The 288,358-nt window shown below is 43.3% G+C and overlaps 2 protein-coding genes across 2 annotated transcripts; one reads left to right on the top strand and one right to left on the bottom strand.

Moving 5' to 3' along the window:
• Window positions 1–48,234: 48,234 nt before the first annotated feature.
• Window positions 48,235–119,334, bottom strand: LOC122922718 (hippocampus abundant transcript 1 protein-like). Its single transcript, XM_044273421.1, has 12 exons — window positions 118,831–119,334; window positions 102,688–102,783; window positions 95,281–95,343; window positions 70,140–70,267; window positions 67,184–67,298; window positions 64,411–64,629; window positions 60,792–60,905; window positions 59,813–59,884; window positions 59,160–59,272; window positions 58,124–58,221; window positions 57,775–57,935; window positions 48,235–50,643 (listed from the first exon to the last, which is right to left on the bottom strand). The coding sequence occupies exons 1-12, from the start codon at window positions 118,903–118,905 to the stop codon at window positions 50,434–50,436; spliced, it is 1,464 nt and encodes a 487-aa protein (XP_044129356.1). The 5' UTR covers window positions 118,906–119,334; the 3' UTR covers window positions 48,235–50,433.
• A 5,034-nt stretch (window positions 119,335–124,368) lies between these two features.
• Window positions 124,369–220,764, top strand: LOC122932912 (rab9 effector protein with kelch motifs-like). Its single transcript, XM_044287590.1, has 19 exons — window positions 124,369–124,592; window positions 124,676–124,747; window positions 141,584–141,656; window positions 142,034–142,076; window positions 147,722–147,800; window positions 149,829–149,917; window positions 151,195–151,341; window positions 155,123–155,174; window positions 155,283–155,383; window positions 157,713–157,798; window positions 162,480–162,561; window positions 170,845–170,930; window positions 177,676–177,763; window positions 177,947–177,995; window positions 178,191–178,275; window positions 178,712–178,812; window positions 206,851–206,935; window positions 208,450–208,554; window positions 220,503–220,764. Exons 2-19 carry the CDS (start codon window positions 124,686–124,688, stop codon window positions 220,605–220,607), a joined length of 1,518 nt encoding a protein of 505 aa, XP_044143525.1. The 5' UTR covers window positions 124,369–124,592; window positions 124,676–124,685; the 3' UTR covers window positions 220,608–220,764.
• The last annotated feature ends 67,594 nt before the right edge of the window (window positions 220,765–288,358 follow it).

Raw genomic sequence — 288,358 nt, 5'->3', positions numbered from 1 at the left:
CATGTTTTCTCAGCAGTGTGTGGATGAGATTTCAGACATTTCTGTATCATTTCATATGATTTTGGACAATACATTATATACATTCTATTCCTGAGGAATACAATCTGTCCTAGACATGTGATGGAAACACATTAGGGCTCAGCCCATTACAGTTATCAGAGCTGTCATAAGTAGTGTTGAGTGAACTTGCGATTTGCAAGTTCAGGGTTCGGGTTATCTAAGAATTCCATATTGGATTCTGTTACCGCGGACCATAACAGAATTCTATGATGGCCTATAAGAGGCATTCCGTCATAATCAAAGTCTATGGCCAGAATAGACTTCTATTATGACGTAATACAATACGGAATGCCTCTTTCAACCTCTTTCCTCTTGACACCCACTCTTACTAACCTCCTCATTTGCTCACTGAAGATCTTGGAACTACTCATAAATAGAATTTACAAACATTTCTATGTACACATATTATTACATAAATAATTTACTCTGTGAAATCTGAGGGGAATTCATGTTCCTCTAGAATAATTTTATTACAACTGCTACTTACAAGCACAAAATGCTTTTTGCCCTTCATCTGTAGCTCTTAAGGGGATGGTAGAACATAGAGTAAAGGCAACCTTTCTGATATACAGGGTAAATAATTCAGTAGGTGTGTTTTATATAACTTTGTGCCTGCCTTGAAAGACACTTAAGATACATTCTACAAGTAGTGATAGAAATGAGCCTGGGGCCATTAGTATTTGGAATACTGTGGGAGATCTTAATTATAAGCAATGATGCAGTGTTACATACGCCTGTGAAATAGTAGGGGAAAACATTTCCCTACATTTATTAGCATGAGGTTATCCAAACACATCACAGATATCTAAAGGTATATCTATAAGTAAGTAAAGAGGATCATGTATATGTTTAATCGAGAGATTTCATTCTCATCCATGCTCTTGTACCATTTGAGGGTTTTCTATGACCCCTATTTATATTGCCTACAGTTTCGCTGATGCAGAACAAAATAATTTAAAAGAGCATATTAATATACATATATATATATATTTATATATATACACACACACAATTTTTTAAGTGGAAATTTTTTTAATCAAAAAGTTGTAATAAAGAGTCATCCTGCATCTCTGCACCTCACTCATGTTACCTGACATAGTGGGTGGTCAAAAGCTTCTTTATGCACTATATAAAGAAGCTTTTGGCCCCCCCACTATGTCATATACAGTCAGGTCCATAAATATTGGGACATCGACACAATTGTAACATTTTTCACTCTATACACGACCACAATGGATTTGAAATGTAACGAACGAGATGTGCTTTAACTGAAGACTGTCAGCTTTAATTTGAGGGCATTTACATCCAAATCAGGTGAACGGTGTAGGAATTACAACAGTTTGCATATGTGCCTCCCACTTGTTAAGTGACCAAAAGTAAGGGGACATAATAATATTCATAAATCACTCTTTCACTTTTTAATACTTGGTTGCAAATCCTTTACAGTCAATTACAGCCTGAAGTCTGGAACACATAGACATCACCAGACGCTGGGTTTCATCCCTGGTGATGCTCTGCCAGGGCTCTACTGCAACTGTCTTTAGTTCCTGCTTGTTCTTGGGGCATTTTTCCTTCAGTTTTGTCTTCAGCAAGTAAAATGCATGCTCAATCGGATTCAGGTCAGGTGATTGACTTGGCTATTGCATAACATTCCACTTCTTTCCCTCAAAAAACTCTTTGGTTGCTTTTGCAGTATGCTTTGGGTCATTGTCCATCTGCACTGTGATGCGCTGTCCAATGAGTTCTGAAGCATTTGGCTGGATATGAGCAGATAATATTGCCCAAAACACTTCAGAATTCATCCTGCTGCTTTTGTCAGTAGTCACATCATCAATAAATACAAGAGAACCAGTTCCATTGGCAGCCATACATACCCACGCCATGACACTACCACCACCATGCTTCACTGATGAGGTGGTATGCTTAGGATCATGAGCAGTTACTTTCCTTCTCCATACTCTTCTCTTCCCATCACTCTGGTACAAGTTGGTCTTGGTCTCATCTGTCCAGAACTGTGAAGGCTTTTTTAGATGTCGTTTGGCAAACTCTAATCTGGCCTTCCTGTTTTTGAGGCTCACCAGTGGTTTACATCTTGTGGTGAACCCTCTGTATTCACTCTGGTGAAGTCTTCTCTTGATTGTTGACTTTGACACACATACACCTACCTCCTGTAGAGTGTTCTTGATCTGACCAACTGTTGTGAAGGGTGTGTTCTTCACCAGGGAAACAATTAATCGGTCATCCACCACAGTTGTTTTCCGTGGTCTTCCGGGTCTTTTGGTGTTGCTGAGCTCACCGGTGCGTTCCTTCTTTTTAAGAATGTTCCAAACAGTTGTTTTACCCACGCCTAATGTTTTTGTCATCTCTCTGATGGGTTTGTTTTGTTTTTTTCAGCCTAATAATGGCTTGCTTCACTGATAGTGACAGCTCTTTGGATCTCATCTTGAGAGTTGACAGCAACAGATTCCAAATGCAAATAGCACACTTGAAATGAACTCTGGACCTTTTATCTGCTCATTGTAATTGGGATAATGAGGGAATAACACACACCTGGCCATGGAACAGCTGAGAAGCCAATTGTCCCATTACTTTTGGTCCCTTAACAAGTGGGAGGCACATATGCAAACTGTTGTAATTCCTACACCGTTCACCTGATTTGGATGTAAATACCCTCAAATTAAAGCTGACAGTCTGCAGTTAAAACACATCTTGTTAGTTTCATTTCAAATCCATTGTGGTCGTGTATAGAGACAAAAAATTTACAATTGTGTCGATGTCCCAATATTTATGGACCTGACTGTGTATATATATATATATGTGTATATATATATATATATATATATATATATATAATCATAAATTAAGCTCTGGGTTCGCACTCACTTCGGATAAAGTGTTCTATTTTTTTTTTTAAATATAGATTTGTCCGAAATTTAATTTGGTATGGGCTCCAGCGAGGCAAATTCTTTATCACCAAAGTCTCGTGGGACTTTGGTGAATAACTTCGGGGTTTGATTTTTCAACTTGAAAATCATTTTAAAACTTGGTTCGGAAGTCTGCTTTGGTACCGAGGTACCAGTCGGTACCGAAGCCAACTTCAGATACCAGTTTTAAAATGATTTTCAAGTTTAATGATCAAATGTCAAAGTTATTCACCGAAGTCTTATTTCACCTCGCCGGAGTCCATACATTTTAATGCTGTACGGAGAAGAATCTCTGTACAGCATTAAAAAAAAGTGTTAAGCGAAGTGACTTCGGATCTATGATCCGAAGCTCACTTCACTCATCCCTAGTCACAACTACCAAGCGCTTAAAGAGGACATGTCACCACAAAATACAGGGTAATCTGCCAGTAGTATGACATAAACAGGAATGACATGTAGCAGAAGGAGTTGAGCAGATTATATATATATATATATATATATATATTAGCGAAGGATCCGGCTTTGCATGAGTATACTTCATCTATTTCATTTAATGTTTGTGTGTGTCATTAAAAGATATCACCAGTATCCACTAGAACAGTGACATCTACAGCACCCCGCCCCCTTAACACTGACCCCCCACAATGCCCCGTCTCCTTAAAATAGGACCTCCACAGCAGCGCACCTCCTTAACTTTGACCTTTACAGCAGCCTGCCCCTTTAACAGCGAGTTCCACAGCACCCTCTTGACAGTGACCTCCACAGAGGCCTGACGCCTTAACAGTGACCTCTACAGCACCCGCCCCTTAACACTGACCATAGGTTATAGTCCCCTTAACTGTGACCTCCACCATTTCTCGTCCCTTTAACAGAGACCTCCACAGCAACTGCCCCTTTAACAGTTACTGCCACAGTACCCCGCTCCCTTAACAGTGACCTCACAGTACCCCGCTGCCTTAACAGTGACTTCCAAAGTGCCTGCCCCTTTAACAGTGACCTCCACAGTGGCCTGCCCCTTTAACAGTGACCTCCACAGTGGCCTGCCCCCTTAACCGTAACATCCACAGTGCCCTCCCCTTTAACAGTGACCTCCACAGCGGCTGCCCCTTTATTAGTGACCTCCACAATACCCCGTCTCCTTAACAGTGATTTCCACAACACCACGCCCCATTAACAGTGGCCTCTACAGCAATCTGCCCCAAAACACTGACCTCCATAGTGGACCATCCCCTTAACTGTGACCTCCACAGCAGCCTGCCCCTAGGGTGGCCAGAGGTCCTGTTTTAGGGCGGACAGTCCGGCTTTCAGACTCCCTGTTTTTCGTCGGGCGCAGGGCCTGGACAGACACAGGGATGTCCTTTTGATCAGCTCGCTCTCAGACAGCAGCACTGTGCTGTCTGATCGTAAGCTGCAGGGAGACAATCACCTTCCCTCCCACCCCTGCAGCTGAGAGATTATTACCTTTATTTTTTTCAATCCCCGTCGGCTGCAGAGTGGGAAGGGACGTGACCTAACTGGGTCGGGGCATGGCTTAGATGGATCGGGGTTAGGTCCGGAATGGCCACCCTACCTGCCCCTGAACTGTGACCTCCACAGCACTCCGCTCCCTTAACAGTGTCATCCACAGCGCCCTGCCCCTTTAAAGTTGACCTACAGCCTGAAGAAAAATGGCTCGGTTGTTATGGAAACAAGGTTTAAAACTGTTTGTGTGTGGAGACTAAGGGCCTGCGAACTTCTATTGGCTGATAAGGGTCATGTGATTAGGCTTCCATTGGCTAATGCATTTTTTTGGGAATATCTCAGGAACAGTACGTCCTAGAAAGCTGAGACCTGGTCTAAAACCTTCCCGGACACCTGATGTACCTGTGTGACAAGTTTCGTGACTGTAAATGCGACGGAGAAGATTCCTTTAGCGGACATACAAACATACACTCAGCTTTATATATTAGATATACAGTATGTAGCTGGAAAATATGCACTAAAACTTGTAATTTATACAGTTAAATCTCTGCTTTTTCATACATAGTTGTTCACGTGGGAAGTGTTATCAGTGATTGATAGCATTCCTTGAAGTGTGTATATAGTGAAATCAGCAAAAGTAGAGATTTAGGGTGTTTTTACACGGCCGTGTCCATTTGCACACCACATCGCAAGGCGGAAACAATTAACTTCAATGGGTCCGCAATACACATGTATCTTTTGCAGTGTGGCTGCATCAACCCGGATGCACACCGAAGGGCTTCCATGTATAGATTTTAGGAAATTCCGTTAGAGAAAGCTTTAAGGGAGTTGGCGACAGAAGGATGGTCAGTGTACTTTCCGAGAATTTTCCGAGCTTTAACACTGATGACCTACCCTCGTGATAGGTCATCAGTATCTGATGGTGTGGGTCTAACACCTGGGACCCCCACTGATCAACTGTTTGAGAAGGCAGCTGTGCATGCAGTAGCATTGCAGCCTTCTCTCATCTTTTCCTAGGCCACTGACAACACATTGATCGGTCACGTGGCTTAGGCCCCATAGAAGTTCAAGGAGTTGTCTCACTTCAGCAAATATCATTTATTATGTAGTGAAAGTTAATACAAGCCAATTACTATTGCATTGTTATTATCCATATTGCTTCCTTTGCTGGCTGGATTCATTTTTCCATCACATTATACACTGCTCATTTTCATGGTTTCGACCACCCTGCAATCCAGAAGCGGTGGACATGCGTGCACACTATAAGAAAATGCACTAGCCTATATGCACTCCCACCGTCCAGGCCACCAGAGAGGCCATTGCTTTTTCCTATAGTGTGCAAGCACGACCGCCAGTGGGAGATTGCAGGGTGGTCCTAACCATGGAAACGAGTAGTATATAATGTGATGGAAAAATGAATCAAGCCAGCAATATGGACAATAACAATACATTAGTGAATCTAATGATAAATGCCACTTGCTTGGTAAGCACTGAGAAGGCTGTGGCGCTCACAGAAATGCCAATACCTTATCAAACAGCTGATTGGCGGGGGCAGCGGTTGGACCTCTACCGTTCAGATACTGAAGACCTATCCTAAGAGTAGGTCATGAGTTATGAAGTATAGGGAAAACCCTTTTAAAGCTGCTTGATGTTTGCTGCTGCAATTCAGTCTAGCAGTCCTACATAAAAAATAAAAAAAACATTTTTTATATGAACAAGAGACAGTTTTTTTTTTTTTTAAACTTTGAGTTTCATAGCATCAAAGGCTTATTGCCAGCACAGCAACCCAGTAGCATTCTGCTGTAAAGGCAGCAGAAAAAAAAAAAAAATTCTGTGATTTTATTTTTTCCGGTGATCTTAAATGCTACTTACATTTTTGCTCCATAAGAAGTGCATCTTATCAAGTAAATCATAATGAACATTTCTATTATGAAAGTGCTCATTAGTTATCAGTAGGACCAGGGAGCAGTGAATATACTGATCCTGGTGCAGGCTTTAGGCCTCTTTCACACGGGTGTCCTGGATTTGCTCCGGATGCGTTGCGTGTACATTGTGGGAAAACCACGCAAGTAGGCACGCAATTGCAGTCAATTTTAACTGCGATTGCGTTCCGATGTTCAGTTTTTTCCGCGCGAGTGCATAAAGGAAAGTGTTATAAAGGAAAATAATAGCATTCTTGATACAGAATGCTTACTAAAATGTGGCTTGATGGGTTAGAAAATAATAATAATTAACACACCCCATCCACTTGTTGGCTCAGCCGGCATCGTCTTCTTTCTTTAGCGCGATTACTAGTGTTGATCACGAATATTCAAATTGCGAATTTTAATCGCAAATATCGGCACTTCGAGAATTCGCGAATATTTCGAATTTCGCAAAATATATTCGTAATTGCGAATATTCGATTTTTGTGGAAATACCAGTTCATGCGAATTTTTAAGCGAAACATTGTATGCTCATCTGCACAGCCCCATAGAAGTGAATGGGTCCGGATTCAGTGCGAGTGCAATGCGTTCACCTCATGCATTGCACCCGCACGGAATTCTCACCCGTGTGAAAGGGGCCTTACTCACTACTCCCTGGTCTTCCACAGTGCTGTGCTCTATCCGTATTGCATACAATATCAGGATGTAGTGCACGTAAGTTTGCACTAGGACTTGACACTGTGTGACATCAGGACACAATGCAGTGCTGCAGGAAGAACGTGCTGGATCTCAGGAGTGATGTCTGGAGAAGGAGAGGTAAGTTGCCTTATTTATTTTATGTCTGATTTGAGGTCTGACGAAGATTGGTGGTCTGTTGAAGATAGGGGGTCTGATCTGAAGTCTGATGAGGATTGGGGGTCTGATGAGGGTTGGGGGTCTGATAAGGATTAGGGATCTGCTCTGAGGTCTGATAAAGATTGGAGGACTGATTTGCAAGTCTGATCTTCGGTCTGAAGAAGATTGGAGGTCTTATAAGGATTAAGGATCTGTTCTGAAGTCTGATAAAGATTGGAGGTCTGATTTGCAGGTCTGATGAGGATTCGGGGTCTGCAACACTGCATAATTATATTGGTGGTAGGCGGATACATTATTGCATTGCACCATGTGTTTTAGAGATAGTACATAAATTTCATTTTTGGACCAGTGACATTAATTGCAAACTAGAAAAGGTACAATTTCTGGGGAAATTGTGTGATGTGTTCTTGCCTCCACCAGTAGCTTACAACTGGAGTGGGCGGAGTAACTGGGTGGAGTGTAGACTCCGCCCACTTTTATAAATTTTGACCTTTGTCTCACACTGACCCACCCTGCCGAGTTTGGGTGCTGTGAGAATGACAGCTGTTTAAAGGTTTCTTATTGAAGTCAATAGGGAAAATCTGATTGGTTGTTTGTGGCTCCGCCCACTTTTTAGCATCCCCAAAATGAGATATACATTGGCACAGTCCTCCAGTGACCAACTGTGCCAAGTTTCGGAACCCTGCCATTAACAGTCTAAGAGCAGCGGCAGTTTAGAATTTTTCCCATTTAAACAAATGGCTGAAATTTGATTGGCCGTTGTAGACCCCGCCCACTTTTTAATTTTTTTTTGACCCCAGTCACCCAATGACCTACGGTGCCAAGTTTGGGTATTCTGACTTAAATATTGTGAGAATGACAGCAATTTAAAGGTTTCTCATTGAAGTCAATAGGGAAAATCTGATTTGTTGTTGTTGGCTCCGCCCACTTTTTAAATTTTTGAATCCAAATTAATCTATCACCTGATTTCAGAGATTTGAAGCCCCTGACATCAATCATGGAAGCATTTTTCAATTTTCTGCATTTTTTTTTTTCCACATTGAAATCAATGAAAGAAATCTGATTGGTTGTTTTTGGCCCCGCCCACTTTTCAAAATTTTAATCCTAATCCTAAATTGTCCAACTGTACCACGTTTGGGAAACCTGCCATTAACAGTCTAAGAGCAGCGGCAGTTTGAATTTTTCCCATTTAAACAAATGGCTGAAATTTGATTGGCCGTTGTAGACTCCGCCCACTTTTTCATTATTTTTTGAATCCAGTCACCCAATGACCTACGGTGCCAAGTTTGGGTATTCTGGCTTAAATACTGTGAGAATGACAGCAATTTAAAGGTTTCTTATTGAAGTCAATAGGGAAAATCTGATTGGTTGTTTGTAGCTCCGCCCACTTTTTAATGTCCCCAAAATGTGACAGAAATTTCCAGGTTGACCCCATGACTGAGTGACCCAAGTTTGGTGAGTTTCACTCCGAAGCTGTATGAGTGACAAACGTTTGCATTTTTCCAATAAAACTCTATGGGAGAAAAAAAGAGGTTTTCGGGGGCCCGCCACAGGGGCCCGGAGGGAGGGATCGGTTAACAAAGCACAAGCAAGATAGTCGGGTATGTGCCGACCAAGGGTGCAAAGTTCGGTATTTATACTCCTAAATCTGTGGGAGGAGTAGCAATTTGAACGTCTCATTGTAGTCAATGGGGAGAATTTGATTGGTTCTGTGTGGCCCCGCCCAAATTTTCGGGTTTCCGAAATGTGCTAACAAATTGCGCGTTGACCCCATGACTAAGTGACCCAAGTTTGGTGACTTTAGTTTAAAATCTGTGCGACTGGGAGCGATTTGAAAATTTTCCCTGTCAAAGTCAATGGGAAAAACTTGGATTTTGGGGGCCCTGTCCCAGGGGCCCGGAGGGTGGGATCGGGTAACAAAGCACAAGCAAGGTACTCGGGTGGGTGCCGACCAAGTCTGCAAAGTTTGGAATTTGTACTCCTAAAAATGTGGGAGGAGTAGCGATTTGAAGGTCTCATTATAGTCAATGGTGAGATTTTGATTGGTTCTGTGTGGCCCCGCCTACATTTTGGGGTCCCCGAAATGTGCCAAAAATTTTCGGGTTGAGCCCATGACTAAGTGACCCAAGTTTGGTGACTTTAGCCTCAAAGCCTGGCGAGTGGGAGCGATTTGAAAATTTACCCTGTCAAAGTCTATGGGAAAAAAGGGGGCTTCCGGGGCCCGCCACGGGGGCCCCGGGGGTGGGATCGCTCCACAAAGTAATAGCAATCCGATCGGGAACAATCTGCACGTTTTGGTAAATTTTTGTCTATGTAGTGTAAAAACTGTGGGAGGAGTTAGGGTGGCAAATTTGGCTATAATAAGAAGAATAATAATATATATGTGAGATAACAGTATGTGGTCTTGCTATGCAAGAACACATAATTACATAGTTCAAAGTAATTTCACTGCCAACACTTCATTGTTATATTGTTGGATGTATTATTGAATTGCACCATGTCTTTTATAGTACAAAAATGTCATTAGTTGAACCAGTGATATTAAGTGCAAATTACATAATTCTAAGAAATTTCACTGTCAACAATGCATTGTTATAATGGTCGTAGGTGACCATATAATTGCATTGCTCTGTGTTTTATACAGATGTAGCAGAGCTAACAGTCACGCTCTAGTTACTCTGTTATGACTGTGACTGTTACAGTTCAAAACAATGTAACCACCAATGCTGCTTTATTCCCAAAGTAAATAGCAGTGTGCAGTTTGTTTGTAGAAAGGGAGGGATATTTTATTGCGCCTCTGTCTTTAAATTACAGAAAAAACACTAGCAATTTTTCTAATACCATTCAATAATCTGTGTGTACCAATCCTGGGACTTTTAATTTAGGAAACCCATAACTTTTCATTTATAAGCTCCATAAAAAAATGTCTGGAAAAGAGAAGAGTGCAAAATGGAAGTCGGAATGTGGCAGTTACAGCAGCAGCAGCAGCCCTAGCCATTAGGTGAGTAGTAGTAGGCCAAGGGTGGCTGTAGGGACATTGGTAGTGATAGTGGCACTCAGGGCAAATAAAGAGCAGGGAATTGGGAGAGGGGCCACAGTCACAGTCTAATAAAAGTGGCAGTGAGGGTGAGGACTATGATAACAATTGTGTGTTGGACAGGAACTAGGAGCAGATCAGAGTGCTGAGGAGGCAGATCTGCTTCACTTGTGGTCAGCTCAGGAACTGGTGATGCCACCGTTACTGTGGATGCAGACTCAAAACATGCCAGACGTAAGTCAATCTTGGCTTCCCCTAGCTCTGTGCGAGCTACTTTCGTATGGCAAGGCTGGAATATAAAACCACAGCCATGTGCAAGATCTGCAGGATTAAAATAAGCTGTGGGTGTTAAAACTCAAACATAGGTACCAGAGCTATATTACAGAACTTGAGGTAGCATCACAGGATCTTGGGGGAAATACAACTGGCCAGCTTTCCTGTCATCCTTTTCCTGGTCTTTGTGGCAGCCAGTCCGCATCCCTAACAATACAGTGTTTTTATGATACATCAGCTGCTTCTTCTCCTGTTCAGACTCCTTCCCCTGCTCCTTGTCCTCCACTCCATCAAAAATGGAATGTGTGGCCATGAAAAAATATTTTTGACTAGCAATTAACTTGTGTTGCACTTCTACCTGGCCAAGTTGCGGACGACAGTGCAGTTGCTGCCGTACAATTTAGATGTGGTAATGTTGGCACAGTTCTAGACCTTCACTAGAATTTAAATCTGCTGTATCATATTCATACTTCTGCCCAGCTGTCCATTTATAAAAATAAAAAAAATTGTGTGTCAAGGTTCACACCATGGTGGACACGTAGAGTAGCTGTTATGGGCAGGGGCAGTACATGCCTTTCACGGCCAACTAGGTCATTTTTTGTCTCGTGACACAGCACCACATCAATCAGCAAAATTCTCGCTGGCTGTCTCCCTGCCAACTCCAACTGGGCAAGGTGGTCAGCGACAATGGCAGGAAAATCACTGCTGTGCTGCATTTGGGGGAAATAACAAATGCTCCCTACATGGTGCACATAAAAAAACCTGTAGTTGCAACACTTTTTGAAAAAGTACCCTGGTTTGCAGAGGGAACTGGCAATGTCCAGGGAACTGTTCTCGCATTTCAGCTATTCATATGTGCAAGGAACGCCCTTCGGGACATGCAACAACAAAATGTTTTGACGTTACACTGCTTAATCCACAACATTCCAACTCAATAGAATTCCACCCTGCATATACTAGAGCATCTGTACGAGCAACATAATGTGGTGACTGATTTTGTCATGCGCCGGACCACCTCAGCAGGGAGTATGTGTTGTTTCGAGGTCAGACAGTGGCAGCTCATCAGAGACGTCTATAATGTCTTCTCCATCATATTTACAACAGATGCTCACGCTGATACAAAAAGGCACAGTGGAAGAAGAACAGTTTACATATCTTGCTGGCTTCCCTTTAGCTGTTGGGAGAAGAAGAAAGTTCCATGGCTGAAGATAAGGAAGAGAAGTTGGTGGAGGGCAGGAGGACGATGATGATGACGACAACAGCCACGATGACCATCTCAGCGGGGCGCCGTGCTGGAAAGAACTTGGCAAACTGTATGCTTGTTTGCTTGCTTATGTAATTATAGGCGCATCATTCACATAAATCAGCCAGTTACTGAATAGCCATGCTTTTAGACCATTAGACCAAAGAAAAATGGGGGAATGTTTTCATCTTACTGAAAGGGAGGCCAAATTACTATTATTACCAGGAAACACTGTGTACGCAGCTTGCCACAGCTGTATCTGAGGCCCCTCTCTGCCCCCTACAGAGTCACCCATCTCCTGCCGTCTCCGGTACCACAAGCAGCTACAGCAGCAGCCACTTCAGTTACATCACTTCTTTCATGTGTCACACCAGGCTGAGGGAGGCTGTTTTGAGGCATTTTTTTTTAGCTACTTTTGAGACGGAAACATGCCAAAATCAGTGCCAAAAAAACGAAGGATGAGGGTAATAAAAAAAAAAGAAAAAGAAACCAAAATGAGAGGAGTATGGGTTGTGTGTGAAGCTTTTATCCTCGTGACGACAGTCGGTGCTTGTATCATTATAACCCTGCATGTCTTCATGCCAAAAATACTGGAAGGTGCTTATATTTTATATAGCAATATTGATTCAGCATAGAAAAATATGCTTAAACTACTATTAAATAGCCCAGGGAGGCTGCCCAGTATACGTGTACATAAATACTTACTGATGCCTCAAATGTTTCCCCAGTGCTAGTGTTTAGAATTGTGTAATTAGAATCGGTATTTCCCTTTTATATTCATTAAAAATGTAGTAGATTGAACGTATTTTTGCACAGCATTTGATTTGTTTTTTGCTTAACACTCTGATGCCTGATTATTTTTGGTTGCAAATATATACGCTTTTGATAAAAGTTTTCCACTTTGTGCATGAACCCATGAAAAGAACATTACATTCGTTAATATTTAAGTATTATCAGAATGTACTAAAAAAAAAATTGGCCCTGCTAAAATATAAATTTCCTTTTAACTTTCCCTGGATAAAATCTTTAAACTTTTCTGTAATGCTTCTACAGGAGTGTATGTTTGTGCTTAGCCTGGAGGAATCTCATGAAATGTTTACTAGTGTTCAGTGGTAATCGGTTTGCAGCTTAATGCTGCCATCTAGTGTTCAAAATCACAAAATACAATAAACCTTTTCCAACATTTGCAACCAAGTAGGGAAGATTAAATGTGGAAATATAGCTTAAGCAAACAAAATATAGCATGCAAACCGCGGATCCGCAAAAAATGGAAGGCGCCCGTGTGCCTTCCGCAGTTTGCGGAACGAATTGGCAGCCCATTGTAGAAATGCCTATTCTTGTCCGCAAAACGGGCAAGAATAGGACATGCTATATTTTCTTTGCGGGGCCACGGAACGGAGCAACGGATGCGGACAGCACACGGAGTGCTGTCGGCATCTTTTGCGGCCCCATTGAAGTGAATGGGTCCACACCTGAGCCGCAAAAACTGCCTAAGGCCTTATGCACACAAACACGTGAAGCTCTTGCCAGTAGTGGGTCCGCAATCTGCAAGATACGGAGTGGTGCGAAGCGGCATCCCACAGAAAAATTACAGAGTGCTTCCATGGGATTTCGGTCCGTGCCTCCACAGTGCAAAAAAAGAGAATATGTTCTATTTTGAATCTTGGACTCATTTAAGTGAATAGGTCCACATCGGCAAATGGCGCACACATTCTTGTGCATGAGCCCTAAGTAGAAGCCACAAGGTGTACATATTCTCTCTCATTTTAGTAAAGGACTCTGTCCAATGCTTTTTAACCCTTTCCTGACAGAGCCATTTTCCATTTTTGTTTTTTACTTCCTGCCTTCTTGGAGCCGCAGCTTTTTTATTTTTCTGTTCATATATCCATATGAGAATTAGTTTTTTGCGGGACAAGTTGCACTTTCTAATGGCACCATTTAATATTGTAGGAGATGGAATAAAATTCCAAATAAGGTGAAATAAAAAAATAAAAAAAATTCTGAAACAGATTTATGTTTTGTGTTTTTTTTTTTACTTTACGGCGTTCACATTCTCCAGGTCTGGAAAATTACGGCGATACCACATATGTATAGTTTTTCTTATGTTTTAATATCAGGGGAAAAATAAAAACCTTGAAATTTTTTTTTTCTTTTTGTCACCATATTCTGACCCCTATAACTTTTTGTAGTTATGTGTACAACTCTCATTTTTTTTGCTGGGCAATCAGTACTATTCATTAATACTATTTTGGGGTGTGTACATTTTTTTATCTCTTTTTATTACATTTTTTTGAGGGAGGTGATGCAACCAAAAAACGGCTAATCAGTCTTTTTTTTTCCGTTTCGCCGTTTGCTTTATTGGATAAATATTTTTAGATTTTAATAGTACAGGTGTTTTTGCATGTGTTTATGTATTTTTATTTTCATTTTGGGGATAGGTCATCAGTATCTGATTGGTGGAGGTCCTAGCTGTTTTGAGAAGGCAGCTTACCAAGCACAGCGTCGTGCATTGTATAGCAGCTGTGCTTGGTATCGCAGCTCGGCCTCATTCACTTGAATAAGGCTAAGCTATTCCTAGGCCACGTGATTGATGAACGTGACGTCACTGGTCTAGGCAAAGCAGAGGGAAGGATGCGGCACTCAGGAGCAGCGCTGCCTTCTAAAACAGCTGATAGGCGGGGGTCCCAGTTGTCAGAAACCCACCAATCGGATACTGATGACCTATCCTAAGTATAGGCCATCAGTAAAAACAATCTCAGAAAACCCCTTTAACAGTCTGATGCTTATTACAGGTTACAAATATACACGCTTTTGCTAAAAAGTTTCCATGAACCCATAAAAAGACCATTACATTCGTTAATATTTAACTAATATCAAAATGCACAAAAACTGGCTCTGCTAAGACATCAATTTGTATTTTATTTTTGTTTCCCCTGGATAAAATCTTGAAACTTTTCAGAAATGCTTCTACCAGAGTTTATGCTGAGGATTTTAAATCAGCACCATATGTCAACTTGCGTCCCACTGTCATATACTGCACGAATATTTGGCTCAATCTGATGCATTGTTTGTGCAATTTGTCTTTTTTTTTTATTGTCTTCACCTTTCTCAGCAAGACGGTGTGGCTTACTGGAAAAGGGGATGTGGCCTCAGATGCACCATTTAGCACCACAATTCTGGCGTAAAATTATTTCTCAAATAAGGCCTCATGCACACGGCCGTATTCCGCGGCCTAGTATAGTGTATTACTGTACAGCAGCAGCTGCATGAAGCGCGCGGCGTCATAGCAACCAATGACGCCGTGCGCTCATGCTGTCAGCAGGAATCCCGGCCGGGTTTCCACGGTCCGCTCTCGGCCGCGGAACACAGCCATGTGCATGAGGCCTAAGCCAACCAATATTTGGTATAGAGTTACACCAAAGTGTCTGTCCCTGCACATGTATCATCCAGCCTGAGCCCCTGGGATAAATCCAGCCCGTCTAAGCTTACGCCATCTATAGGATTAGAAAATCCGAACCAGTGTGGTGATGGCAATTTTTAAAATCTCATCCTCTTTGCTGCTACTGTAAACACTGTGGATATCCTGCACACAAGTCCGCTGTGGCTATAACCTCAGTTGTATGAAACTGATGTCAGCTCGCAGAAATTTCTGCAACAAATCTAAAATCCAATCTTTACATGGAAATCAGTTTTTGAAGATTTTGTAAATGGATACTATGTTGCCATTTTATTTTATACCAAAGACTTAAATAAACATGTGTAGCTCCCATGTTTTTACAATTCGGAAGGATATATTCAAAGGTTTTTTTTTTTGTTTTTTTTTATGCTGCATTATATTGCTGATGTGTTCCAGTACAATTCAACGAGGATCACTGGATCATAAATGACTGCAAACTGGACCATAAAAACAGCTTGGTGCCCCCACAAAGGGAGAAATCAATACATTGCGAGATTACAGCCTTAGGCTACTTGTGGCAGAGTGATCCGTCGCCGGAACTGCCTGCAGGATCGGGCAAAACGTATGCCAACTGATGGCATTTGTAAGACTGATCAGGATCCTGATCGGTCTTAAAAATGCCTGATCAGTCAAAAAAATGCATTGAAATGCCGGATCCGTCTTTCCGGTGTCATCCGGTAAAACGGATCCGGCATTTATGTTTTCCCCTTTTTTTTGGTCTGCGCATGCGCAGACCGGAAGGACGGATCCGGCATTCAGGTATTTTGAATGCTGGATGCGGCACTAATACATTCCTATGGAAAAAACTGCCAGATCCGGCATTCAGGCAAGTCTTCAGTTCTTTTCGCCGAAGATAAAACCGTAGCATGCTGCGGTTTTCTCTTTTGCCTGATCAGTCAAAACGACTGAACTGAAGACATCCTGATGCAATCCTGAATGGATTACTCGCCATTCAGAATGCATGGGCATAAAACTGATCAGTTATTTTTCCGGCATTGAGCCCTTTTGACGGAACTCAGTGCTGGAAAACTAAAACGCAAGTGTGAAAGTACAATACACATTTTGAGGCATCATAAAAATACTATAATATAAGTCAGCTGTGCTATTGCTGCCATTTCCTTGTCTATTCTTTCTTAAAAATAGTATGCCAAAATAGCTTTACTCCCAAAGTAAGTAAAAAAAATTAAAATCACTCAAAATGTTAAAAATTTTTTTAGTTTAACATAACATGATGTAAATCAAATTTTCTGATGGCGCATTCCCTTTAAAGGGGTAAAACCAGGGGTGCACCACCAATGAGGCGAGATAAGGCGATTGCCTCAGGCAGCACCAGCTAGGGGGATAGCAATACAGTTGAATGCCGCAATGGGGCATGGGAGCGATGTCTCCCTGGCCAACCTTTTCCTCTAACAGGCTTTAGTCCTAGGTCCTGTAGCCTATCAGAGGCCAGTGTCACTATTATCACGCTGCCTGAGCCGGGCTGCATAGGTAGCTCAGAGTACAGACTAGAAGAGGTCTGTGTCTTGCACTGCATCGCTGGCAGCAGAATGGAGGAAAGTATTTGAGTTTATTATTATTATTTGGCAGCATGCTGTTGTGCCACCATGGGTGGGGGTCATTATCTTGTAACTGGGAACATTTCAGCTGTAAAAAGGAGCATTTTTGTACTGCACACATTATAAGGGGGCCACTATGGGGATATGTGAACTACTGGGGGCACTAAAAGGGGGTAGTTTTCTGTACAGACACATGTTATAAGGGAGCATTTTTTGTACTGGCACATAAGGACAGGGATTATCTGTTGCTGCAGTATGGTTCAGATTGTGGGGAGGAAGAACGGAAAAGTAAGAAACTAAGATGTTTGTTTGTCAAACTCTGCAGAGACAAGGGATGGCTGAAAGAAATCATCATGGCGGTCTGGTCTGAATAGAGAAGATAAAGAAAGAGAACATCTATATCAGAGGAGACGTCACTGGATGTAAGAGGTATGTGGTGCTGCATTACCCTGTATGTCTTGTAGCTCTGTATGTAATGTTTTCCAAGTATTTCTTTAACAGTAGGGCTGGAGGGAAGGGGTTAGGTTAAGAAATTGGCATGGGGGGGTGCTGTTTCAGTTTTCGCCTCAGGCAGCAGAAAGGCTAGGTGCGCCCCTGGGTAAAACATCTGAAAAATAAATCCCCCCTATGATTTATGCATATTGTATTGTAATGCAGAAAACACATCTGTGGGGAAGCAGCTGATTGAAACATATTTATAATCTTACTGAGCTGAGTTACTGTGCTTGTCCAATACTTGCACGTCACATCGGATCCATTCTTTGCAGCTTATAGAAGAAGGTTGTTGACAGTGTTCAGTAATTTATGCAACATTCTGCATTTTCAGCTGTCTCTAAAGACTCTTCATTCTATCCAGGTAGCGCGCCTTGTACGCCTGCTGTTATTTTTCCTCATTTTGAAAACTAAATAAAGTATTTTCATTGCAAATAACTCACAGCAAAAATGGCCCTCAAATGTCAGTGAAATCCACTTGACATTTACACTAGCAGTTTTAAAGAAAAAAGCAACTTTTTTTTGTTTTCTGTAGCAAGCTTTTTTGCTGCCGAAATGTCATCTAATATATTGATTTGCTGAAGACGAGTTCTAATAGCCTCTATGTTTGCAGCAGTTCCAGCCTTGTGTAATAGGTGTCATTAGACGCAGATGTTTCAGGATGCTATCTGGCTTATTTCCTCCGTAAGGCGAACGGCCAAATTAAATACATGGAAATAACAGGGAAGCATTTCTAGGATGATAACTCCGTTTTTTCTCCTCTGCTTGACCATTGGCTGAAATCCTGGAATCTGAACAAAAGCTCAATGGATTGCTGCATACCTACCATTGCGATAAAATGCTGCTTCTCAACCGAGTTAATGACCTGGTTTAAGAACAACTATTTCATATCGGTTAGCAAAATAAGCCAGCGGTTCATGTGCAGCAAGGGCTGCTTTACACCACCAGGTTATCTGACAGATTTTCTGACCAATCATTGGGCAGATGGCCAATTACACTCACAGGTCTGTTGTTGTACACACCAACTATTAATCTGATTGGACAGAAATTGAAATCACAGATCTCAGGATATCAACCAGAGGTAATGAATTAGTGGTGTCACAGCAAAAACAAAAAATTACCCCATAAAACGTAACCTTTATTGGTATTCATAAAAAGGAAAAAATTCAATACTCTTGCCCTACCTGAGGGCAGAACTGCCGCTTTGACATGGACAGAAATGAGTCAAATAATCTGTTGGTGTAATACAACCCTAACTCACAATTTATCTTAAGAATAGAGTATTATCGTATCCATGCAGGTGAGCCCTTTAACTGGCTCAATGGCCAGTAAAACGATACGCGTACAGCGGCACTGTATGCACTCCGCATTCCGCCATATGGCACTTCAGCATGGTCCTATGTGAAAATGTGTAAGGCCCCTCAGAGTGATATGCTCCCATAATGTAAGTAACAGGGCATCCAATGCGCGTGACACAGTTTTTTCTGCCAGATTGCATATGAATCTACCCCAAAAAATATAGTTTTCTTTATATCAAATCGGAGGTATACAGAGATACAGTATGAGGCTACAAACATCTATGGTTGCGGTATTATAGCCCTACGCAACGCAAAACTTATATGAGGCAATAATATGGTCATGTCATGAGACCAGGAGCATAGGCTAAAGGTTCATGGGCAAGGTGGCAAAAGTTTCCATGTACAGTTGCAAGAAAAAGTATGTGAACCCTTTGGAATGATATGGATTTTTGCACAAATTGGTCATAAAATGTGATCTGATCTTCATCTAAGTCACAACAATAGACAATCACCGTCTGCTTAAACTAATAACACACAAAGAACTAACTGTTACCATGTTTTTATTGAACACACCATGTAATGTCTTCATAAACTTGGGAATTTATTTTTCCTTCAATGATAGCAATCCGTCCAGGCCCTGACGCAGCAAAGCAGCCCCAAACCATTCTTCACAGTTGGGATGAGGGTTTGATGTTGGTGTGCTGTGCCTCTTTTTCTCCACACATAGTGTTGTGTGTTTCTTCCAAACAATTCAACATTGGTTTCATCTGTCCACAGAATATTTTGCCAGTACTGCTGTGGAACATCCAGGTGCTCTTGTGCAAACTGTAAACGTGCAGCAATGTATTTTTTTGGACAGCAGTGGATTCCTCTGTGGTATCCTCCCTTGAAATCCATTCTTGTTTAGTGTTTTACGTATCGTTGATTCGCTAACAGGGATGTTAGCATATGCCAGAGACTTTTGTAAGGGCAGGGCAGCTGTAACCAACACCTCCAATCTCATCTCATTGATTGGACTCCAGTTGGCTGACACCTGACTCCAATTAGCTTTCGGAGATGTCATTAGTCTAGGGGTTCACATACTTTTTCCACCTGCACTGTGAATGTTTACATGGTGTGTTCAATAAAAACATAGTAACATTTAATTCTTTGTGTGTTATTAGTTTAAGCAGACGGTGATTGTCTATTGTTGTGACTTAGATGAAGATCTGATCACATTTTATGACCAATTTGTGCAGAAATCCATATCATTCCAAAGGGTTCACATACTTTTTCTTGCAACTGTATATGGTGGTGTGATTGTCTAGGACAGGGATGCTTAACCTGTGGCCCTCCAGCTGTTGTAAAACTACAACTTCCACCATGCCCTGCTGTAGGCTGTTCAGGCATGCTGGGAGTTGCAGTTTTGCAACAGCTGGAGGGCCGCGGGTTGAGCATGCCTGGTCTAGGACATGAAGGGTTTAATGTCAGTATATCGGGTGATCTAGGAGGATAGTGAGGAGGTAATTCTAGTATCCATTGTGGTCTGGGGCTAAAAAGGTGAATGCAAAAATGCCTGTTGTTCTAGGCCAGTGATGGTGAACCTTTTTAAGACCGAGTGCCCAAACTGCAACCCAAAACCCACGTATTTATCCTAAAGTGCCAACACGGCAATTTACCCTGAATACAACAGTCCAATATAGTATATCTTCCATGTACTTTATCATTTAGCTATAATAGCCTGCCTGACATCACAGCGGTGCCTGTGCCATTCATAGTGTGCCCTGCACTGATGAATGGCAGGAAAAGTCTAAGGCATATTGGTACACCATAGACTTTTTCCAGGGTGTGGGTGCTAACAGAGAGGGCTCTGAGTGCCACCTCTGGCACCCGTGCCATAGGTTCACCAACACTGTTCTAGGCTATTGGAGGGATTAAAGTAAGGATCCCTGGTGGTCTATTGAGGTGAAGGGATTAATGTTAGTATACCTGGTGGTCTAGGCAGTCAAAAGATGAATTTCAATATAATTTATTCATTTCTATATCCCTGATAGTCTAGGGAAGTGAAGGGGTTAATGCAAGGATCTCTAGTGGTGTAGGGTAGTGGAAGGGTGATTATTGAATATCTGAGGTTCAGTAGTTACTCACCTCTCCAGGCTCCAGTGTTGTAACTTTCTGTTTCCTTCCTGCGTTGATCAGAGAGATAAGTGCAGAGAGGGGATAGAGAAGACTGTGCCAGTTTAACTACAGGGTGGCACAGCTCTCTATATGAATGGCATATGGGTCGCTTAGCCCAATCAGTGTTAGTGCGTCGAGGAGGCCCCATCACAATAGCAACCACTGCAACATCAATAGCTATGCCACTGCATGAGGCTTAATGTGTTTTTGGACCATATTTTGTCACCCGGAAGCAAGAAAAGAAATAATTATATTTCAAACTTGCAATGGAAGTTAGAAACTCCTCTAAGGCATCAGTTATTTTCCCCTAAAAGGGCTAACTTTTTTTGACCCTCTCAATCTCGCTTACACTGGATCAACACTCCTCATTACTCTCATGCAGTCCCCTTCACCCATCTCTGCCATGTGTATGAGACCCATAGGTCTATGTATGAGGCGCAACGTACATTTGCCCACCTCTCCACTGGTTTTCTGTTTGGATGTGGTGAATGTCTGTCACTTGGCAGAACAGTGTCAGAAGACCCTCACTTATCAGACATTATTCTACTGTTCATCATACATTTTTTGGTATCCTTACAAATTATAAACCTATGAAAAGTCATAACCTCAATAAACATTCAAATTGATAGGATTTTCTAAGAATCTCACATTAATATGTTGTGTATAACGGGTCATCAACCTGTGAACAAAGAGAACAATCAGATCCTCTGATTATGAGAACATGCATATATGAATAGATTTAATACATGGGGAACATTTGATCAAGGACAAGATGTGCGTACATTGCGTTTAGGAAATCTCATATATTGTTCTTAATGGATGCATGAAGCATGAATACAAGTGGTCCATGTGTCTGAAGTGGTACATTCAAGAATAAAGATGCTGAGAAGAAGACTTGGAGACATCAATCACAAACTTGCCCCTCATAACCTAGCCCTCATTATAATGCTTCTGCTGTCACTGGATGCACAGCTTTAGCGGGGTAAATTCAGTTGAATATATTTATATGTAGAAAGCCAGAATAAACAGTACTGGCTTCATACAGCATAGTTAAAAAATAATTCTCTGAAGAGTATTTATGGGTGAATTAAACTCATTTTGTGTCCTTACAATGAGATAATAATCCTCTTGATAACAGTAACTAACCCCTTCCCGACCGCCCACCATAAATATGCATTGGGAGTCGGGTATTTTAAGCTGGTGCCTACTGTTTTAAACAATAACGTTGATGTACACATTAAGGCTCCATTCACACGTCCACAAGTGTTGTCCGCACCCATTCCGCAATTGTGCGGAACGGGTGCGGACCCATTTATTCTCTATAGGGACTGAATGGATGCAGAGAAAGCACTCCGGAAAAAAATATAGCATGTCCTATTCTTGTCCGCAATTGCGGACAAGAATAGGCATTTCTATGGGGGTGCCGGCCGGGTGTATTGCGGATCCACAATGCACTATGTACGTGTGAATGGAGCCTTAATCCCTCAGATGGTCAAATGTTACCATGGCATCTGGGAGCTCAAAAACCTGGAGTGTGCGCTACTGGCTCCCCCTAGCAGGGATTGGGGCAGCCTCTGTCTTCCTGAATGATCTGAAGCTGCTGTAGCTATGTTCATGTGAAGATCCTGCCTGTGGCAGGGCTCCATAGGAACACAGTGAAATTCTCATAGACTTCAATGCTAAAGCATTGGAGTCTATTAGGGAAGCAATATAATGATTGCATGTTCAAATTCCCTAGGGAAACTACAAAAAAAAAAGTGTAAAAATAAAATAAGAAAAAAGTTTTGTAAAAAATTTAAAATTTAAATCACCCCATTTCCAAAAATATAAATAAACCCCATAAGCATTGCCGCATGCAAAATGCCCATACTATTAAAATATATGTATCCCATGTGGTAAATGGCATAATTAAATTTTTTTGTCACTTCATCTCCCCTCAAAAATTTAAAAATGATCGAAAAGACACACACACTCCAAAATAGTATCAATAAAAACTAAAGATCGTCCTGCAAAAATGGTTCCGTACACATAAAAATAAAAGTTATGAGGGTCTTAATATGGCAATGCAGAGATTTTTATTTAATTTTTTTCAGTATTAAAATGCAAGAAAAAATATATAAATGTGGTATTATTGTAATCATACTGACCGGGAGAATAAAATTCTAAGGAAATTCTGTTGTGTTTTTTTTAAATATAATTTCATCCCATTTGAAATTTTTCCCCACTTCTTACTACATTGTATGCAACGGTAAATGGTGCCATTAGAAAGTACAACTCGTCCTGCAAAAAACAAGCCCTCATATGGCTATGTGCATGGAAAAAAAAAAAAATATTTGGCTCTGGGAATGCTGGGACTAAAAATTGAGAACAAAAAAATTGAAAGTGGCCCAGTCCTGAAGAGGTTAAAGCAACTGTCCTTTCAGGAGCTCAAGTCATTACTTACGGCACCTGCTTTTTTGCCATTTATATTCCTCAGATGTTGCTGCTTGGCTGCTTTTTAGCTCAGTTCCATCAGGACAGAGATGTGATTGATGACTACAGCAAGGCTATGGCGTCTACATGGAGTCTGAGGTAGCCTGAGATACACCTCCTGTCTCATCACTGATCCAGGACCCTGCTCTCTTCCTCCAGTTCTACCTATTCTGATAACCATTGTGTATAAGTGCAAGTTTATCCTATAAGAGAAGTGCATGGACAGATGATTTCCAGGTAACCTCCACATATTAATGAGCCTTAGAAAGGAAGAGCCTAGCAAGGGGCGGACTAAGAACTTAAAGTGGCCCTGGAAAATTTACTAAAACTGGCCCCGTTTTGTAGACAGGTCCAAATTGATGGAAGGCCGGGCCAGCAATTCCATATTGTGGCACATTATACCGCCCCAACAGAGCCACATACAACAGTCCCTCACAAAATACTGCGAGCAGCACAAAATACATCCCCAAAAACTTCCACTGGCCGGCCACGAAGAGGGCCTAGGTGGCCCTGGAAACTGTAAGGTCTATGGCCAAGCCGTCCCTGGCCTAGCGGACTGTTTTAATTTATTTCTTCAACACTGTGACATCACCATTTAATTTGGTATAACATAATTATGTTTCCATGGCCACAGACTACAAACTCTTTGTAGTCTGATCTTGCAATTATACTCTGTTCTATTTGTCCTCTAATTCTTACAGTTGGTCACAATATGACTGCAGGACAGGGTAGTTGTGAGTCCCAGGGGCGTTGCTAGTTAAAAAAAAATTGGGGGCTTGGGCCCCTGATGTTTTGTCCCAGGCCCCAAATGTCCTGCCTGCCAGCTAGATACAACTGTATTGCCGTCCTGAGGACAGCAATACAATTGAATCTAATGCACTGTGGTGACATCATGTGACCAGTAAAACAGTCAGTGGTTGAGAAGGACCTGCGATGCGAAGCTGTGGTGATGTCTGCTACATGAGGAGAGGTAAGTGAAGGGAGAGGCAGAGCAATGCTGGGACTGGGAGTTGTGGTTATTTAACTAGGACTGTATGTTAAGGCTGAAGGGAGGGATGTTATTTACATAGGACTGTGTGTGGGAGGTGGCTGGGGAGGGGTCATGTTATTTACATGGGACTGTATGTTGAATGAGGCTGGGGGGGGATTATGTTATTTACATGGGACTGTATGTTGGAGGCAGCTGTAGGAGGGAGTGATGTTATTTACATGGGACTGTATGTTGGAGGTGGCTGGGGGAGTTAGTGATGTTATTTACATGGGACTGTATGTTGATGAGGACTGCGGGGGGGAGTGATGTTATTTACATGGGACTGTATGTTGATGGCGAATGTGGGAGGGAGTGATGTTATTTACATGGGACTGCATGTTACAAGAGTCTGAGGGAGGGAGTTATGTTATTTACATGGGACTGAATGTTGATGGGGAAATGTTATTTACATGGGACTGTATGTTGAAGGTGGCTGGTGGAGGGGAATGATGTTATTTACATGGGAATGTATGTTGAAGGTGGCTGGTGGGGGAATGGTGTTATTTACATGGGACTGAATGTTAAGGGGGCGATGTTTACATGGGATTGCATGTTGGAGGCATCTGGGGAGGGGGTGATATTATTTACTTGGGACTGTATGTTGAAGGCGGCTGGGGAGGAGGTAATGTTATTAACATGGGACTGTATATTGGAGGGAGCTGGAGAGATGGTGTGATGTTATTTAAATGGGACTGTATGGTGGAGGGAGGAATATAACTACAGGGGACCCTGGAGGGGACATTATATGCATTCTTATTACTACTGGGGGCTCTATAGGAGGGACTTATAGATCGGCCTTATTTCTACTAAGAGCACTATGGGGCTTTATTACTAGTGATGGACGAACATCGGCCGGGACGATTAAATGTTTGCAAATTGCAAGTTCGCGGCGGGCCCCTTTCACTTAAATGGCAGGCGAACCTGAAAATCCTTCAGTTCATATTTGCAGCAAATACTTAGTAGAAGTGTATAAATATTCCCACAACATGGACAGTGACATACGAGAGGGGGATCAATGACAAACATTCCCACAAAAAATATGTATCTTAATCAGTGGACATTTTTATGCATCTTAAAGGGAAATTCTCTGAAATGTGCCCTGCTGGAGCCTAGAAAAATGTTATTTTAGGCCACGGAGGTAAGTTGTTCCAATGTCGTTTGTCACTATCTGTAGCTGAGGTAACGCAGCAAAACCACAAACCAATGCTGCACTACCCAAATGCACTATATAGAACGTATATTATTGGTATATCACACCCCTGCTTCAATCCGTTTTTGAGAGGGGCAACTGGTATATCACACCAGTAGAAATGATTTGTTACAATGTCGTTTGTCACTATCTGTAGCTGAGGTAACGCAGCAAAACCGCAAATAAATGCTGCACTACCCAAATGCACTATATAGAAAGTATATAAATGCTATATAACACCCCTGCTTCAATCAGTTTTTGAAGGGTGAACTTATTTCTACTGGGGGCTCTGTGAGGGTATTATTAATACTGTAGGGCTCTTGTACTAATGGGGGCACTCTTTGGGAGCGTTATCATGGTTGGGGGCACTGTATTACTAATGGGGACCTTCTAGAAGGGAATTACTATTGGTGGGACTATGAGGAGCCCTATTACTATGGGGGGCACTAATATTTCTTCATGATAGTATTTGGGAGTATTGGGGGGCACAATGAGCAGCAGGATAACACTGTTGGGACTCCAGGTTGGGAGACGATAGAAAAGTGAGGAAGCTAAGATGTCTGTGTGTCACACTCTGCAGAGATGAGGCAGCTGAGAGAAGTTGTACTGACCAATGGAGAAGATGATGAGAACATCTACATCGGGGAGACATCAACTGGGAGGCACTGGATGTGACAGCTATGTGCTGCTGTATAGCAAAAACAACAAAATGTGGTGTGTGTGTGTGTGTGGGGGGGGGGTCAACTTAAAGAACCGGTGCCGTATTCATTGGGGCTTGGGCCCCGGATCTTTTGAGACCCTAGCAACACCCCTGGTGAGTCCCATCAGGGAGTACTGTTACTGTGATAATGGCTGATTGGCTTCATCTTATGAACCCCATTTACTAATTAGAGAGTATATGTGCATATATAGAGAACCTTCTTTCTATTAAGGGCTAAGATGAGTAGTTGCACATCGCATCACCCCTTAGGCCTAAGATCACTAGGTTCCATGGCTTATCTGTTCGCTGAGATCTTTGGTCTCTTCACATCTGGGGATTTTGTGATCATAGGTTCATGTAGACATACAATATAGACAGCACTCCAGTATTTTGTGTTATAGTGAAGATTTTATTCAGCCAGACATGGTTGTACACATCCGTACAATTATAGCAGCAACGTTTCAGGCTTATTTGAAGCCCTTCATCAATCTAGTGTACACAAACAAGGGTATATTATTAGTACATAATTGCTGGTAACAAATATAATCAACATAGTGTCAATATTCACTCACTAAAGGTGATAGGTAGCTCGGGAGTTACTGTAAAACAGGATTGTGTCTTCTTAATAACTACATAATTGTATTTCATAAAGCAAACATGATTATACAGAATAAAGCAGTTGCTACATGATTTGTATGATAATTGATGTCTGATCAAATAAATTGACATGATGGACTATAATTTCTGTGTACGTCCTCAGTTCATACATTTTAGGATCAATACTGCTTGTGTCAGCATATATCATCAGGTAATCCAAAATAAGATCAATTTGCATCAACATATGTCATAGGGTAGTCAGGGATACATTTCTCTCAATACCCCATGGAGTAGTTCAGTCATGAGGTAACTGTGCATTAGGCTGGGAAGTAATACACACATGACAAGAGTGGCTATGCGGTAAGACAGGCAAGGAAATATATTAGCATAGATGGCTGTAGCCCAATGGTTCAGAGATAACCCCCTGCATGAGTGAATACACGGGACTTACCAACTTATGTGCCGCAAATGTGGACGCTGGCCGGAGTGAAAGTGAACCAGACGGCGCCATCTTACATAGGAAGTAAGGAGGCACGTCACTTTCGGACCCTGGTGGGGCTCTCTGATTGAAAGGAGGAAGTTGGGAGTTATGTCCCAAAGTTGAAAAGTGTGATGCGCGCTTGCGCCATAGTATTAGAGGCTATAATGGCCATGTTATCCCTGGGAGCGAGCCAGGCGATTCGGCGCATTCGCGGTTAGAATTTCTAGGTGGGCGGCCATCTTAGATGAGGGCAAAGATGCCCAAAAGCTAATAGCTATTCAAGGAGGTTATTTCCTTGAGATCACAGGCAAGCGGCTATGTTAGTTGAGGGCAGGAATGTAGCGATGTAATATAGTACTTATTAACAACAGGACCTAACCCTGAGTGTCGCATACAACTCAGAAGATATGAATTCCGATAACCTGGTAATCAACCTCTCGACTACCCCCCTCACTGACAACGAAATCTCCACACTGAATAGCGAATTATCAAGATTCTTTAGGTCAGTCGGGTTGAAAGCATACATCAACATTGAAAAACCTGCTTGGACCAATCCTGAAACAAACCCTCTGACTCCGTTCCAGGAATAAACTAAAATGTGTAAACCACTGAGTACCTTTGATCCACCAAGAAAGTATGATATAGTGGAAACCTACATGTCCTTGGTCCAAGAGGACCTGAAGAAATTAAAAAAAAGAATTCCACACAATAACGTAAGACACAATATGACGAAAAAGCAATTATTGGCTCTCACAAATCTAAGTTATAATAAAGATATAGTGATAAAGCCCACAGATAAAGGTTCAAGCATTGCAATCATGAACAAGACAGACTATAGAGATGAGATCCTACAACAGCTTAGTGACTAAAATATATACCAACCTATTGATCATGACAGGAGATCTTATGAAAAAACTCTCCATGATTGTGGAGGATGATCTTAGCAAGGGCATAATAAATAAGAAATTAGCAGAATTCCTTACCCCTAAACATCCTTGGAACCCTGTCATTTATATACTGCCCAAGGTTCATAAGAACATGAACGTCCACCCGGAAGACCTATTGTGTCTGGATGTGACTCAATCTTTCTGACAGCATCTTGGCTGTTCATCCAAGACACCACCCACTTTTTGAAGAAAGTCAGAGACATACACCCAAACTGGGAGGAATGTTTTTTGGTCCCGATGGACGTTTCCAGTCTATGTACTAATATTCCCACAGAAGAAGGTATCCAATGCATAAGAACAGTGGTCCCCAACCTTTTTTGCACCAAGGACCAGTTTCATGCAAGACAATTTTCTCAGGGACCAGGATGGGGGGGAAGGGGGCGGGGGTTATGGGGCAGGGCTTAGTGGGTGCTAGTCGGCGCTGACTGATTCACGCGCATAACAAAACACAAGGTGCATATTAAAATATATAACACTATATAACAACTATATAAACTGACTAGGGTCTCTGCTGCACCTGGTCTCTGCTTCACTGTACCGTATTTTTCGCTCTATAAGACGCACCTAGGTTTTAGAGTAGAACAATAAGAAAAAATATTTTTCATTACACCTCAGGTCAGACCAGCAATCAGACCCCAATGTTAATCAGACCTCAGATCAGACCCCCAATGCCTCAGATCAACCCCCCAACCCTTAGCCATCTATCAGCCCCCATGTCAGCCATTAGCCCCTTATGTGAGCCATCAGCCCTTATGTCAGCCATCAGCCATATGTGAGCCATCAGCCCATATGTGAGCCCCCAGGGCAAATAAAATAAAATAAAAACACTTACTTCTCCTGCTCCTGGTCACCATCGCGATCCTTTTCATCCTGCTGTCGGCTGTGTATCGCGGCGCACAGTGTGAGGTCACAGAGCGACCTCACTCTGTGCCCAGCCCAGCACAGCTGATAGCCGAGCTGAGGACCAGGAAGCGGGGAGTACAGATCCTTCACCGCTTCCTGGTCCTCCTGTACTAATGAAGTGCTTCCATAATGGAAGCGCTTCATTAGTACTGCGTTTAAGACTGCCCTGATCGCCGCGGCCAAGCAAACAATCTTCCAGGGCACGGTCCTGGGCCGCGGCCCGGCGGTTGGGGACCGCTGCATGATTAGAGAGCCCTTAGATAAATATCAGGACTTTTCTATGGATGAAAAACAATTTATTATAAAAAATTTATCTTTTAGTCTGAAGGGAAATTATTTCCTTTCTGAAGATCAATTCTATCTTCAGACCTCCGACACTGCATTGGGGTGCAATGTGGCACCAACCTGTGAAGAAAAATTTGTGTACACAAACTGTTTAAGGATCATGTTTTACTTTGGGTACAATATATTGATGATATCTTTTGTATCTGGCAGGTTTCACCAGACAATTAACACAAGCTTGGACTCCATTTCTCTCTCTCTCTTGTCCTACTCAAGGTAAGGGACGGTATCTTGTCAAGTGACATACAAAACCTACTGATAAAAACAGTCTCCTCTGATATGAAAGTTACCACCCACCAGGATTGATTAGATGCTTCCCATTATCTCAACTGATGGGCACAAGACTCAGAGATATGTCCAGGAAATTCCAAAAGGGTGGATTTCCTGACAATATCCTACATGACGTAGTTTTATTCCGGCCGCCTCTTGGCATGTTTGCTATGCTGCAGCCGGAACTCCGTCCCGCCCCCATTATAGTCAATGGGGCCGGAGAGGTAGTCCGGGGGCATGTGTTCCTTGCCGCTAGTTTGAAAGTAGCCTAACACAGAATACTGGAGTGCTGTCTTTATTGTACGTCTAGAAGAAGAAGGGTGGAGAAAGGGTCAGAATAAGACAAGCACCTGGTGGAAGCCACACAATTGATGAGTGCTGTGACCTTCAAGATTATACTACATAGGTTCATGTAGACATATGGATAAATTGTATTTTATTAATTCTTTATAAACAAAGTGAGAGCAAAGCCCCTGCACCATATATACAATTGTATCAAAGAACATTGAATTAACCAAGTGGAAATGGTAAAAACCTATATGTCACATTTGAGTGGCCAGAACAGATGATACAGGGAGAAAAAATTCAACTCCCTCTGGTTTTCTATTGTGGATAAAACTTGGGAATTGGGATGTTTAAATGGGTTAATGGCTACAACTGGGTAGTGAGAAGTGAATAAGAAAGGGAAGAGAGAAAAGGGGGGTCAAGGGAGGAGGAGGAAGAAAATAAAAAAATAAAGGAAAGTAGCACTCTCAGATGGAGAGATATCGCCAAGTGGTACCAGTCGGGCTAAATCACGAAAGAAACTGCAGTACCTTACATCCAGTAGTATCAAGTTTAATAAAACCTGTCAGATGTTTCAGCAGTGACGTCAGGTTCTACATAGGGTCACTCTCTTTGGAAATCCAAGGGGAAACCTTTTTTCACAGCAAGGGAATACAAACTGGTGCAACTATCACTAAAACATAGAGTAGAGACTACCTAATAGGCTGGGATGGAGATTGCGAAGAAAGAAAAAGCCAGGTCAAGTGCAAATGTCATGCCAGTAACAGTATTTACTACCTGTTGGACATTTTCCCAGGACTAGAGCACTCATCATGATCAAAAATTGTGGAAAAGGGTACAGCTGTATCTTCCATATGCTTGACATGAGAGCAGGCAGCCTGGTGGAGACTCTATACCAACAGATAATTAATTTATAGCCCCCTTCTTGTTAGCATGAGCTAATGGAAGATTTGTGTGTTAGTACAAACATTAGTCATATTTGTGCCGGTGTGTCAGAAAACATGGTGGAGGCTGGGGGGGTGGGGATGTGGCTCTTCTTGGGGAGACTGGAGCAGGAGATAGGAAGTAGAAGGAATGGAGGATTCTTCCTGACCCAAGATAAAGCATTTTGAAGGAGGTCTTATCTTGTTGAAATGTGAATCTCTGAAGTAGAGTACAAATAAGCTCTTAAAAAACAAAGTCACCCCAAAACAGCTGTCTGTTCTGGCTTATTTATTATCAGTCATGTCTCAGGGGGTAGTTAAAGGGTTGAACATTGACTTATAAGATAGCTGGTGGCATCAGAGGCAGAGCTTGTCAAAGGGGTTGTCCGGGTTCAGATTTATAAGTATTATGTCAGTGTTATCCAATACATTCCAGAACTCTAAAGGCTCCTTCACATGAGTGGATCCCGTGAGTGGAATCCGCTGCGTGAAAGAGAGCTGAGCCCCGTTCTGGACAGCAGAGACACGGAGCATTAACATGATTGATAATGCTCCATGCCTCTCTGTGATCTCTTTACTACAAAATCACTGTGACAATTTTATCGCACTGTGATTTTGTAGTAAAAATATCACAAAGAGCATTATCAATAATGTTAATGCTTCGTGTCTCTGCTGTCCAGAACGGGGCTTGGCTCTCTTTCACGCAGCGGATTCCACGCACGGTATCTGCTTGTGTGAAAGAGCCCTAAGGGTTACATAGCATCATAAATTAGTATAATGCTTTGTGACTCCGCCAATGCTGGAAGGGCAGGACGGGTGCTGCTGCATACTTACGCTGCGAGTCCGGAGCGTGACACTTGCTCGTCTAAAAGGGGCCTTTGAAATCCTAATGGTGGCCATACACATTAGGGCTCATTCAGGCGGCTGTATGCTGTCAGAAAAAATGTGGAATTTTTTTGCAAATTAGATGCTGTCCTATTCACTTGGGGCCTTTTCTTCCATTGCACGGCTCATCAAAACATGTCCTATACTTGTCAGTGAAAATCAGGACATGGCTCCATTGAAGTCTATGGGTCACGCTAAACTGTCTGCAAAAAAAAAACGGATCTGCATTTTTTGCGGACAGCAGTATACGGCTGTCTGAATGAGCCCTTAGTCTAAAGTTGGTCAAAATGGACGATTTCAGCCAAAACGTTTGAAAAGAAGCCGGCCGTGTTTAATATTTTTGTCTAATAGACCTAAGATTTTTAGTTTAAAGAAAGGTCATTTGTGTAACTGTAACAGACAATATGGACTAAAGTGTGTATGTCTCACCAGATGTTTGTTCCGCTGCTGTTCAACCATCATCCAATGTGTATGGAGAGCTTAAGTGGGATGCTCCTATAAATGGCAGAACTGAAAAGAAACGGGTTGTAAAGCTCTGTGCAATTTGTATGCAGGCTTTTTACATGGCTGTGGTTAAACCAGGCAGGTAAAGAAGTTGTGCAAGGATGGGATGGGGGGGGGGGGGGGGGGAGAGATATTGGCAAACCTTCTTATTCTGCCTGATATGCAAAGACGAAGATGACATACCTGCTTCCCTCTCCTCCTGCAGCCCTGGGCTCTATCGAGGTGAAGATCCGGTTTGACATCACCACAGCCAATCACAATCTGACTCCCCTTGCCTCGTGTGACCATTTGTCATGATGCAAGGGGATCTGGACAGTGGTGCAGCCTGTGATTGGCTGTGGCGATAAAACAGATGTTGACATTGATGGAGCCCAGGACTGCAGGAGAAGGATCGGGGAACCGGTGTCAGGAAGCAGAATGGGAAGGGGGGGTTCCAAACTCCCCCCATACCCTCCTCTGTTTTTTGATCTACACGAAGAACATTGTTTGAAAGTAATACAGGATTCTTGGCAGATTGGAAAACCTGAAACAGTTCTCCTGTGTATCTTAAACATTACCTGTGCAAGCTTTCCTAATCGTCCGTAGCTTTCTATACATTGCTCCAGTGAATACATTAGCTTAAGGGCTCCTGCACACAGCCGTTGACGTTCTTGTGGTCCGCAAATCACGGATACCGGCCAAGAGCCTGACGCTATTTTTTTGCACTCCTTCACAAATGCCCTTTGTCGGCAAAATGGACAGGAATAGGACGTGTTCTATTTTTTGCAGGGTTGCGGAACAGATTTACGGGTGTGCTGTCCGAATCTTTTGCAAAAAATACGGATCGGATACGGAAAAAAAAAACCACGACAACGTGCATGAGCCCAAACGCTGCAGGTCAAATCTATTGCTCTATCTTACTCAGTGAAAGAAACAGAAAAACAGCTCTGAGCTTGTGAGCTCTGCTACATCAGTTCATTCCCCTCATCCATGGATGCGCTGTGTGCACTTGTGGATACCTCACATATAAGATCCTAAGCTGTTAAGAGAAATGCACACGTTTGCTGGAAAATATGTTCTCTCTATTGCTGATTCCCCACTTTTATAAAGGCTTGTATTGCATGCCTTCTTCAATGATTATAACAGACACTAGATGGCAGAAGAGAGACATTTCCCAGTCTAAAACATGGATGCAGCCACCTACATGAGTAGGATATGAATGAGCAACTATATATGCTCTAGGATGAGATCCAATTCAATTTATGACGTTACAAAACCAAACTGAAATGCTACATCATGAGAAAGATTTTCTCTCACTGATAGCACTGGAAGTATTACAAATGTTTTACCTAGGCTACATTCAGACGAAGTGTAAGTGTTTTGCAGTACGCAAATTGCAGATCCGCAAAACACGGAAACCGGCCGTGCGCATTCCACATTTTGCGGAACTCACAGGGCAAGCCCTAAGTGGAAATGCCTATTCTTGTCCCCCGATTGCGGACAAGAATAGGACATGTTCTCTATTTTATTTATTTTTTATAAATGGGTCCTCACCAGTTGTACAAAATTGAGGAATGGATGCGGACCCGGAAATACGGTCATCTAAATGCACCCTAAGGCTATATGCACACAACCGTGTTTTGCGGTCCGTAAATAAAAACCGGATGACATCTGTATGGCATTCGTTTTTTTTTTGCAGATCCATTGTAACAATGCCTAAAACGGAGAAGAGTAGGACATGTTCTATTTTTTTGTGGAGCTACGGAACGGACATACTGATGCGGACAGCACACGTTTTTTTTTTTTCTGCTCTTCTGCCGGATCAGAAGAATGGAAAGATAAACGGTGATGTGATGAACTCAGCCTTAATATACTTGGTATGCAGATGAATGACCATCCTACGTCCAGCAGGACAGTCCTGATTTTAGACAATGCCCTGGGAGGTTTGCTGCAATGTCCCACAAGCAGGGTAGGACTGGCCTATTGAACCGGGCTCCAAAAAAGCCTGCTGAAAAACTTTAGTGCAGCACTTGAATCACCTGGAGTTGAATGTATTGGCTCCTATGAGGCGAAGTTATTACTTTGCTAAGTCTCGGGAGACTTTGGGTAATAACTTCAACCACTTAGAACTGAAACCGAGTAATAACTTCGACCAATACATTCTAATACTGTACGGAGCGCTCGCTCCGTACAGTATTCTAACAAAGTTTTATGCAAATCGACTTTGGATGTTTCTTCCGCTCATCCCTATTAGTAAGTGCTGACATATACTAATTCTTCTATTTATGTAAATTAGGTATTTGAAACACCAGAGAGCTGGCCATAGCGCAAGGAGCACTACTAGCGCAACACCCCCTGTGCTCTCTGTATCCCCCCTCCCCTTTGAGTGACAGGCTGCATATCTCTTCCAGCCTTGTGTTCTTGGGCCGAGGCTCAGTGACTTTTCACTTGCGGTGTGGATCTGATGAGCCTAGACACCAACACTCATCAGATCCACTGTGCAGCACCAAGTCACTGAGCCATTTCGGCACCTGCGCAGTTAATCTTCTGCTGTTTCCCAGCCTGAGGAAGTAGCATCTAATTCACTGAGCCTCGGTACTGCCACAAGAACACAGGGCTGGATGAGATATCCAGCCCTATCACTCAAAGGAGAGGGAGGAGTACAGACAGCACAGGGAGCATTGCACTAGTGGTGCTCCTAGCGTTATGGCCAGCCCATCCTAGAAAGGAAATACATTTTTTTTGACTACAAGACCTACTTTTTAAAAAAAATTAATATACTCAATTATATAGTGATGACATAGCGCTTTACAGACATTAGCATCAAACTGTCCCCAATAGGGCTCACAATCTAAGTTCCATATCAGTATGTGTCACGGCTGAGGATGGGGGAAAATCCTCAGCCGTGCGATGCCAGATGATGTTATGGCTGCTCGGCCAGGACAACAGGATAGGGAGCAGGTCACCACCTACAGCGTCCCTAACCTGACCCTAGCTAGGGACCAGACGGAGGGTAAGTCAGGGCTCCTAGGTTCCTGCGCATGGGTCCTCCTACCTTTAAGGTCGGCCCATGCAGATAGGAGTTAGGGTCCCGTTAGGGACGCTGTAGGAGGTGACCTGCTCCCTATCCTGTTGTCCTGGCCGAGGAGCCATAACATCATCTGGCATCGCACGGCTGAGGGTTTCCCCCATCCTCAGTCGTGACAGTATGTTTTTGCAAGAAAAAGTCTTGCTAAAAAGCATATGCGTCTTATGCAGTTTTCACACCTAAAGTCCAGTATATTTCCAGACTATCAGGTCCGGAGATTTACCAGAGTTGGCCTTTCACACATGTAGCTATCACACCAGAAATGTTCAATGTCGGGTGCGTTCTCACTACAGAGGAAATGTTCCAGATGCCTAGACATTAGGCATGGCCACTGTGATTTTCTGGAACATTTACTGCTGTTTTCACATACCGTATTTTTCGCTTTATAAGACGCACTTTTTTTCCCCTAAAAGAGGGGGGGAAATGACAGTGCGTCTTATAAAACAAATGTTGACTTTTTATTACAGGGCTGACACTGATATATCACTGGCCGCTATGCTGCACAGTGTGGCCGGCGATACATCAGTCGCAGTGCGGGGAGGGAGGAGGGGCTGGAGGCAACTCACAGCGGGGCCCGGTGCAGTCACTGTATTACACCGGGCCCCCGCGCACAGAAGTCTCTTTGTATGTAAAATCTTTCATTAATCCTTAATACCGTAAATCGCCCTCCTTTTGATAAACTTTACTAGCCTAATCGCCTGCATCAGTACTCACTATGAATGCAGCGTGCGGTCCGGCCGGCGTGTGACTGACGTCACGCTCCTGCCACTTCATTAATGAAGCAAGAGCAGGATGAAGTCATGTGCCGGAGGGACCGCACGCTACATTCATAGTGAGTACTGATGCAGGCGATTAGGCTAGTTTATCAATAGGAGAGCGATGGATTCAGGAATAATGAAAGATTTTACATACAAAGAGACTTCTGTGCGCTGGGCCCGGTGTAATACAGTGACTGCACCGGGCCCCGCTGTGACTCTTCCCTCCCCGCACTGTGACTGATGTATCGCCGGCCACACTGTGCAGCATAGCGGCCGGCGATATATCAGTGTCAGCTAGTTTATCAAAAGGAGAGCGATTGATTCTATTTTACATGCAAAGAATAAAGTACTGTAATGCTGTGAAACATAGGGCCATGAGGGGAACCAGCATAAGATGCTATATGTGTGTCATCCACACATATAGCATCTTATCCTGGCCCCCCTCATGGCCCTATGTTTCACAGCACACATCCCTCATAACAGTGCATCATGCATAGATCCCCCCCATAACAGTGCATCATCCACAGATTCCCCCCATAACAGTGTGTCATCCACAGATCCCCCATAACAGTGCATCATCCCCAGACCATTAGTTCAAAATCCACCAAAAGCACACCTTTTGGTTAAAAATATATTTTTTCTTATTTTCCTCCTCAAAAACCTAGGTGCGTGTTATAATCAGGTGCGTCTTATAAAGTGAAAAATACGGTATGTGCTCACTCAGACATAACCCGGAGTTAGTACTAGGGTTCTGGGGAAAAAGTCTGGGTAAAGTTCGGGACTGATATTGCGGATGTGTGCGTTCAGATGTGTGTTAAGGCTGCCTGAGGTCTGATGTAGGCCACAGACCAGCCTTGAGTAATTTCCATCAGGCTGTGCCTCTCTGGCGCAGCCTGCTGGTCAATGTCAGAAAAGACATTGCATTGCATTTTAAAAGCAATCAAAAAGCTGTCTGTTATAGTCTCCTTGTGGGACTATTAAGTGGTAAAAAAAAAACAAGTAAAAAAAAAAAAGTAAAAAAAAAAAAGTAAAAAAAAAAATAAAAAAAACATTTATTCAATAAAAAAAATCCCATAAAAAAATTCCACTTTTTTTTCTTCCATTGAAAATATGCTTTTCAATTAAACAAAGAAATTCTCCCCTATTGCTGCGTTTGTTCTGGATCTGTTCAGCACATGGAGAGGAAGGTCCTAAGCTGCACCGAAAAAAGTAATTGCAGCAGAAGGACCAGGAGAAAGTAGTGTCAATAAGTAGCATTTATGTATTTTTTTGAGAGGGTCTGTTACATTACATGATGTGTGGTTTGTTGCGTGTATTGGCATTAGGGCTAGGTTTAGCATAAACAATTTGGGAGCGGGGCTATATTCTCTCACAAGCACATACAATCTAGGCACAACAGTTATTTGAGACTAGAACGGAGTCTTCCTTTTTTTTATTAAAGATATTTGTGTGTGTATATGTATGTATAACATGCATACTGCAGAGCTGTGTGTGTATGTAGCAGGGTTGTGTTGTGTATGTATACAGCACAGTGTGCGTGTATAATCAGTGCACTGCACTTCTGTACGTGTGTTTATAATACATATACCGTAAAGACCATAATATATCGTTTTACTCAGCATGGTCAATCCGACCAGGGAATATGTCTGGTTTAATAGCAGGGCCGGCATCCCCGGGCAAGTGCCGGGGCCCAATGCTCCTGGGGGGGCCCACTGAGCTGCTATGAGCACCTCCATCAATACAGATGGGAGCTCTCACTGCTGTCACTTCACTTACGCAGTACCCCTTTGGTGGGGCCCTCTGAGCTGCAGAGACTCAGACACGCCCCCGCTACACAGGACACTCGCTGCCTGAGGAGAGAGACCGAGGGCTGGAGGCTGGAGCAGAGAAGTGTGTAGACAGTCTGTGAGTGAGTCTGCACTGTGACTGTCTCTTGTCTGTGGGACAGAAGGGGGGGTCTCTTCAAACGGCTGCTGCTTCATTCTATTTAGTTGTATTACTGTTTCATTAAGCAGTTTGCCTCCATGATACCTGCCCCCCCCCCCCCCCCCCATATCCTGTCCTATCTCATCCTCATGGGGCCCCTGCTGTCTCCTTTCCTCCCTCATGTATCCAGAGCTCCTGTTTCACCCCCCTATCTCCTATTGCTGCCCTGCACAGACCTCCTGCCCCTACTTCTTGTATGAATCCCCCTCAGAGCCCCTTCCCCCTACTTGCTGTGTCCACCCCTCCTGTCCATCCAGGGCTCCTGTTTCACCCTCCTATCTCCTATTGCCTTGGACAGACCTCCTGCCCCTACTTCTTGTATGAATCCCCCTCAGAGCCCCTTCCACCTACTTGCTGTGTCCACCCCTCCTGTCCATCCAGGGCCCTTGTCTCACTCCTCTGCCTCTCATTATGGTGCCATCTGAACCGCATTCACCATAAGGACCTTCTAACGTCACAGGGTCATGTGACTGTGCCCCCCACCCCGTACTGTACCCCCTTTATACCCTGCATTGTGCCCTCTTACCACACCCTGTGCAGTGCCCATAGTCATTCCGTGTACTGTGCCCTCTTATACCCTTTTATCCGGTCACTGTATGGTGGTTTTATCATTGTATGGCGGTGTTATCACTATATGGCGGTGGTATCCAATAACTGCATGGCCATAACTGTGTCCCCTTCCATGCCCACACCACTTTTTTTAGACCTGGCATGAGCGGGAAAAGATACAGATTGCGGTGTCAGAAATACGCCTAACATAGACGTATTTCTATATAATAAATGACCCCCTAATTGTATTATTATTCGGGGGTAGGGCTAATATCTTTATATTATATAGATTCTAGTGTATTATACTGTGCCCTGTATTTCCCAGTAGAAAATGATCCTTGGGAAACACAGTCCTCATCCCTGACCACCAGGACCAGGTAGCGCTCTGTCAGTACATGGCGGCCTCCCCTCTCCGCCGCGCTGCTCCGCTGTGTACTGGGGCTTATTCTGACACTAGGGCTGGGTTGACATCCCATTTGTGGCATCCATTTAATGTATACCAAAAATGTATGTGTTAACAGATGCCTCAGACTGATGCCGCACAGTGGCGTCCGTTCACCATACAGTTCCATTGTAAAAAAACATATATGCATTTTTTACTTGACTCTGCAGGATACAAAAACGTGGAATGCTGCACATTTGTATACATCAGGCATGTCCAAACTGCGGCCCTCCAGCTGTTCCAAAACTACAACTCCCAGCATGCCTGGATAGCTTACAGCTATTAGAGCATGCTGGGAGTTGTAGTTTTGCAACAGCTGGAGGGCCGCAGTTTGGATATGCCTGGTATACATCAAACAGATAGGAAAAACGTGATGTGAACACACATTGGGGGGGAGGGGGGCGTACTAAAATTTGCTGTGGGGCCCAGTCAGTTCTAGCTACATCACTGCACATCTTCTCTCCTCCAGGCCTGGCTCACTGCTGCAGCGGCCGCCGGAGAGAAGGAGCGCAGGGAACTGCGGTTAGTGAATGACAGGACTGCCAGCTCCCCTGCAATGATAGGTATGTGAGGGGGCCACTGGGGGGTCATTCATCACACGGTGAGGGCCCCTTACACAGTATAATGACTCCCAGTGCCCCCCATTTAGTATAATGATCCCCATTGACCCTCTATTTAGCAGAATGACCACCAGAGCCCCCATTAAATATAATAACCCCTTGTGCCCCCTCCATACAGTATAACCCCCAGTGTGGGGGCGACTGGGGGTCATTATTCTGAATGGAGGGTCACTGTGGGGTCATTATACTGTGAGGGCCCTTTACATAGTATAATGACCCCCAGTGTCCCCCATTTAGTATAATGACCCCCAGAGCCCCCTCCATACAGTATTCCCCCAGTGTGGGGGCTACTGGGGGTCATTATTCTGAATGGGGGCGACTGGGGGGTTATTATTCTGAATGCAGGGCCACAGGTGGTCATTATACAGGGGGGGGGGGGAATTGGGGGTTCATTATACTGTGTGAAGGGCCACTAGTAGTCATTATACTGTATAGGGGCCACTGGGGGTCATTATACCATGTGGGAGCCACAGGGGGACATGTCAATGTAAAAAAAATGCCTCAAGGGGGCCCACTGGGATTTATCGCCCAAGGGCCCACATGAACCTGGAGCCGGCCCTGTTTAATAGGGTAGATCGTCCTAACAGAGGCTCTTAACCCCTTAAGGACACGGCCATATTTCACCTTAAGGACCAGACCATTTTTTGCAAATCTGCCCAGTGTCACTTTAAGTGGTGATAAAACGCTTTTAATTATCCAGGCCATTCTGAGATTGTTTTTTCGTCACATATTGTACTTCATGACACTGGTAAAAAGAAGTTAAAAAAAAATATCTTTTTTATTTATAAAAAAAAAATACCAAATTTGCCCAAAAAAATTAAAATTAGTAAATTTCCAAGTTTCAATTTCTCTACTTCTATAATACATAGTAATACCTACAAAAATAGTTATTACTTTACATTCCACATATGTCTACTTTTTGGGAATGATATTTTATTTTTGGGGGACGTTACAAGGCTTAGAAGTTTAGAAGTAAATCTTGAAATTTCTCAGAAATTTTCAAAAACCAACTTTTTAAAGGGAACCTGTCATGTGGATATTTGATTATAATCTAATTATATACAATCATTAACTACTAAAAAGTGCCTTAAATGTATTCACTTACTGATGTGACAGATGGTTACCTCATAATATACACACAAAGATGCTGCATGCTAATGAGTTGATTTGAGTCCAGCGTGATGTCATTGAGTCCAGCGTATATTTAATTCAGAGCTATAGCCACTCCCCTGCCCACCTGCTGCTGATTCATATGGAAAATAACGGTCAATCTGCAGCCGGTAGGCGGGGAGAGTCAGGAGCTCATGAATATTCATGACTCATCATTATCAGCTGGAGCTTTTCAATACAAGATTCTGGCAGATTGACTGGGTCAATTAAAGAAAGTGACCCAGCATTTTGCTAAGCGAATCAGTCACTTATTTATGTTGCCCTTAGTTAGGACACCATAAAACTGGCGACAGGTTCCCTTTAAGGACCAGTTCAGGTCTAAAGTCACTTTGTGAGGCTTACATAATAGAAACCACCCAAAAATGACCCCATTATAGAAACTACACCCCTCAAGGTATTTGAAACTGATTTTACAAACGTTGTTAACCCTTTAGGTGTTCCACGAGAATAAATGGAAAATAGATACAATTTCAAAATTTCACTTTTTTGGCAGATTTTAAATTTTTAGATTTTTTTTCCCAGTTACAAAGCAAGGGTTAACAGCCAAACAAAACTCAATATTATGGCCCTGATTCTGTAGTTTACAGAAACACCCCATATGTGGTCGTAAACTTCTGGACAGGCAAACGGCAGGGTGCAAAAGGAAAGGAATGCCATACGGTTTTTGGAAGGCAGATTTTGCTGGACTGGTTTTTTGAAGCCCCCCTAGAGTAGAAACTCCAAAAAAGTGACCCCATTTTAGAAACTACGGGATAGGGTGGAAGTTTTGTTGGTACTAGTTTAGGGTATATATGATTTTTGGTTGCTCTATATTACACTTTAAGGTAACAAGAAATAGCTGTTTTGGCACTTTTTTTTTTATTATTTACAACATTCATCTGACAGGTTAGATCATGTGATATTTTTATAGAGCAGGATGTCACAGACGCGGCGATACCTAATATGTATACAATTTTTTTTATTTATGTAAGTTTTTCACAATGATTTCATTTTTGAAACAAAAAAAAAAAATCATGTTTTAGTGTCTCCATAGTCTGAGAGCTATAGTTTTCTCAGTGTTTGGGCGATTATCTTAGGTAGGGTCTCATATTTTGCGGGACGAGATGACTGTTTGATTGCCACTATTTTGGGGTGCATATGACTTTTTGATCGCTTGCCATTACACTTTTTGTGATGTAAGATGACAAAAAAAATGGCTTTTTTTTTTTTTTACACTGGTTTACGTAGTTCATCTGAGGGGTTAGGTTATGTGATATTTTTATAGAGCCGGTCGATACGGACACAGCGATACCTAATTTGTATACTTTTTTTAAAATTTACTTAAGTTTTACACAATAATAGCTTTTTTAAAACAGATGTTTTAGTGTCTCCATATTCTGAGCCATAGTTTTTTTTTTTTTTTTGGGGGCGATTGTCTTAGGAAGAGTCTCATTTTTTGCGGGATGAGGTGACTGTTAGATTGGTACTATTTTGGTGGGCATACCCCTTTTTGATCGCTTACTGTTGTAATTTTTATGATATAAGGCGACCAAAAAATTGTTTATTTAGCACAGTTTTTATTTTTTACGGTGTTCATCTGAGAGGGTTAGGTCATGTGATATGTTTATAGAGCCGGTCGATACCAAATACCCCTAATTTTTAACTTTTTTTTTTTAACTTTATTAGGGGAAAATTACGATTTTATTTAAACTTAATTTTTGGGGAGGAAAACTTTTTTTCACTAAATTTTTTGTCCCACTTTGGGACTTCAACTTGGGGGTCTAATCCCTTTTACAATGCATTCCAATACTTATGTATTGGAATGCATTGGCTGTATGAGTAATACTGTGTGTATTACTCATACAGCTTTCGGCCTGTGAGCCAGGGGGCTGGATCTCACAGGCTCTTCACCGGAAAGCAGTGCGCTGCCTTCCATGCCATCGGGTCCCCCCTACAGCCCCACGGGCACAGCCGACCGCAACGGTCGCCGCATGTAAAAGCCGCAACACGGGGGGGGGGATGAGTACAGAGCAATTGACACAGATGTCTGATAAGAACTCCCTGCTCTTCAAGCACAGTGCTGTACATAGTGCAGTGATGGCTAACCTCCCGAACTCCAGTTGTGGTAAAACTACGACTCCCAGCATGCTTCATTCATTTCTATGGCGTTCTGAGAACAGCCAAGCAAGTGTGTATCTTGGGAGTTGCAGTTTTAGCCATTACAGGTATAGAGGCTGTGCTTGGTATCACAGCTCAGCCCCATTTACTTCACCTCCACAGAAAGATCTGTCATTTAAAAAAACTTGACAAGCTTTTCAAGAATTGAAAGTACGCTCCTGGGAACCCAGCTTCACACTGTCAAATATTTATTATTTATTGTAGTAATTACTTCCATCTACTAATTGCACATTATTTGCCATCTCGAAATACAAAACTTAGCTAGTATAAGCATTTGATTTTTTTCTGTCTATAACTAGTAACAAACAAAATGAAATTGGTTCACTTTCTATTGGAAATATCAAGAACCTGTTCTTATAAGGAACCTTAAGGGGACACTGCGATCTAAGGCTACTTTCACATTAGCGTTTTTCTTTTCCGGCATAGAGTTCTGTCACAGGGGCTCTATACCGGAAAATAACTGATCAGGCATATCCCCATGCATTCTGAATGGAGAGCAATCCGTTCAGGATGCATCAGGATGTCTTCAGTTCAGTCATTTTGACTGATCAGGCAAAAGAGAAAACCGTAGCATGCTACGGTTTTCTCTCCGGCGAAAAAAACTGAAGACTTGCCTGAATGCCGGATACAGCATTTTTTTCCATAGGAATGTATTAGTGCCGGAATGCCGGATCCATCCTTCCGGTCTGCACATGCATAGACCTTTAAAAATGAGAGAGAGAAAAAAAAAACGGATCCGTTTTGCCTGATGACACCAGAAAAAACGGATCCGGTATTGCAATGCATTTGTCTGACTGATCCTGATCAGTCTGAAAAATGCCTGATCAGTCAGAAAAAATGACATGCGTTTGCATACAGTTCAGTCAACGGAACTGCCTGCCGGAATCAAACAACGCAAGTATGAAAGTACCCTAATTGTTTTTATCAGACATTTTTACAGAAAACAGGTGGATGTTTTTCTGGATATAAGTTTTTTTTGTCACTCCATGTAGTCTACTTCCTGTCCTAGTTCTTTAGTTCCTCCTTTTTTTGACTTTTCTACAGTATGAATCCGCCAAATACGGATGACATACAGATGTGTTCTGTGTGCATTCCGTATTTTTTGCGGACCCATCGACTTGAATGGGGCCTCGGACCATGATTTGCGGACAATAATAGAACAAGCACTACTTTTTTTTCAGAACGAAATGCACACGGAATTGATTTGAGGACCCCATTGAAGTTAATGGTTCCGCATATGGAAGCGGAAAGAAAATACATTCGTGTGCATGAGCCCTAAGTGGAAGGAGGGACATTGCATCCTTCACTGGGAATGTCCACTGAGCTCTTAACCTGCAGGACCACAATCAGGTATGTTAGAGAAAGCTGATTGTGTCAAGACGTAAGGTACAGAAGGGCCCTATTCACAAATAGTCTTCATTTTTCCAAGCCTTGGAAGGGGTTGTCTCACCTAAATAATCACCATTTAATCTGTTTCTTGCAGTCCTAGGATTGTTTCTGTAACGTAGATCAATTTTCCCTCTGTCACCTTTTATACCTTGTTATACTGCCCCAAATTTCATGCTCGTTTCTAGATATTACAGCCACCGGTGTAATGTTATCAGCGGTGGCCACGCAGGCGCACAGGAACCCTATCAGCCGGCTGCTCTGGTGGCCGGGTTTCATGGGAGCGAGCACACACATATTAGGCTGGGTTCACACGGGCAAGATTTCCACGTCACTGCGCTCATCACATGATCCATGACCATGGAAATGGACCATGTGATGAGTGCAGTGACGCCACCACAGGTCCTTTACCTCACAGATGAAGACAGAAGAGATGCCAGCTGCACGAACAAATGGATTAAGGGGAGTTAAAAAAATAAATAAAATTTTAACCCCTCCAGCCCTATTTTACTTAGCATTCTGTATTCAGAATGCTATTATTTTCCCTTATGACCATGTTATAAGGAAAATAATACAATCTACACAACACCTAACCCAAACCTGAACTTCAGTGAAAAAGTTCAGGTCTGGATACCACATTCATTTTTTTTATCACGCGCGTGCAAAACACATTGCACCCACGCGATAAAAACGGAACGCAATCAGTCAAAACTGACTGCAATTGCGTACCTACTCGCGCGGGTTTGCCGCAATACACCCAGGATGCATCCTGAACAAATCCATCACACCCGTGTGAACCCAGCCTTATTGTGCATTCAGTCACTCTTGTCCCGGCCACCTCATCTGAGCTTTATTATAAGCTCATAGGATCTACAGGGAGCACGCGCACACAAGCAATGCTCCCTGCCCTGCTCGCTGTGCCTTCAGCAAGCAGGCGACCAAGGACCTGAGAGTCACGAAGGAGCCTGTAAATAACTAGGTGAGACAACTCCTTTAATGACCATGTAGTCTGGAAGGAATGTGTTCATTAGAGACTAACTCAATTTGACAACATCCAAAATAGTTTCAGGTTGGAATAATGTGATATGGAGACCTTCTCAATTTCTTTATGCATAAAAGTAACCCCTGCGCATAAACTACTAGGCCACCCCTGTCTATGTACAGGATGCATATATAAAGAACTGATAGGGCGCTATTCTTGAAAAGATCTGGCGGCTCGTGATAACTGTCTTGCACACACTCCTAAAATAGTTGCTCCAAGCCAGGTCTGAAGTGTTCTTTTGAACAGCTTAGCTGTACAGCCACATTACAGTAAACCTCTAGTCTTTCCTACCTCTCCGTTTCAAATCATTCCCTTATTTTGCAAATCAGAGGTTTAGGGTATACATATGTTCATGACTAGCACTAATCTCAAGTGTATGTATGCTTAGACTTAGAATACATTCCTGCAATGTACATTAAATATATTGGAATACATTTTTTTCTCTTGAGCATGCAGGGGATACATACAAAGCAATATAAATTTCCTGAGACAGAGAAGGTACAAATCCTGGAGAAAAACAGATTCCTACATCACATTTGGATCTAAACTAATGGGCCTTTAGAAGCAACACAGAAGGCTTCCATTCACCAAGAGCAAGAACCAATGTTGGAGAAAATATTTAAAGGTTATGGACAAATGCTTGGCAATTTTTTTTTTATGATAGAATTTTTAGCTTGTGTAAAACACATTTTCAGCAGTTTTTGTGATACATGGGTTTAAAAAAAAAAAATCTGTTTATTTGCAGTTTGTCCCTCTTGAATTCCATCAGAAGACTGAAATTGAACCTCTATCACAGAAAACTGCTGAAATATTTTAATGAAGACTAAAATGTAAAAAATAAATTTAGTCTAAAATGAAAAAAATGCAATCGTGAAACATAAATAGCCTTTTAAAGTGGAAGAAAAACATTTAAAAGGGACACACATTGACATTCTTTAATGACTACAACCTATGCATGTATATTCTTTGTATTTATTTTTTTGTTTGCTGGTTTTCTGGATATGGGTTTTTGAAGTCACTCCATGTATTCCACTTCTTGTCCTAGATTTTTTAACGTCCTCTTCGTTTAGGCTTTCAGCATGGCAGACAGTCTTGCTTGCCTCGCTCAGTCCGGTCACCACTGTGGCTAAACAGGGAAGGGGGATGAGTGACTCAATTAGAGCATCGCGCATTAGGCTACTTTCACACTCGCGTTTTGGGCGGATCAGTCATGGATCTGCAAAAACGGATCCGTTACAATAAGGGTCCATTCACACGTCTTGTTTCTTTCCTGATCTGTTCCGTTTTTTGCGGAACAGATCTGGACCAGATGGGTGCTGAAAAAAATCGGACAGCACAATGTCTGATTTTTTTTTCAGGACCCATTGAAAATGAATGGGTCCAGATCTGGTCCAGATCTTTTCCGCAAAAAATGGAACAGATCAGGAAAGTGTGAATGGACCCTAATACAACCGCATGCATCCATCATGAACTGATCTGTTTGTTTTATCTGTAACATAGCCAAGACGGATCAGTCATGAACTCCATTGAAAGTCAATGGGAGACGGATCAGTTTTCTATTGTGTCAGAGGAAACGGATCCGTCCCCATTGACTTACATTGGGTGCCAGGATGGATCCGTTTGGCTCAGTTTCATCAAGTGGACAGCAAAACGCTGCAGGAAGCATTTTGGTGTCCGCCTCCAGAGCAGAATGGAGACTGAACGGAGGCAAACTGATGCATTTTGAGCGGATCCTTTTCCATTCGGAATGCATAAGGGCAAAACTGATCCGTTTTGGACCGCTTGTGAGAGGCCTGAACGGATCTCACAAATGGAAAGCCAAAACGCCAGTGTGAAAGTAGCCTTAGGCCTCATGCACACGACAGTCGTTGTAGTCAGCATCAGAGCTGCATTTTTTGGGTGCAAACCCATTCACTTCAATGGGGCCGCAAAAGATGCTGACAGCACTCCGTGTGCTGTCTGCATCCGTTGCTCCGTTCCATGGCCCCGCAAAAGAAAATATAGCATGTCCTATTCTTGTCCGTTTTGCGGACAAGAATAGGCATTTCTACAATAGGCAGTCCGTTCCATTAAATGGCGGAAGGCACATGGGCGGCTTCCGTTTTTTGGGGATCCGCGGTTTGCGGACCGCAAAAGACTGCATAGTCGTGTGCTTGAGGCCTTACACTGATAAGAGCAGTGCTCTCCAGTGGAAATTGTTATCTAGGCCTATCAAGAGAATGATAGAGCTGTCCTACTAGAGATAAGAAGTCAGGAAGATGTCAAGATCTTCCCGACTTCTCATCTCCAGCGGCACCAGTTTGATAAAGGCAGAGTGAGGCCAAAACGTCACTTGATCTGTACAGTCGTATGTCTAATAAATATCCATGACTTTGAAATCATATTGCTGGAGTTTCTATTTCTACTGAAAACAGAGTGGGAACCAGAGTTCCAGCACTAACAAAGGCATAGTGCCACAAAGTTTTGTTTAAACACCAATAAGAGCTGTCCTACTGTTATCCTAGCTCTACACCTACTATTAGAACGAGGATTACCCTTCTGGTAACATTTTCCCCTCACAGCATTTGTAAACTGACAATTTGATTATTTATCTACACAGGAGGTCTTATTTGTGCTGACTGCTACAGAAGGACAATATTTGGTATTTCATTCTTAACGGCTTAGTACTGCTAACAAAAGAAAAACTGGCAAAAAATAAAAAATGTTGTTTTCTAAGAATATTGAGTCCACAATTTAAGACATTATCCAATGAAATATTTACACACTAAGTAAAGCTACCACACAGCAGAAAGGGAGTAGAATATGCCTTGTTTATTATGTATCATGATCAGAGTTAACATAAAAATCAAATGCATATTATAAAATGTATGTTATCTTGAAGGAAAAAAAAACATCACAAAATATATACCTTATGTAAGAGAAAGAAAAAACATTTTCAGTCATAGATATTCCTTTATATAAAAGCAATATATTTTTCAGTGAAGAATCTTGTTACAGTTATAAATACAAGATATACACAGCCTCTCGGTAGGGAAAAATGTTTCTTACAAATATCTACATATAAAACATTAAAAGCGGCAATCTGTTAATGTCTTATTTACTCCGGTCTGCATTTCAGAAAAATACTATTTGCATCTTTTCTTTAAACCATTCAATCTTCAAAAGTAACATTTGAGAGAGAAAAAGAAAACGAAACCAACGTGACAAAGTGTCCCAAGATTGAGCTATAAAAAGAAAATATTAATCTGCATATCTTTCACCAAAGCATTGTAGGAAGAGTGTCGAATATGAAGGCTATGATATGTGTCCAATGCACTCTACATAGCAGTTAAGGCGGAGTGTAACAAATGAGGGGACCTTAATATCTGGACCGAAAAGAAGAGTAGACATGCTGGTCGCTCCTGGCATCCATCTGCATTATGCAGGAAATTAGGAATGCTGTGATAAAATCAACACCTAAAGGTGCATTTACACCCGTCGACTGGGAAGGAACCAGGAGGTAAAAAGCAGCTTTTACAGACAGAGGTCACCTCCTCTGTATGGGGACGAAGGATGTCTCATCCTCATACAGATTCATTCACACAGGACGATCTGCTGTCCAGAAACAATTATTTCAACCGATGCTGGAGCTTGTTCACTGGGCGACCTGTGGCACCCTTACACTGGCAGATTAATCGGGAATGAGCGCTCATTACCAACAACCCAAGATCACTACGTGCAACGTTACAAAGTACCTGATATTACAGTGCACACTGGTATCACTAATCTGTTTTAACGTTAGGTGCTCTTCTCAGTGAGGTCCAACAAATAGTCATCTTTGTTTGAACAGCGGTCAGAAATTCATGTTGGGAAATCTGCAACATATGAGAAAGCTGCCATATAAATACTCTGCTAACTACTTTTAATGTACTACACTGCCACTCTTAATACCATTCATTTTATATGTACATTTTTATCTAACTATGCTCTGTGCAAATACTTGCCTTAGGCGACAATCAGGCAGCTGGCTCCAAGGTCGGACTGGGTTTCCTTGGGCCCACCAGGTGGAATTATTTTCAGGGCTCAACCCTTATATGATCAGGGTTTGATTCAAAGACCTAGACCCTAATGGTAATTTGTTGTCTCCAAAGGCATTTAAAAAAAAAAAAATTCTCTGTACCTTTGGGGCCGACTGTGGTATCATAGCCTGTGCCCACCAGAGGATCCTCTGGTTCACCCGCTGGGCTCGTTCCGCGCCATACCTGTTATTTAGGACACAACAGTAAAGACCTTATTCTTTGGAGGTCTACTACTCTACTGCTTGCTACCAGCCATAGGGTGGTATGTGGTCTGACCTAGCAGCATTTGCCTATAATGTATATTATCACGGACGCTGGGTTGGTTTTGGGAATTCTTAAGCCTCCCGCTCATCATAGTACAGCTCTGTAAACAAGTTACTGAGAACTTCAGAGTTATTCTAGAACACAAGGTTACTCCAAAAATGCAGCAAGAAAGGCAAAACCAAGTCTTCTCCCCACCACCACCTACACAATAAAATACAACGACACAGAAATGTAATAGCAGGCACTGTAGGGCGTGTAACAACACGGTCTTCTCTTTGCATATGGTACCAGAGTCAGATGCTCTCTGTCACTGCAATTTCTAGGGATTTTCCTTTTGTCAACAGTCAATACAAAATGCAATGACAAGGTTCGAGGTAGCATAAGCAGAAAAACACAATCTCAAACCTTTAGCTCCTTTACTGCTGGAGATGTTTCGCTACACATGCAACCTCCCATGCAGTGAATAGGTAATAATTGATATTTAAGACCAAAAAAAACTAAAAACTGTGAAAATAAATATAACAATGGCAGTCAATAGGACATCTGCATGGAGATCCAACGCCTTATATTGTGGTTGCTGTTGTGTAATGACCTTTTCTTCAGCAGAGCTTGGTACAGTCTCCTCTCTTCTGACTGCGGGCAATGCCAAGGGACAGTTTAGAAGGGAGTCACACACTGGTGTCCTGTAACAAAGGTTCTATGTCTTCATTGCCGCCACAGTCTGGAGTATTCGCTTGACTATTGCTGCCGATGCTGTGCTTTCCACCCATCAGGTTTTTGGAGTCAGTGCTGTGTTCAGGGATGAACAAGGCAACCAGGAAAGCAAGAAGGACAGCAATTGCTCCGAATAAAAATGGTGGTCCTGGAATAATGGCTCCCTGATGAGAGGATGAAACAAGTCAGAATTAGCAACACATTACAGGTTAAAAAAAACTGTGCCCTCCTACCTAAGGCTACTTTCACACCTGCGTTCGGTGCGGATCCGTCTGGTATTTGCACAGACTGATCCGCACCGATAATGCAAATGTTTGTATCCGCTCAGATCCTTTTGCATTCTATAAAAAAATAAAAAATAAAGAAGATCTGTCCTGACGTACACTGAAAGTCAATGGGGGAAGGATCCGATTTCAGTTGCACCATATTGTGTCTGTGAAAACAGATCCGTCCCCATTGACTTACATTGTAAGTAAGGACGGATCCGTTTGCCTCCATATCATCAGACGGTCACCAAAACGCTGCAGGCTGCGTTTAGTGACCATCTAAAAAAACGCAACAGAGATCAAACGCAGCCAAATTGATGCATTCAGAATGCATTGGGGTGAACTGATCCGGTTTGGGACCCAGAGACGCCAGTGTGAAAGTAGCCTAACCTCCACTCCTGATTTCCGTCAGTTTTTATTTTCATCCGTAGGTCACACTAGTAATAGTGTGTGTCATGTCTATGACTAGGTTAATCCCACAGCTCTCATAGTCTGGTATACTTGGCTATGCTTCAACCCTTGGTATCCTAAGCATGTAGGACTAACCAAACCTATTATGGCATAACAAGTGGTTTTTCCAGCTGGGCCTTTTGGGGCTGAGATGTGAATAACCACTAAGCGCTGGCCAGGGGAGGCAGACTTGGTGAAACAGCAGAGCGCCAGCCACTCAGCGATTTCCATAACTCACATTACAAGAACTCTTAGGCCCCTTTCACACGGGCGAGATTTCCGAGCGGGTGCAATGCGTGAGGTGAACACATTGCACCCGCACTGAATCCGGACCCATTCATTTTGTGAAAATCGCAGCATGCTCCTCTTTGTGCGTTTTCCCCGCAATGCAGGTCCCATAGAAGTGAATAGGGCTGCGTGAAAATCGCAAGCATCTGCAAGCAAGTGCAAATGTGGTGCGATTTTTACGCACGGTTGCTAGGAGACGATCAGGAAGGTGACCCGATCTTTATTATTTTTCCTTATAACATGGTTATAAAGGGAAAATAATAGCATTCATAATGCATAGTACAATAAGGCTGGAGGGGTTAAAAAAAATAAAAAATTTTTAACTCTCCTTAATCCACTTGCTCGCGCAGCCCAGCTTCTCTTCTGTCTTCATCTGTGAGGAAAAGGACCTGTCACTGCGCTCATCACATGGTCTGTCACATGATCCATCACCATGGTGATGGACCATGTGATGAGCGCAGTGAAAATCACAGATGAAGACAGAAGAGAAGCCGGGCTGCGCAAGCAAGTGGTTTAAGGAGAGTTAAAAAAATGTAACCCTTTCAGCCTTATTGTACTATGCATTCTGTATTCAGCTATTATTTTCCTTTATAACCATGGTATAAGGGAAAATAATACAATCTACACAACACCGAACCCAAACCCAATATTCTGTGAAGAAGTTCGGGTCTGGGTACCAAACATGCCGATTTTTCTCACGCGCATGCAAAACGCATTACAATGTTTTGCACTCAAGCGGAAAAATTGCAAATTTTCCCGCAATGCACCCGCATCTTATCTGGGCCAAAAACATGACGCCGGTGTGAAAGAGGCCTTTCACAGGTGTACATCCATAAGGCTAACATGCAGACAGCAAAATGGCAGCACACTATTACACATGTAAACAACAGAACTAGGGATTAGGCATTTTTCTGGATTACAGTGGTATTATACCTACTAGGCATGAAAAATGGAAGCTCTTCGTGCTAGTCTAAATTTTCTTGTAGCATATATTGAGGGTAGCTGCCTCTTTTAGATTGCGCACTCCCGGCCCATCTGCCCAGGGCCTCTGAGCAGATTATAAATATAGCTGGTTCCTGTACCGCCATGAACATTGAAGGCTCAGGTTAGGTCCAGGAGAGGTAGTTCTGTTAGGCCCCACAAGAGCCTGTGCGGATTAGGTCCGGATGCGTTGCAAAAGCGTTCAGTGAAAAAATGTGCGTTTTCGCAAACAAAGTCATTCAGATTTGTCTGTGATCGCGTTCTGTTTTTATTGCGCGGGTGCATGCGCGTTTTGCATGCGCGAGATAAAAAAACTGAATGTCCGCAAACATCTCTTTGCAACCATCCATGAAAAACGATTTTCACACAGCCGCATTCACTTCTATGGGGCCAGTGTTGCGTGAAAATCACAATATAGAACATGCTGCGATTTTCACGCAACGCACAAGTGATGCCTGAAAACCAATGCACATTTACACAGCCCCATTGAAATGAATGGGTCTGGATTCCATGCGGGCGCAGAATACTCGCTCGTGTCAAAGGGACCTTAGTGTTAGGTACCCATCTGTAGAAACCACCTTATTTTGCATTTGAAATGTGTTCCTTTTAAATAAACATTTACACTGTGCAGATGAGCAGACGACTGTCAGGAAGGTAGTGTTCCTTCCCAACAACTGCCTGCTCATTAGTGGAAGGGAAACACTGCCTTTGCGTTCACAGATCACCTCCACTATCTGGTGCCCAGAAACAATGACTTGATTTGAGACACTTTTAGACGGGCAGATCGGGAACGAACATTCAGAGAAACGTTTGTTCAGAATAACTGGTCTGAACATCGGGCCGTGTAAATCCTGCTCTAATGTATGGGTCAGTATGATTATGTAGTGTTAGCGGTTTACTACTTTTGCACAACTGCAGATTTCATGAAAATAAAAGTTTGTGGCCACAATCCAAAATCAATTTTTTTATTTCTCCATCAATGTAGTCATGTGGGCTTGATTTTTGTAGGAAAAGTAATTTTAGTAGACCCTTTTAGTATCCATATAAATTAACAACTTTTTTGGAAGCAAATTTTTTTACAAATATAACAATTATACCAATGCATTTTGCATTCAAAGTTTGATCCATTACGCATATCTAGCAGGTTACTTTGATATTATGGGTCGGTACGATTATGACGATACCAAATGTGTATTTTATGCTCCACTGCTGTTGCACAGTAATATGGACATCCTATGGAAAAAAATATTTTTTACACTACTAAGCCAGTTTTAGGCAGGAGTGGATAAAAAAAAAATGCTGCAAAGTAAGAAGGCACTTAAAAATAGGTGTTAAAGGGATTCTGTCACCTCCCCTAAGCCAAAAAACTATTTTAAAGCAGCCATGAAGCACAGCTTACCTGGATTAGGCTGTGCTCTTTTATCTTGAAATCCGTCCAGCAGTTACTGCAAAAAACGACTTTGATTGATATGTAAATGTGTCCTGAAGGTGCCCAGAGGGGCGTTTTGTTCTTCTTAGAGAGCCCAGTACCGCCCCTCTTACAGTGCCCAGCCCGCCTTCCTTGTACTGTCTAACCGCCGCCTCCAGCCTGCCACAGCGTGAGGGAGGGGGAGGAGAGGGAGGAGAGGCTGTGGCAGGCTGGGGGCGGCGGTTAGAAAGTACAATGAAGGCGGGCTGGGCACTGAAAGAGGGGCGGTACTGGGCTCTCTAAGAAGAAAAAAACGCCCCTCTGGGCACCTTCAGGACACATTTACATATCAAAGTCGTTTTTTGCAGTAACTGCTGGACGGATTTCAAGATAAAAGAGCACAGCCTAATCCAGGTAAGCTGTGCTTCATGGCTGCTTTAAAATCGTTTTTTGGCTTAGGGGAGGTGACAGAATCCCTTTAATAGCTTAAACGTATTCTGCAGCCGGATAACAAACTCATACAGCGAATGTCATTAACCCTTCCACTACCGGAGGATTCTTTTTTTTTCTTCGTTTTCATTTTCCTTCCCCATCTTCCTTGAGCTATAACTTTTTTATATTTCCGTTCACATAGCTGCATGAGGGCTTATTTTTTGTGGGACAAGTTGTACTTTTAATGCCATCATTATTATGGTATAAAATGTAGTGGGAAGCAGTACAATTTTTAAAAATGGGGTGTTTCGTTTGCGGCAAAACTGTCCCATGCCCTTCATTTTCTGGGTCAGTACGATTACAACGATATCCCACATGTATAGGGTTTTTATGTTGTATGTCTAAATAGCGTAAAAATTAATTTAAACTTCAATAAAAAAAAATATTTTTACGTCACCATATTCTGACCCCCATAGCTTTTTTTTATACTTATGTCTACTGAGCTGTTTAGGGGCTCCTTTTTTGCAGGACAAGCCGTAGATTTTATTGATACCATTTTGGAGTGTGCGTGACTTTTTTTTTTAAATCATATTTTATTATATTTTTGATCAAGGCATCTAAAGCCTTTAATTACGGCGATCGGCATTATTGCCAGTCACGAACTTGCCGGCCATGACGCCCACTGCACGTGTGATCGGGCGCCATGTTCACACATCGCTCCAGCACCGTACATGTACGGCGCTGGTAGCGAAAGGGTTAAGAACTATCTACAGCATAAACAAGGAGTCTGGAAGTGATCATATGGCCTCCACAGAGCCTTGATCTCAACATCGAGTCTGTCTGAAATTACATGAAGAGACAGAAGGATTTGAGCAAGCCTGCATCCACAGATTTGTGGTTAGTTCTCCGAGATGTTTAGGACATCTCCTTGTCCCTTTTGTGTTTTTTGTTGTTTGTTTTTTAAGGCAAAAGGGTGGTCACTAGTGATAAGCGAACTTCTGTTTTAAGTTCGGCGTCTAAAGTTCGGCTTCCGGTTAGCGGAGAATCCCGATATGGATTCCGACTTCCGTTGTGGTCCGTGGTAGCGGAATCAATAATCGGCCATTATTGATTCCGCTACCACGGACCACAACGGAAGTCGGAATCCATATCGAGATTCTCCGCTAACCGGAAGCCGAACTTTAGACGCCGAACTTAAAACAGAAGTTCGCTCATCACTAGTGGTCACACCAAATATTGATTTGATTTAAATTTTTATTTTGTTCATTCACTTTGCATGTTGTTCATTGATACAAAATCAATTAGCATTCTTACTTCAGAAAATTTTTCCACACCTGCCAAAAACTTTTGCACAGTACTGTATGTTGCCGCACAAGAAGAGATGTAACTTTTTTTTTTCTGTCCATTTAGTTGTGTGAGGGCTTATTTTTTGTGGGGCAGTTTTTCTTGGTATGGTTTATTAACAACATGGGACTGAGGGTGGGTTCACATCACGTTTTTGCCATCCGTTTAACGTATACGTTAACAGATGCCTCAGATTGATGGCATACAGTGGCAACTGTTCACCATAGAGTTCCACTGTAAAAAAAAAAAAAAGATACATTTTCTTACTGGATACGCTACGTGTGCTACGCTTTTGTATCTTTTTTCCCCAACGTATATGTTGAACAGATGGGAAAAAACGTGATGTGAACCCAGCTTTATAGACTTTTTTGGGGGAGAAAATGGGAAGATTTTTTTATTTTATTTTTTTACTTCTAAATGTAACATTTAGTAAACAGAGGAATTAACAGTGAGATATTATAATACCTGTCACAGTACAACCTAATAAGCATACAGCTGTGGTACACAGGAGGCCTTTATCAGGTACCAAGCTCCCATGGCTATGCATCAACACCCTGCAATTGTGTTGGTGGGGCAGCATGAACTCATCTCTATCTAAGGCTACTTTCGCACTCGCGTTTGGTGCGGATCCATCATGGATCTGCAAAACCCCATCTGTTGACATTACAACAGCATGCATCCGTTCAGAACAGATCCGTTTGTATTATCTTTAACATAGCCAAAACGGATCAGTCTTCAAACATCACTGAAAGTCAATGGGGGACTGATCAGTTTTCTATTGTGCCATATTGTGTCAGTGAAAACGGATCCGTCCCCATTGACTTACATGGTGTGTCAGGACGGATCCGTTTGGCTCAGTTTCGTCAGACTGACGACAAAACGCAAGCAGCGTCTTGATGTCCACTTCCAAAGCGGAATAGAGGCGGAACGGAGCTAAACTGATGCATTCTGAACGGATCCTTATCCATTCAGAATGCATTAACGGCAAAACTGATCCATTTTGGACCGCTTGTGAGAGCCCTGAACGGATCTCACAAACGGAAACCAAAACGCCAGTGTGAAAGTAGCCTAACATGTTGAAGTCCCTATCAACCACAGCAAGAGGAGTTGGGATTAGAGTTTTCTAATCTTGCCCATTACAGCGGGAGCCTAGCTGTCAGTAATGCTCCCATGGTGATCCACAGCACAACTTCTGTGCCCATGGGATCGTCATGATGTATTTGTGCTTCATGGAGGCTTGATGCAAGTCAAACCATGAAGCACAGTTATAACATTATGGCTTAAGGGGTTAACTGAAGAGATCCAGGGAACGTTTAAATCACAGCCTGTGGAAGGTTAGAAACAGAAGGACAGGGAAACTCATCCTCCCACAGTGAGAAAAGCAGCTGCAGCTTCCAGAAAAAACTAAAAACTTCAGAAAGCCTGTTAATGCAGTAACTGACACATAAGGGCAGATTTACTACTCAAAATGCACCAGAAGTCTGCCATAACGTGAACAAAAAAGAAAGAAAATGGGTGAGGCCTAAAAACGATGGTGAAAAGTAAGATAACTAGTAGGTGGCACAAACACTAGGCAGTGTAAAGGTACGCCATGATTTATCTTCCAGCATCAGCCACTTAAATTTAGCTTTGTGTAAGGGCTCTTTTACACGAATGTGTGCAGTCCGGAAATCATGCTGCATTTGGGAGCATGATCCTCCGTTCTGGATACTGCTGGTCTGGCAGGAGCGCTCAGCATTATACTGATTTATAATACTATGTGCCTCCGCTTGACCTTATTTTTACAGAACCATACTGACCTAAAGCGGTCACTAGGATTCTGAAGAAGTAAGGTCAAGCAGAAGCAGATTGTATTATAAAATCAGTATAATGCTGAGCGCTCCTGCCAGACCAGCAGTGTCCAGAACAGAGGATCATGCTCCCAAATGGAGCACGATTTCCGGACTGCACAACCCTTACATTGTCAAAATATTTGACGCTTCGTAAATTCGCCCCATTACCTGACGTGTGTTATGGACCAGGAGTTCAAACTGTCCAGAATACTTCTTTAACAAAACTAATACATAGTAATACCCAAGTAATTTCCATCAGTTTCCAAAGCCATACAACATCTTTTCACTGCTTACCTCTTCGCTAGGATCTTTGATTGTGGTCTTATCATCTGTGCTTGGCACTGGCACTAATCCTCCAAGTTCCACGTGGAACAGAAAGAAAACAAACCCATAGAGTGCGGGGCCTAGACCATTGCATAATCCTCGAATACCAGTTACCATGCCCTGTGCTACACCTGCATTGGTAACAAAACCATAATGTTAGATCAGGTGTCTTAACATAATAACCCTTCTATCACACATGTTTTGTTTACAACAAGAGTACCATAGCATGGAAGCAGTTTGTGAATGTGTGTGTTTTTTTATGGATAATATACAGACACACAATACAGGCAATACAGGCCGTTTCATAACAAAAATGTACCTTGTTGATCCGACTCAGCACAACGGGAAATCAGGGCGCTCACTGCAGGGAACGTGATACTAGACATGGCAGCTACAGCACCAGCTGCCCACATCATCCTGGAAAGTAATTTTAAAACGTGTGAAAAGCGCAAATGAGCAAACTACCCATTCTATATATACACGCCGGGAATAATGAGGACCTACTGCACACTGAGATTGCATGGGGCTTCATTTATTAGTTCTCTGACCTGTCGTCTCTGAAACCAATTAAGAGGTATTCTCATCACAGACATTTATGATTTATTCACAGGGTATGAGATAAATGAGGAGGGACCTGCATCTGTCTCCAGAATGGGGGTCTCGTGTCCCAAATGACACCACGGCTACAGCAAATGGATACGTGGCCATGCGTGTACAGCTTTCTCCATTCACTTCTATGGGAGTTCAAACGTCTGTGTTCAGAATACCTGTATCAGTAAAAACGGTTTTGGCCGATTGTGGAAAAAACTGAAATATCCTAGGAAGTTTCTATTTAATACAGATGACATCGAACAAGCAGAAAAACACTTTCACAAAAAAACCTTGATTCAAATAATTGATGATACATTCCCTTTTGAATGGACCTTCCTGGGAAATTGTATAATTCCTTATAATGCCGCAGACATTCACAAATGCTTGGACCAGACAATCAGCATATATACCGTACTTATTGGTTTCATCCGGACTAGTTAACTGCTTATTTTTCAATTTTTTCTGAATTTGCTGGACTGGTCCTCAGAACCAGTTACTTATTTTCCACACGGTTTACCGTTTCAAGTTTTAATAGGCTTTTGTACAGAGTACATGAACTATCAAACGGGCTAAAGGACAACATTTAGGTATTACGAAAAGGTGGTCCCATCTCAATGGGTCCATTCCTTTATGATGGGGTACACTAGTGCGGCATCCACAGAGCCTTTAGTGTGGATATATCTAGTGTGAACATTGTCCATTACAACCTGGGAGGCTAGTAGAAGACATTGAGGCAAGTAGTAGCAAATGATAACTGTACTTACCATGGCTGTGAACCAAAACCATACCAGGCCAGCTGGAACATCTGGAAACCGAGACCAAGAAGAACAGTATTTTTGTTTCCAATTGAGCGCATAAGAATACTGAGGAACACAGTCTGAAAAATATAAAGTATAGCACAAGGATTTACATCTGGGAGAAGAGTCATCTACCTAAAAGCTTTGGGCTTGATAGCGGATGTATTATTTATGCTCCGTTCACGTGCCATTTGGACTATATTGGGAGTAGACCCGGATATAAACCACAGTACACCCATACAGTAGTACTGGCCACAATGTCCCTGTAAAGGAAACAGCAGTCTGATAAACAGTAGGAAATAGGACACTCTTCCTGGCTTTGATGCTTTCCAAGTGCATGCGCCAAACCTGAATGCACTATAAATATAGCCATAAGTAGGCCAAAAAAATAAAAGGAATGGAATTTTTTTTTTTATAATATGGGTCTAATATTGGTATAAACAAACTTTCAAGGACCTCCAGGTAACCGTGAGGCTGGAAGCAGGCAAGGTAAAATTATCCGCTGCGTGTCTGTAAAGGTAGTTGTGAGTAATGGGCTGTATAGAATATTACATTGACTAAGTAAATATCTGGTAAAAAAAAAAAAATCATACAAGAGATACAGTACAAACGGCACATACCTGAGCCACGATGGACAAAATCCCAACCACCGCTATGAAAGCTGCAATGCTCCCCTGATTAAAGCCTATGATCTGCAACAAAGTACAAAAACGATTACTTCCACATTGTAATACATGAATGGTGGGATGAAAAGAAAAACGTATCTGAACGCACACCACATCATTTTTACTAGTTTATTAGAATCCTTTATTGGGAAAATAACTGCTTGAAATATGAGCCTTTCTATCCTTACCAAACAGTAAAACATTACTGGGGTCAAGGGGTACAAGGACTGTTTTTCATATTCCTTGCGCCACCAGAGGGTGCGCTTAGTTTATCGACGCGGTGCAGGTCTCTGGCTAGCGTAGATTTGATATCCATTTACGCTAGGAAACTAATGCAAGTGTCCAGATGGCCCAACCCACACAATACCTCACCCTGCTGTTAGAAACGCCACATGCGCCTAAATTTAGGCACATGGGTGTTCAAAAATTTGCAAGTGTAGGACTTTTCTTTACAGTTTCAGTTTGTGGTGTGGGGGAAGGGGCATACAAAATGACATTTAAAAGGGGTTGTCCTGCCATATATATTGATGACCTATCGTCAGGATAGGTCATCAATATCTGATCGGCGGGGGTCTGACAGCCCCACATATCAGCTGCTTGAAGCGGCGGCTAAGCTCCATGTGAGCGCTGCTTCCATTTACGCTGTCCGTCATCTCAGAAGTATACTTTAATTACAAGTACTCGCTTCATTCACTTGAATAGAGAGAGTTCTTGTAATTACACTATGCCACCGCTTCAAGGGAGACAACAGGAGAAAGAAGCGCTCACATGGGGCACCACCTTCTCTTCAAACTGGAGATCTGCGGTGGTGCTGGATCCCCACTGATCAGATATTGATGACCTATCCTGGGGATAGGTCATCAAAATAAATGTCAGGAAAACCTCTTGATGGTGTAGCAGGAGGGATTCTAAAATTAGTTTTAAAAAAACCTACCTGCTTGAGATAAAGGAAAAAACTAGAATACTGTCCAGCTTCTGGCAAATAGGAAAAGAAAACGGTGATACAAATGAGAAGAACTCTGGTGTCTTTACCAATCTTTTTCAGGGACTGAAAGAAAAGAAAAATAAGTTTTAGAGTATGAAACATTCAGATGTATCTACTTAAATTAATGGTAGTGTCCAAGATATAAATGTGTGTACAGGAATATGGATCCTGGCAAAAAAAAAACATCTCGTAGAGTGACAATCACAGGGGGTTCCAGATTTGTTCTCTGTGTGACATGATCTCTGCTTGAGCTCAGTGAATAGAAATATTCAGAGTTTACATTCAGAATCTGGAAACCTGTCTTAATGTATGACTTATAATGAACTATGAACATGTGTAAATTGCACATGTTCAAGAGAACCAGGAATTCGCGTCTCCTATGTTGGTACTTGCCAGGCCTAAAAGCTGAAGAACATCTGTGACAAGACGAGGGCAGAAACATTCAGCTTAGACCGCTGTGAATATAGGTCAAATTGAACGTGCTTCTCTGGTTAGATCAAGGAAATTACACATGGCCACATTACCACCCCCATGAGAACGTATGTTTAATAGCACGGGTTTAGGTTGAGTGTTCAGCCTCTGGATGTAAAAACTATGAACGTTTACCTGGAGAATTGAAACACAGTATTGGAAAGTTGAAGTGATGACAATGTTCGTACAGAACTGTGGAAATCATACGTAGGGGCATACTGCAAGTGTTGATGTCAGAGTGCTACCTCTATAAACTGAGCATCGGGATATGTAGCACCAGACAATCAAGAAAGCTGTAACTAGTAGTAAGGGTGGTCCATGCCGGGGGTGTTGCATTCTACCTAAAAGGGTTGACTGTGGCTTAAATATTGATGACCTGCTCTCAGGATAGGTCACTGATATCTGATCATTGGGTTATGACTACCAACACTCCAGCAAGTCACCTATTTAATGGTGCCACAGTGGTTGGACGAGAGATGAAGCCTCTTGGTATACCAAGCACCAGTGATGACCAGTTCGCAGTGTTCGCCCGCGTCACCAGGAGCAGGCAGTTCCAAGAACCGCCCGATGAAGGCCCCCGGTGGCTGTTCTTAGAACTGCCTGCTCCCAGTGAGCGCATTTGTTTCAGACCGGCTCACGGCGCAGGCACAGGTAAGGACTTACCTGTGAGTCGCCGGACTTGTGGTTTAAGATGGCAGGTCGCATGTGTTCGTGGGCGAACACTGCGAACTGGCCATCACTGCCAAGCACAGCGCTGTACATTGTATAGCAGGTCCATCCCATTCACTTGGATGGGACTAAGCTGCACTATGGCCATATGATCAATGTCACAGGCCGACAAAAAATAAAAAATAAATGGTGATTAACGGGGGTGTCTAGAGTCCGAGGATAGGTCATGAATTTTGAAGTACCAGAAAACCCATTTAAGGCTCAATAGCAGCTGTCATCTTAAAAGGGGCTTGTGACCAGACAGATCCCTTAAAAAGGTTTTCTGAGAATTTAATACCAATGACTTACCCTCAGGATAGGTCATTAATATCTGACCGGTAGGGGTCCGACACCCAGGACCCCCGCCGATCAGCTCTCCTTTGAACACTGCGGCCATCTCCCTGCTCACCAAGCAGAGCACCGTACATTGTACAGCAGCTCTACTTGGTATCGCAGCTCAGACCTATTCCCACGTAACTTAGGAAAAGTTGAGAGAAGGCCGCGGCACTACTGCGAGGAGAGGTCGTCAGCATTAAAATCTCAGAAAACCCATTTAAATACATGTGAGAAGATGCTACTTCTCACCTATGCTAGCTAATCTGCATACGGAAAATGCTCCGAATCAGAGCCCCGTAAATTTGGAGAATGCTGTAGGGATGCAATAGTCACCACTGATGTGAATTAGAGACAGTAGTTACAATTTAAGTGAATGTCACCATTCTTTCCATTTTCATCTAAACAGGTCTCTATGTATGTGATGTCAAAGCTGTGCCGAGTGTTCTTCCCTCTCCTTCTGGTGGCGTTACCGGTGAAGGAGGTGGTTCATGGCCAACTGCAGAGAGCCTGCAGTCGGGGAAAGGGAGACTGGCTGCTGGACGGTGAGGAAGACAGCAGATTTGCCTAATAAAATAGATCACGTACTCCTATGTACTACTAAAATACAAAGACTCTCTATGCAGCACCAACATATGTGCTGTGTGCAAGCAGGGGACCCAGTAGCCATCTAACCGGCAGAAAGCTTTGTCTGTAGGAGATTTGAAAAGAACCTGTCACCACAAAACGCAGTGCAATCTGCAGGCAGCACATTACAGCGCAGGAGAAGCTGAGCAGATTGATATAAAGTTTTGTGGGAAAAGATTTAGTAAAATATGTCATTTATACATTTATATATCTGCTCTAACTTCAGTAGTACACAGAGGGGGCGTTATCGTTGATTGACAGCATTCTCTGTGTAAATGTGTATATTGATAGGATGTTATATTGCAATGTTACCACCTCTGTAATGGCAATTACTTTCACTATACTCCAAAATGCCTATCTCCACTTACAATATTGCATAGATCAGTCTTCAGCGAAGACAGACTGCCTGCTCACTGAAAGATCAAGTTTCAGAGAGGTCTATGGAGAGGAAAGGAAAGAGGGAGGGGCTGGTATAGACATGAAGAGAGGCTAATACAGAGACTGCTGCTGGCTAGTAAGTGATTTAGGCCCTTTTTACACGAGCGAGTTATCCAGGCGGGTGCAATGCGTGATGTGAACGCATAGCACCCGCATGAATCCTGACCCATTAATTTCAATGGGTCTGTGTACATGAGCGTTGGCTTTCACGCATCAGTTCTGCGTTGCGTGAAAAACACAGCATGTTCTATATTCTGCGTTTTTCACGCAGCCCTGGACCCACAGAAGTGAATGGGGCTTCAGTGAACAACGCATTTCATCCGGAAGCAAGTGCGGATGCGTTTTTCACTGATTGTTGCCAAGAGATGTTGTTTGTAAACCTCACGCGAGTGAAAAACGCATTGCACCCGCATGGAAAAAACTGAACGCAATCGCAGACAAAACTGACTGAACTTGCTTGCAAAATGGTGCGAGTTTCACGGAATGCACCCTGAACGCATCCGGACCTAATCCGTCACGCTTGTGTGAAAGAGGCTTTACTGTCTTAACTTCACTGCTGGATTTACATCTAAACTGCTTAGTTCTACTGTGTAATGTCCTCCATTACTGCTGCTGCTTCTGAGGACATGCTACAGAGAGCGATCAGAATCTCATTGATCTTCATGTTCTGTATATTGACAGATACGATTCCAGCTTGCCTCCACTTGCCAGTTCAGGAAAAAAAAAATACAGATTGAAGAGGGAATAACTGAATAACTGCTAAATACCAGACAAATCATATAATGGACAGAAACAGTGGTATATAGTATATTCCTCATGTAAACACATGGCAGCTTAAATCTGAAAAATTAGCTGAAACGACTAACACTTTAAAAACCACTTTGTTTTACACTGAAGATACAAGCGCTTCTCCTTACACTACTGACTCTGCATCTCAAAACTTACACATTAGTAGAAGATATAGTAGATATAAAAAGCAAAAGAATCTTACAGAAAATGGGTCGGCTTGTTCCCAGGAAATCTGTGCTCCCCAGAGGTTAGGTCTCATTTTGTCCCTCAGTGATTCTGGCACAACCAATAAAATGAAGCAGATATCCAACAGTGCCACCACAGTAGCCAGAAGAACAACGAGGTTATCACCGTAAAACGTCGAGATGTAAGCGCCAATCGCTGGACTTGTAACCAAACTTGCTGCAAATGTAGCAGAGACCTATGGAAGAAGAAATTGGTAACAGGTCAACCAACAGTCAAGATATCAAACACTCAAAGAACAGTATATAAAACCCAATCCTTCTGCCTGTGTACCTGTGTGCAGCACTTACTGTCAGTGCGGATTGCTGGCAGCACCCCCTTATCTTCTGGGGCTTATTAACTAACCAGAAACAGGATGTGCAGATAGAGGGGAGCAGGGCTGCTAGTGATCACCATTTGCAGCAAGTCAAATTCGTTTTTAGTACAGTATAAGGGCTGGAGCAGGGAGAGGAGAGGCAGGCTGGGAAGCCTTCTTATGCATTTAAGAGGTACTCGTCAAAGTTCAGTAGATGCTGAAGACAGCTTCTCCTTAGGGTACTTTCACACTAGCATTTTTGCTTTCCGGTATTGAGTTCCATCCTAGGAGGTCAATATCAGGAAAAAACTGATCAGTTCTATCCTAATGCATTATGAATAGAGAGCAATCCGTCAGGGCTCTGCAGTTCAATACTGCGTTCGGGCACAGGAGATGATAGTTCTCTGCCCTGCTGCCGATCACCCTCATAGGCTTCAGGCTTAGAAGGCCTGAAGCCTATGAGGTAGTAAATACCCACGCAGGCATGCGTGATAACGTCATCACGGCCAGCGCATGCGTGATGACATAATCACGCCTGCCTGCGCCGGGACACAGTGAAGTGATGTGGCCGTAAACCAGGAGGGGTTGTGGCCTGCATCGTGAACACCGGCGAATATGGGATACAGCCGAGTATTAGTTGTTATTTTTTCACTGCCAACTTGGGGGCCTTTACTAACAGGAAGGATAACGCTGCAGGGGGCATTGGGGACATAATACTGAAGGGGCACTTTGGGGCATTACTCAATGGGAGCACTATGAGGGACATTACTACAGGAGAGGTATTGTGGGGGACATTACTACAGGTGGGACGTTACTACTGGGGAGGCGCTGTGAGGGATATTACTACTGGAGGGGCACTTTGGGGGACATTAATACTGGGGTGCACTCTGGGAGACATAACTGGCAGCATAATTGGGGCACTAGAGGAATTTTTAATACAGGGGACAGTATAGGGGCCATTACTGGTGGCACTGGGGACTTTTAACACTGAGGCCCTATAGGGGGCCTTACCAGGGCATTTTTTTATGGGGCATTACTGGAAGCAATGGGGAAGGAGGGAATGTGTTGATGTAGACTCCTATACGTTTCCTAGTTCTGGCAGGAAGTATGCTGTATGTAGAGCTAGCTCACTACTGTCATCTTCTCCTCCAAGTCTTTTTTAATTATAATTATATGTATTTAAATTTGGCGACTAAAATTTTAATTTGGCGACTACATTTTTCAGTTCAGTAGCCAATGGCTCCAAGGTATTTTTTTTAGTCTGGAGGACTGTCCGTTCAGGATGCATCAGTTCAGTACCTTTTAAGTTTTTTGGCCGGAGAAAATACCACAGCGTGCTGCAGTTTCATCTCCGGCCAAAAATACTGAACACTTACGCTGGGTTCACACCTGAGCGTTTTACAGCGCGTTCCTACGCGCTGTAAAACGCACAACACATGAAAACCAATGCTTCCCTATGGGAATGGTTCTCACCTGGGCGTTTTACAGCGCGTACGATCGCGCGTTTGTGGCCATAGGACACTGCAGTCAATCACACAAACGCGCGTCAAACGCGTGTTTACTATTACAAAAAACGCGCATAAAAACGCGCGACAAAAACGCGCGTTTGAGAAACGCTCAGGTGTGAAAGCAGGGTTAAGGGAATACCGGATCCGGCATTAATTTACATTGAATGCATTAGTGCCGGTTCCGGCAAAACGGATCCGGCTTTCCGGATGACACCGGAGAGACGGATCTGGTATTGCAAGGCATTTGACAAATGCCAGTTTGTGTCCGGATTTCCTGATCCTCTGCCGCAAGGGTGAAAGTACCGTAGCCACGCTCAGTTAGCGTATTACTGAAGATAGATTAAAAATCTTAATGATTCCTAAATAAAGTACATTACAAAAACATTTTGAATCACTATCCCCGCACATTAAAACAAATGAAATGGCAGTTCACTTTAAGAATTTTTCGATGCCATCAAATAAATTAGTGTTTAATTGATCTGAACAAAATCTATATTTGCTTATGGCGTTTGTTCCTATTTTGTCACATACTGTACATTAAAAAATTGTGAAACTGAAGGCAGATGACCACAGAGGCTCAGCAGTCACCTGTCATTTAAGCACATGTCCATCGCCGAGGCCACCGATTTACTGAGTGAAGCGTTTTACAAAAATTAAAAATCATTATTGTCAGGAAATCTCATATACAATGTTGAATTATTGGGATTTTCTGGGTTTTCTATATACATTTTCTTCCATTGACATCACCATTAGAAACTGCCTCTAAGCTTCTACCTCATGACAGGTAAATCTTTGTACATGGAAATCTTGTAAAAGAAAATTTACACAAAGACCTTAACATCCTAAAAGATGCTCCGATATCAATTAAGATAGTCAGATAAGAATCGCATCACGTTTTATTTTACTAGAACGCACATTCTGACACTCACCAATCCATAAGCTGTACTTCTTTCATGTTCTTGTGTTATGTCCGCAACGTAGGCAAAAATCACAGAGAACGTGACTGAAAACGCTCCAGACACTGAAATCATTGCAAAATACCACCTGTAGGGGACAGAAATAGACAGCTATATGTGAATGGAAACTGTCTGCCGATACATGCAGACCTGAGAAACTGAGCCCTGTGATACATACGATATATATTACTACTAAAGCGCCATTCATTCCATATATACAGTACAGACCAAAAGTTTGGACACACCTTCTCATTCAAAGAGTTTTCTTTATTTTCATGACTATGAATTAACACATGAATTAACACAATTATATACATAACAAAAAAGTGTGAAACAACTCAAAATATGTCATATTCTAGGATCTTCAAAATAGCCACCTTTTGCTTTGATTACTGCTTTGCACACTCTTGGCATTCGCTTGATGAGCTTCAAGAGGTAGTCACCTGAAATGGTCTTCCAACAGTCTTGAATGAGTTCCCAGAGATGCTTAGCACTTGTTGACCCTTTTGCCTTCACTCTGCGGTCCAGCTCACCCCAAACTATCTCGATTGGGTTCAGGTCCGGTGACTGTGGAGGCCAGGTCATATGGCGCAGCACCCCATCACTCTCCTTCATGGTCAAATACCCCTTACACAGCCTGGAGGTGTGTTTGTAGTCATTGTCCTGTTGAAAACAAAACGATGGTCCAACTAAACGCAAACCGGATGGAATAGCATACCGCTGCAAGATGCTGTGGTAGCCATGCTGGTTCAGTAGGCCTTCAATTTTGAATAAATCCCCAACAGTGTCACCAGCAAAGCACCCCCACACCTCCTCCTCCTCCATGCTTCACGGTGGGAACCAGGCATGTCCATCCGTTCACCTTTTCTGCGTCGCACAAAGCCACGGTGGTTGGAACCAAAGATCTTAAATTTGGACTCATCAGACCAAAGCACAGATTTCCACTGGTCTAATGTCCATTCCTTGTGTTCTTTAGCCCAAACAAGTCTCTTCTGCTTGTTGCCTGTCCTTAGCAGTGGTTTCCTAGCAGATATTCTACCATGAAGACCTGATTCACACAGTCTCCTCTTAACAGTTGTTCTAGAGATGTGTCTGCTGCTAGAACTCTGTGTGGCATTGACCTGGTCTCTAATCTGAGCTGCTGTTAACCTGCGATTTCTGAGGCTGGTGACTCGGATGAACTTATCCTCCGCAGCAGAGGTGACTCTTGGTTTTCCTTTCCTGGGGCAGGCCGCATGTGAGCCAGTTTCTTTGTAGCGCTTGATGGTTTTTGTGACTGCACTTAGGGACACTTTCAAAGTTTTCCCAATTTTTCGGACTGACTGGCCTTCATTTTTTAAAGTAATGATGGCCACTCGTTTTTCTTTACTTAGCTGCTTTTTTCTTGCCATAATACAAATTCTAACAGTCTATTCAGTAGGACTACCAGCTGTGTATCCACCTGACTTTTCCACAACGCAACTGATGGTCCCAACCCCATTTATAAGGCAATAAATCCCACTTATTAAACCTGACAGGGCACACCTGTGACGTGAAAACCATTTCAGGTGACTACCTCTTGAAGCGCATCAAGAGAATGCCAAGAGTGTGCAAAGCAGTAATCAAAGAAAAAAGGTGGCTACTATGAAGAACCTAGAATATGACATATTTTCAGTTGTTTCATACTTTTTTGTTATGTATATAATTCCACGTGTTAATTCCTAGTTTTGATGCCTTCAGTATGAATCTACAATTTTCATAGTCATGAAAATAAAGAAAACTCTTTGAATGAGAAGGTGTGTCCAAACTTTTGGTCTGTACTGTATATGTATAGATTAATATCATTTGGGGCAGGTTTTCTGAGTAAAAAACTGAAAATCTTGACAGGACTTCCTGGTTGCATCGCAAATGACACTCTCCTGCACACTGATACAGAGAGCTGTCAATCATCCTTTGGGGGTGTGGCAATCAGGACTCTCCGTGTCTCAGGAGTCCTGTCTGCATTTACTCTACTACTTAAGGCTACATGCACATGAGCAGTGTTTGTTTCTGTGTCCGTTCCTTCTTTTTTGCGGATAGGATGCAGACCCATTCATTTCAACGGGTACGGAAAAAAATGCGGACAGCACACTGTGTGCTGTCCGCATCAGTATGTCCGTTCTGTAGCCCTGCAAAAAAAAAAAAAAAAAAAAGTAGAACATGTCCTATTCTTGTCCGTTTTAGGCATTGTTACAATGGATCCGGGGGGAAAAAAAAAAAACAACACATACGGCTGTGTGCATGTAAGGCCAAGTCTTATTCACACCAGTTTTTGGTCAGTTATTTCCATCAGTGATTGTGAGCCAGAACCAGGACTGGAGCCTCCACAGACATAAGGTATAAGGGCTCATGTACACGACAGAGTGCCGGTCGGGCCCGTATTGCTGCCCGCAAAATACGGGCCCCGGACGTTCTGGCACTGCATCACTCCATCAATCCGGAAGGTCGGTGCGGAACGGAGGCACGGAAGCACTACGGAGTGCTTTTGTGGGGTTTCTGTTCCGCACCAAAAAAAAGCAGTGCATGCACTACTTTCTTGCGGTGCGGGCCATCGGATGCAGATTCCATTCAAGTGAAAGGGGCCACGATCTGCATGATCCCGGCCGGCACACCGTCGCGTGCATGATCCCCAAGGGAAAGATCTCCTCCTGTTCTGTGTTTAGAGCCGCACCTGGTTTTGGCTCAAAATCACTGACTGAACACTGACTTTGTGAATGAGGCCTTACTCAGAAATCCTGCTCCAAAACATTTATATACACCTATACATCACAGAGCTAAGCAGACGCACAATTCATGTACTAATGCCATTACACTGCTACAGTAGGTTATACCATTGATGAACTGCCACTATATAAACCGAGAACATACAGTATATAGGGGCATCCACTAAACACATCTCCGGGTCACTTACCATGGGCTTATCCTCATTAAAGGGATAGGTGCACAGGTAAAGAAGACTGTTATGAGCAGGAAAGACTTTCTCCCATAAACATCTGATAAAGCACCAATGAGTGGAGCACACATAAATGACAGGAAGCCCTGAAGAAGAAAACAGCACGCAAATAAATTACAGAAAATAACATTCGCAGAGCTACAAACCTACAAGGATCACAAGTAACGGCGGTCTACAGACTGGTCTTATGAGGACATCTTGGTGGGAAGTCCCCAACTTTTGACTACCTTCCAGAGAGCTTCAAACAAAGCATGTTTATTGACCTGGTGGATCATGGCTATCTATGTATTAGGTCATCACACACAAGATCTGCACTAATTTCCATGCAGATTTATGTACATTTCTGCAGAATATTTGCACAAAAAACAAACAAAAAAAAACGCAATTTCCAACAGCGGATTTGATATGGTTTTGCTGCAGATCTCACCCTTCCATTGAAAAAGGTAAAAATTCACAGCTAAAACCGCAAACATAACTGACGCTTGAAAACCGCAATGCAGGCCAATTTCTGCACGGGACGAAATCATACACTCTGCTGGTACAGTAATATGCTGGGAATCCTCGTGGAAAAACGCACAATCCACAACATGTGCAGGTGGCCTTAGGCTGACAAAATGTATTACACAAGTGATAATCGCCAACAGTTTTCTGTAGCCTCTTAGGGCTCTTTCACACCTGCGTTCTTTTCTTCCGGCATAGAGTTCCGTCGTCGGGGCTCTATGCCAGAAGAATCCTGATCAGTTTTATCCTAATGCATTCTGAATGGAGATAAATCCGTTCAGGATGCATCAGGATGTCTTCAGTTCAGGACCGGAACGTTTTTTGGCCGGAGAAAATACCGCAGCATGCTGCGCTTTTTGCTCCGGTCAAAAATCCTGAACACTTGCCGCAAGGCCGGATCCGGAATTAATGCCCATTGAAACGCATTGATGCGGATCCGGCCTTAAGCTAAACGTCGTTTCGGTGCATTGCCGGATCCGACGTTTAGCTTTTTCTGAATGGTTACCATGGCTGCCGGGACGCTAAAGTCCTGGCAGCCATGGTAAAGTGTAGTGGGGAGCGGGGGAGCAGTATACTTACCGTCCGTGCGGCTCCCGGCGCATGGATGACGTGATCGCATGGATCACGTCATCCATGCGCATGGGGCGCTCTGACGTCATTCTGGAGCGCCCCGGGAGCCGCACGGACTGTAAGTATGCCGCTCCCCCCTACTACTATGGCAACCAGGACTTTAATAGCGTCCTGGCTGCCATAGTAACACTGAATGCATTTTGAAGACGGATCCGTCTTCAAATGCTTTCAGTTCACTTGCGTTTTTCCGGATACGGCGTGTAATTCTGGCAAGTGGAGTACACGCCGGATCTGGACAACGCAAGTGTAAAAGAGGCCTTAGTAAATGCATCCTAGTCACAAAAGATACAAAAAAAATAAAAAATACACATTAAAGCAATGTACCCAGGCTGGAGATTACTTTCTGAACCAGCTCTACTGCAGGTTACATCCCAGAATCTGGCAATGAAAGTGATATGGTAGGATTATATTAAACAGAATTAAATCTTGGATATAGCTGGGATGCAATATTTGGTATGAAAGCTAAAAGGCTGCAGAGGGGGCGCCATGTATCTGGACAGAGGAATTCCTCTGCTTTGGTTGTCCCGCCTGGAGTATCCCATTTGCTTCCAGATGTATACTACGAGGAGCTCTGCTAAAACACGTCACATTCCTATTGGCTCATTTGCATTTTTTAGGTTGTAGAGGCGACACCCAGGGCTTTGCTAATAAAGTGAGGGAAGAGGTGGAGGAAAAGTAGGGTTGTTTCGATACCAAAATTTCGAATCGGTTTCGGTACCATAAAAAAGTATTTGCGATACTCTATACCAAGCGGAAAAAACAAAAACAAAACAAAAATAGCAAAAAAATTAATTCCCATGCATTCCGCATTTTATGGAACCTACGACCCATAATCGAACAGTCCTATCCTATTTTTGGGGGGGACAAGGTGACAAAAAAAAAAAAAAAAGTGAATCGTGCATTTTTTTTTTTACGGCATTCACTGCATAGGAGATTTTTTTTATATTTTAATGGTTTGGATTTTTCGGACGTGGCGATAAGTCATTTATTTATTAATGGTTTATATTTTTATATGTAAAATTGGGAAAGGGGGTGATCTATTTAATATTTTGGCGTTTTTTTTTGTTTGCTTTTTTACAGTTTATTTATTAACTACTTCCCCCTCAGGGGCTAGAACCTGGGATCTTTTAATCCCTTGTCTATTCACCCTGATAGAGCACTATTAGGGTGAATAGGACTTCACACTCTCCCTGCTGCCCTGTGCATAGCACACACAGCAGCAGGGAGCTTACCATGGCAACCAAGGCTTCAGTAGTGTCCTGGCTGCCATGGTAACCGATCGGAGCCCCAGGATTACACTGCTGGGGCTCCGATCAGAGGCTGCCACTGCACCACCAATGAGGAGGAGGGGAGGGGACTCTGTGGCCACTGCCACCAATTATTTTAATACTGTGGAGGAGGCGGAGGGCGCACTACGCCACCAATGTTTTTAATACTGGGGAGCCAATAACGTTTAATATACAAATACAGCCGGCGGCAGAAACACATTGCCGTCACACCCGACCTCTGACAGGGGACTGTGATCCACGGAAATTAACCCCTCAGAGGCAGGGTACCGGAAATGTGTTTCTGCCGCCGCCTGCATATGTAATGTACAGTATTAAACATAGTTATCATTGGTGGCGCAGTGGCCACGGCCCCTTCCCTCCTCCGCGCTCTCAACGGAGGCAGCGGCAGCAGCACCTGGGGAGGGAGAGACTGCTTCCTTCTTCCCTGTGCTGCTGAGAGCGGCGCACTCATGTTCTCTGATACTGGGCTGTGCAGTAGCGCAGCCTAGTATTGTTAAAAGACAAATCCCGGTATCGTATCGATATCGGGCTAAAAGTATCGATTGGGTATCCTCCTCCGCTCAAATACCACCAGGAGTAATTTCTTCTCATACTGGAGATCCCTTGTATAAAACATTCTACCAGGACAAGAGAAACAACTAGTAAAGCTGACAGGGATGGAGGAATTCTGTTCTACTGGCGTCTATCAAAGTTCTTGCGCCTTGCCCACTTAGAGGGTAGTATTTGATCCAATAGTAGTTTATCTGGCTCCTGAAGTGGACTGTGCATGTCTCTCCTCTCGTGTTTTCGTTGCTTGCATTACTTACAGGAATGACATTTCCTCTCACTGAGAAGGACCTGTCCCCTCTCCTGACCCATCTGTTTTCAGCGATACTTTCATTCTCCATGCAATAACATTTTGAAGGATCTTTTCATATAACCATGTTGTGCCTTTTGTCTATAATTCCTATTAGATGTTTAGGAATAAATTGTCAGCAGTCTGCAATAAAGGTCCAACGGGGTGTTACCAGCTGGGGGGGGGGGGGGGCGTCTCTGCACAGTCTGACACCAGAAGCACTGATTGGATAGAGTCAGACTGTGCAGAGACACAGCCTCAACTGGTAACACCCAGCTGGACCTTTATTGCAGACTTGTGACCATTTATAAAGTAGTAATAACAGGAATGGAACAACATTGAGACATAAGTATACATGCTATACTAAAACAGACAAGTCAGGAGAGGTGACCGGTGCTCTTTAAAGTTCAATATTACTAAATACTTTATAGACAGAACCAAGCAATTTAATATCAAATAAAACAGTCACCTAAAATAAATCTATAAAAGCAAACAGAGTGCTGGCAGTGGTTTCAGTTTACACTCAATACAAGAAATGGGAAATTTGGTTTCAATTCTCCAGTATGTGATATTTCACTGGAAAATGGCCAAAGGAACTAGACCAGATGGCATTTTTAGTAACAGCGTGCATATTTAACAAAAGCATTGGATGCAGACAACCAATACCAGCAGCGTACACTAAAAACTAAACCCCCACAAACCCTAGGGGGCATTCATAGAGAAGTACAAAATATCAGTGCTCCCTGGGATCTAACATTTTAAGCACCAGCAGCAAATTACTAAATGTCCTGGCTGCTTGGATATTGGGAGTTGTCCTACCCTGCAATATAGTGAGGGGGGAACCAACTCAGTACTTGGCAGTTTCCTAAAGCTTGTATGAAAGGCACTGCTTATGACACTGGGAGAATCTCAGAGGATAGGATGCAGTACCACAATGAGTGACCACCATCGTGAAACGTGTCTACAGCCTCTAAGCAGATCCATGCAGGCTACACAGGGTTTGTCTGGAGACACACAGGTCTGCTTAGGAGGTACAATGCCACCCATAGACATCTACCTCATCTAGTGTCTGCACTCCATACTATCGGTGATGGTACCCATGGAGGACCCGTCACAGCTATGTACTTACTCTTTCCACAGCAATATCAAATTTAAAACAATTCTGCCAGAAATGAAACTGTTTTGCTGCACATGTGAAAATTGGTGCAAAAGTAAAAGACAAAAATTGCACAAAATGTAAATGTACCTAAAGAAATGTAAGAAGAGACCTTCTAAGCCAATACTACCAAATTCTTACACAATAATAATAATAATAACAGAGCAGACCAGGGCATCAGCCCAATTTATGATGCATCTCAACAGTTCTGAAGCATAGATATGAGATGGGCCAAATAGATTTGATATATGCATAATTTTTGTGACAAAATATTGGTGTAAAACCACCTAAAAAATATTCTATACGAGCTGCAATGCACTGCCGATTCTGAAACCTTCTGTGCCAGAAGTACCGTAACTCACAAATCTGTGCTACAGTAACTAATGTGGGAAGCTTGGGCGGAACATTCGTCCAGGTGCTGCAGGTCCTTACTGGATCCTTGTATTTACTACTTATGTGCTACATGTTTAGATGCTGTTTTTCAGCATCTTTTTGGTTGTAGGATGCATTTAAGTGCGATTTATATCCATGAATGAAGAAAGGGCTCCAGGGACTTGGGGTATTTTCTGACATGTCTTGCCATTTCTACTGAGACTCTTGTTATAATAACGATGTTAAATGTATTAATGAAGTGTGGCATCAGGTTGGTGTTCATACTGGTGTTATAAGCATTTTACAGGACCAGCAATGTTGATGAGTATTTAAGAAATGACCTGACCTGCAGTGTGGATTTTAAATCTGCAGTAAGTCAATTTATGGTGTAGATTTCAGCCTCTGCATTGCATGGGTTGAAATTCACTGCAAAATGTGCAGCAATACCGCAGTAAAGTCTGCAGTGGAAACTCACCCCATATGACCAAGCTATAAACGAAGCAGTAGTTCTGCAGGTTTTAGAAATGGCAGCAAGCTCTAGTTTTTCTCTACCCCCTATTTAATGGGAAAAGCTCAGTTCTAAAAAGACCACTGCATGTAATATCTATGTTACAAATAAAAGCTCATCCTTCAGAGAATTAAGGAGAAAAACAAGTTTTGGTAGGAAATGTCATTTATCAGCAAAATCTGTCATGCCAACTAGAACATATCTGCCGGCAATCCGACTAGAATTTCAGAAGTCATTTCCAATATATTAACGTAAGGGCGTAGACGTAACTGATCATATTTGTGGAAGCCAACTGGCACCTACAATAGCGCCTACTCTCAAGCTGTCACGATATTAAAGGAAAAATTGTGACAAACCGGGGCTGTTACACATGGTGTACTCCTCTCTTCTTACAACTGCCTTATCCTCTTATTAATAGATTGTAATCTTTACTCATGTACAGTAATACAAAGTCACTGTCGTTTAAGATAAGAAACTTTGTGATGTACCTCGTTGGAAGAAAATGCTCCTTTCTCCACTTATCAGCCACATCTGCCATCTCCTGAACCGATTACTGATTGTTTTTAGGTGAAATATCTTCTGTGACTACTGTATAACCATATAAAATTCTAACTTGTAACTTACCGGATTTTTGGCCCTATAAGATGCTGCGGTTTTTATCTCTGGATAAAAAAACTGAACACTTGCCTGAATGTCGGATCTGTCATTTTTTCCCCCATACGAATGTATTGGTGCCGAATCCGGTATTCAAATTGCTGCATTGACGGATCCGGTATTCCCGTCTGCGCATGAGCAGACCTTTAAAAATTTGAAAAATAAATAAAAACGGATCCGGTATTGCAATGCACTTTTCTGACTGATCAGGCATTTCTCAGAGTGATCAGTTTGCCTGATCAGGCAGGCAGTACAGGCAAAGGAACTGCCTGCTGGAACCAAACAACGCAAGTGTGAAAGTACCCTTAGCTGAAGGTTAAATAACATTAAGGGGTGGGGTCTGAGCTGAAGTCTGAATAATACCGGGGGTCTGAGGTGAAGTTTGATTAACAGTGGATCTGATTTGAGGTCCAATTAAAAATATTATTTTTTCTAAATGTCTGCCTCTAAAACCTAACTGCGTCTTATAGGACAAAAAATACAGTAAATAATGCAACCCTGTTCTATAACTGCACTACAGCATGTCATAACATAATGGTTATATGACAATGCAGCCACACAGGGTTAACATCATGTGGTCAGTGGGAAGCAGATGTTCTACATTCCTCTAACAGGACTTTCCCATGTTCACTGTTCCAAAGACAGTTCAGAGGGCCCATCACGCCAACTGCAGCACTGTTATAGCTGTGAAAGAGCACGCTACGGTTTCCAGAACCGATTATACCATAAACTTAGTTCACATAGACTATGAAATGCTCCATAAAATCTGATTACTTTTGTGAACTAGTCAGACATATGACTGAATGTGGGGTAAAAACCTGTTACCTCCTAGAATGTAGGTTGTAGTAAATGCTTTTATTCCAAAAAGTAGCAATGATGGTGAATCGTTTAAAGGATAACCGTCATATTTTCACTCAAAATTCAATTTTCATATATGTTGTTGCTGCTGTGGTGATAATCCATAATCACTAATTATTGTGTTCACATACCACTTGTTTAATAAGATTCCTTCCCGCTCCTCACAAGATTTCTTTCTGACTATCACCTCAAGATGTCCGCCGATGCCCTTACCCTGAGGCTAAGACCTCCCTCCCTAACTACCCAGAATTCATTCGGCTCATCAGGGGAACGCGCAGACTCTCCTTCCCCCCTACCAAACGACTTAAATCACGCCCTCTTCCTCCTGAGAAGTTGATCGGGAATTTTTATCGTGAATATCGGCACTCTCCCGTTCCAACGAGAGTGTGCACGCAGCGTTCGCGACTGCCAACTACTACGTCCTCCGTCTTCTGTATATAGAAGATAGGAGACGGAGGACACCTAGCAATGCTGTTTTCGCCGCACAACTGAAATGCCTGGGGGAGGAAAGAACATGCTACAATTACTAGGCAATTCAATACCTATACAAAAGTATTAACTAGGGAACTAAGGTAAACTTAGACCAATCCAATTATATAAAAAAAAAATCAAATAAATGACAGTTATCCTTTAAGAACGTGTTGTGGTGCTCCTCTATTATACATTGTGGAAATGTACAGATCGACTAATTGGGTGTTACCATCCCCTTACCATACTTTGCTAAGGTCCAGTGTCCACTTGCAGAGCTGCCTAGGGGGGGCCCTCACTACACTGCAAACCGTAGGAAGGCTTATTCGTGAGGATCTGCCGGTGTAAAGGTGCAGCCGGTCACCTGATGAAAAGAGAGACGCTCGTTCATCAGGTAATAGGATCATTGGTGCAGTCACCTAAATCATCGATTCTGTATGGGGACAAGCAATGGCATTAACGATCGCTCCAGGGCTGTGGAGTCGGTAGATAAATGCTCCGACGACTCAGTATTTGATACTTCCGACCCCTCTGTATTTAATATGCAAATGTATTTTATACATTCCAGGAAGGAAAGAAAGGCAACATACAGCTGTTCCACCAAGTTCTTCTAAGAGAGAGAGGTAGCTGCTGCCTTCTCCTTTGTGTGCTGATCTTCTGCTGAAGATAGGGCAGTGGGAGGATCCAGGAATGGGCAGGGGAAGGGGCATTTATTCTAAAACATTGTTTCCCTAGTAGAATCCCATAGTCCTGTTTAAAGTTTAAGCTAACAATCTGAGTTTACAAGTTTTTATAACGTTAGCTGAATGAAAGCAGTTTATCTGATGGTTTACAGCTTCAGACTATCCATTGCCTTCACTTATACAAGTGTCTAGTCCTGCAAAAAACATTTACTTAATCAGTTATCAGTGGGAGGCGAGGTTAACCATGGGCGTTGCGTTCCCTGTAACAGCGGAACACAACACAATGGAAAGTATAAGTATTGCCGCTCCTTAACTGTGTGTTGCCTGCCATATAGTGAAGCATATGAAAAGCATGCTTCTTCATGGTCACTTAACGTGTTCGTTTTGCAGTAAAGTGACGCACTGCATGCATTGGCATTTATTCTTACGGTAGAGAAGTAATTAATTATAACTTTTTGTGAATTGGGACATTTAAACTTGCTTTTTTTATTTTTTATTCCAATTTAAATTTAGTAGGAGTCGGAGTCTGAGTTGGTTCATTTTTGCCGACTCAGACTCCAGGAACTCAAAATGGCCTCCGACTCCATAGCCCTGGAATGAAACTCACCTCTCATCACATACTCTCAGGAATTCTAACTGAGAGGAGACTATAAATATAGTTTTTACCTTTTGGATTGTGGTTATGTGATGTAGAAAGGAGGATTGCTAGCTCTAAAAAAACCTCTTGATGAAGCTCATGCAAAACGTTCATCAAGGTGACTGGGCACACAGCACTTTAACTGTGAGCTCCTACCATCCATATAAGGGCTCTTTTTTGCACCTATGAATATTTCAGTTACCAGTGTTTGTTGGGAGAAAACACATTCAGTGCCGCTTATCATACAGTCCTGATCAAAAGTTTAAGACCACTTGAAAAATGGCAAAAAATCATATGTTACATTGTTGGATCTTAACAAGGTTCCAAGTAGAGCTTCAACATGCAACAAAAAGAAATGAGTGAGACAAAATATTTTTTGAGCATTCAATTAACTGAAAAGAACGATTAAACAGAAACAGGCTGTTTTTCAGCTGATCCAAATTTTAGGACCACATGCCTTTAAAAGGCCAAATCTGTGCAAAGATGTGGATTCATTGTCATTTTCTGTCAGGTAGTCACACGTTGTGATGGCAAAGGCAAAAAAACCTCTCCCTTTTTGAACTGCATAAGCAGGGTCTTTCCCATCGCGCCATCGCTGCTGAGGTGGGACGCAGTAAGACAGTCATTTGGAATTTCTTAAATGATCCTGAGGATTATGGAACAAAAAAGTCAAGTGGAAGACCCAAAGAAAATTTCATCAGCACTGAGCCGGAGAATCCAATTGACTGTCCGTCAAGACACTGGACGATCCTCGACCCAAATTAAGGCCCTTACTGGTGCTGACTGCAGCCCCATAACCATCAGACGGCATCTGAGACTAAAGGGCTTCAAAAACAAAAAACGTCTTTAAAGACCTTGTCTCCTTGAGCGCCACAGAACTGCTCGTTTGGACTTTGCAAGAGAGCACCAAACATGGGACATTCAAAGGTGGAAGAAAGTTTTATTCTCTGATGAGAAATAAATTTAACCTTGATGGTCCTGATGGTTTCCAATGTTACTGGCATGACAAGCAGATCCCACCTGAGACGTTTTCTACGCGCCACAGTGGAGGGGGAACCATATGGTCTGGGGTGCTTTTTCCTTCAGTGGAACAATGGAGCTTCAGGAAGTGCAGGGGCGTCAAACGGCCGCTGGCTATGTCCAGATGTTGCAGAGTGCATTAGGGGCCCTCGTCTGTGTGGTAACGACTGGGTTTTTCAACAGGACAATGCTACCGTACACAATGCCCGCAGGACAAGAGAACTTCTTCCAGGATAATAATATCACTCTTTTGGCCCATCCTGCGTGTTCCCCTGATCTAAATCCAATTGAGAACCTTTGGGGGTGGATGGCAAGAGAAGTTTACAAAAATGGACAACAGTTCCAGACAGTAGATGGCCTTCGTGCGGCCGTCTTCACCACTTGGAGAAATGTTCCCACTAACCTAATGGAGACGCTTGCATCAAGCATGCCAAAACAAATTTTTGAAGTGATATTAACGGCGAAGCTACTCATTACTGAGTACATGTTTGGAAGTTGGATTTCTGTTTTGGGGAAGGGGGGGGGGTTATTTTTTAGTTTATTTTTTGGAGGTGTGGTCCTAAACGTTTAATCAGCTGAAAAACTGCCTGTTTCAGTTTCTTCTTTGTTTTCATTAAATTTTATGCTCAAAAAATGTTTTGTCTCACTCCCATTTCTTCTAGTTGCATGTTGAAGCTCTACTTGGAACCTTGTTAAGATCCAGCCATGCTAAATATGATTTTTTTTTGCCATTTTTCAAGTGGTCTTAAACTTTTGATAAGGACTGTATAACTTACTTGATTATTGCAGCATGTGGGACTGGGCTGCGGAAGTTATGGACCTACAGGTCAAACTCAGAAATTAGAATATCGTGCAAAAGTTAATTTATTTCAGTAATGCAGCTTAAAATTAGAATATTGTGGAAAGGTTCAATATTCTAGGCTTAAAGTGTCACACTCTAGTCAGCTAATTAATCCATACCCCCTGAGCAAAGAGTTTCTCAAAATTGTGACTTTAGGGTTTCATAAGCTGAAATCCATAATAATCCAAATTATAACGAATAAAGGCTTGAAATATCTCGCTTTGCATGTAATGAGTCTCTCATGTGTTAGTTTCACCTTTTATGTTGCATTACTGAAATAAATTAACTTTGCACAATATTCAAATTTTTCGAGTTTCACCTGTACTTTAATACGGAGGTTTGTTCCTTCTATGTCTGAGGCCAGCAAAATTCGGCAGGCCAGCTGCTGTGAAACTACAACTCCCAACATGCACACTAACTTGGCTGTTCTTGCAAGTCCCACAGAAGTGAAAAGATTCTGGGAGTTGTAGTTTGAGAACAGCTGGAGTCTAGGAGGTTGCCGATCCTTTTTCTATGTTATGGTCACAATCCAGTATAAAAAAAATAAAAAAAATAAAGCAGATTATGCGCTGATTTATTAAGCATGTTTTTTAAAATCAGTAGTGTGAACTGGCCCTAAGAGGGGAAATAATTTTTTTAGCACCAGATAAAGTTAAACTTTAGCGCTCTCCATTTTTGTGCAGAAATGTGTGACTTTGTAATTTTACGCCCTCTTAACACTTTTATTAGCCATGTTAATTGGGTGCACACCAGATTTATCACAAAACAAGGTGCGATCTTAGGGTACTTTCACACTAGCGTTTTTCTTTTCCGGCGCTGAGTTCCGTCCTAGGGGCTCAAATCCGGAAAACAACTGATCAGGCATATCCCTATGCATTCTGAATGGAGAGTAATCCGTTCAGGATGCATCAGGCTGTCTTCAGTTCAGTCTTTTTGACTGATCAGGCTTTTCAGAAAACCGTAGCATGTTGTATTTTTACCTCCGGCCAAAAATCCTGAACACTTTGACTGAACGCCTGATCAGGCCTTTTTCCCATTGACTTGCATTAACGCCGGATCCGGCGCCGTGTGTTCAGTCAAACCAGATCCAGCTTTTGCATGTTCAACCCGAAAAACGTGAAAAAAAAGTTAAAGTCCATAAATGGCGGATCCGTTTTTTCCAATGCATTATTTTTTTTTTTATTGTGATCAAAATCCTGATCAGGATTCAAATGTAATCCGTTTTCACACGTTTTTCCGGATACGGCGGGCAGTTCCAGGTGTCGGGATTGAACGCCGGATTTAAACAACGTTAGTGTGAAAGTAGCCTTACTCCAGTACTGACAGGTCATCAGTATTTGATTGGTGGGGGTCCAACACCCAGACTCCTGCCCATCAGCTGTTTGAGAACTGGAGCTCGCAGTAGAGTGCCGGCCTTCTCTCAGCTCACCAAGCACAGCGCCGTACATTGTATATAGCGGCTGCGCTTGGTATCACAGCTCTGCCCCAATCACTTCAATGTACCTAGTCCATGTAGCTGATGGACTAGGCAAAGCTGGAGAAGGCCGCAACGCTACTGTGAGCACCGCTGTCTTCTCAAACAGCTGATCGGCAGGGGTCGTGGGTGTCTCACCCCACCAATCAGATACCTGAGGATGGGTCATGAGCTAAATAAATCCCAGGAAACCCCTTTAAACGTAAAGAGGAACACTCTTCATACAAATATTCTCATGGAACAAAAAAAAAAAATCTAACAGAACATGAAAATCACTGATACAGTACATTCTCCTGATCAGTAACGCTTAAGGACATGGAACAGATCCCAGTGACAACATCTGTTGATCGATTGTAGTTTAATGAAAGGGTGGAGAGGAACACGTGGCTCCACAGCTGCTGCTCCAACACATGGGCCATGCTAGCAAGAGCAAGTGGTTCCAGCCACTGTAAGAAAATGTAATCCTCAAACTTATTACACGAGCTGAATCTACTAATTCCTTCAACAGGGCTTAGCTAGAGCACTATAATCAGTGTGCCAAGCCCTTTTCTCTGGCTCGCTCCATTTAACTAGTTAAATCCTGTAATGTATGAGATGCATTCGGGGTAACAGGAGGGCAAACAAAGGGGGGAAGTAAGCAGTGTATGTATATAGAAGTGTACATACCGGTAATCGCTCAGTTTTAGCTTAGCATGCGCTGAATTGTTGGAATGGATCATAAAATGAGGAAAAGTATTAAGGAAAATATACTTATTTTTTAATTCTCTCCTGGTTTTGGCTTTCAAAACTGCATAAGGAAACCTGACTAACTGTACATAATTGGTGCAGCATAAGTGTATGGAGCTCCGTACCTGGCAAGTGCCGGCAGTGCAATACAGCCAGGTGACCTGGTGACCACCGTATCTGAGGGGTTAGGAAGCAGGAGCCAGAGCCAGAAGCCTTCTGGAAGCTCTCAGTGCTGTCATAGCAAGCTGCCTGAAAGCTCTGTTCAAGGCACAGCCTGTCAGAATCTAAGACTGTGAAAGTATTCTATTGCAGTTTATGGTACAAGCGATTTGAAGACCGTATGTGCAAGTCCCCTATTTGGAGAAAAAAAAAAAAAAAAAAAAAAAGTTTCTAAATGCTTTATAAAAAAAAAAAAAAAAAAACACAACACACTTAAATTCTAATCAGCCCCTTATTCAATTTAAACATATAAAAAATGATTATTACTCTTACCGGTAATTTGATTTTCCTGAGTCCATGAATGCACCAGGAGAGAGGGTCCCCCGCCCAGGACAGGAAACCCACAGTGGTTTTCAGAGACAAACAAATCCACACATATTTAATTCAAACACTTTTCTTTTTCTCTCTGCACACCCTGTGCACAATAAACAAGACCCAAATTACCGGTAAGAGTAATAATCATTTTTCCCCTCGTCCTATGACAGCACCAGGAGAGATCCCAGAGATAGAACTTAGGGTGGGATAACAGCCTGCAGAACCTTGTGACCCGAAAGAAAGATCAAAAACAGAGGAAAGGTCCAGCCTATAATGTTTATAAAAGGTAAAGGCAGAAGATCAGGTGGCCACAAATATCCTGGATTGATGCGTTCGCTCTTTCCGCCCCAAGGAGGTGGATGCCACTCTTGTGGAGTGTGCAGTCTGTTGTGCTTTTTCATAAGTTTAAACAGTTATATCTACTTATTTTAGTTTAATGGGTATTCGTCGCCTTTAGGCCCCCTGCACACGGCCGTGTTTCACAGCCGTAGGCGGGCCGTGGAACCGCGGCCTGGATCCCTCCTGAGAACAGGAGCGCACGGTGTCACTGGTTGCTATGACGCCGTGCGCTCCCTGCTGCCGGCACAGTACAGTAATACACTGGTATAGATCATACCAGTGTATTACTGTATTGCGGCGGCAGCAGGGAGCGCACGGCGTCATAGCAACCAGGAGGAATCCAGGCCGCGGTTCCACGGCCCGCACATGGCTGTGAAACACGGCCGTGTGCAGGGGGCCTTAAAGAGAGTCTTTCACCTAAAATGACCATTATACACCACAAACATCATGATATCCATTACATTCCCCATATTATAATCTTACCTTTCATATTGCTGTCCGTCACCTATTCTCTCTTAAAAACGCTTTTATTCCATATGCTAATTAGGTTCTGAAGGTGCCCAGGGGCGGCGTTTATGCGGCCGGTGCCCAGGCTCCACGGCGCTGTTCAAATCAAACCCCTCCCCTTTCACCCCTCTGGCCCGCCCTCGGTACTTCAGATACCATCCTCCAGTCAATGACAAATCCAGCGCCTGCGCACTCCATTACCCACCTAGGGCACAGGCAGCAGAGCGTTTAATCCGCATGCGCCGGCCCGTACATCCCGATCTAGCCGGCGGAAGTAAACTGCCCAAAAAAATAAATAAATCGGGATGTACGGGCCGGCGCATGCGCATTAAACGCTCTGCTGCCTCTGCCCTAGTGGGTAATGGAGTGCGCAGGCGCCGGATTTGTCATTGACTGGAGGATGGTATCTGAAGAACCGAGGGCGGGCCAGAGGGGTGAAAGGGGAGGGGTTTGATTTGAACAGCGCCGTGGAGCCTGGGCACCGGCCGCATAAACGCCGCCCCTGGGCACCTTCAGAACCTAATTAGCATATGGAATAAAAGCGTTTTTAAGAGAGAATAGGCGACGGACAGCAATATGAAAGGTAAGATTATAATATGGGGAATGTAATGGATATCATGATGTTTGTGGTGTATAATGGTCATTTTAGGTGAAAGATTCTCTTTAAGAGCAATGTTGATTTATATTCACTGTTTTGTATGGATTTTCATGTAGGCCAAAGTAAGTCCATGAGAAGATTTCTGTGCCGCTCAAAAGCTAGTGTTATTGTAACAATATATTATACATTTAGAAAGTTAGAAGATACACTGCACCTGCAGATTCTGAGGCTTCATTGTTTTTCCTATCTGAACATGAATTCCACAGTGGGAGAATGGTCTAGATCAAGCATGTCAAACTCAAAGGCTAACATGGGCCAAAAAAACAAAATTTAAGTTTATGTGGGCCGCATCAAAAAAAATGATACAATACAATTACAATATAATGCAGACGGATCCGCTCTGAACGCAAGTGTGAAAGTAGCCTTAGGGGCGAGAACCTGGGATCTTTCATCCCTTGTCCTATTCAGCTCTATCAGGGTGAATAGGACTTCACACTGTCCCTGCTGCTCTGTGCCTTGTGCACATAGCATCAGGGATGTTACCATGGCAACCAGGGCTTCTGTAGCGTCCTGGCTGCCATGGTAACTGATCGGAGCCCCAGGCTTACACAGCTGGGGCTCCGATCAGAAGCTGCCACTGCACCACCAATGAGGGGGAGGGGAGAGGTCCCTGTGGCCACTGCCACCAATGATTTTAATACTGGGGGGGTTGAGAGGGGCTGGCACACTGTGCCACCAATGATTTTAATGGGATGGGGGATTGAGGGGGGCACACTGCACCACCAATGATAAATTACCCCTTTATACAGGAGGCTGGTACTGGAAGATCAGCAGTTAACCCCTCAGGTGCGGCACCTAAGGGGTTAACTGCCTCTGATCGCAGCTCCCTGTCAGGGGCAGGGTGCCGGCAATGCGATTCTGCTGCTGGCACCCGCCTCCTGTATTGTGTTAAAGACTGACTTTCACTATCAGGCCACACAGAGCGGCGCCCAGCGATGTCTCAGCACTCACCATTAGTCCTGGGCGCCGCTCCGTTCGCCTGCAGTGCTCCATTACTGTCTCCTGCTCCACATGCTGCTGATTACTATCGGAGCGATGGGAGGAGACATCAGCTTCACTAGTGGGCGTTCCTTCTTCCTGGCTGTAGCGCTGTCCAATCGCAGCGCAGGGAGAACGCACGCCCACTAGTGAAGCTGATGTCTCCTCCCATCGCTCCGATAGTAATCAGCAGCATGTGGAGCAGGAGAGGAGACAGTAATGGGGCACTGCGGGCGAACGGAGCGGCACCCAGGAGTAATGGTGAGTGCTGAGACATCGCTGGGCGCCGCTCTGTGTGGGAAATGGGAATAGTCTTATCATTGGTGGCTCAGTGCGCCCGCCCCTCCTCCGCCCCTCTCTCCTCATTGGTGGTGCAGTGCGCCCGCCCCTCCTCCCCCCCCTCTCTTCTCATTAGTGGCAGCAGCAGCAGCACAGGGGGAGGGAGGACAGCTTCCTTCTCCCTGTGCTGCTGAGAGAACATGAGCGCGCCGATAGCAGCGCGCTCATGTTCAGAGATACTAGACTGCCGGGCCGCAAAGATATTCATTGCGGGCCGCATGTTTGACACCCATGGTCTAGATGTTCCTCAAAGTATATATTCATGTATCAAAGTTTGTCCCTCGGCCCTGAGACAAGGCCTTCAGATGTCAGAGGTGTGAAGTATTGAAAATATCAGGCATGTATGAGTTAAAACACAAATGCAATAGCACTCTGCAACCAGCACTCTGCCCTGCCTCTATGCTGGATGTTGAATGAGGCATTGGTGTACATTTTGGCCAAAGCGTAATAACCCACTCACCACGTCAAGGTCGTCTCCATGAGTGGTCCCTAACACTAGTTCCTACCTGTTATGGGCCATGACAGCCACACAAAGTCCAGGGAGCGCAGGTACAGCATGCGCTCCCTGGAAGTATATAGTGGGCTCAGCATGCATGTCGGTACTTGCATCCTGGATCCGATGAAAGCTGTAATTGCACCGGACGGGGTTAAAAGCAGATTGTGCTTGGCGTGCATGCTGTACCTGCGCTCGCTGGACTTTGTGTGGCTGTCATGGCCCATAACAGGTAGGAACTAGTGTTAGGGACCACTCATGGAGACGACCTTGACGTGGCGAGTGGCTTATTACGCTTTGGCCAAAATGTACACCAATGCCTCATTCAACATCCAGCAGAGAGGCAGGGCAGAGTGCTGGTTGCAGAGTGCGATTGCATTTGTGTTTTTGCGTTTGTATCTGTATTTCGCCATAGCAATGTGCACCTGCATAGGGTTGTGCTAACTGAACCCCCCACATGTATGAGTTAACCCTTAATGGTATGATGCTTATTACTTATACAACAGTGCCACCTAGATATGAGCAGTTAACACTACATCAGTAGCAAAATTGCATTCTGGGTAGTATTATGACGTCATGCTCCTTATCAATGCATACACCCATCCAACAATGATTGGAAAGTTCCAAACTCGGAGGGCGTGTTTATCTGATAAGTTTTGGGTTAAGAAACCAGTTACTGGAAAGAAAAAGGAAGGAGGAGGAAAAGGAAAAAGAGAAACAAACATTTGGATTATAGATCTCTGGAGAATCATTGGGATTATCTGGAAAAACTCTTGAGAGCTGGCTGCCCTAAGACTCTGCACATTACTTGACCCTTGGGTAATGTATATTTTGTTTTTATGTAGTATTGATCTAAATTAATTGGCTTGATACTTAGCCAGATACCCGCTCATTTTGCGGACGTGTAACGTTAGTTGCTACATCAGTATTTTCTCCGATTTCAGTTACGATGCATATAACTGAAAAAAGGGGATAATATTGGAGAAACTCTTTGTTGGGAATCTTTGTATTCCCAAGTTTGATATCAAGCCAATAATTTATAAGTTTTGTTGCAATACTACCACCATTATCTGAAAGATTGTTCATCATTTTTGGGCGGAGCAAGGGCTCGTATCTGTCATCTTCTTGATTGAGTTTTCCGCATAATCCATTAATTGTATATCTCTCACAAATTTAAAGTTGTATTGCATAATATTCTTGTGTTGGTTGAGTAGTGTTTTGTTGGCATCATAGTGGTGAATTCTGGGTAATGCATATCATTGTATATTCTTGAAATTTATGTTGATTCATTTTTGTTTGTATTTTAACCTATTGTAAATAAACCATTTATATTTTTGCATAGACGCTTGTACCCCGTTTTACTGATTGCACAAAATAATCAGGTTCTCGATTGAACTCTTTTTGAGATGTTTATGTCCATCTCTCGGGTCAATATCGTTTGCATCATTTTTCTTTTGAGCCGTTAAATTTTTTATTTATATAAAGCATTTGCTTTATATACCCGACAAGTCCAACCCGTCGGCACTGGCTTCTGTAGAGAGACATAAGCTAGACAAAAAACCTGTTTAATCCACCTAGCTAGGGAACTTTTACTAGCGGGCTTCCCTTTTTTTAGGACCAGAATATTGAACAATCAGGGACCCTGACTTCCTCCATTCCCTAGAAACATCTAGGTAGGCTAAAACACACCTCCTGACATCCAAATAGCTGAACTCTAAGGCTGGGTTCAGACCCGAGTGTTTTACAGTGCGTTCCTACGCGCTGCAAAACGCTCAACAGGCAAGAACCAATGATTCCCTATGGGAATGGTTCTCACCTGGGCGTTTTACAGCGCGTACGATCGTGCTGTAAAACGCCCAACGCCCCAAGAAGTACATGAGCTTCTTTGGGGCGTCTTGTCGCGCGTTCTTGTACATAGACTTGGCGGGAACACGCGACAATAGGCGTTCGCTTGTTCCGGAGCCGCGTATGTCAGACGCCCGTAGAATCGCGCATACAGAGCGCGACATCCCGAACGTTCAGGTCTGGGATTGGGGCAAAAGGATGGAAGTACTACCTCCTGAGCCCTATGAAAACTGGATACTATCTTGGGAAGAAAGGCTGGGTCCGGCCTAAGGACAATCCTATCTTCCTGAATAGAGGTACCGTATAAGCCCAAAAAAATTGGCTCGGATGCAGAACCAAACCATTGTGTGCAAGAGGCCTTGTTTGGACAATTTTTTCTATCGCGGGAAACCTTCTATTCTGCCAAAAGAAACCCGTTTATGAAAACTAGAGGGAAAGCCCTTCTTCCTATCTCCAACCTTTTCAAGATCATCATCTAAAGCAGAACCGAAAAAATATTTACCCTCACAAGGAATATTACAGTCGATTTTTAGAAGCCACGTCCCCTGACCAATTCTTGAGCCAAAAGGGCCCTATCAGCAGAATTAGCCAGGGAAGATGTACGAGCAGACAATCTAGCCACATCAGCAGAAGCATCTGCCAGAAAATCAGCAGCTTTGGCAATAATAGGGTAGGACTCCAATAACTGGTCCCTAGGAGTTTTATGTCTAATTTGATCCTGATAGTAGGAGCGCTCTAGCAGTACATGTAGCAGTGATATTAGGCTTAAGGGAGGCCCCCGCTGACTCCCAGGTTCGTCTCAAGGAAGCTATCAGCTTTCCTGTCCATAGTGTCTTTAAGCTGCCCTAAATCATCAAATGGTAGAGACGACCTGCGTGACACTTTAGCAATCGGAACATCAATCTTGGGCGCATGATCCCATAGAATTGAATCCATATCCATCAAAGGGGTATTTGCGCTTAACCGAAGATGGAGTAAAATTGCGTTTATCTGGGTTCTTCCATTCATTTGTTATCATGGCCGCCACATTTTTGTGAATGAAAAAAGATCTTTTTTTTATACCTTCCAACCCCTCAAACATTACATCCTGAACTGAATTCACTTTTTTGAGACCCTCAATATTCATAGCGGTCCTGGTGGCCTTTAACCTCTTCAGGACACATGACGTACCGGTACGTCATAATGCCCTGGTACTTAAGGACACATGACGTACCGGTACGTCATGTGTTGTTCCGATCACTGCCGCCCGGCTGGCAGTGATCGGAACAAGGTGCCTGCACAAATCATTGAGCAGGCACCTAGGCTAAATGCGCGGGGGGGTCCCGTGACCCCCCCATGTCGGCGATCGCAACAAACCGCAGGTCAATTCAGACCTGCGGTTTGATGCGCTTTTTGCCGTTTCTGATCCCCGCGGTCGTCAGAAACTTTACAATGCCCAGAATATATATGTTCTTCCTCCCCCTGCACCCCTGAATGATATTTAGTGGGCGGGTGGTGCAGGGGGAGGGATCGCGATCCCCCGCCCGCCTCCCATTGAATAATCATTGGTTTCTAGTGGGTATACCAGGGTGCCAGCACATTGCTGGCACCCTGGTATAAACGGATGACATCGTTGATGCGATGTCAGCCGTTTAACCCTTTCCATGCAGCGGTCCGTACGGACCGCTGTATGGAAAAGGTTAACAGCGCAGGGAGCTCCCTCCCTCTCCCATCGGGGGGCTGCTGTGCCTTTGCAGCCCCCCGATGGGAGAGGGAGAGAGCCCCCAGACAGCCCCCCGACACCCCAGTCCTCACCCTTCCCCATCTGCGAAGTTGTGGCAGACGGGGAAGGTTCCCATGGCAACAGGATGCCTGCTCAGGCGTCCTGCTGTCCATGGTGCTGAACAGATCTATGCTGAAAGCGTAAGTAAAATGTAAGTAAAATACAGTGCAGTACCCTATATAGAGTACAGTACTGTATTATACAGACATCAGACCCACTGGATCTTCAAGAACCAAGTGGGTCTGGGTAAAAAAAAAAAAAAAGTAAAAATCAAAAAACACATTTATCACTGATTAAAAATGAAAAAAATTAAATTCCCTACACATGTTTGGTATCGCCGCGTCCGTAACGACCTGATCTATAAAACGGTCATGTTACTTTACCCGAACGGTGAACGCCATAAAAATAAAAAATTAAAAACTATGATGAAATAGAAATTTTGCCCACCTTACTTCCCTAAAAAAGGTAATAAAAGTGATCCAAAAAGTCGCATGTACGCCAAAATTGTAACAATCAAACCGTCATCTCATCCCGCAAAAAATGAGACCCTACTTAAGATAATCGCCCAAAAACTGAAAAAACTATGGCTCTTAGACTATGAAAACACTAAAACATCATTTTTTTGTTTCGAAAATGAAATCATTGTGTAAAACTTACATAAATTAAAAAAAAGTATACATATTAGGTATTGCCGCGTCCGTATGGACCGGCTCTAAAAATATCACATGACCTAACCCCTCAGGTGACCACCGTAAAAAAATAAAAATAAAAACGGTGTAAAAAAAAAGCTATTTTTTGTCATCTTACATCACAAAGAGTGCAATAGCAAGCGATCAAAAAATCATATGCACCCCAAAATAGTGCCAATCAAACCGTCATCTCATCCCGCAAAAAATGAGACCCTACTCAAGATAATCGCCCAAAAACTGAAACAACTATGGCTCTTAGACTATGGAGACAAACTTTTTTTGTTTTAAAAATGAAATCATTGTGTAAAACTTACATAAATAAAAAAAATTGTATACATATTATGTATCGCCGCGTCCGTGACAACCTGCTCTATAAAATTACCACATGATCTAACCTGTCAGATGAATGTTGTAAATAACAAAAAAAAAAAAAAAAAAACTGTGCCAAAAAGGTATTTGTTACCTTGCCGCACAAAAAGTGTAATATAGAGCAACCAAAAATCATATGTACCCTAAACTAGTACCAATAATACTGCCGCCCTATCCCGTAGTTTCTAAAATGGGGTCCCTTTTTTGGAGTTTCTACTCTAGGGGTGCATCAGGGGGGCTTCAAATGGGACATGGTGTCAAAAAAACCAGTCCAGCAAAATCTGCCTTCCAAAAACCGTATGGCATTCCTTTCCTTATGCGCCCTGTCGTGTGCCTGTACAGCAGTTTACGACCACATATGGGGTGTTTCTGTAAACTACAGAATTAGGGCCATGAATAATGAGTTTTGTTTGGCTGTTAACCCTTTCTTTGTAACTGAAAAAAAAATATTAAAATGGAAAATCTGCCAAAAAAGTGAAATTTGGAAATTGTATCTCTATTTTCCATTAAATCTTGTGCAACACCTAAAGGGTTAAAAATGTATGTAAAATCAGTTTTGAATACCTTGAGGCGTGTAGTTTCTTAGATGGGGTCACTTTTATGGAGTTTCTACTCTAGGGGTGCATCAGGGGGGCTTCAAATGGGACATAGTGTCAAAAAAAAAAAACAGTCCAGCAAAATCTGCCTTCCAAAAACCAAACGGCGCACCTTTCACTCTACGCCCCGCTGTGTGGCCATACAGTAGTTTACGGCCACATATGGGGTGTTTCTGTAAACGGCAGAGTCAGGGCAATAAAGATACAGTCTTGTTTGGCTGTTAACCCTTGCTTTGTTAGTGGAAAAAATGGGTTAAAATGGAAAATAAGGCAAAAAAATGAAATTTTCAAATTTCATCCCCATTTGCCAATAACGCTTGTGCAACACCTAAAGGGTTAACGACGTATGTAAAATCAGTTTTGAATACCTTGAGGGGTGTAGTTTCTAAGGTGGGGTCACTTTTAGGGAGTTTCTACTCTAGGGGTGCATCAGGGGGCTTCAAATGGGACACGGTGTAAATAAACCAGTCATATGGCAATGCAAAGAAAAAAAATGTTTTTCAAAAGGTCTTTTACTTTTTTTTTTAAATAGTTACATGCTTAAAAAAAAGCCTCTATTTTTTTCCAATTTAACCCAGAAATAATTGTTTCCTGTTTTCTAATAGAAACTATGGTAAAAATGGTGCCATTAAAAAAAATACAACTTGCAACTGCAAAATATAAAATAAAAATCCCTCATATGCCAAAAGAAAATAAAAAAAATAAAAAAATAAATGATGGCTCTTGGAAGGAGGGGAAGGAAAAAAACAAAGAAATATAAATAGGCATGAAAGGGTTAACCTAAAGGAATAACGAGCTAAAGAGGTGAGGGATAAGAGGGTAATTAGAATGGGCACAGAAATGATAGGGATATGGTCAGCTAAGACCCCAAAAAATGGAAATGGGTTTATGCTGGGCATTTGATTTGATAACTGATGGAAGCGATTTATATGTCTGCACTACATCTTCATCCAACATACACATCCAGGACTGACTAAGAGAAAATGAAAAATCTGCCAAATGATGAAAAGTAGGAAGATGTCGAGAAATCTTACATACGTTTTCCAGTAAACAAAATGAAGAGTAGGTGGAGAAGATTACTCAGCTGTATTACTGCAGTTGCAATAAAAAGCACGTTTTAGAGATAAGCAAAAAGTAAACGAACAAAGAACAAAAGATAATTGCTTGGTTTAACAAGCGTTTAAGGGGTATTCTGGTTAGAACAAGTTTTGGACTGGTGATAACTGTTAGATTAACAGAGGTCTGACAACTGGGACCTGTAACAAACAAGAACAGGGGTACTAAGTCCCCCATTTGAATTGAGCAGTGATTGAGAATTCACACCACCACTCCATTGAAAGTCTATGGGACTGTCAGAGACAGCCAAGCACTGTACTCAGATATATCCTGCAGTCCCACAGAGATAAATGGTGTGGGGTTCGCATGCTCAAACTGCCACTCCATATGGGGCACTGTGCTGCCGATGAGGGCCCCGGCACTCCCTCCCTTCCCGATAGAATAGTTATCCCCCTATCGGCCTATCCTGTGGACTCCCTTCCCGATCTAGCAGTTACCACCCCCTATCCTGTGGGCTTTCTACCTTCCTGATCTGTGGATAGGGGATAACTTACACTAACTGGAATTCCCCCTTATATTAGGGCTAAGAATTTAGAAATGCCAATTAATATTTAAATCTAGTTTACATGTAGATAGATATACAGTAAGTTGCATAAACAGTTAGGGTCCATTCACACGTCCTGTTTTTTTTCATCCTGAAAAACGGTCCGTTTTTTGCGGATCCGTTGTTCCTGAAAATGTTTCCGTATGTCATCCGTTTTTTGCGGATCCGCAAAAAACGGAAACATGTATACATTTCAATAATCAAATAAAGTTGTTTGGATTTCTTTGAAAAAAAATTGAAAAAAAAAAAAATATATATATTTGTTATGTGTTTCCAGGAACGGAATCCGCAAAAAACGGATGACATACGGAATGACATCCGAATGTCATCCGTTTTTTGCGGATCCATTGACTTTGTATTGTACCAGGATCCGATTTTTCAGGACAAGAATAGGACATGTTTTATATTTAAACGGACATGCGGAACGGAACAACGGAAACGGACAGCACACATTGTGCTGTCCGATTTTTTCCAGGACCCATTGAAAATGAATGGGTCCAGGTCTGGTCCTGATCTGTTCCTGAAAAAACGGAACAGATCAGGAAAGAAAAAACGGACGTGTGAATGGACCCTTAAAGGGGTTGTCCGGGTTCAGCGCAAGGCAAGGAGGGCATCGGGGCATAAAATGCTCCCCTCAGAGGGGCTGCCTGGGTGAAGGGGATATGTCCAGGTTCAACTCTGAACCTGGACAACCCCTTTAAGAACCCTTGTAAAACACACAGAGGGAGATTTATCAAAACTGGTGCAAAGGAAAATTGACTTAGTTGCCCATAGCAACCAATCAGATTAATCCATACATCTTCCACTAACGAGGTGGAATCTCATTAGTGTTTATAGGCAATTAAGTCAGTTTTCCTCAGCACCACTTTTGATAACTCTCCCCCAAAGCCTCATTTACTGTGTAGCTATCCTGGGTTATGACCTAAAACACATGCAGTACACTGAGCTCACTCCTCTAAGCATCCCCTGATGGGTACAGGATAAGTAATACAAAATTATTGCGGAAGGTACACAAAATTCAAAAATTACATAGGGACATAAGTAACCTGTTTGGTGACTGGTTCTAGTTAGACAGCTTCCCCAAAGCCGTACACTGAGCATGTAAGATAAACAGACAGTCTGATACGTTTGAAAGGACTTACTAATAGACACCCTCATGGTATTGTAAAAAGGGTTAAACCACAGCTTTTTAGGCTGCACACTGTTGCCGCCTATTGAATCTAAGTATCTAACATTGAATGCAATGTAGCATACGAACAGACATACCTAAGACATCAGCCCAGTAAGAGTATCTTTCCTTATTCACAAATACCTCATCTTCACATGCGAGTGCTAGCTTGTCAAAATTAATGCATGCCCACTAAGGATTCCCTAGAGACATACACCGCGCTATCAAATGCCATGAAGTCATGACTTCCACTACTTCATTTATGCGGACAACAGATAACATTAAAAGTTGCCTTTAATTTATGGACCATAGTGGGTTAAAAATATAACAGAAGCCAATCGGAGGTGGTCACCGTTATGCCCACAGACCTGTTGAGCAGGACCACAGCACCACACTCAAAACAGTATGGCATTTTTTATTTACCTGTGAGTCATATATACTATATATAAAGTAAAAAATAATACTGCTAGACAAGCCCTTTAAGCATGTACATGAAGAGGTCCCTCTTACCTTTACACCTTGAATGAGGCCGTTCATAAGAAAGGTATGTTGGGGAAAGGTTTCATGTAGCACCTGCAGACAGAGACAGAAGTCAGCGATATGAAACTCAAGAGGTCTATGGCTGTTCAGAGGCTACAAGTGGACAGCTTCGAGTAATGAAGTCCAAAAATGGACAATGATGTCTGTTTCTTAACTTCGTCCTTCTGGACAGCTTCAGAGTAACAAATACTCTCCCACCTACAGTCTACAGACGGGGATCCGGCTTAGCTGATCATTTCCCTAGTCATGTTTTGACTCTGGCATCACATAAAAAAAAAATGTTTCCACTCCTGGGGAACCCCTACCTAACGTCAACGCTGCTTCTAAAAAGCTTGGTGTGAAGCTTCAATGATTCTTGTCCACCATTATAATCTGGTTAGCCAGGCTACGGCTTTGCAAAGCCTCATTGGGCAAGGGGAAACCAGATTGCCTACCTACTGGTAAAACAGGTCTTGTTGCTGTATTCTGGGGAACCTGTGATCAGGGTACAAGGAACCCTGGATTGGAAATACTTACTGAGAGAACTACCTATAGGTATCACTAGAGAGCATTTTATTCCTTTTTGGTTTAGAGCATCTTTGTATACATTTTCCCATAGAGCAGTGCCTTAAAGGGGTTGTCTCATCTCACCATGGCCGGGAAACATCGGAGTGGACCAGAGTTTCATATTTCAATATCTCCTATTACAGTGCTTGGGCGTTACAGAAACAGAGTAGTAAGCTAGGTGGCTTCTGAGGTTAGGGAAATAGCATGGCTTGCTGTGTTGTTTGCTTAGCTCCCATACACTAATAGGTACTACTGGAACAGCAAGGGGATCTGGAAGGATAACTTAAGGGGTTCTCCAAAAGCTTTTTATATTGATGGCCTATCCTCAGAATAAGTCATCAATGTCAGATCGGCAGGGGTCCGACTCCTGGTAAAGCGATGTACTCTCCAGTCTTTGGTGCTCCCACAGACTTTGAATGGAGCAGATGTATGCATGTGTAACTACCACTCCAAGATGTGGACTCCCATGGGTGGAGGGCACAGCAGTCAAACCTCCACTAAATAGACACTTATCACCCATCATGTGGATGGGTGATGGGTTGTCTCAAAATGACAACTTCTCGAAGACTCTTTGCAGATGGATCAATCTCCTTAGTGAGAATCATTACACACTTCAAAGGCCAAAGCTGCTTTTAAAGATAACAATACATGAATTATTACAGTAAGAGTTTAGGAGTCCTACTCTCTATGGTCTGAAAATGAGAAGTGCAACAGAAGTCAGATTTGTGGGGTTCCAACTACTTAGAGCGGATGCTCAACTTCATAGAAAAGTAGTTACAAATATGCAGGTATTCTCCATTAGAAAACGTTACCACGGGACAGATCAGAACTGGATTTTTCTGCTGCCAAATCCATTCCGTGGGAACATATGCTTAAAGTGACTGGGGAATATGGAAAATAGGTTTTCCCCTGAATGATCTACAATTGAAGTCATAAGTTTACACATACCTTAGCCACGCTCATTAAAGGGAAACTGTCACCATGAAAATGCAAAAATATTTGCAGGCAGCGTGTTATAGAGTAGGAGGAACTGAGCAGATTGATATATAGTATTATGGGAAAAGTATCAGTAAAACTTGTATTTTATAAATTTAAATTCCTGCTAATTCTAGACTTTGAAGTCCAGGAGGCGGTCCCATCAGTGATTGGCAGCCTGTCCTCTAACTACAAAGACAAGAATGAGCAGGACTTTAAATGTATTTGTAAGGGATCGCTGTCTCTCAGGGGGTCGCAATCACAGACTTCTCCAACAACGGGGTTCAAGTCCAAAAGGTGCTTTATTTCAGCACTTCAGCACCATCACACACAAACATGGAAAATAAACACCTGGCCGTCTGGGCTCTACCTCATACACGTTGTCGTCTATACCTCACCTATAGAGAGACGTTCACACACGGAATTAGATCCGGATTCCTCCGTCATATACGGTCCAGCAGCCTCCAGGCTGTCACCACACAAGCAACCTTAGGGAGAGATGGTCCAGAATTCCTCCCGACTGACCATGCAACCCCCTTTCTGTAGGAGTCGCTGGGGGGGGGGGGGAGAGGAGTCGCTGAGGGGGGGGGGAGAGGAGTCGCTGGGGGGGGAGTCTTCAGGCTTTACAAAGCCTTGTGGACCTCTAGCCCTCCTGGCTGAGACCACACAGCCTCTCAGGCTTCCTCAGCCTTTCTTCCTCCAAGTCATACACAGAGGGTTGAGTTATCCCTCTGTGATTACAGCAGCAGGCCTCACCTGCGATCACCTCAGGCAAAAGACAAGACAAGACATGTAGTGGAAGGGTGTGGACTGGCAGATCCCACTATCAAACCTATCTCCCAGTCCACATGAAATCCAGCCCAGAACAACACCTAGACAAAACGGTCTTCGCAAACTACACTTTGCTGAAACCACTGCAGCCTTCTGGATTTCAGTTATCACACCCAGCTGAGGTATCTGGGTGGGATATACACGCCTCCCAGCACTTATACTGTACACATCGCCACAGTATAAAATTACAAGTTTTACTGAATCATTTCCCATAAAACTATATATCAATCTGCTCAGCTTCTCCTGACAGATTCGATTTAAAACTCAGTTTTCTCTATTCCTGACATTTGTGGTATTCCAGTTGTAGTAAGCTATCCCCTAGCCATAGGTTAGGGCATAAACTATTAGACCTATGAGGGTTTTACCACAGGGACCCCCCCAGATTAAGTGTCCATTCACACGTCCGCAATTCCGTTCCGCAAAATGTGGAACGAAATTGCGGACCCATTCATCTCTATGGGGCAGCACAATGTGCTGCCTGGATCCGGAATTGCGTTCCCGATAAAAACAGAACATGACCTATTCTTGTCTGCAATTGCGGATAAGAATAGGCATATTCTATTAGTGCCGGCAAAATACGGAACGCACATTGCCGCTGTCCGTTATTTGCGGATTCGCAAAACACACACGGATGTGTGAATAGACCCCAAGAGAACAGGGCTCCCAAAATGAAGTGAGCAGCAAGTTGTGTGTACACTGACGCTCCCATTCATCTCTAAGGGAGTTCTCCAAAGACAGTCAGATGTGTGAAAGTTTGCTCTGTTCATTTCAGAGCGAGCCCGTGGGGTAGTGGTTCCCCGTTTTCATGATCAGTGGGGGTGCACCAATCTATTAGTTAACCCCATATCTGTGGATAAGCAATAACTTGCTGCAACCAGAATGCCCCTTTAAGTCTAGTACACATTCCCACTCTTAGGTTCACTACTATATTTCAGGAATGTGAAATATCAGACTACTACTAGAGACAATGATTTATTTAAGGTTTCATTTCCTTTATCACAGCGGTCCCCAACCGCCGGGCCGCGGCGATCATGGCAGTCTTTAACTCTGTACTAATGAAGCGCTTCCATTATGGAAGCGCTTCATTAGTACAGAAGGACCAGGAAGCGGTGAAGGATCTGTACTCACCACTTCCTGGTCCACGGTTCGGCTATCGGCTGTGCAGGGCTGCGCACACCGTGAGGTCTCTCTGTGACCTCACGCTGTGCGCCGCTATACACAGCCGACAGCAGAATGAAGAGGATCGCGATGGTGACCAGGAGCAGGAGAGGTAAGAGTTTTTTTTTATTTTATTTTATTTGCGCTAGGGGCTGACATGAGGGACATGGGGCTGACATGAGGGACATGGGGCTGACATGAGGGGCTAACGGGGGGCTTATGGCTGACATGAGGGGCTAACGGGGGGCTTATGGCTGACATGAGGGGCTAACGGGGGAGCTTATGGCTGACATGAGGGGCTAACGTGGGAGCTTATGGCTGACATGAGGGGCTAACGTGGGGGGGGTTTATGGCTGACATTGGGGGGGTTTATGGCTGACATTGGGGGGGGTTTATGGCCGACATTGGGGGGGGTTATGGCCGACATTGGGGGGGGGTTATGGCCGACATTGGGGGGGGGTTATGGCCGACATTGGGGGGGGGTTATGGCCGACATTGGGGGGGGGTTATGGCCGACATTGGGGGGGGGTTATGGCCGACATTGGGGGGGGGTATGGCCGACATTGGGGGGGGTTATGGCTGACATTGGGGGGGGGTTATGGCTGACATTGGGGGGGGTTATGGCTGACATTGGGGGGGGTTATGGCTGACATTGGGGGCTGATAGATAGCTAAAGGTTTAGGGGTTGATCTGAGCCATTGGGGGTCTGATCTGAGGTGTAATGATATTTTTTTTTCTTATTGTTCTCCTCTAAAACTAGGTGCATCTTATAGGGCGAAAAATATGGTACAGTGCAGCAGAGACCAGTGCAGCAGAGACCATAGTCAGTTTATATAGTCATTATATAGTGTTATATATTTTAATATGCACCTTGTGTTTTGTTATGTGCGTGAATCAGTCAGCCCCGCCCACCCCCTAAGCCCCGCCCCAGAACCCCCGCCCCCTTTCTCCCCCCACCCGGTCCCTGGGAAAATTGTCTCGCATGAAACCGGTCCTTGGTGCAAAAAAGGTTGGGGACCACTGCTTTATCAAATTCCTTGCGGCTCAGAAGTTTACAAACACATGGTAGCATTTGTCTGGAGTCAAAAATTTTAGGTAGCCTTCCACAAGCTTCTCACAGCAAGTTACTGGAATTTTGGCACATACCCCCTTCCAAAACTGGTGTAACCGAGTCAGGTTTGTAGGCCTCCTTGCTGGCAAACACATTTTCAGTTAAGCCCATTAATTTTCTATGGGTTTGAGGTCAGGGCTTTGTGATGGCCTCTCCAATACCTTTACTATGTCTTTAAAGCCACAACTTTGGAAGTATGTTTGGGGTCATTGTCCATTTGTAAGATCCAGCCTAAACCTCTCTTCGTTGGGGGTCATGTGATGTTGCTTTAATATATCCACATCATTTTTCTTCCATCTGATTTGTAAAGTACATGGGTCAGTCCTGCAGCTAAGCACTCCCACAGCATTATTCTGCCACCGCCCGCCGTACCTCAAGGTTGGGATGGTGTTCTGTGGCTTCCACGCCTCTTCCTTTTTCCTCCATACATAAAGATGGTCATTACGATAAGTAGACGTCCTGTCTTGTATCATACATTATATGCTATTTGATTTTATGAGTCCTATCGTATATCGCCAGGAAGTGATCCCCTATTGTGCTCAGCCAGGCTATGTATATGGTAATAGAGGCCCTGCTAGGTCTGGTATACTTTGTGGGTGTATAAACATTCTCCAAATTTTCCTTTGTGATTCAACTAGCATCTGCCCATCAGATGCCAACCCCATTGGTGGCAATACTGGGCTTTTTGAACTGGTGAGTTAAGGCGCATCTACATGCGCTAAGGAGCAGCCAATTGTCGGAAGGAAGTGTTTCTTACCAACAGTCGGCTGCTCAATAAGGGGAGGTGAAGCTCTGCGGTTACATGCAGCGATCACCTCCGAGGGGTCGCTATTGAGATTGCTCGTCCTCATACAGCTGCATTGTTTCGATAATTGACGTGCCTGCATGAATGACAGGATCACCCGAGGAATGAGCGTTTTGCTCGTTTATCGGGTGATCACAACACCTTTACACGGGCAGATTGTCAGGAATGAGCGATCTCAGGAATGTTTGTTTCCAATCATCTGCCCCATTATCCAGGCGTCTAAATCCACCTTTAGACATGCACAGTTTCTCAAACACCCAAATCACTCTGTCCCACAAAAATTCATGGATGGTCCAGAGACAGAGTCTCCACTCACACAGGAAGCCTAGAGACATGGATGTCTCTACATAGGAATATGAGTGGATGTAGAACAGGCTGTAAATCATTCCTGTTAGGACCTATGTGCTAATCATTTTCATAACTGTGTTTGGTACATCATGGACTTCGCATGAAGCTCACATCCTATACCTTACTGAATGTGGCCCCGCTCTTCTGTAGACACAAGTCTCATATTTAGTGTCTATACAATCTGTATGATAAAATGTGAATTATAGATGTGTGCCAGTAACTCTGTACACGCTTGTGTCATGTTTTTGTTCATATTTTATATCTGCCAGTTGGATGGGGAGGTGGGATAAGCATGAATAATAAATCTCCCCCCACAGGGATGAACCTGAATGGAGGAGGTTGTCCTCCCAGCCGGACCCCTTATGACGATTGGAAATAAAAATACGTGACCATGAACATTTTAATTGACTCAACTTGGGAAACCCAATCTGACTGGTTGGGGGGTTTGTGCTTTAATTAAGTGGTAGCCTGAGTATGAAGCAAGTGCAAGACTAAGCTGTGGAGTGCCACTACCCCCTTAGAGTTACACCCTGGTCACGGTGGTCAAGGGCAGTAGGGTGGGGCCGATTTCCCCCTCCCTTGTAGGGGACATTCATTATTGTCAAACAGTTCAGTTTTTGCTTCGTCAGACCAGAGGATATTTCCCCAAAAAGTAAGAGGATTGTCCCCATGTTGCGTTGCAAATTGTAACCTGGCAGTTTTGGAACAGTGGCTTCTTCCTTGCTGAGCGGCCTTTCATGTCATGCGACTATAGAACATGTTTTACTTTTGATTTAGATATGTCTGTACCTGGCTTCTCCAGCATCTTCACAAAGTCAAATGCTGTTGTTCTTGGATCGATTTGTGTTTTTTGTACCGAAATACATCTCTAGGAGACCTTCCTAAATGGTACGATGGCTGCGTGGTTCCTTGGTATTTAAACTTGCATCTTCTACTTTGAACAGATAAACGTGGTACCTTCAGGCATTTGGAAATTGCTCCCAATGATGTACCAGACTTGTACATCTCTAATCAGAAGCTCCTAAAGACTTGACATGTCTGGAAATCTTAAGGCATAGTCAACTTCTGAGCCGCCGGGAATGTGAAGAAAGTAAGAAAAGCCGAAATAAATCATTGTCTCTGGTATTATTCTGACATTTCATTTCTTGAAACTGTGATCCTAACTGACCCGAGAGAGGCAATGTGTGCTAGGACTAAATGTCAGGAATTGTGAAAAAGTGACTTTTAATGAATGTGGCTCTCCAGTATGGAACACAATAAAATATACAAAAAGAGAAACTAGAAAAAGCAATACAGAAAAAAAAAAAGTTTGTTTTTTATTTGCAACTTTTTCTGCCAGTAATGTATTCTGTAACTAGAAAAGCCACTTCAAATATTACTAACCATATTAATTTATATTAAATGTGATGCTTGATCATTGTGGGTGCAACTGGTGGTACCCTCTAGCAGCCAGTAAAGCTTATAAATGTCCTGGTCGACGCTGGGGCCTCATTGATCTACCACTTAAGAGCTATACTCTGGAGAAGTATTAATCAGTCTAGAGTCAGGTCATGGATAAGCAGTAAAGTAAGTATAATAGCAGTAATGCTGAGGTAATACTCACTATTAGCATCGGTGTCGTTAACAGACCCCAGGCAAAAAATTCCAGGAAGATGACCACAACAGCATGATACACACTCGGCCTTCCCATTCCTTGTTGCTGTGATGAAAGAGAAGAAAACTAAGGCATTGATACATGCTGCAATAAAATACACACACAATGGAGCGGTCATGAACAGTAAGTGTGTCATCTATAGATTCACACACAAAACAAGAAGTGGAGATCCAGGCTACATTGCAGCAATCTCTATGCTAACCCAAAAAGGCTTAAGGGGGTTGTAGAACTGCTTCCTTGGAGTGCCGCAGCCTTCTCTCAGCTTACGGTTGGCGAGTGGCGTCACGTTTATCGGTTACTATGCCTAGACACAGCTCAGTCCCAATCAAGTGAATAGGGCTGAGCTGCGGTACCAAGCACAGACGCTGTACAATGTATGGTGCTGTGCTTCGTAAGCTGATCTGCAAGTGTGTCGGGTGTCTGACCCCCACCGATCAGATACCTATGACATATCCTAAAGATAGATCGGTCATGAGAATAACACTTGGAAAACTCCTTAAATCTCCGACGCTCCAGTCCTCACCGCCAGTCTGTGTTTCCAATTGACCGCTACAGCCAATCACTGGTCTCAGCAGCATACGGCACACAAGGTCGCTGAGGCCAGAGATTGCCCTGCAGTGGTCATGTGACACACAGGGCAGCTTGATATCTGCAGCCTGTAAACAGACAGGAGGTGAGGACTGGGGCAGCAGCTGTAAGAAGCTGGTGAGTATCCACAGGATTAGGGCTCATGCACACACATTTTGTGTCTGTTCTGTTTTTGAGTGTCTCATATGCGGAACTATTCACTACAATGGGGCCACACACAAAAAAAAAAAAAATAACACTGAAATGACTCCATGTGCATTCAGTGACCGGATGTCCATTCCGCAATAACAAACAGAACATGTCCTAGTATTGTCCGCGTTACCGACAAGGATAGGACTGTTCTATTAGGGGCCGGAAATTTAATTCCACAAAATGCGGAATGCACACAGGCGGTGTCCGTGTTTTGAGGACCGCAAAACGACAACAGTCGTGTGCATGAGCCCTACAACAGAGGGAGCTGCAGACACCGGAGCCTATACCGGGTGAACGGAGCGGCGCCCAGACATATTAGTAAATGCAGGGGGACCCCTGGGTGCCGCTCTGCCCACTTATATAGTTAGTTTTTAAACTAGTGAAAGGTCCTCTTTAAATATTTATTGTCCTAGCCTCAGGATACATCATCAATATCTGACTGGTGAGGGTCTGACATTAGGCACCCAAAATACTGAAAATAGCGAATATGTCCTCAGAAAGACCTACTCTGCAAATCAGGGGTGCACAACGTTTACTAGTTGGGGGCCACATTGCCAGACTGAACCTATGACTAGGGCCAACAAATAAAATGTAATGGGGTTAACAACTGAACTATACTTATGGCATATTGAACACACAGTATATACCATTAATGTCTAGTTACAGTTCCAGGGCCTCCATCTAATGTGAGCAGCCACAAGAAATAGACATACATGTGTACAGCCAGATGGTTGGGGGCCGCAGGTTGTGCACCCCTGCTTTAAATCAAGTTTTTATGTTAACATATTTTTAAAGAACATTTAGAAAATTTAAACCCTGCAGGATTCGCACTGGCCACTATGCCTAATAATCGTCACCACTTTTTGACCTGTGCAGGTTACTTTACTGCAGTTATCTGCTTATCATTACAGGCAGGATTTGAATGAGATCACAGAATTCACCATTCACAATAGGTGATATCACAGCTAATTTTCTCCCTCCTGACCTCTCTCCATGTCAAAGATCAAGTCTCCCACAGAAGTCCCCTTCTGTCTATTGTGTCTATTGCCCATGGTGGCTGCTGTAAAGCACATCTCTAAATGCTGTTAACAGCCGCTCAGGCAAGACGGCTGCCCTTAATCATGTTCAGGAAATCGAATTTAGAAAAAAAAAAAAAAAAAAAAAAAAAAAAAAAGAGGAAGAGGCTGCAATCATAAAATAAAAACAAATAAAAAATAAAATAAAAAGCAATGTGTTGCTACCTGGTTTTAACTGGCAGAAAAAAATTGACACATTCCCTTTAAGTCCCAAAAAAAGAAAACCTTTACTTGGCTTCCTATTAAAACTGTCTCAGTAATTCCAGTCTGTAAAGCATTGCAGAATATGTTGATGCAATATACGGTATACAACCGTAATATAAGGAAAATTGGCCCAATATTGTATATATTACTTCCTCCTGCGATACTTCCACAACTGTACAGAAACAGGAAGAAAATCTTACCCGAGAAGTCTCATAATGTGTGTAATACACTGAATCCTGTGGGATTACACTCCTGGTGTATTACTGTACATAGACAATGGATTTCCTCCGACCCTCCACCCTTGATGAATACTACGCCCTTCCTTCATCCTGGACACCAGCAGCCGTGGTCCAGCCTAGCTATAGATTATCACCATATGATCTCCATAGGCACCGACTGTAGTGCAGGCACAAGTCAGGAGAGGAACATGCTTCAAGTTTTATCAAGACCGGCGTTCCCGTTCCCCAGCATTGATCCCCTGCCTGCTGGAGGTGCAGCTCTGGTAATCCATCTGCCAGAAACTGGTAAGGGCTGGCATAGACGTGAGCAGTAACTTATGCCAGTTGCTTGCCGCTAAGCCCCGCCCCTTCTCTCGCCAGCTCAAAAGTGGGCAAATATGGCTTGCACCATGATTTGCAACTTTTTTTTTACGCCACTGCTTTGCTTAACCCCTTAAGGACTCATGACGTACATATACGTCATATCTGGATGGGACTTAAAGACCAGTGATGTAAATGTACGGCATGGTGATCAGGCGGGCGCAGCTCCTGCACTCACCCGATCAGCGGCAGAGGTCTGGCAATCACTGATAGCCGGACGCCTGCTGTATGCGCAGACATCCGCGAAAACACTGATGCCGCGCATTAAACCTTGCACTGCCGCGGTCAGCGCTGACCGAGGCACGTGCGACGTTTGCGCTGCTGTGACGGGGACCCGATGGCAGCCATGCCTTCCTTAGGCATCGTGGCTGCCTTCCGTGACAGCCTGTGAGATCCAGCCCCCTGGATCTCACAGACAAGCTGGCTGAAGTATATTACCGTAAGTAGTAAACTTACAGCCAATGCATTACAAAACAGAAGTATTGTAATGCATTGTAAAGGGGATTAGACCCTCAAAAGTTGAAGTCCCAGAGTGGGGCAAAAAAAAGTTACAGGGTCCTAAAGGGTTTAAAGTCGCCCATTGTGTCAATCACAAACTGTACGCGTGAGATGTAGCCTCCCTGTATGCCTCCGGGTCAGTCCGGTCAGTAAGAAAGTGCCTGGATGGAGTCACATGGAGAGCCATTTGTGAGAAGAATTTGAGAAATGTCACATGAGCACAAAATCCTCAACATCACACAGATAACCTCGTGCTCAGTTTTAAGGGTAAAAAAATAAATATATAAAAATGTGCATGAAGCTATACAAAGCGCTGGACCCCAGGCTCACAAATGACAAGATACAAATCAAACACGTAAACGCTTCATCAGAAAATTATCTATGAAATAAAATGTTTACGTTTGGCTTTTTTTTTTAGATTTTGAGAATTTTTTTTATTTCCGAAATTCTGGCAAGTGCAAGCAAGCCCAATAATTGGATGACAATTATTTATCTTTTGCAATCCCTTTTCAGCAGTCATCACACATTATCATCACAGGCAGGATAACACCTGTAGTCATAGATAACACAGGACCCAACATTCACAATAGGCGATTGTCAAAGATTACCAGCTCCCTCCTGACCTCTGTACGGGACATACCTAGAAAACTCTCCCGAATATCGCTAAATGCTGTTAACTGCAGTTCAGGCAAGATGGCCGCCCCTATAGTCGTGCTCAGAAATAATTTTACATTAAAAAAAAAAAAAAAAAAGTCTATTAGAAAATAAAAAACATTAGCAAAGAGGAATACGTTTCACTATCTGGTTTTTAAGAGGCAAAACATTCCTTTTAAAACCCTATTCATGCACATGGCAAAGGCTGTTCACAGGACTATGCATGAAGGCAGGCCCCTAAAAGGCACTGCACATAATTTCATAATTAGTCACACTAAGCAGCACAGATTCATAGAAAATTATCTGACCGCCCGCCCTGTAAATGGGACATTAACATAATTTTCTTATGAAAATGCTAGATGATCCGGTCATTTCAAAGAGTTCTCCAACACAGCGTCATGTACTTAAAGGGTTATCCCATGATTAATGTTAGAAATGAAATTCCAATCATATAGTACATGACAATCTATTTTTAAAACAGCTAGAACCAGCCCTGCACCTCACATGGATCCAGAGATCTCCACATTCATTGCTGCAAGGCTAGATTTATATCAAGCTGAGAACTTAGGGGGCATGCCCTTTCTGCTGCAGCTAGTGGTAGCTGAAGGTTGGTACTGAGCATGTGCTTCCGTCTCCGTGAGCAGGACAGGAAAACTAGAAAAAGAGCAAATGGCAAGGTGTGCTATAAAGATCTTATTGAATAACTCAGTGGGGGCATACAAAATTTTGAATTACAAAAGTAATTAGATCCAGGTGCTGATTTGAATACTTTTTGTAGGACAACCCCTTTAAGAGGGTTGTCCAACCCACAAAGCAGCATTAATGAAGGACCAAGCTCATTGTATTCCAGCTCTGAGGGCCCCCGTCCCCGCTGTTTCCAGTCCTTTATTGGCCTCAGTGGTCGCATGCTGCTTGGGGACAGGTCACCACTGAGGCTAGTTATTGGCTGCAGCAGTCACGTGACCCGCATCATACCGTATGTTGACCCTGGGAGACCCAGGACCTACGGAGCTGGAACCCAGCGGTGGGCATCAGGTGAACTACGAGCAACAACAATTCTACCTACCAGAAGAGGCCAAATCAGGACAGCATGCAGCGCTATTCTGGCTGGTAAAACGATGAACAATATGATAGAAACTGGTTTCAGTATGTGACTAAAGTGCAGTATCCGGAAAAGGCACAGGACAACAGAAAGAAAGCAACCCCCACGTTTCCATAGATAAACCAACACATAAACTAGGATTTGGCAGCAAATTACTGGCGGCACTGACCCCCACATCCTCCCCTACGGTGCAGAAATGGTCTAAGCAATGATGTATCTGGCAAAATGTCTAAGTTGTTCTACATGAAGGACGGGGGGGTGAGATCCAAAAGCTACAGGACCATAGGGGATAATTCATCAAGATGACAATTATTATTATTATTATAGTCAGTGTATCCAAGTCTCCCATTGTTTGCTAAACTTAGCGCATCTCGGAATACGTCTAGAGATGGTGTACTGATCGTTACCACCTACTAGAAACTGCCAACTCTTAAAGGGCTTTTCCAGGCTCCTGATATTGATGACCTCTCCTCAGGATGTTCCCTCCCGATGCAAGGGCTTTTTCCCAGATCTCCTATTTGACCATACTCCTAGTCATCGCCCCACAGAATATGGAGGCATTAGACGAGCTTAGCTAGGCTTAACCTGCGCTTATGAAATGACGACTTCTATTTTTAGGCAGGATTAAGTGACAATCAGTGGATGTTGGAGCACGGGTCCTGCTTTACAGAAGAAGCAATGCATATTATATATGACTGCTACAACCATGACAAATCCATCATTTACATGGAGGAGCCGGGTGACAAATGTGTCACTTCAGTGGTAGCAGCAAGCCTCCCGCTAGTGTCTGAAGAAAAGGGGTGACCTGGTTTCTAAAATAGCAGCAATGTTTCACCACCCGCAGTGCCAAGCCACCTAGATGAGCCCAGGTTTAATGGCATGATCATTTTACTTACTGAACGCGATACATTCCAGACAGAAACTGACACATCTGCAAAAGCCCCCTCCCAAAAACCCACTGAGGCAGGAGGACAGCAGCAAGTCGTATGATGAGATTTTCATGAGACCTGGTCTCCCTTCAAACGTCTGGCGTCATTTATGGCAAAACTGCCCATTTTTTCTCTGAAGGGCTTTTCTGAGAGTTTGATATTGATGACCTGTCCTCGGGATAGGTCACCAGTAGCAGATCGGCAGGGGTCCAATTGCCGCCACCCTTGCCGACCAGCTGTCTGAAGAGACCAGAGTGCTGCAGTCTCTTCCTAGGCCAGTGATGGCACATTCATCAGTCACATGACCTAGGTGGCGCTCAATCCCATTCAAGTGAACAGGGATGAGCTGCTATACCAAGCAAAGCCACTATCGAATGGACGGTGCTGCACTTGGTAATAGAGTTGCACCGAGTATTGAAGTTTCTATACCCAATCGATACGATATTGGACTTACTATTTAACGATACTAGGCTGTACAGCCTACAGCCTAGTATCCGTTAGAGAACATGGCACACGCTGCTCCGAGCGCCATGTTCTCCTTAGCAGCACAGTGGAGGAGGCAGGAGTAGAAACATCCAGAGCCACCGTGTACAGGCGTGTGCAGGAAATGGGCTACAGGTGCCGCATTCCCCAGGTCAAGCCACTTTTGAACCAGAAACAGCGGCAGAAGCGCCTGACCTGGGCTACAGAGAAGCAGCACTGGACTGTTGCTCAGTGGTCCAAAGTACTTTTTTCGGATGAAAGCAAATTTTGCATGTCATTCGGAAATCAAGGTGCCAGAGTCTGGAGGAAGACTGGGGAGAGGGAAATGCCAAAATGCCTGAAGTCCAGTGTCAAGTCCCCACAGTCAGTGATGGTCTGGGGTGCCATGTCAGCTGCTGGTGTTGGTCCACTGTGTTTTATCAAGGGCAGGGTCAATCCAGCTAGCTATCAGGAGATTTTGGAGCACTTCATGCTTCCATCTGCTGAAAAGCTTTATGGAGATGAAGATTTCATTTTTCAGCACGACCTGGCACCTGCTCACAGTGCCAAAACCACTGGTAAATGGTTTACTGACCATGGTATTACTGTGCTCAATTGGCCTGCCAACTCTCCTGACCTGAACCCCATAGAGAATCTGTGGGATATTGGGAAGAGAAAGTTGAGAGACTCAAGACCCAACACTCTGGATGAGCTTAAAACCCCTTTAATTCCTGTTCTGTATATTGAGGGACATTTATGAAGCCCTATATGCCACAACTGTGTCGATAAAAAGTCGCACATTAAGGCGCACAGCATCTCAGCACCATAATTTGTGACTTTTTGAGCTTCTCTGCACGCTTGTCGCCAGAAGTTTAGCTGAAATCTACGCCAGCCCTAGCTGGGGTAGACTTCACTTTCTGGCGCACAGCAGGGCAAAGTGTGCGCCTGATTTATTAAGAGAGGCTTCTGCATCTTAATAAATTAGGCACATCTCACTAAATTAGGCAAATCTCACGCCAGTGCAGGGAGATCAAGATGGGTATGCCAGTCTTGATATATCTCCCCCACTGTGCCAACATTTTTTGCAGGCAGCCAGGAGGTGTGTCTCAGACTACCTAATCCTCCCTGTAAACACGGTCGCTGAGCAGTAGTCACAATCTGTCTTGATGGAGCCATAAATCATCCTTTATAGGTCCTGACTTAGATCCGTTCAGCGGCCCCCACAAAAAAGATAGAGCATGTCCTATTGTCCGCAATTGCCGGCCATGTGCAGACCACAAAACACTACAGTCGTCTGAATGAGCCCCAACTTGTATTCTATACACTGAAATCCCCAGTCTTTCTAGGCTTAGGAGCCCTATGGGAGGTCCTATCAGTGATCAGTCACTAGTTAGACGGAGAAGATTTACCTGCATAAATTGCACGTTTCATGGACACTTTACCCACAAAACTATATCTCAATCTGCTCTATAACATGCAGATCAGACTGCACATTCAGTGTGACAGGTTCCCTGTTTCTATAGACCTATGTGCTACAATCGCCACCGTCTAAAACAGGGGTCGGGAACCCCGGCCAGAACATATAGTGAAAATGCTAATGTGGGAGGTGAGAACAGCACTGCACTGGCTGTCCTTCCCTTCCCTTGTCTTCTTCTGGCCCCGTTCTGTGTCCTGACACATACAGCATATATGCACACTATGACCTGACGCTGTGCGCTGTCAGGTCACAGTACAGAGCGGCGGGAAGAAGACCAGGTAGGGTGTAGGGGTGGGCGATATAGGCAATATAACTCTGGCCAACGATAGAGATTTTGTTTATATCGCAGTAGAACATGGCATGCGCCGCTCTCGGCACTCACCATGTTCTCCTGAGCCAGCACAGTGGAGAATGAGGGAGTCCCTCCCTCCCCACTGTGTGCGGCTGCCGCTGACCACCAATAAGAACAGAGGAGGAGGAGGGAAGGGACTGTGGCCACTGCGCCACCAATGAGAACAGAGGAGGAGTGGAGGGACTGAATACAAACGTAGCCTGCATATGCCGGTGTTCTGGAATTTTCTGCTACCCACATCACTTCCGGTAGTGACGTGGGAGGTGTGTCTCATCTCGGCTTCTCATTGGCTCTGCCGGGGGTTTGTCGGCACAGGCGCGGAGGATTCACCCGTAGCGTGAACGCGCCAAAAGGTAGCAGAAAATTCCGGCCCACTGCGCATGCGCGAAAAAGACGGCCGAAGGTAGCAGAAAATTCCGGCCCACTGCGCATGCGCGAAAAAGACGGCCGAAGGTAGCAGAAAATTCCGGCCCACTGCATTATCCCCTGAAGACGCTGGGTCACCAGCGAAACATTTGGAGTCATATAGATAAACAATAGGAGTGTGTTGTTGTTCAGCAGGAGAGCTCTAAAGCTGAACATCACAGTGTGGATGGTGATATCCAGATACATGAACAATACTAATGAATGACAGAGAAAAAGGGCAGTCTAAACCCTTGATACTTTTAAACAGTTTATGTCTATATTGTGGAAGATAGTTTTAAGGAAATGAAATAAAGATTTAAAATGTTATATATAAGTCAGCACTTCAAGCTAGACGTAATGTGGTCTGAGTGACCAATTAGTAAAAATACTGTCAAGTAAACGTCATAGAGGTGCTGAAGAGGTCTAGATATTTGTAGACAAACCCCCGGCAGAGCCAATGAGAAGCCGAGGTGAGAGACACACCTCCCACGTCACTACCGGAAGTGACGTGGGTAGCAAAAAATTCCGGGTAGCAGAAAATTCTGGAACACCAGCCATATCCCATACCCGGCCTCTATTACTGCGCACTGTGATCTGCCGCAATTAAAGTGGTTGTCCAAGTTATGAAAAAAAAAATATATATAGCACTGAAAATTCCCTGGTTCTTTTCTAGCCCTTTGTTTACATGCAATAAAAACGATCTCTGCCCCTCCCCCTGCACTGCTAAGGGAGTGAATACAAGTGCTGCCCTGAGTGCTGGGAGAATCAGCAGCAACTTGTAAGTGTAGAACTACAAGTCCCAGCTGTATAATGACACTGCTAAGGGAGTGAATACAAGAGCTGCCCTGAGTGACATGTCTGCCTGCTGGGAGACTCTGCAGCATGTTGTATGTGTAGGACTACAAGTCCCAGCTGTATAATGACACTGCTAATACACACAGGATCTTCCCCCTACCTTCTTATGCAATGCTCTCTCTAGTCTGTGCAGCTGAAGGGGTTAAGGATCCTAGGACAGCAGTGAGGTGGGGGCGTAGCCTGCACAGTGACAGGCTTGTAAACGACATTTATAAGAGCAGGGAGAGAAGCTGACATCGCAGGTCATGTGACCCTCAGTGAAATCTGATAAACCATGCACTGCAGATAAAGTGAGTTAATTCGAAAGCTGTTACATTTGCTTAGTTAGGAACATAGAAAAAAAAAAAAAAAAACTCGGACAACCCTGTTAACCCCTCAGGTCCCTGAGGGGTTAATTGCGGCGGATCACAGCACGCAGTAATAGAGGCCAGGTATGTGATATGGCCGGCATATGCAGGCTACGTTTGTATTCAGGCATATTAACTATATTCACTGGTGGCGCAATGGCCACAGCCCCTCCCTTCTACTCCCCCTCTTCGAAGTATAATATTAATTGCGGTGTCTGATCGGAGCCCCAGCAGTGTAATCGTGGGGCTCCGATCGGTTACCATGGCAGCCAGGACGCTACCGAAGCCCTCCATGGTAATCTCCCTGCTGCTGTGTGTACTATGCACAGGGCAGCAGGGAGAGTGTGAAGTCTTATTCACCATAATAGTGCTCTATCAGGGTGAATAGGACAAGGGTTCTAGCCCCTAAGGAGGCTAATAGTTATTAAATAAAGTTTAAAAAAAAAAAAAAAGTTTAACCCCCGAAATATAGAAGATATTGCAATATAGATTTAAGGCCATATCGCCCACCCCTAGTAGGGTGGGTGAATCTGCCAAGTGGCAGCGCTGTCCGGAGCTGGAGATTTAAGTTTATTTCTATTTTTAATCGTCTGATCTGAGGTCTGTTTGGATGCTGAGGGTCTGATGGGGCTAATCTGAGGTTAATTGAGGGTGGGGGGGGGAGTTCTGATGTAAGGCTGAGGGGTCTGAGGGTAGGGGTGGGCGATATGGCCTAAAATCTATATTGCGATATAATTTTAAGCATGTGCGATATGCGATATATATTGCGATATATTGTTTTCTATATTGGGGGGGGGGTGTTTAAATTTTATTTATTTTTTACTTTTTATTTATTAACTATTGGCCTCCTTAAGGGCTAGAACCCTTGTCATATTCACCCTAATAGAGCTCTATTAGGGTGAATAGGACTTTACACTCTCCCTGCTGCCCTGTGCATAGTGCACACAACAGCAGGGAGCTGACCATGGCGGCAGCCTCTGATCTGCCCCCCTTCCCCAGCCTCTGATCTGCCCCCCTTCCCCAGCCTCTGATCTGCCCCCCTTCCCCAGCCTCTGATCTGCCCCCCTTCCCCAGCCTCTGATCTGCCCCCCTTCCCCAGCCTCTGATCTGCCCCCCTTCCCCAGCCTCTGATCTGCCCCCCTTCCCCAGCCTCTGATCTGCCCCCCTTCCCCAGCCTCTGATCTGCCCCCCTTCCCCAGCCTCTGATCTGCCCCCCTTCCCCAGCCTCTGATCTGCCCCCCTTCCCCAGCCTCTGATCTGCCCCCCTTCCCCAGCCTCTGATCTGCCCCCCTTCCCCAGCCTCTGATCTGCCCCCCTTCCCCAGCCTCTGATCTGCCCCCCTTCCCCAGCCTCTGATCTGCCCCCCTTCCCCAGCCTCTGATCTGCCCCCCTTCCCCAGCCTCTGATCTGCCCCCCTTCCCCAGCCTCTGATCTGCCCCCCTTCCCCAGCCTCTGATCTGCCCCCCTTCCCCAGCCTCTGATCTGCCCCCCTTCCCCAGCCTCTGATCTGCCCCCCTTCCCCAGCCTCTGATCTGCCTCCCTTCCCCAGCCTCTGATCTGCCCCCTCTGGTAACGCAAACCCCCCCTCCCCAGTATTAATCATTGGTGGCAGTGGCCACAGGGTCCCCCTCCTCCCCCCCATCATTGGTGGCAGTTTGCAGTTCCGATCGGAGCCCCAGCAGTGTAATGCTGGGGCACCGATCGGTTACCATGGCAGCCAGGAGTCACGCTGCTGAAGTCCAGGCTGCCATGGTATGTTAGTGAGCAGAGAGCAGCACTGTCTGATCTGAGGCTGAGAGATCTAATGGGAGTCTGATCCGAGGCTGATGGAGGTGGGGGGGGGGGGGGCAGATCTGAGGCTGAGAAAGGGACAAAAAGGCAGGGACAGCTTGGCTGCCATTAATGCCAAATAAAGAACTAAATAAATAACATTCTGAACTTAAAAATGAGGAAATGAGGGGTCTTGCACACGACCGTAGATCATCCAAAAATATGGATGACATCTGTGTGCATTCCGTATTTTGCGGAACGGAACAGCTGGCCCTTCATAGAACAGTTCTATCCTTGTCCGTAATGCGGACAATAATAGGACATGTTTTTTTTTTGCGGAAAAGAAATACATACAGAAACAGAATGCACACGGAGTAACTTCAGGTTTTTTTGCGGACCCATTAAAGAGAATAGTTCCGCAATAAAAACGGAACGGACACAGAAAGAAAATACGTTTGTGTGCATGAGGCCTTAGACTGTTATGTTTGGTCAAAATGGCACCTGTACTATTTGTAGTTGCTGGAACTGCCTGCCTGATCCGGGAAATCCGTATGCAAAACGAACACCATTTGTTTCCGGATCCATCTGACAAATGCACTGAACTACCGGATCCGTCTTTCCGGTGTGATCTAGAAAAACGGATCCGGCATTTATTTATTTTTCACATTTTTAAAAAGGTATGCGCATGCGCAGACCGGGAAAACAGAACCGTTTTCCTGGAACACTTGGTACCGGATCCGGCATTAATACATTTCAATGGAAATTAATGCAATTCAGCAAGTGTTCCGGAATTTGGGCCGGAGAAAATACCGCAGCATGCGGCAGTATTTTCTCCGGCCAAATACCGTAAAAGTGAGTGAACTGAAGACATCCTGATGCATACTGAACAGATTGCTTTACATTCAGAATGCATTGGGACAAAACTGAAGCGTTTCTTAGGACGAAACTCAATACCGGAAAACTTTAACGCTAGTGTGAAAGTAGCCTTAGCATACGCTTGTCAGAAAGGAAGCGCCTGCTGGTCAGTGAAGGAGACCAGTACATTTATATGCAGTGATCCTCTCCACAGTATGGGGAGTAGGGATCACTATTGCCATCGCTCTTGCCCATACAGACACTGTTTGCCGGCAGCAGATGCTGTTTAGACGGCGGGATCTGCTGCCGGCAAACGACGATTTAGGTGACCGCACAAAGAACCTATGTTCATCAGGTATTCGACGGCACCTTTACACTGGCAGATAATCACTAATGGGAGGTCCTACGATTATCTGGAAGATGCCTAGCCGTGTAAAGGGGTCTTTAGACTTCATTATCAAAGCTAGAAAAGAACCCTCCTAAATCCCTGTATAAGAGGCGGCTCCTCCATGTGGGTTACGAATGTATTAGTCCTGTACTGTGGCCTCCAGTACATGACTCTACAGTACACCTGCCTCAGCAGAGAAGCGCTTGCACAGCGACAGCACGTACCCATTACCCGCAGGGTGTCCCCAGGTCCTGCCTACAGTTCAGCAGTCTAAATTCCATGTGAAGAAAACAAAAGGACCTCCCGGAGGTGCAGGTAGTTACCGATGCCACGCTCCGGCATGGTAACATACAGGTACAGCCGCAGACAACACTTGTAGTACCAAACCACACACCGTGTCCGCCCCACGGCCTGCACTATCCTATCACCTATCTGCCTGACATTTAACCCCGTGAAATCTGCAGTGGAAATCTACAGACTGCTGACTGGGACCCCATACCCGGCAGGTGAAGCATGTGTGCTGCCACTCCTTTTATCTCTATGGGACCGCCAAAGAGAGAGTACAGCCTCTGTTCCTGGCACAGCGAGTATTCTCCTGGAAGTTTTATAAGACCTAGTTTCCTCCTCACCCACTGACGGTTACTGCCCAGTTTACAAGTTTCATATAACTTACTGCATCAGTCCAGTTTCCTGAGGATCTGCCATGAAAAAAAGCAAAGCTTCACTGAACTATAGAGGTGGGGAAGGGGGGGGGGGAACACGCTCCGCACCCCATATTACTGGCTTCAAAATGTGGTAAAAGAGGGGCTTTGATACTTTTTCAGATCACCTGTACAAAAATGTTTTTTTGTATTTTGACTCCAGTTTTGAAAAGAGGTGGACTACAATACCCAGAAAGATTATCAAAATAATTATTCAATGAGGGGAGATCTAATTACTATGTGTAAATATATCAGGGGTCAGTACAGAGATCTATCCCATCATCTATTTATCCCCAGGACTGTGACTGTGACGAGGGGACATCCTCTGCGTCTGGAGGAAAGAAGGTTTGTACACAAACATAGAAGAGGATTCTTTACGGTAAGAGCAGTGAGACTATGGAACTCTCTACCTGAGGAGGTGGTGATGGTGAGTACAATAAAGGAATTCAAGAGGGCCCTGGACGTATTTCTGGAGCGTAATAATATTACAGGCTATAGCTACTAGAGAGGGGTCGTTGATCCAGGGAGTTATTCTGATGCCTGATTGGAGTCGGGAAGGATTTATTTTCCCCTAAAGTGAGGAAAATTGGCTTCTACCTCACAGGGGTTTTTTGCCTTCCTCTGGCTATACTTGCAGGATGACAGGCCGAACTGGATGGACAGGTGTCTGTTTTCGGCCTTATGTACTATGTTACTATGCTAGGGTAGAGTTTTTTGGTGCCGATTTTGGAGCACCACAAAACAGCCTCCCGTTTAAGGCAGCATTGTGAAAGCAGGAAACTTGGGAGCACTCCTGGGGCCACTCGCTGGGATCGGGGAAGGTGGTCCTTAGGGCTCTTTCACACCTGCGTTATAGTCCTTCCGGCATAGAGTTCCGTCGTCAGGGCTCTATGCCGGAAGAATCCTGATCAGTTTTATCCTAATGCATTCTGAATGGAGATAAATCAGTTCAGGATGTCTTCAGTTCCGGAACGGAACGTTTTTTGGCCGGAGAAAATACCGCAGCATGCTGCGCTTTTTGCTCCGGCCAAAAATCCTGAAGACTTGCCGAAAGGCCGGATCCGGAATGAATGCCCATTGAAAGGCATTGATCCGGCCTTAAGTTAAACGTTGTTTCGGCGCATTGCCGGAACCGCCGTTTAGCTTTTTTAGAGTGGTTACCATGGCTGCCGGGACGCTAAAGTCCCGGCAGCCATGGTAAAGTGTAGTGGGGAGCAGTATACTTACCATCTGTGCAGCTCCCAGGGCGCTCCAGAGTGACGTCAGGGCGCCCCAAGCGCATGGATCACGTGATCACATGGCACGTCATCCATGCGCATGGGGCGCTCCGACGTCACTCTGTAAGTATACCGCTCCTTGCTCCTACTATGGCAACCAGGACTTTAATAGCGTCCTGGCTGCCATAGTAACACTGAAAGCATTTTGAAGACGGATCCGTCTTCAAATGCTTTCAGTACACTTGCGTTTTTCCGGATCCGGCAGTGTAATTCCGGCAAGTGGAGTACACGCCGGATCCGGACAACGCAAGTGTGAAAGAGCCCTTATTGGTAAAGGGCCTGGGCCTGTACAAGGCTGCCAGCCCTATTACAGATTTATTTCAATGCAAGACCGCAGGTAGGAGCACTGCATTGGTGTATATACACACTGTGGAAAAGGTCATCTGAAATTTGCAAGTCCATGTCACATAGGAGGTCTAAAACAAAAGAAGTTTAAAAAAAAACAAAAAACTAAAGTTTAAATCACCCCCCTTTCCCCCAAAATTAAAATAAAAAACATCCCAAAACGCCCGTACTGTTACAGGAGTATGTCACCTTCCCAAAAAAATAATGTCATAAAAAGTGATCAAACAGCTATACACACTCCAAAATCATACCAGCGGTGAAGAAGACTGCCCACTGACAAACAACTGGGCACAGCGCCCTTGTCAGGAGATAATCCACGTTATCCACTTCACCTGGCAGTGGTTTTAATGTTACGGCTGATCAGAGTATGGGCTGCAATGATTTCTGAACTTCGGGTGAAGCCAAAAACACAGGCCTCGTATCCGAATAAGGAGGAAGCCACCATCCACACGGAGGAGTCGGCAGAAGAACGGACAACTCATCACAGCAAACAAGACTCCGCCAACCTCTAAACCGCCGAGATCCGCACCATGTTATACGGTCATTATCTAATACTACAGACCCCAGGGGCCAAACCGACATTTTAGAGGCCACAATAAGTTTACATTAAGGCCTCTTGCACATGACCATATGGCGTTTTCAATATTTTGGGGACCGCAAAAAATACGAATGACGTCCGTGTGCATTCAGTTTTTGCAGGACAGTACTATCCTTGTCCGTAACGCGGACAATAATAGGACATGTTCTATCTTTGAACAGAAAAACGTTAACAGAAGGTATACAGAGTACCTTCCGGGTTTTTTTTGCGGATCCATTGAAATGAATGGTTCCGTATACGGATCGCAAAAAAAACAGAGTCCACTTTCAAAGTGTATCAGCTACCAGACTTCTGTCCAGTTTCATGTCAGTGTTTGATCCGTGATTGGGTCGAAACACACAGACCTTCACAATCACTGACGGATAGTCCTCACTGCACAGCAGATGCCAAGAAGCTGCCACACCAATCACCCACTCACCGAGCTGCCATCCTTCATGAGGATCCTCTTGACCAGCATGATCCTGCTGCCGGCCGCCTTCTTCTTCTTGCTCATCTTGCCCTCATCCTCCTCCTGGGCGCCGGCTCCTGTCACTATCAGGGGACTTTCCGCGGGGCCCAGAGCTGCGGGGCTGGAGGACAGGTCGATGGCGGCCACCAGAACAGGGTGCAGGGCCACGGGGCCCAGAGAGGCCGGGTTCAGCAGCACGGGGTAGGCGGGAGGTGAGGCTGCACAGCGCACAGGTCCCTCCTTCTCCTCCGTGCTAGCAGCGGGGTACAGCGGAACACACGCCGGTCCGGAGGAAGGCTCGGGCTGGTCAGCTCCGGTGCCCTCTTCCGGCCTCCTCTCGTCCTTTGAGGGATCCAGACTCCAACTCCGGTCCGAATGGACCTGCCCGCCTACACACTCACAGGCGCACCGGCAAGCTCGGCCTCCTGCTCCTCTTCTCCAGTGACTACTGCGCTCTCCCCTCTCCCCGCCGGATGCGCGTCACCATGCTGCCTGACGCTTGCCGGGAGGCTGCAGTTCTACCTGAGGGCGGCAGAGGGCGCCGGCGACACCTGACTGCGAACAATAGAGGTGACGCATTCCTGGGGAATGTGATCCGCGGTCACTAAAGTGTCTTCTTGCGGCTGTGTGACAGGGACGTCTCCAAACTAGTGCACGAGATCGGTTACCTGTGGCAGCCAATCAGATTCCAGCTCTCACTTCTTCTGGCCTCTCTGGAGAATGAGAGGAGCGAGCCGATTGGCAACGTTTTCCATTTGTCTTTTGCCTTCATATGCGCAAATGGGATTTAGGCTAGGTCTACACGCGACGACATTTGTCGGGTGACAGAGAGGGCACAACTACACTGCAACATTTGTCGCACAACATTTTGTTGCACCAATGTCATGCGACAATTTTTATAATGGCAGTCTATGGTGTCGCTCTGCGACAAGCTGCGACTGCGACGCGACAGTCGCAGAAAAATCCATCTCGAATGGATTTTCTGCTACTGTTGAGTCACAGCATGTTGCAGTGTGACACCATAGACTGCCATTATATAAAAATTGTCGCGCGACATTGGTGCAACAAAATGTTGCGCGACAAATGTCGTTGTGTAGACCTAGCCTTAAGCAGACTTCCCAAGTCCCTCTGTCCCTCTTTGCTCCTTAAAGGGAACCTGTCACCTGGAAAAGACAATTTACACTAATCACAGTACCTTAAAGTATCTCTCATAGTGTGCCCAAAGACGTATTCATATCTTCTTTCTGCGTTGTGCTGTCTCATAAAATCGACTTATAAAACTGTGTTTGACACCTTTTTGAAGTCGTGCTGAAGTCACAGGGGCAGCGGCCTCCTTGACTCAACCGTCGGATAAGCCCGCCCCTATGCCGCTCCTCCGCATATTGATGGACATTTTTCCCTGTAGCCGGGACTGCTCTCTTCTCGCACATGCGCCGTGCGCGTCCTGCCGCATCGCGATCCCAGCTACAGCTCCCACCCTCCCTGGCATCTGCATAACATTTTCAATAGATAGTTCTGAAAAAACGGAACGGATACGGAAGACATATGGATGCATTTCCGTATGTGTTCCGTTTTTTTTGCGGACCCATTGACTTGAATAGAGCCACGGAATGTGATTTGCAGGCAATAATAGGACATGTTCTATCTTTCAACGGAACGGAAATACGGAAAAGGAATGCATGCGGAGTACATTCCGTTTTTTTTGAGGAACCATTGAAATGAATGGTTCCGTATACGGACCGTATACGGCCCGCAAAACGGAAAAAAAAACGGTAGTGTGAAAGAGGCCTAAGGCTCATTCACACCACCGTATCCATTTTGATGAACGGAACATCCTTCTCCGTGATAGAAATGCAGATTCTTGTCTGCAAAAACTGGAAGAATAGGACATGTTCTATCTTTTTAGCATGGCCACGGAACGCAAAATTGTGGAACGGACGCAGACAGAAATGTATGGTCATGTCAGTGGTCTCTTAGGCCTCATGCATGCGACCGTTGTGTGTTTTGCGGTCCACAAATTGCAGATCTGCTAAACACGGATGGCGTCCGTGTGCGTTCCGCCATTTGCAGAACGGCACGGATAGCCATTGATATAACTGCCTATTCTTGTCCGCAAAACAGACAAGAATAGGACAGGTTATATTTTTTTTGCGGACCACAGAACTGGAGCTACGGATGCGGACAGCACACATGAAATGGTTTTTATTGCAGATTTGATAGAGATTTTGCACTTTTCATTGCAATGGGTGAAATCTGTAATGTAATCTGCAGCAGTAATTGACTTGCTGAGGATTTATCATATACAGTATTAGTTTCTGCCGCAGATTTTTTACACAACGTGTGGATGAGAATTGCGAAAAACTCTTTCCCTTTGCTGGTAGTGTACAACAGGGCGGATTTGCTTAAGGAAGTGCACACATGACTGAAATGTTGCACCAAATGGTATGTTTTTTTGTTGCAGATTCCATTACAGAAATGCTGCTGAATTGACGCACATTTTAGGCCCCTTGCAGACGAGCGTTCCTCCCGCAGCGAGTCCTCAAGAATAGGCATTTCAATCATAGGGCCGGCTACATTCACTCGGCCGGTATCCGTGTTTTGCGGATCCGCAATTTGCAGACTGCAAAACACATACAGTCGTGTGAATGTGGCCTATGAGAGACAGATCATCCTGCTAATGAGGAACGTCCTGAAGATATTTTTAGTTTCTCCATGTCCGGCCACAAATGTCATGTATTCCATACAGTGCACAGTAATCTGTACTTCTCTAGTGGTTTGCAGCTTACACAGATCTTTGACATTTGACCCTCTTTATATCTTAAAGGGGTCCTCTCACTTCAGTAAGTGGCATTTATCATGTAGAGAAAGTTAATACAAGGCACTTACTAATGTATTGTGATTGTCCATATTGCTTCCTTTGCTGGCTTGATTTATTTTTCCATTATATTATACACTGCTCGTTTCCATGGTTACAGACCACTCTGCAATCAATCAGTAGGTGGCCGTGCTTGCACAATATAGGAAAAAGCACCAGTCTATGTTCGTTCCCATGGTCCCGGCCACCAGAGAGGCTTACGCTTTTTCCTACATTGTGTGAGCACGACCACCACTAATGGATTGCAGGGTGGTCTGTAACCATGGAAACGAGCAGTGTATAATGTGATAAAAAAAAAATGAATCCAGCCAGCAAAGGAAGTAATATGGACAATCACAGCACATTAGTAAGTGCCTTGTATTAACTTTCTCTACATGATAAAAGCCACTTACTAAAGTGAGAGGACCCCTTTAAAAAGTAAAAAAGAAAATTTGGCATCAAACAATGGCTAAATCACCCACCACCTAAGTAACTCAGTTGGAAGACTCCCCCAAACCACACTGCAGAAATCTATTAGGTATTTATGGTGGGAAATGTGGCATCCCTTTACAGCCGGCTTCTCACTAGTTTGGTGCTTTTTCTTTGTTTGTATCCCAACAGCAATTGGTGCCATAACTTTCTGCTCCGATACTAGTCAATTGTCTGGGGAGTGGTCTCCACTCCGTGTGAAGGCTCCCAGGCCTGCCATAGCAAACTGCCTGTTAAAGGGGTATTCCAGCCGCTCTATTAATTTCTATGGGAGTTCCTGAGATAGCCGAGCGCTGTATTTGGCTGTGTCTGGAATTCCCATAAAAATGAATGAAGTGGCCGCACGCATGTGTAACCGGTCGCTTCGGTCATTTCAGGGTAGCTGCAGGGGGTATGGGGCCGTTCTCATGATTGGTGGGGGTCCCAGTGGTAGGACCCCTACTGATCTGATAGTTATCCCCTATGCTGTGCATAAGGGATAATTTTAACCAACCGGAATACCCCTCTAAGTCCTACCTATGGCATAGCTTAATAGGAAGACTCTCAAAATGCCCTAGACTACAATAGTATTCTACAGTCTATGATACAAGCTGTGGGGATCCGCTCTGGTAGGCAGTGGTAGCGAGTGCAGTATAGAGGCAACACAGAATGGTCTTGGTGTAAAACACGATGCTTTGTTTATTCACACGGTGCATACAAGTGAAAGATGGTGCAGTTCATAGGGAGGGTGGTCACACACAACAGCAAAATAATAGTCCAAACACAGCAAGTCCCTGCTGCCGGCTACTTGAGGCCTGTTTCAGTCACATAAAGCAAAGTCTATTTAAAGCCAGGAGTAATGTCACCTTTTTCTCCTTGGTGAAGTAAGTCCATGGGTCTTGCTTCTAGCCACAGGACATGGATCCCTCCTGGCTTCAGCTGCGGGATCCCGCACAGTCCTTCACAGGCCTCAGCACACAGCCCAGCTCACCTCCACCTTCTCACTCTCACAGCCAGAGAACACAGAAGCTCCACATTGCACACCACACCCTTGTTGCTGGTCAGGTTTTAACCCTTCCCTGCAAAACCTGGCCTGGACCGTGGGGAGACAGGCACCCGCCCGCATATCTGCCTGCTCCCAATAAGAGCCGGCCCGGATCCGCTGTGTTAACAGCATAACCGCTGCAATATTCACTTTTCTGGCTCTTACTCCACCGGTGCCAGGACCCCCGGTGGCACGTACCTGCCGTCTACTACCACCCCAGGTACTCTCCTACAAAGCGTTCAGAAGGTCACATATTTAAGCCCCCTAAGGGGACTTAAAAATGTTTATTATAAAATACCAAATTATTAAAAATTGAAATCATCCTCCTTTTCCACTTTAACATATAAAAAAAACAATAAAACATAAACATCATTGGTATTGCTGCATCCACAAGTAACATAACAGATAAAAAATAAAATGGCCAACTTGCAGTTTTTTTGACACCTTGCCTCCCCAAAAATTGAATAAAAAGTGATCAAAAAGTTATTTGTACCCCCCAAAATGGTACCAATAAAAACTTAAGCTCGTCCCGCAAAAAAACAAGTACTGTCATGGGTGTCAGAATATAAAGATGAAAATAATTTCTTTAATGTTTTTTATTTTTAAAAAAGGTAGTAAAATATAATAGAAACTATAAATGTGGTATCACCGCTATCCTATTGACCTGCAAGAAAGAGGTCATGTGCATGTCATTTTTAGAGCATAGTGAAGGCTGTAAAAACAAAACCCAAAAACCTTTGCATAATTGGGGGGGGGGGGGGGGTCCCACAGTTTTTCCAGTACAAAATAAGGTAAATAAAATGGTATCATTACAAAATACAAGTTGCCCCAGGGAAAAAGAAAAACAAACCCTCGTTTAGGTGAATAGAAAATTCAAAAAGTTATGGCCTTTGGAAGAAAGGGAAGAAAAATCAAAAACACAAAAAAGAATATTGGTCTGGCCCTGAAGAGGTTATTTTTATTATTATTATTTATTATGATTAAATAATAAAATAACCCCTTCAGGACCAGCCCAGCTCTTGTTGCTTGTATATCTTGTGAGATACGCCTCTCCTCCCTGGCACGCAGTGATCTGATATCTTGAACTTGCTGAAACAAAGAGTATAGCATATCAGCGTTACCTGTCATGTGTCCCTCTTCTTAGACGGAAACCGTTCATGCAAATTTCATACTTTACTGGCTGCCTTTGTTTACTCTGATCCATAGCAACTAGCGGCAAGTCAAATAAACCATTCTTCAAAGCTGCGGCTAGTTTTCAGTCCTTTAGACTTTTAGCTAGTTCTTTTTAGCTAGTTTAGCCGGTAGTTTGTATAGCTGCTTATCAAGTGTTCAGTAAAACCCTGCGCCGGGGACATATCACATCTGGTAAGTGCAGCTGGCTGTGTGATGTATAAAAAGCATAGTCTACATTCAGGATTTATATTGTACTGTTATTGATTTTTTTTAAGCTTGAAAAACATGTCTCTGGCAAGCGGACATTGGGTACAAAGCAACGTCCTTGGAGATGCCCCAAGACCTCGGTATGTTTAATGGCCACTATTTTTTATTTATTCTTAATTCTATATTTATTAACATGCCCTGTAGAACAGTGTACATAGATGCCCAGGAAAGAGCTTCCAATCTATTTTATATACATGTTATCATGCTGGGATTTATACATTTGTCATGCAGTAGATAAAAATGGTAGTGGAGCACATAAAATTACTTGGAAGAGACAGGGCCTAAACACAACTATACTATACTGCTTTTGCAAATAAAGAAAAACCATGGAATTATGTACAGTGTCTTCATATAAATCAATTGGAGGAGATTTACTAAGCAATAGGCACCAGAATTGTGGCTTAATTTGCACTAAACACATGCTTTACCCCATGTTTATGTGTTTTAGACTTTGTTTTGACAAGGGGTGGTGACTTAATGGCAATAGGAGTGGCTTACAATGAGTCAATGTATGCCAATATTTTTCAGCAAAATAACTAACCACAGGTAGGGTTGCCAACTTTCCCAACAAAACGTTCCGTCCGCGTTAAGCTGTACTCCAAAGGGGGTGTGGTTGTGAGGGCGTGGCTTAACACAGGGTGTTAGGTTTCAATGTTATAATGTCACTCCCATTATTAATAGTGCACCCATTACTGCCCCCCAGTAATATTAATGCCTCCATTAGTGCCCCCCAGATTGATAATGCCCCCCATTAGTACTCCCGGTAATAGTAATGCCTCCATTAGCGCCCCTCAGAATGAATAATGTCCCTATTAGTTCCCTCAGTAATAGTAATGCCTCCATTAGTGCCCCCAGTTATTATAATACCTCCATTACTACCCCCAGAATTAATAATGCCCTCATTAGCACCCCCAGAATTAATAGTGCACCCATTAGAGCCCTCGAGTAATATTAATGCCCACAGTAGTGCCCACTTCTCTTTTCTGTGCAAAAAAAAAAAAAAAAAAGCACTCACCTCCTCCATTTGATCGCGCTGTTGTGAACACCCGCTGCTCACTGGAAGCTCAGGACAGGACCTGCGCTCCAGTGTGATGACGTCTCGCAGCTGAGTTGATTTTTTCTTAACGTGGGGGGGGGTAAAGGCTGTACTAATGAGCGCTCCACAATGGAAGTGCTCATTAACAACAGTCATTACAGGAAAATACCAGCAATTATTATTGCCGATAGAGAAAATAATTACCGGCACTGGCAGGGGCACTAAATTACCAGCCGGTGGCAACCCTAACCGCAGGTGGTGTAAAGTTAGACAAATGTTTCTAGCAACTTGCCAAATTATACATGCAGAGTGAGCCACTGGGATAAATTTGGCACATCTTTAGACTGTTTACAGCGTCTAAATATTAGACAGACCTAGTAGATCTGTCCCTCTGTGGTAAATTGGTGTAAAAGCATACCAAGGTTATGCTGCGTTTATTACTTTTTGTCCCACAATGACATAATATGTTTCTTTGTTGGATCACACATAACATAAAGATGTTTGATTGAAAAAACAAAAATCCTGTTACAGATTTTGCTTTTTCTTACCTGTGTTATGGCATCCCTTAATGTGCTAGGGCCAGTTAGAAAATAACATCTCTAGCGCACAAATTAATATTGGCTAGCACTGCACAATAGTAGATTTAATATTTATCGCAGAACAACATACAGCAATATTAAAGTGTACCTGAGTTGTTTTTTTTTTTTTTTAAGTTTGCATAATGGCTGTGCTGCTTTGTACAATCATAACTGTGAAAGAGCAGGAGTTTTTTGGGCTTCCCTAATGTCTTTTTCAGCCATTTCAATCCCCTCTTCAGCTGCACAGCTAGATGCATTTCCCTCAGAAGCAAGGGGTGTATCCCTTCTGGGAAATCTACCAGCATTGCAGTGCTATGACAGAGGCTCCTTTTTCAGGTAGATGCAGGCAATAAACAGAAATAAAATGATAGGAACTGATTGGTTGTTTTAAGCAACAAGATTGCATTCCTGTATGATAGATTTCACCCATGCCCCAGAAGAATTTACTTAATGTGAAAATAAAACATACAGTACATGAAACATTTTTGTAAAATAATAAATTTCTCAGAGTTTTGGATCATACTAATATCATATGCATTTCTCATTTATTTAAAGGGGTTGTCTGGGTTCAGAGCTGAACCCGGACTAACCTCTATTTTCACCCAGGCCCCCCTGACTTGAGCATTAGAGCAGTTCATGCTCTCCTTTGCGCTATGCTAAATTGCGCATGGCAAATGCTCTTTTGTTCACAATAACACACTGCCAGGCGGAGGCCTCTGCCAGGCGTAGGCTTCACCGAGTCTGATGGGCGGGCTTTAGCACTGCCCTAGCCGTTTTACTGCCTAGAGCAGTGCTAAAGACCGCCCATCAGTGCCAGTGACATCACCAGGCTCCCTGAGCATCCGGAAGAAGAGGCTTCAGCACTCCTGCAAGAGACCCGGTACGTCACTGAGTATAAGAAAACTTCACTTCCGGCAAATAATTTCCTAGACGAAAACGGGGCTTCAGAAACATGTGGAAAAGGTAGGACATGTATTTATTATGTATGTCTGTCTTGTACTAATGGAACAAAGTCCTCAATCCCAGACAACCCCTTTAAGGCATCTTAAAATTAGGTCTCATACTAGAGAGCAGCAGAGGGCTCCTGTGTAAGAACAATATATGGGCCCCTTGGACTACAATATCTCATCATAGAGCACAACCCTTATGCCTCCCTAACACTCACCAGTAATTGTGAGCCATGAAATTCACTAGTCGCTTACAAGCAATCTAATACACAGTGGGATGCTGCTTTTAAAGTGGCAGTGAGTTTGTGCCGCTGCACAGGTTGGTTTCTCTGACACAATAGCAAACGGGTCCGTCCCCCATTGACTTTCAATGGTGTTGAAGACGAATTTGTCATGGCTATACAAGACATAATACAACCGGATCCGTTCATGACAGATGCATGCGGTTGTATTATGGTAAAGGGAGCATTTTTGCAGATCCATGACGGATCTGCCAAAAAGGCTAATATGAAGTAGCCAAACGTAAAATAACACTTTAATCAGGTGAACCACGGCTATGTGTCTGTGCCAACAGTTGGCTAGGATGTTGATGACAGATTCCCTCTAACAGTAATCTCTGTTACTGTGTTGCTATTTGACTTTATTCCACTGACTGACTAGGAACCATACATTAATTCACAGGGCCACCAAGAATCAGACACTGGGGCTAATTTACTATTTTCCCTTTCATCCTCCATTACGGCATACCATGAGAGATGACCCGCCAAACAGGTAGGGACAGGAAGAATAAATTTGACCCTCCTCCGGCTCCTCTTCAGTGTCTTCCTGTCCCTCCAGGTGGAAACAGATTATCCTCATGGCACTTGCTGTGAGGCCGCTTTCTGTGTAAGGCAGGCAGAGGCGGGATAAGAAGATGGAATGCCTTTCACATGAGGGAAGCAGGCAGCACCCGTGCCCTAGTTGGGTATTGAGGTGCTGGTAAGCGTTGGAGATCCCTGCTCCTTACCTCCCGCTCTGCACGTCGGGTGCAGAGGTCCATGTGCAGACCGGACACTCAGGGAGTCCCTCCGGTCTTTTTCAAGCTCCTCATCGCAGCCCGATACTTTCGGCACTTGCAATGACGTCACCGGAAGTCTGGTGCGTTCCAGGAGCTACTTCCGGTCTTTGTAACGCACGCTAAGGGGGAAGAGCTAAAATTGGCGCCCAGGATCAAGGCGGATGTCGCCTGCTGATCTCACGTCTGCAGGTAAGAGTACTTCAAGGGGTCAGATGTAAAGTGGCCAAACATGTTTGAGCCTGGTACAGTCCAAATGGAGACCTCCCAGGGGCCAACTATTGTAAGTTACTTGGGAAAATGCTGTATATTTTAACTTATGCTAACCCCCTTGTACCTCTGTCTCCCTCTCTTACTGTATGCATTTAGAGTGATAAGGATGGGGCTCAGAGAGCTAAACCTAGTCCAAAAACTAAGAAGTGTGTTATATGTTACCTGATTCATATACTACAAAACTCTGCAAAAAATGTACTACAAATATGGCGAAGGATCTGGTTTCTTCTATTGGAGAGGAATTAAGGGACGTAATCAGGGAAGAAATGCGGGCAGCCCTTTCTGAAAATCCTATGCCTACCCCTGGTACGTCTGCATCAAAACATAGTGAACCTAAATTAGGTTACTCCAGTTCATCGGCCTCAGAGTCAGAACAAGACTCAGATTCAGAGGGCCTTGTCTCCTCTGAGTCCTCTGGATCTGATTCAGAATTTAAAAGTTTTCTCTTCTTCTCTGAGGATATAAAGGAGTTGATAAAAGCTGTCAGGGCGACCATGGATCTCTCGGATGAAAAGGTCAAGAGGTCTGTCCAAGATCAGATGTTTAGTGGACTAGAACAAAGGAAAAAGAGTGTTTTTCCAGTCCACAAAAATATGCAGGAGTTAATAAAAAGGCAATGGAAGACTCTGGATAGGAAATTATTTATTCCAAAAACTATGAGACGTCGCCTTCCATTTAGTGATGCGGATTAGAGGCGTTGTTTACGTCCTGTCCTAAAGTATATGTATCCTTATCAAAATTAGTCAAGGGGGCAAATGCCCTTCCATTTAAGGACATGGGGTCCCTAAAAGACCCCATGGATAAGAAAGCAGATTAAAGTCTGAAGAAGACCTGGGAGGCTGCCGCTGCTTTATTTAAACCAAATCTAGCTGCTACATCCGTTTCTAGATCCCTAAAAAGATGGTTATCACAGTTGGAATCTCTTCTAAAAGAAGGGGCTACTTATGACTCCCTAAAAGACTCCTTTCCCCTTCTATTAAAAGCGGTGGACTTCTTGTCTGATTCCACTACAGAATCGGTCAGAATGGCAGCAAAAACCTCGAGACTAGCGGCAGTGGCCAGAAGGGCGCTTTGGTTAAAATCTTGGACGGGCGACATCAGTTCCAAGATGAAACTATGTAGTTTGCCCTTTCATGGGAACTTGATGTTTGGCCAGGATTTAGAAAGCATTTTTATAGAGAACTTCGGACTCTAAAAAATCATTTACCTAGGGATACAAATAAAAGAAAATTTCCCTTTCGGAGGGTCAAAAAAAGATAGTTCCTTCCAGGCCAAAAGATCTTTTGTCGCAGGGTCCAATCTTTCATCCCAAAGTGGAAAGGTTACATTTGGCAGCTTGGAACCTGAGAGGGTGACATTGAGGTAAAAGGGCTTATCGGACGCCATAATTGACACCATGCCGGCTAGCAGTAAAGAAGTTACTTCTAAAATTTACTCTAAAATCTGCAGAAGGTCCTGTAGTTGGTGTACTCAATCGGGGAACTCTTCTCAGAGATTTTACATCCAGGCAATTTTGGGATTCTTAAACAGGATTTGAGAAAGGGTTACGTCCAAATACCTTAAGAGTACATACACTACGTGCAGAATTATTAGGCAAATGAGTATTTTGACCACATCATCCTCTTCATGCATGTTGTCTTACTCCAAGCTGTATAGGCTTGAAAGCCTACTACCAATTAAGCATATTAGGTGATGTGCATCTCTGTAATGAGAAGGGGTGTGGTCTAATGACATCAACACCCTATATCAGGTGTGCATAATTATTAGGCAACTTCCTTTCCTTTGGCAAAATGGGTCAAAAGAAGGACTTGACAGGCTCAGAAAAGTCAAAAATAGTGAGATATCTTGCAGAGGGATGCAGCACGCTTAAAATTGCAAAGCTTCTGAAGCGTGATCATCGAACAATCAAGCGTTTCATTCAAAATAGTCAACAGGGTCGCAAGAAGCGTGTGGAAAAACCAAGGCGCAAAATAACTGCCCATGAACTGAGAAAAGTCAAGCGTGCAGCTGCCAAGATGCCACTTGCCACCAGTTTGGCCATATTTCAGAGCTGCAACATCACTGGAGTGCCCAAAAGCACAAGGTGTGCAATACTCAGAGACATGGCCAAGGTAAGAAAGGCTGAAAGACGACCACCACTGAACAAGACACACAAGCTGAAACGTCAAGACTGGGCCAAGAAATATCTCAAGACTGATTTTTCAAAGGTTTTATGGACTGATGAAAGAGAGTGAGTCTTGATGGGCCAGATGGCTGGATTGGTAAAGGGCAGAGAGCTCCAGTCCGACTCAGACGCCAGCAAGGTGGAGGTGGAGTACTGGTTTGGGCTGGTATCATCAAAGATGAGCTTGTGGGGCCTTTTTGGGTTGAGGATGGAGTCAAGCTCAACTCCCAGTCCTACTGCCAGTTTCTGGAAGACACCTTCTTGAAGCAGTGGTACAGGAAGAAGTCTGCAAGGTAAGAAAAACATGATTTTCATGCAGGACAATGCTCCATCACACGCGTCCAAGTACTCCACAACGTGGCTGGCAAGAAAGGGTATAAAAGAAGAAAATCTAATGACATGGCCTCCTTGTTCACCTGATCTGAACCCCATTGAGAACCTGTGGTCCATCATCAAATGTGAGAGTTACAAGGAGGGAAAACAGTACACCTCTCTGAACAGTGTCTGGGAGGCTGTGGTTGCTGCTGCACGCAATGTTGATGGTGAACAGATCAAAACACTGACAGAATCCATGGATGGCAGGCTTGTGAGTGTCCTTGCAAAAAGGGGGCTATATTGTTCACTGATTTGTTTTTGTTTTGTTTTTGAATGTCAGAAATGTATATTTGTGAATGTTGAGATGTTATATTGGTTTCACTGGTAAAAATAAATAATTGAAATGGGTATATATTTGTTTTTTGTTAAGTTGCCTAATAATTATGTACAGTAATAGTCACCTGCACACACAGATATCCCCCTAAAATAGCTAAAACTAAAAACAAACTAAAAACTACTTCCAAAAATATTCAGCTTTGATATTAATGAGTTTTTTGGGTTCATTGAGAACATGGTTGTTGTTCAATAATAAAATTAATCCTCAAAAATACAACTTGCCTAATAATTCTGCACTCCCTGTATATCAGCATTAAGTTCGGTGTTTGATGAAAAAATTGTGAACCACCCTTGGGTTATCTGGTTTTTGAAAGGGGCAGATAGACTAAGACTCTTCTTAAGACCTACCGTTCCTCCCTGGGATCTTAATTTAGTTTTATCAGGTCTGACAATTCACCCTTTTGAACCCCTTTCAGAAGCCTCGCTGAAGTATGTTTCTCTGAAAACCCTATTTTTTGTAGCAATTACCTCAGCACATAGAGTAAGCGAGATCCAAGCTCTAAAAATAGTGGAACCATTTTGCATAGTTTTCCCGAACAGGATTGTTTTTAGATTGGATAATCTTTCCTTCCTAAAGTCGTATCTAATTTCCACAGACATTCCATCTTTTTGTTCAAATCCAAAATCAGAAGGGGAAGAGAAGTTTCACAAACTGGACGTACGTAGGGATATCTTGTTCTACCTAGAGACCACAAAGGCTTTCAGGAAAACTGATTACTTGTTTGTACACTTCAGTGGGGCACATAAAGGTCATAAAGCCACAAATAATTCCTTGTCTAGATGGATAAAAATTGCCATATTGCAATCCTATAGGTCTTTAGGGGTATCTCCACCAAAGTCTTTGACAGCCCACTCTACAAGATCTGTCTCAACATCCTGGGCTGGAAGAGCAAGTGCTTCGTTAGAACAGATCTGTAGGGCAGCGACGTGGTCAAGCCCTCACACATTTACTAAACATTACAGTGTACAGTCGTGGCCAAAAGTTTTGAGAACTACATAAATATTGGAAATTGGAAAAGTTGCTGCTTAAGTTTTTATAATAGCAATTTGAATATACTTCAAAATGTTATGAAGAGTGATCAGATGAGTTGCATAGTCCTTCTTTGCCATGAAAATTAACTTAATCCCCAAAAAACCTTTCCACTGCATTTCATTGCTGTCATTAAAGGACCTGCTGAGATCATTTCAGTAATCGTCTTGTTAACTCAGGTGAGAATGTTGACGAGCACAAGGCTGGAGATCATTATGTCAGGCTGATTGGGTTAAAATGGCAGACTTGACCTGTTAAAAGGAGGGTGATGGTTGAAATCATTGTTCTTCCATTGTTAACCATGGTGACCTGCAAACAAACGCATGCAGCCATCATTGCGTTGCATAAAAATGGCTTCACAGGCAAGGATATTGTGGCTACTTAGATTGCACCTCAATCAACAATTTATAGGATCATCAAGAACTTCAAGGAAAGAGGTTCAATTCTTGTTAAGAAGGCTTCAGGGCGTCCAAGAAAGTCCAGCAAGCGCCAGGATCGCCCCCTAAAGAGGATTCAGCTGTGGGATCGGAGTGCCTTCAGTGCAGAGCTTGCTCAGGAATGGCAGCAGGCAGGTGTGAGCGCATCTGCACGCACAGTGAGGCGAAGACTTTTGGAAGATGGCCTGGTGTCAAGAAGGGCAGCAAAGAAGCCACTTCTCTCCAAAAAAAACATCAGGGACAGATTGATCTTCTGCAGAAAATATGGTGAATGGACTGCTGAGGACTGGGGCAAAGTCATATTCTCCAATGAAGCCTCTTTCCGATTGTTTGGGGCATCAGGAAAAAGGGTGTCCGGAAAAGAAAAGGTGAGTGCTACCATCAGTCCTGTGTCATGCCAACAGTAAAGCATCCTGAGACTATTCATGTGTGGTGTTGCTTCTCATCCAAGGGAGTGGGTTCACTCACAATTTTGCCCAAAAACACAGCCATGAATAAAGAATAGTACCAAAACACCCTCCAACAGCAACTTCTTGCAACAATCCAACAATAGTTTGGTGAAGAACAATGCATTTTCCAGCACGATGGAGCACCGTGTCATAAGGCAAAAGTGATAACTAAGTGGCTCGGGGACCAAAACGTTGACATTTTGGGTCCATGGCCTGGAAACTCCCCAGATCTTAATCCCATTGAGAACTTGTGGTAAATCCTCAAGAGGCGGGTGGACAAACAAAAACCCACTAATTCTGACAAACTCCAAGAAGTGATTATGAAAGAATGGGTTGCTATCAGTCAGGAATTGGCCCAGAAGTTGATTGAGAGCATGCCCAGTCGAATTGCAGAGGTCCTGAAAAAGAAGGCGCAACACTGCAAATACTGACTCTTTGCATAAATGTCATGTAATTGTCGATAAAAGCCTTTTGAAACGTATGAAGTGCGTGTAATTATATTTCACTACATTACAGAAACAACTGAAACAAAGATCTAAAAGCAGTTTAGCAGCAAACTTTGTGAAAACTAATATTTGTGTCATTCTCAAAACTTTTGGCCACGACTGTAGATACTAGGGCTACTCAGGAGCTTATCTTTGGTAGGAAAGTATTGCAGGCCATAGTCCCTCCCTAAATAAAAATTAATTTGTTATAGCTCATGGTATGCCGTCATGGAGGATGAAAGGGAAAAACCATATTACTTACTGGTAATTTCCTTTTCATGAATCCTCCATGACAGCATGGGTTTCCCCCCCAATAAAAAATAAATACATTTATATATGTAGATATATAGGTATGTCGTTGTATATAGGTGGAGGTATGTGTTGGTATGAAAAAAAAAAAAGACGAAAAGACTCTCTAGGGTGTCGGTTGAGAAAGACACTGAGGAGGAGCCGGAGGAGGGTCATATTTATTCTTCCTGTCCCTACCTGGTTGGAGGCGGGTCATCTCTCATGGTATGTCTTCATGGAGGATTCATGAAAAGGAAATTACCAGTAAGTAATATGGTTTTCTGTCTAAAATGTAGACAGTGTAAAGGCTGTCTAAAGATGTGCCAAATCTATCGCAGTGGCTCATGCAGAATTATATATTTGATGCATGACTAGACACTTTTGTATAACTTTATACCATTAGTTCGTGGGCCAAAATTTTTGTAGCTCATGTCCTTTTCCAGCTAAGTGTACATTGATTTTCTAAATCCAGCAGGCTCTTTCGGTAGCCTGTACCAGCATAAATGCGGGCTGTTGGCTGGATAAAAACCACTGCATGCAATAGTCAATGGGGATCCAGCGGTGGATGGTAGAATCCGGCAATGCTGGAACAGCCTGCCAAATCAGGTTACCAGAGATGTGAACGAGCCCTTAGTCATGCCTCTTTCGAGCTAAACCATGACCCTTGGGGATCTAAAATTTGGTGCACCAGATTGCAACAAAAATGCACCAAATTTTGATGCATCTTACAGCAAGGCCTATCACATTAGTATCTGTCAGCCATTGTGCTATGGGTAACTGTGAGCATGACATAATCAAACTTTGCCTGGCATACACTACAGAATGTGCTTGTATGTCACAAGCAATTTTCCATTGTGTAAACCAATGGGTCACTGAGCGAGGGCTTGGCACCATATGCAGATACTGCTATCTATCACTATACTGAAGACCAGTTACTTGTTTTCCCCCCTCACAGCCACTCAAAGTCAATTATTTTAACTTTAAATCTGACATCACACATTTTTATATTTTTGCATTTCACAACTTTTTCCCCCCTATATTTCTCAGTATAACACTAGGAAACATAATAAAGACAAAATCATTAACCTAGCGCATTTATCATTATGGTCATATTAACCATCACCTCCAATTCATTCATTTTATGATAGTGGTATAGTCTGTGCCTTTCATGCAGTCATGCCTAGCAATGCTTTTTTCTAGCCCTTTCTCCTAAGGGTACTGCCACATATCCTGCCGATGCTTTTTTGAATGCGGCAAAAAACGTATCAAAAACATGCATGCGGTTTTTGCAACAACATACCTGTGATTATGCTGCTTCCAGCAGAGAAAAAAAAAGAGTAAATCACAAGCACCCAGGACGTAGGTTTTATTTCCTGATCTTTAGTTGTGTCTTCTAATTACTCACGTCCTGCATAGCATGAGTTGAACAACTTCCTGTTCTAAGCCTGACTCTCACTAACAGATTATTGTGTAAAAGGTTTCCAGGCTATGAAAGCATGATTGTGAAGAGTCCATACAATAAAATGTATCATATAATAATATTTTAATTAACACTGAAACATGTTCTCTTCCTAAGCTTCTATTTCTTATAAGGACCCTTTTACATGGACCTATGATTGAGAACAAAACACACTTGTTCCCAATCATTGCCTCGTATAAACAGGTTGGAGATCACCCGTAACCCTTAGGATACCGGAGGTTTTTTCATTTTTGCGTTTTAATTTTTCTTCCCTATTTTCCATGAGTAATAACTTTTTTATATTTCAGTCACATAGCTGTATGAGGGCTGTTATTTGCAGGACAGGTTGTACTTTCTAATGCCACCATTAATTATGACATAAAATGTAATGGGAAGCTGTAAAAAAAAATTCCAAATGGGGTGAAATTGGAAAAAAAAGCGCAATTCCGCCACCGTTTTATGGGTTTTGTACCCATGGCGTTTCGTTTATGGCAAAACTGACCCATGCCCTTCATTCTCTGGGTCAGTACGATTACAACGATACCCCATATGTGTCGTTTTTTATGTCTAAATAGTGTAAAAAATAAATGTAAAGTTTGATAAAAAAAAAATATTACATCACCATATTCTGACCCCCACAACTTTTTTATACTTATGTCTACTGAGCTGTTTAGGGGCTCATTTATTTGCAGAACAATCTGTAGTTTTTATTGATATCATTTTGGAGTGTGCTTGACTTTTTGATCACATTTTATTTAAAAAATTGGGTAAGAGAAGCAATAAAAAAAAATGGCAAATTGGCCATTTTGGCCCTTTTTTCCATTACGCCATTTGCCGTATTGGAAATAAAAAAAAATATTTTAATAGTATGAGCGTTTTCGATCGTGATGATATCCATGATGTTTATAGTTATTTAGGTATTTATTTTTTACTATACAGAAAGGGGGGTGATTTAAACTTTTCTTTATATATATATATATATATATATATATATATATATATAAAATATATATATTTTTTTTTTTTGTGATCATTTTGTAGCTCATATATGAGCCTATAAATAATGTTTTTTTAATTTTTAATTTTGTTCTATCAGGGATTTTTAAATTGGCATTTAAACCCTATTTTGCTCATTTCTTATCCTGGCCATTTCTTATCTGGTGGCCAAAATATGAATTGCAGTATGAACACTTTCAGCCTCGTCAGTGAGGCTAATGGTATACAGCGTAGCTACCGATGCCCGCATTGGCGACACGGGGCATCGGTAGCAAGTCTTTGCGCATTTAGATGCCGTGATTTTGCTTGATCACGGCATCTAAAGCCTTTAATTACCGCAATCGGCATTATTGCCGGTCACGGTAATTAGCCGCAGGTCTCTGTTGTATGAAACAGCAGAGATCTGCCGGCCATGACGCCCGCTGCACGTGCGAGCGGGCAGCATGTTTACACATCTCTCCAGCGCCGTACATGTACGGCGCTGGTAGCGAAGGGGTTAAAAATGATCAAATGCATATCAATCAGGTGATCACAGCTTTCATGTAAACAGGATGAGCCGCTGATAATATACAAAGAGAACGAGGGATGATCAATCCTAGTAACGAACATTCTTTCCCCAGTAAGGTTTCATCAGGTCGTGTAAAAATCTGCATAGATGGACATGTATATCATCAATCGGCGCTCCTACGGGGATGAATTTGCCCCATGGAAAATCCCCAAAAACTCTGCAAACACAAATAAAGTACAATAATGCCATAATTATAAAAAAATATTCTGGTGCTAATGCTACGTTCATTCTATAAGTTTGAGATTCTTGGCAGATACATTTTGAACAAAATTATTTGTGCCTGTCCGCTACCAGCCCAGCATCAAGACAATCTCTATAGGACAAGAACCTAACACTAAATGCTACCTACCCCATACTGGCCACCATTAAATACAGGGAATGCAGGTTCCACATGCATGCTGAGCCCACTTTATATCTTACCTCTCCTGGTGCCAGAAGGCTTCCAATGAATGCAGGGAGAGCACATCTCCAATGCAAACTGCATTCATTGGAAGCCTTCTGGCACCAGGAGAGGTAAGGTATAGAGTGGACCCAGCTTGCATGCGGAACCTGCATTCCCTCTATTTTATGGTGGCCAGTAGGGCACCGTAACAGGTAGCATTTAGTGTTAGGTTCCTGTACAAAAGAGATCACCTTGACGCCGGCGGACAGGCACAAATAATTTTGTACAAAATGTATTTGCCAAGAATCTCCAATTTATAAAATGAGCGTAGCATTAGCACCAGAATATTTCCTATAACAATGGCATTATTGTACTTTATTTGTGTTTGCAGAGTGTTGTTGCATTGTTTTTTGTTTTAGTGCTTTCAACAATGACAACGTGCACCTGCGTATTGGGATGTGCTGACTGACCCCTTTTTCTTTGCCCCATGTAAAAGCACCATAAGACTGTCTGTTTTTTAGACCTCCAGAAGTAGCCTCTTTTGAATTCATTAATTTTCCCCATGACTTACTTATAAAAATGTCTATACAAAATACATTGTAATATGGTTTATTTTACACAGGAGTCTTTGAAACATAAAAGCATAATGCAGTAAAGTTTCTTTCATCCAGTAGCCATCAGATCAGAAATTCAATAGAAACTGCAGGGAAGGCTCTAACCACTGTCAGGGCCCATTTACGAGGACAGATACACATTGAACTTGATAGATTGAGAATGAACCGTTTTATTGCCTGCTTTTAGTAGCATTTACATGCAGAAATCATCCCTTCTGCTTGGTGATGAGTGATGGTTATAGCGGTTGTTCATCCCCATACAGATTAATTGTTTGTCAGCAGTAGATCCCTGTTTATACAGGACGATGTGCTGGCGACAAATGATGATTGGTCTTCCACCTAATATATTCAAAGCTGGTGAGAAGGAGCCATTTCTAGCTCTGATTGTTATTAGCTGACCTGCACAATACCAGGACTCACTCCACTGCCCATCCAGGTGCTGGGTTTGTGTGTCCTCCAAGCACTGGACACAAGTGGACTTCTGAGAGGGAATCAAAAGAACACCAGGGGGCGCCATGACAAGTATATAACAGCAACATTTAATAACAAACATTATTATGTTATTTTCTGATATTGAGGTTATTTAATCATGGGATAAGCAGTGGCATAACTGTCATTTAGGCAGACTATGTGACTGCAGTGGGGCGCGGGACGCCTGGTGCTGAACTTTTTATTCTCTTCCCCTTGTGAAAACACTGCATTATCTATCAGCAGTTGACAATAGGGGGAGCTCAATGCAAAGTATTTAATTACAATTTCTTTCTTCATAAAAAAAAAAAAAGTTGTAAATTTGTAAAAAATCTGGGGCGTTTGTGTTCTGCACTGCCTGGGAGTGACTGACGCACACATACTCAGAAACTGGGGGGAGGAACGGGGGGCAGGAGTCTATACCAAGTTCTCCCATGGGGACCTATAAGACCTGTGTAGGCCCCTGCCTGTAAGCTCATATTCACACTTTAAAGGAGTTGTCATTGTTAAATGATAACTCAGGCAGCCCCTGTAAATAACAAAGGAAGGGATAGTTACCCCCTTCATCCCCTGCAGCTTCCACTGTCTGGCTCCAGTCCTTCCTCTGTTTCTTTTCCTGTCTGTGATGTTCCAATAATTGGCTTCAGCAGTTATGTCACTTGTACTACTGAGGCCAGTGATTGGCTGGAAATATTACCGCTGCAGCCAGGAAGATGACGTTAGCAGCAGGGAGGACTGTATTGTAGCACTGGAATCGGCAGGGGAGAAAAGGGGAAAGTATGGCTTCTTTTGTTATTTAGTACATTTCCAGAGGCTGCCCAAGTTTCTATTTATAGTATTGAACGGGTTGACTGTGTTTAACGTAATGGAAATGACCCATTGATAGCTCTTATTTATTTTAGATGGACTTTAGAGGGCATCTGTCAGCAGATTTGTACTTATGAAACTGGCTGACCTGTTACATGTGCACTTGGCAGCTGAAGGCATCTGTGTTGGTCCCATGTACATATGTGCCCGCTTTACTGAGAAAAATGAGGTTTTAATATATGCAAATGAGCCTCTAGGAGCAACAGGGGCGTTACCATTACACCAAGAGGCTCCACCCTCTCTGTGCCCTCTGCACTTTGATTTACAGGGCCAGGCTATGTGAATGTGATCACGCCTGGTCCTGTCAATCAACGTTTAGGGGGTACGGCAGTTGCAGAGAAAACAGAGCCTCTATGTGATGCCCCCGTTGCTCCTAGAAGCTTATTTGCATATATTAAAACATAATTTTTCTCAGCACTGACGGCATGGGAAGAACATGGGACCAAAGCAGGTACAGCCAGTTTCATAGGTACAAATTTGCTGACAGATGCCCTTTAACTGATGGCATCATGCTGAGTAATGTAATATACTGCAGTTTTTAGTCCCTTTAGAAGTGTTTGTCTTCACTTTTCAGTTACAGAGAATAGAATATTAGACAGCAGTGGGTATCATGTTTGTGATCAGTTTTGTCTGTTAGTTGTATTTTTGTAATGTAAAGAAATCCAGATATTGGAAATAGCACAGATCTATTCTATATCATCAAGCATTGAGCACATGCTCTTCTTAGGCTACTTTCACACTGGCGTTTCTGGGTGCGCTTGTGAGTTCCGTTTCAGGGCTCTCACAAAGGGCCCAAAACAGATCAGTTCAGCCCCAATGCATTCTGAATGAATAAGGATCCGCTCAGAATGCATCAGTTTGCCTCCGTTCCATCTCCATTCCGTTCTGGAGGCGGACACCAAAACGCAGCTTGCAGCGTTTTGGTGTTCACCTGACGATGCGGAGCCAAACGGATCCGTTCTGACTTACAATATAAGGGACAGGCAAGCAGTGCAGAAGCAGAACAAGCAGCAACAAGGTAGAGGAAAACTGAACGGCATGCCAAAAACACATCACAAGAGTCAGACAGGCAAGCAGTGCAGAAGCAGAACAAGCAGCAACAAGGTAGAGGAAAACTGAATGGCATGCCAAAAACACATCACAAGAGTCAGACAGGCAAGCAGTGCAGAAGCAGAACAAGCAGCAACAAGGTAGAGGAAAACTGAACGGCATGCCAAAAACACATCACAAGAGTCAGACAGGCAAGCAGTGCAGAAGCAGAACAAGCAGCAACAGAAGGTAGAGGAAAACTGAACGGCATGCCAAAAACACATCACAAGAGTCAGACAGGCAAGCAGTGCAGAAGCAGAACAAGCAGCAACAGAAGGTAGAGGAAAACTGAACGGCATGCCAAAAACGCATCACAAGAGTCAGACAGGCAAGCAGTGCAGAAGCAGAACAAGCAGCAACAGAAGGCAGAGGAAAACTGAACGGCATGCCAAAAACACATCACAAGAGTCAGACAGGCAAGCAGTGCAGAAGCAGAACAAGCAGCAACAGAAGGTAGAGGAAAACTGAACGGCATGCCAAAAACACATCACAAGAGTCAGACAGGCAAGCAGTGCAGAAGCAGAACAAGCAGCAACAGAAGGTAGAGGAAAACTGAACGGCATGCCAAAAACACATCACAAGAGTCAGACAGGCAAGCAGTGCAGAAGCAGAACAAGCAGCAACAGAAGGTAGAGGAAAACTGAACGGCATGCCAAAAACACATCACAAGAGTCAGACAGGCAAGCAGTGCAGAAGCAGAACAAGCAGCAACAGAAGGTAGAGGAAAACTGAACGGCATGCCAAAAACACATCACAAGAGTCAGACAGGCAAGCAGTGCAGAAGCAGAACAAGCAGCAACAGAAGGCAGAGGAAAATGGAATCAGGAAAACAGTCAGAGTCAGGTTTCTACCACAACCGAAAAAAGCCCAATCAGCAGTTTGCAGCATCACTGGGACCAATGCTTGGACACGTACCATAAATATTATTTTCAACATAATAATGTTATTCGTTTGACTTAATGCATTCATGTATAAATAAATCAATATTAATTATATACATATTTGTGCATTATACATGTAGGTATGGCCATGCATTAGCAGTGGCAGGCAATATTGCATTTGTATTTGGAGGCTGCACCACTAACAAAGTTCTGGTAAGTGCCGCAGTGATTTTTTTGTTTATAGGACCACCGAGTACTTGCTCCGCCTCCCACACTGTTCTGCCGGCCGTAGCCACGCCCCTACACAGTGAGACATACGTACACGACATAGTATATTCTTCTTCTTCTCCCTAGTTATGATTTGGTTGTACAGTACAATATCCAAGCATAATACCTATTGCCCTTTTGTTTTTATTCATATGATAATAATAAACGTTTGTTTCAATAACAACATAAAAAAGCACAAAAATGGCAAAATGAAAAGTCACAAAGCCACTTGTCAGTATCATCACTGGAATATGTGGACATATATATTGCTGGAAATAGATTTTTTTGGTACATATTTAATGCATTCATTTCTATTTTTATAGGATGAAAAGTCAGTGTACTTCAATGACTTTTACATGCTTACAAGTAAGTTTTTCTTCCTCATTTCTGTGAAGTATATAACTAGAAATGTGAAATGGTGGTATATGTGTTACAGCAAGTTTTATACAATTCAGAGAATACTTTGCCTTCATTTTCTAATAATTTTCTTCTGTGATACAGTGAAAGAGTTAAGTTGCAAGTAACCTTAAAGTCTATGTACCTTAGGAGTCAATTTTTTCATGATTGCATTTAACTTATTTTTGGCTAAAAATCATATTTTCAATTGGCTTTTATAAAAAAATATTGAGCTGTTAAGTCACAAAGGGTTAACCGTTTTTCTAACTGTGTGACTGGTACTTTCACTTTGTGCCATTACCCTTATCTCTAAACTACTAAGAGGTCATAAACACTTATTTAAGCCTCTTTCTTATCAGTAAGAAAAGGATTGACATAAGTGTTTATAATGTGAGAGAGCAGAGATAAGGAGTCCGTCTGCTCCTCAGATGACGGAAAAGACAGACAATCTACAGGCAGCTAGTGGAGCATGTCAGCTCTGTACAGAAAAAAGGATTCCATATTCTTAATAAAGACCAATTGAAAAAAATATATTTAGCTTAAAATAAGTATAATGCAATAATAAAGAAAATTGCCCCCAAAGGTGTACATAGCCATAGCAAGCTGATTTTTCAGTTTGCACATCTTTCAAATAATCATTGCTGCAAGTAACCGTCATTTTGTAATGTGTTTTCTTACCTTTATTACTCATATCTTCAGTTCTGGGCTGTGGTCACATGACCATCTCCATGCAATTCTTTATTTCTCTTGATATTATATATATGGACGCCTCAGTGATAGGGGAGTGTCTATGTAACTAGCTGGTGGGAGGAGCTATAAACTAGCTGGGTGTTAGGGGCAGTGATAGGGGAGTGTCTATGTAACTAGCTGGTGGGAGGAGCTATAAACTAGCTGGGTGTTAGGAGCAGTGATAGGGGAGTCTCCATGTAACTAGCTGGGTGGGAGGAGCTATAAACTAGCTAGGTGTTAGGGGCAGTGATAGGGGAGTGTCTATGTAACTAGCTGGTGGGAGGAGCTATAAAGTAGCTGGGTTTTAGGAGCAGTGATAGGGGAGTCTCTATGTAACTAGCTGGGTGGGAGGAGCTATAAACTAGATGGGTGTTGTTAGGGGTGGTGATAGTGGAGGGTCTATGTAACCAGCTGGGTGGGAGGAGCTATAAACTAGCTGGGTGTTATTAGGGACAGTTATAGGGGAGTGTCTATAGAACTAGCTGGGTAGAAGGGGCTATAAACTAGCTGGATATTATTAGGGGCGGTGATAGGGGAGTGTCTATAAAACTAGCTGGTGGGAGGAGCTATAAACTAGCTGGGTGTTAGGGGCAATGATAGAGGAGTTTCTATGTAACTAGCTGGGTGGGAGGAGCTATAAACTAGCTGGGCGTTGTTAGGGGCGGTGCTGGAGCTATGGCAGAGAAAGGAGAAGTGCATCATGGGTTTGGTTAGATATAACAACAGGAAGTGCTGCATACAGGATGTAAACCAACCAGAGTGATTGGGTTAGACCACTTTCACCTATGCATTAAATCTAGCAGGCTGATCCAGCAGAGTTTACTGTATCTGACACAGCTGGATAGGGCTAAAACACCGCCAGACCCCACTGTCCATAACGGGACCCTGCGGTGATCTGGCCTGTATCTGGCATTAGTGCTGATTTCAGCCAAACAAAAAAGGTGCTTGCTCCAGTTTTTGTATGGCCAAATCCCAGCACTCAAGCTGGAAATCGTCCAGATCCCCACCTGCTCATGTTATAGTCAATGGGGTCTGGTGCTCTGGTCCTAAACATAAGGTAAGCAACTACATGAGCATTGTTATTATGAAAAGCCTGTAAATCAAATAGCGGAGTCTGTTTTCTAGTAGATGCGATATATGAAATGTTAGGATTGGTTCACACGCAGCCACGGTTAGTGAGTGGTTTTCAAAAATGTATGCATTTCTTCTTGCAAATTGGGAGGTTATTCCTTGGTCATGTAGATGTCAAACTTATTTAATATTTATGGTACACGACTATGCTAGTTAACATAGAGTCCTTACCAGTCCTGAAATTTGTCCAGTGAGAGAGTTGTCCAGTGTTACAACCTTACAGGGTTTATTTGTTCAATTCCGACTAAGGCTCCAATTCACACGTCCGCAATCCCGTTCCGAACGGAATTGCAGACCCATTCATTTCTATGGGAGCGCACGATATGCGGTCTGGATCCGGAAATGCGGACCCGCACTTCCGGGGCCGCAATTCCAATTGCGAAAATAACAGAACAAGTCCTATTCTTGTCTGCCGGATCCGGCAATCTGTATGCAAATAGATACCATTTGTAGACGGATCTAGATGCAGATTCGTCTCATAAATGCATTGCAATAACAAATCCGTCTCTCCCATTGTCATCTGGAAAAACGGATCCGGTTTTTATCTTTTTCACATTTTCAAAAGTCTGCACATGCACAGACAGCAAGCAAAACTGGATCCGTTTTTCCGGAACACTTAGGGCCGGATCAATGTAAAATAATGCAAGTGCAGTGTTATTTGCGATGGGGACGCAACCAAGCGGAACGGAATGCATTCTGGTGCACTCCATTTCGTTCAGTTCAGTTTTGTCTCCATCGCGGACAGAATAACACTGCACTTGCATTATTTTACATTGATCCGGCCCTAAGTGTTCCGGAAAAACGGATCCAGTTTTGCTTGCTGTCTGTGCATGTGCAGACTTTTAAAAATGTGAAAAAGATAAAAAACGGATCCGTTTTTCCAGATGACAATGGGAGAGACGGATTTGTTATTGCAATACATTTGTGAGACGGATCCGCATCTAGATCCGTCTACAAATGGTATCTATTTGCATACAGATTGCCGGATCCGGCAGGCAGTTCCAGCGACGGAACTGCCTGCCGGAATCCAGCGACGCTAGTGTGAAAATACCCTAACCAGGACAATGTGCTCGACATAGCATCGCGCTTCCGGAGGGCGGAAATGTTGGGTGGAAGTGACATCAAACGGCGCACTTCTGGTGGGCGGCTCCACGATACCGTGTCATTTGATGCTTACCACACTAATTAGCTGGCTTGGTACTTTAGGCTGGACATGGGACACTGCAATGCAGCACTTCTTCAGCATGAGGCTGTGATTCCTCTTCAGTTAGCCATACCCTTTGGGAGGCAGCCTTGCTACACATTCCACCTGACATACTTAGGTGGACTTTTTGTTTATCAGCATTATTTGAGGTTACCAATTGTCCCCTGATGACACTGGAATGACTACCCAATAGAACCGCGTTGGGACCATCTGTTCTGCTCTGTCGAGTATTCCTCATTTTGCCATTTTCAACAACCAACGCAGATCTGGCAATATCTGCCTTAGGGCTGTGATAGGGATTTCTAGTTATTGGTTAGGGACGGTCCAGAGGTGTCTCCAACTAACTGGACAACTAGTTTAGTCTAGGCCAAGTAGGACCATACTGGGGATAATAACTGAAATCTTGCCTAAACCACTCTGTTGACCATACCCTCCTTTTTGCCTCAAACAAGACAAGTCGCATATGGTAAGACTGTTCTTTTTTATGTGCACTGGTTCACTGTCTTGCACTTTAGTAAGTCTATTCTCTTGTTATTTTAAATAATATTTATGAGCTTTTATACTAAACTATTAAATGTTAAGTTTTAACTTACATGGTACTTTCTTTGGCTTATGCCCCTTGTTCTCGATACATGTTCCTTTGCAAATCAATTTTTCAAATCCTGGAATAATGCCAACTCCTTTGTTTAGTGTACTCTACTATAGTATTGTTTTACATATAAAAGAAAAACTGAGTAACATTTAGGGTCCATTCACACGTCCGTTTTTTCTTTCCTGATCTGTTCCGTTTTTTCAGGAACAGATCAGGACCAGATCTGGACCCATTCATTTTCAATGGGTCCTGGAAAAAATCGGACAGCACAATGTGTGCTGTCCGTTTCCGTTGTTCCGTTCCGCATGTCCGTTTAAATATAAAACATGTCCTATTCTTGTCCTGAAAAATCGGATCCTGGTACAATACAAAGTCAATGGATCCGCAAAAAACGGATGACATTCGGATGTCATTCCGTATGTCATCCGTTTTTTGCGGATTCCGTTCCTGGAAACACATAACAAATTTTATTTTATTTTTTAATTTTTTTTCAAAGAAATCCAAACAACTTTATTTGATTATTGAAATGTATACATGTTTCCGTTTTTTGCGGATCCGCAAAAAACGGATGACATACGGAAACATTTTCAGGAACAACGGATCCGCAAAAAACGGACCGTTTTTCAGGATGAAAAAAAACAGGACGTGTGAATGGACCCTTAAACTGAGGACAGTTGTGTAACAAAAACACTGAATACTATTATTCCCATCAAAGGAATAGAGTAAAATGCATTTTATGCTTTTATAATCCTTGTTTATTTGTTGCTTTCTTTCCTGCCTTAGGTATTAAGCAAGAGTTTTCATCAGGATAGGGAACAGAGTGAGCACGGTGATTGCATGAATGTCTCATAAAGCCCATAGTAGAATATTCATACACCTCTGAATAACCACCTGCATCACCAATAGCAAAGAATGAATAGCAAAGGCTGCTCTAATTTTAGTCTTCATTCCATTCATCTTCTCCTATTCCTTGGCACAATATTGTCCCATGTTTCATGAAGAAATATTCTTTGTGTCCCAGGAGGTCATTCATGTCCTCCTCCTCCTCACAGTTCAGTGAAAAGCTGTAAGAGGCAGTTGCAGCAGGAGCCTTCCTACTGTGTTTTTTTCTGTACTGTTCTTGGCCCCATCACCGATCATCAGGAGATTAACCCCCTTTGTTCTCCTCAGGATTTCTACAAGATTGTTTTTGTCAGCATCATGCAGAAAATGCTGCAGACAAACTATGGGGGCCAATATATTTTTGAGTACCTTTATCCTTAATTTCTGGTTGTTGTCTTGCTTTTATCTAATAATACAGTGTTTCTATCAACCCCTTAAGGTCTGACCTGTTTTGGGCTTTCAGGATTCCAAACCTTTATTTTTCCCTTGAGTATAAAAGGCTAATGCATCCTGATCATTTTTATCCCCATTGACAATGAATGGGGACAAAACTGATCCGTTAAATTCAGGTTTTGAGATCCTGTACCAGATCTCAAAACCTGAATTACAAATGCAGAAGTGAAAATCGCCAAATGTGTCTATGTTGCTTCACTTGCTCTGATCTCAACAGTGGCACTGAGAGGAGAAAGATCAGGAAAGCTACTGAGCATGTCTGGTCAACCACTGAATGCAGGAGCTGGACAAATCTCAATAACAAAAAATTACAGTGAACTTTAAGGATTTTACTATGGATAGCCTATCCTCAGGTTATGCCTTCAGTATCAGATCAGCAGGGTCTGATAACCCAAACCCCGCAAATCAGCCGTTCTGCATTAGCTCCGAAAGTTGTGCTGGAACTACACAGCTCTGTTGATGGCCCGTTCTTAGAATAGGCCATCAGTAGTAAAATCCTGGAATACCCCTTTAACTGTTTATAAAATTAAAACAAAAATATTAATACACAGTAATATGTACTTATGTAAATTGCACAAAAAGCTGAGAATTTGTTGTAAGTGGTTCAAATACTTTCTTCAACAGTTACTCCAAATGATCTAACATGGGAACTAATTCCACACACTGGCCACATACCAACCCCTCGAGAAGGGCATGACATTTTGTAAGTATATGTGACTAGTGGAAGATTTTTTGTTTTTTCTTTCTTTCATATCCTTTAAAGGGGTTATCCAATTTCAGAAACATCCCCCCCCCCATGTGCCGGGCCCCTCACAGGTAATATACTTATCCCGCTACCTGCGCCGCTGCTGCTTCTCCCTGTACACTGATGAAAACATCCGGTGTCGGGGAAGGGGGGGAGCAGCCAGTGGCAGGCGGGGACAGGGTCGAGCCTCCTTAGCGTCACCCGTGATGATTTTTTCACCAATGCATGGACTATAGTAAAATATGTTAAGATTGTTTTCCGCAGCAACCGGACATCAAGTTTTCAGTACTAATGCTCTACTCTTTGCTTTTAAATATCCTTCACGATTCTACTTATTAACTAACACATTCAGCACTCCAAGCGTTGATGCAAACGCTACATTGCCTACATCAATACATGCGATTCATGGGTCAGTGTCTAAATGTTCGCAAACACAACATGGAAATAAAGAAGTCACCTCTAAAAACTCAGTTTCATAAAATGCAATATGTTTTAGATGATTGTTCAATATTGGTGATTAATTAGCTTAGCAGATCATTCACAAGTTGGAATCTTCTAGAACCGCATTCAGCAGCTGGCTGCTTAGTATATTGATTTGGTCATAAATCGTACTTAATAGATCGTTTACAAGAGGTCAGAGAAGAACTGGAGACCCAAGCCATCAGACAGCCAGTCTGATGGATTTATCAGAATGGCTTCCTGCAGCTACCTGTCTAGTGTATATATGTATGCCAGCTGTAGAAGACAAACCAAACTTTTTTACATGAAAACTTGCAATTTAATAATAAATAAACATGCAAAGAAATCTATATCATTAAAAGGATACTCTAGGACTGGATCCCCCTATAAAGTAAGCCCCTTAACATGTTTGACCTCAGGAAAGAATCAGACTCACCTGCACCCTACTTCTCCGGTCCTGCTTCTTAGCTTCGTTCGGCAATCTTCTGTCTCCTGGCGTTTTTGCTTCTGGCCAGGGTATGGACATGGTCATGCGCTCTGCTGCAGCCAACAACTGACCGTAGTGGTGACCTGTCCCTATTCCGCACATCACTGCTGGCTCATGTGCCATTTGGGGACATCTCACCACTGAGGCCAGTCATTTTGTGCAGTAGCACATGCGACCCTATCCTTACCCCAGCCAGAAGTAAACAAGCCAGGGACCATGAGATTGCCGAATGGAGCCAGGAAGCAGGACCGGAGCGGTAGGGTGCAGGTGAGTATGATTATTTCCTGAGGTCAAACACATAAGGGGGGCTTAATTTAGAGGAATACCTCTTTAAAGGTCCATTCACACATCCGCATGAATGGGTCTATATCCATTCCGCAATTTTGCAGAACGGGTGCGGAACCATTCATTTCAGGGGGGCCACAAAAGATGTGGACAGCACATCGTGTGCTGCCTGTCATCCGTAGTTCTGTTCCGCAGCCCCGCAGAAAAGATAGAGCATGTCCTTTTCTTGTCCATAGCCACGGACAAGAATAGGCATTTATTTCATAGTGCCAGCCATGTGCAGTCCGCAAAATGAGGAACGCACATGGCCGGTGTCAGTGTTTTGCAGATCCGCAATTAGTGGACCGCAAAACACTTATGGACGTGTGAATGGACCCTAAGGCTGTATTCACACAGTGGTTTTTTTTACAGTGTTTTTGTTGGTGTTTTTTGCCAAAAACTGTGACACTGTGGTCAGATGTTATTTTAAAGTCTAAAATAAATAAATAATTTTCATATACAACGTTTTTGTAGATCTTGGGGTTTGTTCTCTGGTACTGTATGTTTTTTTCCATAGGATTCTCTACAGAGAAATACTTTGCTTAAATAGTACTAACTCAAAGTATACAATCTGTTAAATTGTATCTTTATCCTGTATACCTAAAGTAAGCTAAATAAACCTGTTTTTTATGGACTTGGCAACTTTTTCACATTAGACTGCCTACAGTAATACGCTTGCCCTTACAGAGAACACATGCTGTTGTTTTTTTCCACAGTGTTGTGAAAAAGAAAATCTTTTTGTTTGGAGGTCATGATGACAAAGATGCTGTTGAATGTTTGCCTGGGATATATTCATTTGACCTGGGTAAGAAGCATTAAATGGTTTGTAGATTTCTCTTCAGTACCTTTAGCAAGCACATCAAGCTTTGTTAGAAAGATATTGTCCTGTACTATAGATCATGTCTGATTAGTTTTAATTAGTTTTTGTAAGAAACGTACCTGTCCAGGCTCCAGCAGCGATCCTCAGCCTCGGCACGGCTGTGCCAGGAGAGACGCACTACTAAGCCACGTTCCTTAAAGTAGCGACAGCATCCTTAGCAACAAAATGCAATGCTCTGTTTCAACCAACAGCGGCGGTGTGCTGGGGGAGATTAGCAGTGGGCTGATTGCTCAGCTACTCTATTCTTGTGTGCTTGTGTTCTGACTAATGGAGCGCCGAGTCATGGACCTGTCAGATTCTGATCTAAGGACTTGACGCTCTATTTAAACACCTTCCTGGCCATACACCAGTGCCATTGATAGTCTGACTCACTAGCTGTGTTCCTGGTTCCTTGTTCCTGTGCTTATTGGATTGCTCGTTCCTCTGACCCTGGCTTGTCTTCGGACAACTTTCTGTCTCTCGTTTGGTACTGCATTGTCTGTCTGGTTCTAATCTCGACTTGTCTTCTGACCAGTCTCTGTCTCTTATTTGGTACTGCATAACTTGTCTGGTTTGGACCCATTTACCCACAACTCTGCTATTGTGTTTGTCTGTCTTTGATGTTTGTCTGTCTATGCACTTAAATAGCATAGGAACAGTCAACCAGTTGCAGTCTAGCTATCTAGGGCTTGTACTGCAAGTAGGTAGGGAAAGATGGCTGGGTTCTAGCCTTAGGGCTCATTGTCCTGATCTCTCTCTATCTACAGTGGTAACAGTTTGTCAGTCCAAAGATGTGTCCCAGTGATATGCATCCTATGACCATTACAAGTAAGCATCCACTATGGCTAGGTAGGGGAAAGAAGGTTTGTCTCGGGAAGAGTGGGGTCAGTGAGGCTACTTCCCAGGATATTATGATGGTATCTATGTCAAGTTGTCTATACAAGAAAGCTGTGAGGGACAAGGGATTTATTCATATTCTGACACACTAGAGTCAGAAAGGTATTTTATTCTGTATATAAAGACTGCATATAAGGGTTTATTTTACCTTTCTTTAGATCAACATTGTAGGATAATATGTTGAACTTCATGGAATGAAAGTCTCAGTAATGCATATTCTTACTACCCAATAGCATTTTCAACTCAGCTGTCAGAGTTATTTTATTTTGTCTCAGAAAAACAAATTCTCACAGAGCTTACAAATATAAAGTTTCCATACATTACAGGTACATTAAAATGGGAGAAATTAAAACCGACTGGAGCTGCTCCTCAGACCTTGAACCATAGTGTGGCCACTGTTGGTGAAAATGTCTTTGTTTTTGGCGGTATCTACCATGGAAGAGTTGTAGATGACCTGCACATGTTTAACACAGGTATCATGCCTTATAAACCCTTATATAAATTTGTATGATTGTCTAGTGCTTGGCTGGTATTGTGAAGATTATCTGAAATCAAGATAATTCCATGCCTTAAATGCATAACTGCTTTCTTCCCATTAACTATGAGGTCTGTTTAGTCAGCTTTCAGTGAATCAAGAGTCAGCTTTCTGTGAACCAATAGGGCTAAGCATTAACTATGCCATCTTGCATGGTCCTGTCTTCTTGTGGAAGATCCATATGATTACACATTGGCGCATGTGCAGTTTTCCTCCTGGCAGAGACTCCTGGCTCTACTGAGCATGCTTCAATGTGCAATTGAAGGGGAGCTTGCGCAAGACAGGGTAAGACGAGATGACATAACTAATGCCTGCCCCTGTCAATCTACCTTCAGAGTGAGGGGTGGATGGCTGAAGGAGAGACTCTTCTTTTTTGTGCAACAGGGGTAGTGGGAATGCTCTCAGTGCACTGAACAACTATTTTGCATAATTTTTAAAACTCATATTTTGGCACAATAGAAAAACACAAATTTAAAGAAAAGATATGGTTTACTTCAGGGGAGCATTTTTCTCTTATTTTACATATTTCTTTTTATAAAAAATAAAAACAAAAATGCTAAAATTAAAATGACATAAAAATGCCCCATGTAACACCAAAAAGGCCCCACAATTATTAATCTAGCCAAACGGAAAAAGTTGTGACTTTCAAAGATGCTTCCATAAATCATTTCAAAGACACATGTCATAAAAAAATAAAAAATTAGCCCAGTGAGGAATGGGGGTAAATGGTCCGGTCTTCAACTCATTAAAGTTTTGGCACATTTTGCTAGATATGCCAGCTACATTTCTTTATCTCAATTCATGGCTGGAGTACATATATAACATGATACTGTGTATATACAAATTTTATTTTTATATATATATATATATATATATATACACACAGTATAAATATATATATATGAACAGTGGCTCACCCCAAACACTCCCAAAAGAGAAGGTGCTCACTCCACAGATCCACCCGAATCCAGAGAGAAAAGTGCAAAATATAAACAATAGGAGGGCACTCAATTATCTGGGACCACCAATGTAAAGTGACAATGACCACATTTAATGTAAATCTGATATAAAAACTGGCATAAAACTATACATCCATAAAATCATACAAATGTGCCCAATTGGGCATAAAAGCCTAAACGGCGCAAACAAGCAGTGTGATGACCGCTGGTGCAAAATGTGGACCTGATCCCAGGTGGGCAATCCGAGTCCAAGTATAATGCCCTATGGGGATCTAGAATGATGTTGGTCTATGAGCTGGACCGCACTACCATGCATAGCGTTGTAATAGTATATCGATGAATATAACCCCATGGGGCAGAGTACGTTACCCCTCTTATGCTGAGTGGAGGTGGAGAGATGTCCTTGCTCCGCCGCCCAGACTCACATCGGCATCCCGTGTGGTCTCTAGGTCTGATAAGCGGCGTCCCACGTGACCCGGCGGCACACCACGTGATCCACGCGGCTCGTTGGGGAACAGATCGGCTGATGGTGTGTTGGGTCCTAAAGTCCGGACCGTGCAATGTCAATAATCCACATCTCCAATCAGCGAGGGTCCAAGGGGCTGCCTTAGAGTGTCGGCACCTCAGGAACTTGAACAAAAACTTTGCTGTCTCAAACCGGACGCGTTTCAGGGATCAAACCGCTGAGGAACGGGTTTGATCCCTGAAACGCGTCCTGTGAGGTAAGAGCCGTTTTTTTTCCTGAAGTGTCATTATTGCTTCGCAGTCTGACACTTCAGCTGTTTAGTATGGCTGTAAAGCCGATCCGGGATGGCTCTTACTGCGAGTAACCAAAGTGCTGGGTGGGTGGCTTCTCCCCACGTTCCAGGCCGGGTCTTGGGAGGCTTATAAAAAGCAGTCACCATTAATCAGGTGGTGTGGATTATCCTCCATCTCACAGTGAGGCCGAATGCACACGGCCGTGTTCCGCGGCCGAGAGCGGACCGTGGAAACCCGGGCCGGGATTCCTCCTGACAGCATGAGCACACGGCGTCATTGGTTGCTATGACGCCGTGCGCTTCATGCAGCCGCTGCTGTACAGTAGTACACTCTGCGGTTTGGGATCTGAAGATGTGTGCTGTGCAAAAGGACTGAGAGCCGTATAATGAAAATATGCTAACAAGGTGAATGTTTGTGTTCTGTGGACTTTCCATGGTCTGAAAAAACACCAAGACTGTGAACTGTTATTTTGTTTTGCCTTCTGTGTGAATAAACACTGAACTATTTAAGTGAAAGACTTTGTGATTGCCTCTATACTGCGTCCGGTAAGCTGCCTACCAGAGCGAATCCCCACATTATATATACACATATACATGTGGCACATTTTGTTTATTAAATATTTCCATGCACATGTAAAACATTGCATATGAAAAAAAAATGTACCGTATCCCTCGAATATTAACTTCTATGTAGGTTCTGAACCTGGCAAACAGAGCCTTACATACAAGGATGGCTAATTTCTGGCCTCTGAGATACTGAAGATTAACTAATTTAGAGGGGGTTATCCAACAGTATAAACTGCCCCCCCCCCCCTATATGCTAGGCCCCCCACATGGAATATACTTACCCCGTTCTGCTCCTGATCCCCGCACCGCCGCTGCTGCTTTTCCCCATGCATGGATCAAAAGAGAGAAGCCAATGGCAGACGGGGACGAGCCTCCGTAGCATCGCGGGTGACACTAGGGAGGCTTGTCCCCGTCTCTGCCTGCCTTTGGATGCTTCCCTCCCTCCCGACATCAGATGTTTTCATTCTTGCATGGGAAGAAGCAGCGGCGGTGCAGGGACCAGGAACGGCACAGGGAGTGGGGTAAGTATATTCCATGTGGGGGGCCCGGCATATGAGGGGACATTTTATACTCTCGGAGAACCCCTTCAACCAGTTCTGTTTCCGTAAATGATTCTCTCAGTCTGCACATACTACTATATATCTAAGACAACAGCAGTAAGTGCATAAATCATAAACTAATGTGGACAAATCCAGCGCTTTATTTACAACATATTTAAAGATTTTACAAAAATTGAATAGAATTTTCTGAAATATGTCTATCATATAGTTCTTTATTGTCTGTGGTCAATTCTTAAAACATTCTTAATGCTTGCCTATCCCAGTATTCCTGCCTTCCTTCTCAGATTTCTGTGATTTACTTCTTGTAAATTTAGTTTTATTGGGTTTTAATGGATAAAAGCATCCAAAATAATCCTTGCATGTTACATCCATCAAAAATAGTAACATTGATAAGCTAAAGTATGTGAAATTTTATAATTCCGATATTGAAGATAACAATAAATTGAAAGATATGAAAAGTGGGACCCACAGGGTACTTCTGAATATGTTGTATTTCTTTATTCAGACTTTCATTAAGAGAGCATTTATTAAATTGGTAATATTAGAGCGTGGAATTCCCCTCTCTGCGCAGATCTGATTTTAATCTTTATTTATTCAGTGATTTACTTCTTACCATAGTAATGTTTGAGGTAAGATACTACAAAGTGTATAGCACAGAGACTAGCAGGAATAGGGCTGTATGTGGAGAATGAATTATATGGCAGACTTCACTGGGCAGGTTCAGACTTATTTTAAAGTTTTCTAGATGATGTTGGTATTGTTTCTATTTTCACAATGACATAGCTTAGTATTTGGTTTAAATGAAAATTAGCTATTTAAAAAAAACTAAAAACTTTTTTTGATAACTTGCTTCTTTGTGGCCATTTAAATTTCAGTTTCTGAAATGTGGGTACCGGTTAAAACATCTGGTTCATTGCCTGATGCAAGGTAAGTCTCTACATTATTTTACAAATCTAAATTATACTTCTTTCATTATCAGTACTTAACTATGGTTTTTGTCAAAAATATATCAATTTACTAATATGTTATATTAAGGTTGGGCCATGCATTTGCTACAGTTGGACAACAAATATACATGTTTGGCGGCTGTTCAGAAGATGGAGTATACTACAGTGATGTGTACATGCTGGATACAGGTGAATTATTTCCTTTACCGCTAGATGTATCCAACGATTTATCTGAAATTCTTTCTAATACTTAAAGGGGTTGTGTCATGTCAGATTTCAGTAGGATATACCATCAAAGTCAGATAGTTGCAGGTCCCATCTCTGAGTCCTGCACCTATCTCCAGAAAGTGAAGGAGAGCACACTGCACATGTTAGGCATATTCTCCATTCATTTATATGGGAGTTCCAAAAATAGCTGAGCGAGCACGCTCGGCTATTTTCGGAAGTCCCATAGAAATGAATGGAGAGCAAGTGCAGCCACCGCTCTATTTACTTCAGTGTGACAGCTGGAGATGATTTTCAGGAGTCCCATATAAATGAACGGAGGGTGACCCCATATGCACAGCTGCTCTCTATTCACTTCAGAGTTCCTGTTCTGGAGATAGAAGTGGGTCTAAACTCTGGGTCCCACACCTATCTGACCTTGGTGCCATATCCTACAGATATGCCACCAATGTGTAAGATGAGACAATGCCTTCAGGAAAAATCTTTTTTTTTTCTATTTTCTGTCATATAAGTTGCTAAATATCATTTTAAAGAGTTTTCCATGTTTAATGGAAATCCTCATAAACAGGAAGGTATTTCGGATCAGATAGTATAATGCATGACAAGCCCAAAAACCAATTAGCAAAAACCTTTTGACAGGCTAATGTAGGCTATACCGATTTCTGAGAGTATGCCATAGCATGCTGCCATCATTTAATCAATTTTGTTATTTCAAATCAAACTATTGGTAAAACACAACAAATTCAGAAAGTCTTCAGACCCTTTCACTTTTTGGTTACGATGAAGCCTTGTGCTAAAATAAAAAATAAATAAATAAATAAATAAAAAAACATGTAGTGATTGCAGCCTCAAGTCCAGAGCACTCTGGATCAAGTTTTCATTAAGAACATCTCTGTATTTTGCTACATTCAGCTGTCTCCCAACCCTAACTAGTCTCCCTGTGTCATCTGCTGAAAAACAGCCCCACAGCATGCTTCTCTGTACGGATGGTAGTAGGCAGGTGATAAGCAGTGTCTGTGTTTCCCCCAGACATGATGCTTAAAATTGAGACCAAAAGGTTTAATCTTGCTTCCGTCAGACCGGAGAATCTTGTTTCTCACAGTCTGAGAGTCCTTTAGGTGCTTTTTTGCAAACTCCAGGTGGGATTTCATGTGTCTTTTACTGAAGAGAGGCTTCTTTCCTGCCACTCTGTCATAAAACCCAGATTTGTGGTGCTGCAGTGATTTTCTGGAAGTTTCTCCCATCTGCATTCAGGATCTTTGGACCACGGCCAGACTGACCATGAGACCTTGGTCAACTTTCTTACCAAGGCCCTTCTCCCCTTATTACTTAGTTTAGTGGTGTGACCAGCACTAGGAAGATTTATGGTTGCTGCAAACTTCTTTCATTTAAGAATTGTGTAGGCCACTGTGCTCTTGGAAACTTTCAGTGCTTCAGAATTTTTTGTACCCTACTCCAGATCTGTGCCTTCATACAAACCTATCTCGGAGCTCTACAGGCAGTTTTTTTTTCTCCTCGTGGTTTGGCTTATGTTCTGATATGCATTGTCAGTTGTGAGACCTTAAATAGACAATAGTTTTTCTTTCCAAATCATGTCTAATCAACTGAATTTACCATTCGTGGGCTTCAATCAATGTGTAAAAACATGTCAAAGATAATCAAAAGAAATGGGAGGCCTCTAGAGATAAATTTCAAGTGCCATAACAAAGGGTCTTGTGGAAAAATTAGAGATTTGCCTTTTTCCTTACACAAACTTTGATGCGAGCAGATTACAACTATTAATATTTTCTACAACAGTCTGAATACTTATGTCCATGTAAAAGTTTAGTTTTTCCTTCTTAATTAATTTGCAAAAATTTCTAGAACTCCGTTTTCACTTTTTGATTATGGCGCTTTGAGTGCAGACTGATGAAGGAAAACTTTTTTATTTTTTATTTTAGCACAAGTCCGCAACATAACAAAATGTAAAAAAAGTGAAAGGGTCTTAAGACTTTTCAAATGCACTGTACATCGCATCCAGCTCTGGCTTAGACTGAAAAATCTGCCTCAAAACCTCCTCCAAAAACCCTTGTGTGAACTTACCCTTATGCTGCATCTACTATTCAAATTAATGTGTCTTCTCAGTGGTGTGGCAAAATGTGAGTTACCAAAAATCAATAAAATGAACACTATCCCCTCCTCGGCAAAGCCCTTAGCTGTTTCACTTTGGCAGAAGCATAGTGTGCCTGAAACATAACTATTGCCTTGAGTGTGGACAAGAATTTTGCCTTTATTCACTTATTTCTTTTTATAGCTACTTTGTCATGGCAGTGTTGTGAGATCAAAGGAGACAGTCCAGAGGGAAGGAAATTCCACTCATTTACAGCACATTGTGATAAGGTAAAATGGTATAGTAACACAGAACAGAAGGACCTTGGCAAATTGTCAGGTCACAATGTTGCTGTCAAGTTACCAAATCTAAACCAAAATGTAAGTTTGGTATAGTGCACTCAGACATGCATACATCTAGCCATGTTTGAAAGGTGCAGGTACAGGTTAAGATAAGAATAGTGTGATTTATACCAAAGAAGAACCTCACTCCTAATGCTGTTTATGGATTATAAAGTGTAAAGGGAGCGCAGGTTAGCCTTTGCCACTCTTTTCTAATTGTTTCCATTCATTTAAAATTAACAAAAGTAACTTGGCAAATAGTCTTAATAAAAAAAAAAATCTTTAGTCAAATAAGATGTAAAATGTATGTATGTATGTATATATAGAAGTAAGGAACGAGACTTGTTTACAGTATGTTACCATGGAAACACATAGGTCCGCAGACGCAAAATGATCGACTGTCAAGACAATTTGAAAAGTTATTACATTTTTTAATTTTAGATGCATGGAACAACTAAAAACTCAGTTCTGAAAGTGGACCTCCCTTTTAAGACTAGGGAGGTCATTCATTAACCTTAAATACACCTATATAAGGCTTACATTTAGAAGTGGTGTTGGATGCGCTGACGTTATGTAGAGGCCAGCACCTCTACATAACTTCGGCGAACCACCGCCAGCGCAGGGGCTGCTAAAACGCCGATCTTAATAACTGACTATCTAGATTTCCACTTTCAAGTTTTCTGATGCAGTTTTTGAATATAAAACCAAGAGTGGATTAAACAAAGAGGTGAAATAGTATCTGTACCCCACATTTATGATCCACACTTGGTTTTGTCTTCACAAACTGAGGGGGACATTTATCTAATATGCTACACCAGTTTTGTGGCTTAAAAATGATGCCTATGTGAAAGTGATGCCTATTTATGACATTTGGTGCATATTAGGCCTCTTGCACACGACCGTATGCCCTCCGAGACATATGGTCCGTGAGCAGGCCATATGTCCCGATGCAGCATTGATCGTGCGCTCAGGAGCACACAGCTTTATAGACTACAATGATGCTGTGCACGTCAGGCTACCCCCGAGACTATTGTCTGCACTCATAAGATCATATGAGTGCAGGACAATAATCCTGCGGGCGGCCCAACGTGCACAGCATCATTGTAATCTATCATGCTGTGTGCTCCCGTGCGCACGATCCATGCCACTCCTGGACATATGGCCCGCTCACGGACTGTATGTCTCGGAGGGCATACGGTCGTGTGCAAGAGGCCTTACTGTGACATTTGGTGAGCCTCGCCACTTTCAGAAGTGGAGTGAAAAGTAGGCCAGGATTACAGAGATTTGCGGCCCCATTACACCTGGAAGTCTCATTTATAGGTCACAAAAAAGTTGCATCTCCAGGTCAGGCAACCCCATAATGTACTTCTACAGACTTAGCCGTACAAGACATTACACTTGCGGCAAATATATTATTACTGTGCGCCATTTTATAAATTTGGCAAAACCTCTCAATGCAAAGACACACTTAAAATTGACACCAAAACCACTGCAAGCGATACATTCCCCCTTGAATGTTTAAACTCAGCCTAAGAGGTTTTATGTTTGTTTTTCTAGAAGTGCCTGTTACTTTAGCCACATTTGTACATACGGATAGCAATATGAATTCCTTTTGTTTATTGCAATCCAGGATTGAACTCTCTATGTAGTTATTAAATGAGTATAGAGATGACCTGCTGATGTGTCAAGGCCTTTATTAAACTAGATGGTCATATTTCTGAAAACAAAACAAAACATTTTGACAATTTTATTCTTCAAAATAACTAGAACTAGTTTGAAGCCACTAGACCGCCAGTATGCCATTATATTGCTGGGTCCCCAAACTGTTCATATCAATCTGACCGATTGTTGAGGAAGGGTTGAGATGTATGCATATATATCCATGCATGCCCGCAAACACGTGCGGGCATGTATGGTATATATGCATACATTAACGCAACATGGGATGATGTGCGCAGATGTGCCCAGCATCTGCGCACGTCTGCCCATGGTGATCCCCAGGGGCTCATGGTGGCCCCTGTGGGAAATGTGACCCCTTATAATATATGTAGGGGCCTTGTGCCCCCTTATATGGTAGGGGCCTTGTGCCCCCTTATATGGTAGGGGCCTTGTGCCCCCTTATCTGTGCCCCCTTATATATATATATATATATATATATATATATATATATGACTGCGTCCCCTTCTAGAATAGATGTGATTAAAGTATACATGTGTATGGATGTGCCCCAAGTATCAATACACATGTATATTATATGCATATTCCCCCCCTCCTACACCTTAAACCAGGTGCATCGGTGTGAATGTGCCCCAAGCATTCGCACCGATGCAATCTGGCTAATTACATCAGAATGACTGGACAAGGGTCCGGTCATCCTGATGGATACAAAGAGCTCAGATTCAACAGAATCTGAGCCCTTTGTTGTAATTATCTCCAGCGCCGCTGGAGATAATTACGCATGATAGAAGAATGGGAGAAGCCTCCCCTCCTCCTATTATGCGCATTCCGACAGTGCGATTACTATCGCACTGTCCGGAATGCTAGGTGCAGCAGGCGGGAGATCAAAGGCATCTCCCGCCTGTCTGCAGCACGCCCCCGATGTGCTGGCCGGCGCAGTGACGTCATATCACTGCGCCGGCCCCACGTGGATGATGGGGGCGCGCGCCCCCTGGTGGGCGGCGCAGCGCGGGAGTGCGGGCGGCCGGGTTTAAATATCCGGCGGCCCGGCACACAAGTTAGTTAGGGTTGGGATCAGGACCCCCCCAGGAGAGCGCATCCTGCGCTCAGGGATAAGAGCCGGACCGGACCCCTACCGTCCCCGCCCCCCAGAAGGAGGAGAGCGCGATCGGCGCTCGACAGAAGTGCCTTGCCGCCCCCTCCTGAAGGACCCCCGACCGGACCCAGGAGAGCGCGTCCTGCGCTCTGGAATAAGTATCACCCCTGTAGATCCCACCAACGCCTTAACCCTTGTACCCCTGAGTAACCCCTGAACCCTTTCCCTGCCAGGCCTTTAACCCCTGCTGTGCCTGTGCCACCAACGATCCCTACCACTATCCCACCACTTATAAACCTTGACACCCCTGAGTCTGTGCCCCTGATACCCTGGTGGCCCTGATTCTGTGCCCCTGACTAACCCAGCTCCCTTGCTGGTAGACTACACCCCTAGATATCCCCTCCCTGGTTAACCCTTGCAGTTAGCCCCCCTGGTTAACCCCTGATCCCCTGGTAACTACATTTGCAGGGTATACTGTGTAGCCCTGCAATACTATATTTGTGTCGGTGGCCTGTATAGACCCCTGCAGTGCAACCGTGAACCCCTTGTGCCCCGTAGGGACAGTGATCAGTTAGACGGGTGGGATATTGTTAATATTACTTGTATGTGTGTATTGTATAGTTAGTTTGTGGGTGGAATTTGGGAACGTGTAGTGTAGTTATTGTATATGTGTAGTGCTGTGTATTGTTAGTGTATTGCGTGCTTAGTGTGTTAAATAAATACCGTTATATTTGTACCCTTTGTGTAGCGTGTACTTGTTAGTGGTAGCGAGTTAGTAAGGCGCATGCAGCTAGCATTAGTGATTAGTGTAAAGCATAGCGAAAGTATTGTTATTATTATATAAAGGTATAAATAGGCGGAGTCATCACTAGACGGCTCCTCCTATTTAGGAATATTAATTATCGATATTCGCATAATATTGGTGATTAATATTCCCCCTTTACACCGATCCTGCAAGATATAATAAAAGATCTAACTTACCGAGAGATGAATCTGGGAAATCATCTCAAGCGGTATAAGGCGCATGTGCAGGACAGTACACTTTGCTTCGCTGCACATGCACCCAATGCCATTGGAGATAAACCGCAGACTAATTTTCCAGTAACTTAGATCATTTACTATATTTTGCAGGGATGAATGATTTTGATTTTTTTTTTTAGATTTTTATACTGATGACCTATCCTCAGTATGACCTATCAGCTGTTTGAGAAGGCACTGGCACGTGTAGTAGTACCACATCCTTCTTACAGCTTAACCCAGGCCACTTGACATCACGTTCATCACAGAAATACCAAACACAGCCGCTCTATAATGAACGGTGTGTGCTTGGTAAGCTCAGAGAAGACTGCAGTGCTACTACTTTTTCAAACAGCTGATTGGAAGGGATCCCAAATGTCAGACCCCCACTGACCATATACTGGTGACCTATCCAAAAGATAGGTCATCAGTATAAAAGCCTGTGAAAACCCCTTTAATATGGGCTGGTTTGGGACCCTAAAATCCAGCTGCATATAGGTACAGTATGCTGGTGGCTTAGTGGCCCCAAATCAGCTGACAGATTCCCATTAAAAACTAAAGAATTCCCCATCCTACTAAATCTCACCTAGGGTTCAGAAATGCATATATCTTATGAGTTCTCCTGGCTTGTTTCCTGCAGTGTATGGCTGTCAAATTACACTATCATAGGCAGCCAAGATATCTTTATGCTATCAAGTCTACACAGCCAACAAATCAGGATATTGTAGTTTGGCTACCGGTCTAGCTCAGTGCTTGGTTTCCATTAAGTTGAAAATGAATTGACATACCTTGCTATGAGATTATATTATTAAATGGTGTTTTGTTTGGTCCCTATAATAGGATATCTACTTGTTTGGAGGCATCTCAGATACTGATAATGAGACTACAATGTTGAAATGTGATGTGATGAAGTTAAGTCTTGGTAAGTAATACAAAAAATGCAAATGTATTATATAAATTACCCAAAGAATCCCATTCAGAAATCCTAAATATAACATGATAATTCTAGCACTTGAATCAGTTAAAATGTGACTTTTATTGATATTAAAATATTCAAATCCAGAGTCAGTATGACACAGTTTACGCGTTTTGGCTGAACGTCTAAGTCATAACCAATTGGAAATCCTAATCATAAGCCAATTATAATACTCATATCAGCAGGTGATAGATATTGGTTCAGAAAATCTAAATTCTACATGTAATGTGCATGTTTGTAAGGACTCATGCACATGGCCGTGCATTTTTTTGCGGTCCGCAAACCACGGATCCGCAAAAAACGGAAGCCGCCCGTGTTGCCTTCCACAATTTGCGGAACGGAACGGGCGCCGGCTAAATAAATGCCGATTCTTGTCCGCAAGGGCCGCGGAACAGAGCCACGGATGTGGCCCCATTGAAGTGAACGGGTCCGCATCCGAGCCGCCAAAACAGTCGTGTGCATGAGGCCTAAGTCTGTTTTCAGAAATGAAAAAAAAAAATCATAAAAATAATTCTGTTAGGCCAACATCCCTTGCTTTCTCATATGTATTGTAAATATACAGTAGATGTCACTGGGGTTTTTAACAGCTGTCACTAGGGATAATGTGAAATAACAGTTCATGGAATGTAATTAAGTTTATTCCTTAAGACTGTTGGGTTGTTTACTTAAAAGAAAACAGTGATACTGAAACATGTCTTAGTTATATGAATGCTTAAGATATCTTTTATACATTACACTGCACAAATACATGAAAAAGTGCTGAATTAAGGATGAGAGAATCAATTCCACTAGTTCGGGATTTGTTGTCAATTTCTCAAAAGGTTTAGAGTGACAATATTATTATTATTTTTTTAAAGAAAGAGATGGAGAGGGAGGTAGGAAGGAAATAAAGCCCAGTATACTACTCTGTGTTTCTCAACAATATATATGCCTTGTCTTTCTCATTATGGAGAGCGCCTAGTATGCAGAGTACGAGTGCACAGTTTTGCAGGCCAGGCAATGCCCCTCTGGGTTTCTAGGAAAGATATATAAATTCATTTTCCTAAGCCTAAAAAGGCCTAGAAGGCTGAAAGGCACCCCCTGCCGATCAGGTGTGTGAAGATAACACAGCACTCCACTATTCCCGTTCACTTCAATGAGACAGCATCTTCCTATTCACCTGAGGATAGGTTATCAGATTAGCACAAGCGACACCCTGTTTAAGAATGAGCAATCCATTTTACCATTTTGGGATCAATTTCAGATGAACCAGAGAGAGACCTTCAAAGTAATATTCAACTGAAAGTGAGACTAGAGAGAGAGAACATCCCACCCAAGCTTACACTTCTCTCAATAAAATATGCAAGATAGTTCTCTTTCTAGAAGGACAAGACAACCAGAATGTCTCAAGAGAATTTTACCTTGCTTCGTTGACTGGCATTGCGGGATACTCTTTGGGGTGCACTTTATCATTAGGGAGACCAAAAAATATGCATGAATATTGTATGCCAGGCGACACTACTCTTGGTTTCTAGGAAGAATATATGCAAAGCCGCTTTAAAGAGGACCAGTTACTATGAAATGCAGCATAGTCTGTAGGCAGTGTGTTCTAGAGCAGAAGGAACTGAGCAGAAAGATTCAGTAAAATCTGTAATTTACACATTAGTCTCTGCTTTTTCTGAGCTCAAGACAGCTCATTTGGCCATTATCAGTGATTGATGACATTCTCTGAGTAAGCGTGTATACAGAGATAGATGTCATTGATAAGACAGCCCATACACAACTGAACTCACAAAAAGCTATGATTTAAATATCTAAATTATGTAAATTATAAGTTTTATGGAATCTTTTCCCACAAAACTGTATATCAATCTACTTAGCTTCTCCTACTGTATAACATGCTGCCTGCAGACTTCAATTCATAGTAACATGTTATCTTCAAACAGCTTTTCCGACATTTTAATGCTGATGACCTATTCTCAGGATAGGTCATCAGTATGTGATCGGTGAAGGTTCGACACCCGTGACCCCTGCCGCAACCTTCTCGCAGCTTACAAAGCATAGCACCATATATTGTACAGCGGCTGTGCTTGGTATTGTGCTTAGCCCCATTCACTTCAGTGACACAATGAATGCGTCACCACTGGCCTTGGAGAAACTGCGAGAAGGCCATAGCGCTCACAGGAGTTCTGGTGCCTTCTCAAACAGCTAATCAACGGGGGTCCCAGGTGTTGGACCCCCACCAAGCAGATACTGATGACCTATCCTCTGGATAGTATATAGTAGTAAAATCTCAGAAGACGCCTTTAACCTACATTTCGGTAAATCCTGCATCTTCCTTCAGTTTCATGAGAGGGTTAAAGAGTACCTAAAGGTTTCCTAGCATGTCTGTTTTAGTAAAATGCTCCAGAATTGTTATTTCGTGGGAAATGCAAGCATCTTTCTTTATGACTCTGCATTGTGCTTTTCCTCTGTTATTCCTCCAGAATATTTATTCTAAATCTTAGCATTTATACAATAGAAATATTCAAACCTCCCAACCCTAGCCCTTCCCCCAGCCCAACAAAAAGCATTAGGGAAAGAAGAACAAAAAAAACAACAATAGGAATATGCAGATAGGAATATTAAAGTCATTCACTGAAGTATTGCGCAACTTCAGACAAGTTTTCCTACTTGGAGTAAATACATTGTAAATGCTGTACGGAAACAGCATTACAGACAAAGTTTTTTAACGAATCAACAAGAAGCTCGATTCGCTCAACCCTATATTTAGCTGTGTTTTTTAATGCGTTTTTGTGTGTGGTAAAAGTGCTAGCTCCAGATGTTAGCTGAAGGCCTATGGAAATATGAAACACAGGACACACAATCTTTTTTTTTTTTTTTTTATAAGGCCAAGCTCACACCAGTTATTTGGTCAGTTATTTCCATCAGGTATTGTGAGCCAAATCCAAGTTCGGGTCAATAGCACAGAACAGGTACAGATCTTTCCATTATACCGTATCTCTGAGTAGGCTTCGCTACGGGGTTTTGGCTCACAATAACTGATGGAAATAACTGACCAAATAACTAAAGTGTGAACTGACCTAGTGTTTTTGTTTATTAGGTGACCTCTTTCTTGCTTCTCTTTAAAAACACAGTATGTTGTAGTTTTTTGGCATTTTTTCAGACTTTACTTGCCTTCACCCGCCTCCTCCCTCCCACATTTCGGAAATGTGGCAAGGGTGTCAGAAAAAGCTAGAAAGTCACAAATTTTTGTTGCAAATGTTGTTGCAAAACAGTATTTGCAACAAAATTTGTGACTTTTCTATGTCAAAAACTGGCATTTAACATTAGTACATTATAGACAGAACATTAGGACCCCCATTGTATTAAAAAATTGCCACAAAAACACAGCAGGAAATGCAGGCGGCCAAAAAATACAAGCACTTAGTTTGGCATTTTTTTGAGGATAAAGAAACGTCAAAGCCAAATTCATGTGTAAGGACCCCAAAAGCGGTTTCACATACAGTGGAGCAGATTTTCTAATTTTGTCTAAAAAGTAAACTTAGATAGAAAAATAGGCAGTGTTTTTCGCAGTGGCTCCCTCTGGATGATACATTTAATGCATGGCTAGATACTTTTGCCTATATTACACCTACATTTACAGTTTTTTACTTTTGGCACAATTGGCAAAAAATCGGATACTGGCCATGTGTGTCCTGCATTTTTCCGTTCCACACATCCCACTTTAAAAAAATGCCTATTCTTGTCCACAAAACGGGACATTTTCTTTTTTGCAGGATGGTGGAACAGACAAGGTGTGCTGTCCGCATTTTTTGCGGCCCATAGAAATGAACGTGTCCACATTTGATTTGCAAAAATACGGATCAGATATGGACCAAAAATATGGTTCTGTGCACGGGACCTGAACCACATTCCTTTTTCCTAAGGCACACCACTGTCCCACTAAGTCAGGCCACTCATTGAGTGAGGCATGGTGGTTTATCATATTTGGTGTACTATTGGTAATGAATACTGTAAATCTAAATATTCATGTGACACTATGCACCAGAAATGCACCAAATGTTGCTGTGTTTTTATAAAAATTCTATTTGCAGTCACATTAGTGGCAAAAAAAACAGCACGGTCATTGTGCCAGCCTTTTCGTGCAGTTTTATGAGACTGAGGGCTCATTCAGATGGCCGTATGCTGTCCGCAAAAATAAAATTTTTTACATTCACTTCTATGGGGCCTTTTCTTCCATTGCACGGCTCAGCAAAAAAAAAATGAAATGTGTCCTATACTTGTCAGTGAAAATCAGGACATGGTCCTAAATATAAAAATAGGCAAAAATGCTGTAAAAATATGTTTTCTTTTATGCTATCTATTAAACCACACAGAACGTTTAATGGAAAAAGCAACTGTAGCTTTGAGTGCACCTTTGAATCATAGCCAGAAGTACTGCAGAAAGTTCACGTTTTTTCTTATGGCTTTGGCTTTATTTTTCTTTTCTTTTTTTTTATATTGTGTATGAAATAACCTTAAGGCCTTATGCACATGACTGTTTGTGTTTTGTGGTCCGCAAAAAGCAGATCTGCAAATCATGGATACCGGCCGCGTGCATGCCATCATCTTTTTTTTCACTTCTGTAGAAATGTTCTATCCTTGTCCGCAAAACAGAAAAGTATAAAACATAATCTATCTTTTTTCTGGGCCGATAGAATGGATATATGGATGCGGACAGCAAACGGTGTGCTGTCTGCATGTTTTGTGGCCCCATTGAAATGACTTGCATCCAATCCACCAAAAATGTTGGTCGCTTGCGGAAAAAATACACAATCATGTGCATGGGGCCTTAATGACATCTTGCAGATACCACCATAAAAATACAAGAGTGATCTAGTTTGTTATGTATCCCCTTACCAGTGTTTTGTTCCCTTACCAGTAAGTAACTAATTAGTATGAATTGTGGAACTGTATGAATTATATAATACCAGTAAAGGGTAAGTACCTTATGACAGAAGTAATCCCGGCAGAAATACATTAACTATTCAGTGCCGCTTGTATACATATGACTTTACTCATCACTCTAATCTTGTTTTAGCGCTATTTAAACCCTGCTGAATAGTTTTGATCAATTGACACTTTTTCACAATACAGTGCGAATGGAAATGTTCCTATATATCATATGCAGCAGAATGATATAATCCTAAATAATGCATGTGCTGTTGGATTAGACATGAAAAAGCACCATTATTATTTCATAGGCTTTCCTGGGTATAGAGGTGCCATCTGATCACACTCATCCCATCTGCAGCTATTATTTTTATTGCCTGCCTTCCTATGAATTTACATGCAGACAACAGACAAGCCTTACATCGAGCAGATCGCCCTGGACTACTTGTCCTACTCTACGGAAGGATAATTTCACACCAGTGTTTTTGCTGGATTCATCATGGATCAGCAAAAACGCTTCCGTTCTGATAATACAACCATCTGCATCTGAACGGATTTGGTTGTATTATCTTTAACACAGCAATGACGGTTCCATCATGAACCCCATTGAAAATCAATGGGCGACAGATCCGTTTTCTATTGTGTCAGAGAAAACTGATCCGTCCCCATTGACTTACATTGCGAGGAATAACAGATCCGTCTTGCTCTGCACCACATTGCGGACAGAAAAACGCTGCTTGCAGTGTTATTCTGTCCGCAATGGGGGACGGAATGCATTCTGGTGCACTCTGTTCCCTTCAGTTCAGTTTTGTCCCCATTGACGATGAATGGGGACAAAATGGAAGTGTTTTGATCCGCTATTGAGATCCTACGACGGAACTCAATAGCGGAAAGAGAACGAGCAGATGTGAAAGTAGCCTAAATAATCTCTGCATGCTTGCCACTCTTTTTCACAAGCACACAGAGTATAATACATTGTTTTGTAACAAGAGCTTAAAGGGGTTGTCCGTGTTATGAAAAAAAAAATATATAGCACTGAAAAATCTGATGGGCAGCAATATATAACTAAGCTAAGCAAGTTTCAGGCAATAATATATATATTTCATTTCTCTGGTTCTCTTCTAGGCCCTTTGTTTACATGCAATAAAAACAATCTCTGCCCCTCCCCCTGCACTGCTAAGGGAGTGATACAAGAGCTGCCCTGAGTGCTGGGAGAATCAGCAGCTACTTGTAAGTGTAGAACTACAGGTCCCAGTTGTATAATGACACTGCTAATACACACAGGATCGTCCCCCTACCTTCTTGTGCAATGCTCTCTCTAGTCTGTCAGCTCCAGTGCCCAGCATTGTCTCCTCACTGCTGCAGCTAGCCAGTCTGTGCAGCTGAAGAGGTTAAGAATCCTAGGAGAGAGAAGACAGCCGGCAGTGAAGTCTAGTTTATTGTAAACAACTTTATCAGAGCAGGGAGAGAAGCTGACATCACAGGTCATGTGACCCTCAGTCAACTCTGATAAACCAGGCACTGCAGATAAAGTGAGTTGATTGGAAAGCTGTTACATTTGCCTAGTTAGGAACATAGAAAGAACAAAAAAAAAAAAACTCGGATAACCCCTTTAAAGGGAACCTGTCACTGTTAAAGTACATTTAAATCTGCAGCAGGCAACATGATATAGAGCAGGAGGAGCTGAGCAGACTGATATACACTGTATAGTATTATGGGAAGAGATTCATTAGCTCGTACAATATATTTATTTAAACCACTGCTCTTTCTATGATTAGGAGTCATGTGGAAGGTCTTACTGATTGACAGCTGCCTCTGTATGATTAGTACTGCAGAGATAGTGGTCGGTCACTGATTAGGATCACCTACATTACCATGAGGATCACAATGAGCAGAGGTTTAAATAAAAAAAAATATGGGGGTCATTTATTAAGTCTTAATAACCCCTGTGCTGGCGGAGGAACTTATCCACCGCCTGTCTAAATCTACACTCGCTCCCTTGCTGGTGTAGAATTTGAACATTTTCTATGCCTAAAACAGGTGTAGACAATGATAAATGAGACGGGCATGGCGGCCTGCCCCCATCCACGCCCACCCCACACCCCTTTTTTTAGACCTGGCGTGAGTGGGGAAAAGTTGCAGATTGCGGCACAATTAACCTTTGCACTGCAATCTTCGCCAGATATACACCAAAATTTGGCGTATATCTGATAATAAATGTCCCCCTACATGTTTTACTGAATCTTTTCACCTAAAACTGTATAAATCTGCTCAGTTCCTTCTGCTTTAAGACATGCTGTTTTCACTGGATTTTCTTGGTGGCAGGTTCCCTTCAAAGTTAATATATTAAAATGGAAATGTCACCACATGCTTCTCTATGTAAAGGTAGTCTGACAGCACCAGATGGTGACAGAAAGCAGTTAAGCCATACCTGCTGCTAATACTTGCTCGATAGGTCAGAAGTAGAACTTTTAACATGATGCGCTCTGCTCTCACAAGTGCCATGGACAGTCCCTCATGCTGAAATGACCTGCTCCACATCCTCCCCATCCCTCCAGCACTCTGAGTGATGGCGGACCACCACAGCTGTCACTTGAAGCTGAGCATAGTTAAATGCAGAGCTGAAGGGAACTTCTCATTGAGAAACCACCCAGATAGAACCTGCTGGAGCAGAACAAGCCATGTTAAAATGTTTTTTTTTTTTTTTTACCTATGTAATAAATATAAGCCACACTTCAGGTATGGTTTAACTCTTTCCTCGTCACCCATCTAGTACCGTTAGCAGCTTTGACGGGTTAAAACTGCTTACAGGCTCCCTTTACTAACATATTATAAGTAGATAAGGAAATAGCGTTTGTTTTTTAAACTCCCATTTGAATGCTGGAATGCTTGCCCATTCATGTTCTTTCTACAATGTTTAATTGCTGAATTCTGCTCAAAGTCTGTGCTAAAGGCTCCACGTATTATATGGAAGAGTAGAAAGTATGGGGGTCACACATCACCGCAAACAAGGATACCGGCCGTGTTCGTTCCGCATTTTATGGACAAGAATAGGACATGTTCTGCTTCTTTTTTTGCAGGTGCAGCGGAACGGACATACGGATGCAGACAGCTGTCCTCATCTTTTGTGGCCTCATTGAAGTAAATGGTTCCGCATCCGACCCGCAAAAAATGCGGATCGGATGCAGACATAAACAACTGTCGTGTGCATTATCCCTTTACCTACAATCCATATTTAGTTCCACTGCAGTGAATGGGAGATTGACTTATAGAGGTGCTTTCTCTTATATATAACATTCAACTTATCTTTTCTAGCAAAAATGAAATGGAAGATGCCGCTCTATTTTGGCATTCCACCAGCATGCAGATATAAGCATACATCTTTTGTTCTGCAAAGTCATGTAAGTACTCTTCATTTGGTTAATATACTATAAAGGTGGTCGGGATTCTGTCTTTTCGATCATTTTGGACAATAACATTGCTAGGTCAGCATGATTGTAGAATGCTTTAAAGCTCAACTCTAATGAGCAAGAACATTTGACTCATCTATATAAACTTTTTTAATCCTATTTAAAGTATCAGTGTACCAAAATACTCAATGCAGAGCTATTTCCATTTTCTGAAAATAAAGCTTATAAATTGTATAAAAAAGGTATGTAATAATGGCTCACATTCAGTGCCCACAAGCAGAGATGCCGGAAACCATGAATCAAAACACAAGATGTATAGTATATTTTCCCATGACAGCACCCTTTAGAGAGCCCGGAAACCATGAATCAAAACACAAGATGTATAATATATTTTCGCCTCCATCCCAGGCAGGAAACAGGAACTTTCGTGGAGAGCTTCTTAAGGAGGGCCCCGAAATCTTTTTTACTGCAGGGGTTACCTGGTACGGCCTAAGTCTCCACTAGGAGCCGCCGGAAGACTGGATGCAAAGATCCTTCTTGGTCCTGAGACAGGCCGGGTCGATGTCCACGGGTAGTCCCAGCCGTACAGAGAGGTGAGGCTGTCACGTCGGATCCTCCTGGCGGTGTTCGGGAGGTCCGGGGCCTTTTGTTTTCTCTGCATCGTGTAGAGCGCGCATCGGAAGTTGTGAACGTAACCTCCGGTGTTTGGAAAGCATAGCGTTCCGGAAGTACAGCACTCTGGAAGGCCGCTGGCGGGCATCAGCAGGGACCAGACCTAGGGTATTTAACCCCGTTAAGTACACAGGTAGAAGGATTCCAGCCAGACTGCAAGCATCGGCGGAGTCCTTTATGGAAGACCCTCCATCCCTGGATCCTACCATGGAAGAAGAGGGTGGTCAGCGCACTGGTGACCAGGACAGTCATGATACAAGACCGGTATTCCTTGTGGGGTAAGGGGGTCAATCCCCAACTTTATTTCTTCCTTTTTTTGTGCTCTAATGGGGTTTATTTGTTGTTATTTTATTTTAGAATATCAAAAAGAGTCCTAGAAAAGCTGTCTCTAAAACAAGTGGGAAAGAGCGTGCGGTGTGTAGGAAGAAACTTGCTCCCTCCTGGCCAAAGTTGTTATGCCATCAATATGTAAAAAATGTTTTCCTTCATCACCATCTGGCAGGCAGGGACACTAGTAGAATATCTGATTCAGACTCTTCAGAGGGAGAGGCAGAACATGGAGAAGTTCTGGATAGTTCTAACCTATCCTCAGATGACGAGTCCATGAGTAAACCTTTATTCTCCCATGAAAACACTGATTCCCTACTTAAGGCCACTAGAGCAGACCAAAGAGCTGAGGTATATCTTAAGAATGTTTAGGAGGCCTCCACTCAGGCTTTCAAGCCTAATATCGCCCACATTGAAAATAAAACTCCCAGAGAAAAGTTATTGGAAGTGTTTCCTACTATATTAAAAGCAATCGACTTTATATCCGATGCTTCTGCTGATGCTTTAAAATTAAATGCCAGATCAGCCGCCTTAGCCAATTCCGCAAGAAGAGCCATTTGGCTAAAAGTATGGATGGGAGATACAGGATCCAAAAATTAATTATGCGCTATTCCATGTCAAGGCGAGTTTTTGTTTGGACCAGCCTTGGATAATAAAAAAGGATTTCCTGTCTCCAGACCTACTAAAAATCGTCAGTTTTTTCGCAAAAACAGGAAAGATTTCAACAGAGACAGAAGGCAGAGATACTGGAAGGACAACAGGGCTAGAAAAGATAAAGGTTTCCTGTTTAACTGTCCAATACCAGTTCCAAAGTTAATCAACAATGACGGTTTCGTTCCTGTGGGGGGAAGACTCTCTCTTTTCCGCCACGCTGGGGGGGGAAATCTCAAGTCTGTGGATTTTGAGGGTTATAAGAGATGGGTGTCGGCTGGAGTTTGTCTCTCCTCCACCGGAAAGAATGAGAATTACAAATCTAGATCAAAATTCTGTAAAAAACATAGCGTTAAAGCAAGAGGTTTTTTTCACTTTCAAAGAAGGTCTTGACTCGGGTACCAGACCAGGATTTTATTCGTTCCTTTTTCTTGTTCCCAAACCAGACGGGTCTTTCAAAATGATAATAAACCTAAAAAACTTAAACCATTTTCTGAAATTCAAAAAATTCAGGATAGAATCTGTACAATCAGCAGTAAAGCATCTTTTCACAAATTGCGTCATGTCAACCTTAGACATAAAGGATGCATATTACCACATTGCAATTCATGCAGATTTCTAGAAATACCTAATAGTGGCGATATCTATGGAAGGACAGATCCATCATTTTCAATACAGAGCACTCCCGTTCGGAATTTCCCAAACCCCCAGACTTTTTACCAAATTAATGGCGGAAGTGATGGCCCACATAAGAGACATTCTAACAATACCATATTTGGACGATATCATAGTGGCAGCAGAATCCGAAAACATTTATCCTCCCACCTACTAGAAGTAATTAAGATATTAGAAGGATTTGGATGGCAGATAAATTGGGAAAAATCAAATCTGAACCCATCCAGGAAATGTCTCTTTCTAGGTCTTATTCTGGATTCGATAAATCAATGCTGTTTTCTCCAAGACAAAATCTCCCAAATAGGGGAGGATGTGAGGTCTCTTGTCGCATCAAAAAGAGAACCATCAGACAGGGAATGGCGGTGTTAGGCAGGATGACCTCCACAATCCCTGCTGTCAATTGGGCTTTGTTTGACTCCAGGAAACTTCAGTGGTAGATTCTGCAGAGATCACAGGGATTGTTGTCCCCGTTTGCTCCCTCTCACCCCTCAGGTTATAGAATCCCTAAAATGGTGGCTATAACCAGCAAATCTATCACAGGGCCTTCCCTGCAATCTGCAAGAACAGATATCAGTTACCACAGATGCGAGTCCAACACAGTAGGGAGCATATTGTCAATCGGAAGTCAGTCAGGGAGAGTGGAGTCCATTAGAAAGACAGGATTCTCAAAATATGAGGGAGCTGAGAGCGGTTCTACTTGCTCTCTGAGCATTTCTACTGAAAATAAAAGGGAAAGTAGTAAAGGTTTTCTCGGACAACGCAACGGTAGTATCCTATTTGAACAGACAAGGAGGAACAAGATCAGAAAATGTTATGTCACTGACCGCAGAAATTTTTTCTCTAATTATCCCCTGTGTTCCTTTTATCAAGGCAGTTTACTTAAAGGGAACAGAAAACAAAAAGGCAAACTATCTAATCAGAAACCGTTTAGACCAAGGGGAGTGGTGTTTAAATCAGGAGGCCTTCAACCAGATTGTTTGGCTTTGGAGCAATCCTCAAATAGACCTTTTTGCGACCAAACAAAATCCAAAGTGCCATCTTTTCTTCTCTTTAGATCCAGAAGATTCTCCATGGCCTATATATGCCTTTCCACCTCTAAGACTGATCCCGAAAGTACTACAGAAGTTGAGACAGCACAAAACAAGGCTTATTCTAATTGCTCCCCTTTGGCCAAGGAGAACGTGGTTCACCTGGTTAAGGAAACTATCTCTCGCAGAACTCTTTTATTTCAAGGGCCGATCCTTCATCCAAAAGTAGTAAAGCTTCACTTAATAGCCTGGTATCTGAGAGGAATATATTAGAAAAAAGAGGCTTGTCTAAAGAAGTGATTTCTACCCTTTTGTCATGTAGGAAAGAGGTTACCTCTTCAATATACCTAAGAATATGGAAGACATTCTTGAGTTTCTCGAAGATCCCGGTAGATCCATTAGGTCCTTCTCCGATGCCGGAAATTTGGGATTTTTTACAAAATGGACTTAATAAAAAACGAAGAATTAGTACCTATTTTGATTTTCCCCTGGCCAATCATCATTGGATTAGGAGATTTTTCAAGGCAGTTAGCAGAACTAGGCCGGTGACCAGATTCTCTACTCCTCCGTGGGATCTCAACCTAGTTTTATCTAGAATGATAGAACCTCCCTTTGAGCCTCTACAGGAATTACCTAATTAAATTCTGTCTTTCAAAACTGCCTTTAGTAGCTATCACCTCTGCTAGACGTGTGAGTGAGTTTTCTGCCCTCTGTACCTCTCCTCCCTATACTAACATTTTGGATGACAGAGTTATCATTAAACCTGATCCTTCTTTTGTTTCAAAAGTGGTCTCCTTTTTTCATAGATCCCAAGACATTGTTATACCTTCTTTGTGCCAATTTCAAAAAAAGAAAAAGAAAAGAAACTCCATTGTCTAGATGTAAGAAGATGCCCGTTAGAATACCTAGAGGTCACTAGACCTTGGAGGAAATCCTCTAGACTTTTTGTACAGTTTGGGGGAAAGAACAAGGGTAACAAGGTTACATCTAGGACACTATCTAGATGGATAGTTGGGGCTATCTCTTTAGCCTATTCTTCAGCAGGGGTACCCTCTCCTTTAGCCTTTGGCTCTTACTCAACCAGGTCCATCTCTACTTCCTGGGTAGAGAGAGCAGACGCATCCCTGGAACAGATTTGTAGGGCCGCTACTTGGAAATCTCTGTGTACCTTTTTCCACCATTACAAGCTAATCTAGGCAGTTTATCTTTTGGCAGAAAAGTCTTACAAGCGGTTATCCCCCCCCTAGACCAATTGCTATTCTAGTCTTCTCTCATGGGTGCTGTCATGGGCGTAAGGGAAATTTAAGATTACACTCACCGGTAATCACTTTTCCATGAGCCCATGACAGCACCCGGTTTTTTTTCGTGGTGTGCTGCGTTTTTGTATCCTTTTCCTTGTAACCTATATGTCAAACAGAGGCATAAAACATGATGTAAGCCCACCCTAAGACAGTTGAAGATAATTGGTGCAAAGTACAACTCTTCATGCAAAAAATATTTTGATGTTTAGAATGTGGGATGGTAACAGAAAATGGTCCTAAATGACTGCTTAAGGCTCCATTCACACATCCGCAATTCCGTTCCACATTTTACGGAACGGAATTGCGGACCCATACATTTCTATAGGGTCACATGATGTGCGGCTCGGATCAAGAAATGCGGACCCGCACTTCCGGGTCTGCAATTCTGATCCCGAAAAAAATCGGCATCTAATAACCCCTATCTAAACTACTAAGAGGTCATAAACTTATTTTAGCCATCTTCCTATCAATAAGATAAGAACTGAGCTAACATGAGTGTTTATAAGGCCAGGGAGCAGAGATAATGAGTCCGTCTGCTCCTGGTCTGATAGAAAAGACTGAAAATCCAAAGGGTGCTACTAGAGCATGTCAGCTCTGTACAGAAAAAAAGGACACCATATTTTTAATAAAGACCAATTTAGAAATATATATTTTTAGCTCAAAATGAGTACAATAAAAAAAATATATATCCCCACAGGTGTACATAGGCTTTAGGACAGGATTAGTAAAGCTGCCCCATGTTTAAATATATGGCCTAAACCACTAAAAGGCTTGTGGAGCAAGCACAGCACACTGGTGTCACGAGTAATGGGGAGGGGAAAGTACCAGATAACAAACAGAAGGAAATAGACCGGAATCTAGGCCTTAAATCTAAGGGAGGGGGGTGGTGACCTCCTAGGAATCCCTAGACATCTCCCTGACTCCTGCCAATATGAGTAGACCCTGAAGGTGGAAATACTTATAAACTGGAATCTTAGCCCTGGTGACCCTGGAAATCCCTAGGAGTGGTGGCAGGGAATAAGATTACTAGTTCCTTCCCAGATGAAGGAACTAGCGTCTCCCTAAGGCCTAGAAAACAACAAACACAAGCAAACAACAAAATGCAAAACAAAGTGCACTTAGCTTAAATAAGAATTGAGGAGCAGGAGATCCAAAAGAACAACACTCCAGCTCAAACAACTCCAGCAGGAAATATCTACCGCATGGAAGCAGTGTGAGTCAGAACTAAATAGAGCCTCAGTAATGATCACAAGCTGCACCTGACAAGAGGTGTGGTCATTACCAAACAAAAACACTGCAAGGTGAAAACAGAGAGACTGTTAGATACCCTCACTTGCCGCCAGTCTCTCAGATCTTCTCACCTCTGTCATGGGAGGGACTGTGACAACTAGTGTACAGGCTAAAGGGATAATCAAATGGCAAGATCCTTATAAATAGCTGACTCTTATTAGTATTACATGACAATAAAGGGATATTATATAGGGAATTAGATAATCTTCCAAAAACAGCCTGACTCTCTTGTCCATGGGCAATGTGTGGAATTGCTTCCCAGTCCCATTCAAATAAATGGAACTCACCTGTTTCTGGTAGAAACAAAGTCCAATTCCTTCTATGTCATATGTTCACAAGTAAATTCCTGCACTGGAGTTCCACACCGCTTCATACAACAAAGTTTATCCACCATTAGTAATACCCTCAGCATATCCTCATCACATGCAATGTTTCTGGAGACAGGCCCTCTTACTTATGCATGAGTAATGAGGCGTGTCCCCCAAAATGTAACGTGTAATGAGGATACACTGAGGGTCTGCACCCCTGTGTTTGCTATCTGTGTACTATGTATCCTTGATGGGAAAATGTATCTTCATGAAGAATAAAGAAGTCATGAGTGAGTTGCATTGTCTGTACTCATTGATACAATTCAGCATTTGGCTCAACAACTGCACTTATTATTGGTGGCAGATGGCCCACTTTAAAAATCTCACACGTCTCTTTAAATCGAGGGTTACAATTAGAGTATTACATGTGAATATATTATGATTACATTAGTAGAATGTCTTTTTTTTCTCCTCAATATTAAAGCTTTTCGTATTTGGTGGAAGAAATGAAGAAAAAGACTTCAATGATGTGATGGCTATGAAACTCATAAACCCTTCTGACAGACAGCCCAGTAAGTTATACAATGCAATTTTACATACTGGACTAAATTCAGGACTGTGAGAAAAATAATCTAAAATAATCTATAAATTATAACCAAATGGTGTATATTACGTAAAAGCCTACAATGAAATGTGACTATTGAGTCTACAATGCAGTACGGTTTAAAATGTTGACATTTTCACTTCTTTTGCAGTAATGAAAGACATTCTGTTAGAATGTGGGATTCAAGGCATAAGTAATGGGTAGGTATAGCTTTATCAGCTTTTGGACAAAAAAAAACTTCAGGGGAAACTCTGATGGAGTCTGTTGGGTGCATCAGCATTGTTTAAATGTTGTGAACAAAACATTAAACCTAGATACATTCTTGACTAATGCACTGATGAAGTTAAAATACAGACATCTCATCATTGTTATGATGTATTTTTCCTTCTTTGTAGATATACACCAACTAAAATCCCAAAAGTGAAATATCATCTAAGTGAGCTGGAGCCTCCAAAACCCTGTTCTATACACACTGTTCCTGTAAGTCCATACAAAACTCAAAATCATTTTCAGCATCGTTTTACTGCTCGTTTCCATGGTTACGACTACCCTGCAATCAATCAGCAGTAGCTGTGCTTTCATACTATAGGAAAAAGCACCAGCCTATTTGCCCTCCCCCGGGCTCGGCCACCAGAGAAGTCGGCATTTTTTCCTATAGTGTGCAAGCATGACCACTGCTGCTGGATTACAGGGTGGTCATAACCATGGAAACTATTAGTTGTATAATGTGATAGAAAAATGAATTCAGCCAACAAAGGAAGCAATATGGATAATAACAATACATTAGTAAGTGTCTTATATTAACTTTCTCTACATAATAAATGCCACTTGCTGAAGTGACACAACCCCTTCAAGGATATTCATTCCCTACATCTGCTATATTTTATTGCCAAAATTCTCAATTGTTTTGTTGCAGGAAGTTAAAGAAAGCAGCTTCATTTCTCTTCGTAGTGAAGCGATAGAAAAAATAAAATCAGCCTTTATCTTGTTAGATGCTGAATTTCAAAAATTTGACCTGTAAGTATTGGTGTGTTCATCTGGTATTATATAGTGTATATGCCAAAATTCTATGTAGTGTAATGCTCAAAAATGGCTTGGCCCTGAAGGGGTTGTATCCCACTCACCACAAATCTTCAGGAAAACCTGTGCCATCAAAAGTCTTGGCTAGGTTTGATTCGCACACATGGAAAAATGCCATTGCAGTTCATGATGCAATTTTTTGAGCCAGAGCCAGAAGTGGATCCTCCAGGAAGGAAAGGTAAAAGCCCTTCATTTATGTTTCCCATTCCTTTTAAATCCACATCTGGATTTGGCTCAGAAACCTGCATGAAAAACATGGCGTTTGAAAGAAAAAAAAACACGTGTGAGAAAACCGCACTTATTGTGTCCATAAAAAAATACACTTTAGGTAGAAGCTAAATTAGCTAAAAAAAAAGCAAATTGTGGCAAAAATATTCAAATATATGTGTTTTTACTTTTCCGCCAGTTTTGAAAAGTGCAAAAAAAATGTATGATTATTAAGATGTGACATATTTTTGAAATGAGATGCCATAAAGAAGAGGAGTGTTTTAACGCTCCGCTAGTTGTACCAAATGTATTATTGCTTGTGCTCAGCTTTCATAAATTAGGTACAATTTGTACCATTTTACCTGATGCCTTAGGCTACTTTCACACTAGCATTAATATTATCTGGCATTAAGATCCATCATAGGTAGAGTTGAGCGAACACCTGGATGTTCGGGTTCGAGAAGTTCGGCCGAACATCCCGGAAATGTTCGGGTTCGGGATCCGAACCCGATCCGAACTTCGTCCCGAACCCGAACCCCATTGAAGTCAATGGGGACCCGAACTTTTCGGCACTAAAAAGGCTGTAAAACAGCCCAGGAAAGAGCTAGAGGGCTGCAAAAGGCAGCAACATGTAGGTAAATCCCCTGCAAACAAATGTGGATAGGGAAATGAATTAAAATAAAAATTAAATAAATAAAAATTAACCAAAATCAATTGGAGAGAGGTTCCATAGCAGAGAATCTGGCTTCCCGTCACCCACCACTGGAACAGTCCATTCTCAGATATTTAGGCCCCGGCACCCAGGCAGAGGAGAGAGGTCCCGTAACAGAGAATCTGTCTTCATGTCAGCAGAGAATTAGTCTGCATGTCATAGCAGAGAATGAGGCTTCACGTCAGCCACCACTGCAACAGTCCATTGGCATATATTTAGGCCCAGCACACACACAGGCAGAGGAGAGAGGTCCCGTAACAGAGAATCTGGCTTCATGTCAGCAGAGAATCAGTCTGCATGTCATAGCAGAGAATCAGGCTTCACGTCAGCCACCACTGCAACAGTCCATTGTCATAAATTTAGGCCCAGCACCCAGGCAGAGGAGAGAGGTCCCGTAACAGAGAATCTGGCTTCATGTCAGCAGAGAATCAGTCTTCATATCATAGCAGAGAATCAGGCTTCACGTCACCCACCACTGTAAGAGTCAATTTTCATAAATTTAGGCCCAGAACCCAGGCAGAGGAGAAAGGTCCCGTAACAGACAATCTGGCTTCATGTCAGCAGAGAATCAGTCTTCATATCATAGCAGAGAATCAGGCTTCACGTCACCCACCACTGTAAGAGTCAATTTTCATAAATTTAGGCCCAGAACCCAGGCAGAGGAGAAAGGTCCCGTAACAGACAATCTGGCTTCATGTCAGCAGAGAATCAGTCTTCATATCATAGCAGAGAATCAGGCTTCACGTCACCCACCACTGTAAGAGTCAATTTTCATAAATTTAGGCCCAGAACCCAGGCAGAGGAGAAAGGTCCCGTAACAGACAATCTGGCTTCATGTCAGCAGAGAATCAGTCTTCATATCATAGCAGAGAATCAGGCTTCACGTCACCCACCACTGTAAGAGTCAATTTTCATAAATTTAGGCCCAGAACCCAGGCAGAGGAGAAAGGTCCCGTAACAGACAATCTGGCTTCATGTCAGCAGAGAATCAGTCTTCATATCATAGCAGAGAATCAGGCTTCACGTCACCCACCACTGTAAGAGTCAATTTTCATAAATTTAGGCCCAGAACCCAGGTAGAGGAGAAAGGTCCCGTAACAGACAATCTGGCTTCATGACAGCAGAGAATCAGTCTGCATGTCATAGCAGAGAATCAGGCTTCACGTCAGCCACCACTGCAACAGTCCATTGTCATAAATTTAGGCCCAGCACCCAGGCAGAGGAGAGAGGTCCCGTAACAGAGGATCTGGCTTCATGTCAGCAGAGAATCAGTCTGCATGTCATAGCAGAGAATGAGGCTTCACGTCAGCCACCACTGCAACAGTCCATTGGCATATATTTAGGCCCAGCACACACACAGGCAGAGGAGAGAGGTCCCGTAACAGACAATCTGGCTTCATGTCAGCAGAGAATTAGTCTGCATGTCATAGCAGAGAATGAGGCTTCACGTCACCCACCACTGCAACAGTCCATTGGCATATATTCAGGCCCAGCACCCAGGCAGAGGAGAGAGGTCCCGTAACAGAGGATCTGGCTTCATGTCAGCAGAGAATCAGTCTGCATGTCATAGCAGAGAATCAGGCTTCACGTCAGCCACCACTGCAACAGTCCATTGTCATAAATTTAGGCCCAGCACCCAGGCAGAGGAGAGAGGTCCCGTAACAGAGGATCTGGCTTCATGTCAGCAGAGAATCAGTCTGCATGTCATAGCAGAGAATCAGGCTTCACGTCAGCCACCACTGCAACAGTCCATTGTCATAAATTTAGGCCCAGCACCCAGGCAGAGGAGAGAGGTCCCGTAACAGACAATCTGGCTTCATGTCAGCAGAGAATTAGTCTGCATGTCATAGCAGAGAATCAGGCTTCATGTCAGCCACCACTGCAACAGTCCATTGGCATATATTTAGGCCTAGCACACAGGCAGAGGAGAGGTTCATTCAACTTTGGGTAGCATCGCAATATAATGGTAAAATGAAAATAAAAATAGGATTGAATGAGGAAGTGCCCTGGAGTCCAATAATATATGGTTATGGGGAGGTAGTTAATGTCTAATCTGGACAAGGGACGGACAGGTCCTGTGGGATCCATGCCTGGTTCATTTTTATGAACGTCAGCTTGTCCACATTGGCTGTAGACAGGCGGCTGCGTTTGTCTGTAATGACGCCCCCTGCCGTGCTGAATACACGTTCAGACAAAACGCTGGCTGCCGGGCAGGCCAGCACCTCCAAGGCATAAAAGGCTAGCTCTGGCCACGTGGACAATTTAGAGACCCAGAAGTTGAATGGGGCCGAACCATCAGTCAGTACGTGGAGGGGTGTGCACACGTACTGTTCCACCATGTTAGTGAAATGTTGCCTCCTGCTAACACGTTGCGTATCAGGTGGTGGTGCAGTTAGCTGTGGCGTGTTGACAAAAGTTTTCCACATCTCTGCCATGCTAACCCTGCCCTCAGAGGAGCTGGCCGTGACACAGCTGCCTTGGCGACCTCTTGCTCCTCCTCTGCCTTGGCCTTGGGCTTCCACTTGTTCCCCTGTGACATTTGGGAATGCTCTCAGTAGCGCGTCTACCAACGTGCGCTTGTACTCGCGCATCTTCCTATCACGCTCCAGTGCAGGAAGTAAGGTGGGCACATTGTCTTTGTAGCGTGGATCCAGCAGGGTGGCAACCCAGTAGTCCGCACAGGTTAAAATGTGGGCAACTCTGCTGTCGTTGCGCAGGCACTGCAGCATGTAGTCGCTCATGTGTGCCAGGCTGCCCAGGGGTAAGGACAAGCTGTCCTCTGTGGGAGGCGTATCGTCATCGTCCTGCCTTTCCCCCCAGCCACGCACCAGTGATGGACCCGAGCTGCGTTGGGTGCCACCCCGCTGTGACCATGCTTCATCCTCATCCTCCTCCACCTCCTCCTCATCCTCGTCCTCCTCGTCCTCCAGTAGTGGGCCCTGGCTGGCCACATTTGTACCTGGCCTCTGCTGTTGCAAAAAACCTCCCTCTGAGTCACTTCGAAGAGACTGGCCTGAAAGTGCTAAAAATGACCCCTCTTCCTCATCCTCCTCCTCCTCCTCCTGGGCCACCTCCTGTTCCATCATCGCCCTAAGTGTTTTCTCAAGGAGACATAGAAGTGGTATTGTAACGCTGATAACGGTGTCATCGCCACTGGCCATGTTGGTGGAGTACTCGAAACAGCGCAACAGGGCACACAGGTCTCGCATGGAGGCCCAGTCATTGGTGGTGAAGTGGTGCTGTTCTGTAGTGCGACTGACCCGTGCGTGCTGCAGCTGAAACTCCACTATGGCCTGCTGCTGCTCGCACAGTCTGTCCAGCATGTGCAAGGTGGAGTTCCACCTGGTGGGCACGTCGCATATGAGGCGGTGAGCGGGAAGGCCGAAGTTACGCTGTAGCGCAGACAGGCGAGCAGCGGCAGGATGTGAACGCCGGAAGCGCGAACAGACGGCCCGCACTTTATGCAGCAGCTCTGACATGTCGGGGTAGTTGTGAATGAACTTCTGCACCACCAAATTCAGCACATGCGCCAAGCAAGGGATGTGCGTCAAATTGGCTAGTCCCAGAGCTGCAACGAGATTTCGCCCATTATCACACACCACCAGGCCGGGCTTGAGGCTCACCGGCAGCAACCACTCGTCGGTCTGTTGTTCAATACCCCGCCACAACTCCTGTGCGGTGTGGGGCCTGTCCCCCAAACATATGAGTTTCAGAATGGCCTGCTGACGTTTACCCCGGGCTGTGCTGAAGTTGGTGGTGAAGGTGTGTGGCTGACTGGATGAGCAGGTGGAAGAAGAGGAGGAGGAAGCCGAGAAGGAGGAGGTGGCAACAGGAGGCAAAGAATGTTGCCCTGCGATCCTTGGCGGCGGCAGGACGTGCGCCAAACAGCTCTCCGCCTGGGGCCCAGCTGCCACTACATTTACCCAGTGTGCAGTTAGGGAGATATAGCGTCCCTGGCCGTGCTTACTGGTCCACGTATCTGTGGTTAGGTGGACCTTGCTACAGATGGCGTTGCGCAGTGCACACTTGATTTTATCGGATACTTGGTTGTGCAGGGAAGGCACGGCTCTCTTGGAGAAGTAGTGCCGGCTGGGAACAACATACTGTGGGACAGCAAGCGACATGAGCTGTTTGAAGCTGTCTGTGTCCACCAGCCTAAATGACAGCATTTCATAGGCCAGTAGTTTAGAAATGCTGGCATTCAGGGCCAGGGATCGAGGGTGGCTAGGTGGGAATTTACGCTTTCTATCAAATGTTTGTGAGATGGAGAGCTGAACGCTGGCGTGTGACATGGTTGAGACGCTTGGTGACGGAGGTGGTGGTGGTGGTGTTGGTGGTACATCCCCTGTTTGCTGGGCGGCAGGTGCCAACGTTCCTCCAGAGGCGGAGGAAGAGGCCGAGGCGGCAGCAGCAGAATAGGCCGAGGCGGCAGCAGCAGAAGAGGTAGCAGGGGGAGCCTGAGTGACTTCCTTGGTTTTAAGGTGTTTACTCCACTGCAGTTCATGCTTTGCATGCAGGTGCCTGGTCATGCAGGTTGTGCTCAGGTTCAGAACGTTAATGCCTCGCTTCAGGCTCTGATGGCACAGCGTGCAAACCACTCGGGTCTTGTCGTCAGCACATTGTTTGAAGAAGTGCCATGCCAGGGAACTCCTTGAAGCTGCCTTTGGGGTGCTCGGTCCCAGATGGCGGCGGTCAGTAGCAGGCGGAGTCTCTTGGCGGCGGGTGTTCTGCTTTTGCCCACTGCTCCCTCTTTTGCTACGCTGTTGGCTCGGTCTCACCACTGCCTCTTCCTCCGAACTGTGAAAGTCAGTGGCACGACCTTCATTCCATGTGGGGTCTAGGACCTCATCGTCCCCTGCATCGTCTTCCACCCAGTCTTGATCCCTGACCTCCTGTTCAGTCTGCACACTGCAGAAAGACGCAGCAGTTGGCACCTGTGTTTCGTCATCATCAGAGACATGCTGAGGTGGTATTCCCATGTCCTCATCATCAGGAAACATAAGTGGTTGTGCGTCAGTGCATTCTATGTCTTTCACCGCTGGGGAAGGGCTAGGTGGATGCCCTTGGGAAACCCTGCCAGCGGAGTCTTCAAACAGCATAAGAGACTGCTGCATAACTTGAGGCTGAGACAGTTTCCCTGGTATGCATGGGGGTGATGTGACAGACTGATGGGGTTGGTTTTCAGGCGCCATCTGTGCGCTTTCTGCAGAAGACTGGGTGGGAGATAATGTGAACGTGCTGGATCCACTGTCGGCCACCCAATTGACTAATGCCTGTACCTGCTCAGGCCTTACCATCCTTAGAACGGCATTGGGCCCCACCATATATCGCTGTAAATTCTGGCGGCTACTGGGACCTGAGGTAGTTGGTACACTAGGACGTGTGGATGTGGCAGAACGGCCACGTCCTCTCCCAGCACCAGAGGGTCCACTAACACCACCACGACCATGTCCACGTCCGCGTCCCTTACTAGATGTTTTTCTCATTGTTATGGTTCACCACAACAACAAATATATTATTTGGCCCAATGTATTGTATTCAAATTCAGCGGGATATAAATTTGAGGCCTAGTATTTAGGCGCTGGGTGACCGGTATGGATTTAGTGACAGAATTAGACTTGGAAATGCACAGAAGCGTGTGTGTGAAGTTATTCTGAATGACCCAATGTGCACCTTGAATATTATATACCCTTTTTGGGATAGATTTCAAATAGCTCTGATATAGCAGGAACCACTAAATTATGAAATTGCTAAATTGGGAATTGTACTTCAACCCAGAACAAAAAATGTGCTTTGACGGGCACTAAATAACTTTCCCAGCTACAACAGGACAGCGGTAACGAGAGATTTAGAGGGATTTAAATTTGAGGCCTAGTATTTAGGCGCTGGGTGACAGGTATGGGTTTAGTGACAGAATTAGACTTGGAAATACACAGTAGCGGGTGTGTGTGAAGTTATTCTGAATGACCCAATGTGCACCTTCAATATTATATACCCTTTTTGGGATAGATTTCAAATAGCTCTGATATAGCAGGAACCACTAAATTATGAAATTGCTAAATTGGGAATTGTACTTCAACCCAGAACAAAAAATGTGCTTTGACGGACACTAAATAACTTTCCCAGCTACAACAGGACAGCGGTAACGAGAGATTTAGAGGGATTTAAATTTGAGGCCTAGTATTTAGGCGCTGGGTGACAGGTATGGGTTTAGTGACAGAATTAGACTTGGAAATGCACAGAAGCGTGTGTGTGAAGTTATTCTGAATGACCCTATGTGCACCTTCAATATTATATACCCTTTTAGGGATAGATTTCAAATAGCTCTGATATAGCAGAAACCACTAAATTATGAAATTGCTAAATTGGGAATTGTACTTCAACCCAGAACAAAAAATGTGCTTTGACGGACACTAAATATCTTGCCCAGCAACAACAGTACAGCGGTGGGTAACGAGAGATTTAGAGGGATTTAAATTTGAGGCCTAGTATTTAGGCGCTGGGTCACCGGTATGGATTTAGTGACAGAATTAGACTTGGAAATGCACAGAAGCGTGTGTGTGAAGTTATTCTGAATGACCCTATGTGCACCTTCAATATTATATACCCTTTTAGGGATAGATTTCAAATAGCTCTGATATAGCAGAAACCACTAAATTATGAAATTGCTAAATTGGGAATTGTACTTCAACCCAGAACAAAAAATGTGCTTTGACGGACACTAAATATCTTGCCCAGCAACAACAGTACAGCGGTGGGTAACGAGAGATTTAGAGGGATTTAAATTTGAGGCCTAGTATTTAGGCGCTGGGTCACCGGTATGGATTTAGTGACAGAATTAGACTTGGAAATGCACAGAAGCGTGTGTGTGAAGTTATTCTGAATGACCCTATGTGCACCTTCAATATTATATACCCTTTTAGGGATAGATTTCAAATAGCTCTGATATAGCAGAAACCACTAAATTATGAAATTGCTAAATTGGGAATTGTACTTCAACCCAGAACAAAAAATGTGCTTTGACGGACACTAAATATCTTGCCCAGCAACAACAGTACAGCGGTGGGTAACGAGAGATTTAGAGGGATTTAAATTTGAGGCCTAGTATTTAGGCGCTGGGTCACCGGTATGGATTTAGTGACAGAATTAGACTTGGAAATGCACAGAAGCGTGTGTGTGAAGTTATTCTGAATGACCCTATGTGCACCTTCAATATTATATACCCTTTTAGGGATAGATTTCAAATAGCTCTGATATAGCAGAAACCACTAAATTATGAAATTGCTAAATTGGGAATTGTACTTCAACCCAGAACAAAAAATGTGCTTTGACGGACACTAAATATCTTGCCCAGCAACAACAGTACAGCGGTGGGTAACGAGAGATTTAGAGGGATTTAAATTTGAGGCCTAGTATTTAGGCGCTGGGTCACCGGTATGGATTTAGTGACAGAATTAGACTTGGAAATGCACAGAAGCGTGTGTGTGAAGTTATTCTGAATGACCCTATGTGCACCTTCAATATTATATACCCTTTTAGGGATAGATTTCAAATAGCTCTGATATAGCAGAAACCACTAAATTATGAAATTGCTAAATTGGGAATTGTACTTCAACCCAGAACAAAAAATGTGCTTTGACGGACACTAAATATCTTGCCCAGCAACAACAGTACAGCGGTAACGAGAGATTTAGAGGGATTTAAATTTGAGGCCTAGTATTTAGGCGCTGGGTGACAGGTATGGGTTTAGTGACAGAATTAGACTTGGAAATACACAGTAGCGGGTGTGTGTGAAGTTATTCTGAATGACCCAATGTGCACCTTCAATATTATATACCCTTTTAGGGATAGATTCCAAATAGCTCTGATATAGCAGGAACCACTAAATTATGAAATTGCTAAATTGGGAATTGTACTTCAACCCAGAACAAAAAATGTGCTTTGACGGACACTAAATATCTTGCCCAGCAACAACAGTACAGCGGTAACGAGAGATTTAGAGGGATTTAAATTTGAGGCCTAGTATTTAGGCGCTGGGTGACAGGTATGGGTTTAGTGACAGAATTAGACTTGGAAATACACAGTAGCGGGTGTGTGTGAAGTTATTCTGAATGACCCAATGTGCACCTTCAATATTATATACCCTTTTAGGGATAGATTCCAAATAGCTCTGATATAGCAGGAACCACTAAATTATGAAATTGCTAAATTGGGAATTGTACTTCAACCCAGAACAAAAAATGTGCTTTGACGGACACTAAATATCTTGCCCAGCAACAACAGTACAGCGGTAACGAGAGATTTAGAGGGATTTAAATTTGAGGCCTAGTATTTAGGCGCTGGGTGACAGGTATGGGTTTAGTGACAGAATTAGACTTGGAAATACACAGTAGCGGGTGTGTGTGAAGTTATTCTGAATGACCCAATGTGCACCTTCAATATTATATACCCTTTTTGGGATAGATTTCAAATAGCTCTGATATAGCAGGAACCACTAAATTATGAAATTGCTAAATTGGGAATTGTATTTCAACCCAGAACAAGAAATGTGCTTGAACGGACACTAAATAACTCGCCCAGCTACAGCACTAGGGACAGATTTAGCTGGATATAAATTTGAGGCCTAGTATTTAGGCGCTGGGTGACCGGTATGGATTTAGTGACAGAATTAGACTGGGATATGGCCAAAAAATAAACAGACTATTGCTGGTTAAATGCACTTGGTGTGACAGCTTCACCCTGATGTAGGCTTTAGCCAAAAAACAACCACACCATTGAGGGTTAAATGCACTTGGTGACAGGCGCAGCTTGCCCCTGATTTTGTATATGGCCAAAAAATGAACAGACTATTGCTGGTTAAATGCACTTGGTGTGACAGCTTCACCCTGATGTAGGCTTTAGCCAAAAAACAACCACACCATTGAGGGTTAAATGCACTTGGTGACAGGCGCAGCTTGCCCCTGATTTTGTATATGGCCAAAAAATGAACAGACTATTGCTGGTTAAATGCACTTGGTGTGACAGCTTCACCCTGATGTAGGCTTTAGCCAAAAAACAACCACACCATTGAGGGTTAAATGCACTTGGTGACAGGCGCAGCTTGCCCCTGATTTTGTATATGGCCAAAAAATGAACAGACTATTGCTGGTTAAATGCACTTGGTGTGACAGCTTCACCCTGATGTAGGCTTTAGCCAAAAAACAACCACACCATTGAGGGTTAAATGCACTTGGTCGCAGCTTGTGCTGGCGCACCACAAGACACAAAATGGCCGCCGATCACCCCAGAAAAATGAGACTGACAAACGGTCTGTGCAGCCTAAAAACAGTGAGCAATTGAGGATCAGCAGCTCAATGATCCACAGCTGCAGATCGATCAGTTAATCAAGTCCTTTGGAGGAGTTAATCTGCCTAATCTCGCCCTACTGTCGCAGCCGCAACCTCTCCCTACGCTAATCAGAGCAGAGTGACGGGCGGCGCTATGTGACTCCAGCTTAAATAGAGGCTGGGTCACATGGTGCTCTGGCCAATCACAGCCATGCCAATAGTAGGCATGGCTGTGATGGCCTCTTGGGGCAAGTAGTATGACGCTTGTTGATTGGCTGCTTTGCAGCCTTTCAAAAAGCGCCAAGAAAGCGTCACAAAAGCGCCAAGAAAGCGACGAACACCGAACCCGAACCCGGACTTTTACGAAAATGTCCGGGTTCGGGTCCGTGTCACGGACACCCCAAAATTCGGTACGAACCCGAACTATACAGTTCGAGTTCGCTCATCCCTAATCATAGGGTCTCAATACCGGAAAAAAAACGCTTCCGTTTTGTCCCCATTCATTTCCAATGGGGACAAAACGTAACTGAACAGTACAGAGTGCTCCAAAATGCATCCCGTTCTCATACCGGAAAGATTTACATCCTGGGATGCGGTTTGCTTTACATCCTGGGATGCGGAGCAAAACTGATCAGTCATGACTCACAATGCAAGTCAATGGGGATGGATCTGTTTTCTCTGACACAATGGAGTTAATGACGGATCCGTCTTGGCTATGTTACAGATAATACAACCGGATCCGCTCATAACTGATGCAGTAACTGATTATCAGTAACACAAGAGTTTTTGCTGAACCCTTCTGGATCCAGCAAAAACGCTAGTGTAAAAGTAGCCTAAGTTGATGCAACTAATTACACATGTGAACTATGCATATTGTTAATTGTTATACACTGTTTCCCTGTTCAGATTTGTTTTATGGTAAAAATAATAACTGATATTCCAGGTGATATAGTGGAATGTGTGCTCTAGCACCACCAGCTCATCATTGATATGAAGAAGCTGTATATAACGGCTAGCATATTAATGCATTTAATATAAGTCATTCCAGTAAAGTGGAAACATTTCAGCAGCTTGGTTTTATATACACTCATTGACAAAATTACGCACCAAGAAGAAGTTGTTGCAATTGAATAAAACTTTCTATTTGTAAGTGTAATGATGATACAGTGGCATGCACAAATTTGGCCACACCTGGTCAAAATTACTGTAACTGTGAAGATGAAATAATCTCCAAAAGGCATAAAGTTAAAGATTACACATTTCCTTTGTATTTTAAAGGGAACCTGTCACCTGGATTTTAGGTATTGAGCTGAGGACATGGGTTGCTAGATCGCCGCTAGCACATCCGCAATACCCATTCCCCATAGCTCTCTGTGCTTTTATTGTGTAAAAAAAACAACGATTTTATATATCTATGTAAATGAGGCTACTAACGTTTCACGCCCACTGTGAAGGAGCCCAGCACACCCCGCATCCTCCGAATTTCCTCCTTGCTCCCCAACGTCAAAAAGCTAGAGCGTCATAATCTCGTGATGTGCGAGCTAGCGCATACGCAGTGTCAGCATAGTGTTCCTTCCCTGTGCTGGTATCAGCCTCAGGGAACAAACTGCGCATGCGCTAGTTTGCGCTTCGCGAGATTACGGCGCTCTAGCTTTGTGACGTCGGGAACAAGGAGGAGATTCGGAGGATGCAGGGTGGTGCTGGGCTCCATCACAGTGGGCGTGGCTGGGCTCAGAGTCAGAGAACGCTGGACTTATCTCTCAAGTATGGAGGAGACAGGACTCATCTAAGGTTAATTTACATATCTATAAAATCTTTTTTTTTGACACAATAAAAGCACAGAGAGCTATGGGGACTGGATATTGTGGACATTTTTAAAATATCATAAAAGGAAAAGGGCCTGAAGCAAAACTTTGGGAACCCTGCATAGTTAGTACCTTGTAGCACCGCCTTTGGCAAGTATCACAGCTTGTAAATGCTTTTTGTAGCCAGGCAAGATTCTTTCAGTTCTTGTTTGAGATGTTTTCATCTATTCTTCCTTGCAAAAGCCTTCCAGTTCTGTGAGATTCCTGGGCAGTCTTGCATGCATTGTTCTTATGAGGTTTATCCACAGATTTTCAACGCTGTTCCGATCAAGGGACTGTGAGGGCCATGGTAAAACCTTCAGCTTGTGCCTTTTGAGATAGTCTATAGCGAATTTTGAGCTGTGTTTAGGATCATTATCTATTTGAAGAAGCCATCCTTTTTTCAACTTCAGCTTTTTTAAAGTTGGTGTTTTGTTTGCTTCCAGAATTTGCTGGAATTTCATTGAATCCATTCTTCCTTCTACCCAACGTGCCGTTGGCTGTAACACAACCCCAAAGCATGATTAATCTACCCCCATGCTTAATGGTTGGAGAGGTGATCTTTTAATGAAATTCTGTGCCTTTTTTCCTTCAAACGTATTGTTGCTCATTGTGGCAAAAGAGTTCTATTTTATCATGATCGGTCCACAGGACTTGTTTTCAAAATCATCAGGTATGTTTAGATGTTGTTTTGCAAACTTCTGACACTGAAATTTGTGGAAAGGACGCAGAAGATGTTTTCTTCTGATGACTTTTCCATGATGCCATATTTGCTCAGGTGTCGCTAAACACTAGAACAATGTACCACAACTCCAGAGTCTGCTGAATCTTCCTGAAGATCTTTTGCAGTCCAACAGGGGTTCTGATTTGCTTTTCTAGCATCCTACAAGCAGCTGTTTTTGAAATTGTCCTTGGTCTTCCAGACATTCTCTTGACCTCCACAGTTCCTACTAACTGCCATTTCTTAATTACATTTTGGACTGAGGAAATGACAACCTGAAAACGGCTTGCTATCTTTTTATAGCCTTTTGCTGTTTTGTGGGCCTCAACCATTTTCATATTCAGAGTGTTAGGCAGCTGTTTAGAAGAACCACCAATATTAGTGAAACACCAATAACTCAATATGTGTGGCAATATGCAATAGCTCACCAAAGATCTGAACACACATCTAATATAAATTCATTCTTTATTGTTTAAAAAATATATATACATGATATTAGACAAAATACATATAATGGCAGCAATGCAGAACAATACTGCGACAAGAAAGAATCCACCCCTAAACTCCTGCTATCCGTTTTACAATGTCTGAGGAATCTGTGCAAAATCAATGCATCATCATAGTACAAGACCAATGTAAAAAAAGTACAAATTGCACATGGTATATTATGCCATTGAAACAGTGGTTATCTCATTCATTATTATAATATAAGTGCTGAGGTTGTTGACTTGTACTGGGAGTCTCACTAAGAAATACTCCCATGTACACAAATAATCACCAGTAAATAGTGACACATAGACAATAGTGCAAAATAGCATAACAAAAACCAGTACAAACCAGGAGTAAAGGAGGGACACCAACCCCAACGCGCGTTTCTCCCCCAAGAGGAAGCGATAAAGCATTGATTTTGCACAGATTCCTCAGACGTTGTATTACTGATAGCGGGAGTTTAGGGGGGGGATTCTTTCTTGCCGCAGTATTGTTCTGCATTGCTGCCATTATATGTATTTTGTCTAATATCATGTATTTATATTTTTTAAACAATAAAGAATGAATTTATATTATATGTGTGTGTTCAGATCTTTTGTGAGCAGCTGTTTAGACGAACCCAAGGCTGCTGTTTTTTTTTAACAAGGTTACGGGAGCCTGGGTATTTATAGAACTTTGAAATTTGCATCACCTGGCCTTTCCTAATGATGCTTGTGAACAAGCCTCAACCCTAACAGGCTATTTAAGGTCTGAGACCTCAGTCAAAGTTATCCAAATTATCAAATCTCTTTTAGCCACTGCATATGTAAGCGATTATAATATTAGAGTGAAAAGACAAGTTTATCAAGGAAAACTGTACAATTGAAAGAGGCTCTATTATCCTGTTGGGCCACCTCTACCCTGGATACAAGATGAGATACGGTTGGATATGGAGGCATACAAGTTCCGTATGGCATTCTGCGCCACATTTGCCCACAGATTTTGTAGCTGGGCCTGTAGATCCTGCACAGTCCAAGGTTACTGAAGCTGGCGCCCCAGTTGTCCCCATAAATGCTTGTATGGCGATAAACCTGGTGACGGTGCTGGCCAAGGAAGTGTTGCAATCTGGCAGAGACATTCCTAGGAACCCTTGCTTTGCATGAGGGAGCATTATTCTGTTGAATCCAGTTGAAAGCCCTGCCATGAGAGGCAACACATGTGGGCGCAGGACGTCCTGCACTTATTGCTGAGCTGTTAGTGTCCCTTTTATCACTACTAGGGGTGACCAACGGTGATATGCGATGGCTCCCCAGATCATCACTCCAGCAGGTGGAGCAGTGTGTTTCTCCACAGCAAAGGCAGGATTGAAGCGCTAAACATGAGACCTCTATACTCACGACACGACAGACACCGGATTACTAACAGCACCTGGATTTGTCGCCAAAAGTAACACAGTTTCAGTCCATAGTCATCTAGGTTTCTCGTTCACGGCACCACTGCACCTCAATGGGGAAAGGGCAGCTGTTTTGAGGGAGAAGATGGCTAGAAGGTTGGAGGAGTGTTTAAACTAGGGACTGCTCGGGAAGGTAATTACATTATAGAACGGGAAGATAGTGCAGATAGAGACCTGGAGCGAGGTAGTGGAACTGGGGGAGGAATGAAAGAAGGGACTAAAACAGTTCAGAAGGAAAGGTGTAGGGTAAAAAATATACATAAACCTCTTAATTGTATGTATACTAATGCCAGAAGCCTGACTATTAAAACTGGTGAACTGGATTTAGTGATGTGTGACAAGGACTATGACATAGTGGGAATAACTGAGACATGGCTGGATGATAGCTATGACTGGGCAGTTAACGTATGGGGTTACAGTCTGTTTAGAAAAGATTGCCAAAACCGGAGAGGGGGAGGGGTCTGACTGTATGTAAAGTCCTGTCTAAAGACCACACTCCGGGAAGATATAAGTGAGAGTCACTGTGGGTAGAAATATATGGAGGAAAAAACAATAATTAAATACTAATAAGAGTTTATTATAAGCCACCTAATAAGTACACAGAAAATCTACATCTAAACGAAATAGACGAGGCAGCAAATCATAATGAGGTTGTCATTATTGGGGACTTCAACTACCCAGATATAGACTGGGAAACTGAAACCTATACATCTCATAAAGGAAACAGGTTCTTGGCAATAACCAAAGACAATTACCTTTCCAAACTGGTTCAGGACCCGACTAGAGGGACGGTCACACTGGACTTAGTATTAATCAATAGACCTGACAGAACAACAGATGTTGTTCTGTCAGGTCAATAGACACCTAGGAAATAGTGACCATAAAGTAATAACCTTCCAATTGTCATTCAAAAGTGTTTCTTCAGGGAAGAATAAAAATGCCAAACTTCAAAAAGGCAAAATTTAGCCAACTAAGAGAGGCCATAGGCCTAACTAACTGGGACAAAGTCCTCAAAAATAAAAATACAGCCACAAAATGGGATATTTTTAAAACCATCTAATTGTGAGAGGTAAATACCGTCTGGAAATAAAAGGTTAAGGAACAAGAAAATAATAATGTGGATAAATACAATTGTAAAGAAAGTAATAATGACAAAAAGAGCATTGAAATCACTAAAACAGGAGGCGAGCAAGAAAGAATTGAAAAACTATAAGGAAAGAAATAGAATATGTAAAAGACAAATAAAACCATGCCAAACTAGAGACCGAGAGATTAATTGCCAAAGAGTAAAACTAACCTAAATGTTATTTAAAGGGAATCTGTCACCTGTTTTTACCATTTTAAGCTGTCACCATCGCCATGTTCACTAAAGTACCTTATTTCCTGCAGTCTTCTTCTTACTTTATTTCGTTTTGTCCTTTTGATAAAAAAAGCCCTTTTTATGATATGCTAATGAGGCTCCAAGGTGCCCAGAGAGGCGTTTTTTTCCCTCTCTGGTGCCCAGTGATGCCCCCTGCAGTGCCCAGCCCACTTTGATTTGAATCCCAAGAACGCCTCCTGATCCTGAAATAACCTCCCACAGCCCCGGCAAACAATTCCGCCCCCTCCCCACGTCATCGTCTACCTTCTAGAATGCCCCGTCCTTCTTCCTGTTGGCGGCCAGAAAACTCACGCAGGCGCAGTACCGCCTGTGGCCTGCGCATGCGCGATCATCAAGCTCCTGAGGGAAATAGACTCAAAAGTCTCACTGGGCATGTGCCGAGCCCAGTGACGTAATCTGAGCGCTGTTGCCCTGAGGAGGTTGATGATCGCGCAGGGCGCATGCGGTACTGCGCCTGCGCAAGATTTCTAGCCGCCGACAGGAAGAAGGATGGGGCATTTCTAGAAGGTAGAATGATGACGTGGGGAGGGGGCGGAACCAGTTTGCCGGGGGCTGTGGGAGGTTATTTCAGGATCAGGAGGCGTTCTTGGGATTCAAATCAAGGCAGGGCTGGGCACTGCAGGGGGGCGTCACTGGGCACCAGAGAGGAAAAAAACGCCCCTCTGGGCACCTTGGAGCCTCATTAGCATATCATAAAAAGGGCTTTTTTAATCAAAAGGACAAAACGAAATAAAGTAAGAAGAAGGACTGCAGGAAATAAGGTACTTTAGTGAACATGGCGATGGTGACAGCTTAAAATGGTAAAAGCAGGTGACAGATTCCCTTTAATTATATAAATGGTAAAAAGTATAAATCTAAAGGTGTCCCTTTACAGAGTGATGAGGGGGAGTTGCAGAGAGCGATGAGGAGAAAGCAAAGCTATTAAATATTTTTTTGTCCACAGTATTCACTGAGAAAAATAAACTGTCAGATGAAATGCAGAATGTAAAAGTAAATTCCCTATTAAAAGTGCCCTGTCTGACCCGAAAGAAGTACAGCGACATCTTAAAAAAGTCACCAAATGACAAATCACCGGGACCCGATGGCATACACCCCCATATCCTAAGACAGGGATGCTCAACCTGTGGCCCTCCAGCTGTTGTAAAACTACAACTCCCACAATGTTCTGCTGTAGGCTGTTCAGGCATGCTGGGAGTTGTAGTTTTGCAACAGCTGAAGGGCCACAGGTTGAGCATGCCTGTTCTAAGAGAATTAAGTAATGTCGTAGCCAGACCCTTATTTCTGATATTTAAGGACTCTATAATGACAGTGAGTGTTCCACAGGATTGGCACATAGCAAATGTGGTGCCAATATTCAAAAAGGATCCAAAAACAGAGCCCGAAAACTATAGGCCGGTAACTTTAACATTTGTCGTGGGTAAACTGAAGGTTTTCTAAGAGATGCTATCTTGGAGTACCTCAATAAAAATAAGCAAATAACGCCATGTCAGCATGGCTTCATGAGGGATCAGTCATGTCAAACTAATTTAGTCAGTTTCTACGAGGAGGTAAGTTCTAGACTTGACCGCGGCAAATCAATGGATGTCGTATATCTGGACTTCTCCAAAGCATTTGACACTGTACCACTTAAACTAGGGGGGAAATGTCTTTTATGGGTAAGTAACTGGCTCAGTGATAGAAAACAGAGGGTGGTTATTAGCGGTACATACTCAGATTGGGTCACTGTCACTAGGGGGGTACCTCAGGGGTCATTATTGGGCCCTATTCTCTTCAATATATTAATGATCTTGTAGAAGGCTTGCACAGTAAAATATCATTTTTTGCAGATGACACCAAGCTGTGTAAAGTAATTAACACGGAAGAGGACAGTATACGGCTGCAGATGCATCTGGATAGATTTGAGGCTTGGGCAGAGAAGTGGCAGATGAAGTTTAACACTGACAATAGGAATTTTGGTGAGCAGCAAACTAAGCTGTAAAATCCAGTGGCAGGCAGCTGCTGCCAAGGCCAATAACATAATGGGTTGCATCAAAAGGGGCATAGATGCCCCTGATGAGAACATAGTCCTGCCACTTTGCAAATCACTAGTTAGACCACACATAGGGTACTGTGTTCAGTTCTGGGCTCCTGTAAACAAGGCAGACATAGCATAGCTGGAGAGGGTTCAGAGGAGGGCAGCTGAAGTAATAACTGGAATGGGTGGACTAGAGATTATCAAAATTAGGGTTATTCACTTTAGAAAAAAGACGACTGAGGGGAGATCTAATAACTATGTATAAATATATCAGGGGTCAGTACAGAGATCTCTCCCATCATCTATTTATCCCCAGGACTGGACTGTGATAAGGGGACATCCTCTGCGTCTGGAGGAAAGAAGGTTTTTACACAAACATAGAAGAGGATTTTTTATGGTAAGACAGTGAGACTATGGAACTCTCTGCCTGAGGAGGTGGTGATGGCGAGTTCACTAAAAGAGTTCAAGAGGGGCCTGGATGTATTTCTGGAGCGTAATAATATTACAGGCTATAACTACTAGAGAGGGGTCGTTGATCCAGGGAGTTATTCTGATTGCCTGATTGGAGTCGGGAAGGAATTTTTTCCCCTAAAGTGAGGAAAATTGGCTTCTACCTCAAACGGGTTTCTTGCCTTCCTTTGGATCAACTTGCAGGATAACAGGCTGAACTGGATGGGCAGATGTCTTTATTTTGGCCTTGTAAACTATGTGTAATGAAAGTGCCATATGTGTTTGGATGGTGGACAACAAAACTGTGGAAGCTGCTTGTGCTTGTCTGTGGATCAAACAATCCTTTTTACTGGTGGTCTGTCTGGACTATCTAGAGCCTGTTCGCTGTGTGTGTGTGTGCACCCTTACTTAACCTGTGCTCCTAACTCCTAACAGCCAACAACTCCTAACAGCCAGGTGAGAATGGCCTAGAATCTGGTAGTCAAAATTGTCAAAATGACCATCCTGCTTCTCTCAGTCTAATGATGTGCCCCCTCCCAAAGTCTGCCAATTGGGCAAAATGCGTCTCCCACTGTTTCTGAAGAAAGTGGCTACCACAAAAATCATTATTTGTTGGAAATAATAAAGGAACTTCTAGACCAGTGATGGCTAACCTCTGGTACTTCAGCTGTGGTGAAAGTATGACTCTCAGCATGCTGCATTCATATCTATGGAGTTGTCACCGCCAGACATCTGAAAAGCTCTGACAGACGTTCTTCAGAACCTCCTGCTTGAGGTTCTTTTGTTTTGCTTTCGTTTTGTCATCTCGTTTCCCTCTCTCAGCTGTCATCTAGTTGCACTGATTGCATCCCTTTAACCGCCTCCGGACCGCCTAACGCAGATCCGCGGTCTGGAGGCGGCAGCTGCAGGCAGAGTGACGCATATGCATCATCTCGCGAGACGCGAGATGACGCGCTTAGCCGGCCCGCGCATGCGCAATGCGGGCCGGCATTTCTTCCAGGGGGGGTCGCGTCATCAGCTTGCCAGCCAATGATCGTGGCTGGCAAATTGATGATTTTTAAAAAATCCAATGAGAAGCCAGATAACACATCATATTAGTAAATATGATGTGTTATATGGCTTCCCTGCTCCTCTGCTGGTCCTTTTGGTCGGTTGGATCCAGCAGAGGAGCAGGCTTCACAGTGAGTAGCACCAACACTACACTTTAGCCCCAGATCACCCCCTGCACCCCAATTAACCCTTTGATCACTCCTTTGATCGCCCCTGTCAATCACTAGTGAAAGGAAAAAGTGATCAGTGTAAACTGTCACTTTTTTTTTTCACTGGTATTGACCGTTAGGTTTTAGGATAGTTTAGGCCCCTTGGTTAGGTAGTTTAGCGATCGGTTAGCGCCCAGCCCACCGCACCGCAGTCCCTTATTCGCTGATTAGCGTATCGCTAATCAGCATTTGTACTTTTATAGTATCTGTAAGTGATCAAAACTGATCACAGTCAGATCTATAATTGTATTAGTGTCACCTTAGTTTGCCCTCCACCCAAAACGCAGTGTTTGCCCGATCAGGCCTGATCGGTCGCCCAGACGTGCGTTCACCCACACCCGCCGCAGTGACAAAAAATATATTTTTTTTTGATCACTGCACATTCACTTTACACGCGCTGCGGCGATAAAAAAATCTGTTTTGATATTTTTGATCAACCGCAGCGGCCTCCGGTACTTCGCTAGCCTCCCATTTGTAAGACAGGCTTGCTTTTTTTCTTGGGTAGTCTCAGGGAATACCCCTAAATTTAGTTGCCCAAATGTCAAACAGGGGGTATTCTTCTGAAGAGGCCTACAGGCTTCTGACCCAGTCGGATGAGGAATGGGAACCCTCATCTGACGAATCTAGCGGGTCAGAATATGAACCTGTAGAAAGCAGTGGCAGTCTGACCCAAAGTTCGGACGAGGAGGTTGAGGTCCCTGATAGCACCAGGCGTACCCGGCCCCGTGTCGCTAGACCACAGGTTGCGCTGGATCCGCTTCAAGGCCAGCAGTGTGGGATTGGCGCTGTCGGATTACGTGGTGAGGCATACACCAGCAGCGCAGCCCTCCCTGGACCTAGTACCAGCACTGCCGTACAACATGGTGAAGTGGCGAGCACCAGAAGGGCAGTTGAAGCTGGTACGATGGCACGTGCAGTAGTTACCCCGTTGCAGCCACCGCACAGACAGGCCCGTAGACCCCCTAGAATCCCTGAGGTGCTGGCAAATCCTGATTGGCAGTCCCCAACTTCAGCCGCACCTGTAGTTCCCCCTTTCACCGCCCAGTCTGGAGTTCGGGTTGAGACAGCTCAGATCGGTTCGGCCCTGGGATTTTTTGAGCTGTTCGGAGCTCTTGGACATAGTCGTGGCAGAAACAAACCGGTATGCCACACAATTTATAACCGCCAACCCGGGAAGCTATTATGCCCAGCCTTTCCGGTGGAAACCAGTCCAAGTTTCCGAAATTAAAACTTTTCTGGGCTTTCTCCTCAACAAGGGTCTAACCAAAAAGCATGAATTGCGGTCATATTGGTCCACGAACCCAATTCATCACATGCCCATGTTCTCTGCTGCTATGTCCAGGGCACGTTTTGAGGCCATCCTGCGTTTCCTGCGACAACACCACCTCCCGTCCCAGAGGCCACCCAGCTTTTGACCGGCTCCACAAAATTCGGCCCCTCATAGACCACTTCAACCTGAAATTTGCAGATTTGTATACCCCAGAGCAAAACATCTGCGTAGATGAGTCCCTAATACATTTTACCGGGCGCCTTGGCTTCAAACAATACATCCCAAGCAAGCGCGCCCGGTATGGGGTCAAATTGTATAAGCTCTGTGAAAGGGCCACAGGCTATACCCACAAATTTCGGATCTATGAGGGAAAAGATCAGACCCTGGAGCCGGTCGGTTGCCCTGACTACCTGGGGAGCAGTGGGAAGACAATCTGGGACTTGGTGTCACCCTTATTCGGCAAGGGGTACCATCTTTATGTGGACAATTTCTACACAAGTGTGGCCCTCTTCAGTCATTTGTTTCTAGAACAGATTGGTTGCTGTGGCACAGCGCGAACTAGTCGCGCGGGCTTCCCCCAACGGCTTGTTACCACCCGTCTTGCAAGGGGGGAGAGGGCTGCCTTGTGTAACGAAGAACTGCTCGCGGTGAAATGGAGAGACAAGCGTGACGTTTACATGCTCTCCTCCATTCATGCAGACACGACAATACAAATTGAGCGAGCAACCCGTGTCATTGAAAAGACCCTCTCAGTCCACGACTATAACCTTCACATGGGAGGGGTGGACTTCAATGACCAGATGTTGTCTCCGTATTTAGTTTCCCACAGAACCAGACGCTGGTATAAGAAGGTGTCTGTATATTTGATTCAATTGGCTCTGTATAATAGTTTTGTTCTCTACAGTAAGGCTGGGAGAACAGGATCCTTCCTCAAATTTCAGGAAGAGATCATCGAGAACCTCCTGTACCCAGGAGGTTCCGTGGCCCCATCCACCAGTGTAGTTAGCCGTCTACACGAGCGACATTTCCCCAATGTCGTTGCCGGTACCTCAACCCAACCGTCACCCCGAAAAAGATGTCGTGTCTGTAGCAGGAGTGGAATAAGGCGTGACACCCGCTATTTCTGTCCTGACTGCCCTGACCACCCTGCCCTATGCTTAGGGGAGTGTTTCCGGAAGTACCACACACAGGTACACCTAGCATAGGGATCACATCTCACCAGGACAGGCACACAGGGCTATTAGGGCCCATTCACACAGAGCTGCTGCAAACCTCTCCTTTCACCTGGGACAAAGTGCATAACGCACTTCGCCACATCTTTGGGCGATTTGCGCTTTGCACATTGTCCCATGGGGAAGGAGAGGTTTGTCCTATAAAGGTAAAAAAAAAAACAAAAAAAAACTCACCAGTAAGCAAAAAGGTTAATGTTCAGTTCAAAAAGTTAAAGTTTATATGTTCTGTTCAAAAGTTAATAAAATTATTGCGTTGCGGCCTGGTTTTTTCTTTTTTTTTTACCTTCCAGGTGGACCAACCGATCGACTAGCTGCAGCACTGATGTGCATTCTGACAGAAGCATTGCGCTGCTGTCAGATTATACACAAGTCGGTGTATGCGGCGCTGCAAAACGAGATTTCTCCTCTGCAGTAAAAGATACGTTTGCCGAGGCATATGAGCTGAGGAGGAGGCGGTGTTCCTATGCTTTGGCAAACACTTTGTATATATAAAAAAAAATAAAAATCCCGCCAATGATTTATTCATCCACATCGATTGATGTGAATGGAGAAATCTGGTTTGCCAGGGCATACGAGCTAAGTGGGTATGGATGTTGGGCAGAAGCTCCTATGTCCTGGCAGACGCATTTCCCCTCCTTTTTTTTTTTGGGCAGAGATTTTTTCATCCACATTGATCGATGCGAATGAAGAAATCTGTGCCGTTCATTTTTTTCTTTCAGCCCAGAGGCTGAACGGAAAAAAAAAAATATCTCATTACCTGTATGCTCAATATAAGGAGAATAGCAGAAACTCCTAATGCTGGCCATACATGTAATGATTACGGAGACCCTCAAATGCCAGGGCAGTACAAACACCCCACAAATGACCCCATTTTGGAAAGAAGACACCCCAAGGTATTCGCTGAGGGGCATATTGAGTCCATGAAAGATTTAAATTTTTGTCCCAAGTTAGCGGAAAGTGAGACTTTGTGAGAAAAAAAAAATCAATTTCCGCTAACTTATGCCAAAAAATAATAAAAATTCTATGAACTCGCCAGGCCCCTCATTGAATACCTTGGGGTGTCTTCTTTCCAAAGTGGGGTCACATGTGGGGTATTTATACTGCCCTGGCTTTTTAGGGGCCCTAAAGCGTGAGAAGAAGTCTGGGATCCAAATGTCTAAAAATGCCCTCCTAAAAGGAATTTGGGCACCTTTGCGCATCTAGGCTGCAAAAAAGTGTCACACATGTGGTATCGCCGTACTCAGGAGAAGTTGGGGAATGTGTTTTGGGGTGTCATTTTACATATACCCATGCTGGGTGAGATAAATATCTTGGTCAAATGCCAACTTTGTATAAAATAAATGGGAAAAGTTGTCTTTTGCCAAGATATTTCTCTCACCCAGCATGGGTATATGTAAAATGACACCCCAAAACACATTCCCCAACTTCTCCTGAGTACGGCGATACCAGATGTGTGACACTTTATTGCAGCCTAGGTGGGCAAAGGGGCACACATTCCAAAGAGCACCTTTCGGATTTCACAGGTCATTTTTTACAGATTTTGATTGCAAACTACTTCTCACGCATATGGGCCCCTAAAATGCCAGGGCAGTATAACTACCCCACAAGTGACCCCATTTTGGAAAGAAGACACCCCAAGGTATTTTGTGATGGGCATAGTGAGTTCATGGAAGTTTTTATTTTTTGTCACAAGTTAGTGGAATATGAGACTTTGTAAGAAAAAAATAAATAAATAATCATTTTCCGCTAACTTGTGACAAAAAATAAAAAGTTCTATGAACTCACTATGCCCATCAGCGAATACCTTAGGGTGTCTACTTTCCGAAATGGGGTCATTTGTGGGGGTTTTCTACTGTCTGGGCATTGTAGAACCTCAGGAAACATGACAGGTGCTCAGAAAGTCAGAGCTGCTTCAAAAAGCGGAAATTCACATTTTTGTACCATAGTTTGTAAACGCTATAACTTTTACCCAAACCATTTTTTTTTTTGCCCAAACTTTTTTTTATCAAAGACATGTAGAACAATAAATTTAGCGAAAAATTTATATATGGATGTCGTTTTTTTTGCTAAATTTTACAACTGAAAGTGAAAAATGTCATTTTTTTGCAAAAAAATCCTTAAATTTCGATTAATAATACAAAAAGTAAAAATGTCAGCAGCAATGAAATACCACCAAATGAAAGCTCTATTAGTGAGAAGAAAAGGAGGTAAAATTCATTTGGGTGGTTAGTTGCCTGACCGAGCAATAAACGGTGAAAGTAGTGTAGTGCAGAAGTGTAAAAAGTAGCCTGGTTATTAAGGGGGTTTCAGCTAGGGGGGTTGAAGTGGTTAAATCCCCTCCCATACTGCATCACTTTGCGGTTTATACAACTTCCTGGAGTGTTTACATGCTGGATGCTACAACTAATGCTTCTACAGATAAGTCTGTTCATTGATTTGTGTTTTCCTGTTTGCTTGATCCTAGGTGACCCTGACTCCCTCCATATTAAGTGTAGGGAGCCGGTGGTCGTGTCCCCTCACTATTATAGGGTGTTCAGGTGTCATACAGTCGAGGCACGAGGGCATGCAATTTTCTATCATAGAGATCTTTGCATGGGCTAAAAAGACAGGGAGAGTTTCAGGGCTTAAATAGGGGTCACCCTTTTGTTCCTTAGTTTCGGATCAAGCCAGTCGGATCCTTATTTGTAACTTCTTGTTTTCTGTTACACCATCCGTGACAGGAGTTCTGCGAACAGCCAAGCAAGTGTACATCTTGGGAGTCGTAGTTTTACCACAGCTGGAGTGCTGGAGGTTAGCCATCACAGTTCTAGACCATTCCAGCATAGCACCTATGTTTTTGTTTGCCTAACTAGAGGTTCTTACCAGCATCTCACCCCACATCATTTATATACTGTCTAGAATCCTTCCAAGACGGAATAAGATGTGGCCGCCAGCCATTCTGACGGTGATCCTCACTATGCTTATACTGTTGATGTTCCATGTCACAGTTCCTGCACAAATTTTTTTTGCACCTTATAGCAATAGTTAGAGATGAGTGAAGTGAGCTTCGGATCCAAGATCCGAAGTCACTTTGCTCCAAAATTCATTTTATTGCTGTACGGAGCTCCATTGGTATTAAAATGTATGTGCTCAGACGGGGCAAAGTGAATTTCACCGAAGTCTCGCTGGACTTCTGTGAATAACTTCGGGATTTGATTTTTTAACTTGAAAACCATTTTAAAACTTGATTCCAATGTCGGCTTCATTACCAAGGTACCAATTGGTACCGAAGTTGACATAGGATACTTATTTTAAAATGATTTTCAAGTATAATAATCAAATACCGAAACTTCGGTGATAACTCGCTTCATCTCGTCAGAGCCCATACATTTTAATGCTGTACGGAGACGGATCTCCATACAGCATTAAAATGAATTTTGGAGCAAGGCTACTTCAGATCTTGAATCCAAAGCTTGTTTCGCTCATCTCTAGTAGTAGTACTCCATGTGGCGCCTGGCACTGTATTTTCCTATCTTTTCAGCATGCCAGTTACTGGGCAAAATGTTTTCGGGTGCATCATAGAGGCATGTCTAGCAGTCAGTGATCTCTCACCAAGAGATACCCTGCCAAAAGCTAGTAGCTCCTGAGAGTCTTTTTATAGGACAGGAGGGGAAGCACTTTTACACCCTTTTGTGGCAAAACCCAGTGTTTAATCAGACTAGACCTGTAATCATTTACATAACTGCATGCCGAGTTTTGCAGCAATCCAACATTTCTATCTAGGTGCGTTATTTTTTCTTTCTTTTGTCAGAGTTATTTATAAGCTCTGTTAGGCTATTTTCACACTCGCGTTTTGGCTTTCCATCTGTGAGATCCGTTCAGGGCTCTCACAATTGGTCCAAAACGGATCAGTTTTGACCTAATGCATTCTGAATAGAAAAGGATCCGCTCAGAATGCATCAGTTTGCCTTTGTTCTGTCTCCATTCCACTTTGGAAGCGGACACCAAAACGCTGCTTGCAACGTTTTGGTGTCCATCTGACGAAATGGATCCAAACGGTCCTGGCACTTAATGTAAGTCAATGGGGACAGATCCGTTTTCTATGACACGATCTGGCACAATAGAAAACGTTTCCGTCCTCTATTGTCTTTCAATGGTGTTCAAGATGGATCCGTCTTGGCTATGTTAAATATAATACAAACTGATCCGTTCTGAACGGATGCAGATGGTTGTATTATCTGAACGAATCCGTCTGTGCAGATCCATGATGGATCCGCCCCAAACGCGAGTGTGAAAGTAGCCTGAAACAAGGACCTCTCTTTTACACCTTTTTGTGCTTATTTCTGCAGTTCCTTTTACCTTTCCTATTGCAGTCTACTAGCATCAATTTCTTGTGAAGTTTGTGTACTATGTAATGGTGTGATGTACCATAGGTGTTTGTAGCTTTGAATATTGCAAGTTAATAATCTTGTGAAGGTGATCTTGATATGTTATAATGAAAATACAGGGAAGTGAGGCAGGAAATCAGTACCATATTATGTTTTACTTCAATAATTTAAAGGAATTGCAGATGTTAAAGGACATACACAACTACAGAGGTAAAAGATCCGAGAGTACCCACCAAGATCTATGTCAAAGGTTTCTCACATAGCAAAAAAACGCCCTGCTTTGTAGATGGGTCCCTTTTCCTTTTTGGCTAATATCCTTCCCCACGTTGCAAGGCCTGTTAAAGGGTTAGAAATTGACAGGTTGGTAGCTACATCTACTAGGTGGTACTACAGACAGCTTTCTTTTTTTGGAAGAGAGCTAATCGGCATATGCTGTGTGTGATTACATTCTAAGGATGGATTCACTCATACTGTTTTAGAGGCATTTTTGGTGGTAAAAACACCAGCTCCAGGTATTATCTTAAAGCCTATGAGAAATATGAAATGCAGAACAAACATTTTTTTGCTCCTGGCAAATTCCGGATAGGTCATCAATATCAGATCGGCGGGGTCTAACTCCCAGCACCCTTGCAGATCAGCTGATTGAAGAGGCCACTGCGCTCACAGAAGCTCCAGTGAGCACTGCGATCTCTTCACAGCTTACTAAGCATACATTTTATATCGGGTGTGTTTGGTATTGCAGATTAGCTACATTCACTTGAATAGGACTGAGCTTCCCCTAAGCCACGTGACCGATGTACAGTGAAGTCACTGGTCTAGAAAGAGGCCTAAGCGCCTAGAGAGCACCGCGCTCTCTTTGAACAGCTGATTGGCGGAAGTCGGACCTCCGACAATCTGATATTGATGATGTTAATGTTAATATTCCCTTAGGTTCTGTGCAAAAAGCATAGAGGGGACCCATTTTATAGGCTGTTTATGGGTGCCATATTAGATCCATAAGCCCATATACATAAAACAAGTAAATTACCTCTAGCATTAAAATACATTCTGAAGCTAAGGCTAATAAAGCAAAAAAAAAAAAAAAAGTTTAAGAGTAATACTGTAAATCCCCCATCTACCTAAGCTCTGTTCCTGTCTTGTGGCAAGCAGTAGCATTGGCCTCTAACAAAAAAGAATATAAGAAATTTATTTTCTACACTTGTTTTTTATATATAAATCTTCCCTAATATTTTAATACACTGTTAATAAAATTAAGCCTCATGTGTCTTTAGTGAAAGAGGAAAGTTTGCCCAGGAACAAGCTGCTCTCTTTCAAGAAAAAGAAGAATTTAACAGACAGTATAAGCTACGTCAACAGGTTTGTACTATTGGTTCTCCAGTGTTTAATATTTCTTGTTTTTCCCTTTTCTCTTCCTGGAGATACAAAGTAGAAGTATCAAACTGGCTGTTATGCAGTGATTAGTCTTGAGCAAATTTTACAAAATTCCAATTTGGCTGCTTCACCGAAGCGCATTTCTTTGTATGTAGCGGGTGCAATGACGGGAAACGGCGATTGCGCCAACCTCTGTCATTGAACCTCTCAGATGCCACATTCATCACTGATCGCGGCATCTGAGATAAAAAATGAGGGCTTTCAGGGGTTAATAAGTTTAAAAAAATATTCACCTTATACATTTGAGCGCGAAGAGTTCGCCGTGGCCACCTTGATTGAAGATCCCACGTGAAATCTCTCACAGGATCTTCAATCAGGATGGCCACGGCGGCCTCTTTGGGCTCAAATGAATGAGGTTATTTTTATTTTTTTTACCACCATTTCAGAGAAAAATTATTTGTTACCACGAAGCACCAGAAAATTCGGCTTTGTGGCAAATTGAATTTTACCTGAAATTCGGATCAAAGTCCAGTTCAGATACTTTGATGCACTGAACCCTAACAGTTATATAAAATTATAATATACTATGTGAGGCATTAGCTCTATCTCCAGGGTCTCAGTCACAATATTCTCGCTGACAACTGTGTTGAATGTCCAAACAGTGCAATTATTTTGATACCAGCACCAGCAAACACGATGCGAAATGAAAACTTTCCCATCTGGGCTCTACCTAAATATATAACATGATCCCTGACTCACCTATACAGAGCGCTGTTCACACATGAAACATAAATGCAGCTTTCTCCAGCCATACAGTCCAGCAGCTTCCGGGCTGTGACCCTTCAACAACACGTTCTGGGGGATTGTGGCCCAGTAATACTCCCGACTCTGGCCTTGTGACCCTTGTTCCCAGGCATCAAGGCGTCCACTAAAGTTCCGGCTAGCACCTAGCCCGTGGCCCCTCAGCCTTCCCCTGCTGAGACCACACTGACAGAGCCTCACCAGGCCTCTGTCTGTACATTCCCCACTAACTGACACCCTGGGAGGATCTTTATCCCAGTCTGATTATCGCAGACCTCACCTGTGATCCTCTCTGGTCCAAGGGAACACCCGTGCTGGAAGGGTGTGGATTAGCAGATCCCGCTTCCAATCCTATCTGCAAATCCATCTAAAATCCAGCCCAGACTACACCAACAAGAACCTTGTCTCAGCAACCTACATGCTGCTGAGACTATTACCTCCCGTATTTTAGCTATCCCACCCAGCTGAGGTATCTGAGTGGGATATATACCTCTTCCCGCACTGTCCACCTCATCGCACTTATCGCAACTTTTACATATTATTGTAATATAACCCAGTGTGTGAGACAATATTTTGCCCCTTTCAAAATGTATGTTGAAATTCCAAGCCACTAATTCAGATTCAATTAAACAAAGCATTTAATTTTCTCCAAATCCTACAGTATCTATTATTTATTAATGCAGTCATTTTATATGTAGGAACTTCAGGAAATGTTGGAAAAACACAGGCTACAAAATGAGGCTTGGCTGAAAGCAAGGGCAGAAGAGAATGACAAAGAAAGGAGAGACATTTGCAAACTAAGAGTAAGTTGGGATTGTGATGGGGGCATCTTCAATGGTCGTTTAGGTTTTTTGCATATACACTTTTATCCGAGTGGATTTCATTTGCCAAGGAAGAATATAAGGGGACATCTACATGGGATGTATGTTGGTGAGGAAAATTTGTGATGAATGCGTTTTGCACGCACGTCATAAAAAACTGACTGTGGTACCAAGATCCGAACCCGGACTTCTTCACTGAAGTTCGGGTTTGGGATCGGTGTTCTGTATATTTAATTATTTTCCCTTATAACATGGTTATGGCAGGCAAGTGTGGATGCGGTGCGATTTTCACGCCTGGTTGCTAGGAGATGATGTAAGTAAATTGATAAAAGTCAATTCACTGCATTATTTTTCCTTATAACATGGTTATAAGGGAAAATAATAGCATTCTTAATACAGAATGCTTACAAAAATTTGGCTTTAGGGGTTAAAAAATAAAATGTACTCACCTCATCCTGTTGTTCGCGCCGCCGGCATCATCTTCTTTCTTCTTCTTTCAGGACCTGCCAAAGGACCTTTGATGATGTAATCTTCTATCTTTATTCAGCAGGACCTGCGCTGACGTCACTGCACTCAACACATGGTGAGCGCGATTACGTCATTAAAGGTCCTTTGGCAGGTCCTGAAAGAAGAAGAAAGAAGATGATGCCGACTGCGCGAACAACAGGATGAGGTGAGTACATTTATTTTTATTTTTTTTAACCCCTAAAGCCACATTTTAGTAAGCATTCTGTATTAAGAATGCTATTATTTTCCCTTATAACCATGTTATAAGGAAAAATAATACAGTGAATTGACTTTTATCAATTTACTTACATCATCTCCTAGCAACCAGGCGTGAAAATCGCACCGCATCCACACTTGCCTGCAGATGCTTGCGATTTTAATGCAGACCCATTCATTTCTATGGGGCCTGCGTTGCGTGAAAAACGCAGAATATAGAACATGCTGAGATTTTCACTCAACGCACAAGTGATGCGTGAAAATCACCGCTCATCTAAACAGCCCCATTGAAGTTAATGGGTCCGGATTCAGTGCGGGTGCAATGTGTTTACCTCACACATTGCACCGGCACGGAATTCTCGCCCGTGTGAAAGGGGCCTTAATCTGCCAGAAATTCTAATCTATGGCAGCTGTGTGGCGGTGTAGATTTAAATGTTCAGCCACAGCCCTCATGCCAGGCCCCTCCAACATTTCTCATCACTTATGAAACATGTTGAGAAGTGAAAAGTTGCAAATTGTGGTGTAAACATGGTGTGCACCATAATTTGTGACTTTTTAAACCACAATGGTGGCGTAAAACAGTTGTCAAGTGTCCCTGATTGATTTACAGGGTAAGCCATGTACATGTTATCATAGCAACAGATTTCATACTTTGAGGGGAGATCATTGCCCTTAAGATTAGAAAACAGGGTGCGCTGGAAGAAAAAGTGTTACACGTTTACTTTACAGAATTTATTCTCAATGCCCAACCCCTATATAATCAATAACGTCTAAAAGCTTTTGATTGAAAAACGCCAAAAGCAGCTCCAAATGTTTTTTTTTCCTCCTGGACATTTGGGACCCACTATGGTATCAGAGTCTGGGCCCACCACACCACGCTGCTTGCAGAGTTTTGGTGTCCACCTGACGATGCGGAGGCAAACAGATCCGTCCTGACACACAATGTAAGTCAATGGGGATGGATCCGTTTTCACTGACACAATATGGCACAATAGAAAATGGATTTCTCCCCCATTGACTTTCAATGGTGTTCAAGACGGATCCGTCTTGGCTATGTTAAAGATAATGCAAACGGATCCGTTCTGAACGGATGCAGACGGTTGTATTATCTGAACGGATCCGCACCAAACGCGGGTGTGAAAGTAGCCTAAGGCTGTCTAGACATACATTAAAGAGTAACTAAACCATTATATAAACTTTTAATATGTTGTCCCTAATGCCCTAATAAAACTTCCTCTAATATACTTTATTAATACATTTTCAATTTTTATTACACTTTTTCCTACCTAAAGCGCATTCCCTTTCGCTTAAAACTCTGTTGTCTGTACACTGCTGACAGCCCAGCGGTGTACAAAGTACATTTTATCAATGGGCAGCAGCAGCGCAGGGAGTACGGGCAGGACGCTCATTGCTGCTCCTGCCTGTGCTCCCTGGACGATTACTAACTCCTGGCATAGTACATGGGTACTCTGTACCCATCTACTATGCCAGGATTAGCTAAGTGGAGTGGCTCCTGCTTCTGCCTGCTCCGCTAAGCTAAGAGAACTGCATGTCATTGATAGAATGTACTCCGTACACCACCGAGGTGTCAGCGGTGAACAGAGAACAGCGTTATAAGCACACAGTGAATGGTGCGCTTTAGGTAGGAAAATGTTGCAAAAATAGAAAATTGATTAATAAAGTATATTAGAGATAGTTTTATTAGGGAGAACATATTAAAAGTTTATATGAAGGTTTAGTTACTTTTGTCTAAGTTTATATCTAATATTGCTTGAGTTAGTTTGGGACAGGCTAAGAGCAGAATTTTTCTAAACCTAGATGTAAAATCGCACTACATTTTGTGGCAATTTTATGCCAAAATTAAGGTGCCACTGACTTAAGTTTTATATTAACAAACAGAAGGAAAACAATGGCCGCTTAACCATGTGGTGACTGTGTCCAAACTCACTATCTGGATGTTAGACAGTGCACAGGAATAATCCCATGTCAGCAGCAGACATGAAAATCAGTTCTGTGAAAGTCCAGCACACATTTGTAAAGCCTCATTCACACATCCGTGTCTGTGCTCAAATCCGTGAGAAGGTGGTCAGTGATGCATCCGTGAAGCTGTCCGTGAAGGATCTGTGGGTCCGTTTTTTGCTGTTTGTGTGCCATCCGTGTTTCACTTACACTGAAAAGCAGATTTAAAAAAAAAAAACATCTCTTCCTAATAATCCGTGAAAAACACATGTAGCACGGATGGCATCCTTGTTGCATCTATGTTTTTCACGGACCTATAGACTATAATGGGCGTGATGGATCCGTGAACACAGACAAAATAGAGCATACATCTGTGCTAAAAACACGGACCCACGGACCATGCTAAAACACTGATGTCTGAATACACACATTAAAATGAATGGGGATGTGTGCTGTCCGTGGAGAACACGTGCAGCACACGTCCGTGAAACAATGACGTGTGAATGAGGCTTAACAAGAAGAAAAGCAGCAGACCAAGTACTTGCTCTTAACCCCTTAAGGATTTTGCCATTTTTCAGCTTAAGGACCAGGCCATTTTTTGCAAATCTTATCCAGGCCATTCTGGGATAGTTTTCTCGTCACATATTGTACTTCATGATATTGGGAAAATTGAGTCAAAAAATGTCATTTTTATTTATAAAAAATTAAAAAAAATACCAAAAAGTTTATAATAGATAGTAATAACTCCAAGAATAGTTATTACTTTACATTCCCCATTGGTCTACTTCATGTTTGGATCATGTTGTGAATGCCATCTTATTTTTGGGGTACGTTAGAAGGCTTAGAAGTTTAGAAGCAAATCTTGAAATGTTTCAGAAAATTTCCAAAACCCACTTTTTAAGGACCAGTTCAGGTCTCAAGTCACTTTGTACGGCTTACATTATAGAAACCACCCAGAAATGACCCTATTTTAGAAACTACACCCCTCACCGTATTAAAAACTGATTTTACAAACTTTGTTAATCCGCTAACAAAGCAAGGTTAACAGCCAAACAAAACTCAATATTTATTGCCCTGATTCTGTAGTTTATAGAAACAACCTATATGTGGTCGTAAACTGCTGTACAGGCACACGGCAGGGCGCAGAAGGAAAGGAACGTCATATGGTTTTTGGAAGGCAGACTAGGATAATTTTAAGCTGCCATGTCACGTTTGAAGACCCCCTGATGTACCCCTAGAGTAGAAACTCCAAAAAAATTACCCCATTTTAGAAACTATGGGATAAGTTAGCAGTTTTTTTGGTACTATTTTAGGGTACATATGATTTTTGGTTGCTCTATATTACACTTTTTGTGAGACAATGTAACAAAAAAATTTTGGCACTGTTTTTATTTTTTATTATTTACAGTGTTCATCTGACAGGTTAGATCATGTGGTATTTATATATAGCAGGTTGTTACGGATGCGATAATACCAAATATAACTAAAAAAATGATTTTTATTGTGTCTCCATATTTTAAAAACCATAGTTTTCTTTTTATTTTGACGGTTTGATTGGTACTATTTTAGGGCGCATATGACTTGTTGATCGCTTGGTATTACACTTTTTGTGATGTAAGGTGACAAAAAATGGCTTTTCTGACACTTTTTTTTTGTTATGGTGTTCACCTGAGTAGTTAGGTCATGTAGTATTTTTATATAGCAGGGTGTTACTGACGCGGAAATACCTAATATGTCTACTTTTTATTTATTTATTTCACTTTAGCACAATAATAGCAATTTTGAAGCCAAAAAAATCACATTTTAGTGTCTCCATTGTCTGAGACTGATAGCTTTTATATTTTTGGACCGATTGTCTTAGGTTGGGGCTAATTTTTTGCGGGATGAGGTGACTGATTGGTACAATTTGGTGGGGCATACACCTTTTTGATCCCTTGGTGTTGCAATTTTTGTGATGTAAGGTGACAAAAAATGGCTTTTTTACACCGTTTTTATTTTTCACCTGATGGTTTAGGTCATGTGGTATTTTTATAGAGCATGTTGTTACAGATGCGGTGATACCTAATATGTCTTTAAAATTTACACTTTTTTTAACTTCTTTTTTTACTTTATTTTTTGTCCCACTCTGGGACTTCAACATTACAGGGTCTGATCCCTGTTTCAATGCAGCACAATACATCTGTATTGTACTGCATTGACAATCAGTGTATTACACAGTGTAATATACTGATAGTTTGCCTATGAGACCCAGCCTGGGTCCCAAGACCTTGCAATGGCCCCAACATTCCGGGCCCCAAGACCTTGCAATGGCTTGGGGCTGCCATGGCAACCATTTGGACCCCGATGGCTAAGGTGAGGGAGCACAAATCTCCCATATGCCGCGGTCAGCGCTGACTGCGGCATGTGAGGGGTTAACCCATCGGAATCAGCATTATCACCGATGCTGGTGGATGCAGTAAGGATCCGGCTGTCAGTAACAGCCGGATCTTTGCCGCTGATCGCGGCACCGCACGTGGGGGAAGAAAAGGACCGCAGGACGAAAATGCTCTTCCTGGGGTGCAAAGTACCGGCCCTTTAGGAAGAGCATACTTATCCTGGGTCGTTAAGGAGTTAAAGGGGTTATGCAGCCTGTTTATTGATGACATAACCTCAGGATAGGTCATTAATATCTGATTGGTGGAGGTCCAACACCCGGCACCCCCGCCAATCAGCTGTTTGAAAGAGAGGCGGAGCTCCTTGCGAGCGCTGCTTTCTCTTCATTTCACTATGTGTTGCCTCCCTTGCGGTGTAGTGTAATTACAAGTACTTGTTCCATTCAAATGAGTGGAGTGAGTACTTGTGATTACACTCGCTCGTGAGACTACGGAAAGTGTAATGAAGAGGAAGTAGCGCTCACAAGGAGCTCTGCCTTCCCTTCAAACAGCTGATCGGGGGAGTTCTGGGTGTTGGCCCCCTGTTGATCAGATATTGAGGCCTGCACAATCCCTTTAATCATAACATGACAGTGTATATTTAGTTTTAATTCTCCTGTTTTACGGCTAGATCATTATAGAAGCTCCTTTGCCCAGACTACATGGGTGCAGTTTAGCATAAAGAGTTTTTACTGTTAATAGATTGAAAGGACTGGTGGACTAGTTCTCATATCTGGTTTGAAGTGCCTAAAGGAGAAATTCACAGATATTTGGAGAAGGAATTTTATTTCCTGTATAACTGCCTGAAGTAGCCTGCTGCTCTTTTCTTAACCCTTTCATGACCGGGCCTAAAAAAAGGCCTGAATGTCTAGGCCAGTGGTGGGCAAACCTTTTAGTCAACTGAGCCAAATTTCAATAAAACCGCAATTGAAATTTCTTTTAAGAGCCAATTCCGGACACTCCGCTGATGATAATCAATATGAAGAAGACAACTAGCATAGTATGCGCATAAATCCATCAGGGTGACATAAATTTCAGGTGAAAACATAAAAAGACTATCAGCCGTAAAAGACACACTATATTGAAATTGCCTCAGGCGGCACCCTATTTTTGTGGGGCTTATTAACTAAACTTCAATATCTCACCTTTCTACAGTTTGATCATTGCACTGTCCATTGGTAAATTATAATAAATCACTGCATTACCTTTGGAGTCTGCACTTTTTATGTTGACACCGTACTTTGGGCATGACATAAATGATTTCTATGTCTCATGTTTTCAATATTTTTATTGCGGCAACAGTGCCAGTGAGGACTATTAGAGTGTGTTTTTACATATTTTTATATGTACTTTACTTACTTTGATCTTGATTATTATTTCATTTTATCTTTATCATTTTTTACTTTTATTAAACTTATATGCAGAGCAAGTACAAGGTGTGCACGCCTATTTTATTACTTTTTCTGTTTAAATAGTTTACATGCCATATAAATGATGATGCCAAATAACTGAGAGTCACCTGTAGAAGGATGTAGCACACTTGACTATGCCTACTATGGCGTCACGTTCGTAGCACAGCAAGCGCCTGCGGCAGTGTTCTGTTATATTTCCCTACCTGGGAACTTTCACTACCCTCGTCACTTCCTGTTGTGACGCAGCACGTTCGGACGTTTGGAAGGAGGTGTGTACACCCAAGTGAAGGCGATTACTCCGGCTTCCTGTGTGATGATGCGCCTGCGCTAATAGTGGGAGGAAATATGGGCATGTGATATGAGATGTACTTGCCCTCTCCAGCTTTGCGGAACGCAAATGCGTTCCACAGGCAAGAAGACAGTAGTGCATGCTTCACAAATCAGCAGGAGGGGTTGGTCTTTCGGCTATGTGGGAGCCTGCACCTGTAAGAGACGCATTTAAGGGACTAAAGAGCCGCTTGTGACTCGCGAGCCGTGGTTTGCCGACCACTGGTCTAGGCAATATTTTGTGATTTTGTGCTTGTGGTGGTTTAGTTTATTTTTTTTTGTTTGACTACCAAAGTAAGTTTTGCAAGGTTTTTCACTTGACAGTTAAGTTTTTTTTATAAGCATGTTTTGTTTTTTTTAGAGATTTTTTGTCTTCCTTTTTTTAAGTTTAATTGGGGGGAAAACTGCTAATTGTTATTAAAAAGTCATTTTTTTAATTATAGCTTTTTATTTCTTAAATAATAAAACTGACACCAATTTATTTTTTTATTGAAATGGGTTCCCTATTTTGTGACAATCGTTTTGATATATAACATGTATAGGTTTGAGTGAATTATGGTGACTGTTTCAGTTAGCGACTGTAATAAATAAAAAAATATATATATATATATATATTTTTTTTTTTTACTTATATTTTAATTTATTGTTGGCACATAATATGTCCCCCAGGAGGTCATTAAAAGACTTCTGGAGGACACAGACTTTTTTTTTTTACTTTTTTTTTTCACTCTTTACACTGCAACTGGGGTATCCACAGGAGCCCCAGTTATAGGGGAAAACAGACCCCTGTGGGGGCATTACACACAGGCAGAGCTGATCAGGGTCTCCTTAGACCCTGCAGCTCTGCTCCTGCCCAGAGATGCTTCCTGCTCTCTCTCGCTGCACTCAGGTACTGCTCTGCTGCCAGCACTGGAGAAGGCAAGAGCGGCAATAAACCGCTCCTGTCTTTTCCTTGAGTCCCCGCTGTGTCTGAGAGCCAGGACCCGACCTGCTCCTGCGAGACTGCAGGAACTTTAATTCCAGCGCTGGGATAAAAGGGCTGCCTGACTGTTTATATATGTGCTATCTGCACATGGTATTTCAGAAAGGACATACAGTCAGGTCCATAAATATTGGGACATCGACACAAGTCTAACATTTTTGGCTCTATACACCACCACAATGGATTTGAAATGAAACGAACAAGATGTGCTTTAACTGCAGACTGTCAGCTTTAATTTGAGGGTATTTACATCCAAATCAGGTGAACGGTTTAGGAATTACAACAATTTGCATATGTGCCTCCCACTTGTTAAGGGACCAAAAGTAATGGGACAGAATAATAATCATAAATCAAACTTTCACTTTTTAATACTTGGTTGCAAATCCTTTGCAGTCAATTACAGCCTGAAGTCTGGAACGCATAGACATCACCAGACGCTGGGTTTCATCCCTGGTGATGCTCTGCCAGGCCTCTACTGCAACTGTCTTCCGTTCCTGCTTGTTCTTGGGGCATTTTCCCTTCAGTTTTGTCTTCAGCTAGTGAAATGCATGCTCAATCGGACTCAGGTCAGGTGATTGACTTGGCCATTGCATAACATTCCACTTCTTTCCCTTAAAAAACTCTTTGGTTGCTTTGGCAGTATGCTTTGGGTCATTGTCCATCTGCACTGTGAAGCGCTGTCCAATGAGTTCTGAAGCATTTGGCTGAATATGAGCAGATAATAATGCCCGAAACACTTCAAAATTCATCCTGCTGCTTTTGTCAGCAGTCACATCATCAATAAATACAAGAGAACCAGTTCCATTGGCAGCCATACATGCCCACACGATGACACTACCACCACTATGCTTCACTGATGAGGTAGGGGTGAACTAACTCTCCTTAGGGAGAGAGCACCTTAATTCCTCTGGAATTCTGGGAGGGAAGGGATGCAAATGAGCTCTTAACAAGTTCTGCCTCTAATGACACCAGATGTAAGGCAACTATCCTATAAGTCAAGGCTTATTTTAAGAGCTGAACATTGACTTATAGGATAGCTGCCTTACATCTGGTGGCATTAGAGGCAGAGCTTGTTAAGAGCTCATTTGCATCCCTTCCTCACTGATGAGGAGATATGCTTAGGATCATGAGCAGTTCCTTTCCTTCTCCATACTCTTCTCTTCCCATCACTCTGGTACAAGTTGATCTTGGTCTCATCTGTCCATAGGATGTTGTTCCAGAACTGTGAAGGCTTTTTTAGATGTCGTTTGGCAAACTCTAATCTGGCCTTCCTGTTTTTGAGGCTCACCAATGGTTTACATCTTGTGGTGAACCCTCTGTATTCACTCTGGTGAAGTCTTCTCTTGATTGTTGACTTTGACACACATACACCTACCTCCTGGAGAGTGTTCTTAATCTGGCCAACTGTTGTGAAGGGTGTTTTCTTCACCAGGGAAAGAATTCTTTGGTCATTCACCACAGTTGTTTTCCGTGGTCTTCCGAGTCTTTTGGTGTTGCTGAGCTCACCGGTGCATTCCTTCTTTTTAAGAATGTTCCAAACAGTTGTTTTGGCCACGCCTAATGTTTTTGCTCTCTCTCTCTGATGGGTTTGTTTTGTTTTTTCAGCCTAATGATGGCTTGATTCACCGATAGCGACAGCTCTTTGGATCTCATCTTGAGAGTTGACAGCAACAGATTCCAAATGCAAATACCACACTTGAAATGAACTCTGGACCTTTTATCTGCTCATTGTAATTGGGATAATGAGGGAATAACACACACCTGGCAATGGAACAGCTGAGAAACAAATTGTCCCATTACTTTTGGTCCCTTAACAAGTGGGAAGCACATATGCAAACTGTTGTAATTCCTACACCGTCCACCTGATTTGGATGCAAATACCCTCAAATTAAAGCTGACAGTCAGCAGTTAAAGCACATCTTGTTTGTTTCATTTCAAATCCATTGTGGTGGTGTATAGAGCCAAAAATTTTAGAATTGTGTCGATGTCCCAATATTTATGGACCTGACTGTGTAAAGCCAGTGGGCAGTCGGGAAGGGTTTAAAGGACAGTCTGGGATATATATATGGATGACCTATCCTCAGGATATGTTATCAATATCTGTCTGCCAGACACCTGGCACCATAACCAATCAGCAGTTTCAGGCAGCCACAGCACGAAAACACTGTATGGACGGAAACAGATAGCTTTGTACTCTGTATCATTTCTGGCTGCGGTGTAATGCAGTTATGCTCCCATTCACTTGAATGTGAGCTGTGCTACAATACCCTGGCACAGCCACTACACAATGTACAGAGCTGTCGGTTTCCAGCTCCGGACACAGTGTAGTTTCCGGCGTCACTGCTGCCCAAAACAGCTGAATGGTGGTGTTACCGGGTGTCGAAACCCCACTGATCTAATATTGATGACCTATTCGGAAGATGCATTACATTTTAAAAAGCTTCAGATCCTTTGACTTTTGGTTATATTACTGCCTTGTCCTAAAATAAAATAAAAATCTCCTTTTCCTCCACCATTCTGCACTCAATACTTCATATTGAGAAAGTGAAAACAGAATTTTAATAACTTATGAGCAGGCAGGTGGCACCAAGGGCTAATGTTGATAATGCGATCACAAACATTTAACCCTTCAGAATCCATTGTCAATTGTGACCACAGCTTCCTTTCCCAGGGAGTGCTGTGCTCCTGGGGCACAAACAGGTCCCTCGCATGGCGCGCAGGGGAGCCATTCATTTATCGTGGTAGCCTCAAGCCTGCTGGAGGCTCCTAGGCTTACTACAGCACTGTTCCTATGGAGTCTTAGACTTATCTGTAATACAGTTATGAAGGTCACAAAACTATATACCGTATTTTGCCATATAAGATGCACCTAGGTTTTAGAGGAGGACAATAAGAAAAAAATCTTTTTCATTAGACCTCAGGTCAGACCGCCAATGTTAATCAGACCTCAGCTCACAGCCCCAATCAGACCCCCAATGTTAATATGACCCTTAATCAGACCTCAGATCAGACCCCAATGTGAATGACCCCCAATTAGATCTTAGCTAATAGCCCCAATATAAATAAGACCCCCCATTCAGACATCAAATGAGACCCCCATGCCTCAGATCAGCCCCCAGCCTCCTATGCGCCATCAGCCTCCTATCAGCCCCAGCCTCAGATGTGGCCCACAGCCATCAGCCTCAGATGTGCCCCCAGCCTTAGATCAAATAAAATACAAAAATACACTTACCTCTCCTGCTCCGGATGCCGCTGCTCCTCACTGCCAGCGCTCTCTCTTCTTCCTGCCGCGGCTGTGCTGTGACTCGACGTGCACAGCGTCACAGAGCACCCTTCATAGCCAACAGCCGAGGACCAGGAAGCAGCGACAGTGGAAATGGTACAGAGCCTTCACCGCTTCCTGGTCCTCTGGTACTAATGAGCGCTTCCATAATGGAAGTGCTCATTAGTATTTGCCATCTAAGACGCGGTGACGTTTTCCCCCCCACCGTGAAAAATACAGTAAATGAAGTATCTTTGTAATCATACTGACCTGGAAAATAAAGATAACAGCAGGTCAGTTTTGCAGGATAGGGAAATGCTATAAAAACGAAAGCCATAAAACTATGGTGGTATTGCATTTATTTCCAATTCCACCCATTTGGAATTTTTTTCCAGTTTCCCACTACAAAGTATGCAATATTAAATGGTGCCATAAGAACAATCTAACAAAAAACAAGCCCTCATACATCTACTTGAACAGAAAAAAAAATGTTATAGCTCAGGCAAGGTACAAAGGAAAAAGAACGAAACCACAAAAACTGAAAATCGCAAGATCTTGGAGGAATTAAGGTGCAATATGATCCCTAAATGTAAACGTGTATGTTCACCAATTCTAAAACATTAGTATGTTCTATACCAAACTAATAATTGCATTGGAGCAGTGATGCTATAAGTAACCTTCACATTAAGTAATGCATGAACACAAACCATTGCACTATTCTATATTAAAAAGTTTACCTTTTGTGCTGCAGTTATGCCCTTGCTATGAAAAGTAATGCAAAGTACTACTAAAGAACCTGTATGTGAAAATCTATAATAATAATCAACTCCGCAACTGTTTTAATTGCTCCGTAGGAAGAAATTCTTCTACAACAGAAAAAGGTAAAAGAAGAAGAGCAAATGATTGAAAAACGCAATCAGCAGTTGATTTCTATCATGCAGCAGTTCAAAGGAATGTAAAACCCTTTTATGTTAGTGGCAGAGACAGGAAGATTAATCTCAAATCTTTCAACTCTGTGTTAATCTGAAAAATGTGTGATTTGTACTTGCTATAAACCATTCCTAACCATTACTAACCTGGTATGCAATGCATCTTTCATATGTTTTATACTTACCATTTGATGCACTGAATAATAAAACAAACCAATACTAGTATGCTTTTTTTCTAGGATTTGCACGTACTGGTAAAAGTTCAATACAATTTGGGATGAGGTCAGTCATTCTATTCATAGTGTGAACATTTCCTATTAATGCTGTATAATTCAGGAAGTGTTTCACAAAAATATTGATATGCAGTGCAACTTATTAAGACTATACCACTGTTAGGTCCCTTTCACACGAGTGAGAATTCAGAGCGGGCGCAATGAATGACGCGAACGCATTGCGCCCGCACGGAATCCGGACCCATTTATTTAAATAGGTCTGTGTACATGAGCGGTGGTTTTCACTCATAACTTTAGCGTTGCGTGAAAATCGCAGCATGTTCTATATTCTGTGATTTTCACGCAACTCTGGCCCCATAGAAGTGAATGAGGCTGCGTGAAAATCGCATCCACAAGTAAGTGCGGATGAGATGTGATTTTCACGGATGGTTGCTAAGAGATGTTGTTTGTAAACATTCAGTTTTTTATCACGCGCGTGCAGAACGCAGTAAATCGCATTGCACCCGCTCAATAAAAACTGAACAACTGAACGCGATCGCAAACAAAACTGAATGGCTTTGTTTTCGAACTTGCGCAGTTTTCACTGCACGCATCCGCAACACATCGGGGCCTAATCTGGACACGCTCGTCTGTAAGGGGCCTTACAATGTGGATGTGGGTCCGCTGTACAACTAAAAGAGATTTGGGGCTACTCCTGAGAGCATTATCTCAAATGGCCGCCCTGGTATTCACCCTTTAATTCCTATACAGGGATCTTGACTACACTGCAGGGGAACCACCAGGCCATTACCTCTTAGAGTAGTCTCTGTTCAAGTGACTGCAGACTCATGGGGATCAATAGACACTGATGCAGAGCAAAGAGGGATCAGACGAAACCATGGTCAGGTACAGGCCAAAGTCAGTGTAGGCAAAGTACGTGCAATGCGATAAATAGTCCATGGTCAGGACGAGCAGCTCAGAGTCCATACAAAGATCAGGCAGAAGTCACGTCATGTACCGAAGGGTCATATCCGGGAAACAGACAGAAATCTGAACGCTGGCAGGCAAACGTTTATATCAGTGTGCTTTACAGGACACTAATGAACTCAATCCCATTACTCGGACACCTTCCCACAGAGTAAGGTGCCTCAAGTGCCCCAAGATGGCCAGTCTTTGGCTGGTGAAGATTAGGGTGCACACACTGGCCCTTTAAAAGCCGGAGGGAGCTCATGCTCTATGGGCAGCATGAGAGAGGCCAAGCTGGAATGCAAGCCGCAGACTATGTGTGGAAGGACAAAGTTACTCCAGCATCTTGGCCCAGCGAGAGGAGGGTCTGGGTCGCTGGGGACCAGAGTCCTGGACCGGGTGAGCACAGCAGCGGCAGCCACTGTAACAAACACCACGTTCTTCATGTAAAAAGTCATGATGAGCTAGTAAGAAATTGTGTGATATACAATAATAATAAAAAATGCCCCGCTATGTACCTATTGTTGTTAGGCAACAAGGCTTGTTTTTTTGTGAGTTTCCATATATCCCCTGCCATTCCAGTGCTGTTGTTTTGGAGCATTATTTACTCGGCTACAGGGATGACATTACATTCACAACACATGACCGCTGCAGCCAATCCTAAATTTTGCCTCATCCTGGGAAAGCCCTTGAAATGTGGGTGAAAATTATTGCAACACCTCATCCTAGATTGAACTAATATATATAAGCAGCATTTAAACTAACATAGGTTGCTGTATTCATCCTTGTATTATATACAATATCCACAAGAGGGCAATAGATCATCAAGTATCTGCAGCGATTCTGTAGCAGTTAGTCATGACAATCCTGGCTAATGGTACCAGCTTGTGTGTTTCCAAGTTAGTTCATTAAGTGGACGGATTAGATTTACATTCATACACAGCTAGATCTCTACAGCTACAGATTCTACAGAAAAATTCAATAGTTGCACAAGGTGGAATGAAAATACTCAATCTGGTTGATCATCAAAAAGAACAAAACATCAGTGTAATTGCACTATATATTTTGTCTAAAGAACGTGAATCATTTTTGAACTGCTGTTTGTGCTGTAATTTCACAGGCATTTAGACAGTACAGTGGCTCAGTGGTTAGCACTGGTTCTTTGCAGTGCTGAGGTCCTGGGTTCAAATATATCTGCATCTGAGTTTGTATGTTCTTCCTGTGTTTTGTGGTTTGTCTTCTACACACTAAAGATACACTGATAGTGAATGTATATTGTAAACTCCACTGGGGACAGCAAGTGATGCTAATGTCTGTAAAGCGATGAGAAATATGTCGGTGCTATGTAAGCAAAAGAGATAAATGATACATATTTCATGCAATAATGCACATTCTTGGAAAATGCTGCTCTACAAATCTACAATCCAAACACATTCTAGCTTACAAAGCCTAGCAAACCACCAGAGATAAGGCCTGATGGAGGAGTACACTAGGATAAACAAATGGCAGCAGTGGACCGCCTGAATCTCCCGATGGCTTAAACACTGGGAGCACCAGGTACTTATGTATCCGACTGGGGGCCATGAGTGGGACACTATGGGGGACAGTACTGGGGCCATGGTGGGGGGATTGTTAATGATAGAGACAGTATAGGGGGGCATTACTGGGGACTTTTAATAATGGGGCATTATATGGTGGAAATTTTATTAATTACTCTGGGCATTACTAGAAGCATTGGGGGTATTTTAAAACTGGGGGACTATAGGGAGCATTTTTAATACTGGGGGGCACTATAGAAGAATTATTTTGCACTGGAGCATTAGTATTATTGTTGGCACAATAGGGGTTGTTATTGCAGGAGGGGGAATTATTAATATTAGAGATGAGCGAATTTATAAAAAATTCGATTCGCCGGTTCGCCAAATGTTTTAGGAAAAATTTGGTTTGATCCGAATTTATTCGCAGCTAATTACGTAAAAAAAAGGGCTATCTCCTGGCTGCAGTGAGCCTTTTTAGTGGTGTAGAACACTGTGCACTGCAGTAACATGCATAGGGAGTCTGCTGTTGTAGTGAAATAATACAGTGAGTCCGTATGACATACAGATGACAGGCGTTGCTCTTGAAATCACTGCACACTTCACTTATTTGGGCAGTCACGGGGCCAAAACTAATCAAATAACTCAAGTACAGTATGATCCGTCAGAACAATAAACCCCAAAAAACGGATCCTGTCTGTTAAGCATCCGCCTCAACTCGGTCAGCATTTGGTGAGTAATCCATCAGTATTGCTAATGCAAAAAAAAACAGGAGTGGATCCAAAACAGAGATGACACGTGAATGGAATATTTGCAAGTCTTCATTCTTTTGTACCCACTCCTGCTTTTGGCTACCAAATCATAAGCCAATTCTGATGGGACCATACAGGCCTTACAGCTGCTACACAGAGAGGATCTTTTGTGCATCTGATTTTACTTTCCTTCTGACAGATCAGAAGAAGGGTCAAATAAATGATGATGTCAGCCAAGCCAAAAAGGCTAAATAGTGGCACAGTCATGACGTGGGGAGGGTGGGAATAGCATGAGAAGTCCACAGATTGGCCCTATGACATAGTGGTGAGCATCAGGAGGCCACAGAATGGCATAATGACAGAGTGTGAAGGTGGGGGCAGCATCAGGAGGCCACAGAGTGTCTAGGTAACATAGCGTGATAGTGGTGGCAGCATCAGGAGGCCACAGAGTGGCAAGGTGACATAGTTTGGAGGTGGCGACAGCATCAGGAGGCCACAGAGTGACTAGGTGACATAGTGTGGAGTTGGCAGCAGCATTAGGAGGCCACAGAGTGGCAAGGTGACATAGTGTGGAGTTGGCGGCAGCATCGAGAAGCCACAGAGTGGCACATTGACAGAGTAGGTGGCGGCAGCATCAGGAGGCCACAGAGTGGCAAGGTGACATAGAGTGGAGGTAGGAGCAGCATCAGCAGACCACAGAGTTGCAAGGTGACATATTGTGGAGGTGGGTGGCAATACCAATAACCGCTGAAGATGGTGGGTGAAAGAAGGAGCATCAGATGTGTGGCATAAGGCAGGTAGCCAGAAGAAACCTGTCTCTTTTGTCAAAGTGTTGGTGTGGCACCATGGATGATCTAGTCTGATGCATCAGGAATTGGTGGGTGGAAATCCTGGCTGATTAACACCAGATTCATCTTGACAAAGGTCAGTCTCTCCACATTTTGGGTGGACAGGCGAGTTCTCCTTGGGGTAACTATGGCCCCCACCACACTAAACACCCGCTCTGATGCCACACTACTAGCCGGGCAGTACAACTTTTCCAGGACAAACTCGGCTAGTTGCGGCCACAAATCCAGTTTGGCTGCCCAGTAGTCCAGCGGATCTTCAATGACGGCTGGCAGAGTGCACTCCAAGTATGCCACCACCTGCTGGTTCAGGTTCTGCTCTACGTCTAGCTGCTGGTGAGTAGATTCTTCACTATGGGGATAAAGAAAGCCGCTCATCAGTGACTCTAGACTCAGGCTACTGCTGATAGAGCTTGTACTGCCCCTGCAATTCCACCCCTCCCCCCCCCAGCAGCCATGGCAGTGGAACGTGAGCGCAGAGGGCCCCCCGGTTAGATCTGCAAGAGGATGTACGATGGCGCAGATAGGCAGCGGCCAACTGACTACATAGGATGTCTCTGTAGTAGTTCAGTTTGTCCTTCCTCTCCATTTGCACAAGTGACTCCGAGGGACTCCCTGCCTCCATCTCCACTGCATACTGCCACGATGTGTCTGGGTCCTCTGCCTCGTCTTTCTCATCGCCCTGTAGCTCCTCTGTCTGCTCCTCCTCTCCTGTCACCTGTGTAGAAAGAACACCCATTTCGCTACCATTGCTTGTGCTCCAATGTCCTCCTCCTCCAGTTTAGCCCCCACAGGGCTCATGTGGCTGTGGGATCTAGGCACCACGTCTCCAGTCCCTTGACCAGCCAGATTTACCTGCATCTGTTCCAGGACATGAAGCAGTGGAATGACGTTGTTCATCCCATAGTCCTGTCGACTGACAAATAACGAATTTTGCCAGTAAAACACGGCAAACTGGGCTTTAGAGTATATTACTGCACCGCAGAACAGCAATTAGGCCCTAATTTTTTTCTACTTTTACACAACACAAAAGGCTTTTCAACAGATAAGTGCAATGCTGAACAGCGAATATATTTTTATTTTGCCATTAATACAATGCAAACTGGGCTTTAGAATATATCACTGCACTGCAGAACGGCAATTAGGCCCAAATTCTTTTTACTTTTACACAACACAAAAGGCTTTTCAAGAGATAAGTGCAATGCTGAACGGCGAATATATTTTTATTTCATTTCGCCAGTAAAACACGGCAAACTGGGCTTTTGAATATTTCACTGCACCGCAGAATGGCAGTTAGGCCCTAATTTTTTTCTACTTTTACACAACACAAAAGGCTTTTCAACAGATAAGTGCAATGCTGAACGGCGAATATATTTTTATTTCGCCACTAATACATGTCAAACTGGGCTTTAGAATATATCACTGCACCGCTGACCAGCAAAGATTTTTTTCCTTTTTCCACTAATACACGCAAAAAAGGGCTTTAAAACAGATAACTGCACCGCTGAGCGGCAAATATATTTTTTCCTTTTTACATGAATACACGCAAAAAGGGCTTTAAAACAGATAACTGCACCACTGAGCAGCAAATATATTTTTTTCTTTTTCCACTAATACACGGAAAAAGGGCTTTAGAACAGATAACTGCACTGCTGAGCGGCAAATATATTTTACTTTTGCCACTAATACACGACAAAAGGGGCTTTAATTTTCGCCCAAAAATGCTTTACAACATGAAAATGCACTGCACTAGGGCAAATAAAATGTAGAAATATATCCTTGTAATAACCTGTGGCGAAACCAACCTCGCCACTGGGTTTTGGAGAGGCCTGTTTACCAGCCTCTTGCCTCAGGATTATGGCCCTTTAAGATACTTTTACTAACTTTTAAACCCCTGAACCTATTCAAGTGAATTTTGGATAGGTTTGTCCCCAAGTTATACTGGTTAAATTGATAAGTTATATGTATGTACAAGGTAAACTCACAAAGTTGTAACAATTTATAAGAAGTGTAACTTTTCAGCGTAGGAGATAGCTGAGTAGATACATAAATTGATTCAATTATCTCCTAGACAGAGGGGAGGAATATGCTGGGTGTGTTTCTATTGTCCTATTGTGCCATTGTCCCATTGTGTGTTTAAATGGTGATTTCCTTTCTGTTGTATCCACATGTGTATTGGCGATTTCCCTTTGTCCTGAGAGATAATTGGATTGCTCCTCGGGTGTCTCCAGGGCAGAGAGGAGGAAACCATGATGCATTGTGGGGATGTGTGGTGTCTGTATCCTGAATTGCTACATATCTGTCCTGTGTCCGATTGGTTGCTGTACTTACATTGTATGTGTTGTAATATATTGATTGGTTGTATTTCAAAACCCTTTGGGCAGTACTATGTTTGTGGATTGTGAATAAAAGAGGCTGTACGTGCAGGTACAGTCAGACGCTGCTTTTATACCTTCATGAAGTTTTTGGCTCATGTTTGGGGAATGTGATAACTACACTCTTGGGGATTGCTATATCACAATACTCCCCTGAGTATAAGCTCTTGTAAGAGCTTGTTCCTGGTTCCTGTCTCTGCATTTAGGAGAGGTTCACCCACTGGAGCCTGGAGCCTTGTCGTAGGTCCAGGGTGGGTAGGAGACGGCGAGACCTCCACCAAGCTTCGGTGGTTCATGGGGTCTGCAGCACTGACAGTGTCAAGTGGAGTGCTTGGAGTCCTCTGGAAGCACTAGGAGCATCTATCGACGGAGGTACCCGGTCGGGGTGCTAGGCGTTCCGTTACATAACCCTTGTTAATGCCTGTGTCAAACAGCACTTGCCAGAGTGTGAAGGTGGCGGCAGCATCAGGAGGCCACAGAGTGTCTAGGTAACATAGCGTGAAGGTGGCGGCAGCATCAGGAGGCCACAGAGTGGCAAGGTGACATAGAGTGGAGGTAGGAGCAGCATGAGGAGACCACAGAGTGGCAAGGTGACATAGTTTGGAGGTGGCGACAGCATCAGGAGGCCACAGAGTGACTAGGTGACATAGTGTGGAGTTGGCAGCAGCATTAGGAGGCTACAGAGTGGCAAGGTGACATAGTGTGGAGTTGGCGGCAGCATCGAGAAGCCACAGAGTGGCACATTGACAGAGTAGGTGGCGGCAGCGTCAGGAGGCAACAGAGTGGCAAGGTGACATAGAGTGGAGGTAGGAGCAGCATCAGCAGACCACAGAGTTGCAAGGTGACATATTGTGGAGGTGGGTGGCAATACCAATAACCACTGAAGATGGTGGGTGAAAGAAGGAGCATCAGATGTGTGGCATAAGGCAGGTAGCCAGAAGAAACTGGTCTCTTTTGTCAAAGTGTTGGTGTGGCACCATGGATGATCTAGTCTGATGCATCAGGAATTGGTGGGTGGAAATCCTGGCTGATCCACACCAGATTCATCTTGACAAAGGTCAGTCTCTCCACATTTTGGGTGGACAGGCGAGTTCTCCTTGGGGTAACTATGGCCCCCACCACACTAAACACCCGCTCTGATGCCACACTACTAGCCGGGCAGTACAGCTTTTCCAGGACAAACTCGGCTAGTTGCGGCCACAAATCCAGTTTGGCTGCCCAGTAGTCCAGCGGATCTTCAATGACGGCTGGCAGGGTGCACTCCAAGTATGCCACCACCTGCTGGTTCAGGTTCTGCTCTACGTCTAGCTGCTGGTGAGTAGATTTTTCACTATGGGGATAAAGAAAGCCGCTCATCAGCGACTCTAGACTCAGGCTACTGCTGATAGAGCTTGTACTGCCCCTGCAACTCTACCCCTCCCCCCCCCAGCAGCCATGGCAGTGGAACGTGAGCGCAGAGGGCCCCCCGGTTAGATCTGCAAGAGGATGTACGATGGCGCAGATAGGCAGCGGCCAACTGACTACATAGGATGTCTCTGTAGTAGTTCAGTTTGTCCTTCCTCTCCATTTGCACAAGTGACTCCGAGGGACTCCCTGCCTCCATCTCCACTGCATACTGCCACGATGTGTCTGGGTCCTCTGCCTCGTCTTTCTCATCGCCCTGTAGCTCCTCTGTCTGCTCCTCCTCTCCTGTCACCTGCGTAGAAAGAACACCCATTTCGCTACCATTGCTTGTGCTCCAATGTCCTCCTCCTCCAGTTTAGCCCCCACAGGGCTCATGTGGCTGTGGGATCTAGGCACCACGTCTCCAGTTCCCTGACCAGTCAGATTTACCTGCATCTGTTCCAGGACATGAAGCAGTGGAATGACGTTGTTCATCCCATAGTCCTGTCGACTGACAAATAACAAATTTTGCCAGTAAAACACAGCAAACTGGGCTTTAGAGTATATTACTGCACCGCAGAACAGCAATTAGACCCTAATTTTTTTCTACTTTTACACAACACAAAAGGCTTTTCAACAGATAAGTGCAACGCTGAACGGCGAATATATTTTTATTTTGCCATTAATACACTGCAAACTGGGCTTTAGAATATATCACTGCACTGCAGAACGGCAATTAGGCCCAAATTCTTTTTACTTTTACACAACACAAAAGGCTTTTCAAGAGATAAGTGCAATGCTGAACGGCGAATATATTTTTATTTCATTTCGCCAGTAAAACACGGCAAACTGGGCTTTTGAATATTTCACTGCACCGCAGAATGGCAGTTAGGCCCTAATTTTTTTCTACTTTTACACAACACAACAGGCTTTTCAACAGATAAGTGCAATGCTGAACGGCGAATATATTTTTATTTTGCCATTAATACACTGCAAACTGGGCTTTAGAATATATCACTGCACTGCAGAACGGCAATTAGGCCCAAATTCTTTTTACTTTTACACAACACAAAAGGCTTTTCAACAGATAAGTGCAATGCTGAACGGCGAATATATTTTTATTTCATTTCGCCAGTAAAACACGGCAAATTGGGCTTTTGAATATTTCACTGCACCGCAGAATGGCAGTCAGGCCCTAATTTTTTTCTACTTTTACACAACACAAAAGGCTTTTCAACAGATAAGTGCAATGCTGAACGGCGAATATATTTTTATTTCGCCACTAATACATGGCAAACTAGGCTTTAGAATATATCACTGCACCGCTGACCAGCAAAGATATTTTTCCTTTTTCCACTAATACACCCAAAAAAGGGCTTTAAAACAGATAACTGCACCACTGAGCGGCAAATATATATTTTCCTTTTTACACGAATACACGCAAAAAAGGGCTTTAAAACAGATAACTGCACCACTGAGCAGCAAATATATTTTTTTCTTTTTCCACTAATACACGGAAAAAGGGCTTTAGAACAGATAACTGCACTGCTGAGCGGCAAATATATTTTACTTTTGCCACTAATACACGACAAAAGGGGCTTTAATTTTCGCCCAAAAATGCTTTACAACATGAAAATGCACTGCACTAGGGCAAATAAAACGTAGAAATATATCCTTGTAATAACCTGTGGCGAAACCAACCTCGCCACTGGGTTTTGGAGAGGCCTCTTTACCAGCCTCTTGCCTCAGGATTATGGCCCTTTAAGATACTTTTACTAACTTTTAAACCCCTGAACCTATTCAAGTGAATTTTGGATAGGTTTGTCCCCAAGTTATACTGGTTAAATTGATAAGTTATATGTATGTACAATGTAAACTCACAAAGTTGTAACAATTTATAAGAAGTGTAACTTTTCAGCGTAGGAGATAGCTGAGTAGATACAGAAATTGACTCAATTATCTCCTAGACAGAGGGGAGGAATATGCTGGGTGTGTTTCTATTGTCCCATTGTGTCTTTAAATGGTGATTTCTGTCCTGTTGTCTCCACATGTGTATTGGCGATTTCCCTTTGTCCTGAGAGATAATTGGATTGCTCCTCGGGTGTCTCCAGGGCAGAGAGGAGGAAACCATGATGCATTGTGGGGATGTGTGGTGTCTGTATCCTGAATTGCTACATATCTGTCCTGTGTCCAATTGGTTGCTGTACTTACATTGTATGTGTTGTAATATATTGATTGGTTGTATTTCAAAACCCTGTGGGCAGTACTATGTTTGTTGATTGTGAATAAAAGAGGCTGTACGTGCAGGTACAGTCAGAGGCTGCTTTTATACCTTCATGAAGTTTTTGGCTCATGTTTGGGGAATGCAATAACTACACTCTTGGGGATTGCTATATCACAATACTCCCCTGAGTATAAGCTCTTGTAAGAGCTTGTTCCTGGTTCCTGTCTCTGCATTTAGGAGAGGTTTACCCACTGGAGCCTGGAGCCTTGTCGTAGGTTCAGGGTGGCTAGGAGACGACGAGACCTCCACCAAGCTTTGGTGGTTCGTGGGGTCTGCAGCGCTGACGGTGTCAAGTGGAGTGCTTGGAGTCCTCTGGAAGCACTAGGAGCATCTATCGATGGAGGTACCCGGTCGGGGTGCTAGGCGTTCCGTTACATGTGTTTTGGGGTGTATTTTTACACATACCCATACTGTGTGAGATAAATATCTCTGTAAAAGACAACTTTTCCAATTTTTTTTACACAAAGTTGTCATTTTACAGAGATATTTCTCTCACCCAGCATGGGTATATGTAAAAAGACACGCCAAAACACATTGCCCTACTTCTCCTGAGTACGGCGATACCACATGTGTGACACTTTTTTGCAGCCTAGGTGCGCAAAGGGGCCCAAATTCCAATGAGTACCTTTTAGGAGGGCATTTTTAGGCATTTGGATTCCAGACTTCTTCTCACGATTTAGGGCCCCTAAAATGCCAGGGCAGTATAAATACAAATTTTGTAAAGAAGACACCCCAAGGTACTCCGTGAGGGGCATGGTGAGTTCCTAGAATTTTTTTTTTTTGGCACACGTTAGCGGAAAATGATATATTTTTTTTCTCTTACAAAGTCTCATATTCCACTAACTTGTGACAAAAAATAAAATTTTACATGAACTTGCCATGCCCCTCACAGAATACTTTCAGGTGTCTTCTTTCCAAAATGGGGTCACTTGTGGGGTATTTATACTGCCCTGGCATTTTAGGGGCCCTAAAGCATGATAAGAAGTCTGGAATATAAATGTCTTAAAAATTTTACGCATTTGGATTCTGTGAGGTTCAGAGCTGAACCTGGACATACCTCCATTTTCACCCAGGCAGCCCCCCTGACATGAGCATTGGAGCAGTTCATGCTCCGATGCTCTCCTTTGCCCTGCGCTAAATTGCACAGGGCAAAGGCATTTTTCTGAGTTCCGGTGACGTACCGGGGCTCTCTATGGGGCTGACAGGAACCCCGGTGACGTCACCAGCACTGATGGGTGGGATTTGGCTCTGCCCTAGCCAGTAAAACGGCTAGGGCAGAGCTAAAGCCCGTCCCTCAGAGTCGGTGACGTCACCGAACACACTGCCGGGCGGAAGTTACCGCCCGGCAGTGTGTTATTGAAAACAAAAGAGCCGGTGCCCTGTGCGATCTAGCGCAGGGCACTGGAGCGCATCGGAGCATGAGTTGCTCCGATGCTAGGCTCAGGGGGGCTGCCTGGGTGAAAATAAGGGTAAGTCCGGGTTCAGCTCTGAACCCGGACAACCCCTTTAAGTGATTCAAAGCAAAATCTTCAAACATTTTTCAGTTTATATAGTGAATGTTTAAGTTTGTAAAGAAGAATACAAACACTGCAAATTTTTTGAACAGTCTAATATTCACTTTTCTTAAATTTTTTTAGAGGAACAACACAAATTTGATATATTTTTCTTCATGTTTTGATTTGGAATAGCATCTGTAGTGTTCCCAATGCATTAGTGTGTATGGAAGTAGAAGCTATTAGAAGGATTTTGAGCTTTATTCACGTTTTTAAACACAATGCTATTATTTTGAACACAACTGTATATATGAAATGGGCCAGATTGGGAACATGGATGTAGTCCCGTTAACCTTTGATGTTCCATCGAACAGGGCCGTTGATGTGAGAGACGCAAAAACCATAACGGTGAAAACCTCAGGACACTAGAAAACCCATTACACGGTTGTGTTGTCCTGCTGTGCAGATGGCACTAAGCTGCCATCAATGCTGATTTTCAAAAGGAAGAACATGGCAAAGGAGGTGATCTCACGAGAAGTGATTGACCATGTTCACAACAAAGGGTGGATGGACGAAAATGGCATGAAAGTATGGATTAAAAAAGGTTTCGTTTAAACGCCCTAGAGGACTTCTGAAGAAACCGGCCCTACTAGTGCTTGACCAGTTTAGGGCATATATCAGCGAAACCACAAAAATGAGATTTAAGGAAGTGAACACTCATCTAGCAGTCATTCCTGGGATCTTACCAGCCAGCTACAACCTCTGGATGTTTCCATTAATAAGCCATTTAGAGTGTTCATTAAAGAGGAATGGAATAAGTGGATGGTAGCTGGGAACATTGACCTGACTCCCACTGGACGGATGAAGAGGCCCACTATCACCCAAGTCTGTGAGTGGGTGAAAACATCATGACAGACAGTTAACGATGAAATCGTCGTCAGATCGTTCAAAAAGTGTGGCATTAACAATGCCTTGGATGGCACTGAGGACAATATGCTGTATGACGAATCTGAAGGTAGAGATACTAGTGATACTGAGCCACAAAGTGTAATTAACTTGGACAGTAGTGATGAGGAGTTTTTGGGGTTCCCTGATGAATAGAGGAGCAGTGTATGTGGACATTTAAGTCAGTAATGATGGTTGTTAGAGTTGCTGGTTACTACTGTTAATGTTTACAGTGTTAAAATATTGTTCTGTTATTTTATAAAAAAAATTTAACACACCTTTTGTTCAAAATTTTATTTTCCTATTTTCACCCTCTAAAACCTAGGTGTGTCTTATGGGTAGGTGCGTCTTATAGGGCGAAAAATGGATGGTATTATTATTGCTAGAGGCATTTTAGAGGACATTATTACTATTGGGGGTACTATGTTTTCAGCAGTATACAGTTGAAACCAAAAGTTTACATACACTATATAAAAAGGCACATATGCATGTTTTTCTCAATAGGATTAGGATTACCATAATTATTATTATTTGCCAAATTCCAGAATAATGAGGAGAGAGAATGTTTTAACCTCTTAAGGACTCAGGCTGTACAGGTACGCCCTGATGTCCTGGTACTTAACCTGTTCTGGACATAAAGCATACCGGTACGCCCTGATTTCCTGATCCTTAAGGACACAGGGTGTACCGGTATGTCTTATGTATTTCCGATCACCGCTGCTCAGCCGGCGGTGATCGGAACCCAGTCCCCAATTTCAATGCCCCCCCCGTATCACCGATCACTGCAAACCGCAGGTCAATTGCAGCGCTTTCTGGAGGTTTCTGATCTGCCTTTATTTTATGTTTAACCCCCCTCCCCTGCAGCCCTCTGTGTTATGAGCCAGCGGGCGCAGCAATGGGAGGAGGTGCGGGGCGGTGCGGCAGTGCGGGCGGGAGCGATCATCCGCCCGCCTCCTCTCTCAGGATGGCCGAGAGGTTTGCAGAGTGTCAGACTTTTGCTGACACTCTGCTTGAAATGCCTGACATCTGTGCTGGCACAGATGTCAGGCGTTTAACCCCTTCCAAGCCGCGGTCCGTAGGGACCGCTGTATGGAGGAGGTTAACAGGGAGGGAGCTCCCTCCCTCTCCCATCGGGGGCTGCTGTGCCTTTTCAGCCCCCGATGGTAGAGGGAGGAGGTCCGCTCCCTCCCAATCACCCACTGCTCTGCTGTAGCAGCGAGTGATGGTTACCATGGCAACAGGCGTCCAGCTGTCCATGGTGCTGTGCTGATCAGAGGCTGTCCATGGTGCTGATTAGACTTCTGCTAAAGGCAGAAGTCTAATCAGACTTTGTAAAGTGAAAATACAGTACAGTACACTATATAGTGTACTGTACTGTATTATACAGACATCAGACCCACTGGATCTTCAAGAACCAAGTGGGTCTGGGTCCAAAATATGAAAAAAAGTGAAAAAAATGAAAAATAAAAAAACACATTTATCACTGATTAAAAATGAAAAAAATTAAATTCCCTACACATGTTTGATATCACCACATTCGCAACGACCTGATCTATAAAACGGTCATGTTAATTTCCCCGCACGGTGAACGCCATAAACAAATAAAATAAAAACTATGATGAAATTTAAATTTTGCCCACCTTACTTCCCCAAAAAAGTAATAAAAGTCATCAAAAAAGTTGTATGTATGCCAAAATAGCACCAATCAAACTGTCACCTCATCCTGCAAAATTTGAGCCCCTACATGAGACAATGGCCCAAAAAATGCTAAAACTATAGCTCTCAGACTATGGAGACACTAAAACATGACTTTTTTTGTTAATAAAATTATATTATTGTGTAAAACTTACATAAATTTTAAAAAAGTATACATATTAGGTATCACCGTGTCTGTAATAACTTGTATAAAAATATCACATGACTTAACCCCTCAGGTGAATACCGTAAAAAAACAAAAACAAAAAAAAATGGTGTAAAAAAAAAAGCAATTTTTTGTCACTTTACATCATAAAAAGTGTAATAGCAAGTAATCAAAAAGTCACACACAAACCAAAATAGTGCCAATCAAACCATCATCTCAACCCGCAAAAATCATACCCTACCCAAGATAATCGCCCAAAAACTGAAAAAACTATGGCTCTCAGACTATTGAAACACTAAAACTTACATAAATGAAAAAAGTATACATATTAGGTATCGCTGTGTCCATGGCAACCTGCTCTATAAAAATACCACATGATCTAACCTGTCAGATGAATGTTGTAAATAAAAAATTTTAACAGTGCCAAAACAGCTATTTCTTGTTACCTTGCCTCACAAAAAGTGTAATATAGTGCAACCAAAAATCATATGTACCCTAAACTAGTACCAACAAAAATGCCACCCTATCCTGTAGTTTCTAAAATGGGGTCACTTTTTGGGAGTTTCTACTCTAGGGGTGCATCAGGGGGGCTTCAAATGGGACATGGTGTCAAAAAACCAGTCCAGCAAAATCTGCCTTTCAAAAACCGCATGGCATTCCTTTCCTTATGCGCCCTGCCGTGTGCCCGTACAGCGGTTTACAACCACATATGGGGTGTTTCTGCAAACTACAGAATCAGAGCCATAAATATTAAGTTTTGTTTGGCTGTTAACCCTTGCTTTGTAACTGGAAAAAAATTATTAAAATGGAAAATCTGCCAAAAAAGGGAAATTTTGAAATAGTATTTCTATTTTCCATAAATTCTTGTGGAACACCTAAAGGGTTAACAAAGTTTGTAAAACCAGTTTTGAATACCTTGAGGGGTGTAGTTTCTAAAATGGGGTCACTTTTTTGGAGTTTCTACTCTAGGGGTGCATCAGGGGGGCTTCAATTGGGACATGGTGTCAAACAAACAGTCCAGCAAAATCTGCCTTCCAAAAACTGTATGGCATTCATTTCCTTCTGCGCCCTGCCGTGTGCCCGTACAGCGGTTTACGACCACATATGGGGTGTTTCTGTAAACTACAGAATCAGAGCCATAAATATTAAGTTTTGTTTGGCTGTTAACCCTTTCTTTGTAACTGAAAAAAAATATTAAAATGGAAAATCAGCCAAAAAGGTGAAATTTTTAAATTGTATCTCTATTTTCCATTAATTCTTGTGGAACACCTAAAGGGTTAACAAAGTTTGTAAAATCTGTTTTGATTACCTTGAGGGGTTTAGTTTCTAGAATGGGGTGATTTGTGGGTGGTTTCTATTATTTAAGCCTCATAAAGTGACTTTAGACCTGAACTGGTCCTTAAAAAGTTGGTTTTTGAAAATTTCTGAGAAATTTCAAGATTTGTTTTCTAAACTTCTAAGCCTTGTAATATCCCCAAAAATAAAATGTCATTCCCAAAATGATCCTAACATGAAGTACACATATGGGGAATGTAAAGTAATAACTATTTTTGTAGGTATTGCTATGTATTATAGAAGTAGAGAAATTGAAACTTGGAAATTTGCTAATTTTTGCTAATTTTTGGCAAATTTTGTATTTTTTTATAAATAAAAATGAATTTTTTTGACTCCATTTTACCAGTGTCATGAAGGACAATATGTGACGAAAAAACAGTCTTAGAATGGCCTGGATAAGTCAAAGTGTTTAAAGTTATCACCACTTAAAGTGAGTGTCAGATTTGCAAAAAATGGCCTGGTACTTAAGGTGAAATATGGCTGTGTCCTTAAGGAGTTAAGGACTTAGGGCGTACCTGTACGTCTTGTGTAGTTCTGATCACCACCCGCCGCAGGCACCCTGGGACAATGCGTGGGGGGGTCCGGTGACCCCCCCCCCCCCCCGTGTCGGCGATCGCAGCCAACCGCAGGTCAATTGAGACCTGCGGTTTGCTGCGTTTCCGGGTTATTTGGGTCTCTGGGGACCCGATAACCCGCAACAGGATGGTGATCGGTGGTGTGATAATACACCACCAATCACCATCCTACGATTTTGAGAGGTGATGGTAACATTACCTCTCAGGATCGGCTCTGATTGGCTGCAGGGGCGGGCGGGCAGTTAAAATTATTGCAGCGCTCCTCTCCTTCTCCTTTCTGTATCCGGGAGCCAAGGACAGATCATTGGATCTCCAGAGCCAGCACCCCCATCTGTGCCCAGCACCCCCTTCTGACCCTTCACAGTGCCATCTGGCACTAAAAGGTATTTAGGGAAAGGTTAGGGACAGGTTAGGTTAGGCTAGGCAGGGATATTCAGGGAAAGTTTAGTTGAAAAAAAAAAAGACATCCGGCTAGACATCCACCCCAGGGGTTCTGCAGCTTTCCCCCTGCCCACCTCCCACAACTTCTTTTGGGGCGCAAGCAGCTTTTTTTTTTCTTAGCGTCCAGGCCACTGTTAGCTTCCGCTGATCAGCTTCGGGTGGCTGATCAGCGAGTTTAAATGTTGTTTTTATTTATTTTTTCTGTTAGGTTTAGGGTAAGTACGTGAACACCCATGCCCCCACACACACGCACACCAAGGACAAGGATGACCCCACTTTCCTTTTGTCATCCACGTCCTCCTCATCATCTAGCGATGATGATGAGCCCCCAAGGCGGCGGAGCAAAAGGACCGCCATGCTAGGGACCCTGTGGCCCACACTAGTATGAGAAGTTCTGGGGCTCGTACTAGTTTTCCAGCCCACCAGTTAAGTCCACCGTGTTGTGCATTTTCATAAGTGTACAATGTATCTGATGATACTATATTCAATATGGATGATCATTGCCTTTAACAGCATGTGATCAGCATGAACCTGAAAAAAACCAAGATGTGTTCATGGCAAGTTCAATGTGTTAAAAGTAAATATATAGAGAGCATTATGCTTCGTATTATTGTTTAGAGACATGGATTTATCTACACTGGTTTCTCTAAACATGTCTGTCTGAGGAACAATGGGTGTTTCATGGCTAAACCATGATCTGATAAGAGAAGTCTACAAAGCACATCTGGTGTAGAATAGATATCTATTCATATATTCACATATATATATATATATATATATATATATATATATATACATATATAAAGGAAAGTCCAGCGGGAGCACCAGCCAAGATGTGGGTGCAGGGTCCAGCACAGGGCAACGGCTATACCCAAAAAAAAAAAGTCGGACTGCACTCCAAGATAAATGATGAAACAAAGTGTTTTAATCACCCATAATATGGCAAACTTGCAACGTTTCGGCTCACAAGAGCCTTCCTCAATCTTGGAGTGCAGTCCGACTTTTTCCGTCTCTCTCTCTCTCTATATATATATATATATATATATTTTCCTGGGTGCATTTATTTAGCGTTTGGACTTGTTAATGGTTTATATATATTATGCAATATTGATGTATTATAACCAAATATTATTAATGTATCTTTATACTGTATGTACAGTCATGTGAAAAAATTAGGACACCCTTTGAAAGCATGTGGTTTTTTGTAACATTTTTAATAAAAGGTTATTTCATCTCCGTTTCAACAATACAGAGAGATTAAAGTAATCCAACTAAACAAAGAAAACTGAAGAAAAGTCTTTTCAAGATCTTCTGTAAATGTCATTCTACAAAAATGCCTATTCTAACTGAGGAAAAAGATAGGACACCCTCACATGTATTCCCTCTTAAATTGGCTCAGATCTCACACAGGTATATCACACCAGGTGCACATAATTAGTAGATCGTTACTCTGCATGTTGAATGAGGCTTGCCCTATTTAAACCTCAGACATTTAGTTTGGTGTGCTCCTGACTGTTGAAGTGAGAGTGAGCACCATGGTGAGAGCAAAAGAGCTGTCAGAGGACTTCAGAAAAAAGATTGTAGCAGCCTATGAGTCTGGGAAGGGATTTAAAAAGATCTCAAAAGATTTTGAAATCAGCCATTCCACTGTCCGGAAGATAGTCTACAAGTGGAGGGCTTTCAAAACAACTGCCAACATGCCCAGGACTGGTCGCCCCAGCAAGTTCACCCCAAGAGCAGACCGCAAGATGCTAAAAGCGGTCTCCAAAAACCCTAAAGTGTCATCTCGAGAACTACAGCAGGCTCTGGCTACTGTTGATGTAGAAGTACATGCCTCTACAATCAGAAAGAGACTGTACAAGTTTAACTTGCATGGGAGGTGTGCAAGGAGGAAACCTTTGCTTTCCAAGAGAAACATCGAGACCAGACTGACATTTGCCAGAGATAAAGTTGACAAAGACCAGGACTTCTGGAATAATGTTCTTTGGACAGATGAGTCCAAAATTGAATTATTTGGACACAACAGCAGAGGACATGTTTGGCGTAAACCAAACACAGCATACCAAGAAAAGAACCTCATACCAACTGTGAAGCATGGAGGTGGAAGTGTCATGGTTTGGGGCTGCTTTGCTGCAGCAGGACCTGGTCAGCTCACCATCATAGAATCCACGATGAATTCTACTGTGTATCAGAAGGTGCTTGAAGAACATGTGAGACCATCAGTTAGAAAATTAAAGCTGAAGCGGAACTGGACCATGCAACATGACAATGACCCAAAACATACTAGTAAATCAACCAAAGATTGGCTGAAAAAGAAGAAATGGAGAGTCCTGGAATGGCCAAGTCAAAGTCCAGATTTGAATCCCATTGAGATGCTGTGGGGTGACTTGAAAAGGGCTGTACGTGCAAGAAACCCCTCAAACATCTCACAGCTGAAAAAGTTCTGCATTGAGGAGTGGGGTAAAATTTCCTCAGACCGATGTCGAAGACTGGTAGATGGCTACAAGAACCGTCTCACTGCAGTTATTTCAGCCAAAGGAGGTAACACTCGCTATTAGGGGCAAGGGTGTCCTATCTTTTTCCTCAGTTAGAATAGGCATTTTTGTAGAATGACATTTACAGAAGATCTTGAAAAGACTTTTCTTCAGTTTTCTTTGTTTAGTTGGATTACTATAATCTCTCTGTATTGTTGAAACGGAGATGAAATAACCTTTTATTAAAAATGTTACAAAAAACCACATGCTTTCAAAGGGTGTCCTAATTTTTTCACATGACTGTATCTCACTGAGAGGATATATTCTAGGGGATATAGAGAGCATTTAAGTTGAATTTTCCTAAATAGGGTCTATTCAGAGGAGCTGATGTTATTTCAAACATCATTACTCAATAGCTGAGACAGTTAAGGTATACAAACCAGGGGAAAAGTTAAAAGATTATGGTTCTCTTATCTGACCATAAATAAGATGGTATGTTAACTGTCAAGCTGGATCCGTGATGTCTGGGAAAGTGATTCTAAAGTGTCAAAGAATAATCCCTCCTAATTGATTTAAGGTGGAAAAGGTCAAAGTTAAAGTGGTGTAATAAAGCAATATATATGTGTTAATTCTTAAAATATTTAAAATTGTTATATGATACAACAGTGCCATCAAGTGGTAGATGGGCATAAGTTTTAAAGGAATGCCAATTAAATGGCATCATCCCCTTGATTACCATACGTCACACCCACCTTATCTGATTGGAAATCCTTAATCTAGAAGGGGATGAGTTCTTAGATAACATGGGGTATAAAGTATGCATGTAAGAGGTTAGACAGGACTTCTTCAACTAAAAAAAAACTACAACACAAGAAAATCTTGCTACAAAGAAACATTGGCCATAAGAAGGATTTATCACAAAGAAACTTAGATTAATTTTTGTATACTGGAAAAGTTTTTGAGAACTGATCACATCCGAAACTCTGTTCATCCTTGGCCCGGTAATGTATATTTATACTTACTGATTGTGGTATTAATAAGATATTCCTCTCAGCATATAGTCAAGAGTCCCCATACTGAGGGAACATATAGTGTTAGACACCTCACTAATGCTAGTTGTCCTCTTAGCAAAGATGCATATTGCTAATGGGAGATTATACATTGTCTGAGTAGAGGAAAAACTCTGGGAAATTATATTTCCATAATCTGATTGCCGAGCGGGGTATAATATCATATTAATATATATATATATATATATATATATATATCTTTGATTGGTCATAAGGACACAGTGGATCAGTTATTCTTCCTGTATTAATCCGTGTTTATCCTTTTTATCTTCAATTTTGATATTGTCCTTGTATTAATTTGTATGCCATTTTTTTTACTGTATTTATTTGTAATAAATTATATTTTATATAATTAATTGCACCCTGTTTCATTATCTGCACAAATTAACTGTAGATCTCATCAATAAAAGAACTGGCGTTTATATGTCCGCCAATTATATTTTAAATTTTAAATTTTTCATATTTCATAAAAAATATGAAATCATAATTTTTATGATTTCATATCTTATATGAAATAAATACCCGACAACCGGAGCCCCCTTGCATGCTTGAACTTGCATGGTGTACCTCAGAGCATTTTGAGCCTGCGATTCCTGATGTGAACCTGATGGTGGAGAAAACGAACCTGTTCGCCCAACAGTTCATTGCTCAACACCCGGGCTACTTTTTGGCTAGGGCCGGTGGCTGGACTTCGGTCAGTGCAGCCGAGATGAGGACATTTTTGGGCCTCTTGCTGCACATGGGCCTAGTCAAAAAAGGCACTCCAGTGTCAGGCATTACTGGAGTGAGGATGTCCTCTACCAGACCCCACTTTACAGTACGGCCATGACATGCTCCCGGTTTGAGGCCACCCGGAAATGCCTGCATTATGCAAATTTTTGGAGGCCTATGTACCTGAAAGGGAGGTCGCGGTTGATGAGTCTCTCATTGTATTCAAGGGGAGACTAATTTTCAGCCAGTATGTTCCCTCTAAGCGGGCGAGGTATGGCATGAAGCTGTACAAACTTTGTGAGAGTACCTCAGGGTACACTTACAAGTTTTGTGTGTACGAGGGGTGAGAGTCTCGTATTAAACTCCCAGAATGTCCCCCCACTCTGGTTGTTAGCAGGAAACTTGTGTGGGACCTCATGCAGCCACTGCTAGATAAGGGTTACCACTTGTACATGGATAACTTTTATACTAGTATCCCCTTGTTCCAGTCCCTCGCCGCCAGATCCACGTCCGCTTGTGGAATTGTGCGGAAAAATCAATGCGGCCTCCCTACCCACCCCCTCCAGGTACCTATCCCCAGGGGTGCGACCCATGCCCTTACCAGTGGAAACCTGTTGCTGGTCAGATATAAGGACAAGAGGGATGTCCTTGTACTGTCCACAGTTCATGGTAATGGCATCACCCCTGTCCCTGTGTGAGGTACCGCGGCAACGGTCCTCAAGCCCGATTGTATTGTTGACTACAATCGGTATATGAGAGGAGTTGATCTCTCTGATCAAGTCCTCAAGCCATATAATGCCATGCGCAAAACCGGGGCATGGTACAAAAAAGTTGCAGTCTACTTTGTACAGGTTGCCTTGTACAACTCTTTTATGCTGTCTCATAGCACTGGCAACACAGGGAAATTCCTTCAGTTCTATGAGGCAGTTCTCAAGGCCCTGATCTTTTCTGACCGAGAAAGAGCAGGCCGGAGTACCTCGGGAACTGGAGGCGCCCAGATCGTCCCTGGCCAACACTTTCCAGGTGTGGTCCCCCATACTAGAAAGAAGGGATAAACCCCAAAAAAGTGCAGTGTATCACAGGAGGGGGATACGGAAGGACACCACCACTCAGTGTGACACGTGCCCCGATCATCCGAGCCTCTGCATTGACGGTTGCTTCAGGGAGTACCACACTTCCATGGAGTACAAAATTTATAATCCCCTTCCCCAATTTTTATCCCATTTAGCCACTGACAATCGGAAAAAAACTATGGTTCTCAGACTTGAGACACTAAAACAAAAAAAAATATTTTTCAAAAATAATATTTTTGAAAACTAAAATGAATAAAAAAGTTGACATTTTAGGTATCTGCTCTATAAAAATACCCCGTGACCTAACCCCTCAGATGAACACGGTCAAAAAAATAAAATAAAAACGGTGCAAAAAAAGGTATTTTTTTGTCACTTTACATCACCAAAATTGTAATAGCAAGCGATCAAAAAGTCATATGCCCCCCCTTTGCTCTACTCTAAAAAATTCCAAGATGTGCTCCTGCCTCACCTCACCACACTTTGCACCTCTCTATTTAACCACTCCAGGACCGCCGTACGCAGGATTGCGTCCTGCCGGCGGCCCTGCTCTTCTGGGTGGACTCATATACGCGTCCTTCCGCGAGAGCCGAGATTTCCTGTGAACGCGCGCACACAGGCGCGCGTGCTCACAGGAACGGAAGGTAAGCGAGTGGATCTCCAGCCTGCCAGCGGCGATCGCTCGCTGGCAGGCTGGAGATCTGATTTTTTTTAACCCCTAACAGGTATATTAGACGCTGTTTTGATAACAGCGTCTAATATACCTGCTACCTGGTCCTCTGGTGGTCCCTTTTGTTAGGATCGACCACCAGAGGACACAGGTAGGTCAGTAAAGTCGCACCAAACACTACACTACACTACACCCCCCCGTCACTTATTAACCCTTTATGAACCCCTGATCACCCATGATCACCCCATATAAACTCCCTGATCACCCCCCTGTCATTGATCACCCCCCCTGTCATTGATCACCCCCCCTGTCAGGCTCCGTTCAGGCGTCCGTATGATTTTTATGGATCCACGGATACATGGATCGGATCCGCAAAACACATGCGGACGTCTGAATGGAGCCTTACAGGGGGGTGATCAATGACAGGCGGGTGATCACGCATATACACTCCCTGATCACCCCCTGTCATTGATCACCCCCCTGTCATTGATCACCCCCCTGTAAGGCTCCATTCAGACGTCCGCATGTGTTTTGCGGATCCGATCCATGTATCCATGGATCCGTAAAAATCATGCGGACGTCTGAATGGAGCCTTACAGGGAGTGATCAATGACAGGGGGATGATCACCCATATACACTCCCTGATCACCCCCTGTCATTGATCACCCCCCTGTAAGGCTCCATTCAGACGTCCGCATGATTTTTACGGATCCACGGATACATGGATCGGATCCGCAAAACACATGCGGACGTCTGAATGGAGCCTTACAGGGGGGTGATCAATGACAGGCGGGTGATCACGCATATACACTCCCTGATCACCCCCTGTCATTGATCACCCCCCTGTGATTGATCACCCCCCTGTAAGGCTCCATTCAGACGTCCGCATGTGTTTTGCGGATCCGATCCATGTATCCATGGATCCGTAAAAATCATGCGGACGTCTGAATGGAGCCTTACAGGGAGTGATCAATGACAGGGGGGTGATCACCCATATACACTCCCTGATCACCCCCTGTCATTGATCACCCCCCTGTAAGGCTCCATTCAGACGTCCGCATGATTTTTACGGATCCATGGATACATGGATCGGATCCGCAAAACACATGCGGACGTCTGAATGGAGCCTTACAGGGGGGTGATCAATGACAGGCGGGTGATCACCCATATACACTCCCTGATCACCCCCCTGTCATTGATCACCCCCCTGTCATTGATCACCCCCCTGTAAGGCTCCATTCAGACGTCCGCATGTGTTTTGCGGATCCGATCCATGTATCCATGGATCCGTAAAAATCATACGGATGTCTGAATGGAGCCTTACAGGGGGGGTGATCAGTGACAGGGGGTGATCACCCTGATCACCCCCTGTCATTGATAACCCCCCTGTAAGGCTCCATTCAGACGTCCGCATGTGTTTTGCGGATCCGATCCATGTATCCATGGATCCGTAAAAATCATACGGACGTCTGAATGGAGCCTTACAGGGGGGGTGATCAGTGACAGGGGGGTGATCATCCTGATCACCCCCTGTCATTGATCACCCCCCTGTAAGGCTCCATTCAGACGTCCGCATGTGTTTTGCGGATCCGATCCATGTATCAGTGGATCCGTAAAAATCATACGGACGTCTTAATGGAGCCTTACCAGGGGGGTGATAAATGACAAGGGGGTGATCAGGGAGTCTATATGGGTGATCACCCCCCTGTCATTGATTACCCCCCTGTCATTGATCACCCCCCTGTCACTGATCACCCCCCCCCCCCTGTAAGGCTCCATTCAGACATTTTTTTGGCCCAAGTTAGAGGAAATTTTTTGTTTGTTTTTGTTTTTTCTTACAAAGTCTCATATTCCACTAACTTGTGTCAAAAAATAAAATCTCACATGAACTCGCCATACCCCTCACGGAATCCAAATGCGTAAAATTTTTTGACATTTATATTCCAGACTTCTTCTCACGCTTTAGGGCCCCTAAAAAGCCAGGGCAGTATAAATACCCCACATGTGACCCCATTTCGGAAAGAAGACACCCCAAGGTATTCCGTGAGGGGCATATTGAGTCCATGAAAGATTGAAATTTTTGTCCTAAGTTAGCGGAAAGTGAGACTTTGTGAGAAAAAAACAAAAAAAATCAATTTCCGCTAACTTATGCAAAAAAAAAAATTTCTATGAACTTGCCAGGCCCCTCATTGGATACCTTGGGGTGTCTTCTTTCCAAAGTGGGGTCACATGTGGGGTATTTATACTGCCCTGGCTTTTTAGGGGCCCGAAAGTGTGAGAAGAAGTCTGGGATCCAAATGTCTAAAAATGCCCTCCTAAAAGGAATTTGGGCACCTTTGCGCATCTAGGCTGCAAAGAAGTGTGACACATCTGGTATCGCCGTACTCAGGAGAAGTTGGGGAATGTGTTTTGGGGTGTCATTTTACATATACCCATGCTGGGTGAGAAAAATATCTTGGTCAAATGCCAACTTTGTATAAAAAAATTGGAAAAGTGGTCTTTTGCCAAGATATTTCTCTCACCCAGCATGGGTATATGTAAAATGACACCCCAAAACACATTCCCCAACTTCTCCTGAGTACGGCGATACCAGATGTGTCACACTTTTTTGCAGCCTAGGTGGGCAAAGGGGCACATATTCCAAAGTGCACCTTTCGGATTTCACCGGTCATTTTTTACACATTTTGATTGCAAAGTTCTTCTCACACATTTGGGCCCCTAAATTGCCAGGGCAGTATAACTACCCCACAAGTGACCCCATTTTGGAAAGAAGACACCCCAAGGTATTCCGTGAGGGGCATGGCGAGTTCCTAGAATTTTTTATTTTTTGTCGCAAGTTAGTGGAATATGAGACTTTGTAAGAAAAAAATAAAAATAAAAAATCATCATCATTTTCCGCTAACTTGTGACAAAAAAAAAAAGTTCTATGAACTCACTATGCCCATCAGCGAATACCTTAGGGTGTCTACTTTCCGAAATGGGGTCATTTGTGGGGTTTTTCTACTGTTTGGGCATTGTAGAACCTCAGGAATCATGACAGGTGCTCAGAAAGTCAGAGCTGCTTCAAAAAGCGGAAATTCACATTTTTGTACCATAGTTTGTAAACGCTATAACTTTTACCCAAACCATTTTTTTTTTTGCCCAAACATTTTTTTTTTATTAACGACATGTAGAACTATAAATTTAGCGAAAAATTTATATATGGATGTCGTTTTTTTTGGCAAAATTTTACAGCTGAAAGTGAAAAATGTCATTTTTTTGCAAAAAAATCGTTACATTTCGATTAATAACAAAAAAAGTAAAAATGTCAGCAGCAATAAAATACCCAATGAAAGCTCTATTAGTGAGAAGAAAAGGAGGTAAAATTCATTTGGGTGGTAAGTTGCATGACCGAGCGATAAACGGTGAAAGTAGTGTAGTGCAGAAGTGTAAAAAGTGCTCTGGTCATGAAGGGGGTTTCAGCTAGCGGGGCTGAAGTGGTTAAGGGCGACTCTCTCCCTAGACAAACACAAGAGGCTCAAATCACTCTTATTGCGAAAGAGGGGAAAAACCTGGAAGAATGTGGAAGTTATAGACCTATTTCACTTCTCAACTTAGATCTCAAAATTTGGGCCAAATTCCTGTCCCTGCGCATAAAAAAACTTCTACCTCACCTCATAGGGGAGGAGCAGTCTGGGTTTGTCCCGGGGAGAGAGGGAAGGACCAACACGACCAAATTGCTGACAGCAATCCACCAAACTCAAGCCGAAAGAAGACCGTTAGCCCTTCTCAGAGTAGATGCTGAGAAGGCCTTTGATAGAGTCAATTGGCTTTTTATGCACTCTACACTCCTAAAATTTGGATTCCCAACTAACTTTACAAATGCCATCTTTACGCTTTATTCCCAACCATCAGCCTCAATGTTATGCCTCAAAATGACCACTTGTCGCATCCCTTTGAGACAAGGAATGGGACCAGGCAGGGATGCCCACTCTCCCCTACCCTGTTGGTACTTGTCATGGAGACTTTGCTTTAACAAGTAAGACAGCACCCAGACATAAAGGGCTTTTCAACACCAAGTGGTGAACTGAAAGCGCTAGCCTTTGCTGACAATCTCCTTTTTCTCTTACCCGACCCAGAGACTGGGCTTCCCTGCCTGGCTAACTTGTTCGAAAAATTTGGAGAAGTTTCAAACTTCAAGGTAAATGTGACAAAATCAGAGATCTTGACTATATCCCTCACCAAACAGTGCTACTTGAGACATAAAAGAACATCCCCTTTTGCCTGGGCCTCCACCTCTCTCAAATATCTAGGTGTCCAAATACCAACCTCCATATCCAAAGTATACGACATAAACTTTAGCCCCCTCCTTAATGAGATTCAAAAATCTCTGGCAGAGTATGATATTCCCCTGATATCTTGGATTGGCAGGAAAAATGTAATACACACATATATCCTCCCTAAAGTTTTATATAAACTTCAGATGCTACCGATAGCACTCCCACAAGTCTTTTTCTCCACACTGTGCTCTCTTTTCTCACGTTACCTTTGGAAGCAGAAGCGCCCCCGCATGGCACACAAACTCCTGGCCAGACCAGCCCAGAGAGGGGGCATTGGTCTACCGGATGTCAAAACAATATATAGAGTGATCCAATTGAGAAGATGGATCAATCTCACTTCCCTATCAGACAAGCAAATTACCAATCACTGGGCGGCAAAGGCCTATAAGGCCCCTTTCACATGGGCGAGTTTTCCGTGCGGGTGCGATCCGTGCGGCGAACGTATGGCACCCGCACTAAATCCTGACCCATTCATTTCTATGGGGCTGTGCACATGAGCGATGTTTTTAACGCATCACTTGTGCGTTCAATTGAAATCGCAGCATGCTCTATATTGTCCGATTTAGACGTGACGCAGGCCCCATAGAAGTGAATGGGGTGTGTGAAAATCGGATGGCATCCGCAAGCAAGTACGGATGCCGTGCGATTTGCATGCATGGTTGCTAGGAGACCATCGGGATGGAGACCCGATCATTATTATTTTCCCTTATAACATGGTTATAAGGGAAAATAATAGCATTCTGAATACAGAATGCATAGTAAAACAGCGCTAGAGGGGTTAAAAAAAATAAAAATAATTTAACTCACCTTAGTCCACTTGCTCGCGAAGCCCGGCATCTCCTTGTGTCTCCGCTGCTGATGAACAGGACCTGGGGTGAGCTGCTCCATTAAATAGAGCTTAAGGACCTTCGATGACGTCACTCCGGTCATCACATGGACTTTTACCATGGTGAATCACCATGGTAAAAGATCATGTGACGTACCATGTGATGACCGGAGTGACGTCATCGAAGGTCCTTAACCTGTATTTAATGGAGCAGCTCACCCCAGGTCCTGTTCATCAGCAGCGGAGACACAAGGAGATGCCAGCTTCGCGAGCAAGTGGACTAAGGTGAGTTAAATTATTTATTTATTTTTTTTAACCCCTCTAGCGCTGTTTTACTATGCATTCTGTATTCAGAATGCTATTATTTTCCCTTATAACCATGTTATAAGGGAAAATAATACAGTCTTCAGAACATCAATCCCAAGCCCGAACTTCTATGAAGAAGTTCGGGTTTGGGTACCAAACATGCGCGATTTTTCTCACGCGAGTGCAACGCATGACAATGTTTTGCACTCGCGCGGGAAAATCGCGCATTTTCCTGCAACGCACCCGGCTCTTATTCGGGCAAAAAAACTGACGCCCATGTGAAAGAGGCCTTAGGGTGACTTAATGAGAGACATGTGGCTGCCCCCCAAAACTCATAACACATATAAATCTACAAACGCCAACTTGCTCTTCAAAGGAGCATCTAGCACTTGGGCTCTCCTCTCACCTTCCTTATCTCCAACTCTTTCTCCATTACTTCCCTCTAGCCTAATACCTGCGGTCGTGGGCAAGGAATCTCCGACTTTCAAACCCATGTGGGACCAGCTCGCACATGTGCCAGTCTTGAATATGTTTCCGAGCGGGGGGATTCCCAGTCAAGCTGATTTAAAATTGTTGATCCCAAATTTCCCACTTACGTTTCTACACTTTACCAATTGCTGTAAAGACTTCCTCCAGACCCACTATCCTTTTAGAGACTTAACAGACTTCGAGTCCGACTTGTCCTCCCCAACTCCTAAAATAGGGAAGTTATCTAAGATGCTGAAAATATGTAGAAGCAAGAACCACTTGAATAATCCAGGATACATTACCTCCTGGGAGAAAGAACTGGGTCTCTCACTTACTGAGTCTGAGTCGCCTACAAGAATCTCACTACAAAGCAGTTTCCAGATGGTACAAAACTCATGAATTCCTCCATGCACATGGTCTTTCTCCCACCAATTTATGCTGGAGATGTAACTCACAAGTTGGCACTCACACTCACATTTGGTGGGACTGCCCAAAAATTACACCCCTTCTGGTCTGAAGTGAAACTCATAACAAAAGAGGTCATGGGTTTAAATCTAACGCTAACTCCCTCACTTGTGCTATTGGGCTGCCCTACTTCAGAATGCCATCCATCCGCATCATCCTTAGTTACTCATTTTTTAGCTGCAGCTAAATCTCTGATCCCCCTAAAGTGGTTAAACACCACACCTCCCACGGTAGCTGATTGGCTGGGAAAACTGCACTAAATATGCAGGTTTGAAAAGATGTCCAGTAGAGCTAACCGAATACACCACAGATTTCTCACAATGTGATTTCACCATACTGCAAATCGGAGTCATCCGCGCACAATTGTTAGAGAGGCGCCGGTCTCATACAGAGTTTCGAGGGCACACGCCTGCACATCCCCTCTCCCCTCCTCCCCCCCCCCCCATCTCGCTCTCTCTTCCCTCTTTATCCTACTTCCTCTAACCTCTCACACCCTAATTTTGCTAAACTTTGATATCCATATCTCCTGGATGTCAATTTACCCAATATTGGAGATGTGATATGTTCTATTTTGAATGTGTTTAATTGTTCCGGTACAAAGAAACCGGTTGTTCTGTGACTTTAGTCATGTAAGCTGAATACTATTGCCTCACCTTTTTCCCATGTTGGGATATCTGTGAAATTTCTGTTTCTAACTGATGGATAATACTCATAAGTGTGTAAACCAATAATGACTCTTAGACTATGGACATACGAAAATGTTTTTTTTTTGTTTATAAAAAGATGATATAGTGTAAATTAAGTAGACATATTAGGTATCGCCATGTCTGTAAGAATCTGCTCTATAAAAATATCCCATGACCTAAACCTTTCAGATGAACACGGTCAAAAAAATAAAATAAAAACGGTGCAAAAAAGGGATTTTTTTTGTCACCTTACATCACAAAAATTGTAATAGCAAGCGATCAAAAAGTCATATGCCCCCCAAAATAGTGCCAATAAATCCGTCCTCTCATCCCGCAAAAAATTAGCCCCTACCTAAGATAATCGGCTAAAAACTTTTTAAAAAAATGACTCTGGACTATGGAGATACTATAATGTTTTTTTTATTTATAAAAAGATAATATAGTGTAAAACATAAATAAAATTTAAAAAAGTAGACATATTAGGTATTGCCACATCCGTAAGAATCTGCTCTATAAAAATATCTCATGACCTAAACCTCTCAGATGAACACGGTCAAATTTTTTAACTAAAAACGGTGCCAAATCATCTATTTTTTGCCAATTTTCCATTTTAATACGTTTTTTTCCAGTAACAAAGCAAGGGTTAACAGCCAAACAAAACTTAATATTTATTACCCTGATTCTACAGTTTACAGAAACACCCCATATGTGGTCGTAAACTGCTGTATGACCAAACGGCAGGGCGCAGAAGGAAAGGAACGCCGTATGGTTTCTGGAAGGCAGATTTTGATGGCCTGTTTTTTTGGCACCATGTCCCATTTGAAGCCCCCCTGATGCACCCCTAGAGTAGAAACTCCATAAAAGCGACCCCATCTGCTACACCCCTCAAGGTATTCCAAACTGATTTTACAAACTTTATTAACCCTTTAGGTGTTCCTCAACAGTTTATGGCAAATGGAGATGAAATTGACGAATTTCTATTTTTGGTAACCTTGCCTCACAAAAATTTAATATAGAGCAACCAAAAATCATATGTACCCTAAAAATAGTCCCAACAAAACTGCCACCTTATCTGGTAGTTTCCAAAATGGGGTCACTTTTATGGAGTTTCTACTGTAGGGGTGCATCAGGGCACCACATATGGGGTATTTCTGCAAACTACAGAATTAGGGCAATAAATATTGCGTTTTGTTTGGCTGTTAACCCTTTCTTTGTAACTGCAAAAAATGGATTAAAATGGAAAATGTGCCCAAAAATTTTAATTCTGAAATTTTATCTCCATATGCCAATAACTCTTGTGGAACACCTAAAGGGTAAACGATGTTTGTAAAATCAGTTTTAAATACCTTGAGGGGTGGTGTTTTAGAATGGGGTAATTTTTGGGTGGTTTCTATTATGTAAGCATCACAAAGTGACTTTAGACCTGAACTGGTCCTTAAAAAGTGGGTTTTTGAACATTTCGGAAAAATTTCTAGATTTCAAGACTTTTGTAACATCACAAAAAAATTAAATGTAATTCCCAAAATGATCCAAACATGAAGTAGACATATGGGGAATGTAAAGTAAGAACTATTTTTGTAGGTATTACTATGTATTATAAAAGTAGAAAAATTGAAGCTTGGAAATTTGCAAATTTTTTGGCTAATTTGGTATTTTTTTATAAATAAAAATGATTTTTTTTTACTCCATTTTACCAGTGTCATGAAGTACAATATGTGACGAAAAAACTATCTCAGAATGGCCTGGATAAGTAAAAGCGTTTTTTAAAGTTAGTCACACATAAAGTGACACTGGTCAGATTTGCAAAAAATGGCCTGGTCCTTAAGGTAAAATATGGCCGTGACCTTAAGGGGTTAAGGCATTTTTATTACTTTCTGCAATGTCAAAAGTTTACATACACTAATTATTACTATGCCTTTAACCCCTTAATGATGTAGAGCGTACCGGTACACCCTATTTCCAGAGTCCTTAAGGACTCAGGGCGTACTGGTACGTCTTAACTTTAAATCGCGATTCCGGCGCCACGTGGGTTAATTGGAACGGGAAGCCGGCTGAAATCATTCAGCCGGCATCCTGTAACAATGCCAGGGGGGGTCATTTGACCCCCCTGTATTGGCGATCGCAGAAAACCGCAGGTCAATTCATACCTGCGGTTTTCTGCGTTTCCGGTCCATTCGGGTCTCCGGTGACCCGATGAACCGGAAAAAGACTGCGATCGGTGGCGTGATTATACACCACCAATCGCAGTACGAAGATTTGAAGAGGCGGTGCTGACCCTGGTGCTGGCCCTGGTGCTGAATGCTGCGAGATTCAAACTTCCTGCTCTCCTCTCTCCCCTCCTCTTCCTGTTCTGCACGAGCACCCTGCAGCACCGTCCAGCACCAGCTCCTGAGTTCCCCTAATCGGCATTCATCACCCTCCTGCACCTATCGCCATCCAGGTAGGTTAGGGTCAGTGAGGGAGAGGCACCATTAGGCAGGGATAGAAGGGAAAAGTTAGGAAAAATAAAAAATAAAAGAACTTTTATCTAAACTTTCTCTGTTCCATCTTTCAGACCCCAGACCCCAAGCCCCCCCCGCCACTTAGGGCATAGAACGAAGGGAACTCCATATGGTTTCTGGAAGGCAGATTTTGATGGACTGTTTTTTTTTTACACCATGTCCCATTAGAAGCCCCCCTTGATGTAGCCTAGACTGGAAACTCCAAAAAAGTGACCCCATCTAAGAAACTACACCCCTCAAGGTATTCAAAAGTTACTTTACAAACTATGTTAACCCTTTAGGTGTTCCACAAAACTAAATAGCGAATGTAGAAACAATTTTAGAATTTCAATTTTTTGTTACCTTGCCTCAAAAAAGTGTAATATAGAGCAACCAAAAATCATATTTACCCCTAAAATTGTCCCAAAACAACAACCACCTTATCCCGTAGTTTCCTAGATGGGGTCACTTTTATGGAGTTTCTACTCTAGAGGTGCATCAGGGGGCTTGAAAGGGTACATGGTGTAAACCAGTCCAGCAAAATCTGCCTTCCAAAAACTATATGGCGTTCCCCTTCTTCTATGTCCTGCCGTTTAGCCAAATAGTAGTTTACGACCACATATGGGGTGTTTCTGCAAACTACAGAATCAGGGCAACCCATTTTTTCCAGTAATAAAGTAAGGGTTAAAATGGAAGATTTTCCAAAGAATAGAAATGTCTAAATTGTTTCTCCATCTGCCATTAACTCTTGTGGAACACCTAAAGGGTTAACAAAGTTTGTAAACCCAGTTTTGAATACCTTGAGGGGTGTACTTTCTTAGATGGAGTCACTTTTTTGAAATTTCTATGCTAGGGGTGCAACGGGGGGCTTCAAATGGGACATGGTATAAACAAAACCAGTCCTGCAAAATCTGCCTTCCAAAACCCATATTGCATTCCCCTCTTTCAATGTGCTCCCGTTTGGGCAAACAGTAGTTTACGACCACATATGGGGTGTTTTTGCAAACTACAGAATCAGGGCAACCCATATTGAGTTTTGTTTGGCAGTTAACCCTTGTTTAATTCCTGTAAAAAATTGATTATATTAGAAAATTTTCCAAAAAATAGTAATTTCTAAATTGTTTCTCCATCTGCCATTAACTCTTGTGGAACACCTAAAGGGTTAACAACGTTTGTAAACCCAGTTTTGAATACCTTGAGGGGTGTACTTTCTTAGATGGAGTCACTTTTTTGAAATTTCTATTCTAGTGGTACAACGGGGGGCTTCAAATGGGACATGGTATAAACAAAACCAGTCCTGCAAAATCTGCCTTGCAAAACCCATATGGTGTTCCCCTTCTATGTCCTCCTGTTTGGCCAAACAGTAGTTTACGACCACATATGGGGTGTTTCTGCAAACTACAGAATCAGGGCAACCCATTTTGAGTTTTTTTTGGCAGTTAACCCTTGTTTTTTTCCAGAAAAAAAAAAAGATTATATTGGAAACATTTCCAAAAAATCTAAATTCTTAAAATTTATGTCCATTTGACATGAAGTCTTGTGGAAGACCTAAAGGGTTAACAAAGTTTGTAAAAACAGTTTTGAAAACCTTGAGGGGTGTAGTTTCTAGAATGGGGTCATTTTTGGGTGGTTGCTATTATGTAAGCCTCACAAAGTGACTTCAAACCTGAACTGGTCCATAAAAAGTGGGATTTTGAAGATTTCTGAAAAATTGCAAAATTTGCTTCTAAACTTCTAATCCTTGTAACATCCCCAAAAAATAAAATATCATTACCAAAATGCTACAAACATGAAGTAGACATATGGGGAATGTAAAGTCATCAAAATTTTTGGGGGTATTACTATGTATTACAGAAGTAGAGAAACTGAAACTTTGAAATTTGCTAATGTTTCAAAATTTTTGGTAAATATGGTATTTTTTTATGCAAAAAATTAACTTTTTGGACCCAATTTTAGCAGTGTCATGAAGTACAATATGTGAAGAAAAAACAATCTCAGAACGGCCTGGGTAAGTCAAAGCGTTTTAAAGTTATCAGCACTTAAAGTGACACTGGTCAGATTTGCAAAAAATGGCCAAGTCCTTAAGGTGAAATAGGGCTGAGTCCTTAAGGGGTTAAACAATCCTGGACTGCCCATATGATGATGTCATATGTTCGAAAGCTTCTGTTAGGTTTCTTGGCAACATCTGAGTTAATTTGAGACACACTTGTGGATGTATTTAAATGCACACCAGAAACACACTGCTTCTTTGTGTAGCATCATGGGAAAGTCTAAAGAAATCAGTCAAGATATCACGAAGAGAATTGGGGACTTGCACAAGTCTGGCTCAACCTTGGGTGCAATTTCAAGATACCTTTTTTTTTTTTTTTTTTTTTTTTTTTTTTTAATATAAACTTTTATTTTTTTTAGTTATCATACAAAAAGATACATAACAATATACCATTTACAATGCTATAAAATCCAAAAGTCCGTCAGTTCTAGTCCTTAAAGCATAGTTAAATATGATTTCATGCAAATACCCATAATTATATAGATATTAACTAAAATCAAATAGAGGTCTCACTGCCTGGGGGGGAAGCAGGACCCACCCGGCATCGAAGGGTTTAGCATTACAGATAGAAAGAGACATCTTATTTAATATTATTATCTCTATACTGGGAGGGAGCATAGGCCCGAGGCCCGGGCGGCCCACCGAGCAGCGAACACGCACCTCCCACAGCCTCCCTCAGACGTAAGTAGGCACCACGGACAGGACCAACACCCGTGGGGCGAATCCTCTGGTGCTCACCTATCCCGTATGGGGCAGGCTCACAGCGATCTTTGATCGCACCCTTCCGTAGAACCGAAGGAGAACGGAGGGGGGTCCAGCAGTCTTCTATCCCAGTGGTATAAAACCCACTCCCAGGATTTCCTGCCTCATCCCCATATAGTTGGATTAAATGTTAATGGCTTGTTTAAGCATAACTCGCATGAGTTCACCATGGTGTCTCGTGGAGAGAGGACACAAATCAAAGTGTCGCTCAACAATCTCCAGCACTTGGGGAGAAAAAAAACGTAGCCAGCCAGCACTGTCTCATTAAGAGAGCAGAGCCCAGCATCAACTCCAGTTCATTAAGAAGGGACAAATGACGGGACCCAAACCACACCCGTGTCAGATCACTGCCCGCGGTAGAAACTCACGTCCAAGAGGAACAGCCGCATCCCGGGTCACACCCGATGCCCGGACCCCCCAAGATCCCGAGCCCCGAACCCTCACCAGAGTATTAGTCAATATTTTAGATTAATCAAAAATTAACCAATATCCGATGCCGGTGAGTCCTGCCAGCCCCCGGCATTTCTAAAGATGCTCCAATGCTCTATTATGGCTTCACATTCTGCATTAATACATTGCATACAAAAAGAAGCCGGACAAATTGGATCTTCCCCAACAAATCCCCCACCATACCCCCCCCCCACCCCCCACCTTGCAGACAAAAAAAATAAAAATAAAAATAAAAAATAAATATATATATTTAAATTAGTTGATCGTATCCCAAGATCTTCTCGTAGCTTTTCACCTTCTCAACCAAACCCAGCCAATTATTACAATCTGGAGCGGAGGGGCAAAACCATGCTCTAGAAATGAGAAGCCTAGCCAGAAACATCACCTTAATCAACAATCGACCATTTGCGGGTTGGTAATTGACCTCCGATAAGTCTCCCAGAACCCATATCCTGGGAGTGAAGGGAACAGCAATGTTGAGTTTACGAGCCAGGTTGGTTTGAACCGATCTCCAGTACCTGCTCACCATTGGGCAGTCCCAGAACAGATGTAAATGATCTGCCTCGGATTTACCACAGCGTGGGCAGTCAGAGGAGGTTCTAAGTCCTCTCCTATATAACCATATAGGTGTCACATATATTTTGTGCAAAATATTAAATTGTACCACAATGTGATTAAAATTGTGCGAGACCAATGTTAAACTTTCCCCTATATTCTCCCAGTTTGGAGAGCCCGTCGCTGAAAGCGAGGATGACCAGGCTCTCTGTCCTGGTGAAAGAACATCAAAAAAAAACTTTTTCATTAAGTGTCTATAACAGTGAGATACTTTAATTCTCGTGACAATTTTCTTGGAAATTAAATCATGTAAAAATTCTGGAGTTTCTATAGTAAGAAGATAGCGATTCGCAGTGCTAGAAAGTGCTGACCTTAATTGAAAATATGCATACCAAGCCACCTCGCCTAGATTTGCCCCTTGCTTTAAATCCGCAAGGGGCAAAATGTGTCCACCACTGACCACTTGATGCAGGTACTGAATATTCTTGGTCCTCCAATGCTGGCTGCAACTCAGGTCATTTAAATTCAAAAGCTTTGGATTATGCCACAATGGAGTACAAATAAGTGATGCCCCAGCTCCACACCAGTTCCTTATATTTCGCCAAGACTTTATAGCCATTCTGCAGAAGAGTGTATACCCATTTACTGCATTTAATAAATAGTCAGACTCAAGTACTGTAAAAAAATCTGCAAAGCCTGAATCTTTCACCACCCTGCTGCAGAACTGGCTATTCTCCCATTCATTAAACAAGCAGAGTTGAGAGGCCACAAAGTACCCCCTAAAATAGGGGAGGTTAAGGCCTCCCCGATTATAGGGCATAGAAAAATAGAGTACCTTCAATCTCACACGCTTCCTCCCCCATATTAAATCATTAAGCATCCGCTCTATCAATCTAAAGTACTTATCTACAATCCATACAGGCGAGTTGCGCAAGATATATAGAACCTGGGGCAGCACCACCATTTTTATTAATGAAATTCTGTCGGCTCTCGCCGACAGGATTTTTTGCCATATCTTTATTTTAACCCTCAGCTTTATCAACAGAGGGAGCAGATTGAGTTGTAGATATTCCTGTGGTTTGGCAGAAACTGTTATCCCCAGGTACTTTATTGAATCTGAGATCGTTAGCTGGTTGTACCGTTCGCCCCGCAGTTCATCTATAGGGAGGAGAACGGTCTTCTCCCAGTTGATCTCGAGACCGGAAGGACCGGAAAAGAGACCAACCAGGTCCATTATGCGAGGAAGAGTCGTGTCTGTCTGATGCATAAAAATCAAGATATCGTCTGCATATAGTGATACTCGATCGTGATTCCCCATTGTGCCAAAACCGGCCACCCTCGGATCCTGCCTAATACTAGCCGCTAGGGGTTCAATGTAAATATTAAATAACAGGGGGGAAAGAGGGCAGCCCTGACGGGTACCTCTTCCTAATATAAAACTCTCTGTAATCATATCATTGATCCTTATCCTAGCAACTGGGGAGTTATATAGGAGCTGTACCATCGCCAAGAATCTTGGGCCAAAGCCCATTTTTTTCATCACCTCCCAGAGAAAGGTCCACTCCACCCTGTCGAAGGCTTTGGTAGCATCCAACGATAGGATGGAGCGGGCGCCGCTCCCCGGGGACTGAATATTCATAAATAGCCTATGCAAGTTATGATGGGTGCCCCTTCTTGGCATAAAACCATTTTGATCTGGATGGATAATAGTGGAGATAACCCGCGAGAGCCTCCTAGCCAAAATTTTTGATAGTAGCTTAACATCGGTATTTAATAAAGAAATTGGTCTATAGGAGCTCAATTCTGCCGGGTCTTTATCCTTTTTCGGAATTAAAACAATAAGAGCCTCCATCATGGAACATGGTAAGCCCCCTCCCTGGATCGCTTGGGAAAACACCTCAAGTAACTGGGGGAGGAGCGTCTCACCATACCTACGATAAACTTCATATGGGAGGCCATCCAATCCTGGCGATGAGCTCCCCGAGATAGACCCCAGAGTCTCCTTCAGCTCAGAAAGGGACAGCTCCTCCTCCAAAAATTCCACCTGAGCTTCATTCAAAGTAGAAAGTGGAATCCTCTCCAAGAATCGCATCGCCAGTTCGGATGTCGTGTCGGGAGGGGGTCTATATATCTGAGCAAAATATTGTAAGAAGGTATCCCTAATCCCCTCTAGATTTGTTATGGTTTCCCCCTCTAAATTACGAATTAAAGTGATGGATTGATTTTTCCTATCTTGTTGAGTAATTATTCTTGCTAAGAGCTTACCAGGACGTCCGGACTCCGAGAAATATTTAAGCCCCTTAAAGAATACTCTATGATTTGCTTTCTCTACTAAATACTTTTCCAAGCAACAGCTAGCCTTCTGCATCTCTTCCCTGTTGTGTTCCGTGGGTTGACTGGTAAAACACTCATTGGTAGAGACAGCGATCTTAACCAGTTCCTCCTCTTTACCCCTAAATGTTCTCCTTGCTGCAGCAATCTCACTGATGAAGACCCCTCTTAGATACGCTTTCAAGGCATCCCATACTACATTGATGTTAGCAGAGGGAAAGTTTACCTCCCAAAAGGAGGATATCAATAATGTAATAGACTGAGGATTCTCCATAACGGCAAGCCAATATGGGTTCAACTTGAATCCTAGCCCCCTTATGTCCTTATTCTCCCCAGTGCGAACCTCAATTAGTACGGGTGAGTGGTCCGAAACGGTTCGTACTCCGTATCGAATCTTGCTGATATTACTCAAGTTGCTCTCATTAGTGAGTGCTAGATCAATCCGAGACATTGCTCTCCCCCCCCTGCTGACGCAGGAGTATACTCTCTTTCCTCCGCCGAGATGTTCCCATATATCTACCACTCCTACCTCTAAACAGAACTGGGGCAGCAAGGAGTTACAGGGGTTCCTCCCCCGGTGTGCATCTAAAGTGAATCTATCCTTGTTGGGGTCCATAACCGCATTGAAGTCCCCCATCAGGATTAGCCGGCATTCTGATCTATTTTCAGCAAAAAGCAATAGCTGAGTCAAGGGATACATTGAGAATGGAGGGGGTATATAGAAGAAGGCCAGAATGTAGCTGTGGCCATACAGCTTACCGTGTAGGAAAATGAATCTACCCTGATCATCTATATGGGATTTTATGAGGATGAAGTCTACAGAATTATGAATCAGGACTGAAACGCCCCTGGAAGATCCGCTAAAAGTGGAGTGATAAGACTGGGAGTGCCATCCCGTTGTCAGACGGCGCAGGGTTTCTTTAGTAAGGTGAGTTTCTACTATACATATAATTGCTGGAAGGTATCTTTTTACTGCATCCATAATAGCTTGCCTTTTAACCCTTTCCCCGAGCCCTCTAACATTCCAAGATACAATTCTAATAGACATCAATCAAAGAAAAAAAAAAAAAAAAAAAAAAAAAAACAGCCTGCAAGGTGTGTTCCCAGCCCCCCCCACCCTCCCAACCCCTCTCAACCCCTCTCCATTGATCCGCCCGATCTAATCAGCGAACCTCTAACCTCCGGCCGCTCTCCCCCAGCCAAGCCCCACCCCCCAGCATCCCTTCAAACATAATATTACGCAATTTCAAATGCCCGTTTGATCGATCCAGTCTGACGCTTGTTGTGGTGTCTCAAAAAACAGGGAAGTCCCATTATAGATCACTCTTAATTTCGCTGGATACTGTAGAGAATATTTGATATCCTTTAGCGCCAAGCGCTTCTTTATCTCTATAAAATTGCGTCTCTTTTCCTGAGTCTGGCGAGCAAAGTCAGGAAAAAAGAGCAACCTAGAGCCCTGGTATTCAATGGGAGTACATTCTCTAGCTCTTCTTAATATCATATCCCTATCAACGGACAATAAAAGTTTCATTAAAATTGTACGCGGCGGCCTCCCTGGAATGGATTTTCCTCCTGGTATTCGATGAGCTCTTTCTATTTGGAACATAGAAGAAAAATTCTCGCTGCCTAGATTATGTGTGACGACATCTTTGAGTTGCTCCTCTAGCTGCCGGCCCTCAGCCCCTTCTGGGAAACCAATTATACGGACATTGTTCCGCCTTGACTTATTCTCAAGATCCTCCAGCTTATGTTGTAGCACTAGGTTTTCTGAGGCGAGAAGCAGAGTTTGAGATTTTAATGTGGCTATATCGGTTTGCAGTGAAACAACAGTTTTTTCCACATTGAGAACTCGGTCACGGATCTTTACTAAGTCTTCCCTAATTAGGGTGATATCGCTCTGCACTGAGCCCAATTGAGTGGACATCCCCTGCACCAGGGAGCCGTTATTTTCCACGGCGGAAAGGATCTTATCTAATACCGATGGATCATATTCTGTTCGCGTTTGTACAGGAAAACCCTCCTCTACCGCCTCCTGATCTGCCTCCATTGATCCGTCCTCAGAGGGTTCCTCAAACTGGGGCGTTTTAACATTTTTCTTCATATTAGCAGAGGGTTTAATTTTAGGTGGATTTTTTTCAATAGGGAAGGGTGATTTCAAAAACTTATCAATCTTGTTTTCTGGTGTTTTAGACCCCAATTTAGTTGCCGAGGAGTCCACTGATCGTCGCTTTGGGGCCATTCTCTTCCCTTTTTTTTCCCGTTCGTTCTCTCCCTTTTTTATTAAGTTTCCAGTTTCTTTATATTCCCCCCTTTTTTTTTTGTTGTTTTCACACCTCACTGCTTCTTTCTTTTTCCCAGCTTATGCTCTCCTTTAAACCTCCTTATAGCTTCTTTCTCGCCTTATTCTCCCCCTTTTTAACCGCTTCCTCCCCCCCTACCTGACCCCGCAAAAAGAAAACGGGAAGAGGCAAGGCAAAAAATACGTCCTCCCAGCAACACAGGAACACAGAGACCAGCGCTATGTAAAGATAAAGTCAACCAAGGCTGTGTTCTCACGTGTCCAGGAGTCCAGGAGTAGCCGGCAGTCCAAGTTGCAGGGAGACAGCAGAGGAGAAGCCGTAGGCAGAACAACGAAGTCACCGGATCCAAAGGCAGGGAGAAGACGAGAAACAAGGGACGAGCCAGCAAGCCAGCCGACGAGGGAAGGAGAGAGGAGGTCCAGCGCGTCCAGCAACCAGGCACCGATGAACGGCAGGTAAAGTGATCCAGGATCCAGGAGCTACGTCCAGCACAGAGACGCCGCTCAGTACATCAATGCTTCAGCGTCAGCTGCGCAGCATCGGCTAGTCAGCTGATCGGGTGAGCCGGGAGCCTGAGGGGAGGAGGCCGGCGCGGGCAATTTCAAGATACCTGAAGGTACCTCGTTCATCTGTACAAACAATTATACGCCAGTACAAACAAGATGGGAATATCCAGCCATCATACCACTCAGGAAGGAGATGGGTTCTGTGTCCCAGAGATGAACGTGCTTTGGTCCGACGTGCATATCAAGCCAAGAACAAAAGCAAAAGACCTTGTGAAGATGATGGCAGAAGCTGGTAAGATTGTGTCAATATCCACAGTGAAACGAGTACTGTATCAACATGGGCTGAAAGGCCACTCTGCCAGGAAAAAGGCATTACTCCAAAAGAATAATAAAAAAAGCCAGATTACTGTTTGCAAATACGCAAAGGAACAAAGGCCTACATTTTTGGAGACATGTCCTGTGGTCTGACGAAACTAAAATGTAACTTTTTGGCCATAATGACCATCGTTACTTTTGGAGAAAAAAGGGAGAAGCTGGGAAGCCTAAGAACACCATCCCAACTGTGAAACACGGGGTTGGCGGCATCATGTTGCGGGGTTGCTTTGCTGCAGGGGGGACTGATGTACTACCAAAAATAGATGGCATCATGAGGAAAGAAGATTATGTGGACATACTGAAGAAACATCTCAAGATACCATACAGGAAGTTAAAGCTTGGGCGAAATGGGTCTTCCAAATGGGCAATGACCCGAAGAATACTGCCAAACTGGTTACAAAGTGGCTTAAGGATAACAAAGTCAATGTTTTGGAGTGGCCATCACAAAGCCCTGATCTCAATCCTATTAAAAATTTATGGGCAAAGCTAAAAAGGCAGGTGCGAGCAAGGCGACCAACAAACATGGCTCAATTACACCAGTTTTGTCAGGAGGAATGGGCCCAAACTCCGACCAACTATTGTGAGAAGCTTGTGGAAGGATATCCAAAACGTTTGACCCAAGTCATACAGTTTAAGGGCAATGGTACCAATGGTACTTTTGACATTGCAGAAAGTAATAAAAATGACTTAAAACATTCTCTCTCTATTCTAGCATTTGGCAAAAAATTATAATTATTATGGTAATCCTAATTGGCCAAAAACAGGAAAGGTTTAATCTGATTTCATGTCAGATATTGAGAAAAACATGCATATGTATCTTTTTATATAGTGTATGTAAACTTCTGATTTCAACTGCAGTATTTGGGGCATTGAACACAATGGGCACAGTATTGGGAGTAGCAGCAGGGTGACCCCTTCATACTCATCCTGGCCCCACTTACAGCATAGGGCCACTTTTATTATTTTTCCAGGGCCACCTTAAATTCCCAGCCCTCCCCTGCTCACCTAAAGCAGGCTATTAGACTTTTCTCAGTTCTTGGCAGCATCAAAGAATTAGAACAAGCATCTAAAGAACATTGAAATAATAGAACTTGTTTCATGTCAGAGATGTAATTACTGCATAAGGAAGGGTGCACTATGTACTGGGATGAGTGGAACTGGATCAGTCTTTGGAAGTACATAATGGTCAGATTTGAGAATTACCCTGTGTCTAGCCATATACCAGTCTAAAGCCTTATTCATATTTCAGTGTTTTAGTCAGTGATTTCCATCAGTGATTGTGAGCCAAAACCAGGATTACAGTCTCTATGGACATAAGGTATAAGGGAAAGGTCTTCACCTGCTCTGTTTAGAGCCACACCTGGTTTTGGCTCACAATCACTGACCAATACACTAACTAGTGATGAGCGACATAGGCAATATTTGTTTTTGTGATATTTTGCAAATTGTTCGCATATACGGCATACATATTAGGACATCGTCAGACATCATCCACAACTCCATCCTCCGTCAGGCAAAACTCCATCAGCCCTCAGACATCAGACAAAACTCCGTCCTCCATCACCCAAAACTCCATCAGACATCAGACAAAACTCCATCCTCCGTCAGGCAAAACTCCATCAGACCTCAGACATCAGACAAAACTCCGTCCTCCGTCACCCAAAACTCCATCAGACCTCAGACATCAGACAAAACTCCGTCCTCCATCAGGCAAAACTCCATCAGACCTCAGACATCAGACAAAACTCCGTCCTCCGTCAGGCAAAACTCCATCAGACCTCAGACATCAGACAAAACTCCGTCCTCCGTCACCCAAAACTCCATCAGACCTCAGACATCAGACAAAACTCCGTCCTCCATCAGGCAAAACTCCATCAGACATCAGACAAAACTCCGTCCTCCGTCAGGCAAAACTCCATCAGACCTCAGACATCAGAGAAAACTCCGTCCTCCGTCAGGCAAAACTCCATCAGACCTCAGACATCAGACAAAACTCCGTCCTCCGTCAGGCAAAACTCCATCAGACCTCAGACATCAGCCAAAACTCCGTCCTCCATCAGGCAAAACTCCATCAGACCTCAGACATCAGACAAAACTCCGTCCTCCATCAGGCATCAGCCAAAACTCCGTCCTCCCTAACTCAAAATACGCCCTACTACACACACTCTTCACCTGACGGAGCTGCTAGCTGCTGGAGAGGCAAAGGACCTGTGATGACGTCATGACCATGTGACGAGTCACGTGTGTGGGAGGGGTCAGATGTGCACAGCAGCTGGTAGAGTGTACAGAACAGTAGCCATCAAATAGAGCTCTGTACTAGAGATGTGTGTGTAACCTGCATGTAGCAGAGCTGTGTACTGTGTTTTAGAGTTGTATGTGTAACCTGCAGGTAGCAGATCTGTATGTGTAACCTGCAGGTAGCAGAGCTGTGTACTGTGTTAGAGATGTATGTGTAACCTGCAGGTAGCAGAGCTGTGTACTGTGTTACAGAGATGTATGTGTAACCTGCATGTAGCAGAGCTGTGTACTGTGTTACAGAGATGTATGTGTAACCTGCAGGTAGCAGATCTGTATGTGTAACCTGCAGGTAGCAGAGCTGTGTACTGTGTTAGAGATGTATGTGTAACCTGCAGGTAGCAGAGCTGTGTACTGTGTTACAGAGATGTATGTGTAACCTGCATGTAGCAGAGCTGTGTACTGTGTTACAGAGATGTATGTGTAACCTGCATGTAGCAGAGCTGTGTACTGTGTTACAGAGATGTATGTGTAACCTGCAGGTAGCAGATCTGTATGTGTAACCTGCAGGTAGCAGAGCTGTGTACTGTGTTACAGAGATGTATGTGTAACCTGCAGGTAGCAGATCCGTATGTGTAACCTGCATGTAGCAGAGCTGTGTACTGTGTTACAAAGATGTATGTGTAACCTGCAGGTAGCAGATCTGTATGTGTAACCTGCAGGTAGCAGAGCTGTGTACTGTGTTACAGAGATGTATGTGTAACCTGCAGGTAGCAGAGCTGTGTACTGTGTAGCAGATCTGTATGTGTAACCTGCAGGTAGCAGAGCTGTGTACTGTGTAGCAGATCTGTATGTGTAACCTGCAGGTAGCAGAGCTGTGTACTGTGTAGTAGATCTGTATGTGTAACCTGCATGTAGCAGAGCTGTGTACTGTGTTACAGAGATGTATGTGTAACCTGCAGGTAGCAGATCTGTATGTGTAACCTGCATGTAGCAGAGCTGTGTACTGTGTTACAGAGATGTATGTGTAACCTGCAGGTAGCAGATCTGTATGTGTAACCTGCAGGTAGCAGAGCTGTGTACTGTGTTACAGAGATGTATGTGTAACCTGCAGGTAGCAGAGCTGTGTACTGTGTAGCAGATCTGTATGTGTAACCTGCAGGTAGCAGAGCTGTGTACTGTGTAGCAGATCTGTATGTGTAACCTGCAGGTAGCAGAGCTGTGTACTGTGTAGTAGATCTGTATGTGTAACCTGCATGTAGCAGAGCTGTGTACTGTGTTACAGAGATGTATGTGTAACCTGCAGGTAGCAGATCTGTATGTGTAACCTGCATGTAGCAGAGCTGTGTACTGTGTTACAGAGATGTATGTGTAACCTGCAGGTAGCAGATCTGTATGTGTAACCTGCAGGTAGCAGAGCTGTGTACTGTGTTACAGAGATGTATGTGTAACCTGCAGGTAGCAGAGCTGTGTACTGTGTTACAGAGATGTATGTGTAACCTGCATGTAGCAGAGCTGTGTACTGTGTTACAGAGATGTATGTGTAACCTGCAGGTAGCAGAGCTGTGTACTGTGTAGCAGAACTGTATGTGTAACCTGCAGGTAGCAGAGCTGTGTACTGTTTAGCAGATCTGTATGTGTAACCTGCAGGTAGCAGAGCGGTGTACTGTGTAGTAGATCTGTATGTGTAACCTGCATGTAGCAGAGCTGTGTACTGTGTTACAGAGATGTATGTGTAACCTGCAGGTAGCAGAGCTGTGTACTGTGTAGCAGATCTGTATGTGTAACCTGCATGTAGCAGAGCTGTGTACTGTGTAGCAGAGCTGTATGTGTAACCTGCATGTAGCACAGCTGTGTACTGTGTGCCAGTGCTGTATGTGTAACCTGCATGTAGCAGTGCTGTGTACTGTGTAGCAGAGCTGTATGTGTAACCTGCATGTAGCAGAGCTGTGTACTGTGTAGCAGAGCTGTATGTGTAACCTGCATGTAGCAGTGCTGTGTACTGTGTAGCAGAGCTGTATTTGTAACCTGAATGTAGCAGAGCTGTGTACTGTGTAGCAGAGCTGTATGTGTAATCTGCATGTATCAGAGCTGTGTGCTGTGTAGCGGAGCTGTATGTGTAACCTGCATGTAGCAGGCTGTGTACAGGGATGTATGTGCAACCTGCATGTAGCAGTGCTGTGTACTGTGTTACAGAGATGTGTGTGTAACCGCATGTAGCAGAGCTTTTTACTGTGTAACAGAGATGTGTGTGTAACCTGGGAACTATAAAAAAGTGTAAAAAAAACATAAAAATTCAGATCACCCCCCTTTTCCCAAAATGAAAATAAAAGAACTAAAAAAATACACATCATGGGTGTCGCAATGTGTAAAAACACCCATTGTATAAAAATATATTCCCCATACGGCAAACGGCAAAACAGAAGAAAAAAAAGAGTCCAAATGTCCGATTCGCCGTTTTTGGTCACTTCATTTGCTACAAAAATGTAAATAAAAAGTAATCAAAAAGTCTTAAACACCCCAGAATGGTATCAGTGAAAAGTTCAGATTGCCCTGCAAAAAATGAGCCCCCATCCAGCTCCGTACACATAATTACAAAAAAGTTATAGAGCTCAAAATATGACGACAAAAAAAAAAGTCACTCCGAGTTACTCAGAATTGGTAACCCTAATTAATAAATACATGCAACATGAATGCATATATGCCGCTTCACACAGATCACAAGTGTTAGGCCTCTTGGACATGAACGTTGTTGGTCCATTCCGTGCATTGGGGACAGCAATTTGCAGTCCCCAATGCACGGGCAACGTGCGTGCATCGGCCGGGACAGATCCAGACCTATTCAACTTGAATGGGTCCGTGAATATGTTCTACTTTTTTGCTGTGCGGAGGCACGGCCAGAAACACCACGGAACCAGCACTCTGTAGTGCTTCTGTGGGGATCCGATCCGTGTTTCTGTTCCGTTCAAGTGAATGGGTCGACATCACGGATGCGGGATGCACACGGCTGGTGCCCTGTGTATTGCGGAACCGCCGTATGTGGTCCACAATTCGACCACAGGCACACAGCGACCATGTGCAAGAGGCCTTACAAAGATGGGATTTAAGGTGCACATCCTCTTGTGCTTCCCATATTCCACAGATTTATATCACACAGCTACTTACAGTTGTGCTGATAAGTTTACATACCCTTGCAGAATTTATGATTTCTTAAAGGGGTATTCTCATCTTCCCTTTTTCATACTTACCTTCCTTGAGCGTGATGTTCACTTCCTGTATTCTTCTCCCGCGCAATGTCCTGAACGCGCACAGCGCCGCGCATGTGCCATGGTGACTTATTCCTGGCCTGTATAGTACAGAGTCGGCGTGCGCATTCGCAGCTCTGTACTATACTGGCCAGGAAGAAGTCATCATGGCGCATGTGCAGCGGCATGCGCGTTCAGGACATTGCGCGGCCCAGCCGGGAGAGAATTTTCCGTCTTCTGCGCAAGCGTGGCCCGGCTGGATTCGACAGGAGAGGTGGCCGTGACCAGGGGAGACCAAAGACAACATCAGGTAAGAGGGGACTTATTTTCTAAAAAAGGATGGGAATTGGGTAATAAAATGTATTTAGAAAAATTATCACTGTCAAATCATTAACAGATTTAACAGTGATCATTAAGATGAGAATACCCCTTTAACCATTGTTTAGAGAATATGATTGATAACACGGACACTTCTCTCTCGCTCGTGGTTAGTTGTCGGCTGAAGCCATTTATGTCAAACAACGGTGTTTACTCTTTATAAATCATAATCACAACACAAACTCCCCAAATGACCCTGATCAGAAGTTTACACGCCCCAGTTATTAATAACATGTATTGCCCCCTTTAACATCAATGACAGCTTGAAGTCTTTTGTAGTAGTTGTGGATGAGGCTCTTTATTTTCTCAGATGGTAAAACTGCCCATTCTTCCTGTTGAAAAAAAAAAGCAATTCCACCACAGTTTTACGTGATTTTTATTTACGACATTCGATGTGCGATAAAACTGACTGATTACTTTTATTCTACAGGTCAGATGGAATCCGGCAATACCTTATATGTATAGTTTTTCTTGCGTTTTAATAGTGATAAAAAATAAAATATATATCCGATTTTTTTTGTCGCCATATTTTGAGCCCCATAACCTTTTTGTAATTATGTGTACAGAGCTGGATGGGGGCTCATTTTTTGCGGGGCAATCTAAACTTTTTACTGATAGCATTCTGGAGTGTTTAAGACTTTTTGATCACTTTTTATTTACATTTTTGTAGCAAATGAAGTGACCAAAAACGGCGAATCGGACATTTGGACTCTTTTTTTTTTTCTGTTTTGCTGTTTGCCGTATAGGGAATATATTTTTATACAATGGGCGTTTTTACACATTGCGACACCCATGATGTGTCTTTTATTTTAATTTTGGGAAAAGGGGGGTGATCTGAATATTTATGGGTTTTTTTTACACTTTTTTATAGTTCCCAGGTTACACACACATCTCTGTAACACAGTACACAGCTCTGCTACATGCGGTTAGACAAACTGCTCTATATACACAGTACACAGCTCTGCTACATGCAGGTTGCACATACATCCCTGTAGCACAGTACACAGCTCTGCTACATGCAGGTTACACATACAGCACCGCTACACAGCACACAGCTCTGCTACATGCAGATTACACATACAGCTCTGCTACAGTACAGCTCTGCTACATTCAGGTTACACATACAGCTCTGCTACACAGTACACAGCACTGCTACATGCAGGTTACACACACATCTCTGTAACACAGTACACAGCTCTGCTACATGCGGTTAGACAAACTGCTCTATATACACAGTACACAGCTCTGCTACATGCAGGTTGCACATACATCCCTGTAACACAGTACACAGCCTGCTACATGCAGGTTACACATACATCTCTGTAACACAGTACACAGCTCTGCTACATGCAGGTTACACATACATCTCTGTAACACAGTACACAGCTCTGCTACATGCAGGTTACACATACAGCTCTGCTACACAGTACACAGCACTTCTACATGCAGGTTACACACACATCTCTGTAACACAGTACACAGCTCTGCTACATGCTGTTACACACACTGCTCTATATACACAGTACACAGCTCTGCTACATGCAGGCTACACACACATCTCTGTAACACAGTACACATCTCTGCTACACAGTACACAACACTGCTACCTGCAGGTTGCACATACATCCCTGTAACACAGTACACAGCTCTGCTACATGCAGGTTACACATACAGCTCTGCTACACAGTACACAGCACTGCTACATGCAGGTTACACATACAGCTCTGCTACACAGTTCACAGCTCTGCTACATGCAGGTTACACATACAGCTCTGCTACACAGTACACAGCTCTGCTACATGCAGGTTACACATACAGATCTGCTACACAGTACACAGCTCTGCTACCTGCAGGTTACACGTACATCTCTGTAACACAGTACACAGCTCTGCTACATGCAGGTTACACATACATCTCTGTAACACAGTACACAGCTCTGCTACCTGCAGGTTACACATACAGATCTGCTACCTGCAGTTTACACATACATCTCTGTAACACAGTACACAGCTCTGCTACCTGCAGGTTACACATACATCTCTGTAACACAGTACACAGCTCTGCTACATGCAGGTTACACATACATCTCTGTAACACAGTACACAGCCTGCAACATGCAGGTTACACACACATCTCTAGTACAGAGCTCTATTTGATGGCTACTGTTCTGTACACTCTACCAGCTGCTGTGCACATCTGACCCCTCCCACACACGTGACTCGTCACATGGTCATGACGTCATCACAGGTCCTTTGCCTCTCCAGCAGCTAGCAGCTCCGTCAGGTGAAGAGTGTGTGTAGTAGGGCGTATTTTGAGTTAGGGAGGACGGAGTTTTGTCTGATGTCTGAGGTCTGACGGAGTTTTAGCTGATGTCTGAGGTCTGATGGAGTTTTGCCTGACGGAGGACGGAGTTTTGTCTGATGTCTGAGGTCTGATGGAGTTTTGCCTGATGGAGGACGGAGTTTTGTCTGATGTCTGAGGTCTGATGGAGTTTTGCCTGACGGAGGACGGAGTTTTGTCTGATGTCTGAGGTCTGATGGAGTTTTGGGTGACGGAGGACAGAGTTTTGTCTGATGTCTGAGGTCTGATGGAGTTTTGGGTGATGGAGGACAGAGTTTTGTCTGATGTCTGAGGTCTGATGGAGTTTTGGGGGACGGAGGACGGAATTTTGTCTGATGTCTGAGGTCTGATGGAGTTTTGCCTGACGGAGGACAGAGTTTTGTCTGATGTCTGATGGAGTTTTGCCTGACGGAGGACGGAGTTTTGTCTGATGTCTGAGGTCTGATGGAGTTTTGCCTGACGGAGGACGGAGTTTTGTCTGATGTCTGAGGTCTGATGGAGTTTTGGGTGACGGAGGACGGAGTTTTGTCTGATGTCTGAGGTCTGATGGAGTTTTGCCTGATGGAGGACGGAGTTTTGTCTGATGTCTGAGGTCTGATGGAGTTTTGGGTGACGGAGGACGGAGTTTTGTCTGATGTCTGAGGTCTGATGGAGTTTTGCCTGATGGAGGACGGAGTTTTGTCTGATGTCTGAGGTCTGATGGAGTTTTGGGTGACGGAGGACGGAGTTTTGTCTGATGTCTGAGGGCTGATGGAGTTTTGTCTGACGGAGGACGGAGTTTTGTCTGATGTCTGATGGAGCTTTGCCTGACGGAGGACGGAGTTTTGTCTGATGTCTGAGGGCTGATGGAGTTTTGCCTGACGGAGGATGGAGTTGTGGATGATGTCTGACGATGTCCTAATATGTATGCCGTACGCATAATATTTGCAATAAATTGGCGTATATTAAAACTTGTGATCTCGTGATTATTTTCGCGATTGCTCAAATCGGCACTAATGAAGTGCATATTTTCTGCGCAATACATGTAACTTCACATTTTATCAGGTTTGAGTAGATATTACTGATTGGTGCACTAAGTATTGTTGTGTCATCACAGCACTATGTCTGTAGCATGTATGTATGGACAGCAGAACCTATCACACTACCTAACACCCTGCACTGGAACCTATCAGATACACTATATCACTATCTAACCTACACTGACTATCTCCCACTAACTATCTGTATTATATATATGAGCTAACTATCTATCTATGGTAATTGGATAAGGAATAGGATCCAGATGAAAGCATTGAGACTGCTCTCTCTCTCTCAGAACTGCAAAAAAACTGCAGAAAATGGCTATTGGGGAGTTTCTTATATAGTAAAGGGGTAGGCATTGAGCAACTTTCCTATTTGTTGCTAGGGATGTTGCTAAGCTCTGACAAAGATATTGCAGCCTTCTAAAATTGATGCATAATTTCTTTCAGGCTTGTTTGTTACCTTAAGCCTGTTTTATGGTTACTCATATATCCCCCTTGGGGATTAATATCACAATCTGGTATGGATTGTGCGCCTGTGTATCTCTACATCTTTTACAGTATATACTGTATACATCAAAGCAGTATATAAGCGTCTGTGATTCAACCTACAGCCAGGTCCATAAATATTGGGACATTGACACAATTCTAACATTTTTGGCTCTATAAACCACCACAATGGATTTGAAATGAAACATGTCAGCTTTTATTTGAGGGTATTTACATCCAAATCAGGTGAACGGTGTAGGAATTACAACAGTTTGCTTATGTGTCTCCCACTTGTTAAGGGACCAAAAGTAATGGGACAGAATAATAATCATAAATCAAACTTTCACTTTTTAATACTTGGTTGTAAATCCTTTGAAGTCAATTACAGCCAGAAGTCTGGAACACATAGACATCACCAGACGCTGGGTTTCATTCCTGGTGGTGCTCTGCCAGGCCTCTACTGCAACTGTCTTCAGTTCCTGCTTGTTCTTGGGGCATTTTTCCTTCAGTTTTGTCTTCAGCAAGTGAAATGCATGCTCAATCGGATTCAGGTCAGGTGATTGACTTGGCCATTGCATAACATTCCACTTCTTTCCCTTAAAAAACTCTTTGGTTGCTTTTGCAGTATGCTTTGGGTCATTGTCCATCTGCACTGTGAAACATCATCCAATGAGTTCTGAAGCATTTGGCTGAATATGAGCAGATAATATTGCCCGAAACACTTCAGAATTCATCCTGCTGCTTTTGTCAGCAGTCACATCATCAATAAATACAAGAGAACCAGTTCCACTGGCAGCCATGCATGCCCACGCCATGACACTACCACCACCATGCTTCACTGATGAGGTGGTATGCTTAGGATCATGAGCAGTTCCTTTCCTTCTCCATACTCTTCTCTTCCCATCACTCTGGTACAAGTTGATCTTGGTCTCATCTGTCCATAGGATGTTGTTCCAGAACTGTGAATGCTTTTTTTAGATGTCATTTGGCAACCTGTAATCTGGCCTTCCTGTTTTTGAGGCTCAATAATGGTTTACATCTTGTGGTGAACCCTCTGTATTCACTCTGGTGAAGTCTTTGCTTGATTGTTGACTTTGACACACATACACCTACCTTCTGGAGAGTGTTCTTGATCTGGCCAACTGTTGTGAAGGGTGTTTTCTTCACCAGGGAAATAATTCTTCGGTCATCCACCACAGTTGTTTTCTGTGGTCTTCCGGGTCTTTTGCTGTTTTTCAGCTCACCGGTGTGTTCCTTCTTTTTAAGAATGTTTCAGACAGTTGTTTTGGCCACGCCTAATGTTTTTGCTATCTCTGATGGGTTTGTTTTGTTTTTTCAGCCTAATGATGGTTTGCTTCACTGATAGTGACAGCTCTTTGGATCTCATCTTGAGAGTTGACAGCAACAGATTCCAAATGCAAATAGCACACTTGAAATGAACTCTGGACTTTTTATCTGCTCATTGTAATTGGAATAATGAGGGAATAACACACAAGTGGCCATGGAACAGCTGAGAAGCCAATTGTCCCATTACTTTTGGACCCTTAACAAGTGGGAGGCACATATACAAACTGTTGTAATTCCTACACCGTTCAACTGATTTGGATGTAAATACCCTCAAATTAAAGCTGACAGTCAGCAGTTAAAGCACATCTTGTTGGCTTCAATCAAATCCATTGTAGTGGTGTATAGAGCCAAAAATGTTAGAATTGTGTCGATGTCTCAATATTTATGGACCTGACTGTATATTATATATTAGATTAGGAAAGATTGCTTTGTTCCCCTTGTGAGTGCGTTTGCTGTTTTAAATTAACACAGATATTGAGATACTGGGAGGTATTTTGAGTCCAGTATCCTTATCTCCATCCTCCAATTGCAGTGCTGCTCCCAGAATGACAAGCACAGCCGCCTATGGATTCCCTCCTATAAACTTACTTCACACTACTCAGCGTCGCTACACAGCACGAGCGGTGGGCGTCTTATGGTGGGTGAAGATAACGCGCACACACCAATCGTGATTGGCTACCATCGAGACCGCTCCTGCTGAGGGGTGGGGTTTGACCTATTTCAAGCCGACGCGCGGGCGGCCGGTACGGCCATCACAGCGCCGAAATACTGCCAGTCCGCACACCACTATGTGCATTTGATAATAATTGCTACTGTTAAATATCTGCTCCTGATAATGTGCAGGGTCACTCTTGCACAGAAACGCGTTGAGCGGTAGATAGATACAGAAACAGCATAGGGGACGAGCATACCAGGAATAGTGTCAATGAGAGGACACTAGGTCATTTATGTAGACCTATCATGGTTCTGGTTAAAACTAGATGGTTCCTGTAGCTCTTTCTCTAACAGGCAGTGAAGTGCAGCAATTCTACTTACCGGCTCCATACAGTGACGGTTATTGGAATATATGTGCTGCAACAACATTGTGACTGCTACAGTGTACAATGTTGGTACATGGCTGCTATTACGGGCTGATGTAGTGTAACCCATATATTATAGGGTATATGAGGTACACTTGAGCTATACACAATCCAGTGAGCTTGAGATCGGAAGCATAAGCGCTAAAGTTCACTACACCTCTCCCCATCGTCTGGGGTTATACCCTGTCTGAATAATAGAAGCTATAAATAAGAGGTTGTGACTCCAACTTTATGTGTAACATTTAATAAAGAATTGTTATTTTCTTTTTAATATCCTAATCAGGCAAGTTTATTATGTGAATATTGGGGACATACATCGTTTAATATTTTCGATTGTATTTCATTTTGAATCTACATTATCTTTGAAGGGGAATGGCAGGCTTTTTGTCTGGTGACATCACAGCACACAAATGAATGAGGGATCCATCTGAGGTCTTCTGAGAAAAAGCACTGACAACATATGTGCAACATTTAAGTATCACGTCATCATTTAAAAATTTACCATGGTACATAAAAATTATATACGATCCTGGTGGGAAGTACAGGCCCTGGAGACATATCTGAAAAATTAGATTGTCCCTAGGGGGTTAAGGAATCCCATCCTCCCGTCCAGTCGTTTAAGATCCACTGAATATTTGAACAAGCGGGAGAAAGAATCAGTAGAATCATCCCTCAGGCTGATGAGACTATTACTTTAGGAAGAAAAGAAAATATTAGCCAAGAGTAAAACTGATCTGAAAGAGACACTTGAAGCAATTAGGAAGTTCAGTGATAATCCCGAATATAACAGGAAAGAGATCAACTTACAGCAAACTGTGGAAAAATTCACGGCCCAATTAAAAGAGAAAAAACATTCTCCGTTCAATAGAGATATAAGGGATTTTAAAGAGGTAAAGATCTTTGACTATAACTATAAGGCCTCCTGCACACGACCGTTGTGTGCACCCGTGGCCGTTGTCCCGTTTTCCGTTTTTTTTTCGCGGACCCATTGACTTTCAATGGGTCCGTGTAAAAATCGGAAAATGCACCGTTTTGCAGCCGAGGCCGTGATCCGTGTATCCTGTCCGTCAAAAAAATATGACCTGTCCTATTTTTTTGACGGACAACGGTTCACGGCCCCATTCAAGTCAATGGGTCCGTGAAAGAACACGGATGCACACAAGATTGGCATCCGTGTCCGTGATCCGTGGCCGTAGGTTGCTTTCATACAGACGGATCCGAAGATCTGTCTGCATAAAAGCTTTTTCTGATCTAAGTTTTCACTTCGTGAAAACTCATATCCGACAGTATATTCTAACACAGAAGCGTTCCCATGGTGATGGGGACGCTTCTAGTTAGAATACACTACAAACTTTGTACAAGACTGCCCCCTGCTGCCTGGCAGCACCCGATCTCTTACAGGGGGATATGATAGTACAATTAACCCCTTCAGGTGATATGATAGTACAATTAACCCCCCCCCCTCTAATGTTAGAAATCGTTGGTGGCACAGTGTGCGCCCACCATCGCCCCCCCTTCCTCCCTCTATTGTAATAAATCGTTGGTGGCACAGTGTGTGCCCACCATCGGCCCCCCCTCCCTCTATAGCAGTATCAACATTGGTGGCAGTGTGCGGCCTCCCATTCCCCCCCCCATCATTGGTGGCAGCGGAGTTCCGATCGGAGTCCCAGTTTAATCGCTGGGGCTCCGATCGGTAACCATGGCAACCAGGAAGCTACTGCAGCCCTGGTTGCCATGGTTACTTAGCAATAGTACAACAGTAGAAGATTCATACTTACCTGCTTGCTGCTGCGATGTCTGTGAACGGCCGGGAGCTCCTCCTACTGGTAAGTGACAGTTCTTTAGCAATGCGCCGCACAGACCTTTCACTTACCAGTAGGTGGAGCTCCCGGCCGGACACAGACATCGCAGCAGCAAGCAGGTAACTATGAGTCTTCTACTATTGTACTATTGCTAAGTAACCATGGCAACCAGGACTGCAGTAGCGTCCTGGTTGCCATGGTTACCGATCGGAGCCCCAGCGATTAAACTGGGACTCCGATCGGAACTCCGCTGCCACCAATGATGGGGGGGGGGGGAATGGGAGGCCGCACACTGCCACCAATGTTGTTACTGCTATAGAGGGGGGGGGCCGAAGGTGGGCGCACACTGTGCCACCAACGATTTATTACAATAGAGGGAGGGAGGGGGGGCGATGGTGGGCGCACACTGTGCCACCAACGATTTATTACAATAGAGGGAGGGAGGGGGGGGCGATGGTGGGCGCACACTGTGCCACCAACGATTTCTAACATTAGAGGGAGGAAGGGGGGGCTCGATGGGGGGCGCACACTGTGCCACCAACGATATTCAAACTGGGGAGGGGGGGGGGTCTGCCCCCTGCTGCCTGGCAGCCCTGATCTCTTACAGGGGAATATGATAGTACAATTAACCCCTTTAGGTGCCGCACCTGAAGGGGTTAATTGTGCTATCATATCCCCCTGTAAGAGATCGGGTGCTGCCAGGCAGCAGGGGGCAGTCTTGTACAAAGTTTGTAGTGTATTCTAACTAGAAGCGTCCCCATCACCATGGGAACGCCTCTGTGTTAGAATATACTGTCGGATCTGAGTTTCACGAAGTAGCTCATATCCGACAGTATATTCTAACATAGAGGCGTTCCCATGGTGATGGGGACGCTTCAAGTTAAAATATACCATCGGATTGGAGAAAACTCCAATCCGATGGTATAAAAGAACTCCAGACTTTACATTGAAAGTCAATGGGGACGGATCCGTTTGAAATGGCACCATATTGTGTCAACATCAAACGGATCCGTCCCCATTGACTTGCATTGTAATTCAGGACGGATCCGTTTGGCTCCGCACGGCCAGGCGGACACCAAAACGACTTTTTTTTCATGTCCGTGGATCCTCCAAAAATCAAGGAAGACCCACGGACGAAAAAACGGTCACGGATCACGGACCCACGGACCCCGTTTTTGCGGACCGTGAAAAAAAACTGTCGTGTGCAGGAGGCCTAAACAAGTGTCCCCACTTGAAATTGATACTGTAATGTCCTCACCTGAGTGTGAGACGGACAGTGAGGTGGCCACAGGAAGGGGTAGGGGAACAGGTCAGGGTCAGAGAAGACAATATAGTGGGAGATACCGCAGAGGTCGGGGTAGGAGAATAAGGAACTATAGGGGCATTTTTTAGAGGACAACTACCCCCCCATCCGTAGTCAGAATATTTTCTGAGAAACAAAAAGTGACACATCCCCATCCAAGAATGATACCGACAAGTGATGATTTACAAATTATCAATTTAAAGGGCTTCAGTCACCCCCCAAAAGTTATTTTTCATTTTTGGGCTAATTAAAATCCTTACAGTGTGATTATTCAATATATAGTGCTCTTACCTTTTTCTGTGGCTTAGTTTCTTTAAAAACAGCACTTTTATAATATGTTAATTACCTGGCTACCAGCAAGTAGGGCGGTTGCTTGCTGGTAGCCGCCGCATCCTCCTTTAAAAAAAAACGCCCCCTCCTCCTGTTGATTGACAGGGCCAGCGAACGCTCTCCTCCTCCAGCTGGCCCTGTCTGCATTTCAAATCTCGCGCCTGCGCTGTAACGGTCTTCAGTCGGCGCAGGCGCACTGAGAGGAGGATGCTTGCTCAGCACTCCTTCCTCAGTGCGCCTGCGCCAATGACGTCACATCTACACCAGGCGCAGACGAACTGAGGAAGGAGCGGCCGAGCGATCGTCCTCCTCTCAGTGCGCCTGCGCCGACTGAAGACCAGTACGGCGCAGGAGCGAGATTTGGAACGCAGACAGGGCCAGCCGGAGGAGGAGAGCGCTCACTGGCCCTGTCAATCAACAGGAGGAGGGCACGTTTTTTTTAAAGGAGGATGAGGCGGCTACCAGGAAGCAACCGCCCTACTTGCTGGTAGCCAGGTAATTAACATATTATAAAAGTGCGGTTTTTAAAGAAACTAAGCCACAGAAAAAGGTAAGAGCACTATATATTGATTAATCGCACTGTAAGGATTTTAATTAGCCCAAAAATGAAAAATGACTTTTGGGGGGTGACAGAAGCCCTTTAACCGCCTCCGGACCGCCTAACGCAGATCTGCGGTCTGGAGGCGGCAGCTGCAGGAAGAGTGACGCATATACACGTCATCTCGCGAGATGCGAGATGACGCGCTCAGCCAGCCCGCACATGCGCATCGCGGGCCGGCATTTCTTCCAGGGGGGTCGCGTCATCAGCTTGCCAGCCAACAATCGTGGCTGGCAAGCTGATGATTTTAAAAAAATCCAATGAGAAGCCAGATAACACATCATATTAGTAAATATGATCTGTTATATGGCTGCCCTGCTCCTCTGCTGGTCCTTTTGGTCTGTTGGATCCAGCAGAGGAGCAGGCTTCACAGTGAGTAGCACCAACAGTACACTTTAGCCCCAGATCACCCCCTGCACCCCAATTAACCCTTTGATCACCCCTTCGATCGCCCCTGTCAATCACTAGTGAAAGGAAAAAAGTGATCAGTGTAAACAGTGTAAACTGTCACTTTTTTTCTCACTGGTATTGACCGTTAGGTTTTAGGATAGTTTAGGCCCCTTGGTTAGGTGGTTTAGCAATCAGTTAGCGCCCAGCCCACCGCACCGCAGTCACTTATTCGCTGATTAGCGTATCGCTAATCAGCTTTTGTACTTTTATAGTATCTGTAAGTGATCAAAACTGATCACAGTCAGATCTATAATTGTATTAGTGTCAGAGTTCGCCCTCCACCCAAAACGCAGTGTTTGCCCGATCAGGCCTGATCGGTCGCCCACACGTGCGTTCGCCCACACCCGCCCCGCCGCAGTGACAAAAAATATATATTTTTTGATCACTGCACATTCACTTTACACGCGCTGCGGCGATAAAAAAATCAGTTTTGATATTTTTTATCAACCGCAGCGGCCTCCGGTACTTTGCTAGCCTCTCATTTGTAAGACAGGCTTGCTTTTTTTCTTGGGTAGTCTCAGGGAATAACCCTAAATTTAGTTGCCCAAATGTCAAACAGGGGGTATTCTTCTGAAGAGGCCTACAGGCTTCTGACCCAGTCGGATGAGGAATGGGAACCCTCATCTGACGAATCTAGCGGGTCAGAATATGAACCTATAGAAAGCAGTGGCAGTCTGACTCAAAGTTCAGACGAGGAGGTTGAGGTCCTTGATAGCACCAGGCGTACCCGGCCCCGTGTCGCTAGACCACAGGTTGCGCAGGATCCGCTTCAAGGGCAGCAGAGTGGGGCTGGCGCTGTCGGATTACATGGTGAGGCATACACCAGCAGCGCAGCCCTCCCTGGACCTAGTACCAGCACTGCCGTACAACATGGTGAAGTGGCGAGCACCAGAAGGGCAGTTGAAGCTGGTACGGTGGCACGTGCAGTAGTTACCCCGTCGCAGCCACCGCGCAGACAGGCCCGTAGACCCCCTAGAATCCCTGAGGTGCTGGCAAATCCTGATTGGCAGTCCCCAACTTCAGCTGCACCTGTAGTTCCCCCTTTCACCGCCCAGTCTGGAGTTCAGGTTGAGACAGCTCAGATCGGTTTGGCCCTGGGATTTTTTGAGCTGTTCTTGACTGCGGAGCTCTTGGACATAGTCGTGGCAGAAACAAACCGGTATGCCACAAAATTTATAACTGCCAACCCGGGAAGCTATTATGCCCAGCCTTTCCGGTGGAAACCAGTCCAAGTTTCCGAAATTAAAACTTTTCTGGGCCTTCTCCTCAACATGGGTCTAACTAAAAAGCATGAATTGCGGTCATATCGGTCCACGAACCCAATTCATCACATGCCCATGTTCTCTGCTGCTATGTCCAGGGCACGTTTTGAGGCCATCCTGCGTTTCCTGCACTTTAGCGACAACACCACCTCCCGTCCTAGAGGCCACCCAGCTTTTGACTGGCTCCACAAAATTCGGCCCCTCATAGACCACTGCAACCTGAAATTTGCAGATTTGTATACCCCAGAGCAAAACATCTGCGTAGACGAGTCCCTAATACATTTTACCAAGCGCCTTGGCTTCAAACAATAGATCCCAAGCAAGCGCGCCCGGTATGGGGTCAAATTGTATAAGCTCTGTGAAAGGGCCACAGGCTATACCCACAAATTTCGGATCTATGAGGGAAAAGATCAGATCCTGGAGCCGGTCGGTTGCTCTGAGTACCTGGGGAGCAGTGGGAAGACAGTCTGGGAGTTGGTCTCACCCTTTTTCGGCAAGGGGTACCATCTTTATGTGGACAATTTCTACACAAGTGTGGCCCTCTTCAGGCATTTGTTTCTAGAACTAGTCGCGCGGGCTTCCCCCAACGGCTCGTTACCACCCGTCTTGCAAGGGGGGAGAGGGCTGCCTTGTGTAACGAAGAACTGCTCGCGGTGAAATGGAGAGACAAGCGTGACGTTTACATGCTCTCCTCCATTCACGCAGACACGACAATCCAAATTGAGCGAGCAACCCGTGTCATTGAAAAGCCCCTCTCAGTCCACGACTATAACCTTCACATTGGAGGGGTGGACTTCAATGACCAGATGTTGTCTCCGTATTTAGTTTCCCGCAGAACCAGACGCTGGTATAAGAAGGTGTCTGTATATTTGATTCAATTGGCTCTGTATAATAGTTTTGTTCTCTACAGTAAGGCTGGGAGAACAGGATCCTTCCTCAAATTTCCGGAAGAGATCATCGCGAACCTCCTGTACCCAGGAGGTTCCGTGGCCCCATCCACCAGTGCAGTTAGCCGTCTACACGAGTGACATTTCCCCAATGTCTTTGCCGGTACCTTAACCCAACCGTCACCCCGAAAAAGATGTTGTGTCTGTAGCAGGAGTGGAATAAGGCGTGACACCCGCTATTTCTGTCCTGACTGCCCTGACCACCCTGCCCTATGTTTAGGGGAGTGTTTCCGGAAGTACCACACACAGGTACACCTAGCATAAGGATCACATCTCACCAGGACAGGCACACAGGGCTATTAGGGCCCATTCACACAGAGCTGCTGCAAACCTCTCCTTTCACCTGGGACAAAGTGCATAACGCACTTCGCCACATCTTTGGGCGCTTTGCGCTTTGCACATTGTCCCATGGGGAAGGAGAGGTTTGTCCTATAAAGGTAAAAAAAATAATAAAAAAATCACCAGTAAGCAAAAATGTTAATGTTCAGTTCAAAAAGTTAAAGTTTATATGTTCTGTTCAAAAGTTAATAAAATTATTGCGTTGCGGCCTGGTTTTTTCATTTTTTTTTTTTTACCTTCCAGGTGGACCAACCGATCGACTAGCTGACAGAAGCATTGCGCTGCTTTCAGATTACACACAAGTCGGTGTATGCGGCGCTGCAAGACGAGATTTCTCCTCTGCAGTAAAAGATACGTTTGCCGAGGCATATGAGTTGAGGAGGAGGCGGTGTTCTGATGCTTTGGCAAACACTTTGTATTTAAAAAAATAAATAAAATCTCGGCAATGATTTATTGATCCACATCGATTGATGTGAATGGAGAAATCTGGTTTGCCAGGGCATACGAGCTAAGTGGGTATGGATGTTGGGCGGAGCTCCTATGTTCTGGCAGACGCCTTTCCCCTCCTTTTTTTCTTGGGCAGAGATTTTTTCATCCACATTGATCGATGCGAATGAAGAAATCTGTGCCGTTCATTTTTTTCTTTCAGCCCAGAGGCTGAACGGAAAAAAAAAATCTCATTACCTGTATGCTCAATATAAGGAGAATAGCAGAAACTCCTAATGCTGGCCATACATGTAATGATTGCGGAGACCCTCAAATGCCAGGGCAGTACAAACACCCCACAAATGACCCCATTTTGGAAAGAAGACACCCCAAGGTATTCGCTGAGGGGCATATTGAGTCCATGAAAGATTTAAATTTTTGTCCCAAGTTAGCGGAAAGTGAGACTTTGTGAGAGAAAACAAAAAAAATATCAATTTCCGCTAACTTATGCCAAAAAAAATAATTCTATAAACTCGCCAGGCCCCTCATTGAATACCTTGGGGTGTCTTCTTTCCAAAGTAGGGTCACATGTGGGGTATTTATACTGCCCTGGCTTTTTAGGGGCCCTAAAGCGTGAGAAGAAGTCTGGGATCCAAATGTCTAAAAATGCCCTCCTAAAAGGAATTTGGGCACCTTTGCGCATCTAGGCTGCAAAAAAGTGTCACACATATGGTATCGCCGTACTCAGGAGAAGTTGGGGAATGTGTTTTGGGGTGTCATTTTACATATACCCATGCTGGGTGAGATAAATATCTTGGTCAAATGCCAACTTTGTATAAAGAAATGGGAAAAGTTGTCTTTTGCCAAGATATTTCTCTCACCCAGCATGGGTATATGTAAAATGACACCCCGAAACACATTCCCCAACTTCTCCTGAGTACGGCAATACCAGATGTGTGACACTTTATTGCAGCCTAGGTGGGCAAAGGGGCACACATTCCAAAGAGCACCTTTCGGATTTCACCGGTCATTTTTTGATTGCAAACTACTTCTCACGCATATGGGCCCCTAAAATGACAGGGCAGTATAACTACCCCACAAGTGACCCCTATTTTGGAAAGAAGACACCCCAAGGTATTCCGTGAGGGGCATGGCGAGTTCCTAGAATTTTTAATTTTTTGTCACAAGTTAGCGGAAAATTATGATTTTATTTATTTATTTTTTTCCTTACAAAGTCTCATATTCCACTAACTTGCGACAAAAAAAAAAAATTAAAAAAATTCTAGGAACTCGCCATGCCCCTCACGGAATACCTTGGGGTGTCTTCTTTCCAGAATACCTTGGGGTGTCTTCTTTCCAAAATGGGGTCACTTGTGGGGTAGTTATACTGCCCTGGCATTTTAGGGGCCCATATGTGTGAGAAGTAGTTTGCAATCAAAATGTGTAAAAAATGGCCTGTGAAATCCGAAAGGTGCTCTTTGGAATGTGTGCCCCTTTGCCCACCTTGGCTGCAAAAAAGTGTCACACATGTGGTATCACCGTACTCAGGAGAAGTTGGGGAATGTGTTTTGGGGTGTCATTTTACATATACCCATGCTGGGTGAGATAAATATCTTGGTCAAATGCCAACTTTGTATAAAGAAATGGGAAAAGTTGTCTTTTGCCAAGATATTTCTCTCACCCAGCATGGGTATATGTAAAATGACACCCCAAAACACATTCCCCAACTTCTCCTGAGTACGGTGATACCACATGTGTGACACTTTTTTGCAGCCAAGGTGGGCAAAGGGGCACACATTCCAAAGAGCACCTTTCGGATTTCACAGGCCATTTTTTACACATTTTGATTGCAAACTACTTCTCACACATATGGGCCCCTAAAATGCCAGGGCAGTATAACTACCCCACAAGTGACCCTATTTTGGAAAGAAGACACCCCAAGGTATTTTGTGATGGGCATAGTGAGTTTATGGAAGTTTTTATTTTTTGTCACAAGTTAGTGGAATATGAGACTTTGTAAGAAAAAAATAAAATAAAAAATAAATCATCATTTTCCGCTAACTTGTGACAAAAAATAAAAAGTTTGATGAACTCACTATGCCCATCAGCGAATACCTTAGGGTGTCTACTTTCCAAAATGGGGTCATTTGTGGGGGTTTTCTACTGTCTGGGCATTGTAGAACCTCAGGAAACATGACAGGTGCTCAGAAAGTCATAGCTGCTTCAAAAAGCGGAAATCCACATTTTTGTACCATAGTTTGTAAACGCTATAACTTTTACCCAAACCATTTTTTTTTTTATCAAAGACATGTAGAACAATAAATTTAGCGAAAAATTTATATATGGATGTCGTTTTTTTGCAAAATTTTACAACTGAAAGTGAAAAATGTCATTTTTTTGCAAAAAAATCGTTAGATTTCGATTAATAACCAAAAAAGTAAAAATGTCAGCAGCAATGAAATACCACCAAATGAAAACTCTATTAGTGAGAAGAAAAGGAGGTAAAATTCATTTGGGTGGTAAGTTGCATGACCGAGCAATAAACGGTGAAAGTAGTGTAGTGTAGAAGTGTAAAAAGTGGCCTGGTCATTAAGGGGGTTTCAGCTAGGGGGGTTGAAGTGGTTAAGCTCGCGCCCACTCTTAGAAATAGAAAGAAAAGTATTGAAAAATGGTTTATCTTTTGTTCCCCTACGTATTTTTGATCTATTTACCAGTGTCAAAGACTTACATTTATTTGCACGTAAACTTAACTGGAAAAAATTATTTGTTACCCACGATAAATGTACGTGTCAAGAGCTGGGAAAAGAGGACCAAGATCTCCTGGATGTCCAGCTTTTGGCAGATCTATTTGTTGAAAGCCAAAAAGATCCTGGTGATGGCCCATACACGAACCTCCGATTGCCCTCAAAAAAGTATTCATCAATTAATGATAATACACCTATTGATACATTTGTAACAGTTGTCACTGAACAACTACTTGTATTAGAGGGGACAAACAGGGAAGGAGGTGAAAGACATACAGTAGCAACATGAGTAAAGAACAGCATCAAGCCCTTAGACAGCTGGATGCTGAAATTGTGATCAAAACCGACAAAGGAGGATATATTGTCATCTTGGGTTTTCAGCAATATGAAGAGATGTGCCTGAGAATATTAATGGAGAGGCAGACATACAAGAAACTTCCATGTCACCCTATACCTGTATATAATAAAGAACTGAATGACATCTTGGTTAAAGCACAGACAGACAAATTGATAAGCAAGAGCGAATTCACGTTTCTTAATCCTGAATATCCGATACTAGCCACATTTTACAGTCTTCCAAAATTGCACAATGGGTCGACTCCTCTGAAAGGGAGACCGATTGTGTCAGTATGTATCAAATATCAGTATGTATGTTGATACAATTCTAAGACCAAAAACACAAATGCAATCGCACTCTGCAACCAGCACTCTGCCTTGCCTTTATGCTGGATGTTGAATAAGGCATTGGTGTACATTTTTGCCAAAGCGTAATAAGCCACTCACCACGTCAAGGTCGCCTTAATGAGTGGTCCCTAACACTAGTTCCTACCTTTTATGGGCCATGACAGCCACACAAAGTCCAGGGAGCGCAGGTACAGCATGCACGCCAAGCACACTCTGCTTTTAACCCTGTTCGGTGCCATTACAGCTTTCATCGGATCCAGGGATGCAAGTACCAACATGCATGCTGAGCCCATTATATACTTCTCCTGGAGCCTAATGGCTACTGGTAGGTGCTGTATAAGCAGACTCAGTTTTATACTGACTTTAAAACCAGCCTCCAGGGCATACTAACTGGTCAGGTGTGCATGACTGCTTTGAGATCGCCACGCCTCCAATATATACTACAAAGAAAAAATATGGGGGATTCAGCCCGCACAACCCCTAGCAGGTGCAGATTGCTATGGCGAAATACAGATACAAGCGCAAAAACACAAATGCAATCGCACACTGCAACCAGCACTCTGCCCTGCCTTTATGCTGGATGTTGAATAAGGCATTGGTGTACATTTTGGCCAAAGCGTAATAAGCCACTCACCACGTCAAGGTCGCCTTAATGAGTGGTCCCTAACACTAGTTCCTACCTTTTATGGGCCATGACAGCCGCACAAAGTCCAGGGAGCGCAGGTACTGGCTCCAGGAGAAGTATATAGTGGGCTCAGCATGCATGTTGGTACTTGCATCCCTGGATCCGATGAAAGCTTCGAACGAGTGAGGGGCAGTAACGTTTTAAAACTTAAAGTTTAATTAGGACTGTTTTAAGAAAAAGCCCCTACCAGACAAACAAGACAAACGACAATTAACAGTGTGGGACCCACATTAATGAGTCACCATTGTACGAATCCGCAGATAATGTTCAAAACTGCGGAGCCGAACAAAAAAGCAGCACCATATGCAGTCTTTTGGTGGGGTGCCGCAGACTAATAGAGATGCCAGAGGCAAATAAAAGGGTAGATCTTACCGGTGGTGCCAGTTGGAACTTTGTAGTCCAATGAAAAGCTGTAGTCCGATGAAAGCTGTAATGGCACCGGACGGGGTTAAAAGCAGAGTGTGCTTGGCGTGCATGCTGTACCTGCGCCCCCTGAACTTTGTGTGGCTGTCATGGCCCATAAAAGGTAGGAACTAGTGTTAGGGACCACTCATTAAGGCAACCTTGACGTGGTGAGTGGCTTATTACGCTTTGGCCAAAATGTACACCAATGCCTTATTCAACATCCAGCATAAAGGCAGGGCAGAGTGCTGGTTGCAGTGTGCGATTGCATTTTGTGTTTTTGCGTTTGTATCTGTATTTCGCCATAGCAATCTGCACCTGCTAGGGGTTGTGCGGGCTGAATCCCCCATAACAATTCTAAGACTGTTTGTGTAAGGGCTCCCTTCGCATGTAAGAGACACAATGGATGTTCTTAAACGTCTGGATAGAATTCAATGTGAGCAGAGTACCTGGCTGGCTAGCCTTGATGTGGAAGCTTTATATAGCTCAATCCCACATGACAAGGGCTATACAATTTTAGCTCCAACAAAGAGGTGAATATTGTCAGCACCACACGAGCTTCCTCATGGACCTAATTGAATTCATCCTGACACGAAACATCTTTTGTTTTGCAGGCCAGAACTTCCACCAGCTCTGGGGTGTGGCAATAGGCAGCCCCTGTGCCCAGCTATTTCTGGGATGGTGGGAGAGTGAGTTTGTGTTCACTGATAGGATGGAACGGTTTATATAATCGGTAATACTGTGGATCAGGTTTATTGATGATGTGTTCATTCTATGGAAAGGACAAAAGGCTGAATTCCATCAATTTGTAGCCCGAGCTAAACGGAAATGAGCTCAGTCTATATTTTACATCAGAGATTCAAGCCAAACAAATATCGTTCTTGGACCTTTCCATTTATTCAGTTAAGCAACTGCAACAAACAATCTCCCGAAGTGGAACAGTGGCCACCCGTTTGCCCTTAAGAGAGGTATTTCAAAAGGGCAATACTTAAGGGCTCGGAGGAATTGTTTTGAGCTGGCGGATTTCAGGGTGGCAGCCCGTGATCTACAGACTCAGTTCCAGAACCGTTGCTATCCTTCAAGGACTATAAAAAGTGCATATCAACATGCGCTAAGCAAATTCAAGAACAATTACTAAGTCCGACAATAAGGGAAAAAGACGAGAACACATGCAGGATCATTGGTACCTATGATAGATCCCATCGAGAGATCACAGAGATTATCTCAACACATTGGGGAATTCTAAAATCTGACCCGGATATAGGGCCTTTCCTGATGGAATATCCATCAATCACCTAAAGATGTAACCATATTTTAAGGGACTATTTGATTCACAGTTGTTATCAGGCCACTAAACCAGAAAAATCATGGTTGAGAAATGACCTGAAAGGGACGTTCCCATGTGGCACATACTCCTTTACTGTAAATACATCAAGAAGGGAATTTATTTTAGCAGTACGATGACAGGGACAACGTATGGGCTGAAATTTTTTGTGAACTGCAAAACTGTAGGAGTGGTTTATTTACTGACCTGTGCATGCGGTAGCCAATATATTGGCAAAACAAAACTGGAATTCAGGAAAAGAATAGGGGAACATCTGTCTGATATTAGAAATGAGGCGGACACACCGATAGCACGACATGTGAATGATTGTCAAATCGGGACAATAGAGACATTGAACATGTGACACGACCAGCACGAGGAGGTGACATTGATACGATCTTATTACGAAAAGAGCCTCAATGGATTTTTAGAATGCAAACTGTTAAACCATGTGGCCTAAATGACACCATTTCATAC

Source organism: Bufo gargarizans, chromosome 1, assembly GCF_014858855.1.
Source record: "Bufo gargarizans isolate SCDJY-AF-19 chromosome 1, ASM1485885v1, whole genome shotgun sequence".
NCBI lineage: Eukaryota > Metazoa > Chordata > Amphibia > Anura > Bufonidae > Bufo > Bufo gargarizans.
Note: the sequence above shows the minus strand (reverse complement) of the source record. Positions and strands in the feature narration are given on the sequence as shown.

Coding starts and splice junctions, on each gene's coding strand:
- LOC122922718 (XM_044273421.1), bottom strand. CDS start 118,905: ATGAGCAAGAAGAAGAAGGCGGCCGGCAGCAGGATCATGCTGGTCAAG. Junction 64,630..67,183: donor GAAGTACAGCTTATGGATTG/GTGAGTGTCAGA, acceptor CTTCTTCCATAG/GTCTCTGCTACATTTGCAGC. Junction 50,644..57,774: donor TCAAAGATCCTAGCGAAGAG/GTAAGCAGTGAA, acceptor TCCTCTCATCAG/GGAGCCATTATTCCAGGACC.
- LOC122932912 (XM_044287590.1), top strand. CDS start 124,686: ATGTCTCTGGCAAGCGGACATTGGGTACAAAGCAACGTCCTTGGAGAT. Junction 151,342..155,122: donor CCTGCACATGTTTAACACAG/GTATCATGCCTT, acceptor TTTAAATTTCAG/TTTCTGAAATGTGGGTACCG. Junction 155,384..157,712: donor TGTGTACATGCTGGATACAG/GTGAATTATTTC, acceptor TTCTTTTTATAG/CTACTTTGTCATGGCAGTGT.